Source organism: Emys orbicularis, chromosome 3 (assembly GCF_028017835.1).
Source record: "Emys orbicularis isolate rEmyOrb1 chromosome 3, rEmyOrb1.hap1, whole genome shotgun sequence".
Lineage (NCBI taxonomy): Eukaryota > Metazoa > Chordata > Testudines > Emydidae > Emys > Emys orbicularis.
The window spans coordinates 62,573,573-62,861,930 of NC_088685.1; the positions used below are offsets into that span (position 1 = coordinate 62,573,573).

General features: G+C 39.9%; 2 protein-coding genes across 7 annotated transcripts; one reads left to right on the forward strand and one right to left on the reverse strand.

Moving 5' to 3' along the window:
- The first annotated feature begins 4,419 nt into the window (after positions 1–4,419).
- MYO6 (myosin VI) lies at positions 4,420–134,918 on the forward strand. Of its 6 annotated transcripts, XM_065400855.1 has the most exons (35): positions 4,420–4,539; positions 16,920–16,989; positions 23,392–23,465; positions 25,707–25,836; positions 28,130–28,235; positions 31,166–31,221; positions 34,324–34,421; positions 35,490–35,654; positions 43,155–43,235; positions 45,897–46,077; positions 49,328–49,472; positions 61,622–61,779; positions 63,728–63,819; positions 71,149–71,221; positions 83,920–84,047; positions 85,601–85,696; positions 86,629–86,802; positions 90,042–90,080; positions 93,218–93,311; positions 97,685–97,815; positions 97,952–98,029; positions 98,815–98,944; positions 99,573–99,663; positions 102,191–102,341; positions 104,088–104,296; positions 104,894–104,972; positions 110,754–110,914; positions 116,179–116,220; positions 116,655–116,684; positions 117,121–117,159; positions 126,274–126,377; positions 128,150–128,281; positions 130,395–130,421; positions 132,561–132,779; positions 134,719–134,918. In XM_065400855.1, the coding sequence occupies exons 1-35, from the start codon at positions 4,420–4,422 to the stop codon at positions 134,916–134,918; spliced, it is 3,903 nt and encodes a 1,300-aa protein (XP_065256927.1). The 6 variants fall into 6 exon arrangements, with proteins under 6 accessions (XP_065256927.1, XP_065256928.1, XP_065256929.1 ...); XM_065400856.1 differs by lacking the exon at positions 116,179–116,220 and having other exon boundaries at positions 4,423–4,539; XM_065400857.1 differs by lacking the exons at positions 116,179–116,220; positions 130,395–130,421 and having other exon boundaries at positions 4,423–4,539.
- Positions 134,919–148,822: 13,904 nt separating this feature from the next.
- IMPG1 (interphotoreceptor matrix proteoglycan 1) lies at positions 148,823–248,547 on the reverse strand. Its single transcript, XM_065402223.1, has 16 exons — positions 248,481–248,547; positions 229,879–230,097; positions 225,899–226,065; positions 225,634–225,662; positions 220,884–220,951; positions 218,330–218,421; positions 213,653–213,799; positions 206,995–207,053; positions 203,191–203,211; positions 201,423–201,676; positions 200,313–200,389; positions 199,292–199,814; positions 161,399–161,952; positions 160,207–160,426; positions 152,694–152,904; positions 148,823–148,862 (listed from the first exon to the last, which is right to left on the reverse strand). The coding sequence occupies exons 1-16, from the start codon at positions 248,545–248,547 to the stop codon at positions 148,823–148,825; spliced, it is 2,748 nt and encodes a 915-aa protein (XP_065258295.1).
- Between the last annotated feature and the right edge of the window lie 39,811 nt (positions 248,548–288,358).

Below are 288,358 nucleotides of genomic sequence, written 5' to 3' on the forward strand. Positions count from 1 at the left end.
TCGGCTGCTGCTGTCACAATCACAATGTGCTTGTAGTGCTTGGGAAGGGTATGCAAAATTGTGAAACTGATTATATGTAATTAGTATCCCTACACAAAATAAATTGAAAAACGGGGGTGGGGGGAGGGAGGGATGTGTTTAACATTTGTTGTAGTAATGTTATGGGTGACTTGTAACAACAACAGGTACCGTTTTACAATGAAAAATATGATTTTCAGTGTCCCTTTTTAAATATAACTTTTTTCTGTTTTTGTATATATTAAATAGAGATTGTATTTCAAAGTTTTATATTTTAAAACCACAAAAGCATAGTTTAAATTTTTTTTGTTCAACTTGCTTTTTTCAATGACATGTGCCAAGTGATGGAGAAGTACAAATTCAGAGTTGAGATACTAATAGAGATGGGTGTATTACTGGTGCCCAAGATGGATACATTAGCACAGGCATTGGTATTATGCTGTTTCTTAGTCTTTAAAGGCTTTTAGATAGTTGTGAGTGTAGTTATTAAAAATGTTCATCATCTGAGTGGTCAGATAATAGGTCTCAAATATGTGTCCACTATGTTTTTAGTCATCATTAGTGTAATTGTGTTAGTGAAGTGGTTTTGTAAGTTCACAGAACATTTGAACAGTAATTTACCAATAAGATGTGAAACACACTGCAGAGAGTATGAAAAGGCAAAAGCCTGAATAAACAAAGAAAGTCAAAGCCTGAAGATGCTAATTTGAGGGATTGGGTTTCAAATTTAAGTAGAGACAATTCATCGGAAGCCTGACTGTATTGTACTGAAACTGTAGCGGTAAGAGAGACTATATGTTAATTTCAGGATGTATTTTGTTGTGCAACGTGGTTACATCTGGAGTATTGGCAATGTTCCTCATAAAACAAGGCTTTCCCCTGTTTTTAATGGTTGTGTGACATATCACTAAGTACCAACCTGAGCAAGCATTTTAAAGGAAAATGATAGGCTTATGAAAATGAATGTCTGCTTATGCCTATAAATAAACTTAAATGTTTAGCAGCTACGCCCATAACAATTGGACTTGAGTCATAACAATTGACACAAGACTGGCTCACAGTATTTAAAGACCTATAGAACTGTGGTATGTATTTGATCAAATTTGCATAAGTTTAAAAAAAAAAAAAAAAAAGGGTGGCCAGCAGCCAAGTCTGAGTGAATACAGATGTTGTTCTAAGGGATTTACTGTATGTTGCTGACAACACATGACCAGGATAATCGGGTGTTGTGGACTTTATGGAATGTGGCTGAAGGTTTCAAGTAAACATAAACCAAACTTGACTGTAGCACATAAACTTTTCTGTAGCTGGATAGATGTTGAAGATTTATACTCTGGACATGAGAGAATATAGAATTAGAGGTTTCTGTTATATTCAATACAGTTTTTACAATAGTATATATCCCAATAACTTATTTTTTAATCTTAATTCTAGATTCATACACCCTAAGCCCACATGCACACTGTCATAGTTTCGAGGTAACTGCACGTGTATTTCCACCCCCGTGGTCCACTCCAGGAGTTCCCAAGCAGGTCTGAGGTCTCCAGCTGTCACCTGTGTGACTCTTGTCCCACTCCCTTAGGACAGGTGGTTGTAAGGCTGCACAGCCTGCCTGATACTGATACCCCAGCAAGCCAGTCTGTATAAAGGTCAGCCCCGTGCACTGTTTTCTCTCTCCGAGGGCTATGAACGGTGTATCGCCAGCAGTTACAAGTTACCACGTGGCTCTTTCTAAGCAAGCACACTTCGTCTTAAGGTCAAAGCATTACAGAGAAAACACACACAAATCCTAATAAACAGATTTAAACACACGCTAAGCGTACCAGGAGTCAGTCCTCAGTCTTGTGGGGTGCTAGTAGGCCAAAGTTTTTCCAATCCTTCTGCAAGGGTCCTGATGGTTTGCTGGACCACAAAGAAGGCCTTGAGTCAGTTCAAGCTCATCCTATTATGCCAAAAACCCTTTCTTTGTCTCCTAGTCTCTGGAAAATCCAGGTTGGATCAGTATATATAAGCCTCTGAAGGGAGCCTCTCTGGAATTGTTTAGTCTCAGTGACTCACCTTAATTCACTGTCTTTAGTTCCTGGAGGAGCTGTGGTAACCCTCCCGCATACATGAACAATCATGCATAGACTATTTGTAGATTTAATACAGTGGGCCACCACAAATATTGATGGGGTTGCAATATCTGTCACACACACATTCTAAGATCCAGATGTTGGATATCACGAAATCTTGATAAGACTCCTCAGAGTTCAGTCTTTTTTTTTTATAGAAACACTCTTTTAATATTTAATAATTTTCCCCTTGAGAAACAATGCATATTTTAAAGTGAATTCTACTTTGAGAAAAGGCTATGTATAAACAGCATCACCTTACTCCACAAATCTGTTTCCTGTGTATATTCTGTCATATCTGCTTGCATTAGTGTGTGTTTTTTTTTAAAGCCACTACTTTCACTACTGCCAGCCATGCAGAACCAGCACAGTACTGGGAGAATGAATTGACATTGTTTTTTCTGGCTTTGATGTCAATTAAGTTGCAGTTGTATGTGCGACGATGTTGTCTTCAAGTTGTGCTTGGTTATTCCTCTGCAACCACAATAAACATGAGTTGCACCAGATATACCTGAAAGAAAAACTTTGTCTTGCAGTCTTTATTAGAATTCAGAAAGGTCGTAGCTTGACTTCCAGATCCTGGGTTGAGTTTGCAGGTCTGGCAATTAGAAATATCACATATTTAGGGGGAAATCATTTGTTTTTTAGCCTGGTAACTAAGCAAAATAGATGTGGAATAAATGAGAAACGTTAACAATGGCTGGGAGAGGGGCAGATGGGGATAGGTTTAGTATTTTGGAGAAAAACAAAACATGGAAGTGACTAAATGTGTCAGTCACCAACTATCCTGATTATTTTGTATGTTGTACTTCCTCCGTCCTATTTCATCTTCTCTGTGTCTTCAGATGTAAGTTGAGGGATGTCTTCCTGTGTGTCTATTATGCCCAGTACATTTTGGGAACTAGTGTAATATTACAAATTTAACTACCCTAGATGCATCATATTTCAATACATCCTCTAACGGTAGTGGAATCTGAGAAATGAGACTATTGTGCTATAATTAGGTGAAACTTTCTATATCATGAGGACACTTAGAAATACGTTTGAATATAATTTCAAGTACTGAGTGTAATTAAAACCAAAAGTATATATTTTTTTACAGTTAGCTGTTTGGTGATTGAATGTTTGTAAGCTGTAAAAATGTTTTTTCAAAGTTATTAAAATAATTGACTTTTAGAGCTGAATAATGTTTGCATAAATATGTTCTTTTGGGCTGTTTCACTAGCCAGTGGGTGAGGACCTCTTACATATAAGTTTCTTCCTTTTTGCACATAACACAATTATCCAGAGCTGTCTCTGAATGTTACAGGTATAGAAGTTCCTCTAGCCCAGTGGTTTTCAATCTTTTTCATTTGTGGACCCTTTAAAAATTTCAGATGGAGGTGCAGACCCCTTTGGAAATCTTAGACGTAGTCTGTGGACCCCCAGTTGAAAACCACTGCTCTAGCTTAAGGGGGTGGGAAGGGAAAAAATTGTGAGTTATTCTTCCATTTAAACAGTACTTTCATAGCTTTCAGGGTGTTTTGTATGTTTATTTGAAGTCTGTTTCCAGTTTAATGATTACTGGTTAGCAGGTTATTTTGGGATAATGGCCGAAGAGTAGATCATATACCAGAAGTATACTTTTACAAACCCTGAAGCTCTAGAGATGACTGAAGCAGATCTCTTTTAATGTGTGAATGTGTGTTGAGGGGAAAGGAAGGAACTGCCAACTGGAATGAACCTGTCTGTCAGACTCGGTGGAATCCACAAATCTGATTTATAATCTATATAATAGAGATTATCTAGCATTAAAGTAGTTATCCAGAATGAAGACTAATTCAGTATATAAAAATATTGTGTTGGGCCTATTCAGAAAGTCCAAATCCAGGCAAAATTCCTATTTAATTCAGTTGCTGTTGTATGTGTTGAGTAACTCTGTAAATTGAGCACTTATTTAGGTACCTAACTTTAGGAATCCAAGTTTGAAAGTGTTGGCCTTAGATCTTTAGCCTTTTCAGATGCCTGTGTTTTTGCATAACAAATGGTGCATTTTGAATTCAAGACATAATCTAAAACTGTTTCCAAAGAGCATTTGGACAGAGGTTACAGTCAAAGTTCTTTAATCAATAAGGCGTACATATGGGTGTAACTACTTAATACTAGAAATCAGTGTTTCATGTTCTCATTTTATATACCCTGTGTTTGGATGAAAAATAACAAATTAAAGTTTGTAGACAGTTGGTCAGATTTTTATAGTTTTTTTTTTTTTTTTTCCTCCCCCTTACAGGAATAGTGAATAGTTCCAATGATGGAGGACGGGAAGCCTGTTTGGGCTCCACACCCAACTGATGGGTTTCAGATGGGGAATATCGTGGATATTGGCCCTGACAGCTTAACTATTGAACCGTTAAACCAGAAAGGCAAGGTAAGAAAGGGATTAAGGAATCCTTAAAGAACTATACCATCACATAGTTCTATGCATAGAGCACAACAGTGGGATTCAATTTCTAATCTCCGCTTTGTCTCTGACTTGAGCAATTCACTTAACATTTCCTTTGCCTCAGCTTCCTCAGTACAAAGAAAAATGATCATAATATTTAATTCGGCAATACTGGCTCCCACTGGCAAGAAACACATAGTTTCTGGTTGCCAGATTTCCATGTGTCTGCAGTATCTATAGTAAGTAACTGAATATGTGTGTGTCTTTCTGTGCAGTGTTACTTTTCCCATATTGAAACTGAGACTGGCTCAAGATCTGTCTTTGAGATGACACCTCCATTTTCTCCCTCTCCCCATGCTTGCTTTTATAATGGTTCAAAATCTAGGATGAATTATAAATACAAATTTTGGTTGTATTGATTAATGTCAGATTTCCCCCCCTCTTTCCTATAGCTTCACAGTTTCAATAGAATTAATTTTATAAGGGAAAAGTGTTTTCTGAGGACACTTCATAAATGTCTGAAAGCATTACGTATTGCCTGATAGGTAATTCTGAGGGATACTGAATAATGAATTTGAAACCATAGTGTCTTAACTCTTAGATGTGTTCAGACTAGTGAGACATGAGTATCATTAATTTGGGTCTTTGTACCCAAGGAAGCCCAGAATATTAAAGATAAAATCGAAAACTTGTAAATAAAAACCCCCACTGCATTTATGGTGAGGGAAATATTGGTAATTGAAGAATACCCATGATGCTGGGGAAAAACATTTTTTAAGGAGTAATTTAAGGAATTTAGTAGCAACAGTTACATTCCATCAGTCTCCTCCAGATGACATCTTCAAAAGTAATATGGTCTCAAACCACAAAGAGCTCTTTGGATTATATTTTTGTGATGGTTCTCACTTAATTTGATGCAATGGCTTAATTCAATCATAGGATATCAGGGTTGGAAGGGACCTCAAGAGATCATCTAGTCCCCTGGTCAAAGCAGGACAATTCCCCAGACTTCTTTTTTTTTTTTTTTAACCCCAGTTCCCTAAATGGCCCCCTCAAGGATTGAACTCACAACCCTGGGTTTAGCAGGCCAATGCTCAAACCACTGAGCTATCCCTCCCCCCTCCTCAATGTTGAAGAGGAGATGGATTCCTTGTCCTGACATATGAACTTTCAAATTGGTGGAGTTTTCACGATGTTATTCACATCCAGTGGTCTTAAGTTGAACATCAATTTATGACAGAGAATATCTTCATATTATAAGAAATTTCGTGCTACCCAGTTATTTTAGTCAGATAGCCAAGAAGTTATGTTTTTACATTTTACTGGCAAGAATGGTAGCAGCTGTGTTTGAAAGTCTTCATGTTTTGGTGTTTCTGAAGATTACTTAAATTGTGTGTGATTTCCAACAAGTTCCCCCTCATTATAACTTAATTTGTAAGAAAGGAGAATACCCTCATTTTCTCATCAGCTTTCTCATATTGACAATTGCAGGGAATTTAGTGACAGGTCAAGAGGTGACAGAGCAGACCTTCCTTTTCTGGGGGACATGGGTATATATCTTAGGAAGAAACCTGAATAGGAAGCTGGTCATCTTTGCTCGATAAAAATATAAACCAAGTGTAATGCCATCTGATGTCATTCTTCTTCATGGTAAGAGCCACAGATAGATACAATGGGCACTTCAGCCTGTTTACACCTTGGTGTCAGAACCAGAACTTTCAGGTTGGAGTGTACTGCATATTGTGAAATTACTCTTAAGAAGTCTGCAAATGACCTAGACAAATTATATATCCTTTCTCATCTACCCTGGAAAGTTTTAATAGGGGTTTCTTGCCACTCCTACGAGCCTGGGAAAGCTGTTTGCCCCAGCTGGCACTGCAGGTCACCATTCCCTAAATTATTGACCATCATTCTCAGTGGCTGCTGTGGGACACAATGCCCTAATATCCAGGTTATTGCTCCAAGCTTCTGTTGCAGAATTTTATGCCTTGCCAGCACCACCACCTCTTCCCCTCAGCAGATGAGAGACAGCACCCCGGATGTGGAGGAACCAGAAGGCCTTGAGGGGCCTCTTGGTCCACGGTTTTTCTTTCTACCACACCCTCTCCCGGCCTTCATTCTTTAAGACCAGAAGTTTCCTCCGTGTACACTGGTCAATATTTAACTTGGTATCATTACCAAAGATAAATGGGAATATTTTCCACAGTGGGCAGGGACTCGGAATTTCTAATTGTGGGAGATTTTTTACCTGAAAGAGTGGCGTCCTCAATATGTGGGCACTTCACTGGCAGCCCAGTCCAGGCAGGCATTATCTCAGCCCCTGCTTTGCCATGAAAACTCTCAGGTGGCATCAGGCCAGCAAGAATGAATAAACAAACAAATGTGAATTGTTATCTGATTCCTAAGTAACTCTGTATGCTTTCATAAGCAATACTAGCATGGGTGGACAGTATTATGAGTGTGCTGCCTCTCAGCCTAAAAATTGCATGTCCTACAGACTTCTCCCTGGAAAGAGAAGAATAAAAAAGTGTCATTCAAATATGTTTCATGCAGCTATATGGGGCTTTGGTCCTTGGAATCAAATACTCAGGGAAATCTGTTCTAAGCTATCTTAGTGGTACAATAAACTTTATGGAAAGCAGCGGCTATTTAGAGCCAGCAGAAAAGTCAACTTATGATCCTGACTCCTGCCACACACTATGGAAAGGAATACAGGTCATGCGACAAGTTGAAACAGTCTGTGAAGTACATAGGAGAAAATATCTCTTCACAAGTGGTAGTAGGTCATTAGCTGCTCATTTTTGCCTCAGAGCTATCTCCCAAATGGCTCTGTCTGGAGTTAGACCCTAAATTGGTACCAGGCTCTCTCAATTTGGGAGCAAAAGGGCTACCTATAGCTTTGATCAAATGAGCTCACTGGACATTGTGAGGAGGGACCCTGTAGAGTTGTGCAAAAATTTCAAGAGCAACTTTGTCCCATTCCCAGTCCCAGCAACCTGGAAAGACCATGACATGAATGAAGTAATCCAAAATCTACTTCAGACTGGAATATTGCTACCTGCTCCCAATGCTATTTCTAGCCTCAGAGAATCGGGGACAAGCAGAGCAGAGCCCTGTCTAAAACATCTAAATAAGTTCTGAGTGGAGGCTAGTCTTCAAAGCATTCCCATTTTATTATCCTCAGATAATTCCTATGTTTTGCAGATGGATGGCAGCTGTTTTCTTTTCCCAACTTCAAATATTACCATACTATTTTACATGCGCTCTCAAGGTCTCTCTCCAGGATCTTGGTAGTAATTATACTGGCTTTAGAAAAGAAGAAAATTCACTTATTTCTTCCTGGACAATTTTTCTGATCTGGGTTCTGGACGACAGAGAAAACTGAAGCAAACACATGGAGTGATGTGGTTCCTGGAGTATCTTGGATTCAGGGCAAGCACAAATACATGGTGCCAGGGAAGCCAGTCATAGGCCTGAACTGAGAATGAATCTATCAGGTAAAAGATCTCATCTCAGGAGAATGTTAACAGAAGATGAAGATGGCCATAATAGAAAGTGGTGTCAAAGAGATGCAAACCCAATTCCTATTGGTTCCTGTTGGGATTTCTGGTCTGATACACAGGCATGCTTCAGTGATCCAGAGTTCATATGATACCTATCCAGTAATTCTCTGTATCCCTTCTGCATTGCTACTTCATCCATTGGCAGATGTATATTCTCTGCTCCTACAACTGGTGAATGCAGAGAATCATGGTTTTTGTTTTTGTTTTGTTTTAAACATCTTCCCAGTTCAGTTCAGGGTATGTGTAACAGATGGAGACAGCACAGCATCCATCAGCTAGAACACAATGATTCATTGAGGTCTCAGTGCACAGCTCCTTCCATGGATAACAGAACAGTTCTGGTCATGACACCCACCCCTTGGAAAATGGGCTTTCTTTCTTTAGTCATGGGGGGAAAAAACCCTGTTCTCACAGCCATGTGCTTTGAACAGGGGATTTCCAGTTCTCTTCCCCAAGACAGACTCCTCTGCAGATTCCATTCAGAGTCAATGGCCCTGGTGGTAGCAGTCCCACTGTATCCCAACGGGAGAGCCATTCAATGCTGATGGCCTTTGATGGTTCTGTTATGGCTTTCCAGACAGCTTTCTCACTACATGTCAAGTTCCTACTACAAAATGGATGATATAAAAATCCACGTGACTGTTACAATTACAAATAGCATTTATAAAACCAAATGGAATTCGTAATTGGACACAGTCTTCCCCACACCATCACACTGCCTATCAATGGGGAGATTAACACCAAGGTTTATCTGGCAAAATCAGATTTGTAGAGTGACTGATGCTCTCCAAAATACATCGCTCATTGCAGGTCAGTTTGGTGGGCTGCTGATTGACCTTTTTGCATATGGAAATAGTAAATAAAGTGCTCTACAGCCTCTCTGTCAGGACCTTGGATGTGGAGTGGTGAATGGCATCTTACAAACCTGGTCAAGGTCCCTACTACATAGGTCTTCCCACTTTTCCCACAGCTCCTCAGGAGATTCCAAAAAAGGGGTGAGGGAGCAGCAGTGATACCTATTTAGGCCTTTCTGGCTAAAGAGGTTAATCAAGCCTGAGAGCTATAATATAGTATTGGCTCCTTGGATGCCTCTGTCATACAGAGGAGGTGAGCTAACACAAGACCAGTAATCCATCGGAGACCAAACTTGTTTACAATAAATACTTGAATTAAGTGATTATTGCTTTCAGGGACCCCAAAAGAGAAGTCAACAAATACAGTTTGATTCTACTGCCTGGTGCAAAGTCCATATTTAATTACAGTGATATACCAGTGACATAGAATCATAGAATATCAGGGTTGGAAGGGACCTCAGGAGGTCATCTAGTCCAACCCCCTGCTCAAAGCAGGACCAATTCCCAACTAAATCATCCCAGCCAGGGCTTTGTCAAGCCGGGCTTTAAAAACCTCCAAGGAAGGAGATTCCACCACCTCCCTAGGTAACGCATTCCAGTGCTTCACCACCCTCCTAGTGAAATAGTGTTTCCTAATATCCAACCTAGACCTCCCCCACTGCAATTTGAGACCATTGTTCCTTGTTCTGTCATCTGCCACCACTGAGCTCCATCCTCTTTGGAACCCCCCTTCAGGTAGTTGAAAGCAGCTATCAAATCCCCCCTCATTCTTCTCTTCTGGAGACTAAACAATCCCAGTTCCCTCAGCCTCTCCTCATAAGTCATGTGCTCCAGACCCCTAATCATTTTTATTGCCCTCCGCTGGACTCTTTCCAATTTTTCCACATCCTTCTTGTAGTGTGGGGCCCAAAACTGGACACAGTACTCCAGATGTGGCCTCACCAATGTCGAATAAAGGGGAACGATCACGTTCCTCGATCTGCTGGCAATGCCCCTACTTATACAGCCCAAAATGCCGTTGGCCTTCTTGGCAACAAGAGCACACTGTTGACTCATATCCAGCTTCTCGTCCACTGTGACCCCTAGGTCCTCTTCTGCAGAACTGCTACCTAGCCATTCGGTCCCTAGTCTGTAGCAGTGCATAGGATTTTTCCGTCCTAAGTGCAGGACTCTGCACTTGTCCTTGTTGAACCTCATCAGGTTTTTTTTGGCCCAATCCTCTAATTTGTCTAGGTCCCTCTGTATCTGATCCCTACCCTCCAGTGTATCTACCACGCCTCCCAGTTTAGTGTCATCTGCAAACTTGCTGAGAGTGCAGTCCACATCATTCTCCAGATCATTAATAAAGTTATTAAACAAAACCGGCCCCAGGACCGACCCTTGGGGCACTCCGCTTGAAACCGGCTGCCAACTAGACATGGAGCCATTGATCACTACCCGTTGAGCCCGACGATCGAGCCAGCTTTCTATCCACCTTACAGTCCATTCATCCAGCCCATACTTCTTTAACTTGGCGGCAAGAATACTGTGGGAGACCGTATCAAAAGCTTTGCTAAAGTCAAGGAATAACTCATCCACAGAGCCAGTTATCTCATCATAGAAGGCAATTAGGTTAGTCAGACACGACTTCCCCTTGGTGAATCCATGCTGACTGTTCCTGATCATTTTCCTCTCCTCTAAGTGTTTCATAATTGATTCCTTGAGGACCTGCTCCATGATTTTTCCAGGGACTGAGGTGAGGCTGACTGGCCTGTAGTTCCCCGGATCCTCCTCCTTCCCTTTTTTAAAGATGGGCACTACATTAGCCTTTTTCCAGTCATCCGGGACCTCCCCCGATCGCCATGAGTTTTCAAAGATGATGGCCAATGGTTCCGCAATCACATCCGCCAACTCCTTTAGCACCATTGTACCCAATGACTGGAAGTTAGCTAATGTAACGCCAATATTTAAAAAGGGCTCTAGAGGTGATCCCGGCAATTACAGACCGGTAAGTCTAACGTCTGTACCGGGCAAATTAGTCGAAACAATAGTTAAGAATAAAATTGTCCGACACATAGAAAAACATAAACTGTTGAGCAATAGTCAACATGGTTTCTGTAAAGGGAAATCGTGTCTTACTAATCTATTAGAATTCTTTGAAGGGGTCAACAAACATGTGGACAAGGGGGATCCAGTGGACATAGTGTACTTAGATTTCCAGAAAGCCTTTGACAAGGTCCCTCACCAAAGGCTCTTATGTAAATTAAGCTGCCATGGGATAAAAGGGAAGGTCCTTTCATGGATTGAGAACTGGTTAAAAGACAGGGAACAAAGGGTAGGAATTAATGGTAAATTCTCAGAATGGAGCGGGGTAACTAGTGGTGTTCCCCAAGGGTCAGTCCTCGGACCGATCCTATTCAACTTATTCATAAATGATCTGGAGAAAGGGGTAAACAGTGAGGTGGCAAAGTTTGCAGATGATACTAAACTGCTAAAGATAGTTAAGTCCAAAGCAGACTGTGAAGAACTTCAAAAAGATCTCACAAAACTAAGTGATTGGGCAACAAAATGGCAAATGAAATTTAATGTGGATAAATGTAAAGTAATGCACATTGGAAAAAATAACCCCAACTATACATACAATATGATGGGGGCTAATTTAGCTACAACAAGTCAGGAAAAAGATCTTGGAGTCATCGTGGATAGTTCTCTGAAAATGTCCACGCAGTGTGCAGAGGTGGTCAAAAAAGCAAACAGGATGTTAGGAATCATTAAAAAGGGGATAGAGAATAAGACTGAGAATATATTATTGCCCTTATATAAATCGATGGTACGCCCTCATCTCGAATACTGCGTACAGATGTGGTCTCCTCATCTCAAAAAAGATATACTGGCACTAGAAAAGGTTCAGAAAAGGGCAACTAAAATGATTAAGGGTTTGGAACGGGTCCCATATGAGGAGATATTAAAGAGGCTAGGACTCTTCAGCTTGGAAAAGAGGAGACGAAGGGGGGATATGTTAGAGGTATATAAAATCATGAGTGATGTGGAGAAAGTGGATAAGGAAAAGTTATTTACTTATTCCCATAATACAAGAACTAGGGGTCATCAAATGAAATTAATAGGCAGCAGGTTTAAAACAAAGAAAAGGAAGTTCTTCTTCACGCAGCGCACAGTCAACTTGTGGAACTCCTTACCTGAGGAGGTTGTGAAGTCTAGGACTATAACAGAGTTTAAAAGAGAACTGGTTAAATTCATGGTGGTTAAGTCCATTAATGGCTATTAGCCAGGACGGGTAAGGAATGGTGTCCCTAGCCTCTGTCTGTCAGAGGGTGGAGATGGATGGCAGGAGAGAGATCACTTGATCATTGCCTGTTAGGTTCACTCCCTCTGGGGCACCTGGCAATAGCCACTGTCAGTAGACAGGATACTGGGCTAGATGGACCTTTGGTCTGACCCGGTACGGCCTTTCTTATGTTCTTATGTTACCCTCGGATGCAGCGCATCCGGCCCCATGGATTTGTGCTCATCCATTTTTTCTAAATAGTCCCGAACCACTTCTTTCTCCACGGAGGGCTGGTCACCTCCTCCCCATACTGTGCTGCCCAGTCCAGCAGTCTGGGAGCTGACCTTGTTTGTGAAGACAGAGGCAAAAAAAGCATTGAGAACATTAGCTTTTTCCACATCCTCTGTCACTAGGTTGCCTCCCTCATTCAGTAAGGGGCTCACACTTTCCTTGACTTTCTTCTTGTTGCTAACATACCCGAAGAAACCCTTCTTGTTACTCTTAACATCTCTTGCTAGCTGCAACTCCAAGTGCGATTTGGCCTTCCTGATTTCACTCTTGCATGCCTGAGCGATATTTTTATACTCCTCCCTGGTCATTTGTCCAATCTTCCACTTCTTGTAAGCTTCTTTTTTGCATTTAAGGTCAGCAAGGATTTCACTGTTAAGCCAAGCTGGTCGCCTGCCATATTTACTATTCTTTCTACACATCGGGATGGTTTGTTCCTGCAACCGCAATAAGGATTCTTTGAAATACAGCCAGCTCTCCTGGACCCCTTTGCCCTTCATGTTGTTCTCCCAGGGGATCCTGCCCATCTGTTCCCTGAGGGAGTCAAAGTCTGCTTTTCTGAAGTCCAGGGTCCGTATTCTGCTGCTCTCCTTTCTTCCTTGTGTCAGGATCCTGAACTCGACCATCTCATGGTCACTGCCTCCCAGGTTCCCATCCACTTTTGCTTCCCCTATTAATTCTTCCCTGTTTGTGAGCAGCAGGTCAAGAAAAGCTCTGCCCCTAGTTGGTTCCTCCAGCACTTGCACCAGGAAATTGTCCCCTACACTTTCCAAAAACTTCCTGGATTGTCTGTGCACCGCTGTATTGCTCTCCCAGCAGATATCAGGGTAATTAAAGTCTCCCATGAGAACCAGGGCCTGCGATCTAGCAACTTCTGTTAGTTGCCGGAAGAAAGCCTCGTCCACCTCATCCCCTTGGTCTGGTGGTCTATAGCAGACTCCGACCACGACATCACCCTTGTTGCTCACACTTCTAAACTTTATCCAGAGACTCTCAGGTTTTTCTGCAGTTTCATACCGGAGCTCTGAGCAGTCATACTCCTCTCTTACATACAACGCAACTCCCCCACCTTTTCTGCCCTGCCTGTCCTTCCTGAACAGTTTATATCCATCCATGACAGTACTCCAGTCATGTGAGTTATCCCACCAAGTCTCTGTTATTCCAATCGCATCATAGTTCCTTGACTGTGCCAGGACTTCCAGTTCTCCCTGCTTGTTTCCCAGGCTTCTGGCATTTGTGTATGCAACCTTGAGTTCCTACTGGAAGGCTATGTTGTGGGTGTATGAATGTTGAAGCAAAAAGGTCAAGTCTCTGTAGCATAATGTTCTTAAAATGTTAATGAAAAGGAAGTTTTATACAAATCTCAACATTAAATGCTTCCTTAGGGCATTGCTTTTATTCCAGCCCCGCAAGGCCATAGAGCATGACCTTGGAACCTCATTCTGCTCTTCAGAGCACTACCCAGAATGAACCTCTGCAGGAGGTGGTGTTACATTCCTATCCATTAGAGTAGGATTTCAAATGGCTACTATCTCCAATCAGACAATTTTTTTTTTTATTTGAAGTTGGAAGCTTCCTCTAACAGGACCCAATATTATACTTTTAATTCAGTCCTCACAATTGTCACAGCATTCATTTCCTACGTACATTCAAGACTATTCCTCCTTTGGTTAAGTATCATAGTCCAGCACTTAGGAGCAGTGAAAATCTCAGGGCAGTGTTGTCATATCTCCAATATAGAAACCTGCTAGATGGCCAATAAAGCAGAAGTTCACCAAATTCTGCATATTGGTCATTCAATCCTAGCCAATGCCATTTCCTTTTTTTGACAGAAGTCTTATCCATGCCTTAGTGCACATGGTTTGGTGGAGGAGGTATTTGTACAGGATATTTACCTTGTTTTGGTTTTCCACATGTAAAGGATGATCCTGCTTCCCATCCTGGAGGCACACTGCTATGAAAGCTCCATTGTAATAGACCTGTGGACCTTAGCATGAAGAGAAACAGGAAACTGTATTCATGCTTACCTGAAAACTTCCTTTCTTTGGGTAATAAGGTCCTCAGATCTGTCCTACCCTGGAAATAAATAGATCATCCAGGATACAGATGGAAATTGACACTTAAGGATTTGTGGGTTTTGTTATTTTCGGGGTTTTTTGTTTTGTTTTGTTACGTGGGATTTACCATACTCTCAGTAGGAGAAATTGTTGTGCTTTTCCTTCAAAGTATATTTAACATAATCTGTAATTTAGGAAAGTAGATTTGAATTTTTTCTGACTGGGGAGAATTTCAGGAGGCTGAGTAGTTCTCTGCTACCAGTGACTGACAGGACTGGTTTTACCCCCAGGCTTCAAGCAGGCTGAAAGGAAACATGCCGGGAGAGAGAGTGGACTCCGGCTCACTCGGCCCCTGTCCCCAGCAGATGGGTCTGGGAAGGGGTTGGCCTGCTGTTGCTGCCTCAGCCAGGCTCTCTCAGGCAGCTGCTGTGCCACACAGAGCAGCGACCCAGAGTAGCCAGCATGAGAAGTGGCTGGTCCTGCCCCTTCTGCTCCTGGCCTGGCTGCCAGGGAAAGGGGCTGAGCATGCTAGGCAGGGGGGGAGAGCCCCTATTCCCCCCCTAGCAGGCCAAGCAGAAATCGGGGGGGGGAGGGAGGGAGCACTTGATCCTGTATGTCTCTCCCCCCCCCCCCATGTGTCACCTATGAAAGGGCTCTCCATGGCTGCAACATGCTTCACTGAACAACATTTGTATCTAGCAGCTATATAGATTTCCCGAGGAAGTCTGGCTAATCTAGATTCTGATCATCTCCAAGGCAATGTGTAGCCCCTCCTTTAGAATGTTTTAGCACATAACACTAATGAGAGGTAGGAGGAAAAAAACGGGAGTGTCAGGACAAGAAGTGTATGACCCATGAAGAGTCTCCTATACCAGGGAAGGAAATCATGGAAGCTTTTTTACTGTTTTCCAACTGGCGACATTTAGTTTATAGATACTTTAATACTTCAATTTAAGAAACCTGCCACTTCAAAATGAAGTGGAATTGTGGCTGCTTAATGCTGTGTGAAATTTTAGATTGGGTGACCTACATTGTATTGTTTCTATTGTATCTAAGTAAGAGGGTGTCTTAGACTGCGACAGAAAACAGGATGTTTATCATGAGGGTGTCTCACTGAACAAAGTTTTAAATAGACAAACTTGCTTAAAATGTTAAGATCATTACTTATGCTAGACAAAGATCTTGTTGCTTGTCTTTTGCCATTTTAGATAAAGTAGACTAATCTCACTGCCTTAATCCCCTTATCCTCATGGAAATTATCTTTGTAGCAGCATAGGAGCTGTAATGTTAATTGATACAACAAGGTTCATTCATAGATAGCTACAATTCTCTAATGCAAATAACCTGTGCATGCTGTATAGACTCAGATAAAATGTCTGAACAAAAGTGTGTAATTTGTTAAAAAATGCAATAGCATGTTTGTACACTGTGGACACTCTGATAGATCTGTTCTTGCATGTTTCTCTTTCCTTTTTTAAAACAATATAAATTACAATTTCTGGAGTATTAAAGAGACAAGTTTGCTCTTGTTACAAATTTGTTCCAGTGAGTGATGAACGCTGGGTAAGTGGTTTTCTTGTGTAACTGAAATAAAGGATTAAAGGAAGTGCTTGTAAAATCAAAATTCAGTGTTTGGGAATATACTGTGTGTTACTATTTATATAGCTAATGTAGTGTATTTTAAAATGGGAATGTATTTAAATGGGATAGGAGTACTGAAGCATGATTGAGGGTATTATGCTAGGAATCGGGAAACTTGGATCTTATTCCCTAGAGCTGCTATTGGCTTGCTGTATAACTCTGAACAAGTCCCATCTTTTTTGAATGTGTTTCCTTTTGAATAAAATACATATAACTGTGTTACTGTTTTCTATAATACCCATCACTGAAGTATCTAAATATGTGGGGATAGTGCTTATCTTTAAAGCACTTAGCATTTTTCATCCATAGATCCCCAAGTATTAGTAGCAGTAGTACAGTTGAGACTACAATGGTTGCTGTAGTGCAGCTATCTTTACCATTAGCATCTCTCCATTTGTCTAAATATGAGAATGATAAATGCTCTTGATCAGGGGGTATATCTTTGTTTATACAATACCTATTATGATGAGGCCCAAATCCTTGATCAGTGACCTTAGGAGCAACTGCAGTAGAAGTAAATTGTTGCGGTGGTTGGGTGAACACACTAAAACCTGCCACAGTAAAATATAGAAATGGCAAATTTTCACTTTTCTTAACACAAATAATACATTTATTGAAAACATAGCTCAGAACATCTTAGAGCCACTTTCCCATCTGCAGTTGAAATTCTGAGAATATCAATGTTTTTATCTGACAGACTTTTCTGGCTGTTATCAACCAAGTGTTTCCTGCAGAAGAGGACAGTAAAAAGGATATGGAGGATAATTGTAAGTATGTATTTTAAAGTGTGTGTGTGTGTGTGTGTGTGTGTGTGTGTATATATAATAGCAAGGATCCATTTGTTTTGTAACCAAATCTTTACTTCTCTCTGTTTGTTTGCTTGAAGTTGCACATAACATTAATGGATCTTTATTGCTATAAATGTGTCCTATGTTTAAACCAATTTTAAGAGGCAGTTGTACCTTACATTTATTGCTGTTCTCAATTCTCAAATGAGCATGCAAAAGGAGAATGTTTCATTCCAGCGTGTGAGCTGCAGTATTCTTATAAAACTGTAACAAAACTAGTGTCAGTTTGATTTGCATATGTTAAATCAACTGCGTCATAGTACAGTAGTGACACGATTCATCAGTTTAATGGAGAGTAGAGTGAGCTACATGCAGCAATACAGGGCTTGATTTGATCTTTTGTTATGTGTTGAAAAACTACCTGTTTTGTCAGACAGCACTCAAGTTTGGGGGTAGTAATGGAAGAGGGATGCTGTATACCCAAAATGTTAAGGCTATTGTACGCTTCTGTACTTTTCCTCCTTTTTTTAATCTGGCAGCAGTGGCTATAATTTTGTTGTTGCCTTATGCAATATAATCTGTTTGAAGAGTGGTTTATTTTCTGTGGGGAAAAAACTGAAGAAGTTGTCTTTTTAAATTTTGCTTCCCAGGGACTGTTGGCCTGGATGTTTGAGATTGCCTTTTACATGGTCACCAAGACTAGCTTCTGCTGTTCTTAATATAAAATACATAGAGGGTGAGATTTTCAAAAGCACTACATGACTTAGGACCATAAGTCCCGTTGAAAGCAATAGCATCTACTTCCTGTGACTGAACCTAGATATGTAGCCACTCTGCAACAATGAGGAAAACAAGACCTGAAGCTTGTGATATGTACAGTGTAGGGTCATTATGGGTCATTTTCTGTTAGAAGGTTGTCTTTTCACTGCTTATAATTTTGCCAAAGTCTTAACTATTTGGGCTGTAATTTTCCATGCTGGGTGTCTGTCTCAGGCTTATTTTTATTTATTGATCGATTTAAAGTGTCAAATAATCGAGCAGTTTCTGAGAACAAGGTTAGGAAAAAATACTTTGCTTGTGTTTTTAAAAAAAATTGTTCACTGCCATTTCATTGAGATGCTCTAGAACCTCAGTTTTTTGGAGCAGGAACTTGATGTTTTGTAAGGAAGTTACCCTGTGGTAACAGGGATGTGCATTTTACCATCTCTGTGAAAATCCGCCCCAGTTTGACTGGGTTATAAGCATCTGAATATTAAGTTCTCATATTTATTTAGTTATTTATTTTATTTGGCATAAGCAATCTGGTCAAGCCAAGCCATAGCGTTCTTATCAGCAATGTTCAAGGCACGAATACCTCTAGGAAGTTCAGTCATTTTGCAGTCTTCAACAATGTGTGTCATGGTTTGTGGCTGCCCACATTGACATAGTGACCTCTTGTATACTCAGTAGAGACTTGTTGGAGTTTGGCAACTAAATTCTCCAAAGATTCCATCTGCAGTGAGCATGCTCCATCCCTACACATCTCCTAGCTGTTGCCTGGACTGCACAATGAGCTATCTCCACAGAGCAAGTGAGCATGCTTCATCCCTGGACTGCAAGGGATGAGCAGTACTTTCCCTACAATTTCTCCTCATGAATCTTGGGAGCTGATTCTCTCTCCTGTGCCTTCAGTGCCTCCCTGGTTGTGCCTAGGCAGTGTGGAGGAGAAAGAGGAAGCATCCTTGTTGAGATAGCCGTGGGAGGCAGACTTGTTGAAAGTCTCTGGTAAGGGTAGAAGCGGTAAAAAACGAGGATATCATTGTAGGGTTCTACAATAGACCACCTAACCAGGAAGAAAAGATGGATGAGACCTTTTTTAAACAACTTAATGAAATCTTCCAAAACAGAGGATTTGATGGTGATGGGGGACTTACCCAGACATCTGTTAGGAAAATAATACAGCAGGACACAGATTATCCAACAAGTTCTTGGAATGCATTGGTGACAACTTTTTATTAGAGAAGACAGAGAAAGTGACTAGCGAAGAGGCTATTCTGGATTTGATGCTGACAAACAGGGAGGAACTTGAGTGAAAGTGACCATGAAATGATAGAGTTCATGATTCAGAAAAGAGCAACTAAAATGATTAAGGGTTTGGAACGGGTCCCATATGAGGAGATATTAAAGAGGCTAGGACTCTTCAGCTTGGAAAAGAGGAGACGAAGGGGGGATATGTTAGAGGTATATAAAATCATGAGTGATGTGGAGAAAGTGGATAAGGAAAAGTTATTTACTTATTCCCATAATACAAGAACTAGGGGTCACCAAATGAAATTAATAGGCAGCAGGTTTAAAACAAAGAAAAGGAAGTTCTTCTTCACGCAGCGCACAGTCAACTTGTGGAACTCCTTACCTGAGGAGGTTGTGAAGGCTAGGACTATAACAATGTTTAAAAGGGGACTGGATAAATTCATGGTGGCTAAGTCCATAAATGGCTATTAGCCAGGATGGGTAAGAATGGTGTCCCTAGCCTCTGTTCGTCAGAGGATGGAGATGGATGGCAGGAGAGAGATCACTTGATCATTGCCTGTTAGGTTCACTCCCTCTGGGGCACCTGGCATTGGCCACTGTCGGTAGACAGATACTGGGCTAGATGGACCTTTGGTCTGACCCAGTACGGCCTTTCTTATGTTCTTATATTCTCAGGAATGGTAGGAGGAAAACAGCAGAATAGAGACAATGAACTCCACAAAGGCAGACTTTAGCAAAGCCAGATATTTGGTAGGTAAGATCCAATGGGAAGCAAGTCTAAGGGGAAAAAAGAGCTCAGGAGAGTTTAAAAAACTGCAAAGAGACATTAAGTGCACAAAAGCAGACTATTCAAATGCATAAGAAAGATCGGAAATATGGTAAGAGGCTAATCTGGCTTAACCAAGTAATTTTCGATGACTTGAAACTCGAAAAAGAGTCCTACAAGAAGTGGAAACTAGGTCAAATTACAAAGGATGAACATAAAAAAACCCAACAACAAGCATGTAGGGACAAAATTAAAAAGGGCAAGGCACAAAATGAGATTAAAGTAGGTAGGAATATAAAGGGTAATATGAAAACATTTTACAAATTCATGGGAAGCAAGAGGAAGGCCAGGGACCAGGTAGGCCCATTACTTAATGAGGAGGGAAAGACTATAATAGAAAACACAGCAATGGCCAAAATGTTAAATGCCTTTTGTATTTCAGTTTTCAGCAAAAAAGTTAGCAATGACTGGGTGACTAACATAGAGAACATCAGTGAAATGTGGTAGGATCTGACTCTAAAATAGGAAAAGAACAAGTTAAGAATTACTTAGACAAGTTAGATGTCTTCAGGTTGGCAGGGCCTGATGCAAGAAACTGTCTCAACAGATCTGAGTCATTAGTGATTATCTTTGAGTACTTGTGGAGGACGTGAATGATACCTGAGAACTGGAAAAGGGGAAATATAGTACCTATCTATAAAAAGTGGAATGAGGACAACCCAGGGAATTATGTACCATTCAGAGTAATTTAGGTACCCAGAAATATAATGGAACAAATAATCAAACAGTCAAAGAAAATAAGATGATAAATAACAGTCAGCATGGATTTATCAAGAACAAGTCATGTCAAACCAGCCTTATAGCTTTCTTTGACAGGGTAACAAGCCTTGTGGATAGGGGGAAGCAGTAGCTATCGTAGATTTCTACTTTAGTAAGGCTTTTGTTACTGTACATGACCTTCTCATAAACAAACTTTAAAAAATAATAACCCCTTCAACTGAAGCAACAACCTTTTGATGGGAGAAGAGATTTTAATTTATTTTAGGGACAGAACAAAATGTGGACCCTTTATCCTTAGGATCTTCATAAGCTTGCTCTCTTCTTCCCTTCAAAGAACTTTTTCTGACTTGGTAGTATTTTCTAAAGATGCAGAAATAGGAGAGGATTGTTCCCCACTATATTTTCTTTCATTTTGAGAGGTCTCTCTTTTAATAGTCATGGGATTATAAATCTCCACATATTCAAGAAATTAACTTGTCCCACAAGGTTAGAATCTGAATTATACTCCTGGGAGAAATCAGAAGAGGAAGAGACTTCACCATGAGTGTGGAAAGAAGTTGCCTATTTGGCTGATTTTCTCTCCCCATCCAAGTATAATCCTCCTGGAAGGGAAAAGGATAAAGAGTTTGGTAGGATGGAACATATGGATGAGAAATAAATCTCATTAAAGTACCCGATTATCTGGTTCAGTAAGAACACCTCAGGCTGTCCTCTCAGGAGGAGAGAAATTAGTTTGAGAAATAGGATGAGGAACAATTTGAGGGATTTGCAGACCAGAGCGAGCATCTGCTCAGGATAAAGCCTAAGTATTTCCTTCATTGACCTTACCATAGAAGACTTAGATGTGTAGGAAAGGAGTTTTCCTTCTGCTAGTATCTATTCGTATCCTCCCATAGCTAAAAATGCCTTCCCTAACAGTCCACATGTGAAGTCAAGTTACTCTTAGATTGGTTCCAGAAAGGGAAGCGCTGCTGCTTGCTGGAGCTGTACACACCAAAGGGCGGCCATGGGAATCTGCTTTTGTTGCAAGCTGGTCTGGCACATTTGGGTAGGAGGCAGATTCATTGCTCACTGCTGAAGGGAGTGAATGGCATTGGCAAACAGGGCTCTGCTGCTGTTGCCAAGCTCCCATTGTCCACTGCTAAGGTGTGTTGGACTGTAGTTGCTGATTGTGGCAGAAGGAGGATGATGAAGAGGTTACCAGCTGCCTGTCTGGCCTCAGGGGTCCCAAGGGATTGATGTCCCTGTGTATTGAAGTAGCTGGGAAGGTTGACCTTCAGCAATAAGAACTGGATGGTTTTGTTGCAGAGGGGTGTTGAATAACTGTATAAAGTTAAGGCTTGAGAGGGTCCTGATTGGTAGTGGGTCTTGTACCATTTTATACTAAGCTTTTGGTTTCTGGTGTTTGGAAATAGAATGAGTTATTTGAGCCTCAGGAAGTTGAGGAAGAAAAAACATGTTTTTCTGTGCAGGAATCCTGGGAAAAGAGTCCTTCCTGGCCCAAATTCAGAAACAGTGGTCACTTTCTTCCATTTTGTGGGTCAATGTCTTCTTGCAGGGTGTGGTGAGCACTTGCACATGAGCAATGCATCAGTAGAGGAGTTAGAGAGCTCATGAGAGAGGAAGTACAACTGGCCATCAAGAAAACCGTGCAACTTGACTCTAAACAAAGTACTGTCAAACGCTCAAAGGAAACCAACTGAAATAATAGAGATTATTTTGTGTTGCTGATTGTTTAAAGTTTAGCAGTCTGAGGTGTTGTTTGAAACCGAAAAGTAAGGATGTGTGTGTTCTGTGTTTGAAATTCTAACCAGAAACTAAAGAGACCAGGAGTAGAGGAAGTTCCTAGGTTGAGGAAGCTCTACATAAGAGATGTTCACAGAGTAGCTTTAGGGATAATGCTGTTGTTGACCTAGATGGAGCGGGTATTGATGCCCTAGAATTAAGACTTCCTAACACTTTCCATTGTTAACCCTGTTTTCAGTTCTTTATAGCTTTGCCAAACGTTAACCATTCAGGCTGAAACTTTCTACGCTTGCTTTCTGTCTCAAGATGGGTTTTTTAAAGTTTTTCAGTAAAATTGGTTTGCCCATTTTCAGCAAGGAGGTTAAGGAAAAATAGGTAGTTTTGTTAATGTAAATTTTTTTTTCTAATAGTTTCTTTGCGCACCTACAGAGTTTGGAGCAGGGATTTTATATATATGGCCAAGACAATTGTCCAGGGATCAGAGGGATGCTTTTTGTTGTTGTCCCCTTGAAAATACACCCTGATTTGACTAAGTTGTGAACATTTGAAAATCACCACTTGGATATGCTAAGAATTAGCAATTTCAACTACTTAGCTGTTAGATGGCATTTTTCTGTATGCACAATGGCAGAGAAAGATTTGAAGGAGGAGAAGTTGGTGCCTTTATGGATTTTTACAAGAAGTTTGTTGCCATGTATAAGGGGCAGTATGGAGGAAAGCATGAATGTGCGTGCTTGTGGGAAAAGCTGTTGAGGGAGTTTGGGGCTGCTATCATTGATGGAGTGAAGTCAGAGATTGACACTTCCATGTTCTAATGTTCTTTGTTAAATGTTATAAGAAAATAATATTATTTGATATTGTCACAGTAAATTTAGGTAGACATTTTCCAGACAAACTATATTTCTTTAAGTTGATAGTGTCCCTTTAAAAGGTTTTGAAGGAATCAGCAGGATTAAACTACTCATGGGCCAAAAAAGAGGAGGGGAAGCAGAATTCTTCTTAATGCTGAATTTCAGTTGAGTGATCGTACACTAAGATGGTTATTTGTCAAAATATCTGTGTGGGTTTTTAAATTGCAGGTTCACTAATGTACTTAAATGAAGCTACACTCCTTCACAATATCAAAGTGCGGTACTGTAAAGACAGAATTTATGTAAGTATTACATATTGTATTAGCTTGTATAATATGCCAAATAAATGTAATTATACTGTTTATTATGTAATATTTTTGTGCCATTTTGTTTTATAGCAGAAAATAGCCCAAGCATAATTGGTAGCATTTACGAATGTTAGGGTTTTTGATAAGGAAAGTCTGGTGTGCCACCTCATTCAGTTGGATTAAAGTAGTCAGTTAATTAGGTAAATTGGGTAATTTGGACTTTCTGTATGTTGTTTAGTTCATTATTTTTGTACATGGTAGCAAATTGCATTCCTTTAGGTATGCTACTTTGCCAGTAGGTCTGCTGTTACCAAAGATGGCTCTTTTTCTTCATTATTTTTGAACGAAGCAAACAGGTGCCTCCTTTGACACTTTCTAGCTCAGATGACCATCTTAATCTTTTATATTGCTATCAAATTGCCTAATTATACTTAATGAATTCTGACTAAATTACATTTAGTCCTTGCCATCTGCCCTGGCAATGACAGCTGTGAAATAGAAGAGAGGCAACAAGCGTAGAGGGGGGAAAAATCCATGTAGTTATATAAAATTATTTTTCTTCACCTTTTATAAAAAAAAAAGAAAGAAAAAAGAAATCAGCATTGAGATGGTAGAGCTAGAAAACATTTGCATTAAAAATCAGTTGTACTCAAATGTATTTAGACCTAAGCTTTCCTATCAAAAATTGTGTTCACTCATTTTCAGTTGTTGCTGAACTGAACAGTATACAGCTATGAATTATTTCCAGAATACCAGTCATCAGCTTTAGAAACCATGCTGGTGTAGTGTCAATAATTTGACGGCAGTTAAAAACAAAACACCAAAACCCAAAATACACAAAACAGATATCTAAAGCAGAAAAGATGAGGGTGAAACAGTGTTTTAAATAAACTGTTTTAAATAAATGCTACCTATGTGTTTCCCTGAATCTATGTTGTATACAATTTGGTTCAATTTTTGTTCTAACTAGTTTTCCCTGGTAACTTCAAATATAATTGGAGTAAACAAGATTATTTTGTATGCTGTTTTCAGAATCAGTGGTATGTAATTTATCTAGCTACCTACAGGAGTGTTAATATTAGTACTGGTGACTCTTGAACATCTTTACACATACAATTTTCTTCAGGGAAATAGTGAGAACAGAAGTAGCTGAAATAACCGTTCTGTGAACAGGTGTAGTCCTCTCCCCACTTCAACACAGAACATGCATGCTGGGTTAGTGGCCCGTATCCAACCCCCTTCTTGGGGCTTTCCACTATTCTCAACTCAAGAACAGCAAATGAAAAGAGCTAGCCTGAGTCACTTCATCATCTGGCTTTTTTAGGGTCTTTTTTGTGCAAGAGTATCTCTTGTCTCATCCTCAGGCATCTAACTATTCATTTATGTAATCTGGTCATCATCACTAGTATCTGAGCACCTCACACACATTCAAGAATTTATCCACATAACTCCTCTGTGAGGTAGGGAATCTTCATTCCTCCCCATTCCACCCCTGGAATTGTGACTATCTGGTCTGGCTGTAACTGTGAATCAGAAGAATAGCCTTATATTGCTATGCGGGATAGTATGATCTGCTATCTTTGCTGTTTAACTATTTAAACGTTTTAAAAAAGTAAATATAAAGTTGTATCACCCCAAATTGTTTTCTAGCTTGATAGAAAATCTACATTATGTATTTAGTTGTTGCATAATGTTTTTCTGTGTATCTATGGAATTTTATTCCAGTAGAATATGGATTTATGTTGATGTTCAATACATCCAAGACCAATGAGATACACATTGGTAATACAGTGGCTGTGTAGATTCACAGCAGCCTTCATGTGCTCATTGACAAGTTACACACATCTTTGTGAGTTAGAACTTGTTTTATGGGGTGGGTAGAATGTTGTCTAGGGCACAGTTATACTGGGTATGAGGTGTTTTTTTTTTTAGAAAGTGCTTTGGAAGTTTTTGCTTTCTTCTGAAATGTCTTTTAAAGACTGTTAAGAAATACAGCCACTCCAAGAGCGCGTTACCCATCTGTATTTGCAGTATGGTGTCAGAATTAGTTGTGTATAATCCTAAACGATGAGACTTTTCTGGCAATATTTGATTGTGTCCCCAATCTAATTTCATTGTTCCAAACTCTGAGATAGGATTCTGTTGTCTTTAATAGCAATGCAGAGTTGCTTTTAACCAGTTAGTTGAATTCTTGCTAGTGGTTTACTATGATTTTTTTTTTTTTTTTCTTCACAGACCTACGTAGCCAACATTCTTATTGCAGTGAACCCATACTTTGATATTCCTAAACTTTATTCTTTGGAGACTATTAAAAAGTACCAGGGTAAATCACTTGGGACATTAGCACCACATGTCTACGCAATAGGTATGTCCACCATTTATGCCTTTCTTCTGTAAAATATGCTTTGATCCCTACTTCATCTTGCAATCACATGTTAAATAACATATATAATAGCATCTATTTTTAAACCATGTTTAAATAAGATAAATCAGTACTAAAATGGCTAATCATTTCACCTTTGATATACTGCTTCGGTGTTTAATAATAATATATTATTGATCTCCCAACAAAAATGCTTAGACTGTAGATTATGTATAGTTTAATAAACAATGCAATCAAAGCATCATAAAAATGAGACTACAATATTTTAAAAAATGAGAAATGCCATCATTAAAACTGAACGATGGCCTCTGTTGTGATGTTATCCACATTCTGAAAATTTCAGTCCTTGCCAGTAAGTAGTAAGTTCATTCCCTTTCTACTTCAGCATGTTGTCAATGTGGATTGTTCCTTCTTTTACATTTTGCCTCTTATGCATTAAAATGCCTTTAAATGATTGATTTAAACAAAGAAAACAGTTAATATGAATATTAAGTTCTTTATATGTTTAGTCTGAAGGTAATATGTGTATAGAAGATTGTTCAAAAAGACAACAAATATGAGTCATAATTGAATCAATTTGATGTGCTGCTAACTTTCTCTCACAGAGTATGAAAACTATACACTTTTTTGTTTTGATCAAACAACATTTAAACAATTTTCATTAAAGTTCCTTTTCAGGGTCTCTTACACAGCAACAAAATGTGGGACGTTTGAAACAATATGAAAATGAGTCAGTGTGTCTGGATATAATTTGTCACAATGGCATGTGAAGCTGAAAATTTCGTAATAAAACACCTTCATAGCTATAAAATCAACCCTCCGCTATTTTGTAAATAAACTCCAGAGTTCAGTTCTATTAGCCCTGCATTTGTTCCCCTGTGTAACAATAGCCGTGTGGGTCTATGCCTCTGTGACTCTGCTGCCTGGATGGGCCAGACTGAGAATGCCATGCTCAGGGCAGACTAACAAGGAGCCTGTAGGCATTCCAGCTCTTGGCTCCCATCAATACAACCATGTCTAATATAATGAAAAGTTATTGAAAACCTTCTTCACCATATGTAAGGTTCACCAGTTCCAAAGGAACAGACAGTTATCTCCAGGTCAATATGAATCTCAGATCTTACCCAAATATCACACTGTCAGCCAATCCTTAATAACTAAATCTAACATTTATGAATAAAAGAAAGAAGAGTTATAAATGGTTAAAATATCAATATACATACAAGTGACTTCCAGTGTTCATAGTTGAAAATCACAGCAGTGATGGAATAAACTGCTGGCTTGTAAAAGTCTCTCTGGAATCATCCCAACAGGTCAGAATCCAAAGGCAGCTTAAATGTAAAGTCTGTTAAAGTCTCTCCAAGCATTTTCCAAGGTATTCCAAATACTTATTTGGAAGATCTCCATCTTATGACTTATACTTTCCCTGTTCAAAGTTTAGAGATGGCAGGATCAGGCCCGAGGTTTCTCTTTTATAGCTCTTCTAGCAGGTTGACAAGCCTCCTCACAGAAATTGTCACAGCAGGGCCTTCCCACAAGGAAGAATAGCAGTGCAGATCGCCTGTGGACCACTGCTTTGAAGTTATTCTATTTCCTATGCATACACAGGTAAACTAGTTACACTCATTCACATAAGGCAATTAGCCGATTCTCCGGCTAATCTGATATCATAGATAGTTATGATCATATCATACTATATCATAGATAGTTAAGCTGAAGACAATGTAGATAATATGATTAGTTTCCTGCAGTATCTTACATCTGGACACAGTCACATACATAATTAAGGCAATTAACACATGTATCATCTACAAGCTAATTTGGTTACATTGTTAAACATCTAACAGGATATAGGTAAACACAGACAAATACACTTAGTATCTACCCTTGATTTCTATTACTAAAAATGAATGAGTTGATTGCTAGTCTAGTACATCTCTTTGAAATTCACATACAAGTGAATTGTCTGCATACAAATGCCTCTTGTTAAGTTGTTATGGGTCATACATAGGTTGTCTGGTCTGCTGCCACAGCCTCTTTGAAGATACAAGGCTTCGTTCTTTGAGGGTGGGCCACTGTAATGTAAGGTACGGAGGTAGCAGAAATGGACTTTCATAGGATGTAATGCAGAAATTTAAATTTGTAGTGTTTTGATTTTTGTTCTCAAAGGGATTAAATTGGGTGTCATGTACAGCATAACTTAATTCTGATTATCAGTTGATGGTAGAAGGGTAACATAACAACTTTGTGTCCTTTAATGTAATTTTTGTTGTAGCTGATAAAGCATTCCGTGACATGAAAGTACTCAAGATGAGTCAGTCCATCATAGTTTCTGGAGAATCAGGAGCTGGCAAGACAGAAAATACAAAATTTGTTCTGAGGTTTGTACGTGTGTAACCAGAAAATTATTCAATGGGAATCTCTTGTATTGATATATTAGTATATCATGTTCAGAGATAAATTCTAAAGTCATTTGTAATGTTGTTAATATATATTTAAGGCATGATCCAGCAAGACAGCTGAATGCTCCCAACCCTCTGTTGATTTCAGAAATTCACCATTAAGGTTAAACTTAAAAGAAATGCAAACAGGATAAATAAGACTGATTTTGGAATGGTGGTCACTGTGTTCATAGTAATCATGAGTTTCAGTAAAGTCAGTAATGAGCTCACCCTGCAGCGATGGCTCCTGTCCTGCGGGACACGGCCTGGTCAGCTCTTCATACTGGGCATTGCAACCTGGCACATGTGCTTGCAGTGCCACTTGGGTTTGGTTTGTCCAAACTCCCTAGATAGAGATGGGAGAGTGGATGGGCCAAACCTCAGTGGTGCTGTGACCAGATTGCAGTAGGAACCATTGCTTTCCAACCTTCCTCCTGTGTTCTGGGCCTCACCTTTCAACATCCCCACTATATAATCCACTATTTTATTCCCCTTCCTCCCTCCCCCCCCCGCAATGGTACACTTTTTTGGTGTCAATCATAGAATCATAGACTATCAGGGTTGGAAGGGACCTCAGGAGGTCATCTAGTCCAACCCCCTGCTCAAAGCAGGACCAATTCCCAACTAAATCATCCCAGCCAGGGCTTTGTCAAGCCGGGCCTTAAAAACCTCCAAGGAAGGAGACTCCACCACCTCCCTAGGTAATGCATTCCAGTGCTTAATCTTCCTTTAAAAAAAAAATTATAGCCAAATAGCCTACCAACAACTGCAGTTATGGATTAAATGATATTTTGGGGTGAAACGTTAATTTTACTACGTAAAAGTGAAAACTACATTTGGTGACCCTTCTGTGGGACTTTTTTCCCTGCACATCTGCCATGAACTTTACTCAAAATTTTCATGCCAAAACTGTAGCTTTAGTGATAAAATAGGGAAATGACAGAGCTCCCAAACAACCTTTACTCTACACCATAGTGACATAATGCAATAACCATATGATTATGTTTTGGGAGTTTTGGTATTTGTTGTCCCAGATTAGATAAAGATGAGTTTTACAGATACTAGATATATATATATTTTTTAACTGTTTTCCTTAATGGTGTCATGCTAGGGCAGAATTATGGTTTGTACCCTAACTGTGCATTTCTATACCTTACCATGCTTGTATTTCTTTTAAGTTTAACCTTAACTGTGAATTTCCTGGGTTTCTAACTCTTAGTCTAGAGTAAAAGTAATTATCTTAAAAATACTGATATGTATGCTCAACTTCAACCACAGCATAACATAGGGTTTTATTGGGAATTTCTTTTTTGTTCTTATGTGAACACTAAACAAGAAATACTGAGAACACTAATGTGATATTGATTTGAAGATGCATAGTATCAACCTTAAATCATTTTTTGTTTTATCTTAACATTTATGACTATATTGACTGCTATGCCCTGGCTGCTTGATGCCCCGCTGGAACAGCACAACTAGAGAATACTGCTTAGTAAAGCCTACTTTATCAGCTCATTTGCTTTGCCAGAGTACTGTAATTCAGAGAGTGTACATATCACTTTCCATCTTCCTCCTGTCCTCCAAATTCCCTTATAGGCACCCCTAATTTCCCCCTCCCTTCTGCATCCCACATTTCATTGCATGCAGATGCCCTAGTTTTCCTTCCCTTCTGAACTCCAGAAAAGATGGCCACTGCCCAAAATCACTTGCTCCTCAGTGGTGTTCTCTGCCTTTTGACAGCTTAGGAGGCCACCGTCTAGCCTGAGGACCATTTGGCTTCATTCTTATAGGAAGCAATGGGATATGGATGGCGTTTTGAAAGAGGGCATCTTAACTGAGGACTCCCTGTGGCCTTGCTTCCCCTGAGAACATTAGAAGATGGCAGCTGTATTGAAAGAGTTCTTTGTGGAATTTTCTAAAACTGAATATTCTTTTAGTGAAAGAGCAACCTTGTTATGAAGCATAACAAGAGGACATTACCACTACTCCTTTTAAAATATTCTTCAAATGTAGCCAATGATTACAAAATTTCAGTGGGTTTTAACTATGTGGAATGTTTGAAGGGTCTGCATTGTATCTTGTTACTGATAAGTAACTGGTACAAATAAGTGTAACGGTGGAGGCAAAATTTCTCAAAGGATCCATTTTTAAATTTAATTTTAACCTCTAAACTAACTAATGGATTTACTTGTACACTTTCACCAAGTGTAAGCTATGTTTAGTGTAAGCAGTTTTAGAGTGCAGACTATTTTTTTGTAAAATTAGTCATTTTTAATTCCTTCTTTAAGGGCAAAATTGAACTCTGTCCTAATTACGGAGCTGCAATTTGCTCCTCCAGAATCCAAACAGGATTTTGTTTATAGGCTACTAGACAGTATGTGTGTGAATAATCATTAATTCTTGATGTATGGATAAAAAGTGCTGTATAAAAGCTTAACAAATACCTACAGATGGCACAATAATATACTAGTCAAATTGACAAAAAAAAACCACTTCTACAAATATTGATATACATATACAGATATGAAAAGACTGTAAAAATGAAGTCAGAAATACCAAAAACCACATTTAAAGCCAACAAAAATACATATGTTCCTTTTACAAAAGAAGAGTGTTTTAACTTATTTAAATGCGTATGCACAGAGAACTTGTGTGTGTGTGTGTGTGTATATATATATGTGTATATGTGTGTGTGTGTATATGTGTATATAAAAATAATCTTCCATTTAAAATATATGTTAAGATATGTTCTCCTCTGCGTAAATGGCCAACATATAATACAGACATTTAACAATTTCCTCAGTTAGACTGAGGCAGCGTTACTTGGGAGTAAAAGAGAGATGGACATTGTTTTTTATTCTTCTTTACAGGTATTTGACTGAATCCTATGGTACCGGTCAAGATATTGATGAAAGAATAGTAGAAGGTATTGTATTTTATTAAAGTGAACAAACCTTACTTGTTTTGATATGTGTAGGGGCAGTTAGACCATCATCGACAACAGTGTTTTTTAGTGGAATGGGGTGTGTTGTTTTGTTTTGTTCAAAATTGGGAGGAAACACAGAAGCAATTTTCAAGAATAAGGTTTCTCCAATCAATCTTTCTGCCATGTTAATTCATATATGTCATAAAGCAACTCATCCTGAATGTCATCTTTATTGGATTTAAATTTGTCGTATTAATACATTATAAGGCCAGAAGGGAACCATTGTGATTATCTAGTCTGTATAATAAGGCCACAGGACTTCCCTGAACTAGAATGTCTTTTAAAAATATATCCAATCTTGATTTAAAAATTTCTAGTGAAGGAGAATCTACCACAATCCTTATGAAGTTGTTCCAATGGTTAATAATCCTCACTGTTAAAAATTTGCACTTTATTTCTAGTCTAAATTTGTCTAGCCTCAACTTCTAGCCATTAGATCTTGTTCAGAGAAATAGAGCAGGCTTTCATTTTTTGTTTTTATCGATATGGTATAATAAGCATGATGTTGCTTAATTACAGCTGGGTATATAAACATCCAAATCCACGTTATGTGCCGTGGGATCTCAGAAAGTGACTGACAGTTGGACATAATGCCTGAAGCTGCATTCCATAATGTTGATTGGTACCTGTAGGTATTCTTGGAAAAAGCTGTGAAATAATTGTGCTATCTACAATAGCATCTACTGCACGTTTGAAGCAATTTTTAATCAATTGTAAACACCTTCTTAACAAGCATGCTCACAACCGCTGTATTGTTAGGAGAACCTGTAACTGATCTGAAAGACCTCTTGTCACCTTTTTATTCAATAATCCACATTTCTGTAAATATTAAGCTATTTTTAACAGTTCTTCAATAAGTATTTATTATTAACGTAGCAACTTTGAAGCCCAGATTTTCATATCTCATAAGCTTGAAAGACTTTTTTTTTTGTTTATAACAACTGTTAAGAAAGCCATATTAAGAAGTTTAACCATCAGGTTGTAATTTTGAATAACAAAAAACAAAATTCCAAGGAAGGGCTGACACTTTATCATCCTTAATTTATCTCACTATCATGGGTTTCCTATTGATAACCTTTTAATGTTAGTAGCATCAGATTTGTAGATAATTTCAAGAGGCTTTAAATCTGGGAAACAGTTCCTACTGAATTTCTTTAGTTTTAAGTTTTAATGGAGTTCAATTTTAAGGGGAAGGCATGTGTCACAGTGCAGGGCAACTGCACCTGTATTTCCTCTCAGTGGTCCAACCAGGACACCCAGGCTTCCAGCTCCCCAGCCATTGCCTTTTTGAGTGGAGAACCATATGTCACCCCTTCCGACTGGGGTATTTCCAGGCTCCACTGTTCCCTGCCTTCACTGTGTTATTCCCAGCAGATACTAGCTGCCTGAGCACACCTGCTTGATTTCTCTTCAGAGACTGATAAGAGTGATTGTCAACAATTATAAGTTACCACACGGTTCTTTCTATGCAAGCCTATTTTATTCTTAAGATAAAAGCGTTACAGAGAAAACATTAAAAACAATAAAAGAACCTGCAGGCATGCTAATAAGCTTACCAGGTTTCATCGCAACCCTAACATAGATTCTGGCAGGCGTAGTTCAAATTCCCACCCAAGGGGTTCCTTATAGTTATAAATTCATCACAGTTTCAGCTTAGAACAAGCACATAATCTTCAGAGGCTTCAATAGGACCAGTCCTTCCAAACCTACCCTAAGGATTGGGCCCTCCATGGATCAAGAAGAAGGCTCTGAGCCAGTTTAAAACCAGGCTACTTATCCAAACATCCTTTCTTTGTTGGTCCCTGGAGAATCCAGTTTGAACTTGTATATGCACGCCTCTCCGAGGGGTTGGCTTCCGCTGATAATGGAGGAAGTATGTTAGCATCCCACTCCTGCTAGAGAAGGTACATACAAAGCCACAATAATACATACACAGTTGCATTTTAAAACAATGTACCCCAAAGGTATCAACCCTAATTCAATAAACCTTAATTCAGTAAACTTTATCTCAACTCCATAAGGGTTCCTCAGGATATTACGGGATATTGTCAGTCTGTCACTGTAGGTTGTCAGCAGTTCGTTAAAAATAGTTTTCTATGGTTTGATAGACAAAATGTGGAAACAGTTTTGCCAAGCCTGCTACTGCTGCTTTTGCTAGCTAGCAAAATTGTTTTTCAGAAGCACTGTGCTGCACAGCTTAAACGGTGCATGTTCAATATGTATGCACTGAATTATTGCAATGCATTCTGGATGGAGCTATTCTTGAAGACTGGGAGCTACAGCTACTGCAGAATGTGGCTACCTGCTTGGTGGACTTTAGTGATAGGAGGCACCTTCCAAGTCTTCTCCAAAGTCAGCACCGTCTTCCATTGTGTATCTGGGGGCATTCAAGGTGTCAGTTTTGAACTGTAAAGCCTTATGTGATTTGGGGTCCTTGCTACTGAAGAGCTTACCTCTTTCAGTATGCACCATTCTAACAACAGTTTTAAGTCCTTACAACTAAATGTTGTTGGGATAGATGCTGGGTTTTCTTAGAGCACAGCTCTTGGTTCCCCCCCTTATTAATGTTCCTGTGCATAGTGTTCACCTCATATATACTTATTCATGCTTTTGCCTGAGTAATAGGTGGGAAAATGAGTTGTATTTTGGGGCAATCCACTTGGAGCTCAAATTGTCCATCGTATTTTGTTTGTTATTATTTACCCACTTTTCTTTAGGAAAGTACTAGCTGAATCATTTTCATTGATAGCTGCCAAATATTTTATAGTTCAGATTCAGGAACTGCACCTGGTGTAGAATATTTAAAGTTTGTATTACAAATTGCTTCCGCAATAGATTCAGTACAATTTGAAAAAAATGCTGTTTTTCATGTTAATTTTATTTCTAAGGGGAAGACTTATTCAACTTTCAAATGTCATCCTCAGTAGTTACTTTACAGTTACGATAACTAATTATTCAAAGTGACGTGAAGTCTTTTTTTTTTTTTTTTTTTTGTGCTAGTCATCTTTGAATCAAATTTTGAAATCTTTTATTTTTAAACAGCCAATCCACTCTTAGAAGCCTTTGGAAATGCAAAGACTGTTCGCAACAACAATAGCAGCCGTTTTGGAAAATTTGTAGAAATCCACTTCAACGAAAAGGTTTGAGTACTTTGTTTGTAGTTAGGTATTCAGTGGTGAGTTTTGTTTGGTGGCATAGGTTTTTGGTGGGTGGCACCCTCCCATCATGTGAATATGTAATCTCTGTTCATCCTGAGTCATTGTTGATTCATATACAGCAGTGTTTCTCGATGACTGGTCCGTGGATTGGCACTGGTCCCTGAGATCTCCCTGACACAGTTTTGGAAGGCAGCAAGCCGGTCCCTGATATCAAAGAGGTTGAGAAACTCTGATATAGAGGATTGAAGATCTTCTCTCTCACCCCATTCTTTGTAGGAGCGCTATATTTTTTCCCTATTAAAATGTTAATCTCTTCACATTTTCAAGTGGCTGCAAATACAGAATTCAACCATTGCCTGGGAACAGATACTCCAGACCAGAATTAGGCTGAGTGGAAGCAACGGTTACCTTGCTTACCAGACTCAAGGGAAAGTTGTATTCTGCAGTCCTTGAAAAAGAGAATTGAAGCCACTCCTTACCATGTAATTACTGGCAAACTGTGGGGCCAAACTGATGGAATATTATTTTAATTTACAAAAATGATACTTCCCTCCATTTAAAAATGTACTGTTAACAGATTTTAACCAGGTTTTGGCACACAATTCTCCTGATATGTGTACAAAAGTAAATATTGCACATTATGCATAGGGTGTGCATGCATTACTTGCATACATTTGGGGATTTGCACACCTAAATGAGGAATAAACATTTTTATGCGTCTGTATGAAAATTTGGACCCTCATGTCTATAGCTGGTATTTTGGGGATGAATGAAATCATACTGTTGGACTGAGTTTTTTTTTCTGCCAAAAATGCCTATAACTATACAGCTTAACAAAAGTTATATTTTAATTTGTGTTTTAAAAATAGTTTTAAATATATAATAGTATCTAAGGAAATGTTTTCATCTTTTGCCTGGTAGTGGCCATCCTTGGGTACCTACAAAGAACATGCCATGTTGGAACACTCTTGATCAGACCAAGCAGATATATTTTTAAATGTCTGTATTTTTTTGGATGATTAAAAATGTAATTGTTTTTCTTTCTCCTAGAATTTGGTGGTTGGTGGATTTGTATCACATTATCTTCTGGAGAAATCCAGGATCTGTGTGCAAGGCAAAGAGGAGAGGAATTACCACATCTTTTACAGGCTTTGTGCAGGTGCTCCTGAAGATATTAGGCAAAAACTGTATTTAAGTTCTCCAGATAACTTTAGGGTGAGTTTGCTGCTGCTGTTTTTTTGTTTTTTTTTAATCTTTTTATCTAGTTATTAACATACCTGAAATTTTCAAACAAATGTCAACAAATCTTATTCATAACCTCTATTTGTTACCTTTAAAAGACCAATTTGTGGTGTTAATCTCTTATTATTGTGTATTTATTTATTCATTTATCATAACCATTCATTATAAAATCTACTTGATCCTAATATAAGGCTGTCTACCATTTTTCTGTTTAAAGGGTTTCCCGTAGTTTATTTCTCCATGCCACTAATCTTGGGGAATTTTTGTGCTTTTACAAAAATGAGCTATTACACATCTGGATCGTAGTAGTGATTTTATCAGTGATCCTTCCTTTGGACTTTAACCTAATGGAATCAACTATGGGTTCTGTGGGTAACCTAACTTCAGTTGCCCTGACAATTTATACTTATTTTCCTCCAAAATACTGTTATCTTAAGGAATTGCATTATATATGCAGGCAGGTCCAGGAAATAGCATCCTTTCCCTCCCCCTGAACCCCCTCCTCTTTGGTTTTGTCTCCTATTCCTGTGTATTCTCATCCCCCTCTAGTTCCCACCAGCTCCACCCACTCATCTTCCCTTCTCCACCCTGATCTCCTTCCACCAACATAAATCTAGGTCCCACATCCGTGGCATCCTCCTAAGTTCTGTTGACATTTACCCCAACTCTGCCCTTCCCTTTACCCCCACAATCTCCACCTCCCATATCCATTCCTGCCACCATCTTTGTCCCTCTCATGCCACCTAACCTCCTGCCAATAATCCCCTTCTTTCTCCCATCCCTCTTCCCCTTCTCTTTCTGTCTCTGGATTTCCCACGCCATTTCTAAAAAGATTTCAGCTATCCATGACCTCTTTGTATCTCACACCTTCCAGTTCCTGGCTCTCTCAGAGATCAGGATCCATTCATATGACAGTCCTTTAGTGCTGCCGCATCTGCCAGAGACTTCTTTGATACTTCTGCTCTGGATCAGACTGCGGTGGGCTTCTCTCCCATTCCTGCTGCTTCCAACCCTCCACTCTCCACACTTTCTCCTTATTTGAACCACACTGCATCTGACTCTCCTTCCACTCCATGGCGCTGTCATCTACTGTCAGCATTCCTCTCCGATTTTGACTCCTGGCTCTCTTTTTTCCTCTCCTTATCTCCCACACTCATCGTCTGTGACCTCAGTTTCCATGTTGTTGACCCATCCAACTCTTCAACTTAACACTTCTTCACCCTCACCCCTTCAATTGATCCACAGCCCTGGTTGAACTCTCCCACTCAGCCAAAGGGCTGTTCACTTGACTTAGTCTTCACCAAGCACTGCTCTCTTTCTAATCTCTCTGTTGCTGAGTTCCCCTCTCTGACCATCCCTCATGATCCCCCCCCCATAACCTGTCAGTTGACCTTTCCATGATCTCCAGTAAATCAGTGTTGATGACTTCTCTTCTGCTCTCAGCCCTGTCCTCTCTTCTCTTTCTTCCCTTACTATGGTGGTTGATTCTTTGTACGCTTCACTCCCTTCCATCCTGGACTCTTTAGGCCATCTCTCCCTCATTGTAAGGTTTTCCCTGCTCTCCCCCCACATCTGCTTCCTCTGCTGCTCCTTGCATGCAACAGTGTCTCTCTGGCAGGAATCCTGTAATCAGGTTGATTTCCTCCTTCAATTCTGCCATCTTCCTAGCTAAACATCTCTACTACAACAACTTGAATCCCACTCCTGCAGTCCCAGCTGCCTTTTCATCGTCTTTGACTCATTGCTCAAACCCTCCCTTCCTGTTGCCTCCACTCTCCTCTCTGCACAGGATCTTGCCAATTTCTTCCCTGAGTCCAATTGACAAAATATAACACACAAAATCCCATCCCCTTGGCTTGCCTTCATTTCCCCTCTTACAATGCTTTTATTAGTCTCCTTGTGACAGTCAGAGGCTTCTCATCTGCCCTCCTCCTAACCCCTCCACTTGACCCAGTGACCCCATCCCATCCCCTGATCTCTCTCTGACCCACTCTCATCCACTCCCTTACTCTTCTCCTTAACCTCTCACTCTCTTCCAGCTGTTCCCCTCAGAATAGAAACATGCTCTAGTCTCCCCCATCTTAAAAAAATTCCCCCAAAGCCACCATCTTGACCCTACTTACCTCTCGGACTACTGCCTCATTGCCCTTATTGAATGTGCTGTCTGCAATTGTCAAAAAGGAGTTCATTTCTTTTGATCCCATTCTAGACCATCTCCAATCTGGTTCCCTCCCCTTGCACTCAATTGAAACTGCTCTCACCAAAGGCTCAAGCTCAGAACCAGTATTCCATCCTTATCCTTGATCTGTCAGCTGCCTTAGACACCATTGACCATCTTCTTTTTGAAACCTTGTGCTCCCTTGGTTTCTGTGACTTTATCCTCTCCTGATTCTCCTCGTACTCTTGAAATGCTCCTTCAGCATGTCCTTTGGAGGATCCTCCTCATCCCCTCTCCAACTTTCAATGGGGGTTCCACAGGTCTCTGTCCTTGGTCCCCTTCTCTTCTCCTGCTATATCTTACCTCTGGATAATCTCATCTGCAAACATAAATTCAGATATCACCTCTGTGTTGAGGTCTCACAGATCTACCTTTCTACCCCAGGCCTCTCTCCTTCTATCCAAACTAAAATCTTGGCCTGTTTGTTTGACATCTCCTCATGAATGTGTAGCCCTCAATTTAAGCTAAACATAACTAAAATATATTTGTTCCCCACGACCTCCTTTCTCACTTGTTATGGAAAACACCCTCATCCTACTTGTTTGTCAGGCTCATAACTTGGGCATCCTCTTCAGCTTGGACCTTTCTCTCTCCTCGCATCCAGGCTAAGTCTAAATCTTGCCAATTCTTTCTGCATAACATCTCTAAGATATGGCCTTTCTCATGCACCCACACAGCTAAAACGCTCCTCCAGTCTTTCATTGTCTTGTCTCCTGGGACGTCGTCATCTTTTATTTTGACAAATGCAATCTGCTGAGATCCCTTCAGAATGCTGCTGCAAAGATCATTGTCCTAGCCCATCAGTTTGACCATGTCCCCCTTCTCTTCTTGACTCCCCCTTCTCTATCGCATCAAACATAAGCTGCTTTTTTTCCATTTTCAAGGCCTTTCATAGATTATCCCTACCTACCTACCTATGGCCTCCTATACACTTATCCAGATGTCTATTCTCATCTCCAGTCATCCCATGATGCTAGCATCCCATACTCATTTGTTTCATTTTCAAATTTCATGCTTTGCTATGCTGCCCTTCATGCTTGGGAGGAAGTCCCCCTAAACGTCTGCAAAGCTGCCTTATTATTCTCCTTCAGAGTCTCCTTAGAACTCTGCCATGATGCCTCATCCTGACCATTATTGTCTCATTGTTTCCTTGTATTCCCCTGTTGTCCTGCCTGTATTTATCTGTTTTCTCTTGTCTTATACTTAGATTGTAAGATCTCTGGTGCAGGAACTGTCTTTTTGTTCTGTGTTTGTACAGCACCATGACTAGGGCTTCTAAGTGCTATGGTAATACAGATAATAATACAGACCCTGTTCCCCCATATCTAAAGTTGACTCCTTTCTATATAATTTTCTTAGCTTAAATGGAGTGAGGTACTGTTCATAAAGTATTTTATAATAATTTTCCATAGTGATTACACAGGTAGATGATGTTTTGGATCTCTTCCAGACATTTCCCCATTGATCCAAAATAATGTGTTCTTAGCTACTTCTCCATTTTTTCCCATCACTATCTGCTGGATCTATCAGTAACAACATATGCCGTGTGGAGATTGGGGCCTGTTGAGTTGGACTTTCCAGTAGTGGGTGTAGTTTTTCCCCCCCAAAAAATGTTGGTTTATTCCAATCCAACACATCATTTTTTTGGAATAATGGGAGGAAAATAAATTCATGTCGCTGATGGAGGTTAGGAGAAATATTTTCTTTTAAGTACTTTGTTTAGTCTATACAAACTCATATGTATCTTGTAGCTGTTTAACTGTAGATTACTCAAGCCCTATATTTGATGCTTCAGATTTAGTATTATTTTTGGTAGCCTGATTTATCATTGAACTCATGAATTTCTTTCAGAAAGCAATAGATTATGCTGGATTGGTAAGCATTAATAGCACATCAACTACATACAGTGCAGTTTTATATTCTGTTTTATTAACTGTAACTCCTTGCTATGCTGCTGTTCTTACGGGTTCGTTGAAGAGGGTTAGCAACAAAGGGAATAGAGGACAACCTTGTCTGATTCTTCTTTGTAGATGAAATTCTTTAGAGTTGAACACCTTAATTTTTATCCTGGCATAGGAAGTGGTGTCCCATAATATATTTATCCAGGTCTTCATATTGCCTCAAAACCCCATCTCTAATATTAGTGTTTTTAAGAACTTTACTTTATCAAATACTTCCTTGGGCTCCAGGGATAGCAGTAGATCTATAATGCTTTTTATTCTGAATTTTACAAATTCTTCCTATGATTCTTCTAATGTTGTTGCTCAATTTATCTATTGTGTATGAAGCCCATACAGTGTGTGTTAACTGTGGAAAGACAGCTTCAGTCCTTTAGGATGAGATTTTTTCCCCTCCAGAAATACTTGTGACTAAAGTTTTTTTGTTTGTTTTTTGTTTTCGGGTGTTTTTTATTTAACAAATCCATTTGTTTTCACATCATGTGGAAACAATTTTCCACAGTTACCTTCTTTATTGTGTTCCTACCTACCTGTTCATGTTTGCTGCCGGAGCTGAATCTCAAACCTGTGCAAAGTTATAAAAGTGGAGGCCAGATTTATGCTCTGCTTAAAATTGAGCTTTCTGAGTCCAGTGCTGGTAACAACTGGTACCACTGCCTATGCAGAAGTGCTGTTACTTTACTGTTTTATGATGATGCATTTATTTAAGGAGCCTAGAATCACACTGGCTATTTTTTTGCAATTGTACCAGGTTATAAACTGATTTGATTTGCTGTTCGCTACTAAAGTTAGGCTGTTTAAACATTATTTCCTCCCAGGTGTTTCAGTTTCATTGAATATGTTTTAAGATTATTTTCACCAGTCTGCATAATTGCAGAATAGTTTACGTTTTATTTAGATGTTTATTCGAGTGCTTTCAAATAATGACTTACATGGTGAGAAAGATTCACTTTGTGCAAACAGCAAATGTAACATTTTAATTCTTCCTCCCTTTTTTGTTGAGATTAAGGTGTACATCATCTTTTCTTCAGTTATCACAGAAATTTAAGATTATTTTAGAAAAGCTGAAGTAAAAAACTCTTTCCATAAAATTCATTTTTATATTAAGGTTATTTTTATATAAGTAGTCTCACAGATTTCAGGATTACAAACTGAGGTCCCAAACTAGTGTCAATCCTCTTAGGACTCAAATCTATTATGCAATCCCTTATTTATTTATAATTGAGGATGATAGTGGACAACAAATACCGTGACGGTTGAAGAAAATGACACACTGGTGTTTAATCTTGCTAAACTCTGAAAACCCTAATTGTCATCTTTTATTATATGCTTTGAAAATACCTTTTTGCCCTAAACCTAATACGTATATTGACTGGAGTTTTTTGTTTTATAATAAAACCCACTATGTTTGGATTAAGCTTCTTCTTTATAGGAAACTATTAAATTCCACAGTCGTTCACTTTGTCAACCTGTAAGATTTCCACTGGAAACCTAAAGTCCTGTTCATGTAAACATATAACTTTTTTTTTTCTCAATTACAAAACTATTTCTGAGTTCAACTCTTTAAGTGTTTCACTGCATAGAAAAACATTTCTATTTTTAAAACGTATTGTACAGGTGGGCTCTGTGCGCTGTCTCCACCTGTAGGCGCCACCCCCGCAGCTCCTATTGGCTGCGGTTCCCAGCCAATGGGAGCTGCGGAGCCAGCGCTCGAGGCAGAGGCAGCATGCGAAACCCCCTGGCCACACCTCCGCCTAGGAGCTTGAGAGACATGTCAGGGGAGCCACGCCAAGCCAGGTAGGGAGCCTGCCAGCCCTGCCAAACCTCTTCATCCCCAGCAGCAACGGGAGTCCTGGGCCATTCTCCACTGCCCACCCACCTCCCCAGCAGGTGTGGCATCTCCAGGCTGCCCTCCTTCCCAGAGCACCCAAGATTTAGTCGGGGTATATAGTACAAGTCATGGACAGGTCACGGGCCATGAATTTTTGTTTACTGCCCGTGACCTATCCATGAAACAGCATGCAGTGTAGCTGTAGCCATTTCGGTCCCAGGATATTAGAGAGACAAGATGGGTGAGGTAATATCTTTTATTGGACCAACTTCTGTTAGTGAGAGAGACAATCTTTTGTGTGTGGCTTGAAAGCTTGTCTCTCTCACCAGTGTAAAACTTGGCAGCTTTGGTTAGTATTATCCTCAATGTTAACAATCTCCATAACCATGCTCTGAGGATTAATTATGGTAAAGTTTGTGCATCGCTTTGAAAATGTAAAATGCTAGTAAGTACTGTTTTTATTATTTGATGCCCCCCTGCAGCTTCCTACTACAAATGGGAAGGCAAATGCAGTTCCCAAAAACCAAGCTTGACTGCAGTTATGTATGGGTGTAGGAATACACATTTTGTCCAGTTATAAACCATTTTTCCCTTATCTGGAGCTTCATTTCCCTTATCTTTCGAAAGCAGTTCATTATGAGGGTACCAGTTGCATCTTCATATGTGTTGCTTTTTAAAATGGGGCATAAACTCATGGTTTTCCTCTAACAGCAGGTGTCCTTTTGGTGTGAAATTTCACACAGTGGTATGATGTACGTCATCATTATTAGCTTTTGTTTTGCTGAGGTATCACTTAATTTCTTTGGTGTGGAGATAAATTTTAAGAGATTTCAGATATGTATTATAAAATTTTGAAGAGATGTGTGTGTTACCCAAACTGAAATTACTTGATAATAGACTAGACTTGACTTGATGTGCTTTACAAGAGTACTTAATATCACAGAATGTACTTTGGTGCTGAAAAATTGAAATGCTGAAACAGACAGCTGGCTTTCTACGAAGTAGCGCCTTTTCTTTTGTTACTTACTTGCAAGGTTTTATAGAGGTTGATTTAATTCAGTACTAAATGCTGAGGTATGTATATGAATTATATGTCTCTTTCAAGTCACAAAGATGTTCCTTTAATAGCGGTGTGTCTGATTTAATAGTTCATTTATTAGTTCTGACTGTGTCTTCTCAATTTGCTTACAAGAAGTACTTTTGTTAGAATTAAATTACTTTCAAATTTGTTCCCATCTTCCAATTCTGTGATATGATTGTTATAAATAAAATATTGCTTTCAAGGAAGTAATCCTGAATGCCCGATAGCATGCAATTGGTGTCATACGTTGAAGTTAGAAGATGTAATGCACCTCTGGATTAATATGATATACTGTAATTGTCTGAAGCACTAGATCATTAGCTAATTATCTCCTTGCTGTTTTATTCTATTTATATATGACATGCATTTTTCTCTTCTGTTGTAGTATTTAAATCGTGGCTGCACTAGATACTTTGCTACCAAAGAGACAGACAAGCAAATTTTGCAAAATCGCAAAAGTCCTGAGGTATGGTATATTTTCCACATTTTCAGTTACTTCAAGTTACTGTCTTTTGCTGATAATGTTAAAAATGTCAATCACACTTGTTTAGAATAAAATGAAATGTTCATTTTACACATCTTATTTGACAGGTTTAAATGGGAACTGGCTGCCATGTTTAAAGTTCGAGTTTTGGAGTGTTACTAATATTTTATTATCAGGTTCAATACTGGAAGGACTTTTTAAAAACAAAAATGTAAAGTTATAGCCTAAAATGTAACCCGTAAAATATTTAAAAAATCTTTTTAATTTTCATCATACTTTAATACCTACATTTGTCTTAATGGCTCAGCAGATCTTCAACAGGAGACAAAACAAATATCTTGTACAGAATGTTATCTTAATTCTTGTTTCTCTTAGCAGTGATACTTTGCAGAGCATTGTTTATTTACCACTTATGATTTGTTGACAACCTTTTTGCTTTGCTTTTGTTAATAGCTGGTTATGGTATATTTATCCAGAGAATTATTTGGAATTACTGTATAATTAATTATATTCCTATGAGTTAGATGCAGAAACAGATAAGCAGAAAATACAAGTAAAGCTTTTTTTTCTGTTACAAAGTTTAACCAATTGAGATTGAATTCTCTTTTTCATAGTTTAAAAAAAATAAAAATCTCTCTGTTGGTGCTGTTGTGGTGTTTTGAACAATTCTGTATTTCATAGTAGTTACTAAGTTAGGCGTGTAACTGGGGGCACTGAGTGTCAAAAGCCATGATATCACTGGCTGGCTAGACCTTTTGAGTAGTGTCATAGCCACACACCAACTCTTTAAGCACAATTATGACTTCATCCCCAGGAAGAGCACGTTCTCTTCACCACACTTTTTTTTTTCTCAACTGTTTTCTCTTATCCTACTAGTAGGAACTATTTTTCCTAGTGGAACAATGCATTTCTGAGTAGAACATGTGAAATTTCACACCTCCCCCACAAAAATAAACTAATTACTTTGTAAACTGTAATTTAAATGACTGGAACTGATGTTCTAATAACAGTAAGCCACTTCGGGTAGTTGAACAAGGCTATTGTGGAACTTCTCAGGTGGCTCAAGGCGCTTGATCTTTGGTTGAATGCCTGATAATGCATCCCACTCGTGTAGCAATAGCCTATTAATGTGCACCCTGGAGTGGCTTATTACTGTTTTGTGGGTGAGAGGGAGCGTTAAATTTTGACTTTCCACTACCAAGCTGTAAGGCATCGTCATGAATGTCTTACTTGGCAGATAATTAAGCCAATCAAAGAAAATGTTTAATCTAATAGTTCATTGCGAGTGCTGCTGAGCTATAGAAATACTGTTCTTTGGTGGACACATTTTATACCAAAGTTCAGTTTGAAACCATTGTTAATGTCTGAATTAAAATGTACTAAAAGAAAGAGATGATATTGAAAATGAATGTTGACCACTAAGTAGTGAAACACATGATACCACTAAGTATTAAGCCCTTGTCTTTGAAGAACTACATTTCTTTGGGATTGGATGGCAAACTATTTACCATCCATTCTAGGAGTAATAGAAAAAAGCAAGTTTTTCATAGTCCACTAGAACCTCAAGTCTAGCTATCTAACTGGAAACTATTGTATTGTCCAGTTCTTTTTAGATAGGCAGTGGTCTTCTTTGCTCTGTCACTTATTAAACTTGTTCCTGTTGCATATTTTAATAGAAATAGCTCAATGGTAAATTAATGTTGAAATTATTTTTCTTTTCCTTATCAGGAAGATGAGGTGATCATTTTACATAATTAGAAAATTTAGTTTAATTTTTGTGTGTGTCTGTCTACTGTTTGACGTGAATCTTTCAGATGCATGCGCTATTTTATTCTGACATGACAATAGTAGTGTTTTCACTATAGGCTATTCTATGGACTCTTATTTCAATTAAATTAGGAATCTTTTTCAATTTAAAGCATTTTAAAATTTAATTGTAAAATTAAAAATTGTGTATATGTTTGATCTAGCCTTTTGGCTGCAAGCAGTTGTTTACTATCGCCACCCTGAAATAATACAGTTATGTGGTATTCTGGCATCAAGACAACCAGTAAAAGATGAATATAATATTTAACGGGTGCATGTCTTTGAACCTTTAAAGCACTGCAGACAAATATACTTTTCTGAACAGGAAATGCAAACAAGTATACTTTTGTAAACCACCCGATGAAAGACTCCCATTCCTTTCCATTTTTGAATCATCCTGTAGCCCCTTCTCCTTCCTTCTGTCAATGTCATACACATAATAATGTTGTCACTAGCTCCCCAACTTCTTTCCCCATCAAAGACTAGAAACGCGCCCCAGTTCATATACTGAACGTTTCACAACTGCTTTTTGCCATCACCCATGCTATCTGCTGCTGAACCGTTTCTGTTTTCCTGTTTCCCCTCCCCTAGCTGTCAAACTCTCCTACTTCGTTAGGTCTCTTCTGAAGATTGGTTAATGTTCTAAGAGTTAAGGACACTTGAAAGCAAGTTATAGTATTTTTAAGCATGTATAAATAGTAACATCTTTAGTCCCTTTATATATTTTATGGTTTTGTTTTTGCATGTTTTGTGCAGCTTGTTCATAAACTAAATTATTAATTACAATTTACTTCTAATCATTTGATTAAATTGTCTGCTTTTCTTGCTCTTTTATAGTACCTAAAAGCAGGTTCCCTGAAGGATCCTCTACTAGATGACCATGGAGACTTCAACAGAATGTGCACAGCAATGAAAAAGATTGGCTTGGATGATGCAGAGAAGCTTGATCTTTTCAGAGTAGTAGCTGGTGTCCTTCACCTTGGAAATACTGATTTTGAGGAAGCTGGGAGTACTTCAGGTTAGATGAAATTTTTAATTATTATAGTCTTCTTCTAAAAAGGTGTGAATGTTTCTTGACTAGATCATAGAATCATAGAAGATTAGGGTTGGAAGAAACCGCAGGAGGTGATCTAGTCCAAACCCCTACTCAAAATAGGACCAATCCCCAACTAAATCATCCCAGCCAGGGCTTTGTCAAGCCGGGCCTTAAAAACCTCTAAGATTCCACCACCTCCCTAGGTAACCGATTCCAGTGTTTCACCACCCTCCTAGTGAAATAGTGTTTCCTAATATCCAATCTAGACCTCCCCCACTGCAACTTGAGACCATTGCTTTTTGTTCTGCCAAGAAGATGGCTAACTGAGGTAAACTGCACACTACATTCTGAAACAAAATCCTGTTCAATACCTGCTCCATAGCAAAAGTTAATTTAGCTGCCCATTATCAACCTCATCTTCTTTTGAAGTCCTGTTTTCTAACTTTATCAACAAATATACAAACGCACTAACACAGTCCCTCGAAATTGTTCAGGAAACAAGTTTCCTGGAAAGTTTTTGGTAGAAATCAGAAAAGAAGTTTTGCACTGCTGTGTTTTGAAAATTTACCTGTCATTCAATTTTTAAAAAATTTCTAGCTTGATTTTGGCTCTTATCACTAGCATGTCTTGGATTAGAAACTCAGCTGTCTGTTGTTTTGTTTACTTTGGTATGGAGAAATACCTTCCTTTTAGTAATTTCGGGCTGAAGGAAGATCTGTAATATAATCAGCTTTATAATCTTACAATTGGTAGGGAAGAGGGTAGTTGGGGGCTAACTGGAGCAGAGATATAAATTGAAGGTACAGGAAGGCTGGGGGGGAGGGGAAGTACGGAGCAGCTGGGAAACTGATAATCTTACTATGCAACTTACGAGACTTTGTTAGGTCTGTTTACCATTTTGCTATCCTTCTTGTTTCTTTAAATTTATTTATTTATTGCTGCTCTGTTTTGTGGGCGAGACTTAAGAGAACCCCAATCCTGACACTTTGAATTTCTCCAGGATAGAAATATTCTCTGTGTGGAAATTGTGTATGTCTAAGATGGCAAGATAGTGGCTTTTTAACTTGTTGTTCTCTTCCCAACCTCCTGCTACCTGCATAACCAGGTCCATATTTGTACAAATCTGTTAGAATGAGCATGTAGAGGAATGTTTAAAATTATTTTTAGAGGTTTATAAGGTAGGTTTATTTTTAGAGGTTTTAGAGGTTTATAAGTGTAAATTGACTACCTCTTTGTTCCAGGCATGAATTGGGTGTGGAAAATGTGAAAGAAGAGAAGGCTGGGAAAGATGAGCAGTGGGCTGGGGTAGTAAGGAACTGCTTGGTCCTGCAAATGGGTGATTAGGGCAGGAGCATGGGATGCATGGTGGAGTGGGGTGAAGAAAGGAGACAGGTCGGGAGGAAGAGGGAGTTGCAGAGGCCAGAAGACATGGAAGTAGGACTGTCAGGGATTGGGAACGGCATGGAATGGATGGAGGGGAACATAGAAGGGCAGAGTCTTTTTTATTTAAACTTACAATTCAAACCATTTTCTAGAATAAAATCTTTAAGAGCTCAAAGTTTTTTAAATGTGAGTAAAAGCCCCACTCATTCTCCTCCCTCCCATGTACACACATAGAGGTGTCAAAAAGACTTGCTGAAACTTGCAGAAAGGTATCCTAGCTTTGATGGGCCGTATATATTCTGCTGGAGCAGGACTCCACTCTTGAAGTGTGTTTATACCAACCTGATTTAAACTTTTGCTGCTGCTTCAGAAAGCTGGGGAATTTCCAGACAAAATCTTGTGGTTTATAAAAGTTATGTTTGAAAGTGGCGTGTCAGTGGAGCTCAGTTTACTCCCAGGCATAACATTTCCTCACAAAACCACTAGTCTTTTAAAGAACTCAAATGTTTTATTGTCTGTCAATGAACAGTTAGTGGAGGACTGCCTGAATCCCTTAATTCTTCATCATTTGTGATTACCCTCACAATATTTCCACCTTAGTTTTAGGATTATGAGGGATAAAAGGTTTGTGCTTCTGGCAAAAGTAATAACATTTTATTTTATTTTTTGAAGATACAGAAACCTTAACTATGGGAAAATGCTGATTTTAATGTCAAGGCCTTGCTAAACTGTTGTGGGTCTATGAGCAGATTCTAATTCAGAGTAGAAATAAAGCATAAATATTTAACACTGAAGGTAATTAACAGTTGGAACAATTTACCTAAGGATGTGGTGGATTCTCTTGCTTTGGAAATCTTTAAATCAAGGCTGGTTGTCTTTATAAGAGAATTGCTATAGTACAGACAGGTTTGGCCTTAAAAATCTATTACTCTAATTACACTTTACAGCATCATGAAACATGGTAATGCTGGAAAATCCTTCACTGTGCATTTGTCAAAGAAAGCATTTAATGGAAACTAGTGTCGTTTCTGCCAAGTCAACCCTTATTTTTCTTGTGTACCATATATAAGTTTATGGTTAACTAATGTCAGGGTTATCATGTTTAGTGCCATGTTTCTGAGATAGTAAAGTTTGATTTATTATATGGCATGTGGGGAAAAACTGCTTCAGAAATTAAATGCAACAACCATCAAGTGAAATAAGAACTAAGATATGTAATAATTTTGTTAGACTTGTAAATATATGGGTGAAATATTTACAAACATAGGAAACTTTTAAAAAGTCTTTCTAAAATAGCTATCAAAATATATACAATAAAGCAGTATAACAATAACTAATTAGGAAGAGTATAAACAACTACAGTACATTATCAAACATTAACCTTTATTTCTCCAACTCTTTCTATGTTCTGAGATAATCCTTTCTTTAAGAGCTGGTAGTTTTATATATCTTTAGTTTTTGGAACCAAGAAATACATCCTTTGATGTCGAGAATTCTATGGGTTAGGAAAATCGATCTTCAGGTTGCAGTGTTTCTTTTTCTTTCTGGTCCTGTTCTGCTCCTAGACTGCAGACTGGAGCTGTTTCTCTTATAGTAAAAAGGGGATTTGTGAATACAAAAATGTCATATTAATATAACATTATATGACTTGTTTATGTTTCTCAAACTTCTGTCGCACATCTCAGTAAATAGCGTGTAATCACTAAATTATCAATAATATAAAGGTGGCTATTGATCGGTCGACAGTTCTGAGTTCATCCTTTTTTTTTTTTTTTTTTTTAAATAAGTAGTCACTAATTGTCATCTCAGCTGGCTTTTGTTGTAACATCTTTCTTAATTTGTTCACTAGGTGGATGCATTCTGAAGAACAAATCTAGTCAGTCTCTAGAATACTGTGCAGAATTGCTAGGTTTGGATCAGGATGATCTGCGTGTCAGCTTAACCACCAGAGTCATGCTTACAACAGCAGGGGGCACCAAAGGAACAGTTATAAAGTAAGTTCAGAACACTCCACTGTTCAGCTGTAAATGCAAAAGTAGCCCATTTAAAAATAAATGGTAAAAGTGATTATAGATTTTTTTAAATTAATAACTCTGCATTGTTCAACATACATCTGTTTGTCTGTAAACAGTCTCTAAAACATAGACTGAGAAATCTGCATCAAAGTCCTTCTCATTGCTTTAATAAGATAGTCAACTTCCTGATACCAAAGTGCTTGAAACAGTAAATAAAATGCCTACCACCATACCAGTTTTTATTCTCTTACCCCCACCTTCAACTGTAGGAATTGGATACTATCTGTGTAAGAAAAGTAGCAATTATGAGAGCTCTCTCTCTCTCTCTCTCTCTCTCTCTCTCTCTCTCTCTCTCTCTCTCTCTCTCTCTCTCTCTTAATACAATATAAGCAGCATCACTGAAATAAATTGTTTAGAGAGTTCAGCCCTTTGCTTATACATTTGAGAAAGGTCAAATGATCTAAGGCACATGCTTAACCACCTTTAAGTACAAACTGAATCAATTTTAGCATAACAATGATTACTTAAAAGTTAAGGGAAAACGTAGTGTTGTAATTAAAAGTGTGCAGCACCTTTCAAGATGCAAATGGAGATGGAAGTGAAAAATATTAGCTTGTAAGTAATGGTGGTTGTGCTGGTTGCTTGTGGTGGTTATTATAGTACTTTGATTTTACTAAATGATCTAAAATGTACCTGTTACCTTTCTGTGTTCTTATATCTGCTTTCATTTTGAAGGATAATGTGATTGCTCTACAGTATTATGATTAAGTAATAATTTTAAATAAATTAAAATTGACTAAGTTTTTTGAATTTTTTTTAAACTTCTGTATCAATGAAGTTGGCATTAAATCTAAATGTATAACAGTAACTTCTTAAATCCATACTTAAACATCTCAAAATATCTAATTTTCTGTGTTAACAAATATTCATTTAAGGGGACCCTGGCACTGTTAATTAATATTAGGCCTAAAACTTTAATATATGATTGCTATAATCTTGTTGGGAATGTCCTCCAGAATTTAAACTGTTTTTATTTTTAAATATAAAATTTTTATGATTGTCTGCAGAAAAATGGGTGATTTTTCCAGTTTCTTGGCAACGAAGTTTGAGCTTCTACTGTTTAAACAGTTAACTACTGCAGCAAATGGTGTTTGCAGAACTGTGTATACAGTTGCGGTTTATATGCATCAACAAAGACTTAAAGAAAACTGCACAGTTAGCTTTTGTTTCATTAGGAATGTTAGAAAAATAGAACAAGAGGACAAACTAAAATGGAAAGAAATGTGCTTTAGCCATTAAAAGGGTTATTGAATTTACTTGTGTAAATAGTAATAACACATTAAAAAAACAGTAGTTCCTTTTAAAAGTGTTTATTATATAGATTTTTATTAAATATTTATATCACTTGAGATTTAAAATGCTACTCATTACTATTGATATCTTTTTTGTATTTTGTAGCACTAAATATTGTCATAATTTCAAAAATGGAGTAAGTGTTGTACATCTATACAAAATAGCAAATGGTTTTGTAACATGAGCAATAATTTGGTTTAACCTTGGTGTATCACGCTATGGTCTTGAGTTTAAGTTGAGCACTGCAGCAAGTTAGTTAATGTACATTTATATTCTATCATACTTATGAGGTGAAAAATTGATCTTAAAACACTTTGGAACACTGGCATTTCTCTGGTCATACTCTGAACTTTAAGGATGTAATGGAGTTGCTTACATGAATGTAGGTAAGTCTGCTGTTTGAACTGCTGCAGAGATTTTTTTTAAAGTAGGTAACACTGAGGCCTGCTTCCCAACTGAAGACTATTTAGAATGGTCTCCAGGCTTGAACCATACTAATGCTGATACAGTATTTTAGGTTTCTGTTAAGATTGATTCTGCACCCCACAATATGTGTGCTCTCTAGCCTGCATCTTTTTCTCCCACTACTACATTATACTAAGGGTATGTCTACACTACGAAATTAGGTCGAATTAATAGAAGCCGGTTTTATAGAAATTGGTTGTATACAGCCGATTGTGTGTGTCCCCACATAAAATGCTCTAAGTGCTCTAGTCGGCGGACCGTGTCCACAGTACCGAGGCTAGCGTCGACTTCCGGAGCATTGCACTATGGGTAGCTATCCCACAGTTCCCGCAGTCTCCGCCGCCCATTGGAATTCTGGGTTGCGATCCCAATGCCCGAATGATGCAAAACAGTGTCGCGGGGGGTTCTGGGTACATGTCGTGAGGACCCTCCCCCTCCGTCACAGCAACGGCAGACAATAGATTCGCGCCTTTTTACCTGGGTTATCTGTGCTGACAACATACCACGGCAAGCATGGAGCCCGCTCAGCTCAGCTCACCGTCACCATATGTCATCTGGGTGCCGGCAGACGTGGGACTGCATTGCTACACAGCAGCAGCAGCTAACTGCCTTTTGGCGGTAGACGGTGCAGCATGACTGGTAGCCTTCATCGGCGATCTGGGTGCTGGCAGCCATGGGGCTGGCAGCCGTAGGGCTGCATTGCACCAGCCCTTGCCTTTTGCCTTTTGGCAGTAGATGGTTTATTACGACTGGTAACCGTCCTCGTCGTACAGCAGTGGCTGTCAATCATGGGCACCTGGGCAGACATGGTCAGTCCAGCAGTGGCTGGAACTCCGTATGTCCCCCAGTCCCCCATCCTGCTGCCTTCACAATGACGATGATGGCTATCAGTCGTAGTATGCCATTTTCTGCCAAGCGCCCTGTTGGCTCATCGCACATTAGCAGAGTCTTCCCTGAGCAGCAGATCGTGCAATAGGCCTGAAGGCTACTGCCAAGCGCCCAGTATTTGCTGCCAAGCACCCAGAAGATGCCGAGGGCTATCAGTCATGCTGCACCGTCGTCTTAAGATGTAAAAAATAGATTTGTTCTGTATTCATTTGCTTCCCCCCTCCCTCTGTCAAATCAACGTCCTGCTAAACCCAGGCTTTTGAGTTCAATCTTTGGGGGGGCCATTCTGTGTGACAGTTGTTTGTGTTTCTCCCTGATGCACAGCCACCTTTCTTGATTTTAATTCCCTGTACCTGTACGCCATGTCATCACTCGCGCCTTTTTTCAGACCAGACGCCATAGCTAGCACTGGGATCATGGAGCCCGCTCAGATCACCGCGGCAATTATGAGCACTATGAACACCACGCGCATTGTCCTGGAGTATATGCAGAGCCAGGACATGCCAAAGCAAAACCAGGACCAGCCGAGGAGGCGATTGCAGCGTGGCCACGAGAGTGATGAGGAAATTGACATGGACATAGACCTCTCACAAGGCACAGGCCCCAGCAATGTGGAAATCATGGTGTTCCTGGGGCAGGTTGATGCCGTGGAACGCCGATTCTGGGCCCGGGAAACAAGCACAGACTGGTGGGACCGCATCGTGCTGCAGGTATGGGACGATTCCCAGTGGCTGCAAAACTTTCGCATGCGTAAGGGCACTTTCATGGAACTTTGTGACTTGCTTTCCCCTGCCCTGAAGTGCCAGAATACCAAGATGAGAGCAGCCCTCACAGTTGAGAAGCGAGTGGCGATAGCCCTGTGGAAGCTTGCAACGCCAGACAGCTACCGGTCAGTCGGGAATCAATTTGGAGTGGGCAAATCTACTGTGGGGGCTGCTGTGATCCAAGTTGCCAGGGCAATGAGAGACCTGGTGATATCAAGGGTAGTGACTCTGGGAAACGTGCAGACCATAGTGGATGGCTTTGCTGCAATGGGATTCCCAAACTCTGGTGGGGCCATAGACGGAACCCATATCCCTATCTTGGCACCGGAGCACCAAGCCACCGAGTACATAAACCGCAAGGGGTACTTTTCAATGCTGCTGCAAGCCCTGGTGGATCACAAGGGACGTTTCACCAACATCAACGTGGGCTGGCCAGGAAGGGTACATGATGCTCGTGTCTTCAGGCAGTCTGCTCTGTTTCGAAAGCTGGAGGAAGGGACTTTCTTCCCGGACCAGAAAATAACCGTTGGGGATGTTGAAATGCCTATCGTGATCCTTGGGGACCCAGCCTACCCCTTAATGCCATGGCTCATGAAGCCCTACACAGGCAGCCTGGACAGGAGTCAGGACCTGTTCAACTACAGGATGAGCAAGTGCAGAATGGTGGTGGAATGTGCATTTGGGCGTTTAAAAGCGTGCTGGCACAGCTTACTGACTCGCTCAGATCTTAGCGAAAAGAATATCCCCATTGTTATTGCTGCTTGCTGTGCGCTCCACAATATCTGTGAGAGTAAGGGGGAGACATTTATGGCAGGGTGGGAGGTTGAGGCAAATCACCCGGCCGCTGATTACGCGCAGCCGGACACCAGGGCGGTTAGAGGAGCACAGCATGGCGCGGTGCGCATCAGAGAAGCTTTGAAAACGAGTTTTGTGACTGCCCAGGCTACGGTGTGAAACTTCTGTTTGTTTCTCCTTGATGAACCCTCCGCCCCTCCCCCCCCACCCGGTTAACTCTACTTCCGTGTAAACCAACCACCCCACCCTCCCCTACCCTCCCCCCTGCGAGCACCACTTGCAGAGGCAATAAAGTCATTGTTACTTCACGTTCATGCATACTTTATTAATTCAGCACACAACTAGGGGGATAATTGCAAAGGTAGCCCGGGATGGGTGGGGGAGGAGGGAAGGAAAAGGACACACTGCAGTTTAAAACTTTAACTCTTATTGAAGGCCAGCCTTCTGATGCTAGGGCAATCATCTGGGGTGGAGTGACCGGGTGGCCGGAGGCCCCCCCACCGTGTTCTTGGGCGTCTGGGTGAGGAGGCTATGGAACTTGGGGAGGAGGGCTGTTGGTTACAACAGGGGCTGTAGCGGCGGTCTCTGCTCCTGCTGCCTTTCCTGCAGCTCAACCATACGCTGGAGCATATCAGTTTGATGCTCCAGCAGCCGGAGCATCGACTCTTGCCTTCTGTCTGCAAGCTGACACCACCTATTATCTTCAGCCCGCAACTTGCTCTGTTCATCCCGCGATTCAGCACGCCACCTCTCCTCTCGTTCATATTGGGCTTTTCTATAATCAGTCATTGACTGCCTCCACGCATTCTGCTGTGCTCTGTCAGCGTTGGAGGCAGTCTGTAGTTCTGTAAACATGTCATCACGTGTCCTTCGCTTCCTCTTCCTAATCTTCACTAGCCTCTGTGAAGGAGAAAGATTTGCAGCTGGTGGAGGAGAAGGGAGAGGTGGTTAAAAAAGACACATTTTAGAGAACAATGGGTACACTCTTTCACGTTAAATTTTGCTGTTCACATTACACAGCACATGTGCTTTCATTACAAGGTCGCATTTTTCCTCTTATATTGAGGGCCTGCCGGTTTGGTGTGAGAGATCACTCACGCAGTGCCAGGCCACAGATTTCAGCTTGCAGGCAGCCATGGTAAGACACAGTCTTTTGGCTTTTTTAACCTTCTTAACACGTGGGAATGGTTTGAAACATTAGTGCTCTCATTTCCGATACCAAGCACCCGTTGGGTTGGCCATTTAAAATGGGTTTGCAATGTAAAAGGAGGGGCTGCGGTTTCAGGGTTAACATGCAGCACAAACCCAACTAATTCCCCTCCCCCACACCCAATTCTCTGGGATGATCATTTCACCCCTCCCCCCACCGCGTGGCTAACAGCGGGGAATATTTCTGTTCAGCAAAGCAGGAATGGGCACCTCTGAATGTCCCCTTAATAAAATCACCCCATTTCAACCAGGTGGCCGTGAATGATATCACTCTCCTGAGGATAACAAAGAGAGATAAGGAATGGATGTTGTCTGCATGCCAGCAAACACCGGGACCATACGCTGCCATGCTTTGTTATGCAATGATTCCAGACTACGTGCTACTGGCCTGGCGTGGTAAAGTGTCCTACCATGGCGGACGGGATAAGGCAGCCCTCCCCAGAAACCTTTTGCAAAGGCTTTGGGAGTACATGAAGGAGAGCTTTCTGGAGATGTCCCTGGAGGATTTCCGCTCCATCCCCATACACGTTAACAGACTTTTCCAGTAGCTGTACTGGCCGCGATTGCCAGGGCAAATTAATCATTAATCATTAAACACGCTTGCTTTTAAACCATGTGTAATATTTACAAAGGTACACTCACCAGAGGTCCCCTGTGTGCCCTCAGGGTCTTCGTTGAGTTCGGGGGTTACTGGTTCCAGGTCCAGGGTGACAAACATATCCTGGCTGTTGGGGAAACGGGTTTCTCCGCTTCCTTGCGGCTGTGAGCTATCTACATTTCCTCCATCCTCCTCTTCCGAACCCTCTTCCCTGTGTGTTTCTCCAGTGAGGGAGTCATAGCACACGGTTGGGGTAGTGGTGGCTGCACCCCCTAGAATGGCATGCAGCTCCGCGTAGAAGCGGCATGTTTGCGGCTCAGCCCCAGACCTTCCGTTTGCTTCTCTGGCTTTGTGGTAGGCTTGCCTTAGCTCCTTAATTTTCACGCGGCACTGCTGTGCGTCCCTGTTATGGCCTCTTTCCTTCATGGCCTTGGAGACCTTTTCTAATATTTTGCCATTCCGTTTACTGCTTCGGAGTTCGGCCAGCACTGATTCATCTCCCCATATGGCGAGCAGATCTCGTACCTCCCGTTCTGTCCATGCTGGAGCTCTTTTGCGATCCTGGGACTCCATCACGGTTACCTGTGCTGATGAGCTCTGCGTGGTCACCTGTGCTCTCCACGCTGAACAAACAGGAAATGAAATTCAAACGTTCGCGGGGCTTTTCCTGTCTACCTGGCCAGTGCATCTGAGTTGAGAGTGCTGTCCAGAGCGGTCACAATGAAGCACTGTGGGATAGCTCCCGGAGGCCAATAACGTCGAATTCCGTCCACACTACCCCAATTCCGACCCCCTAAGGCCGATTTTATCACTAATCCCCTCGTCGGAGGTGGAGTAAAGAAACCGGTTTAAAGGGCCCTTTAAGTCGAAAGAAAGGGCTTCGTCGTGTGAACGTGTCCAAATTGGCACTAGAATCCAGATTTATCGCGGCTAAAGTCGACCTAAACTCGTAGTGTAGACCAGGCCTAAGTGGCTGTTCACTTGTGACTTTTCCTCTCATTTCTAGTTAAAATAAACCAGGGGTGAGCCACATGCAGCTCTGTTACCATTAAAGTACGGCTTGCAGAACCTCTCCACGCTTCCCCACCAGACTGGGGGGGATCTCGGGATCTCTGCGCCTTGCAGCAGGGTGGTGGGGTAGGGGCTTCTCCCCAGCGGGGCAGGAGGTCATCTCGGGGCTTCAATAGGAGCAGGGCTGAAGCCCTGAACCCTGTCAGGTGCCTCCTCCGTGGCTAAAACCCTGAGCCCCAGCAGATGCATCCTGGCTCTCGAACTTCTGAAGATTGTTGTATGTGGCTCAAAGGGTCAGTAAGTTTGGCCACACCCGGAATAAATGATTGGAATCTTTAGGCAGTGATGTGAACACTTCATCCTGCTTGTCATTGTGTATGGGAAGGGGATTCAATAGTGAGAACTTCAGGATGGCCACTGCTGGTAAAAATTAAAATGGGGTTGGAAATAGGAAGGGGGGCATCTGTGAAGGAGTGTTCTAAATCCTCTGGAGCAGACAGGACCAGCTTTCCCCAAATGTTTAAGAACATAAGAGCTGCCATACATACCAAAGGCCCATCTATCCCAGTATCCTGTCCCCAACAGTGGCCAGTACCAGAGCTTCAGGGGAAGTGTATAGAATAGGGCAATTATGGAATGATCCGTCCCTGTCTTCCTCTCCCAGCTTTTGGTAGTCAGATGTTAAGGGTCACCCCGAGCATGGGGATGAATCCCCAACCCTCTTGGCTAATAGCCATTGATGATCCTCCATGAACTTACCTAGTTCGTTTTTTGTTTTTGTTTTTTGTTTTTTGTTTTGGAACCCTGCTATACTTTTGCCCGTCACAACATCTCCTGGCAATGAGTTGCACCAGTTAATTGTACTCAGTGTGACAAAATACTTTCTCTTGTTTGTATTAAACTTGCTTCCTATTAATTTCATCAGGTGACCCCCTGAAATATAGTTAGGGTAAATAACACTTTTCTATTCACTTTTTCAACACCATTCATGATTTTATAGACCTCTGTCGTATCCCCTCTTAGTTATCTCTTTTCTAAGATCAACAACCCTAATCTTTTTAGCCTCTCCACATATGGAAGCTGTTCCAAATGTCTCTATGGTGGTACTTCTCTGAAAAATAACTGTAATAATGGTTTTCCAGATCAAATTTGCTCAATTTACAACTAAAATGACCGGTATTTTTTTTTTTTTTAACTGCCAGACCTGCATACTCCCCTTGGGGTAGGAGTCCAGCTATGTTCTTTCTGACTAGCATGTTTTCATTGGTAACTCTGACACAATGTTAACAGATGCTGTTTGAAAGGTGGCTGTACTATTATGCCAGTAGATCTTTTACTGCTTAGTTTTCACAATATTTTACTCTGTGGATTAGTAAGAAGAGCTCTGCAGACCTGAAATCATTGCATTAAGCCCCCTGCTCCAGCCTTATTCTAAACTTATTCAGCTAAGAAAACCACACATTAACAAACTTATCTCTTTCCCTTGTGCCTTATTGAATCTATAATGAACGCAGATTAGTGTGCACTAGATTTTCATGAAATATCTAGGTTTTACCAGTGAAATAGTTTCAAAAATAATTGGTTAAACCTGTGTTTAATACTTATAATAATTAAACAAAAATGCTTTCTTCTAGATTTAAAGAAATGTATATCCTAAAAAATGTTCATGGTTTCTCCGTTTCTGTTTTCTGAGAGAATTAGTAGGTCACACGAAGAAATAGCTCAGCTGAAATAGCTCTGCTCAGAGCATAGAAAAGGTTATGTTCTGCAGTGCACAATAGAGCCATCAAGAAGGGTGATGTTAAATGCTCTCTTCATAGATTTATTAAATATTATTTTGAAGTGGCCATGCCAAGGGAACTTGTCAGTGACACTAAATGTATCTGTCCTTGTTAGCTTCCCTGAAAGAGCAATGGCTGATGTCTTGCAATGCATAGCCAGAAAATCTACAGATAGAAATAATGTGTTCAGATACAAAATCTGATATTCCTCTCAAAATTAATGCACCTTGGTATCTTTGGTTACTCAGCTTTTCTCCCTCCATGCATCCTTCGAGACAAGAACTGTGCAAGGTGAAATAGGTGATATACTTGGAGAAGATGATACAGTGTAAAATGTTTTCAAATGGTATCATTCTAGCTTCTTATGCTTAGTCTTGGAGTAGTACTGCTTGGAGTAAAGCAGTCTTTTACAACCTAGAGTTCACAAACTACTAACAGTTGGGACTACTACCTCAATCTAGATCTGATTTTGGATCACAAAAAAGTCTCCCTACACAGCATGATATAGGGAGCACTGATCAAATAACCCGTATTGTAGGAAATGCTCTTGCTTCATCCCAGAAGCCAGAAAATGTGGGAGAGGGAATTCTTCCCTTTTCTCCTAGAAGTATGGAAAGTGAGGAGAGAAGGACAAAGTGGAAAGAAAAAGAAAAATTCCTTTACTTCCTTGCAACCAAGAAAAGGGAAGAAAGAGACCACTCTTATACTTTCTGCTCAACAGGATGTGAGAGAGGGAGGGATTGGGAGGGAAGAAAGATAGCAAGTAGTTTGATGATATTGCATTATTACTCTGTGTCAGTACCTAATAACTCTCCAACCACATTCCGTCATCTCAATGCAATGTCAGGACACTATATTGTAATTCTTTTGTGCATTTTAAGTTGTGAAAAATGCATTTGTAGAACCAGATTTCTCTCTTTCCATGGGTTTCTTCTGTTTGCAGTAGGTGCTCACAATAGTTGTTTTGTGCAGTCCTGGAATTAATATTGCTGCAGTAGTTCAATCTTGAGTAGTTCTAATATTTTTAATAGAATAAATACCCTAGCAGTTTCTTAGCTACACATGTTAATGATTTAACATCTCAGTTTTTTATAACCATTTACATACTTTATAGCTAAAATAATTACATCCTTAAATAAATATGGTATACTTGATTATATAAGAGAACTGCAGTTGACATGAATTGCTGTGAAGATTACCAGGCTGATCTCTTAAATATATCAAAAGGGAATATAAAGGTACCTTGCCTCTATTTATAAGATAAGATTACTGTCAGTACTTGTTACCATAAGATAAATCAGGAGATACTTAGTGGAAGAAGAGATTGTGTGTTAAGGCTAATTACTATCTAATGTAATGTAGCTGCAGTTGTCCATAGTGAATGGAGTCTTTGCTTTCCTAATTTATCATTTACGATAGAAAGTGATCTCAGACATTAGAAGTATTGTCTTTGAAAACACATTTTTTTCAAGAGAATGAGTGCTTGTAAAAGGAGACTAACTCTGCTATGGGTATACAGAACGAGTATAACATGGACAGCTGCACTGTGTAAGCTTTCTCACTCTGACCTGCCAGTTCTTCTCAACCCTAACTGAAAAAGAGCCCTGTAGGGGTGGTAGGGTAGTTAATGCTTCATAATTATGAAAACTACGACCTCTTACATGGATGTCAGCAGCACATATTTTAGTTGTGGGGGCTGGGGATAAGTAGATTCTTGTCCGTTTGAAAAGCTCCATATTTGAATACCAAAGCTAGAACAGTTTTAGTAGTGGGGGTCCTGATGATGGAGACCGTGGAAACCATGCATTTGTTATTACTACTTCAAGCCAGGGGGTGTGGCAGCAACCCCAGCACCCTTAGTTCCAGCACCACTGCCAATGCCCTTACCCTTCAGTCCATCCCACTTCATCACTGATCTTTTTTAACACTAAGACATATAGTTGTTCTCCTAAGAAAAATTAAATTCCATGCCTTTCTTACCCTGCACAAAATTGTAATAGCCATTATCAGCAAAGCACTGTCAATATTGTATTCTAATTTTCTTTTAAAAGAGGTTTACAGCAGGTTTTGCTGGGGGCTTAACAGTTCCATGCAAAATTTTGCTCTTTTAAGGGCCTGATCCTGCACCATTGAAGGTAGTGGTAGTTTTGCAGTTTGATTCAGTGGCAGCAGGACTGGGGCCTGAGCGTGTGTTTTGGGTTTTTTACCATATTAAAATATATTAAAAAAAAATCTTTTTCCATATTTTGACTTCTAGTGAAGCTAAACGTTTCCTTGTTTTAGATGTCTTTCCCCACACATCTAGTTGTACATTGGTTTCTAGTAATAAATGTATAACTTATTGCACATATGAATATCTGACTATTTGATGGATTTCTGTAGATATATCTATATTTTTGTGATGTCCAGATGATATAATACTTCATTCTTATGTAATTTTTCATATGTAAATCTTTCAACTAGCTTTGAAAAGACTTGCATTCTCAGGAGATTAGATAGCTACTTCATAAAGCCAATATGGTAAATAGACATTTTAAAATACATTTAAACTTAGATTTACTTAACTGGTTTTGGATTTACCCAATGTGCTTTTTCATCATGTATTTCGTAACATTTGAAGTCATAATCAACTTTTTAAACAGTAAAACCAAGAAAACAATGTGAAGCTGGGAAAAGCACATTGCATGTAAAATTAAAAGAAGAAAAACCAAAGGACGTGTTCTCCTTTTCCAGACTATTAAAAAAAACAACAGCCCTTCCTTTTTAGCATATAAACAAATTGTCATTTATATTTAGATTTATGTCCAGTTTCGCACCCCCCCAATTACTGTTAAACTGATGTCCTGGTCTTTGTAAAAGCATAGTAAACTATAATAAATAAATAAACACAAAGCAAAAATAAAATCATGACACCATCATGGTGGCAGCTGATGAATATTTTGTTACATTGAAGTGTATTTATTTATTTTATTGGCTTTTCTATGGCACTTATCCCTATGGGTGTCTGAGTTTATCTTCACAACACTCCTATGACATTGGGAAGATTTATCTATGTTTTACAGATAGTGTAGTTAGGCACAGAGTGATTGAATTACCCAAAATCACACAAGAAGGCTGTGTCTGAATTGGCACTAGAATCCAGGTTTTCAGTGTTCTAGTCCAGTGCCTTAACCAAAAGACGTCTTCCTCCATTCTTGTAGTCTCAAATGCTTAACAGTGAAAAGATTCTGAAACTTAATGATGTCTCTGTGTTTTGTTTTGTAGGGTACCCTTGAAAGTAGAACAAGCAAACAATGCACGTGATGCCTTGGCTAAAACTGTATATAGTCATCTTTTTGATCATGTGGTAAACCGAGTAAACCAGTGTTTTCCATTTGAGACCTCCTCTTTCTTCATTGGCGTGCTAGATATAGCTGGTTTTGGTAAGTGCTCTTTTGTCTGTCTGTCTGTCTGTGTGCCAGTTTCATGTTTCCCAGATTATTTAATCAGCTCTACCTATTCTACTGCTATCAGAGATGCAGTGATTCATACATGATTTTGTGGTAGAAAGTTCTTGGGTTTTCTTGTCCTTTATCATTCGTGTATGTGTGCACACACTGTGGGTAGGTACAATGGTATATTAATGATAATTCTGAGATACGAAGCTATAGGGGAGTTTCTCAAGATATTAACAGAATCTCTAAATCACAAATGTGAAGCTGGACAGGTTTATTTGTTTGAAACTGGACTTCAGAACACTGGAGTGTCTACACAGACACCACTTTTTCCTGTGTGTAGCTCTGTCCAGCCTGTGCAGTTTGAGTCCAAGAAAGTTCCCAGACTAGGCATGGCAGAATTTGATTTTTACAGTTTTGGTGGATAATATAGACATTTATTTTTAAGGATTATTTTCAATTTTAATTGATTTAAAGGTTCACAGATGTGGGAAGCTACTGGGGATGAGGGGTCATACAATAATTATTTAATGACAGTAGAGGTTGAGAGTCAAAAAGTTAGTTTTATAACCATTAAAACAAATTGGCTACATCACATGTCAAAATATACAGAGTAAATGTCCTTAAATCATGTTCTTAAGTAGCATTTTTCTTAATTTGTCTACGTGTAAATTTTGATTATCATCTATGGAAGTATTTTTTCATTAATTTAATTGACATTTACCAACCTTTACTGATAAAAATCTGATCCTTTCCATGACCCTCTCTAGTTTTAACAGCAGCACTGACTACTCACTATTCTGAGGGGAGCCTTCCTCTTTAGAGGTGTCAGTATAAAGCTGTACTGAGCTGCCCAAGCCTTCCTCAAGATAAAGCCTTGAGTGGGGTCTGGTTCTGGACTACCAATGAGATCAGGAGCAGCACTGAATGTGCTTATAGTTTCTTATCTGCATATCAGTCAGTATACTCCACTCCCCCTAAGATTGTATGAGAAAGAGACTAAGGCCTGGTCTATAGTACACACTTAGATCGACATAAGGCAGCTTACATCAAACTAATTATGTCCGTGTACACACTACAGCCTTGTCCCGCCGATGTAAGTGCGCTAGTACACCAACATAATAACTCCACCTCCACGAGAGGTGTAGCTCTTATGTTGGTGTAGTTAGGGCTGTGCAGTGTCTATGTAGACATTGCGTTACTTACATCGGCTGCCAGGCTTTCTTGTCAATTTCACGGCTCCATCGGCCCCACCTCCCGGCTCCCCACTCCCAGATGAGCTGCTGCCTAGAGGCTCCCCACTCAGGGAGGTGAGAAGCCTGGGCGGCTGTCTCTCCCCCCCCCCCCCCCTTCCCAGCAGGGAGCTGAGAGCCTAGGGGGCAGCAGATCTCTCCATGGGGAGCTGCGAGCCTTGGCTCTCAGCCCCCCGCACTGCCCCTCTTCAGTCGGTGGAAGCACTCCTGGTGAGGATGCACACCACCAACAGAAGGAGGGTAATGTGGATATCAGCCACCATAGTGATGGCCAGGGGAGCCACAGGTGGTATGGCTCTTGTAAGGGCTGTGCTGTGAAGTAGCTTCAGGGTGGCAGGTGGTAGTGTGGAGATAAGGGCCTTGTTCCACTGCATTCTTGCTGTGTATAATAATAGTAATAACTTGTAATGGAGAGTGTGAGATCAGATATAACTGCAAGTTATTGGTTCCAGAAACATGAACTTTCACGTCCTTTTTATTTCTGGTTTATACCCAACTTATTACAGGTACTATGAGACTCAGTAAAACCACTTCATTCGATATGCTTGTCATGGATCTGAACAAAAGATTTCATGTTAAAATGTTAACTCTACTAACCTTTCCCCCCCCCCAACATTATATAACTAAATTTTCAGAATACTAATTTATCATAATTCAAAGCAGTTTAACGTTTTGTTTTTCAGAATATTTTGAACACAACAGTTTTGAACAGTTTTGTATTAACTACTGTAATGAAAAGCTGCAGCAATTCTTCAATGAAAGGATTCTGAAAGAGGTAATTTATATCCCACTTCATGTCTGAGTAACCCACTGACTTTTCTGAAAAGAAAATTAAGATAAGGGTATGTGAAATAGCAATGCTTTCCATAAATTTTGTTCATTTTCCTTTTAATTACAATTAAAGAACTTTTGTGTGTCTGTTATAGTGTAGAGTCAGGTGTATACTTGAGAAGTGTAGTTTGCTCTTGGTTGAAGCATTTTTGTTGAATATGTCAAATTATTTCCCAGTTTGAGTTGGTTGGTGTTTTGTTCATCTTTGGGAACATGCATTAATGCACCTCACATCTTCCTGTACTAAGCAATTATTATTATTAATTGTAGTGTGTTAGCATCTAGAGGCCAGAGTAGACATACAATGGAGACAGTCCTGGATCTGAAGAGTTTACAATCTGAGTATGAGATTATAGGCAACAGATGGGGGTGGGAAACACCAGGAAACAATGACATATTAGTCAGTTTGATAAACTGGTCACAGCACACGAAATGCCTAACCGTTGTTTAGTGTAGGCATTGTGGCAGAGAAGATTTCTAAGGAGGGATCTGAAAGAGGACTACAAGGTGAAATCTAAAATGCACCATTTTTGTGGCTTTCCTTGTCTTCCCCGTGCAGAAGGGGGGGGAGAGAGTTCAGAGGCCCTTATTAAACTGCATGTGCCCCATGACTGCACAAGTTTTTTGGCACTACTCCAACTGTCTTGCTTAGCTTTCAGAATTCAATTAGCTCTCAATTAAGAAATACTTTCTCCTCAAATAGTACTATCAAATGTGACCCATTCTCAACAGGTAGTGCTCATGAAATCAGTATGTTTGAACCTGATCTAGGACTTCAAAGTATTGTGTGTGTGTGGGGGGGAACTAAAATAACACTTGTGTTCAGGTTGCACTTCTGCTGCATATTGAAAAGACTTTGTTGAAAACCAGTATGATTGGATAAACTGCTGGTTAAACTCTGAAAAGGACCATTGGTACTTTGGCTGGGGCAGTCTGAGAAGGGCAAGACTCAGAAACAGCTCCTTATCTTGTGTCTGCCTGTAATATTGAAGAGTTAGGTAGGAAAGGGATAAGAGCATAAGAGGTCAAAACAGTTTATCATATTCCTAAAGAACAAGAGTAATGGATTGGGCAGATTGAAGAGGCTCCCCTGAACACTGGATTAAGTGACCCAGGCTTTTTAGAAGCTCAGGGCAAGAAAGAAGCTGGCTGCTTTGGCACAGTTTCATCCCCAGGAACTAATTAACTTTAATTTTAGGACTGTGTATCTAGGACTTGTGACCTGAGAACATTTGCTATGTAAGTCACTGAAAGAGAATATCAAACTCCACCATGCAATCAGAAAAGTGACTTTGTAATCATGGTTTAAGAACTTCTGGATGAACTCCCAGATAGAGCTGTTTTAAGTAAAACTGCATCGGTGACTAAATTGTTGGAAAATCAGGTTTTCATCAGACTTGTGAGAGAGATGATTTTTCTTGTCTTAGTACCTTTTTTCCTCAGCATGGCAGGAACATTAAGAAAATGCTTCAAATTCCAAGGCCAAAAACCTTTTTAAAGTCTTGTGGTCACTATGATGATATTTAATCACCTACAAACATCCTGAGCTTTTGGAGTTCTTGGATTTTCTGTTGGATAGATGTTGTCCTGATAGTCTGAGATTGTATGGAGGTAGCAGGGCTTGGAGCTAATATTCTCATCAGTCTTACTAGCTGTATTTAAATGTAATGTACTTCCTTTATAAGACTCACTAAATTATTGATAGCAGTAAGCACTTAAAAAAAAAAAAAAAGGAAGCTAACAATAACTAAAACTCTTTTGGGTTCGATCTAGTGGTAGCCCTTTTTTTCTAGGGGATTGAAGTTAGAAGGGACATACAAGCTTTACTTTTGAAGGCGAGATAAGACTTTGTCATCTCTGTGAGATAGTACTTTCAGAGAACAATTACAAATAGCAAATGTTTATTACTTTATAAAGCATACTAGAAAACTAGGTAAAAGGTCAGATTATACTGAGTAGCATTTTTCTGAGCAAATAGTTATTGTACTGCAATTACCTTGAAGATATACTAAAGCCAAGCAGACCCTTTTATCTTTTTAAATATTAAACATTGTTTATAGTGCTAAAGTTTGGATACTATTTGAGCTGCTTCACATGTCACATGTGCTGGGTTAAAGCCTATCATGGCCAGGGCCAGTGCAACCCATTAGGCGACCTAGGCGGTCGCCTAGGGCGCTGCGATTTCGGGGGCGGCGACCGCGGCGGTATTTCCGCGGCGGGACCTTCCGCCGCCTCTGTGGGGGGGGGCGGCATTTCAGAAAAGCTGGCGGCGCTCCTGATCGTGGCCAAAAGAAAGATTATATATTTAGCAATATGCCTAGCAGTCTATTGCAGACACAAATTTGCTAAGACAGGCCAATAATAAGGAAATAAAAAAAGCTGTTCTCTGCCTATTCGTGTGAGTGCTTGGAAGAATATTTAATTAAAATTACAGTACATCGAAAAACAGTAATTGATGCATACTCAGAGCTTGCAAGCTTTGTACAGATGAAAGTGGCATTTGAGTATATAATCAAATAATTTTAATCATTTGAACGCTTTAGATTGGGTTTCATTTAGTGACTTATAATGTGAGATGGCTTTAGAGTTTGTTACTACATTTAAATGAAATATAACATTGTGGAGAGAGGATGATTTCTCCAAAATGTATCTAAAGTTTAATTAAGTTTCTCTTACAAGCTCTATCTGAATGCCTCCCTCCAATTTTGTCAGAAGTAAATCAATCTGGCTGAATGTCCTTGTGGACTGGTGACATATAGGAATAGTGTTTTGCCACAAGTTTGCGGAGTTATAGGACAAGATATTTGCAAGATCAGAAGTTTGAAAACATGAGTTCATATCCCCTGAAAAGTACCTTAACTCTTTTTTCTATTTCATATTTTTAGAACAGCTTGGCATAGAAATTCTAAACTTAATTTATTCTATTTATTCTTCTTGATGCCTTCAACAAGGTGAATTTTGTAGTTACCTGAAAGGTTTACTATGGACCTGTGGGGATTCCTGAGTACCTCAAACTCTACAGCCTATGTGTGGAGTTTTAGATGTCTGGAGCCACTGCCTTTGAATTTTAATTTGCTTGCATACATACTGGCTGAAAATTTTGAATGAAAGATATAAACATCCATAGGTAAGCCAGTAGGCATTCTATGGAGCTAATTGTATCTTGGCACTAGCTACTTTCTTGATGGATAGTTTATTCTCAGAGTGTCTTGCATCTTTTAAGGGGTATGCTCCTTCTAATTCTATGAAAGAGATCCTAGTATTTCCTTCTCCACATCTGCATTTACAGAGCTAGTTCAGTGGCTATAGGAAGGCTCATTTCTTATATCAGGAGCACACATTGGCTTTAGAGTCAGAGCAAATGTATTCATTACCATCTCCTAAGCTTCTAGGTCATTCACAAGTCTGTCTTTTCCAGCTTGTCCACTCCCTTTTCTTATCACATGCCCCCCACCTTCTGTTCTGCTAAAGATGTGGGCTGGGTGGTATGTGGGCTTAGATTCCCTTTGCTTAGGGCAACTGTTCCTCAGGTGTTCAGTGGAGTTTCATATGTAACACCTTCTAAGACCATCCTCTAGGGTCTGTAAATGTGATTACCATGATGCGTCGGCTCTCGGGAGTTTCTGGGCTCCAACCACCCTACATTTTCCTAGGGTGAAATGGAGTCTCCCCTTTACACCAGGCTTTTTGCCCTTCTCTTTGTGGCATGCACCCACTGGATGCTCTGTCTTGTTCATAGGAAACAGCTAGATCCTGTACAGCTGCTTCCTGTACAGAACCTAAAGTTTTATCCCAAATGGCTTCTCTGATCTCAGAGCAAATGCTCAGTAAATGCCCTTATGCACAGGGGTCAAATAACTTGTCATAATCAGCCCCTTCCCCCTTTGCTCATCAAATCACACATTTTACACACAAATTCTCTGTGATTCATCACCTTTTTGGAGGTTTCTAAATCTCACCCTGTACACGTCAGGGGTAATTTGAAACCTTTGCAACACAGCCTTTTAAAATTCATCATTCTTCAAACTCTGTTCAGTTTCCACTTCATTAAGCACATTTAATGCTTCACCCGAGAGCTTTGCAATCACTGTGGGCACTTTCTGGGCTTCTGGAATTTTATGTAATTTGCACAGTCTTTCAAAAGTACAGAAGTATTCTTCAATACAATCTGATCCTTTGTATTCGGGGGATAATTTATCTCAGCTGTGTGTTCCTTCTGAAGAGGGAACACTTGGGATCTGTCTATGCTTTTCCTACCAGCTCAGGTTACACTGTCTTTCCTACCCTTTTTTTGGGCTGCCCATTTTTTCAGTTCCATGTTTCTCTAATGGGCAGCTGTCTCCTCTTCCAGGGTTTTCTGGTATGCTTCTCCTTGCTGTTGTCTTTCTGCCTCCCACTGGCTCTCATTTCAGCTTCCCACTTCTGGTATTCATACACTGCTGTCACACCTGCTCATTCTTTATCATTCTGTTCAGCCTTCAATCTGGCTATTTCTAGTTTCATAGATGTTTCACTGTTGCTCAGTTTTATTCTTTCTTTCGTTGCCTGAAATAAACAGAAAACAACAAACTGTAACTGTTTTTGACTTGTTCTCAGCCTTCTCACATAAAATCTACTTTATCAGTGCTTGAAATGTGAACATCAGTCAACCAGTCGGCAGTGTGTAAATCCTGTCCAGACCACACCACTGTGATGTTCTGATCAGGACTCCCAGAACTGTAAGCCACTGTCTTACCCCTCTGCCTCAGCAAGTGAGAGCTTTTCTGCTGCTGCTAAGCTGTGTGTCAGCTCCCTGCCAGTCCAGCCTGTCTGCCTTGCCAGCAAACTCCTCGAGAACCTGCCAGTTTAAACTGTCTTGTAGGTAACAAGCAATTCACCTCAATTCCTGAGTTCCCCAGAGATGTCTCCTGGTGTATTCACTGGACACCCACAGAAATTATGAAATTCAATGCTTCCAAAGAGACAGAGCACACATCAGCCTATTAGCTTAGCTGAAGATTCACATTTTACTTCAATATAACAGCACTGAGATGGTTTATAGTAAAACTAAGAATATGTTTATTTACAAAGAACAGAGATTTAAATGATAAGCAAGGGAAAAAGAGACAGCTATGGTTGCAAACAAAACACGCTTTTTGGTGTCTAAAATGTGATTTTAGCATTACAAACTGTTACAAGTTAGTTTCCTCACGTACATCAAGTTACCAGCATCTCTGGTCCTCCTGGCCAAGGAATCAAATTTTCACAGGCTCAGAGAGTGCTGTTCCCTGTGTTCCCTAAATGATGGTTATCTAAAATGTCTTTCCGCACCTTCTATTACCAAAAATCCATAGTCTCTGTCTCAAGAGCCAGGAAAGCTTCCCCCCCGCCGCCCCGGTGTGCTTACTAAATTGTCTCCTTTGCCACTCATTAGCTTGATGGCTTTGTTTACCTTATATGTAAATATACTTTCCTTGTACTCTGTAATCAAGCCAGCCAGACATGCCAATCTACATTCCTTTATTAGGCTTGGTGTATGCACTGCCTTCCTTCTATCGGGGGGAGGGATAGCTCAGTGGTTTGAGCATTGGCCTGCTAAACCCAGGGTTGTGAGTTCAATCCTTGAGGGGGCCACTTAGGGATCTGGGGCAAAAATCAGTACTTGGTCCTGCTAGTGAAGGCAGGGGGCTGGACTCGATGACCTTTCAGGGTCCCTTCCAGTTCTAGGAGATCAGATATCTCCATATAAAAAAAAAAAAAAAAAAAATTCCAAACACACTTGAAGAACATATATTTCCAGCACACACACATATAACTCTTTTTATACAGCCTGTACACAATGCTTTTTGGGAACAGTGTGTCACTAGTCTGTTTCCATATGATACCTTACATGACACCTTTTTATATGCCTCTTAAGACAACTGTGTGTTGTGTGTACTGAGTGTTTCAAGCCTGATATGAGTTGCATTATGGTGGGCCCTCTGCCATTTGGCATTGAGGGGCACCCAGGGCCACAACTTATTGGTTAACTTTTCATGTAATAATCTCTGTCTTCTATCTTGATGTCCATTTTTCATGGAAAAAGAATAGATCCACAGTCCTGTTTGGGCCCTGTGTAATATAAATGGTGGTAAAAGCACAGCTGGGAAATGTTTAATGCTCCCAATTGAATTTCAAATAGAAAAATTAAAGCTAAGCAGTTTATCGTCCAAGGTGTCCTGCAGTTATGTCTGGGTAGCATTAAAAATCAATTTGAGTTTGGAAAAAAGTATATTTTTTTTAAAAGGGGAGGGGGAACAGGTAGGGAGGAAGTTGGAAAGGAGGAAGAATGATTGAGTCTTAATGTATTTTATATAATTTTAGAACTTAGAAATTGGGGAGGGAACTCCAAAAGTTTATAAGGTTGATTTAAAAATGTTTTAAATGTTCCCTTTTTTAAAAACAAACAAAACCTCTTCATTTTATAATCTCCATGCGCCATCTACTACCACACTTTGGGTGGCTGAAGGCACAAAGGAGCTATGTATCTGAGATGTAGCTTAATGGACAAAAATATCTTAATGTTTTCTGAAATATATTTCTGAAACTTTAAGAATTTAAAAATGTTTTGTGTGGTGCTAGTTGCACTTGGTTCTTAGAACCATTTCACATGTCATTAAGAATCACAGCACAGGAGAAACTTTTATGATCATCAGAATGCTCAAATTGGCACTTAAAATATACTGTAATATAAAATACCCTATGTTGAAGGTGTGAAAGAGAAAAGATCATAATTTTCTCATCAGGTTTATTGTGACATTCTAAACTGGGATTCAGAGCTTTTTAGAATATTTTTGTATTCATTTTAGGAAGTCATTATTTTTAATCAAGAATATATTGTTTAGACTTTTTAAAATTCTTGCATATATGTTGGAAAGTAATCGAGTAACCCTGCTAAGAAACTAGAAATAAATTAAATTTAAAGATCAGTTTTTCCTGTTGTTAATTTTTCATATTAATTATTTTTCACAAAGTGTTGAACTCCAAATGATTCTAACACTGGAAAGTAATATTCTCAAGCCAAATATTGACATCTCACTGAAGTGCTTTATCCTAATTTATCTAAAATACATATTGTATTGTTAGTGTTAAGGAAATGGAATTGGAACTATATTAAGCTGTATCCAAGCACTTTAAAATCTCCTGTTTGTTTATTCATTGTCATTAGAGAAGTTAAAATTGTCTCTTTTGATGCATGGGAAAAACTGTGGCAAACGGTATTTTCCCCTAAATATTTTTATTTTTTCTATTTTAGGAACAAGAACTTTACCAGAAAGAAGATCTAGGAGTCAATGAAGTGCACTATGTAGATAATCAGGACTGTATAGGTATGTGCTTGAAAAACATGTATACTGTGTCATTAAAGTGTTATGGTCCTGGAGCACAGTGACTTTCAATAGAATAGACAAAATATGTTAAGTAGTGTAGTAATTTTGTCATATCAGTGACCATCCCAGCATTGTGGATCCTGCTCTGGAGTTTTAGTCCCTGATGCTGCAACTGTGTCTGTGTGGATTCAGAGGTCTCTTCACTGATGCAGTTGCAAGATCAGGGCATATTTATTTTATTTTATTTTCTTGTGGCCATTGTTGCAGATGACCCTTCACCTCTCTAAGTACTGCCTACTTCTGCTCACTGAGGCTAGGTCTACACTACCCGCCTGAATCGGCGGGTAGAAATCGACCTCTCGGGGATCGAATTATCGCGTCTCGTCGGGACGCGACAATCGATCCCCGAATCGACGCTCTTACTCCACCAGCGGAGGTGGGAGTAAGCGCCGTCGACGGGAAGCCACGGAGGTCGATTTTGCCACAGTCCTTACAGCGGGGTACGTCGGCTGTGATACGTCGAATTCAGCTACGCTATTCGCGTAGCTGAATTTGCGTATCTTAAATCGACCCCCCCCCCCCCTGTAGTGAAGACGTAGCCTGAGTTGTTCCTGCTGAGGGTCAAAGGTGGAGATTTCATCAGAATCTCTGCAAGTTTGTTTTTGCAGAGAGTAGGCCAATAGTTCTGGCAGAAATTAATTCGGGGAAGATTCTTCTGCCCTATTTATATAATAGTAACACACAGAACCCCAATCAGTAATGGAGTCTCACTGTGATGGGTGCATATAAATAAATGCTCAGATATCGGACTTGCCCTGAAGATCTTATTATCTGAGAGTGGTGAACATGTGGAATTTTCCAGGTAAACTAATCAAAGCAGATAATGTGAGGTATACAGAGCAATATTTTTGTTGTGTAAGGAGATTAAAAGATCTGTGAACCAAAGCAGAGATGTTTGTATTTAATTTTTTTGTCAGATTTTTTCCCCTTACACTTGTTGCTTGAACAGGGTGAATTAAAAACAAAATAAAAACGTAGGTATTGCTTAGTATCAGAGAGGTAGCCGTGTTAGTCTGAATCTGTAAAAAGCAACAGAGGGTCCTGTGGCACCTGTAAGACTAACAGAAGTATTGGAGCATAAGCTTTCGTGGGTGAATGCCCACTTCATCAGACGCAAGCCTGATGAAGTGGGCATTCACCCACGAAAGCTTATGCTCCAATACTTCTGTTAGTCGTAAAGGTGCCACAGGACCCTCTGTTGCTTTTTAGGTATTGCTATTGCTTTCAGTATGTGGTGAGAGGGTTAAAATGGTTTATCTGCTCCCAACTTCTGTTACCCTAATTGGGGTTATCCAGTATGATGAAGAGAGAAACTGACTTTGACATGCAATTCAGTGCAGCATTGACTGTGGTAGCTTCAGGATACCCATCTAGGGAAGCAGTGATGATGGCAGGGTACTCCCATCTGGCATCAGTTGCAAAGTCACCACTGGTGGTTCCTTGTGAGCATCTATAGCTGTGTTCAGATATCTTTCCTCCAAGGCAGACATGGACATGCATCACTGGCTCTTCATTGGCCACTGGTAGCCATGTCAGGCAAAGATGACTGCTGGCTGCTGACAGAACAGTAGGAGATGATCCAGGGAAGAAAACCTAAAGGGTAGCAGCAAGAAAAGTGCTGTCTTGTTATATGAACACAAACCAGCCCCATCTGGTAGTCTGATATGGGTAAATTTCCATGAATGTTGTCATGGCTCAAGGAGGTTCCAATTCCTACAAAAAAAAATCATTTTTAATTATTTCAGATGCATATTTTTTTTCAAATGTGCCCCGGAAGCAGAAAAGGACTTTCTGTTATCTTAGTTAAATGGATGAGAAAAGACAACAACACTGGTTTCTATATAAAAATACATTTTCATTTGAGGCTTTGCTTTTTGTGTTGCTCACTGTTCAAAAAAGGAGCCATATGAGACTGAGATGTGTGAGTATTGCTTTATATTGCACCTTCCAAAATGTTCCAACTTCCAGTGACATCTGATAATTTATAATCAGTAGACTCCTTAAATATAGTGTTGATTTGATATGTCTGTAAATCTCACTGTTCTCTGCCTCAGTGGAGATGCTACTCCTGCCTGACACCGGATCTTGGGAATAAAGGATTCTTCTGCCTAAATCTCTGAATTTAATATAGTTTCCTATAATAGAATTAAGGCAGGGCAGGAATTGCAGTGAACATCTGTAAGTAATATTTGAATAGGGTACAGAATAAAGGTAGATTATGTTGGTTTAGACAGTTACTTTTCAAATCATCATCTTTTCCTTTTTCCAAAGCCAAGGTTGGGTAGGGCCAAGGTTGTGAGCAGATTTCACGCAAACCTGTTTTGAGCTGCCATTTGAGCCTGTTGTTAAGGTGTTGCCTGGATGGTTTTATATACTGTGTTATACAGCTGTCTTCTCTCTCTCCATGCACTCTTCCACAGAGAACAATTGCTGGCAGTCGGTATGGGGTCATTTTAGTGACATGGTCAAACCATTGTAGTTAGCATCTTTTGACGATTGTAGTCACTCACTGCACTTTTTCACTTTTCTGTGGATGCTGCCATTTCTTAGTTTATCTAGTGTTGTTACACTTTCGACCAGTGGTGCTGGAACAATTTGTATAATGGGGGTGCTGAGAGCTGTTGAACCAAACTGTAAATGATGAAAACCACTTTGAGCTAGGGGGTGCTGCCGCATCCCCAGCACCTTAGTTCCAGCACCTATGCCTACAGCACAGGAACCTCTTTTCAAATGTTTGTGGCTTTTGCTCCAGGTTCTTTGTCAGTACCCATGCTTCACAACCATAAAGTAATGTGGGTACAATGAGTGTTTTATATAAATCTAGTTTTAGCTGTCACAGACATTGATTTAACTATCCGAACATTTTTATTCAGGCATGCGAACATTCGTTGTCAATAGCTGTCTGCCTTTCTGTGTCATCTTCACATCATTTGCTATATGTTATGATGGAACCCAAGTAGCATAAACCATCTACTTGTTTGGTTACTACACCACTGATGACTAGTTTAGCCTGTTGCTTGATTTTTGATGTTGCCATTAGTTTGGTCTTTCGTTCATTTGTTTTTTTATCCCCATTCTTTGGATGTTGTGTACAAGTTAGTTGCTGCTTCTTGGTTGCATTCCTCCGCAGGGAGTATCATTACAATATTATCTGCAAAGTCAAGGTGATGGATAATTTCTCCCCAATATTTTGGAGCCTCCACCGATGTTACTAAGAGAGTATTGGACTGAGTACGCATCCCTGTTTGACTCCCCTTTTCACTTCAAACCACTCTGTCGACCCCCCACTGACTCTTACTGCATGCCAACCTAGGCTGTACAGACACTGCGATATTTGAATCAATTTCCTGCTAAAACTATACCACTTGAGTACTTTTAACAGAGCCTCTCTGTTAACGGACTTGAATACTTTCTGAAAGTCAACGAATGTGCAAAATAGATTCGTTGATCTCTCTCTCCTGCCCCCCTCCCCCAAAGATTTGACGCAATACAAATCACTGATCTATGGTGGACCATCCAGGTCTAAAGCCAGCTAGTTACTCAGAAAGGATTTCCTCTGCTTTTCTTTTCATTTGGCCGAGAATCACTCTACGAATACCTTGCTAGGAATGCTTATAAGACTTATTTCTCTGTAGTTGTCATAATCTGTCAGCTCCCCTTTCTAAAAGAGCGATACAATAATTTAGTATTGCCAGTTTTCAGGGACTTCGCCCTTTGTTCCTGAATAGTTTGTAAAGGAGCTGTATCAGGTGTCTTGTTGATTTTTCAGGGGCATGATTGCAGTTTCTGATTCCAATATGTGTCTTCCTTCGTTGTTGCCTTCACAGTTGATAGCCTCAAAGACTATTCGTGTTCAATAGCTGATGAAAATATTCTTTCCATCTTTTAAGCTTTTGATCTTTATCTACTATATAGTTCCCCTGAGCATGATGTAGCTGACTTGTTATAGGTGTTAACTTCTTTGATAGTAATCTGACTTTCTGAAAAAGCCCTCTAGCATTACTTTATGTAAGTATTGTTCAAGCTCTTTGCCTTCTCTCCCAAACCAGTCTTTCATAGCTTTTTCTTTTTTTTTTTTTTTTTTTTAAATAACCATTCTTTTTAATTCCTTGTGGAGCTGTCTGCATTTCTTTTTTCCACTCCGGGTAATCTTTAGCTTTCAGATGTTATACTTTCTATTTCTTCTAGATAGGTTTTCAGTCTCTGGCGTCACCTAGTCTTTCCTTTTTTGGATACGGCCTCACCCCTAAAAGCTCCTTGCTCATGGCAGGAATTTATGTATTTTGCCTCTTCCCAGAATTGTTCTACTGTTGTGTTCTCTAGGTCTAAGAGAGGGGCAAAGTGGCCACTAATGGTGTTCTGAAAGGTCACCATAGTGTCTGTATTTTTCAAAGCTTTGATGCCATAGACCCCTTTGTCATCTTTTGCAAATTAACATTTCAAAAGCCTACATACAAACTCAGACCAATCACTGCCCCATGGTCTGAGTTTGTATTTAGCCTTCTGTAGATCTTGAAGTCTAGGACACTTGTTTTCCAGTGTTGTTTTACTAAGATGATGTTGATCATGTTTTTTGTAATATCATCATTAGAAATATTTTGTTTCTTTATTGACTCATCTGTGCTGATATGCTGTGTGTTATTTAAACAGATTGCTTCAGTTCTGTGCTGCCAACAATCTGTCCCCTTACTCATTTCTATGCCTTCTTTTCCCAGGTCTCCCAGTCCATGTTATCATTCCCCAACTTGGCAGCAAAGTACCCCCTATGTTTTTATGATTCTATGATTGTGACTAAAAAACCTCTAGAGAGGGTTCTGGAAATCTCTTCTTGATGTTCATTGTAAAATTGGCTTATGATGCTGTCTTCTGCATCTGTTGTGGGTGTATAGTTTTGTATTATAGTCACATACCTTGTAGTTTAATGCTCATTATGTGAGATGACACATGTATAGCTTTTCAAAGAACTGTAAGCTTTTTCTGGTAATATTAAGGCAACTTCTTTTGTTTGGACATGTCTGTCCTTCCAAAGTAAATGATTTTACAGTGCTTTATGGAAAGCTTGCCACTTCCAATCCAGTGTGTTTCACATATTCTGAGACTGTCTATAGAAAAGGATGTAGTTATAGTTTTGTTAACTAACATTCTGGCTTTGCCGCATTGATACAGCGTTCTCATGTTCCATGTTTCAATGTGTACTCTTATTTTGTTGCCAAACAATCTGTTTTTATCTAGCCAAATTTTTGTGGCAGCCGAAATTCCCAAACTGCTGGCACAGACATTTTTGGGCTGGGCGTAGTCCGATCTAATTTGAGCCTTGCCTGTTTTGTCAGTTTCTTGGCTTAGGTAAATACCTACACTGAAGTCGAGGCAGCCCTCTCCTGGTCGCTACTCATGAAGGGTGCCTGAGTTGCATCATGAGGAGGTTAGAGCGAGGCATTTAGTTTGTAGTCCCCACTCCCACTTAAGTTACCACCACCCTCTCCAGTGCATGCGCAGAGATAGGTGCCTAAGAATAGAAAGCCAGCACACCACGCGCAGAGCCACCTGAACTAGACAAAGCGAGATGCAGATGAGTAGGGTGTCCTAAACCCCACCCCTCCCAATTTTTAGGAGACTTTATCAAGAGTTGGGTACCTAAGTCTGGGCTGCAGGGAGGCCAGCTTTAACTCCCCCTATGCCTGCTGGAGAGAGAGGAGTTGAACAGGGGAGTTTTGCCTCTGAGGAGAGTGTCATAACTACTGGTCTGTGGGATACTCTGATGTGGCTCTCCCATCACTCTGGTTGAAGCTGTTCCATTTTGGATAAATAGAATCACTGGAGCAGGGGGACTGGACCCTGGGTCTTCCACCATCTAGATGGGTGTCCTAACCACCAGGCTATAGAGTCATTTTCTCTCTTTCTGGCCCAATGACTAAGTATTTATCTAAATTGGAGCAATTTCATCAGGAGAGATTGAGGAGACCACATCAGAATATCCTATAGCCAGCATTTTAGAGCACTCTGAAGAGGTTGGAGACCCCTGTTCAAATCCTGTCTCCCTATCAAGCAGAGGAAGGAGTTGAACCTGAGTCTCCCATATCCTGGGTGAGTGCTCTACTCGCTAGGCTAAAAGCGACCACTGTGACAGATTTATGTTACCAATCTGCCCGGGGCGTCAGGTGATTAGGCTGAGGCTGCAGGATTTTTAGGAGAGGAGATGGAGGAGCACACCAAGTGACTGAATTTTAAAGCTTTATTAATAAAATAATAAAATAACAGCGGTGAGTGTTGGGACTGCTTTTATGTTACTTAAAGGAAGCAAGAAAGCGTTAGTACCCTAGCCCTAACCCACTTACAAATGCAGTACCCGAGGCTGACCAAGCCTGGGTGTAATGTAAGAAGAAAAGCGGGGAAGGGTGGATGGGAGTTTTTGTCCCGTGCACGGGTTGTTTATGGTCCGCTGTGGTTTTTGACTTGCTTTGGCTTTTGGGAGGGTTTTTAAGTCATGGGTTCTTTTGGGGGTGTTTTTGTTTAGGGCCCTCTGTTCCTGGTGCTTTTTGTACCAGTCCAAACTGGTTTTTTGTGGCCTTTTCAGCTTTCCCCAAAACACACCGGTGGCTGTGAGTGAGTGAGTTAGTTTTTTCCTTGTTGTTTTATTCCTTTTCGCGGCCCCTGCCATTTATTCAGCCACTCTCCTTTCTCTCGGCTGGTTGGGGGAGGGGTGGACTCCCCCAATTCTTTCTTGGCAGGTAGCAGAGTGTGTGCAATGGCCTTGGGCTGGAGTCAGCTCCTTATCTTCGGGTGTAGCTGGAACATCAAATTAACCTGTTTTTTTTGTTTGTTTTTGTTTTTTTCTCCCCCTCCGGCCTTTCGTCACCTGTAAAGAAACCTTTCATTCCACACTTACACCTTTAACCCTTACCAAAATGCCTTGCGATGTTTGCAACAGTGTTAGCAACATGCAATGCTGATCTGCCTCCCCAGGGGACCCCCTGAGGGAGGGGGGCCCCTGGGTTGTGACATTCCCCCCTTGACCCCGAGTCAACATTTTGTTGTGAGGGGTCACCATTTAGGTTTTTATCCTCCCTCGAACATGGTGGCTAGGGTTACTGTTGGTTTTTTACATAAACAGCAATATAGCACAAACAAAAAGGTTAGGGCAGCAACAATTGCATACACTAGCCAGTAGTGGCTTCTGGCTTTATTAGTAACATAGCATAACATGTTTTTTTGTTGGCATAGATGCCCCATTTGGATGGCTTGTGACAAAGGCAGCTTTTTTTTAGATTAAACGTGTGCTGCCACACTGTAAAGGAGGAGGCATTTGTTTGGAATATGTTAGTTGTTTTTGTGTGTGTTAAGGGCAGGAACACATTGGGTGTAATTTATGAAAAATTAAACACAACATAATTAGAGATATTAACCATACTTTGCATAACTGCGGGCCAATGCATTGCAGAAATGTTGTGCCTGAGAGTGTAACAGCAAATTAAGGGACACCCTGGGGTAGGTGGTTTTTTAAACACACGCAGAGGTATTGGTAAACACATGGGCCTTAGTGGGGGCATATTTTGATGCTTTTTTTTTTTTTTTTTTTTTAGCAGATGTGTTGATTTATTTTATAAAAGTGACCTGGCGGTGCCTTTTTTTTATATTTTATTTGAGGGGGCTTTATAAGCCACAGCTGCTAAGTGTTGCCCTTTGCAATTTATATGTGCTGATAGTTAGAAGATGTAGTCAGCACATACTGCTTAGCCATGTTAGTGGGGGGGCACCACCTTTTATATGTTGCGATGGGCCACCCAGTTTTAGAGGCAGCCTTTTTAAAGGCCTGGTTGGATTTTTATAGCAGGGGCCCTTTTGGGTTAATTCCATTTGGGATTTAATTGGGGAGGGATACGCAGGGCCAGGGGACCTGAGGCTTTTGGCAGGGGGCCGCCCCTGGAAAAATACTCAGGTAACGCTGCTCTACAGCCAAAATGCTTCTGAAATAAGTGTAGTCAAACTTTACTAATTCTGGGTCACTGAGAACGAAAATGATGCTTAAAATTGTTGATTGGCTCTAGTTTTCAAGAGATGCTATTGGGTCAGTATATACGACCCTTGACTTGGGAATGGCGGAGGATAAGTGAGTTATAAAGGGAAGGGATCTCAATTTAAACCAGAAATGACTAAAAGACATCTTTGACTGGATCTATGAATAAATCTATGACTGGGTTTGGACAGTACTTGCTTTTTAGGCAAAACAATGAATGATGCAATCTGAAGCTGGTATTGCGTCATACATGATATGAATTGCATCATGTTATTCCTAGAAGTCATGGATGATGCAATCATAACGAAGCTTACATCACTCTGCTGAACAAATTGCCCTACATCAGCTCTAGAAATCATACAGTGTCGTGCTCTCTTATTTGTCAGTGTTTGATTTTGCAAAGGGACACATTTCTGTTTAGCCAAAGTGAGCAGAGATGCCTCGTACTTGTGTGAACAGTACAGATAACTTCTGCTATGTTTGTGGTAAAGTGACTTTTGCATCACAAAAGCGCAGTATAACCACTATGGTTAAGAAAGCCTATCATCTTTATTTTGGCTGCAAAATTGGAGATCAGGACAAGAGGTGGGCCCCACACATATGCTGCAACACTTGTGCAACAAATCTTCGCCAGTGGTTGAACAGGAAAAGGAAATCTATGCCTTTTGCAGTGCCAATGATTTGGAGAGAGCCAACAGATCATACCAGGAATTGTTACTTCTGCATGGTGCCTCCAGTTGGGAAAGGTGTGTCAAAGAAGAAAAAGTGGACTGTGCATTATCCAAACATTCCATCAGCCATACGCCCAGTACCCCACGGAGAAGGACTGCCGGTTCCTGATGCACCAGAATCATTCTCACTTGGGTCAGACGAGGAAGAGGAAGAGGATGAGACTTCTGGTCCTGAACCATCAATGTCACAGGACCCACATTTTCTCCCATCCTCCTCCTCTGAACCACACCTCATAACACAAGGTGAACTGAATGACCTTGTCAGGGATTTGGAATTACCCAAGAGTAAGGCAGAGCTGTTGGGCTCCAGACTACAGCAGTGGAATCTCCTGGCAGGTGATCTTAGGGTTTCCATGTTCCGTGACCGTCAAAAGGATCTTGTCCCATTCTTCTTCATGGAAGGTGATCTTGTAGCCTGCAACAACATCGATGGTGTGATGGCAGCCCTCAACATCGTTCATGATCCAGATGAGTGGAGACTGTTCATTGATTCATCGAAGACGAGTCTTAAAGCTGTTTTACTGCATAATGGCAATGTTTTGCCATCAATTCCAGTTGGTCATGCAGTCCATATGAAGGAAACCTATGACAACATGAAACAACTTTTGAGGTGCATAAACTATGACCAACATCAGTGGCAGCTTTGTGGCGATTTGAAGGTTGTTGCTCTCTTGCTTGGTCTGCAGACTGGATACACAAAGTACTGCTGTTTTCTCTGTGAATGGGATAGTCGTGCAAGAGATTCCCACTACATCAAGAAAGATTGGCCACTCCGACAGTCATTGGAGCGTGGGAGGAAAAGTGTTCAGCATCCACCACTTGTTGAATCAAGGAAGATTTTGTTACCACCCTTACACATCAAGCTGGGTCTGATGAAGAACTTTGTCAAGGCCATTGACAAAACACAAGCCGCTTTCAAGTACCTCCATGGAAAATTTCCAAGGTTAAGTGAAGCTAAGATAAAGGAAGGTGTCTTTGTTGGTCCTCAGATTTGTGAACTTCTTCGAGATGATGCATTTGACCATGCACTGTGTGGCAAGGAAAAGACGGCATGGAAAGCCTTCCAGTTAGTGGCAATAAATTTTCTCAGAAAGAACAAGGCAGACAACTACAGGTTGTTGGTGGAAAACCTCCTCAAGGCATACAAAAGCCTTGGTTGCAACATGTCACTAAAGATACATTTTTTGCACTCTCATCTAGATTTTTTTCCACCAAACTGCGGAGCAGTGAGCGACGAGCACGGCGAGCGATTTCACCAGGACATTGCAACAATGGAGAAACGCTATCAGGGCAAATGGAGCCCATCAATGCTTGCAGACTATTGCTGGACAGTGACAAGAGATGCTCCATTTAATGAATACAAGAGACAAGCCAAGAGGCGCCGAGTAGACACTGAATAGGACTAAACTATGTACATAATAGTTTTTTGCCTTTTGTTTCATAATACATTTTATTTATATAACCCTTTTGCTGATTTTTAAAGTGTTACATAAACAGGACAGGTGAAATATTATCATGTAAAGCAACCATAAACACATGAAAAGACCTAGGTTTACAATTTATGGTTAAAACTCTATCTACACAATATACATAGACATAAAATGTAAAAACTTAAATATCTTAGAAACAGTAGCCAATCAGTTGTTTTAATTGTCATATTTGAATTCAGCACATCAAAATACATAATAAATAGCACATTTTATCTCTGAAGCAAATGACTTCTCAAAAATTGTAGACCAGTGTAATATGTGATGCCACATTTTTAGGATGCTAAGCCACAGTTGCCCCACTGCCAGTGGATAATTGACCTTTTTTTTACCATGGCTAATTTTGAACAGTGGTAAAATTAACAAAGGAGAACAAAAGCGTTGGACACCCGAGGATTTTTATAGATATGCGTTACTATGTATACATTATGTTATATTAATAAATTTTGCAGGCCTGATGCAGCAAGAGGGGTTCCACCACTTTTGTTTGGGATTTTCCTGGGCTTTTGCTATTACTGCTTGGTTGTGTTAACAAAGCAAAAGAGGAAAGAGAAAGAACAACATGAATGCACCTATTGGGGAAACTGAGGCACAGACCAAAAACTCCCTAAATTATTAGTTGTTTTTTTACAGCCCTTTTTGGCTTTTATTATGGATGTTGTTTACTTGGTTTAGGAGGTTACAACAATGATATTGCATTTAGGGCTTAATAATTGCTATTGCCTGCCAAAGGGCCTTTTATTTTGCTTTAGGCCATTACATGAGGAACAGGGTTTGCCCCTTGGGGGTTCATGGAAGGTTTGGGGGCCACCCACCAGGTATTTTGCTGTGGCCCTGCTGTGTCTATCCGGACTATGCACTGTTTTTAAGGCACCTCCCCTTTAGCCTTGCACCACTCTGTGGCTCGGGCCCCATTAGCGGCTTGAGCCAGGGATAGCCTTTGGAGACATTTTTTAAAATTATAATTATTTAGATAATTTTATGGATATCTGGAAACCTGGATGGTCCAGGCAGGTGGATGGTTTACAACCGAGGCCCATGACACCATGACCAGAAACCTAGGGAAAAACATATGTTTTGAGCTGATTGGCATGTGCCCATATTAGTTTTTTTGGTAGTTGAAGCTGGTACACTACGGGCGAGATGCAGTTTACAATGGAGTATGGACCCACCCACTTAATGTTTAGGGTGTGGGCTATTTTTTTTAGCTTTTGTAACATTATTTTGTTTTTAATTTGCCATTTTTGCATGTTTTTAATGATGATTTTTTTACATTTGGCCTTTTTAAAATTTAAAATGGCTTTTATGGCTTTGCGGGTTTTACATAGCTTCTTCCTCAACTGGGCAAAGCTGAGACCTTTTTGGTTGGGGCAAATAGTAAATGTGATTATTGGTAAATATAGTATTTACATTATATTTATATTAGTTTATTAGTAGGTTGCTAATATTCTTTTTTTTTAATATTTTTTTTTAAATATTTTCCTCTAGTCAGATTTTGAATGAGTCCCAATCTAGTAGGCATGCTGATAGCACACTTGCTGGATCAAGCTCTGCGGGCAAGATAGACTGGGAAACACCTATCTGCACCTAGTTTAAGGGGCTTAAGCATGAGAGAGGCATCCAGATAACTCGAGAGAGGCACTGGGTCTATGCACAGAGTGGGAACTTAGGCACTTCAATACTTTTAATACATAAAAAATTTAGGCGCTGAGTGAGTTTTGGTGCCTACAGGGCTAGAAATCAGCCAAGAGGGGTTTTGTGGATTTCAGTGGTGCTTAAAAGTGGATCTTAAGCACTTTAAACTCGAGTTTAGGCACCTAAGTCCCTTTGAGCATCTGGTCCTAGATTTCTTAGTCATTTAGCATTAACCTAAGAGCATGGGTATTACTATTATCTTCAGAAAACAGAATTCACACGTATTAAATCTGAGGGTTTATATAAACAGTCAAAGCACCATGGGTTTAAAAAGCAATCATGCCCAGTACTGCTGTGAGTATGCTGAAGTCTTTTCAGCTTTTTTAAGCTTTTGGTCATCCTCTCTTGTTGCTATCATGGATTTGTGATCCTTCCTCATACTGTTGATTAAGCACAGTGAGAAACCTGTGTGAGAGACTTTTAAAATCAAAACGGTGTATAGGCTTAAAAGACCTAGTACACCAATGTATTTCCATCATATCCCAGGTTCATAGCTGGAACTTGACAGCGAGCTACAGAATACTGCTTAAATCAATAGCTATATATGCCAAACTTGTTTGTAGTGATTAGATTTCTCCTTAACCTAAATTAAGATGGTTGTAATAATTATACAGTACCATGTTGGTAATATTTTTGATGTAACATTCTTGTTCTGATATGTAATTATATATAGCACTTTCACAAACATATTGATTTCTGTTTTACGAATAGATCTGATTGAAGCAAAATTAGTAGGTGTGCTGGATATTTTGGATGAAGAAAATCGTCTTCCACAACCAAGTGACCAGCATTTTACTTCTGTGGTGCATCAAAAACACAAGGAGCATTTCAGACTATCTGTAGGTTTACTTATGACCTCTTCATTATTTTATAAAAATAAGTTCCCAGAGTGGATGCTAATATGACGTAAGTTAGAAATCACTGTAAATAAAAAAACAAGTGGAATCCTCCAGTGATGTTCATGCAGTCTGGTGGCAGCATGTTGCACTCCCATTCAGAAAATCAGTTTGGGTCTGAAGGATGGCAACAGTAGGCAGCCCTAGTCTCTCTCTCTCAATGGACCCATGGAGCTTTCTTGGCCAGAATGATGGCCAAGGCCAAGATCATTCCAGTGCAAACCAGACTTTATCGAATGATTTATTGAAAAGTAGAAAAACTTTCATTTTAGAAAGTGTTAAGTATTCATCTCTCCCTTTTTAAAAAACAAAGTGGAACTGGTGTCTTAACTAATTCTGTGAAAACCTTTCTTTATGCAATGCCAATCATATGACATTCAGACATTTTTACAAACTGTAAACTCAGTTTAGGTTTTATTGAAAGGTTCACTAAAGGTTTAACTTCTGTAAAACTTGTGCATAATTTTAATTTTAGTGGATATCACAATCTCCCATGCATGTCTAATAATTTCCAGCTATGAAAATAAAATAAAAAGGATTTTCACTTAGATGCTTTTATAAAGGCAGAGTTGATACCATCAAATAGCCCTTTTCTCCTTATCTCTCCAAATTCCTCCAAGATTTTTAGCTTTGAGTTTTGACAAATATCTGTTTAATCCAATTTTCTCAGTTTCCCAGTTAGTACTTTAAAGATGAAATGGTAGAACCACCTGGGAAAGTGTTTTTTGTGTGTGTCTCCCCTCCGGTGTATACTGTTAGAAGACTAACACAATCCCAGACTATGTATTTACAGGCATATTTTAAAATACAAAATCACAAGAAATGCCACTTCCATAAATACAGGCAAATTTAACAAAAGTATGTTTTCCTCTAAATTACTTATTTCCTTAACTGGATTCCTGTGCTATGAGACATTCTTGTCAGACGCTTTAGGTTTTAGTAGTCCGCTATTACTTGCAGCCTTTGGTTCCTAGTTCTGGCTCTGACAGTTGGATACAAGGTGAAAGACCCAGCTATTCAGCTCTTAATTCAGAAGTCTACGCAGCTAATTTGCAGCTGTTGTAGCTTCCATCCCGTGACACCCCATGCTTGGACAACTCACCAAGGCAAATTTCAGCATTACTGTCTTACTTGTAAATAATTTCATCCAAAAGATAAATTTGAGCCTCTATCCCCTATTATTATGACAATACTGTGCACCAACCAAACATTCTATGCCACCTGTGGGAATTAATGTTGGACTAGGAAGCAGTTGTGATGATAAAAATTATTAATCTTGGCAGTTGCAGTGGCATTTTACTGTGAGTTGCAGGCTCATTCAAACTTGAAAAAGCTCAGGATGAAGAAAAAGTTTGAATCCCAGTGAACTGAAATAGTGGAGTTTCTCACAGCTTTAATCTTAACCTGTAGGAAAGGCAGAAAAATATTATTTGAAAATTTACTGTTTGAATTTTGTCCCTAATGATTTTTCTGTGTAACTTGGGTTTTTATTGCAGATTCCCAGGAAGTCTAAATTGGCTGTTCACAGAAATATCAGAGACGATGAGGGCTTTATTATCCGACATTTTGCTGGAGCAGTGTGCTATGAGACGGTAACTTGATTTAACAAACTCATGTTAATTATTTAATTTATACTGCTCTGTTCTCCTTTATATTATTAGTGTTTTCTTACAAAAGCTAGGAAATTGAGACCGCTTGGCATAATCAGGCAAGTTAAAAATTCTTCAGGTTTAACTTTAAATGACCTTCCTCTCCCCCCTGCCTAAAAGACATGGCCACTTCAAATACTTCTTTATGATGATTAACCCAATACGTCTAACAATTATTTAATCAATAGAAGTATAAATATAATAGCTTATTGTTACTGTTAGCAAAATTCTCCTTGATTCCAATACCATAACACTGGGTGCAAACTTCTCAGTCTTTGGTTTTAGTTAATTTAGTTGGTAAGACTGACCTTTTAAATGCACCTTCAAGTTAGCGACTAAAATATCTCAATTATTTCTCACTTCATTTGCCAACCCTAATATGTACTAGTTAAGGTCTGAATAATAATTCTGCATTTCTACAGCACCTTCTAAGGATCACAAAGAGCATCACAAGCATTAATATATCAAGCTTCACAACACAGCTGAGGGGTGAGGTAATGAGAGCTGAAAATACAAGCCAAGGGTGAAATTCTGATGCTATTGTAGTCAGTGGCAGAACTAGCACTGACTTCAGTATGGAGTAGGCTTAGCCAGGATTTCAAATCACATCTCATGACTTCCAGTCCCGTGCTTTAAACATAAAACCATCTTTTCTCCTTTTACTGTTGTTAGTGTCAGACATAGACAATAAATATTCTACAATTACATTTTAAATATTTTTCTCAATATATTTCCCCCCTCAAATTCCTGGTATTTTAGCATTAGGTATTTTTGTTGGGATATTTTGACAAAGGACGTCTTTATGTAGGACAAAGAAAACCTATTAGTACTGTGAAGTTTATATGCAACGCTTTACTGGTTTGTTTTCTTTTCAGACCCAGTTTGTGGAGAAAAACAATGATGCTTTGCACATGTCCCTTGAATCTCTTATATGCGAATCCAAGGATAAGTTTGTCCGGGAACTATTTGAATCTACCACTAATAACAACAAGGATCCCAAACAAAAAGCAGGAAAGCTTAGCTTCATCAGTGTGGGAAACAAATTCAAGGTATTGGAATATTAAAAATGAGTTATTTCCTTTATTATGTTGCTTTTAAATTGCTTGAAATTAATGGAACTTTAAGTATGGAAGAATCAGATGATAATTTGAGTTTCATGAAAAAAATCCTCTTAAACAGCTGTTCTTCAAATAAAATGTAATAAAACCACATATTCAAGTTAAATGATGGCCTGTGCTATGCAAATAATGAAGATTGTTTGAAAGTAATCCTTGCTTTTATTTTAAAATGCAGCAGCTTATAATTCTTTTTTTTCCCAAATCCAAATAATGCTTTTGAAGCACAAGTTCCAAGTTCTTGTTCTAAATCTGGAACCTATAGTTCTAAATTTGACAAAAAGTGTTCTTCCATTTTATTTGAAGGTGTAGAGGTAACAGTTTGTCAGTAAGTTGCCACCTCAAAATTTAAAAGCTAACCTTAAAACTGGTTTTCCTCATTTAAAATGGTGTATGACAGCAATAGTGATTGCTTTGACAAATATTTTCAGTGTGCTGAGTACTTCCTTTTTCACTACCTGACCATAGTATCTGATGCTTCTCCTAATTTTTTCCTTTCTTCCACTTACTGCAAAGCTGACCTTCAAGCCTTGTCTTCTCCACATGTTTTCTGCTTCCTTTCCTCTTTCAGCAGTTTTATTTTTAGCTGGATTATTTCAGCTCAGGATGGCTAGAGAGAACTATAGGGAAGTTGAGAGAGGAAAAGCAGGCACAGCCAGGGGCTGCAGGTAAATTTATTACCTTAATGGACTCATTATTTTATAGCTGCTGCAATTTCAGCATGAGTTCTTCTTTTCAATACATCAGTGTTCATAATGTTTTGTACCTCTGTGGCATTTTGAGTGTATACGTTCTACTTACAGTAATTCATTAGTGTTAATTTCCCCAGACATAACACATACCCTTAATGAACACTTAGCGCATTGGAAATTTCAGTTTCACTTCAGATAGCACTGGGGAATGTATCACTACCATAGAAGGCTTTATTTTCTCTGTGGTTTAAGACTGGAAATTCTTCACTTGTATATTGAGAAATGTGAATAAATCAATCTTGAATTTCTCTAATTGTAACAGTTACCTAGATAATGTTCTAGAGAGAGAGAAGTCCTTGTAAAAGACAAAGTGACTACATTTTAGAAAAAGATAATCTTGTAATGCTCATCAGGGAAATAGACTATATAAAATGTAAGCATCTATAACATAGAGTGAAGTAAGTTTTAAAATTAATACCGGAGAGCTGCTGAATACAGACAATGTTGACACTCATATCAATAATAAAATAAGATTGTTATTTGATGGTTAGTAAAGGAATTGTTCCTGCGCTTCAAATGACTTCCCACCTCTGTCTCACTTCCCCCACCTTCCTGCCCCAATACCCAATAACTAATTCAGACAGATTGGTTGAGTGAATGATGGGCAAGTTAATCTGGAGAGGAACCGATACTTTGTGAGCAATTGACGCTACTATTGATAACGATGGATCAAATTCTTAAAAGTCCTGAGACTCTGCAGTTTCTATTGAAATCAATGCAAGATGCAGGTGCTGAGCAGTTCTCAGGATTTGACCAGTGTTTCCAATAATAGCACCAGTTTTGAAAGTGTGCCTGATTCATCTGAGCAACTTGAGAGAAGATGAACCCATTTACAGAATTTGTTCATGGGTCACACTGGATCATTCCTTGTTACTGAATCATGAGCATATATAAATTTTGCATAAAGCAGTTGTTTGTTATAAAACTGCATATTGATACTCACAGTTAAATTATTTCCTCCAAAACAATGCTTATATAAAATACATTCCTTAATAAATGTAGGTAAACATAAATAATTTGTTTAAAATTAGATAAGGAAAGTATGTAGCATCAGTGAAATCTGAGTAGCAGGTTCGCTGGGCTGGTCCTGCCCAGCTTCTCATGACACTCCTTTACTCATCCCAACTGTATGTGCTAGAGTCCACCAACTTCGTCTGCAAGAATAACCAATAGGCCCCTTCTTTCTCTGCAGGAGAGACACTGGTAGCTTTAGCTGGAGCAGTAGCAATGTTTTTGGTAGGCCCCAACACAGATCCCTGCACACTAGGTGCCCTGAGAATAATAGACCAGCTAGTCTAAAATAAGAATCTTGAAAACAAGCCTCTGTTTTATGGTACACAGTACAGTAGTAATGGCAGAACTGTGCTTGACCACTTGGTATCAGAATTTTGTGTAAAGTCACATTCGACAATCAGTATTGTAAGCATCAGCAAGTCAAGCATTACATTAGTCTGTGAAAGATCAGGCTACTCCCTTGCCAAAAATTTAACCATGTCTTTTGAGCTGGTTCCTCCCATATGTAAGTCCTAACCAAACTCTAATATGTAGAAGTTGTAATGTACTACTCAGATGCCTGTACCTGTTGTTGAGGCCTAAGGCTCTCATCCTTTGCTGCACACAGTCAGTTTCAGCATCAGGGCGTTAATTAAATTCTCAGTGTTTAAATTCCATCTAGGATAAATATAGGATTCCCTCTCTCCCCCAAATAAAATGAAGACTTATCTGCTGATTGTCATATTCAAAGAACAGTTCAGTGTAAAGTAATTCTGAGGATTTTAGCTGGCCAAATATATGACACATTAATATTTAAATCAGAATCTTAGGTAGCCTTGAGTCAAAGGTGAGCACAGCATCTCTTGTAAAGAGAATTAAAAAAAAAAAAAGTGGTATTAAATGTCTTGATGTGCAAACTGTGTTGAGAATGTCCTTATCCATGTAGTGTTTGACATACTGATATACATTATTCCTTACTGTCTGTTGCTTTTCACAGATTTTAAGTTTGATTTAAATTATTCATATCACTGCTGTCCAATCACTTTCCTCATTAACTCTACTATGTATACAACATTTTCCTTATTTATTTTCCTACTGGTGTATGTACTTTGAATATCTAATAGCTAATTTTCAGACAATAAAGAGATATACGCATGCTATTATTATGCCATTCAACACAAGAGTATTCAACATAAGCAGTTTCCTTGGTGTCACTCAAGTATTCTTGCATGATGTTGTCTAAGATTTGTACATGTGTGGTTTATCAAATCTGAATGAGCTACTATTCACACACACACCTAACAATAACTCATGCATGCAATAGTGTTGTCACACTACTGTGTACCTAATTTATAACGATCGTAGTAAGACAGACACTTTATGGTTCTCTAATATGAAGTATTGAATTGTTTCATTTTTTTTTTACAGACTCAATTAAATTTGCTCCTTGAAAAGCTTCGCAGTACTGTAAGTATAAATATAGATGCAAATTCTGTATTTTCCTTTATCACTCCTCTCACGTTAACCAAGAGTTTTGGCTTAAATTTAATGTTTTATAATAATAAATGGTCAATTACAATTATCCTGTTTTGCAACCGGATGACATTTTTGAAGTGTATTGCTACATGGGTGCTTAATATTATTAAATTCCTAGACTAAATATTAAAGTTACTGAAAGGAAAGTTTATTTTGTATTGTAGCATGGAAATTCTACCAATTCAGATAAAGTGCATTAATATTACTTAGTTTTATCAAGTCTCCAATTCCTTTCCTGATCATTTCCCTTTCCTCTAGTTTATTTGCTTCTCACTCATGGGTAATCCGCCATTCTGTGTTTGATTTATTTTTGTGACCAGATTTTAAATCACTGTAGTTAACTCATGAACAGCCAGGGTTTTGAACAAGTTCTAGGAAAACTCTTAACTCTGATAATTTTATTTTTTATTTCTTGTAGAGTGGCACTTTATTTTTCCATCCTCTTTTCACTACACATTCACATTTTCAAGTGTGAGAAGGGAGTTTAGAAAATCTAGGGATGAAGTTTTATCTGTTTTTTGGCAATTTAATCTAATACATTCATGTAGTTGAATTGGTAGCAGGAAAAAAATCTCATACCACCACCTCCATCCATACTCCCAATATTAAAATTAGTTCACATTCACTTCATTCACTGTCTCCCTCTGCTGTGATTTGTTTCTGCTTCTCTCACCTACACCCCTTAAAACTCTACCTGGCGGTAACCCTCCCTCCATAGCCGGTCAGCACTGCTGATAGATGGAGGAGTTTGCTTTACTTCTTTACATTTCAGGTCCAGGATTTAGATGAGCATATTTCTCATTTATTGTAAATTCTGTTTTGTTTTATTTTTATGCAGACCCTCAGAGGATAGTAGGCATGAGTTTCAGTAAAAGATGCTGATTGTAACTACCAAATGGCTGATATGCTTCAGTGTTAGAAAGGTTTGCTGCATTAAAAGTCTTCGAAGAAGCTCTTGAGCCAAATTAATTGATTTTTAAAGCGCTTTAGTTCATTAGTGAAAGACAAACATGACTAACCATGTTTCACAGCTCTTTGCTACTTCCTCATGGCTTCTGGAGTTGCACAGCCATTTGTCTGATTTTTAACTTCCTGATTGCGTCGGCTCCACAACTCATTGCTTGATCCCTCAGTATCTAGAATTTGGCTTAAAAAGCCACTATACCTTTTCTGTCTTTGATATGGATTTACAGAGAAGCAAACAGTCTACCCTTGCAAGCCCTCCATTAATGTATACTCTATTTCTTAGAAACCTCTTCTGTGCAGGATACATCTTCCTAGTATTTTTGTAGGTCAAGAAGTATTCCCTATCAGAACAACCGCCTCCTTGTCATTAAACAGCTCACTTCATGAGAGGATATTACAGCTGATTGTATCCCTATGCTCTGTGATAAATATGAACTAGCAGCTTCCTGTTCCATACTTAAAACTCTCTCCTATGTTTGTCTTATCCTGTGAGGTTTTTTAAATTTCTCTCTTCCTTTTTCATTCTTTGTGTCTTTCTTCAGTGCTTAGGGCATAGAAATTAAGGTTTCTATACATGACGAGGGGAAACCAACCTATATTTCACACATCTTTAATCTGGATAACAAATTCTGCTTTACCTGCTGGAAGATTACCCATTAGTATAGAGAGAGTTTAGCTCAGGAAATAGATTTCAGAATTAGTGGTGTGTTACCTCACTTTTCACTGAGTCAGAGTTACCATACTTGTGAAGTTATATATTTACAATTTCTCTAACAATATGGTCAGAGGAAGTAATCAAACTGAGTTATATTTGAGCTTTGGGGAAATCAACAACTCTATAAATAGAGGTGGAAAAACATTATTTTAGCCAATGAAACTTCTTTAAAAAACATTTAGATGTAGTAAATTATCCTGCTTATTTAAATAGGATAGTAATCGCTAAACTTTATGCTTTGATCTAATTTCTTAAAAACAAAGTTAGATCATAGAGAACCATTACATTTTTGTCCATTTATATCATCTCTGCTTTTTAAGCTTCAGAATGGTGCGGGGCCTCTCCCTATTTTCAGTATTACTTTAGCAAATGTCTTCAGGCACTTTGGTAGGAATACTAAAATTCTTCTTGTTTATATTAGGGTAGTATCCAAAAATATGCTTAGCACTTCTCAGACATAACAAAAGACAGTCCAGAGAGCTGGATCCTAGTCATCAAGTATGTTTTGCCCTGCCCCAGACTTAAAGCTGGCCTGAATGACCAGTGAAAATTCCTCTTTCCTAGGGAAATCTTAGAACCAATGTAGCTAAGTGTTCGTCAGCCCTCTTTCAGCCGTTGGAGTATTCAAGAGCTTGTCCAGGGGAAGGGGGCATGGCCAGGGTGCTACTTCACTCCAGTGGTCTTAGAGTTGGGGGCATAAAGGTGACATACAGCTACCTTTGCCCAACCCTTTCCTTTCCTTCCCTGTCCCCCAGGACCTGTGCTGAGCACAGTTTTACAGCTTGGCTAGACCTGAGATTTGGTCCCAAGAGGAGAGGGAGAGAGATGCAAGGTACAGTCAAAGTGGTCACAGTGAGGGTAGTCACAGGTCATATTAATCCCAATTTTATTCTAACACATAACATGAATGGGGATAAATGTCGGGGAAGACACTGATATGTTTGGGCTGGTGAGCCAGGGATGAGTGGTTAGAGAAGGAACGATTTTGAGGGATGAAAAGAATGGAGAGAAAGATGGTTGGAAGCATAAAGAAAGATGCAAAGAGATGGTATTAGTTGCTAGTCTTTTTCAAGGAAGATGATTGCAGTAGTGGAGTTAAAGTGCAACTAGACTGATGCAGTAATAATTGGATTCAGTTATTGGTGGTAAGAAAAAAATTGTTGAATGAAAAGAAGGTGAGGTTCTAATTGACAGTTTGAACTTTGAGATCAATTGCGTCAAGATATGTTGAGTGCAAAATGGATATGAAAAGACTGAAAAGCATAAAAAGTCAGTTTCCCTTTTTAGAAATCTATTACTATTCCTTTGTTCTGTAATTTTTAAATGATCACTTATTCAGAAGGTTTAAATTGATGTAGATTCTTCTAACTTGTTGTCCTGACAATAGGGGTCAAGCTTTATTCGCTGCATCAAACCTAATTTAAAGATGACAAGTCACCATTTCGAAGGGGGACAGATTCTCTCTCAGCTTCAGTGTTCAGGTAATATATGCCTCTTACTGATTTCTGGTTATTTTTTTTATTTTGTGTATTACAGATTCACACAAAGTTGGAATGTCTGTCATTGAAACAATGTTTCCTTGTTTGGACAAATATTTCTGTTCTTAATTTAATGGTCTCTAGATACAATTAAATGATTTGTATCTAATGAGTATTTATTAATTAATTTTGATTCTCAGTAATCAGATAATTATGTTAATTAAATAATTTATTTTTAATTAGACTTTTTCAGTGTTAAAAAAAAAAAAACTGGCAAGCACTATGCACTCAACAACATTAAAATATACAATACAAATTCAGATTCACATTGCATATTATAAGATCGCCCATGTAATACTTGCTCAGATAAGAAAAAGTCTAGCAACCCCCACATTTGATCACTCTTTAATCCTCTACCCTCTTCCTCCCCAAACACCTGAAGATAAAGATGAACCTTGTAGTGTGTCCCAAAAGATGGACTGAGCAGGGGGCATGAGTTTCAGAGTTGAAGACTCTTTACAAGAAACACCTGGTCAGCACTCTTTTCATGTTTAAACTGATGGTGTTCCAATTTGAGCACATCTGCTGAACTTCAGGAGTGTTGCATAGAACAAGAGGCAGTACCTCAGAAAGCCAGGTCCCAAACTGCTGAAGGATTCATATGTTAATACCAACACCCTGTTCTCTGCCTGGAAACAAATAGACAGCCAGTATAGATCATGGTATTATGTGTTCTTAGCATGAAATGCTCCTTAATAAGCAAGCAGCCGCATGCTGCACCATCTTCAGTTTTCTGATTGATTGGTAGATGTATCCCCCATTTTGTACTCATTGTAATGCTTGAAGTGTCAAATGTATGAATGGCATCCATGGAATGATATGCATCTGAAGGGAAAGGTGTGCTTTTCTTGCTAAACATTTATGTAGAAAAAAACACTCTTGCTAACAGCTTATATCTCAACATCCAGAAGCAGAGAAGGATCTAACAAGACCGTTCCATTGTGCACTTGTCATAGATTCATAGAGTTTAAGGCAGATGGGACTGTCAGATCATCTAGTCTGACTTTTTGAATATCAGAATTTTTGAATATTAAATTTCACCCAGCTACCGCGGTATAGACCCCAGTCATTTGTGTTTGACTAAAGCGTATCTTCCAAAAGCCATCTAGTCTTAATTTGAAGACTGCAAGAGATGTGATTTGGCATGAGATTTCTGCCATTTGCACTTTAACAGTCTTTCATATCACTTCAGCTATTGCAGGTAATCTGTAAACAAGAGTGACCTGTAATAGTGAAGTTGCAGAGCAACTTGTTTAGGGGCCACGGTATCTATGGACAAGTACTGAAGTTCATTTGAAGTTCCACTCAATTATCAACTGAATTTTCTGTTGACTAAATAGTATTCTCCCTGAGAGCTCTCTGGTTCCATGACCATCTGAGGGTACACCATCAAAATAGGCAAGGCGCCACTCTGCCCTCAAACAGAAGACGGTAAATGGTTGGTCTGTAACGTGGGAGTAATCTCTACCTCCTTGAGGTCCAATCTCAACCCAAATATCAGATTTTGAATATGTCCCACACTGTGAGTTATGCCAGAAACCCCCTGGTTGTCATCTATGAGCAGAAGAATTGCCATCTGAATGGACTCCAAAATCACCCTGTACCATCCGTTTCAGTGACTTCAGCCATGTAGCTTATCAGTTCAGCTGAGACCTCTGCAGTGCGCCTGGGCTGATCCATTGAAAGTAGGCCCACCTGAATCCTGCCCCACAACTCAAATGCAGAATGAGTACAAGCAATCCGATCTAGTTTTTTTGAATGATGCTGCATGGTATTGTTTACAGATTTATTCAGCCTTGTCCTTGCACTATTATGCTTGATATGAACGGTTTACTGGGTTACTAGAATGAACTTACTCCCAGAAAATCATGGTGGCACAATATAAATAAGTCAATAATATTAAATTGAATCATTCTTCATAAGTCCTTTATACACTTTTCTGTCCAGGTGTTTGTTTCCATTATCCTTTTGTGGGTTCAGTAGTTTGAGCTTAGTTTTTCTACAGAAGTTCCTGGTTCAGCATCTGGTGTTTTGGCAAGCATACTTATATTTGTCATGCCAAGTTATGTTTAAGTAAAAATTAGCTAATCATAGACACACAAATGCTTAACAATGTTGCTTGAATTACGATTCCATTAACGCCATTATCAGCAGCTAATAGCACTTGGCAATGTTTGTGAGACTAAACAAATTAATAGACTAAACTTTTTATTTTTCACCATAAGCTTCTATAAGCACATTTTTGTACACGTATTAATCTGTTTCGGTAAAATAACAAGTATACATAACCATTAAACTTGGGGGGAGAGAAGTAAAGTTTAAGCTAGAAAAGAGTGACTTATAATATGAATTTTTTTAAAAAAGGTATTAATGGAAGTAAATCAAAAAGCGAATGACAATAGCACAAACTTCACCAAGAACAAATATGCAATAAGGAAAGGTGGCAAAAAGAGTCAGTAAAAACAATCACAAATAAAATTAAAAATGAGATGCACAAGATCTATTGCTAGGAATTTTTCAAAATTAGCAGAGACACATGGCTGGTTGTATGTTACTTAGCTGCAGGATATAATGAGATATGAAATTGGGGGGAGTGGGTCGAGGATGGCTCTTGCTTCCAAAATATAACCCAATTTTCCTAGTTTATTCATTCTGCAAACTGGTATAATATGTTAATATTTAACTGCCATGGAGATTGTGTTGTTTAAGTATTTTGAGATCATTGCATGAAAGAGATTAGAGAAGGCGTGGCATGAAATTCCTGTATCTGTGCTGTGACACTCTTACCATGCAACTTTGGAGGCATTTTGATGCATCAAGACATTGATATTTTTGGGCAATTTTGGGGCATCCCAGAGGTTCTCTCACTAATTCTGAGATCTGGGGTGATTTTGAAACTCTCTTGAACTCCGGCTCATGGCATGAATTTAGCCTTGACTCATGTACTCTCTGGCATTGCAATGTCTGTTTTAATTACTGTTTGAAGCATCTCCAGCCTTTTACTGATTTGGGTAGCAATAAGTTGCACCTCTGGAGATGATGGCAGTATTTATGGTTATCTATAATAGACTCATACCACTCTGCCACTTTTGTTGTATCAAAGATATACAAAATGCATCTCACCAGCTAAGGCACATCCCAGCATTAGATGTAAACAGGGTGTGCCGGCACAGGTGCTAATGCCAGCCATCTGCACCTTTGCACTCTGCAGTGCCTCTCACGCTGACATCATTGGTGTGCCATCGTACACATTAATAGTCTTTGTCTGTTCAGAAATTATTGGGACACTGCTTTAGGGAAGGAACAGCAAAGTAGTGGATCTGCCAAAAAAGATTTAACAGAGTAACCCACTGAAGTCTGTTAGTTGCCACGTATCTGGCAAGGACTCAGAATATTATTGTAGACTGTCTCAGCCATTCAAGAATAACTTCATATAAATGGCCATGTAGCAGGGTGGTTACCCGCACCAGCCCTGACAGGGTAGAAGCCAGCCCTGGGAGAGGACTAGGGGCTAGGAGAAAAAGCCCAAGCTGATTGGGGAAGGAGCTACACCTGGGCCATGCCCCAATCAGGGCAGCTGGGCCTTATAAGAAGGCCAAGGCAGCCAGAAGCTGAGCAGAGTCTCTCCTCTAGCTGTGGAGGGAGACCGGCCTGGCTGCAGGGGAATAAGAGGGTACCTGGGAGTGAAGCAGGGCTGGGGAGAGCCAGAGGAGCAGGGGAGATCCAGCCTGGTGACTCCCCAGGCTGCAGAGCCTGGTCCCAGGCCCATAGAGGTACTGGGCGGTAGAAGAAGGCAGCAGGTCAAACCCCCTTGCCTGTGATGAGTGGCTTTTATACTGCAGTCTGCCCCAGTGAGTGGGCTAGATGAGGACTGGCAGTAGCGCAGACTGAGGCGAGGTGGGGGGTAGTGGGTGGGGGTTTCCCGGGGAGGGGAGACCCACAGAAACTGTTGGGGTATTCCCAGTCGGCAGCACCCCAGAGAAAACAGGCACCGGGATCTGGGGGGAACATGGGGCCCAGTTGTGATGGATCACTGGCCTGCAGAGGGCGCTCCGGGCTGGAAATCGAGCTAATTCCCTGAGAGACCAGCAGGAGGCGTCGCAGGGGTGAGTCCGCACGCTTACAGGTCATTTGACTAGGAAATGGTGGATGCTGGGGCCAGTCCATGCAGAACCACATACTACATTGGGGACTTAGGCCAAGCATTTGAGCATGTCCAAATGGCCTAAGCCATTAATTGCTCATTAATATGAAACGACTGCTTTACTTAAATTTTAATGACATACATATTTTTGTGTGTATTTCTGTGAATATAGGTATGGTGTCTGTTTTGGACTTGATGCAAGGTGGCTTCCCATCACGAGCATCATTTCATGAGCTATACAATATGTACAAAAAGTATATGCCTGCAAAACTAGCTCGACTGGACCCTAGACTTTTCTGCAAGGTAACAACCACCTGAGTGCCAAATGAATTGTCCATATTTTTTTCTCTTCATCTCGGATAGAAAATATTTATTTTGGTTTATTTTGTGCCTTTTTTTGTGAAATATGAATGAAACTGTTTTTTTTCTTATGTTATAGGCACTATTTAAAGCCTTGGGCTTAAATGAAAATGATTACAAATTTGGATTAACAAAGGTGTTTTTTAGACCTGGCAAGGTAAATAGTATCTTTCAATTGCAGCTTTTGAACATAGAGTATTGAAGATTATGTAAACTTCCAGAAAAGTATTGCCTTAGAGTGAAAATATATTGCATGCTTAAAATAAAAAAGGTTATAGCAGAGAAACAAAGGTTTCCCATTAAAACATATCCATATTCAAATCATCTTTCTCTGAATATGAGCATTGCTGTTGCTGGAGCAAAGGGACGAGAAGCAATTCAAGCTTTTATATCTAGGAGTGAGACTTCAGTACAGAGATGTAACTGTCTTACTCAGTAACGTAATTATCCAAAAGCTGAAGATTTTAAAAAGTGGATGCCATTAAGTTAGGCTGGTATGTCAAGGTTTTCAAAAATGTCATGGGGGCTTCTCTCTTTGGGTACCCAACCTAAGATACCTTAAAGGGGCATGATTTACAGAGTGGGTGCTAAGTAAATGGGGTACCCAAAATGACTAGTCTCTTCAGAAAATCGTAGCCATAAATCTTTATTTTGGCACCTAAATATGTGTCTGGATTTTCAAAACCACTGAGCACTCAGCAACTGTCAGAAAATGCCTGGCTTGGAAGTAGTCATTTCTGTTATCAACAGAACCTATTAAAATGTGAAAGCAAAGTTACCTTTTCACGTGTTTGAATTAATTGGAAGTTGAACTGAAGTTCCCATGGTTACAAGGTTCTGTTTACCGTACTGATATTTTACCTTTGTCCTCAGTGCTCTGTTAGGTTATAATGTTTATTTTCTATCTATTCTTTTGTTATGTAAAACTGGTTATATATTTAGTTTGCAGAGTTTGATCAGATAATGAAGTCTGATCCAGATCATCTAGCGGAGCTGGTTAAACGAGTCAATCACTGGCTTATCTGCAGTCGCTGGAAAAAAGTTCAGTGGTGTTCTCTCTCAGTGATTAAATGTATGTAATTTAATGTTGTTTTTTAGTAAATCAAAATATACTAACAGGGTATAGCACAGCAACTGGATCGTTGCTTCGTAATTTGAACAATATTAATTAAGGCCCCCAGCCTGCAAATACCTACTTGCTTAACTTCAGGCATGTGAATAATCCCTTTGGAGTCATTGGGACTTCTCAGTGCTTCATGTTATTTACACATACTCACTTAGGTCCCAATTTATTCACGTTTGTATCACCCATGAATCTATTCCAGGATATTTAGAATCTAGAAATTTATACAACTTAATGACCCTACTTTTTTGGAATAATAGGGCAGAAGGCCTGCCACCTTAAAACAATTACATCTAAGGAAATAGTGGTTTGTTTGGTGGGCTTTGTGTGTTAGAGACTTTTATGAGAAAATAAGTCTTTACCTAATTCACAGATCAGCTAAATCTGAAATAGCATCTAATCATAGATGAGAGTTGGAGACTTGTCATATATTTATCATTCTGGGACATCACTTTTTAAAAATAAATACCTTGTGGACTTATCAAACGTGTATTTGTAGGGAATGTAGGCATTCCCTTGAACTCTTTAAAATTATAAAACCATTCAGACTCATTGAATTTATTTTGTGTGTTTGCAGTGAAAAACAAAATAAAATACCGAGCTAGTGCCTGCATTAAAATACAAAAGACTATTCGTATGTGGCTTTGCAAGAGAAAGCACAAACCACGGTAAGAAGGGAGGGATTTCATAAGGTTTAAAAACTGGTTTTTTTTAAATGTTGATATTTCTTATGCCTAACTGAATAGTCTTAAGGTGGGGGTGTCAAACAATAACTTATGCTAGCAATATTTTTAAAGTGTGGATTTAGCTTTTGCATTCATGCTTATTCAAATTGAATGGACGAGTAACACTTATTAGAAAATTAATACAAATATTGTGCAGTATTCTGATTAATCTATGTATAGACATTCTCTCTCAAATAAAGACCAGTAATATAGAATCATAGGACTGGAAGGGACTTCGAGAAGTCAGCTAGTCCAGTCCCCTGCACTCATTGCCAGACTAAGTATTTTGTAGACCATCCCTGTTTGTCTAACCTGCTCTTAAAAAATCTCCAACAATGGAGATGCCACAACCTCCCTAGGCAATTTATTCCAGTGCTTAACCACCCTGACAGTTAGGAAGTTTTTCATAATGTCCAACCTAAACCTCCCTTGCTGCAATTTAAGCCCATTGCTTCTTGTCCTATCCTCAGAGGTTAAGAAGAACAATTTTTCTTCCTCCTCCTTGTAACAACCTTTTATGTACTTGAAAACTGTTATCATGTCCCCCCGTCTTCTCTTTCCCAGACTAAACAAACCCAGTTTTTTCAATCTTCCTTCATAGGTCATGTTTTCTAGATCTTTAATTATTTTTGTTGCTCTTTTCTGGACTTCCTCCAATTTGTCCAAATTTTTTCTGAAATGTGGCACCCAGACCTGGACACAATACTCCAGTTGAGGCCAAATAAGCGCGGAGTAGAGCAGAAGAATTAGTTCTTATGTCTTGCTTACAACACTCCTTTTACTACATCCCAGCATGATGTTTGCTGCCTTTGCTTGGTTTTTTTTTTTGGGTTTTTTTTTTTTTTTTTTTTTTTTGCAACAGTGTTACACTGTTGACTCATATTTAGATTGTGGTCCACTATGACCCCCAGATCCCTTTCCGCAGTACTCCTTCCTAGGCAGTCATTTCCCATTTTGTATGTGTGTAACTGATTGTTCCTTCCTAAGTGGAGTACTTCGCATTTGTCCATATTGAATTTCATCCTATTTACTTCAGACCATTTCTCCAGTTTGTCCAGATCACTTTGAATTTTAATTCTATCCTCCAAAGCACTTGCAATCCCTCCCAGCTTGGTATTGTCCACAAACTTTATAAGTGTACTCTTTATGCCATTATCTAAATCATTGATGAAGATATTGAACAGAACCGGACTGATTCCTGTGGGACCCCATTCATTATGCCCTTCCAGCATGACTGAACCATTGATAACTTCTCTCAACCAGCTACCATGTTAGCAGGGAGCACTTGGCTATTCTTATTGAACAAATGAAGGGCTAGTATGGAGGACTTTTTATTACCTAAGGGATGCAACTAAAAAAACCCGACCTCTCCTTTTTGAATATTTCTATCTATTGTTACAGGTATCACTTAAGACTACTATAGCTGAAACAGACATGGTGAAATATTGTTATCTTTGTTTTCAGTTTGTGTATGTTCTGCATTTGATGTCTTCTATTTTACTGTTTTCTCTGGATAGCAATTTTCCTCTTTTATTTGAGTCTTTCACACAATAACAGGGAGGAGAGAAAAGCCGTTTTTAAAAAAATAAGAAAATGTGATTGTAAAACCACAAAAAAAGCATGGTTGTACCCAAAATTACTTCAGTTTTATTGGTTGTGTTCCTTTTCCTCAATTCAGTCCTTTTAAAGGTGTCATGCTGAAGCCCTGTGCTGCACAGGTGCTGAATTCCTCCTCCAGTTCTTATTTATATGCCTTGACTATCTTGCAGGGATCACCTTCTGGGTAGTTGAGTTTCTGTGATGATTCAGGTTCCAGTACTGCTTCAGGTTAAGTAAATGGCAAAACTCAATCTTTAACCACTCAGATTTCTCCAATAATGGTGCCTCTAATAATTTGTTTTTGAGATGTGGACACTAGAGATCACAAATGCATTTCACATTCTGTAGGTCACTTTCTGACCATAGACTTTGGTCACTGCTAATTGGGTTCACTTTATTAATAGTCAAAGGCTCGATGTGCCAGTATTCTTCCTCTGTGCCATGCAATCCCTATGTGTTTGTTTGATTTGCAGAGTTACAGGGCTTGTCTACATGGTGTGGCAGTGTACACAATGGGTGTGAGATTACTAAAGCATACTAGCATGTTGCACGTTAGTTGTCTGTGTGGACCCTGCCGGTGTCCACTAGTAGGATTTAACATAGTGCTATTTCAAAAAGTACTAAGTTAAAGCACATCAGCAGGGCCTACATGCATCACATTAGTGTGTTTTAGAAATCACATTCCTATAGTGCACATTACCCCCATTCCAACCTGTGAAGACATGCTCATAGTTTAAACAGCAGATTTAAAAAGGGAAAACAGGATTAGAAATCAATGTGAATATTTACTGATACTTTAAAAAAATATTTATCGCCTACTTTACAAAAACATCTTAAAATATAGTGATCTGGGTTTTTTTTATATTCACAGCATTAATGGCCTAATAAAAGTGCGTACACTGAAAAAGAGACTTGATAAATTTAATGAAGTAGTAAGTGCTCTGAAAGAGGGAAAACCAGAGATGAGCAAGCAGATCCGGGATCTGGAGTTATCTATTGATGCTTTGATGGTCAAGATTAAGGTATTACATAACAATAGAACTTTTGAGATGGTTTTTAACTTCATCTGAAATAGTAGGCAAAGTCTTTATTTATAGTTAGCATTTAATCCAGAGTTTTTAATACAAGTGCCATAAGTTAGGCTCCTAAATTCATGTTTAGCCATCTAAATAAAGAGGCTTGATTTTAAGGTGTTGAGCACTGCCAAATCCCCTTAAATTTAGTTGTGCTCAGCATGACTAAAAATAAGGCTGCTTATTTGGCACCTAAATCGATATTTAGGCACCCTAACTCTAAGCATATAAGTTTGAAAATTTGGTCTTAATGCATATTGTGATGGATGTAGCAACCCTTTTGATATTGTGAGATAAACATATTACATAAGCTTCGTCTAGTGCTGCAAAATATGGTGCTTAGAATAATGTACAGTAGCAATGTTTTAAATTAATTGGGGTTTTGGTATTACCTTAATTGCTTAGTAGAACATGGTGCTTACGAGGTTTTGCATAACTATCAAGCCAAAGAAGATTACCACAAGGCCAACAATGTTATCTAAAAAGACTAAATGTTTTCTTTTTGCTTCTCAGTGAGCTCATGTGTTGGTTTTGAAAATGCCTCCTGAAGAGGTTTATGTATGATATCTGACTGAAGAACTTCTGGGAATAGCAGGTTTAGCTCAGAAGAATGAAAACACTGAGCACTAGGAATAATTTAAGGAGACTATGTCTTTATTGTTTGGTTCTACTGAAGCAGTGCCAAAACTCTGATTTTAGTCTTATATGGTGACAACTTTGACTATAATAAAGGACTCTACCAAGGCTGGTAGCTTTGACGTTTGTCTCAAGGGTTGTTAATAGAAAGTCCAAACAAAATTGATGCACATTGAAAGAAACCTAACATATTAGACTTCATTGTGAATGGTTCTACTGTCTAGGAAGATGATGTTTTAGCAATGGTCCCATTGCAGTGGGATAGTATCTTTTTTTGACATTTGAAATCCCAGTTAAGAAGATACTGAAGTTTTTAACACAGAGCAGGTAGAATTTTGACCTTAGTCAACCTTTATAGTGCCTATTTAAAAAAAAAAAAATCGTCATGTGAAAAAGATGAATCATCTACTATGCACAGAACACAAGACATCTGAGGGAAAAAGTGAACTGAATTATAGATGAAATTTCATGATTGTTTGCATGAATCAATGTGAAAAGGGGAAAACAGTGAAGCGGGAATGAAATAAAACTGTAGCTATCAAACATTTTTCAAAAAAAGTAGTGGGGACCATTACCTTGTCCAATTAAATAATTTGCATCATATTAAGGTCATTTTAAATACTGGTATGTTTGTTTCTTTAAATGTTGGTGACTAGTAAAAATACCATACAACGATATGAGTGACAGGGTAACGAGAGGTGTAAAACCATCCGCTGTGTTGCCATATGATTAGTATTGTATATAACTGATCAACATGAATATCTTTCTTAAGGGAGTAAGGGTTGAAAAGGGATGACATGCTTCAAAGAAGGGAGGTCCTAGCCAGTCCTCAGCTGTAAGGATGAAGGTTATTTGTAGTTTAAAGTGGCAAGTGAGACAAAATAGTGGATCTTCAGTATTTTGGAAAGGAGGTGAACTCTCTATTGTGCTCCCCCAAAACAAAACAAAAATGCAAATGAAATGTACCTGTAATGCACTTTTATAGGGCTTTATATTTTTCAAAATGCAGTACAAGCATTACTGAATATTATCCCCTATATTTCATATTTTATTTTCCAGGCCACTGTGATGACGAGGGAACAGATACAGAAAGAGTATGATGCTCTAGTTAAGAGCTCAGAGCAGCTTCTGAGTGAGCTACAGAAAAAGAAGCAGCAAGAGGAGGAAGCGGAGAGGCTGCGACGCATCCAGGAGGAAATGGAAAGAGAAAGGAAAAGACGTGAAGAGGAGGAGCAACGTCGCAGAAAGGAAGAGGAGGAAAGGCGACTGTGAGTCTTGAATTACATAATCAGTTCTGGATTCAAAAGCAAACAGAAATGACAGTCTAATCCATTTGTTATTAATATTAAAGTAGCACCTAGAGGCCTTGATTCAGTTTGGGACCCCCTTGTGCTAAGTGCTGTACAGACATGGTCCCTGCCCTGAAGAGCTTACAGTTTAAATATAGACAAGATAGACAAATGGAGGAGAGAAAACTAGAGTCAGAGAGAGGTGAAGTGACGCCTCAGGCACAGGTGGGAATAAAAGGTCTCCTGACTCCCAATCCAAAGCCCTGTCCATTGGACTACTCTGCCTCTCAAGTTGCTATTTAGATTTATGTAAGATGCTTAGAATCATAGAATCGTAGGTCTGGAAGGGACTTTGAGAGGTCATCTAGTCCAGTCCCCTGCTCTCATGGCAGAACTCAGTATTATCTAGACCATCCCTGACAGATGTTTGTCTAACCTGCTCTTAAAAATCTCCAATGATGGAGATTCCTCCCTGGGCAGTTTATTTCAGTGCTTGTATGTTTCTTATTCATTTATGTTCTGTTATAATTTATGTAATTATCAAATGCTTTCTCTTGTTTTTATTTCTTGTATTAGAAAATCTGAGATTGAGGCAAAGAGAAAACAGGAAGAAGAAGAGAGGAAGAAGAGGGAAGAGGAAGAAAAACGTATTCAGGTAACATTTTAATTAAATTTTCCTGAACTTTCATTTAATTCATCCTGTTATCCTCTTTGAGCTAGTAAATCTAGAGGCTCTATTCCCAAGATAATAAAACAGTGTTGTGGTTACCATAGTTAATATAAGCATTGACAAAAACAAATAGTGGAATTATAGTTAGGTAATTCAGTAACTGTAGAAGTGGGGAAGAGGGAGAATTTAATAGTGATTGGTAAGGAAAAAAAAAAAACATTTTCCAGGTAGGATTACAAGTGTGTGTGAACGAGAAGCAGAGAGAGAGGTTATTCTAGATGGCAGGAGCTGCAGCATAGGGTTTTGTGCAAACAGTGTCCAGCTTGTGTGGAACAGCATTGAGGAAAGCTGTGACAGATGAAATGATAAAGAGAAGCTGAGGCTATTTATGCGAGCTGAGCATGAACAAGTCCATGGAAGTTCTTAAAAACAGAAGGCAATATTGAATAGAGTCCTCAAATTCATGGGGACTCGTTAGCATTGTTTGTAGATATGATTGAATGCAGATGGTGAGCAGAGTCAGAAGGTGCCATTTTAACAATCGCTCCTTAGTACACCCCATCTCTAAAGGCAGACGTCAAATGACTGTGTGGGAAGAAAACTAGAAAAAACAAGGGCTGAATCTTTTAATTAAAGGACAGGTAGAGGCAGTGCTGCCACCAGTATAGGAGAACAAGGGATATGATGGGCAGGAGTAGAACTGAGACAGAAAGGAACTGGAAATGTTCTTGTAGCTATAGAGGCTGTCCAAGACAATGCATAGTGGCTTGTGCTTCCCCCAAGGTAAAGGAAAATGAGGGAGAAGGAGTCATTGTCAGCAGAACTGTTGTTAGTTACACTGAGGAGAGCATTTTGCATATGACTAAACCAGAATCAAGATTGAAATGAATCAATATTGTTACAAAAGGAGATTGAATTGATAACAGGAGGCTACACACACACACACACACACACACACACACACACACACACACACACACACACACACACACACACACACTTTCTCTGTCTCTGCGTCACTGATGCACATTCCCCCACCCCCACTCCGCCCAGCAGCTCGAAAAGTGTAAATTGGCTTAAGTTCTATGAATTATCAGATTTGGCTGTACTAATGGTGTATTTTCGACAAATAATGTAATGTTAGTAGTATGATACCTAATCACACCACAGTGCTACTAAATCTTATCTGTGAAGTGAGGTTAGACATAGCCCTCCACCCCCTTTTTTTCCCCTTTCTTAATGTGTTCTCTATGTGGTGGGTTCCAACATGAGAATTAGTGAGGTTCTGATATACTTACCACATAAGTGTCACAGTTCAATGAAATATAATCATGTAATAAAAAAAACACTGTTGCAATCCATGATATGTAACTGGTTAAATTAAAGTTATTTTGTAAATTTTAACTCTGAATATCATGGCTTTAATTTTAAAATACTGATCTAATGTGGCATTAAGATAATTTTGTGCATTGAAGTAGCTATATACAGTAGTTGAAGGAAAAATAAATCCCAGCTGGGAAATAACACTTTGCTACAGGGAAGTAATGAGAAGTCTATTCTTTACAGCTGTGACATTTGACGTCAAATTGTTTTAAAAAATAAAAATATCTTAATTTAAAAGTCTTATGCCATAGCTTTGTTAAATTGCCCTACAGTTAAATAAGAATTGTAAAATATAATATTTCTTGCTAGTTGGAGATAGGATTTTTTTGCTTTGACATTATACACCTCTACCCACGATATAACACGAATTCGGATATAATGCGGTAAAGCAGCGCTCCGGGGGGGCGGGGCTGCGCGCCCCGGCGGATCAAAGCAAGTTCAATATAACGCGGTTTCACCTATAACGCGGTAAGATTTTTTGGCCCCCGAGGACAGCATTATATCGGGGTAGAGGTGTACTTATTTCTGTATATAAGCATAGTGCTGTTGATATAAATGAATATTTAGAGTTTTTGTAATTTAGAAGTAAATCCCAGAACAATTTTTACAGTAAAACAAGCTTGTAAAAGAGCAAGCCTGGTGTAGAATGATTGACAGAATTGCCATTGATATCACAATCCCATCTACCTTCCCACCCACCTTTGCTTTCCCGCTGTTCATAACAGACTGTTAATCAAACGAAGAACATGTAATGCATGCAAATTCCTTTGTTAATTTTGGAGTTCTTCAGGAAGCTGTCTCAGTCACTTCTTATACTTTCCTGAGTCCTAGAACCATTTCAATGTGTTAAATATTGAAGTCTCACATACACACCAACCATGGATCACTGTTCTATTTGTTCCATGTAGAAAGCATGTTTTTTTTCTCACTATTGACGGCAGGTTACAGAACAATTCTTTCTAATGTTTCTTGGCATCTTATCAGTCTCTACTTATGAACATTCTCTTAAATAGTTATAAACAATAGTTATAAATTTCAAATCCATTGCTTCAGCGGTCAGTGTTAAGAACAAGTAACGGCTAGGACTAAAAATATCTGGTCTCTCCAAGGACGTCCAAGTGAAGGTGCTGGCCTTTGCCTTTCAATAGTCTAGACTTTTTAAATTATTTTTTTTTAAAGCTCATTCCCAAAATCATGTTACAGTCTTTGAGGCTTTTGCAGTTTTGTACAGAGAGGGCATCAGATTTGCACTACTAAAAGCCATATCACAGCTACAATCAGGCTATATCAATGCAGATAGCAATCCTAACACAAACCTAGAGAGTTCCAGGATGCTTACAGCTATCAAGGGGAACAAAACTCTCTTGGAAGACATCTTTTAGTTGCAAATATATCATCCAGATGGATAGATGCAATCCAGATCCAACTCCATCCTCCTAGATTCATGAAGACAGTGATGTTTTTCTCATCCCAAATTAAGAACATAAGAATGGCCATACTGGGTCAGACCAAAGGTCTATCCAGCCCAATATCTGTCTTCCAACAGTGGCCAATGGCACCAGGTGCTTCAGAGGGAATGAACAGAACAGGTAATCATCAAGTGATCCAGCTTCTGGCAAAGAGAGGCTTATAGCCATTGATGGATCTATCCTCCATGGATTTATCTAGTTCTTTTTTGAATCCTGTTATATTCTTGGCCTTCACAACATCCTTTGACAAAGAGTTCCACAGATTGACTGTACATTGTGTGAAGAAATACATCCTTTTGTTTGTTTTAAAACTGCTGCATGTAAATTTCATTTGGTGACCCCTAGTTCTTATGTTATGAGAAGGGGTAAATAACACTTCTTTACTTTCTCCACACCAGTCATTATTTTATAGACCTCTATCATATCCCCCCCTAGTCGTCTCTTTTCCAAGCTGAGGAGTCCCAGTTTTATTAATCTCTCCTCAGATGGAAGCTTTTCCATACCCTAATCATTTTTCTTGCCCTTTTTCCAATTCCAATATATGTTTTGAGATGGGGCAACCACATCTCCACGCAGTATTCAAGATGTGGGCATACCATGGATTTATATAGAGGCAATATGATATTTTCTGTCTTCTTATGTATTCCTTTCCTAATGATTCCCAACGTTGTTAGCTTTTTTGACTACATTGAGGGGATGTTTTCAGAGAACTATCCACGATAACTCCAAGATTTTTCTTAAGTGGTTACAGCTAATTTAGACCCCATCATTTTCTATGTATAGTTGGGATTATGTTTTCCAGTCTGCATTACTTTACATTTATCAACACTGATAATCTAGGCTTTTTTACTATTTAAAATTCTTTCCCAGGGTGATGTTAGAATTCTCTGAATCAGAACATTACCTTTTTGTTCTTTTTTTCTGAAACCTTGGGAGCTGCCGGCTGGGAAGGTAGCCACCAAGAGCATATTGTCTCTGTCCTGGCAGGAGCTGGGTGCATTTGCAGCAGTACTGAGGCTGCAGGAAGAGGCCCAGTAATGTCAGCAGAGTGCATTAAACTCTGTCCACTATGATTTCTTCCAAACTCTTCCCTCACTTCTAACTTGCTATCCCTGTGCTGCCATCCTTGCTCTACCTGCCTTTCATGCTCCTCTCCACCCCCCCCCCCCACACACACACACAGTACCACGACCCTCCTTTGCTCCGGTTTACTCCTCCCCTTCACTCACCCTGGCCCACATAGTAGTCGTAAACAAAACTAGCATGACACACATAACAAAGAGGCTGAATCTCTGCTTGAATTGTAAAAAGGAGCTCAACGTTAACTGATTGTGCTGGGACCAGTGTCTCTATCAAAATAATAAATACTGCCAGACTGCGTAAATTTGATGTAAAAAGACCTATTAGTTGCTATTTGGTTGAATCGAAGCCCTTTTTTCAAGATTATACCAGTTGCTCAAAGTCAAGGGATAAATAATTTCTGTTCAGAGATAGTTTAAATGGATTAAATTGTATCCATTGAGGAAGCAAGTGTCCCACTGCTAGAAGGATTTAAGAATTGATCAGCTAGCACTATGATTGTCTTTGTGGCTTGCATATGTTGTATTTCTGGGTCTGAAATTTGTAGGTCTGCAATGTGAAGTACGTCTTACACTTCTACTCAGCTCCAATCTCTCTGTTCTGGGTCTAGCACAGATGCCCAATTCAGGAGGGCATTTCTTTGGTCTATGTAAAGTTAATTACTCATTTCTCCTTCTGTTTATTGCTACTACTAGCTAATCTAATGTAGGACTCTACAGAGGGTAGTCTCTGCAGGAGAAAGGATGACTACTTAGCAGTTAAAGATGTTATTTGACTGCATCGCTGGACTTGCCCTCCATCACCATCTCTTTGAAGTCTTAGTCTAGATTTTTGACTGGAGGAGAGGAACTGAGGAAAGTTGGGTCATGGAACTTTGCTCACTAGGGTAACATGCTCAGATTGCATTTGATATGCACGCATGACCCCAGTGGTTAAAAATAGACTTGTGAGAAAGAACAAACTGTTCCCGTACCTTTACATTTAAATTGGTAGAGTTTTGCCATTGACTTCAGGCAGAATCAGGCCCTTAGAGATTTACAGTAATTTTCCTGATCCCTTCCCTGATGGGCCATAAACAAACATGCAGGAACATATTTACAAACATATTTGTAAATGAATTAGTAAAAACAGTATTCATTGCCAAAGTCTTATGGAATACTCTAAATAGATAAATTCAGGAATGTTACCTATAGTACTACACAGCATCTGAGCTTTGACTCCATAAACTCTTCTTGCCTGACTCTCATGCCTAACAGAATTGTGAGGAGACCTTGATGTGTTTTATAGATGGAATAATTGTCTCATCTTTTGAATTATGAGGCTGTAATTAAGTTAATGGGCTCAAATGGTTTGATAAACCACATAGGGAATGAAGCTGATATTGAAACTATTTCTCCCTAATGTATCTCTTGATTTACATGTGTCAGAAAACTATCCCTGTGTCTTTTCTGTTTCTACTGCTGCCACTGTCTCCCCTCATTAATACTTCCTGCTATTACCTTCTTCCTTCCCAATCATCTGTAACTACCACTTGAGCAGTCTTCCGAGCTGTTTCAGTGGGTCCTCTTTGAACATTGAAGGTATCCTTTCTATAGCTGAACGTATAACTTGCTCTTCAGTCAGACTGGTGATGTGACAGCTTTGAACTATCAGCGAATTTTGCATGCAGAATAATGCGCTTAATTCTGCAAATCATGTATTTATAGTTTGTTGGTTTTTTTCAAAATTCACCTTTGTAATATCACTTACCTAGTTGTTTACCTTTGTAGTAGTTTCTCATGGTGGGTGGGTGAGTATAAAGCATTTATTAAAAACATATGTTTATACTACGCAGGCTGAAATTGAGGCACAACTAGCTAGAGAGCGTGAAGAAGAGACCCAACAACAGGCAGTCCTTGAACAGGAACGTCGTGACCGTGAACTTGCGATGAGAATTGCACAGAGTGAAGCAGAGCTAATCAGTGATGAGGCTCAGCTTGATTTAGGATTGCGAAGGTATGGTCATTTAGTACTCTTACTTTACTTCCAAAACTTTTCATTTACAGATCCTATTGTTATAAAATACGGAGATCTTGTGTTTTTAATTAAGAAATAAAAGTAAAATGGGGTTTTCAAACCAATATATTGGAGTATTATATTTTCCAAATAATGCTGTCAAATTTGTTGAAAAATAGCTTGCTTGGCTTAAAAACTCTTCATTAGTTTGCAATGTGCATATAATCATATGTAATCCCCCTTTTGGCACTGGCTGAGTATCTGTATGATGTGTGAACAAGAGAGGGGTACCTCAGTCTTTGGACAGTCCCAAAGTTTCTATCACCTGAGTTCTTCTGTATCTTAACTGGCAAATACAGAATTGGAAATGTATGCATAATCCTGTCAAGATTTAAAAAAGCCTATATGAACTGACTTTTTAGGCACTCTATTAAAAGATATAGACCCTCCAAATGTTTTTTTTTAGATAATGTCACAGCATTTGCTTTGTCGTTGATATTATGTTGTCTTTCATGTAATTTTATAGGGTAAGTACTACACAGCCGCATTGGGTATTTACTAATAAACTTCTTAGATAGCTAACATACATATAACTGACTTATTTTCTGTGAGACTTGGCCCTATTCATCTGTTCTTCATTGTGTGTGTTGAATGCGTTTTTCCCTGTGTGACTTGTGGTTACAAAATTCAGTTTAGAGAATCTCCATGATCTTAATTTTACACATAGAAGAACAATACAAGTACTCTTTTTCATAACACTTCACTAAACTGATAATGGTAATTTTATACAAAACAAGGAGCTATCTTTTAATGTAATGAACCTTGTTTAGTTTGGTGTAGCTGAGATGACACCTTGGCTGTTACAGAAGGGATTATATTTGCAAGAAGGTCCCTTTACGTTTCCAGTAACAAATCCATTCCAATATTTTAGATAGAATTAAAGAAAAAGAGCTTAGGCAGTTTTGTATGTTCAATGTTGTATCTTTGTCAGTCAGAATTCTATTTTAGAAACCATGACATAATGAAAAAAATAAACTTTTTACAAACCAGAAAAGTATTGTACATAATGTACAGTGTACCAGAAAACTAAATGTTGCCATGATTGCTCAGTCTGTGTGTTTTCTGAGTAATATAAAACTATTGGAATATTCTATCACTGTTCACTGTATACGTACAGGAATACAATGGTAAACTTGTACCCTCCTGCGGTCAGCCAATCAACATACAAATATTACTTCTGGGGGAATTCTGCACCAAAATTTTAAAAAATTCTGCACACAATATTTTAAAATTCTGCATATTTTAGTTGTCAAAAATAGCACTATATGATCTTGCAGTTTCAATTATTTTGGTAATTTATTTCAAAATACCTGTCAGCAAGGATATCTCTAACAATACAGACACACACAAAAAATCCCCCCTCCCCCCAGGAGTAGAGAGTTAAAGAAATCCCTATGACAACTCAGTTCCTGTTTCTCTGCAGAGCCCAACTGCAGACCCCCCAGCCCAGACACTGGCATCCCCTCTCCACCCAAGGATCCAGAGGGTGAAACAGCCTTATGCTGGGTCCTGTGCTTGCATGGAGTTTCCTGTGTGCCGCTGCTTCCTTCCTTCAGGGTGCGCAGAGAACTGCAGCTGCAGGGAACCCTCCAGCTCCCTCCCTCTCCCGGGTTCAGTGTTTTCTGTTTGAGAGCTGGGCTCTGCCTGGTCCAGCGGCCCCTAGTGGGAACCAGAAGCTTTGCAGCCCATTTTGAAGGCGGTGGGGGGGGGGAGGAAATTCTGCATGCACAACATTAATTTCTGCAAAATTCTGCGTTGCGCAGTGGCACAGAATTCCCCCAGGAGTAAAATATAAAATGTTAAAAAAATGAGAGTGCCATTTACTTGTCAAATGAAGAACAATGAACCCTCCATAATCCACTCTAAGACGGATTGAATAGAGTGATTATTTTGTACAAGGGAAGCAGCTTGAAAAGTTGGCAGACGACAAGGAATTTCTAAGAACTCAAGAAAAAACCCAGAAAATCCTTTTCTGTTCTTTTACATTCTTTATTACAGCATTTTACTTCAGTGTGTATATAGATGATATGGTTATAAAATACATGGTATGATATGTATTTTTGTTGAGTACCTGTATTGACTTGCAGAGGTTGCCACTAAAAAGTCAACAGTTACTAACAGTCACCATACAATAGTTATCTCAGACACTGTTGTTTGGTATCAGTTGATAAATGTTGATGTTTTAACAGCAACCACTGTAACTTGCAGTTGGAAATTCAAGTGTGATACTTACTTACACAGACAGAGTTCTGGAAGCTTTCACTTCCTCCCTTGTCTTTAGTTTCCTATACAATCTATGCTTTTTTTTAATCTGTCTCTCAAATCAAAGAGCAACTTTTCAAAACCATGTGTAGGAATGCAAAATGAGTAAATTAAGTATGCAGCTCTACATGATAATAATGAGGGCAAGTTTGTGGCAGACAGATCAGCTCCTGTAGGTTTGAATCACTAAAGAATAAGATCTATTAAAGTGCTTCCATTTCCCTGACTTTCTCTTAACCTGTGAGGGTGAAGAATGAGGTTTAGATTATATTATGGTCCCAATTGGATATTCTATATACATATATTTGTTTTGAGGAGGTTTAGGGACTTCCGGAGCTCTGCTTGAGAATTTGCTTTTAGATGACAGAGCAAGAGACATGTTTCCCAGGAAAGGAAGGCCAGTGAAGCTTTTCAACAGCTGAGGGGAAGGAGTAGAGCTGCACCAGAGGCACCTAGAAATGCCGGGTTGGAGGGAACATAGGAATGGCCATACTGGGTCAGACCAAAGGTCCATCAAGCCCAGTATCCTGTCCTCTGACAGTGGCCGATGGCAGGTGCCCCAAAGAGAACGAACAGACAGGTTGTATCATCAAGTAATCCATGCCCTGTCACCTAATCCCAGCTTCTGGCAAACTGTGTGTGTGTGTGTGTGTGTGTAAGGATCTGAGCAACCGCTCTATTTTTAAAGTCCCTACATTAAATAGGGACGTGGCGTGGGATATACGAGAGGCATTAGTTCCATAACCTTCCCTCCCTCAAGTTTGAAAAGGGAGTAGATAGACATGTCCCTTGGTGCCAAGAAATAGGCAGAAATTGGAGCCCAGGAAGGGGGACTGGTTGGCAAGTAACCTTCCTTGCAAGACATGTAAGAGGGAGAGGAGGAGGAGGAGCAGGGAGAGGTGTAGCAGTATAAATGCATTGCAAGAGATTCACTCAAGCTCTGATCTTCCCCACTTTTTCTGCTGCCAGAGGATATGCCTGGCCCTTCTGTCTTCCCTGCCTGGGATGCCCTTTGAAGCACATAGGATGAGTAGAGAAAAAGGATGCTTAACCTTCCCTTTCCTCATAACTTCTCCAGTTTCTCTATCTATTCAGATGGTAGGGGAAGGAATCCTTTGCTTTGAACCACTGGAAAGAGAACAAGGATCTGGACAGCTTTATGTGGCAACATAGTGTCACTAGAGATCTCAGGATATCCTAGACACACCTGAAAAACAATCTACCCATTTTGAGCTATAACTGAGTCTCTTCCTCCCTTTTTTTGTTTTTGTGCATGGGCATGGACATGTGCACATGCGCGCACACACATGGTGAGGGTTGGGAACACAGCAAAACTATCTAGGCTCAGGGAATAAGTGAGTGCAACCACACTTAAAAACCAAAATACTTTTGACTGGGAAACTTTGACAACACTTTAAAATAACGTCCATCTTGTTTTCCATCAGTGTAAATCCTTTCTTAGATTATTTCAACTGTAAATGCAGTGAAGAAACCAGTTTGCCTTCATTATAACTTTCTTTGAGGCATAAGCAAACTAATTTAATTTCTAACTGCTTGTGTGTAGGCACCTAGAAAACTTGCTTAGAAAAGTTGTGGAAATTTTGTTCAGTCTGAATCAGCGGTTCTCAAACTTCATTGCACTGTGACCCCCTTCTGAAAATAAAAATGACTACACTACCCCAGGAGTGGGGAACGAAGACTGAGTCCACCCGACCCCTGCCACCCAAGCTCCACCACCCCAGGCAGGGGGCATATAACCTTAGCCCTGGATGGTGGGGCTCGGGCTTTGGTTTCAGCCCTGGGCGGTGGGGTTTAGGCTTGGGCTTCAGCCCTGGGCCCCAGCAAGTCTAACACCAGCCTTGGCGACCCCATTAAAGTGGGGTCGTGACCCACAGTTTGAGAACCCCTGGATAAAACTATTGAGTTCAGCAATTTTTTTTTTTAAATCCCTTTTACACAAATCCTCACAAGACATTTTAGTCACGTTGGCTGCAGGGAGAGGTTTGAAATTTGAAGCATTGCATGGAAATAGTGCTCAAAGAGAAGAAATTCCTTTGTGAGATTTGGAGAGGCGGGAGCTAAACATAAGTATTGAAAAATCACTGCTGAACATTCTTGCTCAGTGGGTGTTTGTTAAAATTTTAGCAGACTCTAATACCTTTGTGTCTTCCTTGGGGGCAGATGAATCGCACATTCCAACATGCACAGGCTTACATTGCTGTAACTTGCATTTCCTTTTCTCCCCTCCCTCACCCCATGTTCAACCTTATTGTTGCATAACATACTAAGTATACTGAACTCATTCAGCCTCACTGCCTCTCCTGTGCTTCGCATAGCATTTCCACAAAAAATTTTGGTTTTACTTTTGCATCATGACATGAGCAAAAGTATTTTTTTTCATCAAACTATACTCGTTTTGGAGTACTTAATAATCAACACCAGGAGCTTCTTTTAGCCAAAAGCCATGTGACGATACAATAGTACGTTGTGTTTCTAAGGAGCCTAAGTAGTGACTAATATGTTCTGCCCTATCGTGCTGTTAAAAAAAAAAAAAAAAAAAAAAAAAAAAATCAATTTGTGGCATGTCCTTCTGTAAACGGCCTCAATTTTTATTCAGTGTACACACACTCTGTGTTTGATCTGTTTGACGTTTCAGGTTAAGTAAATGAATACATTGCCATTTTGTTTTCTTATTCTATTGACATTTACTGGCTTGGTTACAGTATCTGGTACCAAAATACACACTAACCCTTTTAAATTTTGGTTAGTCTGTCACTTTTGAATATGTTATGTCATTACATATTTCTGGAGAGAAATCTAATTATGTATGTATTTAATAACTGTGTACTGTACATAAGGATGTATGCAATATGGATTACTGTTGATACTGTATTTGTGTACGTTCAGGACAAACCATTTCAATTCGAAGTATCTTTTCACAGATTGGATACTGAAATTATTCAGCCTGTTCCAGTATTTGCTAAGTAAGAATTGTTCCATTTTTTTGTAGTATGCTCAACCACACATAAGTACGTCTGTTGCATGTCTGAGTCTTTGATTCAGAAAGATTAAATCAATTGATTATGTACAAATAAGTAAATTCCAGGTTATAATATGAGAGTAATAAACATAGCCATGGTGAAGTGGGAAGGCCATCTATAAATGGAGTAAGGCTTTTCTGAATTATTTTAATTTCACTTTTTCTAATTGTGTTACTCTGATCAATAAATTCAGAAGATTAAAGAAGGAAAAAAAGGCTTCATAATGCTGAGCCTAGATCAAATAAAATCATTAGATGATAAATAGGAGGAGGATGGGAGAGACGGAAAAGTTGAACTGATTGTCCTCTTGACATTTCAGATTATTAGAAAGCTAATTAGGAAATTGCCAGACTAACCTAAATATCTTCTGTTTGCAGAGTCAATGGAACAAGGCCTCAAATGACTGCGTATGACACTTTATTTTCACTGAGTTTTGCACTACTTTCTTATTATAGTAATAATTCTCTTATTAGAAGAAATTCTTGTATTGTCCTTTTATTAATCTGTTCCCCAATAATAGTAAGCATCGTTATACATTGACCTTTGATAATCAATTTTAATACTTCATACCTTATACTTTGCTTATGTCTAAGAAATATTTAAAGTTAATTATAAATAGTGTACGTAAATTCAGTATCTAGCAAATACCATGAATTGTAACTAGCCCGTATGAAAGAGGCAAACATTCATGAGGAGTTACCACAATATAAATCAGCATTTGGTTGAAGTTTATTGCTTCTGCATTAGTTTTATCTTAGACATAATATACCATCAGTCATAATAGACCTTATTAATATTTGAATATAACACTTTTCTTATGTACACTTATCACTTTTCTTATAGGGAACAAATGGCCAAAGAAATGTCAGACGTTTTGTCTAGGTGGGTGAATAGACCTTCCAAAATTAATTTAATCACTCAATTAAATGAAATCATAAACTGAAATGGGCTGATGCATATAAAATAATGGAATTCCATATTTAATTGCTCAATGAAATAAATCAACCTTTTCTTTTGGATGAAATTGCTGTATCAGTATGCTTCCTATTCAAAATCATTATCTGATTTCTTTCTTTAATTATTTTGCCATGACATTTATTTGATTGCATAAACATGCTCAGAAGGAAATTATCAGTAAATTGCACCTTAAGGTTTCTTTTTGAATAATTTCAATACACAAGGAAAAGCTTCGAAGAGCATTCTTTTCCCACTGTATCTGAGATGACACTGACAAGTTTCCAAAATTTTCAGGCAGCATGCTTACAAGTTCAGGATGGTGTTAATAAGGACATAAAAAGTGTTACGTTTATGTAACCGTAAGGAGCTTTTTAATAAGAAATTAAATCCAGACATAATTCCATTTCAAACAAAATGAAAATTTGAGGTTTACTTTGTTGTTATAACCCTAGAAGTAGTACTCTCTGAAGCATTGAAACACAAAATGCCAGATGGTGTCTGTTCAGCAATCTTGGTATAATAATGTAGCAGTTTTATATTCTAAATAAAATTCTGTTTTATTGAGTTACTAACTAAAAGGTGTCTTTGGTAACCTCAAAGATAAAAAGCAGCCTTATGACATGCTGTCTGAAGTTCACATGAAATCTTACTTTCTTTTACATTTTTAAAAATAAACCCTTCAGAAAACAAGATATTATGCTGTGTGTGTGTGTGTGTGTGTGTGTGTGTGTGTGTGTATATGATCTTAAGATATTAGTATGTTTGTTGTGGCATTTCTTAATTGTAGTGCTGATAGTATTGAACACAGCAGATGCTTACGTTTGCACAAAAACATTACTTGCAGTATTTTTGAACAGGAGAAAAGGAAGATTAGCACATCCAATTGAAATTGCTGGGGGAACATAGGTAGGGGGGTTGTAGAGTAACTACGTAAGAACTGAGCTGAGTCACTGGAGTTAACATGCCCTTAGCTTCCAGAAAGTATCACAAGAATTTTGGCCAAAAGTGGTAGGAGCATAGGTTATGGACAGAACTTTAAAACTAGCATTTTTAGTGTATACTAGTGTGACTGGTAACTTGTTAAATTCAATTGTTTAGAAACTTTTTTGATTCTTCTTTGAGTGGTGGTACCTATATTTATTCCACACATGAGATATGCGCTTGAGTTTGAAATTTCTTATAAGCAGTGTCCATTGGCTTGCACATGCTTCGTAGATCTTTGTGCTCACAACTGATAGCAGAAAGGACGGTGCAGACCGATGCCTCTCCAGATCCTTCTTACCGCCATGTGGTGTGTGTCGTAATATTTGGTGTCCTCAGCTCCTTTTTACTGTCATTCCTTTATGAATTATGTATAGTTAATTTTTGTAGTTTTTATAGTATAGCATAGATAATTAGAGAGCATTATTTCCTCCTGCCCGGGAACTTTTCCCCCAAGAACTCTGGGATTCTGCCCAGGCTCTGGGGGTTTAAAAACTGTTTCCTGCCCTCACTCCTTTACTGTGAGCAAAGAACATCAACGCTGCTTCTACTGCCTGGGTGAGGCTCACATTTCTGCTAAGTGCAGCATCTGCCACACTTTCCCCCATAGAACTCGTGAGGGTCGGGAACTGAGAGTCAGAAAACACCTCATGGAGAAGGCAATGAAGCCCCAATCAGAGCTGGGCTGTGGACCCCCCCACACACACTCTACATCAGCCTCAACAAGCAGGCAGTGTACCTCTGAGCATGGGTTGAGGAACAGATGCTAAGTCTGCTAAGCCTAAAGAGAAGGCTTCATTGGAGAGTAAGGGGCATTCTCATAGACATAAGGACAGTCATTTATGTCTGAAAAGAAGGGATCCCTCCCTGACCCCCTCAGGAGAGCCAACACGCATGGGTGCTCAGCTCTTCAGCCCCCTAAATCTTCTTGACCAGTCAAGAGGGCACACAAGGGTACGGATCCATGCTTCCAACACTGGCTCTAGTGGTGAAGACACATGGTAGCGCCTGGTGCTTCGATCCACTTTGGGAAACGAGGCATTACCAATAGCAATGCTGCCCTGGAGGAAGCCAACCACCACGTGACCAGAGAGGCTCCGGCTCCCCCAATGGACTCTCCTCATACTCCAGGATGGTCAGAGATGTGTGTCTCCCTGGAGGACCTCTTTTGGTCTCCCCCCATCCACATTCACCATTTCCATTGGGTCCATCCATATTCCAAGATGTTGTTACACGGGAGGAGGAATCTATCACAAGGAGATGGAATGGGGTGATGATTCTATCTGCCAGCCTACAAGCACAGCCATCAGGAGTCTCTGCGGCATGGAGGAGAGGTGGCCTTGGACATGGGTTCTAGAAGGTCAGGATTCAGGCCTCCAAACCGACATGGTCTAGCCTGTGCCATGGGGTCCCCCTCCTCCAATGGATCCATCTTATTGGCATTACTGCGGATCGTGGGAGTCCTACCCCCAGACACCTAGGATCTATGCATGAGTCCTACTTGCCATTGCCTGGCCCTACACAACTGGCCCCACTGGCATATTCAAAGGTGGATGGCAAGCCAGATCCGATGGTTCTAGTGTCACTGGATGAGGTGACCACTCCATCTTCTTTGTCTCCACTGGGTGACTTTAAACAGTACCAAGAGCTCATGCATAGGGTAGCAGCAGTGCTACAGATCCAGCTGGAGGAAATTCAGGAGCCTCAGCACAGCTTACTAAACATTCTGCAGCCCTCCAGTCCTTGTAGAATGGCCCTCCCTGTCAATGAAATTATCATGAACCCAGCAAAGGCCGTTTGGCACACCTCTGCTTCTTGTGCTCCCACTCCTAAGAGGGCCAAGAAGCATTGCAATGTCCCATCCAAGTGGGGAGAGTTCTTGTTCTTTCACCTTCTGCCAAACTAGCTGGTGGTGAATATGGCTACAGAGCGGTCCAAGCAACAGCACCCAAAGGATACTCCCTCTGATAAGGAACACGAGATGCGACCTGCTGGGAAGAAAGGTCTTCTCTTCCACCTCCCTCCAGGTCAGGATCTCGATAATTATTAGGCCCTCATGTCCAAATATAATTTTATCAATTATACTAGATTTCTAGAGTTTAAGGACAAGATCCCTGTGGAGGATGGATCCCACTTCCAGGCCTTAGTAGATGAGGGCAAATTGGTGGCAAAACTTGTCTCCAACTCACGGTGAATGTAGCAGATACCACATTGAGGGGAATGCTATGGCCATTGTCACGAGGAGAGACTTGTGGTTGCAATCCTCAGGTTTCCCTAGAGAGCTGAGGAGTACTGTCCAAGATCTTTCCTTTGATACTATCAGCCTATTCCACAAGAAAATGGACAAGTGTCTCCACTCCCTCAAAGACTCAAACAGCGCTTCACTTGCTGGGCATTTATACCACAAGAGGAAGCCTCATAGACAGTGGTATAGGGCAAGACCAATTCCTGAGGCCTTTTATCATCAACTTCCTCAGGAGCCACCACGCAAGAGACAGAGGGTGTATAGACCTAGGAACCTAGCCTCTGCAACATCCACTGCCAATTTGTAGTCTAATCCCTAGGTGAAGCGTTTCTTTTGATGAGACTCTCAAGACCCATGTCCCTTTATTGATACCTCTTCATTCCCCTGTTCAGATTGTTTGGAGGCCACTTTACCCAGTTTGTCAAAGACTGGAGCAACCTCACTACAGATAAATAGGTATTAGACATTATCTGTGGAGGCTATCTAGTTGAGTTTCTGATAACTCCTTTCCACAAATGTTCTATCATCAGTCTCCCTAAGACTCTCTCTGAGTCGCTGGCCACATGCTCTATGACCCATCTGTCCATGAAGGTGGCCTTTTTGATAGCTATAGCGTCAGCCAGAAGAGACAGTGAACTGAGAGTGTCGCAGGCCCACCATAAACTACATTCCATAAAGAAAAGATCTTGCTATGCCCCCACCTGAGATTCATACCTACGGTAGTTTCCGAGTTTCAAATGAGTCAGGTCATCCACTCACCTGTATTTTTTCCTAAGCCATGTGCCTTGGAAGAGGAGAGAAGACTGCATTTTCTGGACATCTGGAGCACTTTGGCTTTTTATCTACATAGAACAAAGGATGTTAGAAAGACACCGAAACTATTGGTTTCCATTGCAGAGCAATCAAGAAATCAACGTATATTGGCTTAGAGACTTTTGAAATGGATCTTGGGTTGTATTACCCTTTTGTTACCAACTAGCTGGCATTCTCCTTCTATTCCCCCCATACACACAGTCCCCCAAGAGGTAAAAACTCATTCTTCTGGGGGCAAGCTACTTCAGCTGCATCTCTGAGAGATGTACCTGTACTAGAGATATATGTAGGACAGCTTCTTGCAACTCTTTGCATACCTTCACAAGATATTATCCCCTGGTGCAGTTATGAACTGCGCATACAGCTGTGGGGACAGCAGTACTACAGACAGCTATCACTTCTGCGTCCTCGCACCCACTATCTCTTTGCTTACTGCTTGTTAATCTTCCACGTGTGGAATACAAATAGGGACCATCACCCAGAGAAGAAATAGAGGTTTTTATCTGGAACTGGAGGTTCTTCGAGATGTGTGGTCCCTATCTGATTTCCACTACCCACCCTCTGTCCCCACAGCTGTGGATTGGTTACACTGTGGTAAGAGTGGAAAACTGGACAGACATCAGCCCATTATGTCCTCCATTAGGGAGCACAAGGAGAGCTACAGCACACATGTGGGCCAACGGATGCTGCTTGAAAGAAATTCTGGACTCAGGCACACGGTGCACGTGTGTATATCCCATGTGGAATAGAGATAGGGACCAGCCACCTCGAAGAACCTCTGGTTACAGGTAAGCAACCTCCTTTTTGAGACAGAATATTAATAATCAACTGCCATTCTGGTTTTGATCCATACCCATTATTTGGATTGTTGTATAGAGTAATGAAGACTAACAGTATGAAGTGGAAAGAATGAGGAGTACTTGTGGCACCTTAGAGACTAACAAATGTATTTGGGCATAAGCTTTCGTGGGCTAAAACCCACTTCATTGGATGCATGCACTGGAAAATACAGTAGGAATATATATTCATACACAGAGAACATGAAAAAATGGGTGTTGCCATACCAACTCTAACGAGACTAATCAATTAAGGTGGGCTATTAGCAGGAGAAAAAAAACTTTTGTAGTGATAATCAGGATGGCCCGTTTCAAACAGTTGACAAGAAGGTGTGAGTAACAGTAGGCGGGAAATTAGCATGGGGAACTAGTTTTTACTTTGTGTATTGACCCATCCACTCCCAGTCTTTATTCAAGCCTAATTTAATGGTGTCCGGTTTGCAAATTAATTCCAATTCAGCAGTTTCTCGTTGGAGTCTCTTTTTGAAGATTTTTTGTTGGAGAATTGCGACTTTTAGGTCTGTAATTGAGTGACCAGGGAGGTTGAAGTGTTCTTTGACTGGTTTTTGAATGTTATAATTCTTGACGTCTGATTTGTGTCCATTTATTCTTTTGCATAAACACTGTCCGGTTTGGCCAATGGCAGAGGGGCATTGCTGGCACATGATGGCATATATCACCCTGGTAGAAGTGCAGGTGAACGAGCCTCTGATGATGTGGCTGATGCGATTAGGTCCTATGATGTTGTCCCTTGAATAGATATGAGGACAGAGTTGGCAACAGGCTTTGTTGCAAGGATAGGTTCCTGGGTTAGCGTTTTTGTTGTGCGGTGTGTGTGGTTGCTTGTGAGTATTTGCTTCAGGTTGAGGAGCTGTCTGTAAGCGAGGACTGGCCTGTCTCCCAAGATCTGTGAGAGTGAGGGATCGTCCTTCAGGATAGGTTGTAGATCCTTGATGCGCTGGAGAGGTTTTAGTTGGGGCTGAAGGTGACGGCTAGTGGCATTCTGTTACTTTCTTTGTTGGGCCTGTTCTGGAGTAGATGACTTCTGGGTATTCTTCTGTTTCTTCACTTCAGCAGGTGGGTGTTGAAGTTTTAAGAACGCTTGATAGAGATCTTGTAGGAGTTTGTCTCTGTCTGAGGGATTGGAGCAAATGTGGTTGTATTTGCAGCTTGGCTGTAGACAAGTTGGATCGTGTGATGTGGTCTGGATGAAAGCTGGAGGCATGTAGATAAGTAGGTTTCCGGTATAGGGTGGTGTTTATGTGACCATTCCTTATTAGCACTGTAGTGTCCAAGAAGTGGATCGCTTGTGTGGACTGGTCCAGGCTGAGGTTGATGGTGGGATGGAAATTGTTGAAATCATGGTGGAATTCCTCAAGGGCTTCTTTTCCATGGGTCCAGATGATGATGTCATCAGTGTAGCACAAGTAGAGTAGGGGCGTTAGGGGACGAGAGCTGAGGAAGCGTTGTTCTGAGTCAGCCATAAAAATGTTGGTATACTGTGGGGCCACGCGGGTACCCGTAGCAGTGCCGCTGACTTGAAGGTATACATTGTCCCCAAATGTGAAATAGTTGTGGGTGAGGACAAAGTCACAAAGTTCAGAGACCAGGTTTGCCATGACATTTTTGGGGATACTGTTCCTGACGGCTTGTAGCCCATCTTTGTATGGGATGTTGTTGTAGAGGGCTTCTACAGACTAAACGGCTACCACTCTGAAACCAGTATGAAGTGAGGTGTTCTTGTTCTTGTTACTTCCCGGCTATTTAAATCCACGTAGAAAAAAACAAAGTGGTGATCTCAGCACAGAGTAGTACTGTAATAGAAAGGCTAAGCCATTCAATTGGATTAACATTCATAAAGATTACTTGTTTGACCAGAGACCTTTTGGCCTACTTCTGTTGATCTAAACTCTGTAGGGGATTCTTAGGAGTGATGGATGATGTTGCTAAATAAGGAAAATCCTCAGGATTTGTCAAATTAATGGTTCAGGAAGGTTAGACATGTAGCGGAAATTACATTTCACAACAATCCTTTAATGGCATAGTACTGATATTTTAACAGTGTATTAAAATATATTTTAAAAAGTAGTATTCCATTTGGTAACTTGTTTCACAGGTGAGATTTTATATACATGTCTTGTAATTATAGAGGGGGCAGGAAATGTCTTCAACATGTATTTCAACTTTATTGTTTAGTGGATGAAGAATATAACTTCTGTATGAAACTTGTCACATGTATAGTAATATATTTCTAATCAAGGGCTGTTATTACAAGTCACTAGGTGCACATGAGAATGGTCATAGCAGGTTTGAGATTGTTTTAAAGAGTAAGGAATTGCAGAGTTAATCATTTACATGTGAGTTGTTGTTTGAGTTGCTGTTAACAAGGATGTTAGAATAAAACCAGCTAATTTATGCAATCCCCTTGATGATTATTTGTGTAGTATTCTGTCTGCTCCAAGGACAATCACAACTAGATGCCCCATGTCACTGGAGAAATCCTGAATAGAATGTGTGTGAGTGTGAGTGTGTGAAGTTACACAAGTTCTCCAAACACCTATATCTGAATAAGATTCCATGATTAATATATTTTTGTATAAATTACATAATATATTATGTTATTATATATTGATACTTTTAGAAGTGTAATAAACTCTAGGAGTTTGGAGAACTTGTGTAACTTCATTAAAAACAAAATGAGACTATATCTAAATATCACTCTAAACTTTACAGAAAAGTAAAATTTCTCAGTCATATAGATATACCTAGTTGCATTCTAATGATATTGTACTCATGCAAAGACATGACTACAATACGCAGTTGCACAAGAAGGACATGGTATATTGTTTCTTCTGTTCATTTTTTTAGTGATATGCCTATTTCTAGTGATGTGCTACCCTGGTAACCTCAACCCCTGGCCTGGAGAATGGATCCTCCCAGAGTTTGAAAAATAATTTAGTCTGCTTCCTAGCTTATTCCTGGGCTTTAATAGAGGCTACCAAAATCATGCATCTGTTATCTCAAATCACTCAACAATTCAGCATGCTCTGTCATTCATTAGGGATGGTGATGCTACAATCCCAATTTGTGTACTGTTAATGCACCGGATAATCACAGATATGAAGAGAGTGCTTTCATCCCTCAGTCATAACTGCTAAGAACGAAAAATAAAGATAATATTATCTGAATCATTGCTGCTCAAAATCAAATGACAGTAGTATATTATAGGATGTTAAATTTGTCTGCCTTGAATGTATTACAGTGAAGACTGGTATATTTGAAAAATCATCAAAGTATCAACTTTGGTCATTTTATCACTTGTCTGGGCCTGATGTAGTTAATCCTAACTTTCATGGATTACCATGGGGTCCTATGTCTTTCGGCCTTTGTTCTGTGAATGGTGGTGTCTCGTGACCTTTCCACCCATGTTACTTAATGCTGATTTTTTGTGAATAAGTGAGACACTTTAAAGTTACTTTAATGTAGAATTAATTTTATTTCTTCTATTACATTGGGAGATTTGGATGAAACGTTGATTATTTCATTTATTCTCCGTGCTTTTAGACAGTGTAAGGTGTTTCCTTTTCAGTTTTGTTCTTTTCTACTTAGTCATTTCCCCCCCACCCTTGTTTTGCTAGTGGAACTTAAATTTTACTTTGCTGCTGTTGTTTACTGCCTTTATTCTGCATCACTATTATTGATGTCCTCAGGACTATACGTAGTTCTGGGAACAGTTTATATTTAAAGGGTGCTGCAAAAAGGAATACACACAGCCTTGTTTTCAGCAAGCCTCACTCGTATATTAACTTCTAGTTTGTTTTAATCTCTTTGCAATGAGCAAATTGAACATTTAGAATACAAAGTACATACAAAATATATTTGAGGTAAGTCAGATTTTGGATCTATATTATACTCCTTCTGGAGTTTCTTTTTAATAATGCCAATATGTTACAATAAAGATATATTATGTTGCTGAAAGTTATGAGGTGAATTTTATCTTACCTTTTTTGCATTCAGCTCTTAGAACATATAATGTTTTTCAATGCAATGCGTATTGCACAGAGATGATTGTGCAATCTGCTTGTCCTGTTGTCACTAATATTTCTTCTCACTCTCCTTTCCTTTCTGTACCTTGAACATTATTATTGTTTGTTATAACCGTAGGGGCCCTGCAGTTCAAGCCACAAAAGCTGCGGCTGGCACTAAGAAACATGATCTTAGTAAGTGGAAATATGCAGAACTTCGTGACACAATCAATACTTCCTGTGGTAAGTTTGTGTTTGCTTGGGACTGACGGGGATTGTGTTCCAATAGTACAATAAATCTATTGCCTCTTTCACCAGGACAGAATTTTGAACTCACTAATTTAGTCTCAGATGAAAAACTAAGTTGAATGACTTTTCTCCAAAGGAGAGAGCAAATATACCATTTCCCATTGAGGAAACCGATGCTATTATGTTACCTGTTATACTCATAGTTGTATCTGTGAAATTAATACACTTCAGTCAGGAGTAACTTGCTATAAATTCTTAATGACCTTGTTTAAAAATAATTTATATTTCAGTGAAATGGAACTAAATGCATGTGGGTTTTCCCTGAATTTGTAAGATCTTCTAAATTTATAACTGTAATTTCTTGCATTCACCAAAATTAAAAAGAACATGAGTTAATTTAAAACACAATCTAGATGTACTGACGTTGTAGCTTTGCTTAATTTTCTCAGAAGCTACAGCTTATCTATATAATACTTAGATATTTTCAGTATCATGAAGAGATGAACTAATCTGTAATATTCCTTTATATTATAATTGTTACCCTGTGTCAATTATGAACAATTGGTTTATTTCTTGGAAAAGGTATCTATCTTGAGGCTAATGGATGCATCTGTCAAATGCCTCATTCCTCCTCGGATATCTTGGATAGAAATCTATCCATTCTCAAGATTTGTTTTTAAACCACTTAATTAGCCTTAAATTTGAGACTTTTCTTTTATAATTTTTGAGTTTTTGGATTAAGACACTGTTGGCTGCAGACTAGGTCGTGCAGTGGGTTAATGCATTTAGCTGTCCACCTCTGGTGAACCCAGTTCAAACCCTCTTAGGTGACCAGTGACATGCATTTGGTATCGTTCTACTATCTATTGTCTGTATGGGCCAGATAATTTGGCAAAAGTAACCATCTCTGTTTAAAGGGAAAAGTCCAGGCCTTGATTTTGTAGCCAGGCTGCCGAGTGTTTTCTCAGTAAGCTAGTTCCTTGTTTGTTTGGTTGGCAGGAATGAAGCAGGTTCTGCTTGCAGTAATGAATAGGCAAAGAGAGCAAATCGCAAATCATAACTCTAGATGACTGTTCCAAACCTGGTAGCCATCCCTACCTTCAGAAAGAGAAAAAAGAACCTTCCAGGCTGTCCACTACATTTGGCTTCCAATGTGAGGAGTGGGAGAAGGATGCTTGGACCCTGTGGGTACTGGGGAAAAACACTAGAAAATCCAACTGTGAATCTTCACATTTCTCTTCTCGCCACTCCCCCATCCCAGTATACCTTCTCTGCCAGTACTTGCAAGGGAGTCCTTGGGAGTCAATCTTACAGCTGTCTTCCACAGATCCTGCACCAGGGGAATCCTCTAGGGCTGAATATGGGTTTTTGAGGTTCCCTTTATGCCCCTGGGTCTTTTTACACATCACAAAGGGGCCAGAGCATAGGTGATGATCTTGCCCCGGGGCTGTAGTAAGGAGAAGAATATGTGAGCGAGGGACAGTGAAGAGGGTCTCACCAGCATTTGGATCCACCTTCAAGTATGATGTGAAGCCTGTCGCCTGCCATTCCTATAATAAGCCTTCATAGCACCTATCTGCCTGCTTTGCTCAGTTTAGAATTGTCTCTCACTTGTTACAAGCTTTCAATTTACTTGCATTGTAAGAAATACAGTTATGTTATAACTTGTTCTAAAATTATGTAACAAATATATATAAACATGTTTTATAAATAGGTTTCTCTTCTGATTTTTCGCACTCTTTCCTTCCCTGCTGTTTTTGAGACAGATCTTGAACTACTGGCAGCTTGCAGAGAAGAGTTTCACAGACGACTAAAAGTATATCATGCGTGGAAATCCAAGAATAAGAAACGTAATACAGAAACAGAACAGCGTGCTCCAAAATCAGTCACTGACTATGGTGAGAAAAATTAATTTTTTTTAATAAATAGGGGAAAATTTTCAAGTGAAATGTTTCTAGAATAAACAAGCAGATTGTTTTACAAATATTTTTCTCTGTTATGTTGAAGAAAAGGGTTATTTTGTTTAAATATGTTTGTATGAAAGTAGGTAAAATACTCTGTTAAACAGATTTTAAGACAAATAGTTTGCAGTTAAAATACAGTGTTACTCATAAGATCCAGTATAATTTATGTTAACTAAAATAATTATTTTCTAAACAATCATATTTACTAATTCACATTTGCTATAAATTAGAAATAGTTTTAGATTTGGTATTTTGTGTGCTGGCAGTTTGTTAGAAGTTAACCACTGGGCAGAAAGATACTTAAGGCTTAGCTGATGAAGAGCACTCTTCATAAAACCTTACTAGAGGCTACTTCAGCTACATCCTATAACACACACAAAAAAAGTTTAGATTATTTAGGAATCAGATTATTGTTAGAAGAGAACCCTCTCTCTGAATTCTGCTGTTTGATGTAATTCTATGTGGTAGATATTATCAAAGATAGACCAAATCAGAGATTCTAATTATCCTCAGAGTCAACCTGCTGTACCTGAACCAACAGTGTCTGTAAATAAATAAATAAATAAATAATAATTGGCTTGCTGCAATACTAATAAAAAAACAGACAATTTTAGCTGGTGGCTGCTCCATGGTATGATTGTTTTCAGAATGAGCATGACATAAAAATATATTGAAGACAAGATTTTTTTAACCTTTATTTATCCATCAACAGCTTGTGTTCCCTGCTGGTTCATTTTAACTAACATCTTAACTTTTTTACAGTTTAACTTCTGTTTAATAAACTTTAATATTAAAAATGTGTGAAAATGGGATGATAGTTGATTTACAGTCTGTGTTTCAGTATGTGACTCTCATCCTGCTGGTCTCAGAAATGGTGTTCACTATGTGAAATTTCAAATACTGCACTAATGAGAATGAATGTGTTTGCTTTTTAAGAGATTAGATGGAAGATAAAGGTGTATTTTAATAAATTGCATATAACACTATTTGGTGTTAATGGGAATAATGTGCCATAAAGAGCACAAATCTACCTTTGGATGTGTGTGTGCAACTCTTTTATGGGTCTCCCACATTTGTATTGTATTTGAATGAATAAACCACATAGCAATCAAATTTATAGCAACTCTAGTTTTTCATTATAGTTTTTTCCTTCATTTTCTTAAAATATGGCATTATATTTTGTTAATAAAAGTTGGGATCATTGCTGTTGATAGAGAAATATGGTAATATCATAATACTGACCTTTAGAAATTCATATTAGAGTCACAATAAATTCTTATTATTGTGAGTAATTACACTAAATGAACATTTCAATTCCATTTATTATAACTAACCTTCAATATAGTGAATAATCACTTACCTGATTTCTTGGGTGCTTGTGCTATAACTCTTTTAGATGTCACTGAATACATGATTCAAATGACATATTTCTGTTTTTATCCACTCACCCAGTATATTGTAGTTTTATGCAAACTGTCCAGTAATTAGATGTCAGTGTTCATGAGAAATGGAACATGTTAACTTAGCACTGGTTCAGAGAAGGGATTAGAATTAGTGGGTTTTATAGTGCCAAAAAAAATTGAGTTGCATCTCTCTTTCTTTAATTTGCCACAGTTCTGTTAATATCTAGGAATCATTTTTCTTTCCATGTAAAAATGTCAAAAGTTTATTAAAGGTATCACATGAAATAACTAACAAAGATTTATCCTTGCAATCTGTGCTGAGTACACCTGTACCACTGTTTTGTTTTTTGTTCGTTTTTTTTTTGTGACTGGAACTATGTCACTGAAATATCAATTTCAAATTTATATCCCAGTTAAACTATAAGCAACCATAGATTTGTGAAACTTAATAAAAGAAAACATTTTCTTCTTGTCAATAAATAGCACAGAAATGCAGATAATTGCCTCAATGCCCACTTTTCCATTACAAGTGGTATCTCCATTTGTCATCTGGTTTGGTGATGCATTTTCAGTATTTCGTAAAGTTTAACTTTAACAGCATCAACATTGTTGTGTTTCCTTCAATATGGAATATTTGTTTACAGATTTTGCACCATTTTTCAACAACTCAAGTAAGTGGGAGATGGTTATTTAAGATAACTTTAACAAATAGGAACCATTTATAAGCTCTATACTAACTTCAGTTGAACAGCGTTTTGCTATCTTTTATGTAGAATCAAAGTATACCGATCAAAAATAATAATTCACTATTTTCTACTTAACACAAAAACAACCACAAAAAACATTAACTCAACATGTGGACACCTAATGGCTATATGTATTAAATTACCAGAGCACTGTGTTGCTTGAAAGTTTCTCTCTCTCATCAACAGACGTTGGTCCAATTAAAGATTTTACCTCACCCACTTGGTTTCTCTAATGGTTGTATATTTTTGGAATTTCTTTTCATAATTAGATCCTACATGTTGGGAAAAACACCTTATTGATGTAGGTTAATCTCATTTTTTATTTCAAGAAATGCTATGCTATTATTTTAATTCTACCCTTTTTATTATACAGTATTTCTACACGTTTTTCTATTGTAGCAAAACTCTGCAATCAACTTAATATAGCAGCTGTTCTCTTAGAACAAAAACTAACGTTAGGATGCTGGCTTCTTTTTTAAAATGAAGTATTTCTGTATGTGTCAAAATATCTAGCATTGAAAAGTGAAGGCTAAGCTGACTGCTCAGAATTTCTATCCTTTAGATTTACTGTTGGTTGTAAATGTGCACAAGGATGGAAACAAGACCTACTGATTGCTGTTGTAATGCAGAGATGTGTTTTATAGTAGTATGTCTTCAGTGTGACGTGATGCACATTTAGGCAATTCAAAAAGATTCATGAAGTTCTATGCAGTTTAATATAAATAAATTCAGAATTTTATTCTTTCATATAGAACATGTTTTATCAATGCTAGTGTATAAAAGTGGCGTCCACAGATAACTCATATGTAATAAACATTACTAAAAACCTCTTCTGTAGAAAAGCTTTTCTTGCTTTCCTTATGTGGACATGAAAAATTCTTGTTTTCTGTATAATTTTCAGGCACTAACATTTACATTTCAGGCCTTTTTTCAGATGTTGCTTTCTACACTTTAATGAACCATTCTAGTTCTGTACGAATGGAAGAGATAGCAAGTGGGGCTTGCTATTCTGTTTACTAATGTCTTGTTTATGAAACTGCAAAAATATATACATTAAATGTGACGGCCATGTTTTAATTTTATTAAAGGTCCAGTATAGATTTGCTACTTTATATGTGACTAATATAGATTAATATTAAAGTTGCTGTTTAGAAGATCACATTGGCCTTGCTTTCAGAACTTCTTAAAAAAGAAACAAGTTGGCTAAAAATATGCTTGTCTCGTGTAAAATTTTGTTCAACTGAGCTGATTTTAATGACATACAGTAAATACTTTCTGAGGGCGGGTCTACACTACGGTACTAAGTCGACCTAAGTTACGCAACTCCAGCTACATGAATAACCTAGCTGGAGTCAACTTACTGCGTGTCGATCCCCCGGTAAGTGGAGACAAGCCCTGAGAGTCTCAGAAAGTAATCCTAATTTGTAAGTTCAATGCACATTTCAGAAAAGCAATTTTTGGTGAGTGTTTTGTAATAAAAGGACAGTAATAGCATTTCTGTTAACACATTAGATGTCTTTAATGATATTACAAGATTTTTCTGTTGGTTATCAAAATAACATCGTTCTTTAGATATTACAATGTTACATTAGCCTTTTATATCTAAAATTGCTTCTCTGTGGTATGACTTGATTTTGTGAAGGGATAGACTGTAATATAGACAGTCTATCCCTAGTTGCTGCTTAATACTTTGTTTTTGTGTTTGTAAAGGGTTGGATAAAAAACAGTATATCTTCAATATTACTCTAAACCATAGTGGCTTTTTAGCCACCCCATTGTCTAGACGTGCTCAAGGCCAGACAGCATAGTGCTGAAAATTACCAAGTAGGCCAACACTAGCTCTTCCCAAGTCACTACCCTTGCAAGAGTGCTAACTGTGAAAATGCAGGAGGGTAAATTTTGAGTTGTGTGGTTTTAGCTAATCTGCTTTCTAGCATTGATTTTATTTATTTATTTATTTGATGAAATATTTCAGATTTTTGCACATGAAAAAGAAGGTGTTTAGGGGTTAAGGGCTGCGTTTGCTGTTTGATCTGCAGTTGTAACTTTGTTTTTTGTAAATAGCTCAACAGAACCCAACAGCTCAGTTGCCTGCCAGGCAACAGGAGATTGAAATAAACAGACAACAGCGTTACTTCCGTATTCCCTTCATTCGCCCAGCAGACCAGTATAAAGATCCTCAGAACAAGAAGAAAGGTTGGTGGTATGCACATTTTGATGGGCCTTGGATTGCTCGACAAATGGAACTTCATCCTGACAAGCCACCTATTCTGCTTGTAGCGGGTTGGTATATTCTCTCAACTTTTGGAAAGAAAAACTCAAGTATAGAAAATATTCAGTGCTGATATTTATACTGTAGCTGTAAGAGGCTTGTTACAGATTCCAATAACCTCTGGACCAAAACAACATCAAAACTAAAGATTGACATAAAGTGATCTGAAATAATGCATGGTCACTGCTTTATTTATTTGATTTTAGGTAGCAGTGAAAGCAGTTGGGGGTGGGGAGAGATTTAAGCAATATATCATTCCATTATGAAAAATAGTTTATAATAGTAGGATAATTTTAAAAAGTCAGAAATTAGGGCATAAACCCATTTATCTACAATTTTGAATACTTCTGTATTTAACAATGTGTTTATAAATGTTTCCTGGACTTGTGGGAGACCCCTTCTGTCACCTCTCACCGCCTGCCTCAGTCTGCTGCCCTGTTCATGGCCCAGAGGCTCATAGATTTTAAGGTCAGAAGGGACCATCATGATCATCTAGTCTGACTTTCTGTACATTGCAGGCTACAGAACCTCACCCCCTAATCCGGTAATAGATCCCTAACCTTAGGCTGAGTTATTGTAGTCCTGAGATCATGATTTAAAGACTTCAAGTTACAGACAATTCACCATTTACACTAGTGTAAACCTGCAAGCGACCCATGCTGCAGGGGAAGGTGAAAACCCCCTGGGGTCTCTGCAAATCTCACCAAGGAGAAAATTATTTCCTGACCCCAAATAAAGCGATCAGTTAGACCCTTCCTCTCTTTGTGTTGAAATATTCCTTACCGGGGATCGAGCTGCTGCAATTGATTCCGCGGGGGTCAATTTAGTGGGTCTTAATTGACCGCAGAATGCTCTCTGGTCAACTCCAGTACTCCACCAGAAGGAGAAGAGTAAGGTAAGTCGACGCGAGAGCATCTCCCATCAACGCAGTGCGGTGTAGACACTGCAGTAAGTCGACCTAAACTAAGCGTATCTTAGGTCCACTTGCCCCAGTAGTGTCGACAAGGCCCTAGTGAAGAGCATTCCCAGGTTACTTGTGCATTGTCTTATGGTCAGGGTGCATTTCCAAGCAGCTAAGTTTGTTCTCTCTATGCTAATTAGAAATAATAGTATTTTTAATAATTATAGAATTATCTATCTGGTGCCTCTTTCATGTATAAGGTGTGTGTGTGTGTGTGTGTGTGTGTGTAGATATATATATCTATATATCTATCTACACACACACACACACACACACACACACACATATATATATATATATATATATATATATCTACACACACACACAAAATTATGTTGTTTCCTATGGTTACACTGTTTAATGTACCTCCTGGCACAGTTAAAAAAAAATCAATTGGTTAGCTGCATTCTCCATGTATTTGGATTTAATGTACATATAGGTAATACCAATTGACAAATGTCATTTTAAATGTGTAGTGTGGGAGACTGGCTGATTCAGCTTTTGGCAGTGTTACACAACACCTTTAACTTCTGGGTCACTTATTCAGATATGAACAAGTTTAATAATGATAATTCAGTGGCTTATGTGAAACAAACTGATTACAAATTTCCTAGTGGACAGGGTGCCCACATCTCAAAAACCATCCTTGTCAGTGATCTCAGCAGAAAAGACCCTTGCAGGTATTCTAGCCTATTCACTTTTGAAGCACATTAGCAAGTCAGTTGAAACATGTAGTATTAGCCTATACTGCAGCTGTCCATGCTATATTTATTTAATGGGTAGGAGAACTTCAGTCTCTTGGACTATCAAACTGGTCTCATAGCACTAATGTTTGTTTGTAAACTACAGTAAAACATTGTATCTCTTAAAAGAATTGTACGCATTTTAGTGGGGGGGAAAAGAAACAAAGCAGATGTGTAATTTTTGTTAATGGGATCTTGAACCATGTAAATGTTCTTATAAAACCAATTTTGCTTTAACCATTTCAGGGAAGGATGATATGGAGATGTGTGAACTAAATCTTGAAGAGACTGGCTTAACTCGAAAGCGTGGTGCTGAAATTTTGCCGAGACAGTTTGAAGAGATTTGGGAGCGCTGTGGAGGCATCCAGTATCTTCAAAATGCAATTAAGAGTAGACAAGCTCGCCCTACATATGCAACAGCTATGTTGCAAAGCCTATTAAAATAGTCACTTTGCACATTGATATTAGTTGAGAACTCTTACCATGATATAAAGGGAAGAGTTCCTCTATGCAACAGAGGATTTAAACAGTCTGTAATTGTGTTAGAGATGTTTAATTTAAAGTGAACAGATTTTATTAATCATGGGAGTTTAATTTGTATTTTTGATGTTTAATTTGTGTAGTGAACTCACTAATTCTATGGACCCTGCAGAAGTTTCAGTCAAGTATGTTTGTTGCATTTTCTTTATATGCTGCATCCTTCTCAAAAGCTTCTGTTATAATACTAACACTGTAAAATAACACTATTGTACTTAGGGTACATACTAGGATAAACTCCATTACAACTTCCTTTTTATAAAATCCTCTTCAGAACATGCACAATAGTAACCTTTCAAGGATGGTCTAGTGAAGAGGGTACAATGTATCTTATAACTGGAATTGTGAGGCCTTAGCTTTAACTTCTTCTCCAGAGAAGTTGGAGTGTACAGTACTTCTATATGATCAAAGACATTTTATGTCCTGATCTGAAAGCTGCTCAACATCTGTATGTACTGACTTTTTCAGAAACTTATGGGAAATCTTTAATTTCTTACCTTGTTTCATAGTTTAACTGACATTGTTCTTTTATATGTTTTGAGATGAGCACACATGTATTTGAAGTATTGTGTAATAATGGAGGGACTCAAAGGTTGTACTGCACATTTAGGCTTGCGTTTTTTTTTCTTTTTTTTTTAGGATTTTTTTTTTTTTTTTTAAATACAGATTTCTTGCAAACACCAATTATATTTTTCTGACAAAACTTTGTTAGGAGTCCTTCGATAGTTAAATTACCCAGGTAGTGTAATTTAAATATATGATGCAAAAATTGTCTAAGATATTTCTTTAGATACATTTAAGAGTAAAGGAAAGCATAAGGGAAATGTTTTTTTTTTCCTTTTTTTAAATAGTAGCATAGCTTATTAGAATACAGAGGACTGAATTTCAGAGATCCTTTTTACTTTAATCCATGCACACACATTGTTACTTCTGTTAGATGTCATCAGAGTCTTGCCCAGCAACACATCACTGGAGTGTCTAATTACAGTATGCTACTTCAAATGGCTACATTTTTTGGTCTCCAGTAAAAACAAACTTTTTCCTTCAATCACTCTGATTTCTTTGTACTTAATCTCCCTTCAGGGTTTCTAGCTTTATGTAATAGTGCCCTTGCTTCGCAATGAAAATGCTTGTGTATAGGAATTATCATTTCACACCATGAAAACTGCCTTTTATTTATTTATCCGGGTGTTCCTAATGCTGGCCATATATCAGCAGATTAAAACTTGATATTTATATCTCAGTGCTAGACATTTGAAAAATAGAGATGTAGTTTGATGCCTTCTAATTAAAATGAAATAGGCATCATTTGAAAGCAAAATATTCTCTTTTCCGGCAGTGAAGAACAAAGCTTACATACTTCAGTTTATATATCTATATATGTCTATATAGATAAACTGATTTCCTCTCTGGATCCTAAGGTTGAAATCTTTTTTGAAAACTTTAGTTTCTAAATTCCCTTCATTGTGAATTTAAGAAAAGGTACAGTTCAATAGTGCAGTAAGAAAAAGTGATGAGAACACTTCCTAACTGTCAGAGTAGAGATTGTTTGTGTGCTACAGTCAGTCCGTTATCAGAAATACACTCCATGTTGTAATAAGCGTGAAAATCTTTTAGTAAAGAACTAGTTATTTATTTATGAATCCACTACACAAGTGATTGACAGTGTCTCTGAACTGAATATTAAATATGTCTCGGTGTGTTTTCTTTCAAGGTAAGTATCGCATCGCTCTTAGGTCATGTGGTGGCATTGGTCAGGCTCTCAAAATGCCCTTTCTCTTCCCACACCCAACACTTTATTTAAGCTGTAATTATTGACTGCAGTATGAAAGATGCATGCATAAGGCCCCAATTCAGCAAGTTATTCAGTCACATGCATATATTCAACTACATGAGTTCAGTGGTACTACTTGTGTGGTTGAAGTTAGGCACTTGTTTCAGTACATCGCTGAATTAGGACCAGAATCCCATAGCCTCCAGTCACCAGATTCTTGGAAATCCTAAACATTATAAGAGACTTTGGCATTTAATAGACACATTTAAGGAAGTGTTGAACTGTCTTGGAGCTCAGATGCTCGCCCTCTTCTTTGTCTATCTGAATTTTAGTTATTGCCTAGTTATGTGTAGTCTCATGATCTTATTGGTACATTATAAAGAGTTTTAAAAAATGCAGTGTATTGATTTATTCCTGATATTAACACATTTAAAAGTGTTCTCTTGATGCATACCCATAACTTCCCTCAATAGTAACTATGGTTATACATCGGGAGGAAACTAGCCTTTATTATACAGTATGGCATATTCAGCGTTCTTATGTCAGAGTATATTTGTAAGTCACTCAGATATCATGGCAATGGGTCTGAGATAACCAAGAAATCTTTCTTACTTTAGTCAAAATGGAACTGGTGGCTGGATGTTGTCATATGACACATTTCCCATATCTTTCTATTGCTCTCGGTACTTGCTCTTGTCTTAATTTGAGCCAGAGAAAAATTTCTAAAGTTTAGAATTTCCCAGGTTTGACAGGATAGTATGCATTCCGGTAAAGGTCTCTGCTGGAAGTGGTTGCTGGAAGTGGCTTACTAGTCCTCTGCATTAGCTGATTGCTAGATTAGACACTTGGTTATCTCATTGGTGATAAGGAGTTGCCATATGGAGAATACAGTGTTGGCTAATGCTGCTCCTGATATCTAGCAGTAAGGAGCAATTTGAACTGCTCCGACCTGACACGTCAACAGGAAAATGAATAGAAAACATTGGCTCTTGTTCTGTGTGTTTGAATGATTTAAAAACCAAACCAAACCTGATATCCAGAGTAGCTGGGACTTTTCACATGTAGCATGTTAGTAAATAAAAAGAAATAAACACACATACCAGGCTGTATTCCTGATCACATGACCCAAGAATATGGATCTACCTTTTCTTTCCATTGATGAGATTCTATGTTTCTTTTTGCACTTGCATCCTCTTTTTGTTTTTGTTGTTTAAAAATATTTTTCAAGTAGTTTCCCTAAACTGATCTCTTAATGATGTACTGAAAATTACACAAAATAAATACATCCCATGTTGAAATCTATCTGGTATCTCTTTCTTTTAACCCAATACTTGCAGTTTAAGTGGGAAAAGTTGACCATGTTTAGAAAAATATAAAAAAGGCAGAAAGGCCTTTCTGAAGGAAAAGAAATATTGTAGATGAGTTATTAAGGTCACTTGAGTGTCAGGAAATCAATTAAGGGATGGCCAGGTGAGTTATAGTACTAGCAGAGTTGCCCAGTCCAAGCAATACAGACAGGCTTAGTGTTAAGACCACTCTTTCTTCATGGGAAAGGAAGTTACCTCAGAAGAGGAAATTTCCTTTTATGGTGATGTCAACGAGCGCATAATGTTGAGATTTTGCTGGTGAATTGAGATCCCATTCATTCAGCATTGGGCTGATTACATCCAGAGTGTAGTTTGGAATAAGAGCCCAACATGTTATGCCTGTCAATGGCAGCATCCAAATGCATAGAAGGGTTTGGAGGCCCCTGTAGAGGAAAATAGTTCAGTGGTTTATATGTGCTAAACTCTCCCTGTTTGTCCCTTCCTTCAGAATCATGTGAATGCGTCACAGGAGTTGGTGACTGGATGTGCGGACACAATATTAGGCATTTGGCTCAAAGGTGGATGGTTGTTTCCCCCTGGAAGTTCATTGCTGGGCTGAAGCTCTGAGTTGGCAGGGATGGAGGGGCAGGTGACATGGAGCAGGGCAGGTCATGAGACTTAATGTTTGTATCTGTGGGCACAATATTATGTGTTGGCAGGGCCGGCTTCAGGCACCAGCTTAACAAGCAGGTGCTTGGGGCGGCCAAGGGAGAGGGGCGGCACCTGCGGCAATTCGGGGGCGGCAGGTCCCTCACTCCCTCTAGGAGCGAAGGACCTGCCGCTGAACTGCCGCCGCCGATCGTGGCTTTTTTTTTTTTTTCCCCCAATTGCCGCCGCCGATCGTGGTCGCGGCTTTTTTTTTTTTTTTTGCTTGGGGCGGCAGAAATGCTGGAGCCGGCCCTGTGTGTTGGGACTATAGGGAGGCAGTCCGTTCCCCTGGAGGTCCATAGCTTGGCCTCAGTGGCGAGGCAAGGTGAATCTGAGTTGGCGTTGCAGAAGGGATGTGCTGTGGGACCAGCTGATGCCTGTTTTACATTCTTTGGCAGTCCGGAAACAGTCACCTGAAATGATTATAGTTCATTAGTTGAGTAGGGATTTTGTAAGCAGGTGATGTGATCATCAGGGCACAGAGATATTTAGGGAAAATCCAGATTCAGGGGGTGATGCTGACTGGTCTGAAATGCTGGGTTGACAAGGCCAGAAGGTGTCTCTCTCATCAGGAATGGAGAAGATCCATAATTACCCACCCAAAACTATTGTATTTGGTACCTTATTATTCAGGGACAATGAGGTACACCTTCCTGAGCAGGGAGCAGATATATTGTTGGCTGTTACAGAGGAAATTGTTAACTATCTGGGAACCCAGCTGGGGCTGGTGCCTCCTTGTGGCATGTGTCCAATGCAAGGATTTGTTCCACAGGGGATAAGCTGGAAGTGGATTTAGAGAAAGGCATTTCCTAAAGCAGCTGGGGAATGGGCTTCGGGCTCCTGATATCTGGCACAGCAAAAACACCCTTTGTCCAGCCCCTTCACTCTGGTACAAAGGATTGGAGAAGGGGTCCCAACAATGGGCTGGGACCAGCTGTGGAAGAGTGGGGGGCTGATGGCAGCCCTCCATCAGGTGAGAGCGATTAAGGAAGGACTCATGATCTGCACTGTACAAATTACCTAGGAACTAGCCAGCAATGAGACAAGTTATTAAAGTTGCGGCCTAATTAAACCACATTCCTTGCAAACTGTCTGTCTTCCCGCATGTCTGGGACAAGGGTGAAGTGATGTTAAGCATCCCTTTGGATTTAAATGGCTACCCTATTTCAACTCTAGATTCTACTTGCCTGACACACAGTTTTTATCATTTTTATTTCCAAATTAATTTAAGACCCAAACATCAAATTAGGATGTAATTATGATAATGAGATTAAATACTGATTGAATCTCCTACACAATTGTCAAGTAAACAGTTTTATTATATTTTATTGAAATACACTTGCTGGATGTAAACCTTTTGTATTTGGTAATTAATATTTTATAGTGATAAATACAGTCATGAGCAATCATTTCATTATTCAAATACACATTTAAGAATGTCTTCTTTATTGCCTGACTAATGAAGAGTTGATATGAATTGAAATATACTAAATACATTGAAAAAAACAGACTATTTTGTGCATTCTTAAGTGATATGATCAGCAGTTACAGCTAACATTTGTTGGAAGATATCTTTCAATGCCCACTGAAAAATATTTTAAATGAGGTTCTACTCTGAGATGTGACTTGGTAAAATAGCATCATGGGTTCCCTGTTTATTGTCTCAATGATTTCCTACACAAAATACTCAGTTTATAAGTCATAAAGATGTTATGTCAGCCCTGCAAATTCAACCTGGGATTTAAAATGGGTTCTTTTACCTTGCACATGAGCACCAGTAACACAGATTCTGCATGGCAAATTATGGTTTGCACAGATGTAACTAAGTGGAACTTTGTCATCTACTCTGTTGACACTGCACAAGATAACACAGAATAAAGCTCCTCACTCTTTGCTCTGCTGGCTCTCCAGCACTAACAGTTTAAAAAGTAAACACTTAATTTTTGTCACTAAAATAGCAGATAATACTCTGAATACACACAAGCTTCAGATCTCAATAAAGAGGTACCATGTTGCTATAGTACACTGTACTGAGTAGAACCGCACTTGTAAGTTTTTAATTACAGTTTTTGTTGTACAATAAATGGTAAACAATGATGCAGCATAGACAGACTCATGAATAGGACAAGTAACATCAATATTTGAATCTGGATTATGAAACAATTAAGCACAGATGGGTAATAAGTGTATGGCTGCCCATTGCTTGTAGAGATGCCTTCTGCAGAAACTTAATGGTAACCATTAGGAGAGATTTGTGTGTATACGGAATATATATTATTTGTGTGGGTATTTATGTGCATATATATACACTCTATTTGCTACCATACAGTAATCATAAACACAAATATCTTATGTACATTGTAAAATTTACAGAATGTTTCTTTATGCCTGGAAAGCCTACTTTCAGGAAAACTGCAATCATTTTGCTCCATCCAAAAGTGTGAAATCTCAGAGTGAGAGACCGTTTCACCATGAATTAAACAATTAAATATGTAAAGTTTTATTGGGGGTTGGGGTCAGACAATAATTATTTAATGACAGTAGATGTTGAGATTAACAAGTTAAAGCTTTATAACTGTTAAAATGCAAATTGTCAACATCGCATGTCAAAATATAAAAAGCAGGGCTGTTGATTAATCGCAGTTAACTCACGCAATTAAATAAAAAAAATTAATCATGATTAAAAAAATTAATCATGATTAATCGCAGTTTTAATCGCACTGTTAAACAACAGAATACCAATTGAATTTTATTAAATATTTTTGGATGTTTTTCTACATTTTCAAATATATTTATTTCAGTGACAACACAGAATACAAAGTGTACAGTGCTCACTTTATATTATTTTTATTACAAATATTTGCACTGTAAAAATGATAAACGAAATTGCATTGTTCAGTTCACCTCATAGTGAGTACTGTACTGCAAGTACTGTAGTGCAATCTCTTTATCGTGAAAATGCAACTTACAAATGTAGAATTTTTTTGTTGCATAATTGCACTCAAAAACAAAACAGTGCAAAACTTTAGCGCCTACAAGTCCACTCAGTCCTACTTCTTGTTCAGCCAATCGCTAAGACAAACATATTTGTTTACATTTACAGGAGATACTGCTGTCCATTTCTTATTTACAGTGTCACCAGAAAGTGAGAATAGGCATTCACATGGGACTTTTGTAGCTGGCATTGCAAGGTATTTACGTGCTAGATATGCTAAAAAACATTCCTATGCCCATTCATGCTTTGGCCACCATTCCAGAGGACATGCTTCCATGCTGATGACGCTCGTTAAAAAAATAATGCATTAATTAAATTTGTGACTGAACTCCTTGGGGGAGAATTGTATGTCTCTGGCTCTGTTTTACCCACATTCTGCCATATATTTCATGTTATAGTAGTCTCGAATGATGACTCAGCACATGTTCGTTTTAGAACACTTTCACTGCAGATCTGACAAAACACAAAGAAGGTACCAATGTGAGATTTCTAAAGATAGCTACAGCACTCGACCCAAGGTTTAAGAATCTGAAGTGCTGTCCAAAATCTGAGAGGGATGAGGTGTGGAGCATGCTTTCAGAAATCTTAAAAGTGCAACACTCCAATGCAGAACCTACAGAACCCGAACCCCCAAAAAAGAAAATCAACCTTCTGCTGGTGGCATCTGACTCAGACAATGAAAATGAACATGCGTCGGTCCACATTGCTTTGGATTGTTATCAAGCAGAACCTGTCATCAGCATGGATGCATGTCCTCTGGAATGGTGGATGAAGCATGAAGAGACATATGAATCTTTAGCGCATCTGGCATGTAAATAATTCGCGACACTGGCTACAACAGTACCATGAGAACGCCTGTTCTCACTTTCAGGTGACATTGTGAACATGAAGCGGGCAGCATTATCACTTGCAAATGTAAACAAACTTGTTTGAACGATTGGCTGAACAAGAAATAGGACTGAATGGACTTGTAGGCTCTAAAGTTTTACATTGTTTTATTTTTGAATGCAGTTATTTTTTGTACATAATTCTACATTTTTAAGTTCAACTTTCATGATAAAGAGATTGCACTACAGTACTTGTATTAGGTGAATTGAAAAATACTATTCTGTTTTTACAGTGCAAATATTTGTAATCAAAAATAAATAAAGTGAGCACTGTACACTTTGTATTCTGTGTTGTAATTGAAATCAATATATTTGAAAATGTAGAAAACATCCAAAAATATTTAAGTAAATGGTATTCTATTATTGTTTAACAGTGCGATTAATTGCGATTAATTTTTTTTAATCGCTTGACAGCTCTAATAAAAAGTAAATATACTTAAATGCTAAGTTCTCAAGCAGCATTTTTGTATATTACCTGTCTGTAAATGTTGATTATTATTGATGGAAATATTTTCTCTCGGTGTGTGTACAGTGAAATTGACGTTTACTGATGTTTACTGATAAAAATCTAATGTTTCCACATCTATTTATAAAAGCAGGTTGGAACTGCACGAATACAAGTGTTCTTTCTACTGGGTTCTCATACTGCTCGTGGAATGTAACACCAGCAAGATATCTGCTTGCATCACTTATCTTTGAAATAACTAATTAAAATCTTTAAGCACTATATTTTAACACTGAACACTTAATAAATGCATTTTAACACTGTATTCATGATGAATTTTTAGACTGTTACACTGAGCAAAGTGGCTGCAGCTTTCCATTAACAAAACAGTGACTTTCACTTGATGTGTGCTTCAGTTTCAACACAAAATTGTAAGACTTTCTGTCATCCCCAAATTTGCCCATATACATAGTTTAGCCTGAACTCCAGTCTTGAATAATGCAGAACTTGTTTCTGAATACCTGTAAGAAAAAAATCTTGTAAGAAACATTTTAAAAAGTTTTTACAGAAGTCCTTTAATAAAGTGTTCTCAAATTGAAATAAATTGAATATGTTTTACTAAACCACTGTAATCAGGCAGGCAAAGTTTCTCTAAAATCATATTGGGTATTTTCCAAGTTGTTTCAAATAGAATTTTGTAGTCCCCTACTTGCAGCTATTTAGTTGTGCATAGATGTAATGCTATAGCAGTCATGATGTTGTTGTGCTTAGCTTTATGGGGTTTTTATATAAAATCTCAGTGAAAGGGTGCATGAATAGTATGTTCATTTGAATAGTATATTCCTGATTATTAAACAATGAATGAAATACAGTATTCTGAAGAAGTAGTCACATATGAAATATTTATGGATCCATAAATACAATAGCTCTGGCAGCTGAAATAAAGCATTCTCCTTCATGACTTTGCCTGTCTATAGTCTCAGTGTAAAGGCAGCTTATCTTACAAACTCACAGAACAATTTCCAAACCTCAGAACTATCATTCTGGAATTAAGGGTATAGCCCTTCTCATTCCACCTCCCTCTCCAAAATGTCTCTTCATGGTCCCTCAGTTCTCCTTCCACCAACCTTAGTAGTAATGGAATCCTACCTGTGTGGTGATCTGGCTTTCTTAGATAGACTTATTTCTATTGCTGTACTTTTGTACTTTTTAAAAAAAAAATCCTATGAATATTTCAATAATTCTGTTACTCTTGAGACCACTTGTCTAATATAGCAGATGTGGAGCAGAAAAGAAATTGTGGCATTCCTCCTTCTCCTCAAAATTGTGTAATTCCAACCAACATCCCTGGTGATTGGGTGAAGGGTGTTATGCTGTTTTTTCCCCAGGGTCAGATGAGAAAGGAACTATACATTGAGACGTGTATGATGGGGGAGCCCTTCGGGACCTTCAGTCCCAAACAGCTGTTTCGTGGGAAGAGCCTGTGTCCACATAAGGCAGATCCAGCGCCAAATGACTTGAAATCCAAGAAATCATCCTCAGATCCACCTAAGGAGGATCCCATATGCTTCAGTTCTAGTACTTCTAAATTATTTTATTTGAGGTCTTTGGGTCCATCTCCTTTGAATGGGACATTTATAGTGATGCCTCGGGACTCCAGGAGAGCATTATCCTGTTCTTAACAGAATCTTGCAAACCTATAATAAATGCGCTCAAAGGCGGGGTCTGAAATAGGGTTTTGTCTAAAACTGTTACAATTGATTACTTCCTGCACTTTTTGCAAGGCTGCAAATGTGCCTTCTGCAAGGTTGCGTAAGTTTTGTTTGCAAACCGAACTTTGTACTCAATCCAGATAAGACCCTTTCTTCTTAAGGAGATCAAATATTTAGATTTATTGGTGGACGGTGTCAGTCAATGCCTGGAAAGGGATGCCCTTCTCACCTCTGATGCTATTCACAGCGGTAGACATTGATATTCAAATCTGGGTTGTGGCGGTCCATTTCAGTCAACTGAAAATGTATGGGCTTTGAAAGTCAAGCAAACTTAGACTCCAGACAAACCTCTTGTAGCTGTGAGTAATGTGCTGCTGCTTCAAACACTCCTTCTGCTGATCAGAAGGCAGGCATCACTGATTCTGACAAGCAATGCTGTGATAATATATTATTTAAAGATTCAGGAAGGAGCTTTATCTCCCCTATTACATACTTCCATAGAAATGGTGCATTTTGAAAGAGATGTTTTCTTCAGCTCTACACCTGGCAGGAGTGAAAAGCAACTTAGTAGATGGCTTAGGTTGCAAAAAATCAGATCAACTTTGGATAGTTTCCTAAGGACTGTTGTATGTTTGACTTTTGACATATGGGGGTCATCTAGGTTTGGTCTTGCTTGCCTGAAGTCACAACATGAAATGGTCTGCTTGAGCGCAGGCATGAACCCAAATTCAGTGTCAGATATGCTTCTTTTGCAGAGAGGAGCAAGACTCACATATAGCTTTCCCTTTTTCCTTCCATTACGGAATATTTTGAGGGAGAAAGGACAGAGTCCGTGTGATCCTGATCACCCTAGCACAGGCTGTGGTTTACAGATTGGTTAGCCCTGTCCAAGGTTAACTTGTTTTTGATCTTGAGCACGGATCTTTTATTTCAGAATAAGGGCCTGGTTCGTCATAGTCATAAATCCTTTCGTTTGACCACTTGATTTCTGGGTTACGAGCAGGGTTTTTCTGAGCAGTCATATCCTTGCTTTTGGAATCACAGATACCTTTCACTTGGTAATCATATGACTACATGTGAAAGCAATTTTCAAGCTTATGTAGAGACTAAAGGAGTTGTTGCAACTTCTTCACTATATACTGGATTTTCACGTACCCTTTTATGAACTCTGAATTATCTTTGACTATGGCTAAGGTGTACTGAACAGCCTTTACTTCTACCATCTCTATCTACCACACACCTGTTTGAAGGAGTTGGGTCTTTTTTCAAGCCTTGGTAAAATGATTTCTTAAGGATCTGGGCTGGGATTGTCAGAGACCAAAGAGCGTTTAGGCATGCAAATCCTACTGAAAGTCAAGAAGATTTGGATGTCTAACTTCCGTAGTATCCTTTGAAAACCCCAGCCCATATGAATATGTATTCTCCAGATGGTAAAAATGAGCTTTTGCACTGCCCATTCATTTAGCTTTGTTAGGTCCCACTAAAGTTCCACAGCTGCTACTTCGATACTAACACAAATAATTTTGTGTCCTCTGCACATTTTGCCTCCTCCCTCTGCAGCACCTTTTCCAACTCACTAACAAATACAATAAGCATCAGTCCTAGCATGGAATCTTGGGGCACTACACTGTGAACTTTAGCCATAGTGAAAATTGGCCAAGTATTCCTATTGTTGTTTTAGCCAGTTCGTAAACTGAGACAGTACTTCAGCTCTCACCCCATGACTATCTAGCTGTCTTAATCTTGAGAGGAATTTTGTCAATGTATTTTTGATGGTTCAAATAAAATGGTAACCATGTCTCCTTTACCCACTGTCATACTCAAAGGATTCTAATAGATTAGAGGGGCATGGTTTTCTTTTGGAGAAGTTGTTAGTTTATTTCTATAATACCATGTGTTTTAAGATTTCAACCTGTTCACCTGGTATGGAAGTAAAGCTTACTGGTCTATCATTCCTATAAACGCCCCCCCCCCCCCAAGCACCTCTTTTAAAGACAGGTACAATATACACAACTTTTTAGTTCTCAACTATAGTAGCTGATTTAAGAGTAGACTTATTTTTGTTAGCAGCTGAGCTCAGCCACTTCATTGTCCAGTTCCTCAGAATATTTGAGTGTATACAGTCCAGCCCTGGTGACCTTTATTTTATCAGTGTGTTCTAGCACCTCCTCTATAACAGTGCCTCATCTTTATTACTTGAAGAGAATAAGCCTGAGGTAGGTATCTCCCCAACATCCTCTGCGTGGCGAAGACCAGTGAAAAGAAATCATTTAGTTTCTCTGCTCCTCTTACCCTGGTAATCCAGTAAATTAATCTATTCTTTTGCAGGCTATGATTCAGAGAAATTACAATAGTGGAATATTTTGAAGGAACAAACCAACATAACTTCAGTGACAATTAGTTTGGCTTGGTGCCAGGCAAATCAACAATGGGTGCTATCTTTTCATGAAGAATGCTTGTGGAAAAATATAGGAAAAAAGAGGAAATCCCTGCATGTAGTATTCATCAATATTGAGAAGACTTCTCTCAGAACATGGTCATATAAGCTATCTGTTGCTGTATGAGAATGAAACAGATACCTGAAGGCACATACGAGGGTGCTGCTACCATACTTAGACCATGTGGAGAAACTGAACAGCTTCTAGTAAGAGCTGGAGTACATCAAGGTTTGGCACTAAACCTCTTTTTGTTCATATCGGTGCTCGATGCATTAGAGGGGTATCTTGATACCTTGAAGACAACAAGACTGTAAATCTAGAGGGACCAGCCACCAACAAAGATACAGAAGTTCAAGTACCTAGGTTTGATAACGCAAGATAATGTTGAACTCAACGATGAACTTAACAAGCAGAACAGGAAAGGCCTGGACTAAATGGAGAGAAGTGAGCGGAGTGATCTATGCTAGGAAAATGCCTATCAAACTGAAAAGTAAGACCTACAAGATAGTAATTAGGCCTGCATTTTTGAATGGCTCAAAATGCTAGACACTGAGGAAGAGACAGGAGCAGATCTTGAATACAGTGGAAATGAAAATGGTAAGATGGATGCTTGGAATTACAACGATAGGCCACGTTTGAACAAATGAATTAGGGAAGTGTGAAGCTGGTACTATTTACAGGGAAACTGAAGGAATCCAGGCTTAGCTGGCTTGGGCATGTGAAAAGAAGATTGGTAGAATATACAGGAAACAGGGCATTAAACTTAGAAGTGAAGGGTAAGAGAGGGGTTGGAAGACCCAAAACTGGATGGATGGATGGATATCATACAAAAGGATCTGATTAGCTGTAGAGTTTCTGAGGAACTGCTTCAAGACAGACTGGGATGGAAAAGAAGGACTCAGAGCCAACCCCATGTAGATGGGACTAAGGCTAGAGAAAGAAGGAAGACATAGCTTGACAGTACAGAGAGAACTTCTCAGCTCAATCGAGTTTCTACCCTTCCTAGTTAGATCTTGTTGTTACATATAAGCAAGAGATTCTGTACTCCAAGTCACACATTTTAAAGTCTAGATACACACAAAGTAAAATACAGTGTAGTGTTCAAACTCAAATTTAGCAGCCTTTTGTATGAAGGTCTTGTGCCTAATTTAAGTAATCTCAGCTCCTTACATTGCACTAATAAGTGAAAGTATATGACTACTATTCCTATTAACATTCGTTCTTTTGTTTGTTACAATTTTAGTGTCTTTTAGAGACTACTGCATTTGAAAGCTGGCATACAAAATGGCACAGTATTGCATAAAAGCACTTCAAAATAGAATGTAGCTAACTTATCAAGCTCCCAAAGGAAAAGTCATTTTCAACAAAAAAGTACATGTTCTTTTCAGCTTCAAAAGGAATATGAAACTAGTACATAGAGAGGTTTCTTGGTCACATCTACAAATGGTAAACTTGAGAATAAACATTAAATGGTACACTTTTCTTGAAAATGGAGTCACAAACCTTTATCTTATCTGGCTGATGCTGGAACTCCATAATTTCAGACACTAACTTGTCAGTCTTGGTTTTGTAATATCATCTGGTGACCTGCAATATTAAAATAAGGATATTCAGGCTTAATTCTTGCACTAATGATTAGGAAAGTCATCAGAATAGAATGGACCACCAAAGCCATGCAGAAGAGCTGTAAAAAGGTAATTTCTAAAGTTCTATTATGAAACCTTTGCAGCAGTAAATATTATAGATTATTAGTAAATTTAGGGATTAGTATTTTTAGCTCTGAAATGGCTAAGGCAAGAGGCAAAACAAACAAACAAACCAAAACCTGATTTAGTTGTAAAGTTTATGCATGAAAGTGGACATGCTGTTATTTTGGGGAAACTTACATTGAAGAGGATGAGAATGTATGTGCATGCATTTTACCTTCACACTGAGTTGTTTTTTCATATTTGTGTAATGTTCGTTGGTTAATGATCTCTGAAGAACTGACACAAGCACTTACACTACAAGGCATATGGCTAAAGCTAGAGATGGGCTCATCATGTTCAAAAATGGGATTAATTCTTACAGCATTTTCTGTGCCACAGTTGTTGGGAGCAGGACCTCTATAATGCAGAACATTTTGGTTTTATGTAAGAATCTGTAACTTAAGGAACATTATTGAAAATTAATTTTCAAATGTGAAGGGAAAAATCATGAGCTGCTTACTCCAAATTAGTCTGGTTTTTGCATTTTCTTCTTATCTTAACAATTAAAATGATGACAAGAAAAACAAGGCTTAATAAGCTAAGAACCACAGCTTTTAAAATGAAGGGTTGTATAGGTTCTGGAGCAAACTTTGCACAGCGCTCTCCTTGGTAAAACCGGTGCCTACGTACAGGGCATCTAAACAGGAAGAGGGGAAAAGCAAAAAAAATATACATAAACATAAGACTGAGGGCAGGAAATACAAAGTACTTGTGTCCAAAATACAGGGAAAACTGCCAACAAGTATAAGAACAGTTTTCTCATTGTAATTAATCAAAAAGAGTCTTTCCATATGAAGCAGCATGATTAATAATACATGGAAGAATATATCTTCAAGTTCATGATGATTAATATAAAACAATTGGAGACTGAAGTATTCTCTCCCCACCCCTGAATCTTGAGGAAGTTTGCATATAGAACAGAGCTTTGTGGCTGATTCCTAGCTCTATACTGAGGCCAAACCAAACCCTGCACTTGAATGCCCTGGGAATTTGTTCCATATGTTCTAATCGTATCTCTTTTTAAAAATCTTCCCTATACATTGCTCATCGGTGACCTCTAACTTGAGAAGTGCTGTCTAAAGCTTTATACTACACGACTCTAATATAAAATAAACCTCTTCCAAGATGTTGGGTGAGACCTCTGGCTTTTCTATGAGAAGGTAGGTTCATAGATTATCAGAAGTGACAATCAGTCAGGTTTGAAGTAATTTTGGAAATGAAGCAAACATTGGACCGAATTTTACTTGCCTTACCAAGTTCTTACTTGGAAGTACTTCCATTGGTATCAATGATCTGCTATTTTCATACCTTTCTTGGTTTTGCTTGCACAAGCTTTTTAAGTTTATATTGGAATTATGTAAGTATGTAACCAGACACAATTCACAGGCATTGTATTCATTATTTTTAATAAACTTGCATTCTCATTATGTTCATTATCTGCATTTAAGCTAAGCCATTTGACTCTATGGACAAAATTCTGACCTTGCAAAATCATGATCTTGGGTAGATATATTATGGGCATTAGATCCCAGTTAAGTTTATTGTTGCAAAATACAGCAAGTCTGCTATCATGAGTTTGCATATAGGGAATTCAGCAGTGTCCCTTCAGAACTCAATCTGAGCTTCAAGCGTCAACATCCTGTTCTTCTCTAAGAATCGCCACCCTGCACTTCAGCAGGGAGGAGTTTGGCTGGCTGGCCGGAAGAAGGCGGCAATGCTTTCTGGTTCAGGGGAGGAGGGAAGACGTAAAGCTGCTGGAAGAGCAGTCAGCGTGGTGGAAGACTCACCACCTAGGAATGAGGGGTTTAAAAAGGTCAGCTGGGCCTGGCCCCTCTCCTCTTCACTCAGAACAGGCTGGGCAGCACCCAACCTCCCCCTCCCTAATTAGGTCACAAATATGCCAGTGTTTAGCTATATCTGCTGTGGGCATTACTCTAGCCGCCCCATTAAGGGGGGCTGGGAAGGAATTTTCCCCTTACTACCATATTGGCCAGGTGCAGTGGGGGGGTTTTCGCCTTCCTCGCAGCAGGTTCAGGTAGGCTGTGTTCATGCAAAGCATGATGGGTGGTAGGTCATATGTCACAACTTTTTATTTAAGTGCATAGCAGATGTTCAGTGCAGGTACTCCATAAATTAAGGCACAGAAGAATGAAAAAATGGCTTGGAAAAGAAATTAAGGAGAGGTGCTTGGTAATTTAGCAAGCTGGGGGCAGTTGGGGACTCCTATGATTGGTACAGCAGGGAGCCAACCCCCTCATCATTATAGTCCACCTTAACCCCTCCTACGAGGGGGCATGGTCGATGGGGGAGCTGTGGAAGAGCCCCCCCCCCCCCAAAAAAAAATTGGCTGGATTTGGTAAGGTCCTGGCAGTGAATCTGCTGAAGGGACATAAATTTTGCATCTGCACTGCACACATTTTATCCACCAGGTTAGTCCCAGACATCTGTCTAATAATAAAGTTGAGGCCTAATTAAACGCTGTCTAATGTCTCCTGTCATTCTTTCAGCATAACCAGACAAGCCAACAGAGGCAAAAAGAGTTAAGGTAAGTCAACTATTGTACATTTTAAACACTAACAGTATACAATGTAGTGGATAATTCCTCTACAGTCATGATATGCAGAAGTCGTTCAATGTTCTTATTGTTTGTAGCTGATATTGAATGCTCTAATTAGCATATACTGACCTCTTGAGGTCAGTACTAAGAATGATTGATTGGGCTAATCAGATCTGTACTCGGCTTGTTACAATGGCAGTCAATCAACTGCTGGGTAACACTCAAGGTTCTGGACATCCTGTGTAAGAGCCTCATCGTCTTTGACCTACTGTACAATCTACACTCCTTTTGAACACTAAGGGGAAGTTTGTGTGTCTGGATTGCATGACATTCTCAGTAATTGACCCACACTCCTGAATTTGCTCCCTGTGAAAATATGGTGTCTGGTCACATTTACAAAGAGTTGCAAGAAACATCACGCCTTCCCAACCAATGGAATCCCGGCTCGCTTGATTACTTTGAAAGCTGTGGGCAGCAGGGTGTCTGATCATAAAAAGTTCTTGACTGTCTCAACATATGCCTTGTAAGGTGGCCAGCTATTACAGTGGTGGATGCCATATATATATATTAATATTATATATATATATATATATATATATATATATATATATATATATATATATATATATGCTTACAATAGTATTTTAAAATGTATTTTATACAACCCAGCCAAAAGTTAATTCCTCACAGATATACCTATTTTACCAATGGCCAAAAATGTGAACAAATGTTATTTGATTTTCCAAAATGTCAGAATAGTTGCATTTTGAAAATCAAGAAGAACCAAGAAGAATATCATTTCAAGTTACTTGTAACCTAGGTCAATGATGTTTCCTTTCTAATAAAGAACTAGATTGTGATGCCCTTACTGATATTGTGCAGTACTTGACTGCTTAAATAGTCCCATTGACTTCAGTGGAAATATTCATTGTGTAAGGTACTTTGTCAATGGAACAATACCTCAATCTAGATCAAAATGTCTATATAATTTTACACGCGTTGGCTTGCACTTGATACTCCTGAAAAAGGGTAATCCCAATTGCAACTCTTCATACAACTGATTTTTCAGGAACTATTGTTCAGCAGAATTAATGAGAAATATAATTTGCCTACCTGCAGACAGCTCCTTTTCCTGGAACTAATTCACATTTTCCGCCGTTAACACAAAGATGTGGCTGCATCTCACATAGACTCCGACATGGCAGTCCATCTCGGCTTGCGTAACCAGGTTTACAAAGGCAGTCTGCCTCTTTTGTCCATTCATTTGTTATGCACTCTGAAAATTCATCACATGCCATGAATTTGCATGGGTCCGCTCGATCAGCTGTAATAAGATAGAGACATTATTAGTGGATGCGTTGAGGCATTATCCCAGTGTACTTGGCAGAACTTGAGGCTGCTACAGAGAACAAAAGAGATTCACTACAGCCAGGCTCCTTCTATATCAATTGGTGGGACTATATCTCAGCATAAAAGGAAGCTGTACATTTTTCTTTCCTCAGATAGCACAGAAAATTGCTGTTATATTTTCTTGCACAATCTGTTTCCTTCCCACGTATTCAGAGTCATGTTTTTATGTTTGAACTGTAGAGACTTTTTTGCATGTGGGTGTTCTGATTCCATCATCTTTTACTTTTGGGGAGTGCTGGTACTATATTTGCACATATATACAAAAAATGTGATTCTTGTCACAAGTAGCTTGCAATCTGATTAAGGACATGTTAAAAACAGCACCATCCCTGTGTATAGTACAGAGTGACACTGCTAGCTAGAAATGGTGGCATTCTTTAGGGGAGAGCCATGTGTGAATGTCTTTGTGGAAGTAAGGTGGTTTACCTTTTAGGACAATCTCCTTTCATGAGGTGTATGAAACCATCATCACTTGCTGGTTTTCTGGGTTTGGGAAGGAGGCTGCTATGAGACACTGTATTGGGGAAGATGAAGGTCTACTGATGCTAGAAGAAAGGACCAAGCCAGGACTGCAGCCTGAAGCCATATTTCCTCCTCCCAAGCACCTCTAATTCTCCTGTGGACTGCCTTACCCTGCTTCCTCCTCTTGCCAGGTTTCAGTCCCTGCCTCACACCAAAAATCAGCAGGGGACTCGGCATGAGTCTTCCTAGCATGATGAGGCTGTTAGATGGAAGCAGTGGTGAGGAAGGCTATACCCAATGTACATGTTTTTTGGTAGGAGTATCATTTGGTACCTGGACGGAAGTATGGGAGAGGATGAGGGAGATGAGAGCCATGCTAAATCCTTAGCCCTGAGGATACAATTAATGAGTAGCAAATTATTTCAACCATGCACATTAGTGTGGGAAAGGCGTGGGGATAAGCGTGCAGAGAATGTTGGGAGGGGCAAAAGGAGTAAAAGGAGGAAATGAGAGCAGAGATATAGGCATGGGTGGAGTGACAGGGCCTCAAAGGTGCATATGAGAAGCCTGAACTGTTAAACGGAACTGAGAAAATGCAGCCTTTACCATAGCTGTAGAGATAAGCATGGGTCTATTATATAAAGATTAACTATCAACAGCTCTTAAAATGTCAAAATGATGTTATCTCTGCAATAATGGGCCTTAAGATTTGCCTTTCTAGGGAAAATAAACATTAGTTTCAAAAGAGGATTCATGTTGGACATCCTACCTATTAACTATAAACCTGTTGGCTGAGATTTTCAAAGCCTTTAGAGGATATGGATGACCAGTGCCATCAATTTCAATGAGAACTGAACACTGAGTCCTCCCTGGTGGCACTGAAAATCTCAGCCATGCTTGAGGATGCTCATATCTGCCTATATAAAGAGTGAAATGGATTGAATGATCAATAGGTCTCTTTCAGCTCTAACCTTCTATACAATTCCATGATTAGCTTCTCCTTCAAATTTAAAGACTAGGGAGACTGTTTTAAATCTATCTTTGGTACTCATAAGATGATGTCACTTTGGCATCCACTGTGTTATTGGAATGAAGAACTTTGTATTTTACTAAGTTTGAAGCCAAAAAAAAAATTGTGTCAGCAATAATAATAAAGTAAATATCTGTAATGGGTGACTGACAAATCCCTGTCTAAATATAATAGAAAAAATTCTTTACTGTATTAATAATAATTTTTGAATGAAAATTTAAAAAAAAAAACCTTCTGTAGCAAAGCAATAAGTTTGTAAATCAAAAATTGTTAGCTCTTATTTTACAGAAAGGAAGTGAAATAACGTAAACAGGTTTTAGCCCGGAGTGGAATTCTATATCAATGTTCACAGAGAAACAGTTTTTCTCTTTAAAAAAAACAACAACAACAACAACAACAACAACAACAATAAAAAGCCTATTAGCTACAGAATCATAGATAGAAACAAAAAATATTAGCTGGATCCACTGAAATGTGTCATCCTGCCTCCCCCCAGCATTTTACAAGGCTAGTTATTGCCTAGATGACTCTCACTAGTGTCTATCTTCGCTTGCTTATAAGTAAAAATAAAGTAAATCAATACATACAATTGTCAAGATAAATTGAAACTTTGATTACATATTTTTGGGGAAAAAGTGTGTGTGTAATAGAAATATGCTTAGATTCATAGATTTTAAGGCCAGAAAGACCATTAGATTATCTTGTTTGACCTCTTGTGCATTGCAGGCCTTTGAACTTCATCCAGTTACTCCTGTAGTGTGCCCAATAACTTGCATTTGATTAAAGCATATCTTCCACAACGGCATCCAGTCTTAATCTGAAGACTGCAAGAAATGGAGAATCCACCACTGCCATTAAAATCATTCCCGATGACACTGTACCGCTGCTGTGAAATTTATTCACTCTTCTGCACAAAAGGTGGGGCATGTATTCAGTATGCTTTTTTTAAACCATTAAAATTGACTTTTACAATGTGCAAGAAGATTGCTTTTTGTGCTCATGTAATGAATACCAGTCCTGAAATCTGTTCACTAGCCATGAAATAAGGATTTACCATTCTTTCTGTTGGCTAAGGACAAAGTAGAGTTAATAATTTTAAAAGTAGTAAGTGAACCTATCTTTCAAGGTGGTGATCAGACTCTCGACTGATTCAGGTTGGAGTCATGTTGATGCTACTTGGGCCTTAGAAGAACATTCTTTCCAGATAGTGGGTGGTCCATTTCCATGGGTAATGAGTTGGGGAATCTGTTTATGTACAACTTATGAATTCTGGTTGTTATGGAAGTGTTGTATCTTGGGATGCCTCTATCTGGATGCGGGATCCCTTATTTTCTGACAGACCTACCATATGAGGGACAATGGTTGGTTACTAAAATAGTTGCCTATTCAGGTGGAAACCTTGAGACAAAAGATTGGCTTTTACCGAGGAGAACTGGTTTATCAGTTTTCAGAGTGGTATCCGTGTTAGTCTGTATCAGCAAAAAGAATGAGGAGTACTTGTGGCACCTTAGAGACTAACCAATTTATTTGAGCATAAGCTTTCGTGGGCTAAAACCCACTTCATCGGATGCATGCAGTGGAAAATACAGTAGGAAGATATATATACACAGAGAACATGAAAAAATGGGTGTTGCCATAACAATTCTAACGAGACTAATTAAGGTGGGCTATTATCAGCAGGAGAAAAAAAAACTTTTGTAGTGATAATCAGGATGGCCCATTTTCCAACAGTTGACAAGGTGGTGTGAGTAGCAGTAGGGGAAAAATAAACATGGGGAAATAGTTTTTACTTTGTGTAATGACCCATCCACTCCCAGTCTTTATTCAAGCCTAATTTAATGGTGTCCAGTTTGCAAATTAATTCCAATTCTGCAGTTTCTCATTGGAGTCAATTTTTGAAGTTTTTTTGTTGAAGAATTGCGACTTTTAGGTCTGTAATTGAGTGACCAGGGAGGTTGAAGTGTTCTCTGACTGGTTTTTGAATGTTATAATTTTTGACATCTGATTTGTGTCCATTTATTCTTTTGTGTAGAGATTGTCCCGTTTGGCCAATGTACATGGCAGAGGGGCATTGCTTGCACATAATGGCATATATCACATTGGTAGAAGTACAGGTGAATGAGCCTCTCATGGTGTGGCTGATGTGATTAGGTCCTATGATGGTGTCCCTTGAATAGATATGAGGACAGAGTTGGCAATGGGCTTTGTTGCAAGGATAGGTTCTTGGGTTAACGTTTTTGTTGTGTGGTGTGTGGTTGCTGGTGAGTATTTGCTCCAGGTTGGGGAGCTGTCTGTAAGCGAGGACTGGCCTGTCTCCCAAGACCTGCGAGAGTGAGGGATCGTCCTTCAGGATAGGTTGTAGATCCTTGATGATGCGCTGGAGAGGTTTTAGTTGGGGGCTGAAGAGGATGACTAGTCGGGTTCTGTTACTTACTCCAGGACAGGCCCAACTAAGAATGTGATTTCTGGGTATTCTTCTGGCTCTGTCAATCTGTTTCTTCACTTCAGCAGGTGGGTATTGAAGTTTTAAGAATGCTTGATAGAGATCTTGTAGGTGTTTGCCTCTGTCTGAGGGATTGTAGCAAACGCGGTTGTATCTTAGAGCTTGGCTGTAGACAATGGATCGTGTGATGTGGTCTGGATGAAAGCTGGAGGCATGTATAGGTGAGTATAGCGGTCAGTAGGTTACCGGAAACAAATACTCACCAGCAACCACACAACAAAAACACTACAGACGTCAAGAATTATAACATTCAAAAACCAGTCAGAGAACACTTCAGCCTCCCTGGTCACTCAATTACAGACCTAAAAGTTGCAATTCTCCAACAAAAAAACTTCAAAAACTGACTTCAACAAGAAACTGCAGAATTGGAATTAATTTGCAAACCGGACACCATTAAATTAGGCTTGAATAAAGACTGGGAGTGGATGGGTCATTACACAAAGTAAAAACTATTTCCCCATGTTTATTTTTCCCCTACTACTACTCACACCACCTTGTCAACTGTTGGAAAATGGGCCATCCTGATTATCACTACAAAAGTTTTTTTTCCCTCCTGCTGATAATAGCCCACCTTAATTGATTAGTCTCATTATAGTTGGTATGGCAACACCCATTTTTTCATGTTCTCCGTGTGTGTGTGTGTGTGTGTGTGTGTGTGTGTGTGTGTGTGTGTATATATATCTTCCGACTGTATTTTCCACTGCATGCATCCGATGAAGTGGGTTTTAGCCCACGAAAGCTTATGCTCAAATAAATTGGTTAGTCTCTAAGGTGCCACAAGTACTCCTCATTCTTTTTGGTTTATCAGAGGAGAGGCTGCTTGGCAGCATTGTCTCTTGGTAAGGATGTGTTATCACCTGTTGAGGCGAATCAGGAAGTCACCTGAAAAAGAGTGCTGGAGTTTATAAAAGAAAGGGCCATTTTAGAGAGAGAGAGAGAGAGAGAGAGAGAGATGGAACACAGGAAGTTTGGGGCAGAAAAGAAGGAAACGGGAAGCAGTGGGATCTAATTTAACTGTGGATTAACCAAGATAAGGGAAAGTTAGCTGACCTAGAGAGGGAAAGAGGCTCCATGTTTCTGAACTGAGACACTGAGCTTCAGGAGAAGGATTCCAGGCATCCCAGAGGCCTCTGTCCAAGCCCAAAGAACTCTCCAGAATGGTGAGGTAACTGAGGGAGGGAAAATGCATGCCTTTTGTCTAGAGCTGTGTATTTCTCATGCTGTTAAGTAAAGGGTAAATTGTGTTTAGAGTCCTGTGCAAAGTCTGTGTGCTTTCAGTCATGTACCCCTGAAGAGGTAGACCAGAAGATGAACCAGAAAGCAAACAACTTCAGTGGGATTCTGGGGAATGTGCAAGAGCTGCTGGAGATGTGTGGGGATATGGCACCAGTTTCAGGGCCTAGGCAATTGGGCTGCGGGGTCCACACTGTCAAGAGGGGTGTCAGATTTGAAGGCCACACGTGGAGTGAGTGCCTAGAGGCCCAAAGCCAGGGACAATACCTGAACTCTGTCAAGCCCCAGCAAGCTAAGGGTTCGTGGAGTTGTTTGGATCCCCTCACAGCAGTCTGGTGAATGTTAAGCAGAGGGAACCTGACATCATGCATTTAAATATTTGTGCAATCCTGTTTTTGCTTTCTTGCTGGAATCAGTACCACTTTGTGATTTATACATGGAAATGGTGAGTACTGCAGGTAATTCATTTCCCTCAGCTGCATCTCTTTGCAGTCTTTAAAGTCAATATTTACTCTTACTTTGCCTTTTCCATATCTCCATGGAGAGCTTTCCCTTTCTCATTTTATTTCCCTACATGTTCATCTCTTGGGCTCAGATGCATTTGCTTGAAAAGATCCAATTTGTATTAGCATCCCTTTTGTAATTGTTGTAGTGAGAACGGGCTGAATGCATTGTGTTGTGCATTCATGTCAGATTACATTTGACTGTCTCCCTAGTTATCAGTTCACATTGCTGTTTCCGCATTATTAAAGGAATGCATTCTTTAAAGTGTAAATGATGCCGTATGGAGAATCATGGGAGAACATTCGGTTAGAGACAATTCTGCTTTCTGAGTCAGATGCTGTCTTTTCTTCTCTTGTTCTTTACCATTAAGGCTAGTGTCATGAAAGCAGGCTATATCTGAGCTCTTCTGCTCCTCCTACTTATTCCCCTGTTTATTTTAGCTTTTTAAATGAACCTATTTTTCCTGAGGCATCAGTGGGTATTTTTAACTAAAATCTTTTCAGTGGGGGGTCTGAGAGATTGTGATAGAGCTGTTCATCTAATTAGTTCATTGATTAAAATATTAATTTCGACATCAGTTTCATATCCTCTTGTAAGTTCCCCATTTTAGCTATAACATTTTAGTTTAATGGAAGTGATTTTTTTATTGTGATGTCAAAGGCCAGCATCATAGCTAAGTTTTACTCAGTGTGTACATCAGCGCTGTAATTTTCAGGAATTTGAAGCTATCACTTTTTAGCTGTTAGAGTTAGTCATAAAACATTCTTCTGAGTTATACTGGGTCATTATTTTCCTGTAATGCTGTGTCATTTTCCTTAATATAATTCTGACTGGACAATGTGACCATTGCAATTTGTTGCCATATTTTCACTTTGGTTTGATGATTTAAAAATACTTGCAGGTATTTGACAGGTCTTTTGGCTGCCTTTTGCAGAAGGCTGAGATTTGTTTTAATATTTAGTTGTGGTACACCATTGTTTCCACTAGATGGGTCTCATTTTCACAAATGAAAGGGGATTTACTTCAAAAAGATTTAAACATGTTTCAAACCTGTAGATTTTTTTGAGGTGATTTCAATTTCTATGGGAAAGTAGTAGAGAAAATGGTGGCATAGCACTCTAAAATTATGATACTAAATGAGGAATGAATATGTCAGGAAACAGCATCAGGGAGAGATCTGGTTTATGAGATGGAATGTGTTCCAATCACTGCTGATGACTTTAAAAGTGTGTTGATAGCCTGATAAACATTATCATAATTGGGAAAGTTTCTAAGTATCCCCAAGTTATTTCTGGTTGCCATAATTTCCTACTAAAATGAAAGATCAAGGGCAGTCTGACTACTGGAAGCCCAATATTAATAATCTTTAAAATAGAAATTTCTTTTTTTCAGTTGTGTTGGGTAAAACCATCAATTGTATCAATGCTCTGAAAGGTCAGCTGTATATATTTTTTGTTTTTACATTTTTAGTAACATAATCTTACCTGGCTCAATATCAAGAGAGTAGCTGTCAATTTCCAAATTCAGGCGCTGGGCTGCAGCATCGCAAAAGTCTTCTAAAACACAGTGCACAGCTTCTGTGATATTGTATGGAACTGTCTTAGCAAACTTCATTTTGCTATTGACAATCACACTTCCATTTCTGAAGTTAAGTATTTCCAATTGCTTAAATCCTGTAAGGTTGGATTGAAGATATGGAAGCAGCTGCAAAACAGGAAGTTGTTTTACTTTAAATCCCCTATCAATGCCTACCTGCTGTTAATTTCACTTATATTCACTTTTCATTATCAAGTACCTGAATCACCCACTTATTTCTCTGGCTTTAATACTAGTGCTTAACTACCAAGTCCAGTTTTTGGTTTGCCTTGATTAGTCTCTGTATTTGCATCTTTCTCAATAGTGTACTGAGATGGATGGACGCTAGTTTTCCTTGTAATGAAACACAGTGTTTGGGGAATGTATGGGTCTGAATAAAGAAAAATCACCTCACTAAAAAGCCAACTTCAATTATTTTCAAAGGGTTCCATCCAGGCAAGTGAGAGCACGATATAATAAGCACGTTACTGTTGTCCAATGGTCCAACAGTATCTCTGGGGAAAATCTATATCTAATCACCTTCTCTTTGATAACTCATGATGTATTTTAAAAGGATTGATAATAAATCCAGCATAAGGATTCAATTCTTAGATATAATCAGTGTTACCATACCACTGAAGTGGAGCTAAGAAAAATCCAATTAAAATTACTTGCCAAGAATATGTGTGTGGTTTCTTGCATAGGTAAATATTTCTCTCTCTCTCTTTTTTTTTTTTTTTTTTTTTTTTTTTTTTTACATGTATTCTCCTTCATAAACCACTGCTACCTGTTACACAGCCAGCATCTCAGACTAAAAAAAAAAAAAAAGCTACTTGTTATAGTAGTTCAAGGTGTTTTATTAAACTGGAGGACGGGGCCCTATACTGTGCTCTACTTCACACAGTTGTGTTTTCCAGCTTCTCCTTAGCTTACTGATCTGGTCAGAATAAATCAGTTTTCTAGATGAATGCCCCTGGTAGCTTGTCTCTTTTTATTGCTTCTGCTAATCTGGGGAGCAATAATATAAGCTAACAAGGAAAATATTTTTTCTTTAATCTGTGCTCAAATACTGTACGTCACAGACAATCTGTTTTTACTCACCAGCTGCATGAATTGTTGCTCTAGTGCCCTGTATTCCAGAGAACTCCTGTTGAAGAGGTCATCAGAAAAATGCATGTTGGTTACTCTCAGGCTGAAGAAAACCACTAGCTCTTTGCCTTTGGCTGCAGTTGTCATGGAGCTAGTGGTTACATACTTCAATGTAGGAGCTGGGGTGGCTTCTGCTGGCTGGCTCTCCGACCCAGAAATATATCCACTGCCATACTCCACTTCATCCATCGTTACTGTGCTCATCGTGTTGACTCTGTCCAGTTCTGCAGCAATACCCTGCACTCCTGTTCCGAAGCCAGTAGGGATGCTGCTCTCAGCTGCTGGTGAACCTGTTACATCAAAGGGCTGGTCTATAATAATGGAGTGGCTGTGAGGTGGACTAATCACTGCTGGCAGTAGTGTGATTTGGTCAGTGGGTAATGTGGCTATGATGACTTCTTCAGGCAGGGAGGTGGAGTGGTCGCTTGAATCAATAAAGAAAGGCAAAGTTCTGTCTGTCGATAAAATATCACCTGACGATTCTGGCGGATCTATGATCTTTACAGCTGCAAAGGGTGGGGGGAGGCAAGTATTTAATTTTGAAAAATATACATAATGAAATATTTATATAGCATTTCAAGTGAGACATTTTTAAGGAGAATATACTCATCATCAGAACATGACAGTCTTATTATGACCGCTTTCTGATGACTCAGGCCTGGTCTACACTGTGGGGGAGGATCGATCTAAGTTATGCAACTTCAGCTACGTGAATAACGTAGCTGAAGTCGACGTACTTAGATCTACTTACCGTGGTGTCTTCACTGTGGTAAGTCGACGGCTGACGCTCCCCCATCGACTCCGCCTGTGCCTCTCGCCCTTGTGGAGTACCGGAGTTGATGGGAGAGCGCTCGGCGGTTGATTTATCGCGTCTAGATTAGATGCGATAAATCAACCCCCGCTGGATCGATAGCTGCCCCTCGATCCAGCCGGTAATGTAGACAAGCCCTTAGTAAGAAAATGGAGGAAAATGCTCAGTCCACATGGTTACGTGCTGAGCTTTGTGTGTGCTTTGTTTAAGTTATAATTACACTTTATAAGTCTTTCCCTAACTTTTGCTAAAGTGCCGTGTGGTTTTGATGTACATAATCACACTGTCAGTTTATATTGACTGAAAGTGTAGGTTGCAGCTTTGACTTGTCTGCTTGGATCAGTGCAGGGCTTGAGTCATTCCTGGCCACTCCCCCTTTGTGAAAGATTAAAGATGGTATTTGCCACTGACCTCAAAATGTGGTTGTACAAACCTGTGCAGCCTCCTCAGATACAATCAGATACAAAAGATTGTCAACTTTGGTAAATATACTATTTAAAAAACAAACAAAACCCTCCTAAAGAATCATTTGCTACATTTAAAACAACCATTTGCCCCAGATTATAGGATTCCTTCAGATGCCTGCTGGAGCTCAGAGGCAGTCTAGGAATGTACACCTCTACCCCGATATAACGCTGTCCTCGGGAGCCAAAAAATCTTACCGCGTTATAGGTGAAACTGTGTTATATCCAACTTGCTTTGATCCGCCGGAGTGCGCAGCCCCGCCCCCCCCCAGAGCACTGCTTTACTGCGTTATATTCGAATTCGTGTTATATCGGGTCACGTTATATCAGAGTAGAGGTGTAGTTGAAATTCAAATCTTAAGCATGGAGAAATGAGACTGTTTGTATTCAGACAATCAGCTAACTTACTGTAGTAAGATAACAGAAAATGACAGATTTCAACTTCAGGCTAAAGAGGGCAACTTCTCTCTTTTCCAGTGATGTCCTCGTTAGGGGGCTGTAAGGGGCTCCTAGTCAAAACTCCTGACTTAACTTGGCAGGAAAGTCTATCTTTGGACACTACTTTATTATCCTTGCCAGACATCACTTATCCTGGCAGTTTATAAAAATACTTCTGAAGAGCAAATATTTCCCCTTAGAATGGACTGGATTGGGGGGAGAGAGGAAAAGAAGAGGTATTTTCAAAATATTACCTAGTATAGTTATCCATAAACCCTCCATACTATCTCTCCTCTCTTCAAATAACACAAGTCGTAAGCCTGTGCTTATCCAATCTGTATGGTTAGGAGCAAATATGCATTTCCAGCAGTGAGAACCTTAGTATAAATTAGTTGCCTCATCTCTTGATAATGGTTACAGGAGACCTTTTCTGTTAAATGGGAAAGTAAAGAAATATGCTAATCCCTCACCCGTCCTATCTGCAGATAAATCCTGTCAATCAGAGTCTCTCCAAGTCTAAAGGGAATGTTTTTTCCTTTAGTGAGCCCATTGTTAAAATATTGCTGCCACTCACAGTTCTTTTAATTACCAATGAGAATTCTTTCAGACATTAGCTTAAAGCTAGTTTGCCTTGGTGGGGAGATACAAAAATGTCCAAGTCCTCTTTCCTTTAGGATGATCAGACATTCAAAATAGATGCCCTGTACCAAAATCTGCCCTCAACTTTTTGTGCAGTTCTAAAGACTTCAGAATTAGGCCCTTGAAAAAAAGATTCATCTTCCTGTCATAGTTGCCACCTTGTACAAGGTTGGGAAAATAACTGGTACAGATTTTCTTTCATTCATCATTTTGAGGGTGCAATGGTGTACAGTTCCTTCTTGGGTAAAGCAGAGTCTGTTAACAGCCTTATGGCAGCTGCTTCTGCCTACACAGTCACTACATCAGCTTACTCCACTGCAAACTGCTTGAATACCAGTATGAAAGGCACTATGCAAAAATCGTATTCCAATACTGCTTTAGGCAGGCATTGAGTAACAGGACTGTATATTATATTTCTGTAATTTGCTGATAATTACCTTGGAAAATACAAATACTAGACAAATGTTTGTTAAATATTTGAGTTTACTATGACAGTAACATTGTATCCCAAAGCATATCACAGTGCCCTGGTAGCTTTGCAAGAAACAGTCACTCAGAAACAAACACTTGGCTTGCTACAGCAAAGGCAATTGGAGAGAGGCCACACACATACTATAATTTACTCCCCTTCTAGAAGTAGCAGAATCAGAAGTTTGTGGAGGAAGCAACAACAGATAGCAAGGGCATTGGAAGGTGGCTGAATGTATCTCTTGCCCTTCTGAGGATGGGGTTATTAGTTTTATACTACAGTGGTGAGCATTCTATAAATAGGACACATACATAGAGGGTGATAGGAGGCTGCTTGTGCCTCATTCGTCTCTCTCTTCCCTGTTACAAGCCCGGCAAACCTTCCCCATCAATTCTGCTGCCTTCTCCCGCATAAGTGCAGAGCCCTTTTCTTTGAGCACCTTATTATTTTGGACAGAAGTACCCTTAGTCACAACAGCATTTTAGATAAGGTGATTTTCCTAATTAATAGGTAAACATTGATTCTGTTTGCTGGTTGAATGATTAGGGACAGGTTCTGATCTCATTTACTTCAGGAGTGAACTCATAGAAACCAAAGAGAAACTGCTGAGCTCCAGTTCATTTGCAAATTTGACACCATCAGATCAGGATTAAACAAAGACTGTGAATGGCTATCCAACTACAGAAGCAGTTTCTCCTCCCTTGGTGTTCACACCTTTACTGCTAGCAGAGCACCTCACCCTCCCTGATTGAACTAACCTCGTTATCCCCACACTGATTTATACCTGCCTCTGGAGATTTCCATTACTTGCATCTGAAGAAGTGAGGTTCTTACCCACGAAAGCTTATGCTCCCAATACTTCTGTTAGTCTTAAAGGTGCCACAGGACCCTCTGTTGCTTTTTACAGATTCAGACTAACACGGCTACCCCTCTGATACTTGACACCATGCAAGGCACTGCATTTAGCCGTATGGAATGGAAATCTATCAACCTCATGAAGAAACTTGCACAAATACAGACAGATATCATCTTCCTTTCCAAATGCAAACGGATGGACATCATACCAAATGGACTGAAGGTGAAAAATCCATTGCTATCTACATACTGCACAGACCACAGTGAGAGATTATGCCATACACTATCAAAGAAACTGAGGAACCACCTGATCAGCATCCTATACAGCAAACAGATAAACATCAAGAAAGAGCTCTCCAACCTGGAGACTTTCATAAATAACCAACCCTCCACACAAATGGACTTTACTAAAATAAGACAGGAGATCTACATTACACACTTCACCTCTCTACAAAGGAAAAAGGACCGTAAGCTGTCTAAAATCCTACCTGGCACATGGGGCCACAACAGGGGTACCCCTAACTCACCCAGCAATATCGTCAATTTATCCAGCTACACACTCAACCCAGCAGAGGAGTCTGTCCTATCTCGGGGACTCTCTTTTTGCCCCAGCACCCCCACGAACATGATACAGTTCTGCGGTGATCTGGAAGCCTACTTTCGCCGCCTCCGACTCAGAGAATACTTTCAAGATAACACTGAACAGCGCACTGATACACAGATACCCTCCCACCAACAACACAGGAAGAAGAACTCCACATGGACTCCTCCTGAGGGTCGAAATGACAGTCTGGACCTATACATAGAATGCTTCCGCCGACGTGCACAGGCAGAAATTGTGGAAAAACAACATCGCTTGCCTCATAACCTAAGTCGTGCAGAACGCAATGCCATCCACAGCCTCAGAAACCACCCTGACATTATCATCAAAGAGGCTGATAAAGGAGGTGCTGTTGTCATCATGAACAGGTCTGACTACCAGAAGGAGGCCGCCAGACAACTCTCCAATACCAAATTCTACAGGCCACTTTCCTCAGATCCCACTGAGGAATACACTAAGAAACTGCACCATCTACTCAGGACACTCCCTACACTAACACAGGAACAAATCAACATACCCTTAGAGCCCCGACCGGGGTTATTCTATCTACTACCCAAGATCCACAAACCTGGAAATCCTGGACGCCCCATCATCTCGGGCATTGGCACTCTCACTGAAGGACTGTCTGGATATGTGGACTCCCTACTCAGACCCTACGCCACCAGCACTCCCAGCTATCTCCGTGACACCACAGATTTCCTGAGAAAACTACAATGCATTGGTGACCTCCCAGAAAACACCATCCTAGCCACCATGGATGTAGAGGCTCTCTACACAAACATCCCACACACAGATGGAATACAAGCTGTCAGGAACAGTATCCCTGATGATGACACAGCACAACTTATTGCCGAGCTCTGTGACTTTATCCTCACGCACAATTATTTCAAATTTGGTGACAATATATACCTCCAGACCAGTGGCACCGCTATGGGCACCCGCATGGCCCCACAATATGCCAACATCTTTATGGCTGACCTGGAACAACGCTTCCTCAGCTCTCGTCCACTCACGCCCCTTCTCTACCTACGCTACATTGATGACATCTTCATCATCTGGACCCATGGGAAGGAGACCCTGGAAGAATTCCACCATGATTTCAACAGCTTCCACCCCACCATCAACCTCAGCCTGGACCAATCTACACGGGAGGTCCACTTCCTGGACACCACAGTACAAATAAGCAATGGCCACGTTAACACCACCCTATACCGAAAACCCACCGACCGCTATGCCTACCTTCATGCCTCCAGCTTCCACCCCGGACACACCACACGATCCATCGTTTACAGCCAAGCACTGAGGTACAACCGCATCTGCTCCAACCCCTCAGACAGAGACCAACACCTACAAGATCTTCACCAAGCATTCTCAAAACTACGATACCCACACAAGGAAATAAAGGAACAAATCAACAGAGCCAGACGTGTACCCAGAAGCCTCCTGCTACAAGACAGGCCCAAAAAAGAAACCAACAGAACTCCACTGGCCATCACCTACAGCCCTCAGCTTAAACCTCTCCAACGCATCATCAGTGATCTACAACCCATCCTGGACAATGACCCCTCACTTTCACAGACCTTGGGAGGCAGGCCTGTCCTCGCCCACAGACAACCTGCCAACCTTAAGCATATTCTCACCAGCAACCACGCACCGCACCATAACAACTCTAACTCAGGAACCAACCCATGCAACAAACCTCGATGCCAACTCTGCCCACATATCTACACCAGCAGCACTATCACAGGACCTAACCAGATCAGCTACAACATCACCGGCTCATTCACCTGCACGTCCACCAATGTTATATATGCCATCATGTGCCAGCAATGCCCCTCTGCTATGTACATTGGCCAAACTGGACAGTCACTACGCAAGAGGATAAATGGACACAAGTCAGATATCAGGAATGGCAATATACAAAAACCTGTAGGAGAACACTTTAACCTCCCTGGCCACACAATAGCAGATGTTAAGGTAGCCATCTTACAGCAAAAAAACTTCAGGACCAGACTCCAAAGAGAAACTGCTGAGCTCCAGTTCATTTGCAAATTTGACACCATCAGATCAGGATTAAACAAAGACTGTGAATGGCTATCCAACTACAGAAGCAGTTTCTCCTCCCTTGGTGTTCACACCTTTACTGCTAGCAGAGCACCTCACCCTCCCTGATTGAACTAACCTCGTTATCCCCACACTGATTTATACCTGCCTCTGGAGATTTCCATTACTTGCATCTGAAGAAGTGAGGTTCTTACCCACGAAAGCTTATGCTCCCAATACTTCTGTTAGTCTTAAAGGTGCCACAGGACCCTCTGTTGCTTTTTTCATAGAAAACAGTGGAGCTACCTGGGTATAAAACCTGGCCAAGTGAGATGAGGTTAACTGGATCTGAATTGAGCATTAAAAGCTCAGCGCAATGATTCTAGGAAGCTGAACAGGTTGTATGGAAAGCAGCATTATATCCTGGTGACATTGTATAGCTAGATATTAAAATCAGTCAGAACACCAGTTTGCTTACATTACACAACTGCATTTTGACATATCACCCACCCAATGGCTCCTTCGGAGTGACTTTTTTTATATAAAATACACACCATGCAATGTTCAACACTAAAAGGAAGTCAGAGCATTGGCACTTGGGGAAAAGAAAACAGTGCTGTTAAATCCATGAGTGACACTACTGGATTGCTGGATGCTATGAAACTATAAAAACACCACTGAATGAAATGTAGAGGCTGAGGGTCTATTTACTCTAAGGCCACTTTACAGATCCCTGAAAGTGCAAAGGGGCTGTAAAATGAGTCAATTTATATTTTCTTCCACACAGGAGTGCGGTCACAACATACAATTTGCACTGCTGAAAATGAAGGATCTATCGTCCTATTAGGGCCAAAAGAGAAATATCACGACACTGGATGAAACTGAAGCCATTCAGTTACATTAATGGTGTATGTGATGTCCACAGTAAATGCTGTACCACAGTATGGGGCCTTAACACTTGATTAAAATCCTCAAGTGCTGCCACAATAGAAACAATAAACAACACTACAATTGAATACAAAATTAGTTTGTCAGTGCAAAGACTTCCTCCTGTGTCATTCAGCATTAAAACTGGGGTCCATACTGCAAATACCATCAAATCAGAAACTGAAGTATGAGAGAGTATGTATTTCTCATAAACTGAAGTTGCAGAAATGTTTGTAAATACAAACATAATGAACTCCCTCTGCCCTTATCCAAGTAAATTGGTTTTTGATTAGCACAAACAAGTAGAGCTGTGTATCTGACAGTCAATAGGCATATATGGTGAAAGACTCTCCTTTAGTTGTAATATATATATAGTGTGTGTGTGTGTATAAATGTAATAAAATTGAATTACAGGAGCTTTAAACTCTATATCCCCATTTTATTGACAGCTGTAGCAATAAATCATTCCTATCTCCTCACTTTTAAGCTTTGTTGTGACACTGATCAATCAGGGAATGGGCAGAGTTTTATATAAAATAAACCTAACCATGTCCTGTGGTAAATAAGTCCTCTCTTTTATTGATGGCACAATCAGTTGTTAGATTGACAGTGAATAAGACAAGATTGCAGTGAGGTACAAGTGTGCTCAGAAATGGGTTTTAGTTTGGTGGAGATTAGTGTTTGATGAACAATTTTTTTAGGAAAATCACCAACCCTCTGGAGCATCCCTGTCCCAAAATGATAAATTAAAATGGAATATTTATGAGCTTGAGTTTGGCAGATTGTGAAATTGTGATGGTATTTGTGAGACGGGTAGTTTTAAGTGACTCATCTGAATTCACACAGTGAATTTTAGGGAGCGCCTTGAACACAATACAATTCTGATGCCCAGCCCTGTGTGTTAGCAACAATGCATCTATATTACTATAGTAATAACTCAAACACTACAACTTGTGAAGATGAGTACTGTTTCTTTATAGCAGGAATCTAGGCAGAAGAGGGGTTGGGAGAAGTGCTAAGCAGAAACTCTGCAGTGAAGCAGAGGGAGAGAGACTAGATTTAGGGATAATATTGCTTACCTTATTCTAATAAAGTACCTTATTCAGCGTGAGAAGAAAGTGACTCTGTTATTCTCAAACATTGTCCCATGACAGCATATTGTTGTTGTTAGACTGTTATTGTGGAAGACTATAGTATTTTTAAAAGCACTTCCTGTGATGTCGGTGATTCCATCTGCCCTCTAACTGTAACAATAACACCCCCTAACAATTGGTGCTGTACTGATAAAATAGTTTGATATTATGACTCCAGAGTTCTATCCTTTGCAACTACTCTCCTTATAACCCTCATTAACCAAAATGTGCTAGGTGCTATACATACATATAGAAAGACCCTGCTTTGAAGAACCTATGTTCTGAAAGATATAAAGCAGATGAAAGGTGAGGAGGAAATGGGACACAACACCCAAGCAAAGCAATCAGGGTGATGGTTGGCAGATGTATTGCTAGCTCTCCATCTCTCTTGGTTTTAACTGGGCTTTCCGGATTTGTAGGATACTTTCATACCTTAAATGCATGTTGAGCCGAAGGACATAGGCCAAAGGTGTTGGGTCTAGTTTTCAAAGATGCTGAGCTCCCACATTTCCAACTGAAATCAGTGGGAGCTGCAGATCACCAGTACACACATCTGAAAAGTCAGAGCCAAGATTCAATCTTAAGAGGGTCTGGGTTACTATTATGTCCTTATTATTGGAAATAGTTTTCTTTAGCTTATATGAACATTTATTCCAATATTACAAACATCTTTAAAAGTCACTCTCCAGGTGAATTTACCAGTTACCTACAAAGAGAAGTTGTAACCGTTGTCAGCATCAGAATAATCAATTTACATGATAAACTAGGGCCTAGGGAACAGAGGCCTCAGTTCTCAGCTAGTCCATCCCTGCTGCCCTCAATAGAGGGCAGCAGGGAGGCAAAGTTGGGTTTGAGACGACATTGTGCTTCCTGTGGTCTGGGGACATTTGGGGCTGGTGCACAACCACCAGTGTAGGTTAGAAGAGCCTCAGGTCTACTCTAACCCCCATAGGCATCGACACATAGACCATTTTTGTGCCCTTTACGCTAGCAGAGTGATATAAAGGGTCCTTACTGCAACAGAGAAGCAGTCCCAGAATCTTTGAATTGTGCTGAGCCTTGTGATTTAAGTCCTCATTTTCTTTTGTGTTTTGAATAAGCATGAGTCATATAACACAAGATAGCGTTCCAAAAGACCCTCCATTAAAATCAGTAGAAAAATGAGCTTCAACCGTTTTATGGCAAGCTGTATGGCTCAGCTTCTGTTTGCTCACTGTTCATAACTGATTTTTGATCAAATGATCCTTCCGAGTTAATAATGCATGAATGAAATATGTAGAAGTTTTGGATCCAAAAACCTTTGCCTTTGGAAATTTCCCATTGTTTTTCTGTGTTTTTACTAGACTGGTAAACTATTTACTAGATAAATGATCAAGGATACCAAACCATGCTGATAACATTTTTTCAAAAACACTGTTTCTAAAGCTTTGGCACTGTATGAAAAAGTGAAACTTTTGCATTTTATTTTGGATTTTCCCAGATGAAGAATGGAAACCACCATCATGCAATCATTTTGAGACCTTTAAAAGCATAAAAGAATATGGAGACATAGGGCTTGTCTATATGAGGGGTTAGTGCACGGCAAGCTAGGGTTTGAATCTACATTGCACTAGCTTGCTGCATAGTCCTGCCTGGGAGGATGTCGAAGTACACTATGAAACTTTTCGTGCTGTAGCAATGTCCATCTGGGATGTCACCGTGTGGCAAGCTAGTGCGGCTGCAGATTCAGACCCTGGCTTGCTGCTCACTAATATCCTGTGTAGACAAGCCCACAGATGTTCTTAGTTCCAGCATGCTACTGCATTTCAGCAATTAACAACACAGGCTGTAATGTTGGCAGCTGGGTACTGCAGCACTGCCAACTTCAAGAGATCAAAAATCATGTCCAGTCCTAACAAATCCTGAGATTTAAAAAATATCAAACCATGTCTTTCCATCTGTCTTTTGACCCTTTTAACACCCGTCTACTCTCCTGGTAAGGGCAGCGTGACAATTTTAGGCTGGATGTCCCCTCAAAAGTATTACTTCAAAAATGGAGAGGTGGGGTGGAGGGAAGACATCCCTGCTAGTGGGGAAAAGGAAGAGTAGTTGTGTTACATTCTTGTACATAAGTACAAGTACTTAGCTGCAGGGCCGGCTCTGGCTTTTTGGCCGTCCCAAGCAAAAAAAAAACGGGGCGGCCAGAACGGCAAAGCAAACAAAAAACAAAACAAAACAAAAACCTGCGGCGTGGCCGGAGCGCGGGTGCAGGGGGACCTGCTGGAGGGGGAGGGAGCGGGCGGGAGAGAGAGAGAGAGAAGGGGGCGGCCAGGGCTACAGCAGGGGCGCTGCCACGCGGCCCCTCCCGCTGCGCTGCTGCCTGCCGCGAGGGCTCTGCTCCAGTTGGCGGGGCGGGAAGGAAGAGGACTGCCCTACAGGGCGGCCGGAACGGAACAAGAACAATAAATAAATAAATAAATAAAAAACGCGGCCATGCCGCCCTAGGATTGGGCAGAATGAGGCCTCGAACAATCTGCCGCCCCAAGCACCAGCTTGCTCAGCTGGTGCCTGGAGCTGGCCCTGCTTAGCTGAGAGATCTATAATTTGATAAAATTAAAATATGATGGAAAAACCTAATTCACACACACATTAAGTAGATTTGGAACATGAACAATGAATGTTAAAGAAACACAAAGCACGCTATGTACCAAGCTTTCCAATTATTTTTCAATAAAGATTTATGTGAGCTGCAAAGATCTTTACATGCAAGAATATCTTTACAATATCAACCACCTTTCAGTGCAGTAATTATATTTATAATCCCTAAATATTTTTAAATAATCAATGCAGTCACATTCAAAGTGTTTCAAACATAATTTTAAATCATTCATCTTTATATATTTTGAGAACTACATAATTATATATATTCTCTAGTAATTACAAGACATTTAGGTTTTTTTTTTTTTTAAAAAAAACACCCTCAATTGTTGAAATAGCTAAAAATAATTCATTTGTTTTAAATTTTAATTATTTTTCCCTCTTGCAGCCCTCTGACTTCTCTCCTTCCCAGAACCTGGCAGCACCCACCAACAGATCAGTGTCCCACACCCCATCAGTCTCTGGCCACCCCTGCTTCATCTTGGTATCTCCTAGGTTTCTTCAGCTCCCCTCTCCCAGGCCTGGGGGGCTGCATTGGGGTTCCCTCTCATCTCCTTTTCCAAGGTTGAGGGGACACTGTGGGAGAGGCAAAGGCACTGTCCTGTTTGTGATTCTCACAGGAAAGGAGGGTGAGGAAGGAGCGGAGCTCCGTTGGGTTGGTGGGTGCTTTGCACCTCCTGTGAGAACACCGCAAAGGGAAGGGAGGGATTCTTCCGGCAGGGCTGAACTCTGCAAGGGGGCTGCAGCGTCTCACATCATGGGGAGAGGGGCTCCAAAACCCTCCAAAATTCCATGAGAGCTGGCAATACTGCTATTGGAAATGGAAAACTAAATAGCAGGAAACAAGATTCGATTTTTAAAAAATGCTCCCAAACTAACCCTCAGGCTAAAGGGTTGAACAATAGCATAGAATCAAAAGTGCTACCAGTCCAAAAAAACAGCTCCAGGTCTCAATCACTATTTAATCTCCCAAGATATTCATGGAGGTCTGCAAATGTTTGTTGTACTGTTACATGGACAAAATCAGACTGTCTGACACTTAATGTGTGTGAGGATAATATTATGTCTAAAGCTAAACTGCTGTTGGCATACATGTCTAAACATTAAATTAAAAGAGGCCATTTCCTGAACACTCTGCAATATTAAATCGCTGTAAGAGTGATTTTCTAGACAGAGGGTTTATTCCTCAACAGGGAAAACAAATCATGTGGGTTTGAGTCACCAAAAAGAATCCTGGCTGTGATCGTAAGGTGTTTATTTTAGTTATAAAATGAGATGTCCCTTTTGTAATTATTAAAAAAACAAATCAACCCCCCCAACCTCATTCTCTAAGAACAAGGAATTATTTTCCCTACAGGATATAATAGTCTTGGAAAGCTCTTCCAGTGTTACCTCATCTGCATTTTTTTGCTAGAAAAAAAGTTTCAGCCGAAAAATTTTACACAGCTCTAATCTCGAGTCTTAAACAACCTCAGGTCTCCTGGCCTTTCCTACTAGGGTTACCACTTGTCCTGAAATTTTCAGGGCAGTCCCAATTTTCACAGATCTGTTTTGCATTCTACAATCCTAGCCCAGGACTATTCAATGGTATGTAGCTGCTAACTGTTATTTAACAAGGCCTGAATTTATTTTGGGAGTCCTCATGCATTGCAGTTGTGCACTGTCATTACGTTACCTTTGAAGATGCAAGTGACAGTGTCACACTGCCTTGGCCAAATGTGTGGGTGAATTTTAGATACACAGGCCTCCTCTGCCAAATTTCAAGTCAATGTTTCAAAGCATGGAGGTGGGAGAGCTTTTCAAAGAAAAGGCTGTTAGAATTTTTTAATGTGGGCAAAACAATGTTTTCTTCTAGCCCTGTTCTCAGGAATGGCTGAACAATTTGGGCTGATTTTCCCCCCCCCAACCCCTCTCCCCCCAAAAAATGTAGCCTGAGGCAACACTCAATACAGAAAATGTCAGCCCAAATTGTTAAAATCTGGCAAAGTTATAAGCCCTTGAAAACTGGGTCTTTTAATGGGAAGTGCCAGCAACCTTAATAATTGGTGATGCTACTAGTACAGTCTATAATACATACTATAGACTAGAGAAAATTTACTCTCTAAGGGTATGTCTTCACTGGAGCGGGAGAATTAATTTCCAGTTCAAGGAGACATACAGTAGGTCTGATTGACCTAGCGTGCTAAAAGTATAAGTGTAGCTGCAGCAGTAGGGCTGGCTAGCTACCTTGTGTACATACCTAGTGTTCTGAATGCATATGTACTTGGGGAAGCTAGCCCCTTCTGTAGCAATACGACATCTAAATTCAAACCACAAGATCTTTAGTTGTATTTATTAAAGCCCCATATTCAGTGTGCTGACCAGTGAGCACCCCAGTACTGGGATGCAGCTCCTTAGGTAACCATAAGCTCAAATGCACACTGCAGTACTTGGGTATGCCATAATTTTCATGGAAATAACACAAGTTAATTTCATGTGACCCTCCTTCCACTGTGTGCTCCTGCCCCATAGCATTTCTAACTGTTCCTTCAGTAACCCCTGTTGTGTCTGTCTTGGCAATCTTGTCCACTTAGAAATTCTTCTCACTACAGTTTTCTGAAGGACCTGGTTCCTGTGATCTTTATTCTGAATTCATTTTTCTCCAATTTGCATTCCCACATGCCTTGTCTCATAATTTCTTATGGTCTAAAAATACTAATTCAACTTGGCATTTTCTGTTTCATTAAGGACTTTATATACCTCAAATAGATATTTGCCTGTGGCTTTTTCCTTCAAGGCATTTGACGCTTCTGTTTATATATAAAAGCCCTGCTCTTTTTGCTTATAGTTCCTTACCTGTGGGCTCCACTGCCTCCTTTTATGCTGAATTCTTTCAAGTGCTACTGCTAAGAACATGTTTTTTTAAATGAGGGTTTGGTGAAGAAATAGTGTCTTTAAGATAAAAACACAGACAAGGGACTGTGTAGGACATTTTATATATCTGATTGTCATACTATATATATATATATATATATATATATATATATATATATATATATATATATATATATATAAAATATCTTTATGCACCTTTACTAACTTCATACATTTGTGGGACTTGCAGGTTGAATTTTAGGTCTTGCAGGTCTTTGGCACTATCAAGTTTCTTCAATGTAAGCACAGTTCTATGGAGTAACCTGTTCGAAAATATGTACATATCCCTGAATGAAGTGGAAAAGAGGTTTGTGGGGGCCACTATTTATGAGGAGGTGTTCAATGGTCTCCCCAATGTCTCTGTGCAGCGCTGCTTGACTCCATTTCACAACTAATCTCTTCAATGGGGGAAGACACTGCAGGGTAAAAAATGCTAAGGGGTTGACACTGGGCCTGATCCAGCATCCATTAAAATCAACAGGAATCTTTCCATTAACTTCAAAGGGTTTTAAATCAGGCCGGCTGTGATGATATTTCCAGAAATGCTGCATTTTGAAGGCAGGGCTCTCAAAATGAATTCACTAACCCAGCTGTTTGGTGCTACCCATTTGCCAGAGTATATTCTGAGCATAGTGATGAGAAAAAGACATCCCTTCCCTCCCACCTGTCTTATTAACTAATACTATAAACTGCCTAAAATAGTTACCTCTAATTAGAGGATCATCAAGCAAGCACAGTGTGGGGCTATTGTCCCTGCGTTTTATGAGAATACCAAAATGGGATGAGCCTAATTAGAAACCGGACATAACAGGAAGTCAGTGGTGGGTCATGAAACCTACAGTATAGTCATGTGAAAAAAGGTCAGGGTTATTGTTCAGTGAACCTATAACTCACTTATTATTCAACTCTCAAAATAAAATAACACCTTAGTTTTCAAGTGTTGTAAAACTCAGTCCTACTGGTAACATGTCAGCAGGTTGCTAGAAGGGATGAACTGCTTGAGTCCAGAATAATCCTGAGGGTACGGAGTCAGTAAGGATATGTCCAATGAAAACAGATTGTAAAATTACTTTGATAGCTGCATTAGGTGCTACTTTCAGTGGTTTATTAAAACTGTAATTTCAAATTCTGCATTAAAGAGAACAATGTGCTATTTGTATTTATCAGTATTAAATTCCATCTCAAACAAGCCACAAACCATGTCAAACAAGAAGGTCTGGATGAGATCAGTGTTTAAATGAATGAAGGCAGTGGAGAGACAGAAAAATGGAGACGCATTTTCAATATGAAGGTACTTTAAAAAAGAAACTGAATCAATGATGAGCAATGAGAAGCTTACTCATAACCATAATGTCGGGTGTAGGACTCACCACTCCAATTCCCATTGAAGACTGATATGCAACCAAAGCTGGAAAGTTCAAATATGTTGACATATCGAAGTGTTTAAAATGAAGGATGTTATCAATATAACCAAAAACTTTTCTTTAAATTTTCAGGTGTTCTGTAATGTGTAGCTAAGTACACTAAATGCTGCTGAATTGTGACTGTGGATACTATATTTTATTCTGGAGCTTTCTAAAGCATGGCATAAGTAAGGGATTGGAGTATCATTTTTGTGTGGATTAGGTGGGAACAATTTTAAATTAAATTTTGAAAAGCCTCATAAACAATGCATATACTCTAGAACTGAGGAAGTGATTTGAAATGAAACTCTAAGTAGGAGGCTTAAAACCCTAGAGTCCTTTTCTTCTTTTCTCTACTAATAGAGCAACATGACAAATCCTCTTGCAGATAATGGTAAAGACCAACATAATACTCGGACACGCAGCTCTGTGGTATCAGAGTTTATTAGTCTGTGCAATGACAAAAACAATGCAAAAGTCCCATGAGATAAAATATTCTTGTAAGAATATGGCGCCTCATTTCCTAAAACCAAAACCAAACATAAAATTGAAGGTTTTAAAAAGGAAAACTGAATATGATCAACTCTGAGGCACCCCGACCTCTCCAGCATTTCTGTACTTACAAGGGAAAATAATGGAAATAGACTACACATAGGTTCTCAGCTCAAGCAGATGCCTATATTTGGAAAGCACTGAAAGAACATATATTTTATATTCCTAACCTAATATGCCTCTGAAATGATGGATGCAATCATCTTATTTTTCATATTCCTGACACTACTAGAAAGTGTGTAAGAGAGAAATTGAAGGGTCTGTCCAAATGTGGGGGCCCTATTGTTTTGGGGAAATATCTGTTGTGTGTGGATACCAAATACTTCAATTTGGCCAGTTTGATAAACACTATAGCCCAGATCCTCAAAGGTATTTAGGAGTCTATTAATTCCTCAAAGGTATTTAGGACTGGGGCACCTAAATACCTTTGAGGATTTGGGCCAAGGTGGGCAAATTACTGGTAAACTCCAAATGCTTTTTGCCACTCTAGCAAAGCAAAGCAACACAGATATCTTTGGCCTTATCTGGCCAGTTAAATTAGGTTTATGGATGCTTTGCATCACCAGAGCAGTTTAAAGTAGTCAAGGCATAACAGGTGAATCTGGCCCTAAATGCCAGGACTCAGGCAGGTCAGATGCTGGTAAAAATGGCTACAATCAAACACGGTACAAATAGGCACAGTATGAGTTCCTCACATTTCTGCCAATTAATCCATATCCTTCTTGACCTACATAGCTCCACTTTTGAGCATGTCCTTCAAAGGGACGGCTAGTCATATTGAATTATGTCTGATTCTGAGATGCGGATCAATTTGTCTAATGGGGAGAATAGAATGAGACCATCAAACTCACTTTTCTAGTGATCCAAGCCAGGTTAGGCCAAGGTCTACACAGATGAAAGGCTCATAAATAGGGCGGTCAAATGATTAAAAAAATTAATCACAATTAAAAAAATCATGATTAATTGCACAATTAAAAAAATGAACTGTGATTAACTGTACTGTTAAACAGTAACAGAATACCATTTATTTAAATATTTTTGGATGTTTTCTACATTTTCAAATATATTGATTTCAATTACAACACAGAACACAAAGTGTACACTGCTCACTTCATATTTATTTTTTATTACAAATATTTGCACTGAAAAAAACGAGATTATTTTTCAATTCACATAATAAAGCTACTGTAGTGCAATATCTTTATCATGCAAGTTGAACTTATAAATGTAGAATTATGTACAAAAAAACTGCATTCAAAAATAAAACCATGTAAAACTATAGAACCTACAAGTCCACTCAGTCCTGCTTCTTGTTTAGCCAATTGCACAAACAAGTTTATTTACATTTGCAGGAGATAATGCTGCCTGCTTCTTGTTTACAATGTCATCCAAAAGTGATAACGTGTTCAAATGGCACTTCTGTAGTAGGCATTGCAAGATATTGACGTGCCAGATGCACTAAAGATTCATAGTCCCTTCATGCTTCAACCACCATTCCAGAGAACATGCATCCATGCTGATGACGGGTTCTGCTTGATAACTATCCAAAGCAGTATGGACCGACGCATGTTCATTTTCATCATCTGTGTTAGATGCCACTAGCAGAAGGTTGATTTTCTTTTTTGGTGGTCCGGGTTCTGTAGTTTCCGCATCGGAGTATTGCTCTTTTAAGACTTCTGAAAGCGTGCTCCAAACCTCGTCCCTCTCAGATTTTGGAAGGCACTTTGACCTTGGGTTGAGTACTGTTGCTATCTTTAGAAATCTCAGATTGGTACCCTCTTTGTGTTTGTCAAATCTGCGTGAAAGTGTTCTTAAAACGAATAACATGTGCTGGGTCATCATTGGAGACTACCATAACATGAAATGTATGGCAGAATGTGGGTAAAACAGAGGAGGAGACGTACAATTCTCCCCCAAGGAGTTCAATCAGAAATTTAATTAACACTTTTTTTTTTTTTTTTTTTTTTTAAGGAGCATCATCAGGATGGAAGCATGTCCTCTGGAACGGTGGCCAAAGCATGAAGGTGCATATGGTAAACATTCGTATCTGGCACGTAAATACTTTGCAATGCCGGCTACAAAAATGCCATGTGAACACCTGTTCTCACTTTCAGGTGACATTGTAAATAAGAAGCAGGCAGCATTATGTCCTGTAAACAAACTTGTTTGTCTTAGTGATTGGCTGAACAAGACCTAGGACTGAGTAGACTTGTAGGCTCTAAAGTTTTACATTGTTTTGTTTTTGAGCGCAGTTATGTAACAAAACTAAATTTTATAAGTTGCATTTTCATGATAAAAAGATTGCATTACAGTACTTTTATGAGGTGAATTGAAAAGTACTATTTTTATCATTTTACAGTGCAAATATTTGTAATAAAAATAATATAAAGTGAACACTGTACACTTTGTATTCTCTGTTGTAATTGAAATCAATATATTTGAAAATGTAGAGAAACATCCAAAAATATTTAATAAATGTCAATTAGTATTCTATTGTTTAACAGTGCAATTAAAGCTGCGATTAACCATGATTAATTTTTTAATCGTGATTAATTTTTTGAGTTAATTGCATGAGTTAACTGCGATTAATCGACAGTCCTACTCACAAACCAAGTCCTGTACAGCTACATTCTTTGCTCCCCCAAGCTACATAAACAGCTAGTATAAAGTATTGGATTCCAAGATGAAATTTCTGGTGGAAACATTTTCAGTCCCTAAAAATCTTTTCATTGGGAGGGCAAAACTGAGGAACTGAATTCCTCTAGTCTTCTCACAAATATGAGGTAGCTTGACTTGGTTACAGCTAGAAAACGAATAGCCAACTGCATAATAATATTCCCCATTTACTTAAATACCCATTCAGTTTCCAGTTATAGCCATGCCAACAGTCAGAAGCATCCTCTGTTTGAAACTCCTGTTGGTGCAATTTGCATGGCAGCTTCCAATTACTTACAGAGTACGTGGTAATGAAGAAAATATATTCTTTTCTGTCACCAACTCAGTTACTGGTCAATGGCTCCAATGTTCCAGTCTGCAAAGGAATAGCATAGCTTTAATCAGACAAAAAATCCTTTGAATGAAGGGGGGAAATTGAAATGAAAGTTAAATCTGTTAGTTTCTTGCTCACTTAGTTGCATTAATTTTTATAATGATTTCTGCAGAAAGGCTTCCATTAATCAAATGTCATACTGACACACAAAATGATGTCATTGCTTTAGGGGGCTAAAAAATTAGACTTCTACCTGCTAGGAGAAAAGCCCTGAAGAATAATAGACCAAAGCATTAGAAAGGGAATTATCTCTTTCTTGTAGACCATTGGCATCATTACTTGTAATAGTGCTTAATCCTTTCATGAATTTACTTTTCCACGAACTACTGGAAATTGAACAGTGTCACACTGAGAAGTAGTGTTAAGAATTTAATAGAATAACCTGCAGTATGTTCAAACAATGGTCAGGGCCAATTTTTTTAATGTGCATGAACAGACTCAGATGTGCAAGAACAAATGTCTATATGTATACGCATCAAGAGTTGCACGTGTATTTTGGATTTTTCATAAGTGCAAATGAGTCCACACAATTTAGTATAAACGCTATTGAAAATTTGGCCCTGTGTGTCTGTTTAAATTGACTGATGCCATAATATTTAAAACAACAGTGTCAATACTATCCTTAAAGGATACAGCTATGCCAATCCACTCTTAAAAATGTCTGGCTTTATCTTATAAATCTAACCCCTACTATTGAAAGGACAATGAACCCTCTAAAAAGTGAAGTGCAGTAATTTTTAAAATCAAATTTTCAGTTCCTTACACATTCCTGGAAGCCAGAATTTCTAACAAAGATAGCACATAGGACAGGATATTTTTACTGGAAGAGGGAAGAGTAATCTTCGAGGACCCTTAACAGTGTCCCTTTAACCAGTAAGTAACTGTAAGTGTTGTAGGGATCTCTGAGCAGTTTGTTACTATATACTTAGTGAGCTTCAATAACCAGACAAATACAGGCTGGTGAGGGACACAATTTCATCCGCAACTCTTTAATTTTCAGACTTAAAATAAATCTTAACCATTTCTTTCAAGGTATCATTTTAATGTTACTACTTTGTTTCCTAACTCTTTAATTAAAAGAAAGCTTGCAGTATGGGCTATTGTGAAAATGGATTTTTGGGGGCAATTTTTAAAATATGTAGTGTTTAGCTCACAGATTTGTTAGTCTATTCTATAAAGATGAGTGGGCAAACCTTTTGGCCCAAGGGCCACATTGGGGTATGGAAATTGTATGGCAGGCCTTGAATGCTCACGAAATTGGGAGTTGGGGTGCGGGCTCTGGGTTGGGGCCAGATATTAGGAGTTCAGGGTGCGGGAGGGGGCTCTGGGCTGGGGCAGGGGGTTGGGGTGTGTGTGTGTGGGGGGGGTGAGGGCTCCAGCTGGGGGTTCGGGCTCTGGGGTGGGACTGGGGATGAGGAGTTGGGAGTGCAGGATGGTGCTCTGGACTGGGCCGAGGGGTTTGGAGGGGGATCAGGGCTGGGGCAGGGGGTTGGGGCACGTGTGGGGGTCAGGGGTGCAGGCTCTGGGTGGCGCTTACCTCAAGCAGCTCCCAGAAGCAGCGGCATGTCTCCCCTCCAGCTCCTACGTGGAGACCCACAGCCAGGCAGCTCTGCACGCTGCCCTGTCCGCAGGCGCTTGGGGCAGGGGCAGGTGCGAAGCCCTCTGGCTGCCCCTACGCGTAGGAGCTGGAGAGGGGACATGCTGCTGCTTCCGGGAGCCGCGTGGAGTGGGGCAAGCCCCAGACCCCACTCCCCAGCAGGAACTTGAGGGCCGGATTAAAACATCTGGAGGGCCGGATGCGGCCCCTGGGCCATAGTTTGCCCACGCCTGTATAAAGACATTCTGAAAGAATTTCTCTTTTATTTTTAACTTTCTTATGTCCCTAAGGACAGCTTGTTAATAGTTAGTTTATAAATACATTTTTGGGTGTGTCACATATTAAACATTTGCTTTTGAAATAGGTTTTTAAACTATCAAACAGGTTTTTGCATTTTCAGATTCCATTTGGCACATTTTGGGCTCAAACATGTGGAACTGCATGTGATGTTTATGGTAAGGGTGGACTAGCAGATTTTTTGTCTGGGCAGGTAACTTTTCTTGACATGTGTTGAACAGTTTTTTATGCTGCATAGAGTAATATCAACAAGTCCATAGAATTGTGAGTTACATCTAAAGTATAATATTTTACCTGCTTTGATAACATATGTGTTGCATATTTTTGACACACATGCACAAAAAAGGTGATGAATCATATTTGAAAGAAGTAAAGCTTAATCTTACATTAATGTAACCCTTAATTGGAGAGACTGGGTAATTTAAATCTTAAATCTTGAAATGTGTCTATGCAGTGCTCTCTGTCCCCCTCATACTACTTGTGAAGAATGCCCAAATGCAACTGACTTTCTTAATGTTGATTTTTAGTTTAACACTTTAAGCATGATTTGAAGATGTGATATTGATTATTTTATTATATCTTTGTTTTTTCTATTTAGGTTCTTCTTATGTGCCCATCATAGTCATAGCTGAGCACCAGATTAAATTACATTTGTCCATATGCTATTCACGTAGATACTGTAATATCTACAGTGCTTTCTGATTTTGAGTCCTCCTTTTTGACTTCTGCCAAAACAATCATCTTAGTCTGTATTTTCCACGCAGCCCCCTTTAAAACATTTCTGGTCAAGAAGTATAGAGCATCCTGTCCTCAGCCTTTTTTGTGGAATTTCTGTGGTCATATTACAGGCCTGCTGGTCACTTTACATCCACTCTCACTATCAGTTTAAAGATAATTGTCAGACTAATCAAAGTCATAGATAATGCTTGAAAAAGTTACATAGCTAGACTTACCTTTTTACTCCTTGGAGTACTGGATGATGTAATGCCCACATAACGAGTGTTCTTAGAACTTCTGAAGCAGCCAGTGATAATGAGAAACAGTAAAATGGTGCGCAGAGAATTTGATGGAAAAAACACTAAGAGAAGCTTGTCAGTTTCTGATCAAAGAGAATTCATGAAAACCAAAAGAGAGAGTAATGAAAATAGAAGAATTCTTACCCTTTAAAACTGGTGCTCTGGGGAAAGGAAAAAATGCCCTCGGTGTCAAGTACATAATATGGACTGAATTCCAATCCCTGTGAAACATCTGGAGCAGTTCTTGTAAGAAATAAAAAATGGGGTTTTCTTTGCAATTTGAGTTTAAGATCCGGCCAAGTGGAATGTCATGTTAAAGGTGACATTTTACAATAATGGACCTTCGGGCCGCCGGGAATGAACATGAGGCAGAAAGAATATCGGAAATACAGTAATGCCCAGCTCTTCCAGAGATCCGGCATCTGATCACTGTCAAATATTAGCTCAAAAGGATGAGCAGGAGATAGTTTTAAATGCAGCAGGAATGTGGTGTGTAAAGGAGCCATGCTGCCTTACTTGAGTGCAGGGTTGGGAGAGCACCAGAGCAGGCTTGGAGGCACAGAACCTATACAAAGAACCTATAACAGAAGGGTGTTTTGAGTTGGATCCAACAAGGTACTAAAGCATACCTAACTTTAGATCAAAATAGGATTACTCCGGTGCCCGAGTCCCTTGCTGAACCAGGACTATATCGGTAAGAGACTGGATGGAAGTAGAGAAGTTGTGGTGTGTCTAAGTAAAAGTGAATAAGTCAGATTCATAACTATAATAAAAGTTGAACCAAAAAGGGGGAAAACCAGAGTGTTAAATTGTAGGAGAGCCAGTTATGAGAAAATGTTGTTGTGTCAATGGATTTAAAGGGAGGAATACAGAAATTCAAAGGGAAAGGAAGTTTAATAGCACTAGTTAACAGATGACACAGCAGCCTTACCTCCAAAAACTCCTACAGGGCTTATCAAACTTTACCAAGTATTTCCATTACTTGCAGGGTGGAAAGCCAGCAGCTTATATATATCCGACTCAGCAATTTTATATGTCTTTCAAACTTTCTATCATCAACAACATACTCTTTAATAATATCCATGGGATAAAATTAAATAGACATTTTAATCTTTGAAATGTAAGTACACTCCTATAAGAACTGTGTAATTCACAGAAGAGAAGAATCCCGAGAACACTGGGAATTTTGCTGTAACTGGTAGCAGCTGTCAAAAAGGAGAAAGCTTTTTAAATGTAGCCCACTAGGAAATCTCTCAACAACCTCAGTGGAAATACTTTCAAAATCTGTGTTCTCTGAAGCATCCAGCACACTTTGGGGTATTATAATAAATAAGTGATAATATATACAACCATGTATTGCCACTAACATAGGCCTAGTCTACTCTGAAAAATTAGACTGACCTAACCAAGTTGCACAGGGCTAACCCCACTGTAGATGCAGCTATGTTGATGGGAGAATTATTCTGTTGCCCTAGATACTGCCTCTCGGAGAGGTGGATTAACTACATTGATGGAAAAAACCCATCGCTGCTGTAGCCGCTGTAGTGTAGGCATACCGATAGTGTATCTACTTCCTTAGTCATCACCATTCCATAAATACTGTATTTCTCGAATATTACTCCGTTACACAATTGATTATGGAGTCTTTTTGTACAGTCTTGCAATGGGCATGACTATGTGCCCCTGTATACACCTGGATACAAGCAAGTGCTAAAGTAATGGATCTTGTGTTTGGGGGAAATGACTTTGTCAGTTTAATAAGGTTATTTGATTTTTGAGAACTGTTAGGATCTAACACATCTGCCCAATAAATAACTTCCTTTAGCATACTATGGATAAAGAGCTCGCTTCCACAGGGTGTTGAGCACCTCCAAATACCACTGAACACTGTACCTCACAGGATCAGACCCACAGAGAATATTGCTGTAGAGATTGCAAAAACCACATCTGTCCTCAATTAATAATCAGTGCTATGTTTGCCTGGAGAAAATAACATAAGTAGTTAAAAATCAACTGAATGAAAAATTTAGCAGAGTTCCAAGTAATCTGGGAAGAATTTGTGAGAGAAAATTACACTGGAAATTAAACAGTTTCCTTTTCTGTTGTTCTTCCTTAACCTCATAGTCATTATGATGTTGAAAGACACTATAGGACATAGTGGATTATAATGGAATAGGTATGTAATGTTCCTTAGCAACATTTAAAAGTATGGAATCAAAATTCCCATTGAGTTCACAAGGACAAGCCTAATGAGAATAAAAACAAATGACTAACGTATTTTTTAAAGATATAATGGAAAAGAATTCAGTGAAGTAGACTGAAGGCCCTCAAAGGGATAGCAAGAATAATTACAGATAGAAGAAAATTAAACATTCTTTGCATATTTTCACAGTGGAGTAGTAGAAATGATCATACGTTTCCATGGGAGGAAGAAAGGGATAAATGAAGGCCAGTGGAATCCCACTTCAATTTATAAAGGAAGTGGAGGGGAGGAGAGGGAAGGGGAAGAGAAAAGTATGTTTTAACTTCCTTAAAGGAAGGTAAATTCCATATAGCATACATGGAAGAATCTATCCATCCAGGGATGTTACATAATATGTACTTACCCTGCCTCAATTTTGGGCCTAAAACAATTTTATGCCGTGTCTCATTTAAGAAGAAGTCTAAGGAAGGACTAGAAAACAGCAAATTTCTAAGCATGAATGGTAACACTAATTGGGAACAAGATATGGAAACACTAACTGTAGCATATTACAGATAGTTAGCCTGAATTTTTATGAAAAGAAACATGCCAAACTGCTGGAGAGGAAGGAATTTTCCCCCAGGTCAGACTAGCAATGACCTTCAGGGTTTTTTGCCTTCCTCTGCAGCATGTGAGTGCCAGTCACTTGCCAGGATTACCTGGGTATATTTCATTTAATAAATTCTCTGCCATTTCAGGGCCCCGAGTACTGGTCCCTCCTATTCTCTGTGTGTGGTACACAGTAGTTTAGTCTTCTATGGGCTGTAATACTTTGGTCTAATTTTGGTTGTTAGGTTTAGTGTGCGGGTGCTGGAGGCCTGTGATATACAGGAGGTCAGATTAGATGATTAGGTGATCCCTTCTGGCTGTAAACTCTGACTTTATAATGCTACAGAATGATTTTTTTTTTTTTTTTTTTTTTAGGAATTCTGAGAGTTAAGGGTAGAAAGAAGTGTATACTTAGACTTTAGCAATGCTTTTGATAGACCGCTACAGAAACCAAATCAACTTCAATTTTTCCCCATTATCCTCTGATATCAGTGAGTGATTTTCAGTAGTTGGAGAGTGATCTGTCATTTTTAGTCCTTTTCCAGTAAGCTACTGCATTCTAGTTTCAAAAACTGCACACCGCTAATAAAGACTGTTGTATATTGCAGCTCTAGCAGACTGAGTTTGCACATGTGCAAAAAAAGTACACATCTGCACATCTCCAAGTGGAGCAAAAAGTAAACTAGCTCCTCCCAGCAAACTCCTTATGGCAAGCTACAGCCCCTCCTCTTTTTGGAGCCATCATGAAGAAAAGGAATATTCTCCCTACTCTTTTCCTCCTCTCTGATTGAGTTGTGGGGTTTGAGGGACTCCTTTCTCCCTATATTTCCCTTAGGTTGTAATGAGGTGATTCTTAAGTCCCTCTCCTTCACCTGGCAGCTAGAAGGGATAGCTCATCTTTCTTGCTCCTTTTTCTCTTCTGACAGCAGGGAAGAAGGAGTTGTCTTTCTCCCTTTCCAAACAGCTGGTAGCCCTTGTCTCTTAACTTGGTGACTCGCACATCTCTGGGTGGATTCATTAGATACTTTGTTCCTCAGTCTGCCTCATGCATGAGTATCAGGCAGGTATGGCACTGCCTAGTTTCAGACAGAACACCAAATATCAGAGTGCTGAGGTAGAAGAGCCTATACTGAGAGAGCCATTTCATCCTACACTGTAATTGGGGGGGCTGGGGGTTCAGCCAAACAAATGGTACCCTGGGGCGAGAAACAGGTCCCCTGGTGAAACTCAGTTAGGTGCTAACTGTGATTAAGCGTAACACTGCTCTACAGCCAAAATGCTTCTGAAATAAATGTAGTCAAACTTTACTAATTCTGGGTCACTGAGAACGAAAATGATGCTTAAAATTGTTGATTGGCTCTAGTTTTCAAGATATGCTATTGGGTCAGTATATACGACCCTTGACTTGGGAATGGCGGAGGATAAGTGAGTTATAAAGGGAAGGGATCTCAGTTTAAACCAGAAATGACTAAAATACATCTTTGACTGGATCTAGGAATAAATCTATGACTGGGTTTGGACAGTACTTGCTTTTTAGGCAAAACAATGAATGATGCAATCTGAAGCTGGTATTGCATCATACATGATATGAATTGCATCATGTTATTCCTAGAAGTCATGGATGATGCAATCATAACGAAGCTTACATCACTCTGCTGAACAAATTGCCCTATATCAGCTCTAGAAATCATACAGTGTCGTGCTCTCTTATTTGTCAGTGTTTGATTTTGCAAAGGGACACATTTCTGTTTAGCCAAAGTGAGCAGAGATGCCTCGTACTTGTGTGAACAGTGCAGATAACTTCTGCTATGTTTGTGGTGAAGTGACTTTTGCATCACAAAAGCGCAGTATAACCACTATGGTTAAGAAAGCCTATCACCTTTATTTTGGCTGCAAAATTGGAGATCAGGACAAGAGGTGGGCCCCACACATATGCTGCAACACTTGTGCAACAAATCTTCGCCAGTGGTTGAACAGGAAAAGGAAATCTATGCCTTTTGCAGTGCCAATGATTTGGAGAGAGCCAACAGATCATACCAGCAATTGTTACTTCTGCATGGTGCCTCCAGTTGGGAAAGGTGTGTCAAAGAAGAAAAAGTGGACTGTGCATTATCCAAACATTCCATCAGCTATACGCCCAGTACCCCAGGGAGAAGGACTGCCGGTTCCTGATGCACCAGAATCATTCTCACTTGAGTCAGACGAGGAAGAGGAAGAGGATGAAACTTCTGGTCCTGAACCATCAATGTCACAGGACCCACATTTTCTCCCATCCTCCTCCTCTGAACCACACCTCATAACACAAGGTGAACTGAATGACCTTGTCAGGGATTTGGAACTACCCAAGAGTAAGGCAGAGCTGTTGGGCTCCAGACTACAGCAGTGGAATCTCCTGGCAGGTGATGTTAGGGCAGGCCTGCACAACTCGCAAAGCGGCGAGGGCCATATTACTCCAAAGAAAACAGCTGAGGGCCGAAACCCCCCGAGTGCTGCCAACCCCCTCCCCGAAACACAACACATACCCCCGTCCCACCCGCCCCATGGAAACAACTCCCCCAGCGCTGCCGAAACACACACACACACACACACACACACACACACACACACACACACACACACACACACACACACACCCCCAGCGCCACCCCACCGAAACAGCAGTATTGAACCTCGGTAATTTGTTATAGCGGGCCCCTAAGGTAGTATAATTAAGGTAAAAGAACAATGTCTTTTTGCTAGAAGTAGAATAAGATCCCCCCTTTGTAATCAATTGCCCTGTTGAATGAATGAGGTGTGAATGAGGAAGGCATGGAAGGCAGGCACCTCCAGACAGCTGCAACTCTTGGAGAGGGCAGGGCCAGCTCTAGGATTTTTGCCACCCCCTTTTTTTTCGTGCTCCTCTGCCCCCAGCCCCGCCCCAACTCCACCCCTTCCGAACCCCTTCCCCAAACCCCCAGCCCCGCCTCATCCCCCTGTGTGCTGCATTTCCCCCCACCATTGCTTCCTGCAGGGCCCCCCGCGACCTCCCGCCCTAGCTCACCTCCGCTCCGCCTGCTCCCCCAGGTGTGCTGCCGCTCTGCTTCTCCCCCCTCCCTCTCAGGCGAGGGAGGGCGGAGAAGCGGCGTGTTCAGGGGAGCAGGCGAGCAGAGGTGAGCTAGGGTGGGGGGGCGCAGGAAGTAACGGGGGTTAGAGGAACCACTCCCCGCTCCAGCTCACCTCCGCTCCACCACCTCCCCTGAGCGCCCCGCCACTCGGCTTGTCCTCCCTCCCAGCCTTGCTGCGCGAAACAGCTGTTTCGCGCGTGGCAAGCCTGGGAGGGAGTGGGGAGAAGCGGAGTGGCAGCGGAACGCTCAGGGGAGCAGGCGGAGGCGAGCTGGGGTGGCGGGGGCACTTTTTCTCCATGCCTCGGAGTTGGCGCCTATGATGGCCGGCGCCAGAATGCCACCCCTAGAAATGTGCCGCCCCAAGCACCTGCTTGTTTTGCTGGTGCCTGGAGCTGGCCCTGGGAGAGGGGATGGGAGCCAGACCAGATCAGTAGAACAGGTCAGTTACCGATTCGCCGCTTGCCTCCTCAGCCCCCCTCCGCCGGCTTGCCTACTCACTCCCTGCTACTGCCCGCCCTCTCGCCTACTCAGCCCCCCTCCTTTACCCGCCGCTTGCCTACTCACCCCCCCGCGGGCCGCAAAGTGCGCCCACCTACTCAACCCCCGCGGGCCGCACGCGGCCCCTGGGCCGCATGTTGTGCAGGCCTGTGTTAGGGTTTCCATGTTCCGTGAACGTCAAAAGGATCTTGTCCCATTCTTCTTCATGGAAGGTGATCTTGTAGCTTGCAACAGCATCCATGGTGTGATGGCAGCCCTCAACATCGTTCACGATCCAGATGAGTGGAGACTGTTCATTGATTCATCGAAGACGAGTCTTAAAGCTGTTTGCCATTATGCAGTAAATGTTTTGCCATCAATTCCAGTTGGTCATGCAGTCCATATGAAGGAAACCTATGACAACATGAAACAACTTTTGAGGTGCATAAATTATGACCAACATCAGTGACAGCTTTGTGGCGATTTGAAGGTTGTTGCTCTCTTGCTTGGTCTGCAGACTGGATACACAAAGTACTGCTGTTTTCTCTGTGAATGGGATAGTCGTGCAAGTGATTCCCACTACATCAAGAAAGATTGGCCACTCCGACAGTCATTGGAGCCTGGGAGGAAAAGTGTTCAGCATCCACCACTTGTTGAATCAAGGAAGATTTACCACCCTTACACATCAAGCTGGGTCTGATGAAGAACTTTGTCAAGGCCATTGATAAAACACAAGCAGCTTTCAAGTACCTCCGTGGAAAATGTCCAAGGTTAAGTGAAGCTAAGATAAAGGAAGGTGTCTTTGTTGGTCCTCAGATTTGTGAACTTCTTCGAGATGATGCATTTGACCATGCACTGCGTGGCAAGGAAAAGACGGCATGGAAAGCCTTCCAGTTAGTGGCAATACATTTTCTCGGAAACAACAAGGCAGACAACTACAGGTTGTTGGTGGAAAACCTCCTCAAGGCATACAAAAGCCTTGGTTGCAACATGTCACTAAAGATACATTTTTTGCACCCTCATCTAGATTTTTTTTTTCCCACTGAACTGCGGAGCAGTGAGCGACGAGCACGGCGAGCGATTTCACCAGGACATTGCAACAATGGAGAAACGCTATCAGGGCAAATGGAGCCCATCAATGCTTGCAGACTGTTGCTGGACAGTGACAAGAGATGCTCCATTTAATAAATACAAGAGACAAGCCAAGAAGCGCCGAGTAGACACTGAATAGTTTTGTACTACTCTATGTACAGAATAGTTTTTTGCCTTTTGTTTCATAATAAATTTTATTTATATAACCCTTTTGCTGATTTTTAAAGTGTTACATAAACAGGACAGGTGAAATATTATCATGTAAAGCAACCATAAACACATGAAAAGACCTAGGTTTACAATTTATGATTAAAACTCTACTATCTACACAATATACATGGACATAAAATGTAAAATCTTAAATATCTTAGAAACAGTAGCCAATCAGTTGTTTTAATTGTCATATTTGAATTCAGCACATCAAAATACATAATAAATAGCACATTTTATCTCTGAAGCAGACGACTTCTCAAAAATTGTAGACCAGTGTAATTAACACATTCTTCATGGTCTGTGATCTGGAAATGACTGAAGTGAAACAAATAAATAATGCCCCTCTGCTGAGGTAGCCAATAGAGAGGTAACCAAGAGGGAGCTGTGTGGCTACAGTATTTTTCATTTATTTAGAAAAATGCAATGTTCAGCAATCATGTGGATTGGTGACACCAAGTCTACAACCAGTGAGTGAATGACAATGAGATAAATGGAGCATTTTCATCTATGAAAGGTATAATTTCATGCCAATGCTTGTTTATTAAAGGGAAACTGTACTGTTTTTGATCAGCCCTGCGATCTGAAAGATGTGATGTGCTACTCTGCATTAATAAGATGTGCAAATGTATTTGAAAATAAAGTTATTAATGACAATTGCAATCAAAAACATTATTTTCAAGTACAATGCACAGATCATTCAGGCAGAGAAGTGTTTCTTATTCCTTAGAATTTTCAGACTGCTGTGCTGATCAAAAAGTGTGTGGTTTTCTTTTGTTTCAGAACTCCATGTGTGAGAGAGAAGACTGCAGAATGAGAATAAAGTGTACAATATGTGAGAGAGACTTGCAGCAGTTCACAGCATGTAGCATGCCTGCCAATGAAATTAAAAGCATAATACAATTTTTGACTGTGGCAAGAAATTACCATTTCAGTCAACAATTATTTTCATTTGCAGCTACATTATCTACAAATAAATAAACCCTCATGCTTCAGAACATAAGCCAACAATTAACCACCTGCAACTGGAGGGACTGATCATGTTATTGCATTCTACAACTATCTAGTATGATACTTTCCTTTGCAACATCTGGTTCTGATTGCAGTACTTGCAGGTACTGGAGTACTTGATCTGTTAGTCTAATCTTGAATGGCAGTCACTCTGGTCCTATTCCTCTCATAATGCTAGTCTCATTTTCTGTGTGGTTCTTTACTGTGTCCAGAAAGGAAATGGCAGGGAATGCCATTTTGGATTAGGCGATTAGGATGAGCGAAATGTAGACACCACATACTATACGTGGATATCTCCTCACACAAATCTCTACTGTGGATTCTTTTCTTCTGAGAGGCCCATAGACATGAAATTTATTTTTTTTAAAGTAAAAATAACATATTAACCATTCTTCTAAGTCCCCTGGTGTGACTTATTATTTTTGTTTTATAATGACCAAACATGCGCTAGGTGGTTTAGGTAAAAAGACAAGGTCCCTGCTCTGAAAACTTAACAATCACATCTTATCATACTTGTCTTTTAGTTTCTCAGGACAGGGAATGTATCTGTAGCTCATCCTGTAGAGCAGGTGTCAGGGTCTCCCCCACTCTGAACTCTGGGGTACAGATGTGGGGACCCACATAAAAGACCCCCTAAGCTTACATTTTACCAGCGTAGGTTAAAACTTCTCTAAGGCACTAATTTCTTAGCCCTGGTCTACACTATGAGTTTAGGTCAAATTTAGCAGTGTTAGATCGATTTAACCCTGCACCCATCCACACAACGAAGCCATTTTTGTCGACTTAAAGTGCTCTTATTTATTATAAAGAATCGATTTCTGTACTCCTCCCCCGACGAGGGGATTAGCGCTGAAATTGACCTTGCTGGGTCCAGTTTGGGGTAGTGGCTCTGGATAGCACTCTCAACTCAGATGCACTGGCCAGGTAGACAGGAAAAGCCCCGCAAACTTTTGAATTTCATTTCCTGTTTGGCCAGCGTAGCGAGCTGATCAGCAGGTGACCATGCAGAGCTCATCAGCACAGGTGACCATGGAGTCTCAGAATCGCAAAAGAGCTCCAGCATGGACCGAATGGGAGGTTCCTGTATGGGGAGACGAATCCGTGCTATCCGAACTCCGTGCCAAAAGACGAAATGCCGGAATATTTGAAAAAAACTCCAAGGGCATGAAGGACAGAGGTTATAACAGGGACCTGCAGCAGTGCTGCGTGAAGCCTACCAAAGAACCAGAGAGGCAAACGGCCGCTCTGGGTCAGAGCCCCAGACATGCCGCTTCTATGATGGAGCTGCATGCCATTCTAGGGGGTGCCCCTACAACTACCCACCCCTGTGTTTCCCTCCTCGCCCACCCCTCCTGGGCTACCTTGGCAGTTATCCCCCCATTTGTGTGATGAATTAATAAAGAATGCATGAATTTGAAACAACAATGACTTTATTGCCTCTGCAAGTGGAGATCAAAGGGGGGAGGGGAGGGTGGTTGGCTTACAGGGAAGTAGAGTGAACCAAGGGGGTGGGTTTTCATGAAGAAGAAACAAACAGAACTTTCACACCGTAGCCTGGCCAGTCATGAAACTGGTTTTCAAAGCTTCTCTGATGCACAGTGCGCCCTGCTGTGCTCTTCTAACCGCCCTGGTGTCTGGCTGTGCGTAATCAGTGGCCAGGCGATTTGCCTCAACCTCCCACCCCGCCATAAAGGTCTCCCCCTTACTCTCTGATATTGTGGAGCACACAGCAAGCAGTAATAACGATGGGAATATTGGTTTCGCTGAGGTCTAACCGAGTCAGTAAACTGCGCCAGCGAGCTTTTAAACGTCCAAAGGCACATTCTACCACCATTATGCACTTGCTCAGCCTATAGTTGAACTGCTCCTTACTACTGTCCAGGCTTCATGAGCCATGGGAGCAAGGGGTAGGCTGGGGTAAGTGCGATAGCACGGTGCTGCTGATTGGGAGAGCAGCCTGAGGCAGAAGCCTCCAGCTGGCATGATATTCCAGGCAGGACTGAATCTCCATTAGATGAAACTTAAAGAAGAGAATGACGTGGAGTCATTCCCATTTTTGTCCAGGTGCCCCCGACGGACCTCACCGAGGCCGGCCAGGAGCACCCATGTCTGCCCAGGTGCCTCCGACCAACCTAACTGAGGTCGGCCAGGCGCACCCACGGGACGACAACGACGGCTAGTAGTCGTATTGTATTGTCTGTCTGCCGTCGGCAAGGCAAGGCAAGGGGATGCTGCTGTGTAGCACTGCAGTACCGCGTCTGCCAGCAGCACCCAGGAGACATATGGTGACAGTGAGCTGAGCGGGCTCCATGCTTGCCATGGTATGTCTTCTGCATGGCTAACCCAGGAAAAAAGGCGAGAAATGATTTTTTGCCATTGCTTTCACGGAGGGAGGGGGGCCTGACGACATGTACCCAGAACCACCCGCAACAATGTTTTTGCCCCATCAGGCATTGAGAGCTCAACCCAGAATTCCAATGGCCAGCGGAGACTGCAGGAACTGTGGGATAGCTACCACAGTGCAACGCTCCGAAAGTCGACGCTAGCCTCGGTACTGTGGACGCACTCCACCGACTTAATGCGCTTAGTGGGGACACACACAATCGACTGTATCAAATCGATTTCTAAAAAATCAACTTCTATTAAATCGACCTAATTTCGTAGTGTAGACATACCCTTAGAATGATATTGCTGTCACCACAAAGTGATTTACACAAAATATTCAGGGAAGGGTCACTTGGAATCCCTATCCCCCCTAAATATCCCAAGCCCCTTCACCCCCTTTCCTGGGGAGGCTTGAGAATAAACTACCAACCAGTTGCCTTAGCAATGTGAGCACAGACCAGACCCTTTGTCTTCAGGACACTGAAATCAATCAGGTTCTTAAAAGAAGAACTTTAGTTATAAAGAAAAAAGTAATAGAATCACACCTGCAAAACCAGGATGGAAGGTAACTCTCAGTTTCTGTGGTTTTAAATGGATTATTCTTGGTATATTTTTCAGATGATATTGTACCTGCTTGGCTTCTCCATCCGTACGGAGAGGGAACAACACACGTAACAAACAAAGCCTCCCCCCTGCCCCAGATTTAAAAGTATCTTCTTTTCTCATTGGTCCTTCTGGTCAGGTGCCAGCTAGGTTATTTGAACTGCTTAACCCTTTACAGGTAAAGCAATTCAGTACAGCTGCCAAGGATGCATAAAGGTTGCTACCCTTCCCCTTATATTCATGACAGCAGGGATTCTCAACTTTTTTCTTTCGGAGGCCCACCCAACATGCTATAAAAACTCCACAGCCTACTTGTGCCACAACAACTGGTTTTCTGCATATAAAAGCCAAAGCCGGCATTAGGGGCTAGCAAGCAGGGCAGTTGCCTGGGACCCCATGCCATAGGGGCCCCCTCAAAGCTAAATTTGGCTTCAGCCTTGAGTGGTGGGGCTCAGGGCCCCAGACTTCAGCCCCATGTGGTGGGGCTTCGGCTTTCTGCCCCGGGCCCCAGCAAGTCTAACACTGGCCCTGCTTGGTGGACCCCCTGAAACCTGCTCATGGCCTCCCAGGGGGCCTCGAACCCCTGGTTGAGAACCACTACTGTAGAGCACTGAGGACTCTGAAGCTTAGATATAAATTTAAATTGACCATACTTACCAGAGGTACAAATATAGAAACGCTGTCCACAACTACATTTACACACACATGGTAGATCCATTTGTCCCAGAAACTTTCCTCCGACAAACATCACACCATATATGTGGTGCAAATCCTAACATTACCTACCTACCAACCAGAATGCAACAAAATACAAAGAAGGAGTCTTAGAAGATCATTGGGAGATCAGACTGCCTATTCAAGCACTGTATCAGAGGGGTAGCCGTGTTAGTCTGAATCTGTAAAAAGCAACAGAGGGTCCTGTGGCACCTTTAAGACTAACAGAAGTATTGGGAGCATAAGCTTTCGTGGGTAAGAACCTCACTTCTTCAGATGCAAGTCTTGCATCTGAAGAAGTGAGGTTCTTACCCACGAAAGCTTATGCTCCCAATACTTCTGTTAGTCTTAAAGGTGCCACAGGACCCTCTGTTGCTTTATTCAAGCACTATGTATGATGGAGTCAGTTTAAAAATGCCTTTTCTGTTGTGCTTACAGAATTTGCAAGCGCTGGGGAAAGGCATTGAATTCAGCTCCAGGGTCCCCCTAGCAGCCCCTGGGTCCCTCTAGCTCCAGAGAGAGCTATTTGAAATGGTACTGGACAAAACACTTGAGAATATTGCTGAAAGACCAATCCCATGTTGGGTGCTGGTTCCAGATCATAAATTTGGGTGACCCACTTTAATTTGCCATAGCTGCATATCTTCATTCACTTAATTACCTCTCCATGCTCAACAGTGGCTGCTGGAAGGTTTCACCCTCAGGAACTGTCTAACTTGGAGAGATTTTTGACCTTTCAGGGCTCCCTGCTTTCCAAGGCTTTTTTTGAGGCTTGTAAATGGTGCTATGGGGGGGCCAGGATGGTTCTCCTGAATGGAGACAGTATTGATCTATTTCACTGATCCCTGGCTTGCTCCTTCCCCTGCCTCCTACTGCTGCTAGTGCTTGCCCCAGGGTCATCCTGGAAGCAGTAGGGGATGGTTGGCTAAAAAAAGCCAAGAAAGCTATATTCTGGGCTCAGACGCTGACTGGTTGGCTAGCAGTGAGGGCAGGAGCCTTTTTGCTCACTGGCAAACTGGGTAGGCTGTTTGGTTTTATTTGGAGACAAAGAGGGGAAGAGACAGGGAAGAAATTATAGTGCCACGCTTATCTCTTATTTGTAGTCATCTGTTTTAGAAATGCATGCAGCAGAACCTTGATTTTAACAGCACTGATCTTACAAATGACCAATTATACAAACCATTTTTCCCAACAGAAAGAAAAAAAATCACTTAACAAAAGTGAGGTCAATGAAGAACAACTTGACGTCTCTTCATATTCTGGTGCCTTCAATGCACTGGAAATTACTTTGCAGTGATTTGAAGGACGAGAAGAAAGCGATACAGTGCCTCGTACTGTGACTTATGCACTGTACCTACTGTAACTGTGAGTTGTTCAGTTTTATAAACGTTTTGATTTTATGAATTCTTCAATCCTCAATTAGTATGTAAAATAGGGGTTGCACTGTATATGGTGCTCTAGAATACTGACTGTATGCTACTGTGCTCCTCAGAATTTTGTTCATGCATTATTTCAGACTCCACAGATGAAATACTGGGTTGGTTCAAGTTAATGGGAGTTTTGGTATTAATATGGAGCCAGAATTTCACACCATATGTATTTTTTTTTCTCTGTAGATTTGTATTGCTTATTCATAGAGAATGTCATATAAGAACATAAGAACAGTCATACTGGGTCATCCAGCCCAGTATCCTGTCTACCGACAGTGGCCAATGTCAGGCGTGCCAGAGGGAGTGAACCTAACAGGTAATGATCAAGTGATCTCTCTCCTGCCCTCCATCTCCACCCTCTGACAAACAGAGGCTAGGGACACCATTCCTTACCCATCCTGGCTAATAGCCATTAATGGACTTAACCTCCAGGAATTTATCCAGTTCTCTTTTAAACGCTGTTATAGTCCTAGCCTTCACAACCTCTTCAGGCAAGGAGTTCTACAGGTTGACTGTGCGCTGTGTGAAGAACTTCCTTTTATTTGTTTTAAACCTGCTGCCCATTAATTTCATTTGGCCCATAGTTCTTATATTATGGGAACAAGTAAATAACTTTTCCTTATTCACTTTCTCCACACCACTCATGATTTTATATACCTCTATCATATCCCCCCCAAGTCTTCTCTTTTCCAAGCTGAAAAGTCCTAGCCTCTTTAATCTCTCCTCACATGGGACCCGTTCCAAACCCCTAATCATTTTAGTTGCCCTTTTCTGAACTTAAAGAGCTTACAGAAGATCCTGTGGACTTCTGCATACTCTCATGCATCAGAGTTCTGTAAATCAAATTACCAAACAGAGAGAATGGAATAGATGACTAAAGAAAAGGAACAGGAGTACTTGTGGCACCTTAGAGACTAACAAATTTATTTGAGCATAAGCTTTCGTGGGCTAAAACCCACTTCATTGGATGCATGCAGTGGAAAATACAGTAGAAAGATATATATATATATATATATATACAGAGAACATGAAACAATGGGTGTTACCATACACACTGTAAGGAGAGTGATCAGTTAAGGTGCGCTATTTACAAAAAAAAAACAACTTCAAAAACCGATTCCAACGAGAGACTGCTGAATTGGAATTAATTTGCAAACTTGACACCATTAAATTCGGCTTGAATAAAGACTGGGAGTGGATAGGTCATTACACAAAGTAAAACTATTTCCCCATGTTTATTCCCCCCTGCCCCTACAGTTCCTCACACCTTCTTGTCAACTGCTGGAAATGGGGCATTTTGATTACCACTACAAAAAGTTTTTTTTTCTCTCCTGCTGGTAATAGCTCACCTTAACTGATCACTCTCCTTACAGTGTGTATGGTAACACCCATTGTTTCATGTCCTCTGTGTGTATATATACATCTTCTTACTGTATTTTCCACTGCATGCATCCGATGAAGTGGGTTTTAGCCCACGAAAGGTTATGCTCAAATAAATTTGTTAGTCTCTAAGGTGCCACAAGTACTCCTGTTCTTTTTGCGGATACAGACTAACACGGCTGCTACTCTGAAACCTGTAAAGAAAATGAGTTGTTTTTTAAAACCTTGGAATCCTCAATCAGATTATTAGAAAATCCATACTCTTTCAAATTATTATTTATTTGTATTGTTGTAGTGCCCAGGAGCCCTAGTCCGGGCCCAGGACCCCATTGTACTAGGTGCTTGTGGTGTTCCTATTTTGGGATAAATTCTGTTGTTGTACTTATTACAGACTTCAGCCTGAGGTGCCTGTAGTTTGTGGGTAATTTAATCTCCATTTTTGAATACTGGAATTGTTCTTATTTATGGTTGGTCTGGGATTTTATTTGGCATTTCTTTGATTTCCTTGGGTTTGTGAAATCCTACCCTAATCCCCTATATAAATCCCACCTCACCCTTAAGTACTTGTGGTTTTTACTTGCTTTACTAACCCTGAAGTCAACCTAAAAGACATGTTTGCTCAGAGTGGATGTCAAAAAATTCTAACTCATATTTTCACTCTTGATGATGTAAGAATATTCATTCAGCTGCAACTCAAAATGTAAATTTAAGCAAATATTTAGTCTACTTACTAAATTGTAGATATGTGGCACAGTAGCTGGGTGTCTCTTATTTCTCTTCATGTATAGATGTTTTATAACCTACCTTGTCCAGATAGACTTTCCTGGCTGACTCCCAGATCTGTGCTAACGGTCTGCTCTTTCTTCCTTTCAGCTTCACTCTTCTGATCACTGGGTTGCAGAAAGTTAGGTGGTGTAGTATAAGCTGCCTGTGTGACAACCTGCTCAGCTGGGACTTCAGATTCCCTTGTGCTTAAATCATTGCTGGCTGACTCATCTGCTGGAGGAGGTAAATCAGAATCCTCTGATTTTAAAGGGCCATCAGTGCTATCCAGAGTACTGAAAGGCACTGTAGAGCTTTGGTGGTCAATAATAATGTTCATGTCTTCAGTTTCCTTTAAAGATTCTGATTCTTGTTCTTTAGCCCATTCGCTTGAGGGTTTGGCAGGAAATGCAGGTTTAGATGAAATAAAATTTTCAGGGGCACTGATATCTCCACTTAGCATAGTGCTTCCAGTGGTATATTCACTAATCAAATCGTCTCCTGTCTGCTCCACCGTTGCTGGACTAGGGTAACCTAGTGGGAGTTCAGCACTCAAACCATCATCCTGAAAATCAAATTCAGAGAACATTTACAGGGTGTAGCTTTCATTAGTAGAGAGTCTGATACAATGTAGCCACAAAGTCTTGCAACCATTGGCTCAATTATATAGTTATGAAATATGGACCGATGCTTGTCCTATGTGAACGTGATCCTAAATAAAATATATAACAGTCCATTGCTTTAAAATCAATTGAGCAAAGGTCACATTGTATTACACCATGAGCGTTGTTCTATCTCACTCACTGAGATGTATAGTTTAGACGATGGTTCCCCAAATAACTTGTAATTCCTATAAATGTCAGAGGAAACCAGGCAATGTCTTCCACATGTAAATACTGCAATCAATTACTTTTTGCTTTTGCAAATTACCACATGCTACTCATACTGGCTGCATTTATTATAAGGTTTCTATTTATTTTTAGCATCAGTTTGTGTGTGGGGGGGGAATTTTAGATTATTTCAGTTTCCCTTTGAGAGAGAGAGAGAAGCAGAATTAGCTTACCGACTCAGTGCCTGCTGGAGCAATGGTGACCACTGATTTGATATCATTGTCTGAGTCACTAGATGGTTTAATAGCTTCTGCAAAACAAAACAAAAGGCAAGGTATGTTTTTCAATAAAGCTGCATATTGAAGATAATGGCACACTGAATGCTGATCAAAGTGCATAACCTCTATAATAGAGATAAAAACTGATGGAAACAAAATGATTCATCTGAAATACTTTTAAAAATCAGAGTTAATGAGAATGAGAGGTAAATTTTATTTTTAAGTTACTATAGGAAGTAAAGCAGAAATTTATTTGCAGTACTCAGTATTATGCATTACATAGTCAGTGGAAATGAGATACGTCTGTAGAAAATTCCTATTGGTTAAAACCAGTTTAAGCACAAACTATTCAATGTATCCACATGAGCCATGCTGACTTGTGTAATGAATAACTGCAGGGTTGCCCTACGTCCACAGCATTGTAATTCTAAATCTAGTGCTTTCTTGGGTTTGTACCCCACAGTTCTCGTGGAGCTACTGGTTGAAATATTTCACAAAAAGGGGGTGTTTTTGGTTGTCGAAGAAGGCCATATTTTTTAAAAAAATAAAATGTAATATTTTAAAAATTGGTTGACATTATTAAAATTTTCAATTTTCAAGAAATTTTCCATGACACTTTTTATCGATAGTTTAGACTATTTTTAAATCAATACAGGAATTTCGTTTTGGCACACTTCATTTAGACCCATGAACCCTTTAGAAGCCTTGCAGTTCACATCCTAACAGGTTAATTATACCAAATGGAAATAAGCTGGAAGGGAAGGGGAAAAAATCTTATTTAAACCTCATATTGGATATTAGGAAAAACTTTTTCACTAGGAGGGTGGTGAAGCAGTGGAATGGGTTACCTAGGGAGGTGGTGGAATCTCCTTCCTTGGAGGTTTTTAAGGTCAGGCTTGACAAAGCCCTGGTGGTATGATTTAGTTGGGAATTGGTCCTGCTTTGAGCGGGGGGTTGGACTAGATGACCTACTGAGGTCCCTTCCAACCCTGATATTCTATGATTCTCATAAATTAACAAGAGAGAGATTTAGATGTATGCACTTATCAGCCTATATGTACTGACCATTGGTAAACTGAAGTGTTCCAAGGTCCATTATCAAGGACTGGTCTTCCTGTAGTGCCATGGCAACCAGCTGCTGAAGGTCTGTTACTGTGAATTTAATTCCTGGTATCTCCTCCTCTTCCTTTGTACTAAGAGGGCTTTTTTCATTTTCAACTTTATTGGAGCCAATAGTTGAGATATCATCCCCAGTGCCTTTTACTTCTGAGCTGTCTCTCTCAAAATTCACAACGTACCGTGCTACAGTTCTGCTTGACCTGCAGTGCAAGAATGCAATGATCAGCTACAACAAAATCAGTTATATGCCAAGCAAACATTTTAAAAAGGATTCTTATAGCCCCCAATATGCCAAAATTGTTCTATAAAAGTAATGTAATTATACTTCTAACCTAATTATCTATCTAACTGAGTTGTTACCTCCAAATTACTTTTTCCACCACTGAGATTTTAAAAATTAAAAAAAAATTAAATTTAAAAATTCCATGCACAGAAACACTGGATTTATTAACCAAAAAAATCCATTGTTCAAAGAAAATGTAAGAATTGGCAAATATAATCCAATTAAAGCTTAACTGGTGAACTACATGGCTCGTGGGATTGGTAATAGAACATTGTCTTTCACTCCTAGGTCATTAGCTCAAATACAGTCATAAACCCATGCTGGCAGTGACAAAAAGTCATAACCATCTGTTGACTACAATAGCCTATGTGAAATGAGTTGATGAACTCATTTCAGTTTATAGTGGCAAGATTCCCAAACTCCTATCCCAATAGGTAATATTGTTAGCTGTCTTAGAAGAGCAGCTAAGGACTTAATATGCATGGAAAACAAAAGTAGCTTTTCACAATTTAAGTTAGTTCTTCCAGGTCATGGGTGAGTCATGTAGATTGGGCTATCTTGGAGAAACTTGCAGTATTGCTGCAGTATTGTTCCTGTTCAATAGCTAAACAGAAGATGTGATCTGCAGGACTATTAATCTGTCACTTTTCATAAGCAGTAAATACACAGGTTTTTTTACACAAGTAACAAACATTAATTCTAAAAACAGAAATTGTGAAATAGCTTTCCACAATGATGAATAACTGAAGGGAGAGGAATTGGCCTCTTATCTGGGATGTGCTATGAATTTACATTTATACTACATGGCAAAAATCCAGTAAAAGGAGTAGGCCATTTTTGTTGTAAATCAGATGTAAATAATAAATCTTATTCTCCAGCAGCATTCTTAGGCTGTAAGAAAATATTCTACATTCTATATTATATTACCAGTTAAGTATGAGAGCCAGTTTGCCTCTTATCAAATCATTCTCAGATATAGCTGGCCTTTTTTGTTCAACTTCTGTTTCAACTGGGAACTGAAGTAGCAAATTAATCCTACGTACTTACTGAAGGGACTGTGTATGTGGAAACAGAACTAGCAAGCAGCTGTCATGCCAAAAATACTCCTTTAAACATAATTTAAAGTATGACATTTTTCCATTTTCTACTTAAACCTTATGTTGGATAGAGGTATCTTTAACTGTTCAAATCAATGTTATGTTGCTTATCTAGTAGAGTTATTTAGTCTAAAGAATTTTTGTCCCTCTTCACAGATAGGATGTTACACTTTGATTAAATGAGCCTTTAAAATGCAAGTGGAAGCCATGCTTCTTGTTTACCACAGATTCTGTATCTGAACAAAAGACAAATTAATTCACTTTGCCACATTAATAAATAAAGTGTTTTATCAAATTATTCACATTTATTTTTAAAAAAATGCAGCTGAATTACCCATCTTTTTCCATATTCCGGCTTCATTTCATCACACAAGATAGGACATGATAATGGATTGCAAAAGAGAAAGAAAAGATCCATGTAAACTGTTAAGCCAGGCAGTCATATATCACATTTATCTCAGGACAATTTATCTTTTACCTATCCTTTGTCATCTTTATTTCAATGTGAAAAATGTCAGCCTGCTGTCCATCTTTACACATTTTCCCCTCCAAATGATGGGCATCTTTCTGCTCTGTCTGAGTGTGTGAGCAGGAATTTTACTGTACTCTATTGCACAAAGATTTGAACTCCCAGTCCCTTACAAATGACACAATTTGTGGTGCTGTCGTTCCTAATCTGCACCTCCCCAGTGGAGTTCAATACTACAGAGAAGCTGGGACCGAGCCTGTGACTGGCTGCTATCCAAATCTAAGCCTCAGAAGTAACCTGACCTATTAATTACCTACCATGTACAGTTCTGAAGGACATGTCTTATGTTGACATTCTATAATTTAATGACACACATAACACTCCGTTGTTCTTGTTTCCCCGATGAATCCTCTAGTCCAGCCATAATGGAGCCCTTAAGCTGACACACACACACACACACACACACACACACACACACACACACACACACACAGCCCTGTACCCAACAGAGCAGCAACCCCTGCTGCAGACCCCACAAAACAATTTTCTTGTCAGTCAAGGATGAATGAGCGGGGAAACCCTAGTGGAGCAAATCAGAGCTGATCTCTAATTCTCACGAGGTGACATCACTACTAAGTGGTCCAATGTACTCCCTAACTCTTCCAAACTGGTGAATATGCTGGCTTCTCAAGCCTACCAGCCCCTACTGACTGAGAATAAGATACCAGGACAGGTACTGATCTCAGGTTACTTGAGGCCACGGGCTAAATCGGCGCTGCTGTGATCGATGCAGCAGGCATCGATTTAGGGCCTGGTGTAGACACTGCTGTAAATCGATCTAAGCTACGTGACTTAAGTTATGTATCTTAAGTAACTTAACTAGCGTAACTTAGATCGATTTACCTCATTAGTGTGGACCAGGCCTCAGTGTAAAATGTTGGTGCTTAGTGCCTGTCAGATTTGGTCTTTAAATGGCAGGGTGGAGCATTGGGGGCATTTAGCTGGCTCAGTGGAATGTTCTTCAGCAGGAAATAATAAACAATAAATTTTTAAAAATGAAAGCACATTTTAACACAATATTGACATGTGCTCACTATTTGGAAAGACTGTATGTGATTTGCTGAATAACAATTTGGGGAAGGTCTAACTTTCTCTATAGGGAAAGGTGCTTGAATGAGCGTAACCCCTCCCCTTCCCTAAAGTACTCTGGCTTCCTCTGTCTGGGGTTCTATATACTCTGGAGGGCCAATTAGCTAAGTCGAACAAGACTTGGCCTGTCAAAAATGGCAAAACACCCTACACATAAGAAATAGTGTACATTCTCTGTGTACAATGTACAGTGACTTTTTTTTGCACAGAAAAATTAATTAGTACATAAATAGTGAGCAGTTTTCCAAAATTGCATGATAGAAATTAAAATTGTCAGGAAATTGCATGATAGAATCAGGCCTCATTGGAGTGTACTCGGTGTAAAGCTTATATAACTTTTTTAACCCTTTTGCTGTGGATCCTTTCTGCAGCTTCTGTGCTGCAGAAGAACAGGTGTGGGACCTCGAGAAATGCCAGAATTCCGTGGGAATGCCAGCATGGAATGTTGGCACTGTGTAGGTAGTATACCTGGTAGAATGAAAGGACTAACACTTATTACAGTGATTTCTTATTCTAGTTACAGGAAAATTTAGTCGTGTCTTACATGGCAGTCATTTTTATTAAATGCTGACTTTTTAATGGTGACCACTGTCCCTGAGGCAGCAGAGAAGTGTGAAGCAGTTAAATCTCTTAAAGCATCTCAACTTTAATGCAGGCAGAATCTTCAACCTGTACTCTATTTCCATGAAGATTGAAGAGAGCAAAGGCCAAGTCTAAAGCAGCATCTCCATTAACATAACTTGCTGCCTAGGATTCTTCACCATAACTTGAGCTTTGGTCTCTACCCACAGGAGATGTGCCCCTTTGGCATTCATTAGAAGTAGCGTGAGGCCTCAGGAGAAGTTTTAAATAGCAGGAGATTCTCTGTAACTGAGTTTGCTATGATAAAGTTCCCCTGTAATAGAACACATCTGCTTAAAATTAGTCTCTTTTGCAGTTTAATTGATGCAGCAGCATGCTTTTTAGCAAAAGCTTGTGCATACTTAGGATAGTGTCCCCTCAATTTTTATTCCTGCTTCATTCAACTGACTTCACATAAAATGCTGCAAAGTGGCACACTGAAAATGAACAGAAATGTCTTCGCTTCTGTAAAGATTAAAAATAAAATCACCTTGATGAAATTCAATTTACATGATGAAGCTAGAAAAATCATTAGTGCATGGAAGCCAAAATCACATATGATCCAAAAAAGCAAACAAACTTCCTAATTCTGAACAGATTCTCAAGTCCTGTTGCTGCAGACCATGAGTCTCACTGTAGCAACAGAACAGATTGCGAATGTGTCAGAAGAGTGCCTATTGGACCCCAGGCATCTTTATATTGGTTGCCCTTCCTTGTAAGATAAAATAATTCCTTGGCCAAACTAAGGTAATTTTGATAAGGTGCTGAATATTTTTTCCTGACTGTTCTGCCATAACCACTGTTTCTTTTCATTTTTTTTTGTCTATCAAAAAGTTTAACAATTTACTTCAATTCTGTTTTGCCTTTTCTTTTCCAGTAATTCTGTAGAGAGGAAAACTAGAAACGAGTGAGTAACTCTGTAAGAATAGGGTATGATGGGAACATTCTTCAAAGTATTAAAAGGTGTTAGTCGAAGGAAATTAGTCTGGGGGAGGTGCTGATAGAGGAAGGACCTGTATGAACTTCAGGATTCCAGACCTAGGTTGGGAGACCAAGTTCTGGCCTTTGCATTTGATCCCCACCTCGCAAATAATTTTGTAGTTTTTATTAACATTTGTAAATTGGGGGGAGGGGGGGAGGTAAGTGTGCATGTTTATATTTTTATGCTATGAGCTACAGATTGTTGATGATCGTGAGACAATTGAACTTTAAAACTGCAGATTCTTTATTAATAAGCTACAAGACAGCTTGGAGTAATAGTAAATGTACGTGGAAGTTTAGAAATTCAAGATTGTATTAAAAAAACAAGTGAGACTCTTTGGATAGGGTGGAACAAACCTATTGCAAAAAAAATCACAGATTGTATGAAAATATCATAAAAGTACTCAGTACAATAGAGTGGCTTACAGCAACTGCCCTGCCTGGTACAGAACCCTCTCGAGTAACAGCCTAATTACCTTTCCTGCTGTAACCTTCTGTTGCTGAGACATTTTTCTGTGAGCTATAAGGGGCACATGATTAATGCACAAAACAATAGTCTGAAGAGACAGGCACACTCCCAGAACCCTTTTCCTTCCTTAAGTAGTTTGAGATATGTTAACACAAGACTGCTGGCAAATAAACAGATGGCAGGTGATGTGCATATTAATGGGTCCCTGAAATAGCATTTCTGTTTTCCAGAAGGAATCAGAAATTCTTTTTCCTTCTCTTTTTTTAATAATCTGAAGGTCTCAATCTCATTTGGAAGTATTCGTCTATGCTGGTCTCCATTCTTATTACAAAAGCTAATTTATGTTTATAACCACATACTTTCTACAACAAAATTGCTTCTAATAGTCCTTTTGGTGATGGGGAGGGAATCCTAGCAGTAAATAGAATGAGTCTTGTTTTCTTACTTACCTAAATCCTAACACATGAATTTCTTTGAATCCTGGAAGTTTCTCAAATATCTTTTGCATCTATAGAAAAGCATAAACTCATTAAATCCATGTAAATTCCGCTGTTAGAGACCTTACCTAAATGTGAACAACTGCTGTCAATGGGCACAGTTTGAATGCGTGAAATATAATATTTAGGATTTCAGAAAATGCTTAGGACATTGTACCATTTGTATTTGTATTGATATGTTTTGTTGTTCAACTTATACATGACTTGGCTTTGTAAATGTTGTCTGTACTACCTGATGAGCAGAAAGCAATATAAAATACTGCTTTTTCAGTGAGAGTAGTTGTGTAAATTAGTGGTAGCCAAGTTCATAATAGAGCAAGTCAAATAGTATTCATTGAACCAAATATTTGATTTATTTTGGCTGCTTTTTGTTTATGAATTATTTGCAAACCAGTCCCGTTAGTTGTAAATTATTAATTATTCAAAAGCATTCACTGAATTTAGCAGATTGTGGGCTGTTTGCAAACTGCTTTGATCCCTTTGACTGTTTTCTATTCATTGTGTTTGGGTGGTCACACAGTATACTTTCTGCTTCCTAAACGGATAACTGAAACTCTTTAATGTGAGAACAGGCAATAATGAAGAGCAAATAATGGATAAAAAACATGTATATGATATGAATTTGTCAAGCTGTAGAGGTTTATCTACATGAATATCTGGTGGTCACAAATAACGATCACCACAAATCACAGTGAATTGAATTCATGAATGCCTTAACAAATCTGTGTTTTCTCATTTATGGTAACATTTACACAATACATTAAATGATATATTGTATGTACCTATATTATGTAAATTGGATAAACTCCTGGTTTAAACACACATTTCAAAGAACTATCTGAATAACAGCCTGGTTCTGAAAAAGGCTGAGGACATCAGCCAGGGTGATGAATGCTCCCATTCTGCTAATGAAGCCCTTGGGAGTTCAAGGAACTCAGCACTACAAAGACACTGAACAGCACATTAAGGAATCAGGCCCTAATACATCAGCACATCATTTACAAGGTACATGAATTAGTGTAACCAATAGGTCTTTTCCATCTCTTCTTAGTATGATTCTGCATAAATCCTGCTGAAATTGCAGCCCTCTTCCCATTCATGGGTGGGTGGGAATTGGGCTTTGACAAGCAGGGAATAGGCCCTCTTGTGGGTCCTGGTCTGTGTGTGTGTGTGTGTGTGTGTGTGCGCACGCGCGGATTGAGGCACCCCTTTCTTTATCCATGATATTCCTCTTGGTGGATGGGTCTTGAGCAAATTTTCTTCACCACACCAATGGCCTTCAAAATGGTACCCTCCATTGAGGTGAAGGGGGAGGTGACCTTAAAAGACTTGACCTGAGTATTTAGGTTCTCATTTGTTGCCCACCCTTCCCCTCTTGAGTTTCTCTTGGCTAATTGCTGTGATTTGTCAGTTGCTGCCAGATTTCTTGTTTGCCCCTTGGTTCCCCCAGCGTCCTGGTGATGTTATGAAGGATTTTTCGTTCATTGAAGAAATGGTACAGTCGGTGTAGGTTTCTCATCTTCCTCAGAGCAGGAGATCTGACATAGGATTCTTTGAGAGACTTGATTAATTGTCACAACTTTTTGCAGGTATCCAGTGCAGGTTAAGGAAGGTAGTAGGTGGCCAGTGTGCCGTCCCAGTCCCAGAGTTGGCTACGTGGCATCTACCTAGAAGTCTTTCTCTGCATTACTGGGGGAGTGGAGGATTTCATATCTAGTGCAGAGAATGGTACGTCTTATCTAGAACTCATCCCTCACCTGAGGAAAGAGCAAGAGAGATCTAGAAACCACCTCAATCTTGATCTTGGATTGTCTTGATGTGGGGGGTGGAAGAGTAGGTGTAGCCTCATACTAATGATTATCAAATTGCCATGCAGACATGGAGCCCAATGTAAGGCACTGGACTTGCCCTGCTGGTTACTTGTTAGCAAGGGACTCTTTGAGGTCCTTCCTTGGTTATGCTTGTGTTATAATGAATGAAACTGCAGCATTGCTTTCATCGTATGTGTGGTGTCTTATTTCCTGCCTTCTCCAAGCTAAAGTTAGTTTGTCTACAAAAACAAACATATATGAACTTTATTTTCATCCAATTTTATGCAAATCTGTTAGTGTTCACATTTGTGCCACAAACATCTACAATGACTTAAATCTCCTTTGCTATGTTTTGGGCTATGTTATGAGCTCATGGATGTTTGGGTTCCAACAGTGCCCCCCACCCACCTAAAAAGAGCTGAATTAGAATTTGTGGATGAGGTTTCAGAGCTGGCTGAGTTCACACTGCTGGTTCTAACCCACTTACCATTACTCCACTAATGCACTTCTAAATCTATCTGGTGATAAGATCACCCTTTGCCTCCCCAGTGGACTATCTTTGGAGAAAGGCATGCCAGCTGTCCCATATGGTGCCAGCATGTGAACTGTTTTACTGTTCAGTACTGCATGTCAGAAACATAGCTTCATACCCTTTAAAATGGTAAGATGAAGTTTCACAAAAAGGAAGATACTTTAATAACACTGGTCTACAATTTTTGAGAAGTCGTCTGCTTTAGAGAGAAAATGTGCTATTTATTATGTATTTTGATGTGCTGAATTCAAATATGACAATTAAAACAACTGATTGGCTACTGTTTCTAAGATATTTAAGTTTTTACATTTTATGTCTATGTATATTGTTTAGATAGTAGAGTTTTAATCATAAATTGTAAACCTAGGTCTTTTCATGTGTTTATGGTTGCTTTACATGATAATATTTCACCTGTCCTGTTTATGTAACACTTTAAAAATCAGCAAAAGGGTTATATAAATAAAATTTATTATGAAACAAAAGGCAAAAAACTATTATGTACATAGTTCAGTCCTATTCAGTGTCTACTCGGCGCTTCTTGGCTTGTCTCTTGTATTCATTAAATGGAGCACCTCTTGTCACTGTCCAGCAATAGTCTGCAAGCATTGATGGGCTCCATTTGCCCTGATAGCGTTTCTCCATTGTTGCAATGTCCTGGTGAAATCGCTCGCCGTGCTCGTCGCTCACTGCTCTGCAGTTCGGTGGAAAAAAATCTAGATGAGAGTGCAAAAAATGTATCTTTAGTGACATGTTGCAACCAAGGCTTTTGTATGCCTTGAGGAGGTTTTCCACCAACAACCTGTAGTTGTCTGCCTTGTTGTTTCCGAGAAAATTTATTGCCACTAACTGGAAGGCTTTCCATGCCGTATTTTCCTTGCCACGCAATGCATGGTCAAATGCATCATCTCGAAGAAGTTCACAAATCTGAGGACCAACAAAGACACCTTCCTTTATCTTAGCTTCACTTAACCTTGGAAATTTTCCACGGAGGTACTTGAAAGCTGCTTGTGTTTTATCAATGGCCTTGACAAAGTTCTTCATCAGACCCAGCTTGATGTGTAAGGGTGGTAACAAAATCTTCCTTGATTCAACAAGTGGTGGATACTGAACACTTTTCCTCCCAGGCTCCAATGACTGTCGGAGTGGCCAATTTTTCTTGATGTAGTGGGAATCTCTTGCACGACTATCCCATTCACAGAGAAAACAGCAGTACTTTGTGTATCCAGTCTGCAGACCAAGCAAGAGAGCAACAACCTTCAAATCGCCACAAAGCTGCCACTGATGTTGGTCATAGTTTATGCACCTCAAAAGTTGTTTCATGTTGTCATAGGTTTCCTTCATATGGACTGCATGACCAACTTGAATTGATGGCAAAACATTGCCATTATGCAGTAAAACAGCTTTAAGACTCGTCTTCGATGAATCAATGAACAGTCTCCACTCATCTGGATCGTGACCGATGTTGAGGGCTGCCATCACACCATCGATGTTGTTGCAGGCTACAAGATCACCTTCCATGAAGAAGAATGGGACAAGATCCTTTTGACGGTCATGGAACATGGAAACCCTAACATCACCTGCCAGGAGATTCCACTGCTGTAGTCTGGAGCCCAACAGCTCTGCCTTACTCTTGGATAGTTCCAAATCCCTGACAAGGTCATTCAGTTCACCTTGTGTTATGAGGTGTGGTTCAGAGGAGGAGGATGGGAGAAAATGTGGGTCCTGTGACATTGATGGTTCAGGACCAGAAGTCTCATCCTCTTCCTCTTCCTCGTCTGACTCAAGTGAGAATGATTCTGGTGCATCAGGAACCGGCAGTCCTTCTCCGTGGGGTACTGGGCGTATAGCTGATGGAATGTTTGGATAATGCACAGTCCACGTTTTCTTCTTTGACACACCTTTCCCAACTGGAGGCACCATGCAGAAGTAACAATTGCTGGTATGATCTGTTGGCTCTCTCCAAATCATTGGCACTGCAAAAGGCATAGATTTCCTTTTCCTGTTCAACCACTGGTGAAGATTTGTTGCACAAGTGTTGCAGCATATGTGTGGGGCCCACCTCTTGTCCTGATCTCCAATTTTGCAGCCAAAATAAAGGTGATAGGCTTTCTTAACCATAATGGTTATACTGCGCTTTTGTGATGCAAAAGTCACTTCACCACAAACACAGCAGAAGTTATCTGCACTGTTCACACAAGTACGAGGCATCTCTGCTCACTTTGGCTAAACAGAAATGTGTCCCTTTGCAAAATCAAACACTGACAAATAAGAGAGCACGACACTGTATGATTTCTAGAGCTGGTATAGGGCAATTTGTTCAGCAGAGTGATTTAAGCTTCGTTATGATTGCATCATCCATGACTTCTAGGAATAACATGATGCAATTCATATAATGTATGACGCAATACCAGCTTCAGATTGCATCATTCATGGTTTTGCCTAAAAAGCAAATACTGTTCAAACCCAGTCATAGATTTATTCATAGATCCAGTCAAAGATGTATTTTAGTCATTTCTGGTTTAAATTGAGATCCCTTCCCTTTATAACTCACTTATCCTCCGCCATTCCCAAGTCAAGGGTCGTATATACTGACCCAATAGCATATCTTGAAAACTAGAGCCAATCAACAATTTTAAGCATCATTTTCGTTCTCAGTGACCCAGAATTAGTAAAGTTTGACTACATTTATTTCAGAAGCATTTTGGCTGTAGAGCAGTGTAATCAACCCCCCTTTTTTCTTTTTCTTTCATATGAAAATACTGTAGAAACTCCTAAACAAAGCAACCAAAAGAGACAGATATTAGGTAGCCCCAGTATATGTGCTGCAAAGAAAAGTCTGCAAGCAACCTTTACTAATGAGATACACTTAGATATCTTGGGAGAAGCAGCTGTTCATTAGCTCTGTCAATACTCCCTTTGCAGTTCCATTGTATCTGCGATTGATTAAGAATGAGTATAGCTGAGGAGAATGCACAAAGGAACACTGGAGAAACTGGCACTAACTTTTGGTTAATTTTACTAAGGAAGCCTCCTGGAGACCACCTCATCATTACGTGCTAACTATGAAATTGCTAATTAAAGATGCAGTTAGCATTATTAATGATATAAATATGCCACTGCTGCTCCAGTTCACAGTAAAATAACTAGAAGAGGCTGTGTGCTTTCAGTCCCTTGGCTGCTTGCTCTGAAAACTAGTTCAGACAACAGTAGCTAATTTCTTTCAACATTTGTATTAAATTGCTCATTAGGTTTATTGTGAAAATTAAATTACTACAAAGCACTGTCCATTAATTCCTGATTAGGCCCAAATGACTTTCCTAATGTTGAAGTGGGGCTAATACTCTGCTGATTGGTTATCTGCAGCTATGCTACTGAACAGATGCTGGAATTCTTGTTAGACTGATAGATGAACAGATATTCCAAGCAAGCGATGTCTATGCTTGGGGGAAAGTGCAACAGGCAGGGACAATAGGAGTTGTCTGTTTCAAATGAGGGCAGTTCCTATTTATTATTTATATTGCAGTAGCACCTACAGCCATCAACCAGAGCAGGCCCTTATTGTGCTTGGGGCTGTACAAACATAGATGACAGTCCATGCCCTGAAGACCTTATTATCTAAAAGCTTGGGAAAGACTTTATGCTTTGAAACAAAGTATTCAAGGCTCATGGGCAGATTTTCAGCGGGTATAAGTTTGTCATAGCTCCATTGATTCCATGGAACTATAACAATCTACATATAGCTAAGGACCTGCCTGTTTACTATATGCTTGTACGTGCTTAGTTTTGGCCAGGGCTCATATGAACTACTGAATGTAAAGAATAATGCCAATATGTCATCCTACTAATACTACTATAATACTAATAATTTTGTAATTCAAGGGCATCCATGTTTGTGGCAGGAAAGTAAAACCTTCTGTGGCAGTCTTTTCTTCAACAATTCTTGTTGCACTAATTTGATATTGGCCTGAAGTTTAGGAAGCATTTTGTGTTGATTAAGAGACCATGAAGTACAGCAGAAGCTATTGAATTCTTGTGTTAATGCCCCATGGTAATCTGCAGCAATTCCATGGAAACCTACATTATAGTAAGATATTACTGTTCTTTAATAAGACAGTGCTCTGTAATATGGTACTTGGTAAGAGTAAACCTTTGAGAGGTCTCCAATGTATGTGATGCTTTATTTTTAACATTGTGAATATGATGCAGTTTGTTTCTTATTATAAACAAATGTCAGTTACATTCTTTAGCATTGGGTCAACCCTCTTACCTGATGTTGAAATTTCCCTGCTAGTTCCTGGTACTGTGGGGAGTTGGGATCATTCAGCTCTGTTGTGTACTCCTGATTGATGAGAGTGACACTGAATTCGACCATCTGCTCCACCGGGAGTTCTGGGACTGTATTAGTGACCTCTGGCTCCAGCCCCTGGGACAAAGGGAGAGGAAATGAGCTTCATGGAGGGAAAATAAGAAGACAAAGTAATTTCTTTAAATACTTTAGTACCTTTAATGGGTACAAAGACGTTTTACTCTTGCTACAGAAGAGGTTTCTCAAATATATCTTATAAAAAGGATTTTTAATTATTTTTTTTTATGTTTACTCCACAAAGTACTTTCAGGGACAACAACAGAACAAGAAAGAACAAAAGCGATGTCTGCATCAGAAAGCATGCTATGTTTTGCCTATGAAGCAGGCTCAAAATGGCAGCTGCCTCTAGACTAGGGGAGGGGGCATTACTCCATTTAAAGCAAAAAAAAAAAAAAAAAAAAAAGTCTTAGTACTGGGCCTGATTCTTCCCCACTTACAAAAGTTTTTCTTCACTGTGTCTTAAGGGAGTTATTTCTGGTTTACACCATTGTATGTGATAAGAGAATCAGGCATTCTGTTACAAAATGAATGGTGTTATACATTTTTTTTGAGATCCCACCATCATTAGAGTGCAATATAGATCTCTATCTTCCCTTTTTCCTCTCTCCACTTTTTTGGCAATTTATCTGACATCTGTGTAAGGGTCAAATAAAGCTTTTTGTGGAAACAAGATAGGTTTGAACCTTGCTGTGTCTCAGCTTGCCCATGTAGTTGCCTTTAGCACTTCATACAAACATTCTGCTTTTGTTTACCACGGTATAACCTTATTCACAATTAGGTTCAAAGGCAGCATTGCCAACTCTTTTGATTTTATTGCAACTCTAGCAATTTTGGGATTTTTTTTTACCTGTCTTAAGAAAACATGGTGAAAGGCACCTACTTATGAATTTACCCTCATTCAGAATGTCCACCATCTCCTATAACTGTCAATGGGGCTGAAGCCAGCCATTTCCCTGCAGGCTATCTGCAAGAAGTGAGGCTGCCCTTCCACTGTTTTCAATAAGATTGAAAACATGTCCCCAGGCAAAATGTGTCTTAAGGGAGTTATTTCTGGTTTACACCATTGTATGTGATAAGAGAATCAGGCATTCTGTTACAAAATGAATGGTGTTATACATTTTTTTTGAGATCCCACCATCATTAGAGTGCAATATAGATCTCTATCTTCCCTTTTTCCTCTCCCCACTTTTTTGGCAATTTATCTGACATCTGTGTAAGGGTCAAATAAAGCTTTTTGTGGAAACAAGATAGGTTTGAACCTTGCAAACCTTGAAGAAGTGAGGCTGCCCTTCCACTGTTTTCAATAAGATTGAAAACATGTCCCCAGGCAAAATGGCTGCCACTCTGGTTCATGGGGCTAGATAGGATACAGGGACAGTGAGGAGCAGCGGACACACTGTGAAGGGTGACCGGGGAGAGTGAGGGGGAGCAGGGCACTGGGAGGAGCAGAAGTTTAGTGGTTGCAGGGGAGAGGGGATGGGGGGGTAGGAGGCAGGTTGCAGTGGACAGTGATGCAGTGGGAGATGGAGGGGATAGACTGTCAGCATCCTCAGTCTAGGGGTAGTGGTGGGTAAGGGGAGTCCCCTCTGAGCAGCCAGGGGAGGTGGTGTTGCTAACTCTCGTGAATTGATCACAAGTCATGGGATTTTGGTGCCTGCAGGAAGAGCTGTCGAGATAACATGAAATGCTCCTCCAGTCCTGTGATTTTTTTTTCAGTGCTGGGCATGTGGGCAGTGCTCTGTGTGAGATCCTTTAGGCTAAGGACATAGACCTGCCCTGCACCTGACCCCTGCCTTCAGGTATGGCCCTAGAGCAGAGAGAGGGGCAATGGGAGGCAGTGAAGAGGGGAGTCAGGGAAAAGCTGCTGCTAGGTTCTGGGCCCTAGACCGAGCAGCAGCATTTCCATTCTTCTACTGCCTTAGGACTTCTCCTTTACTTGGGATCCAGATAGAGGAAAAGCCCTGGGAGACAGCAAGGCAGGTGAGGGCGGGAGTCAAGAAAGAAATAGGAAGTGAAGGCAGTTCCCTTTTCTTATTGGTGAGGAGAAGGCCAGTGGAGTTTCCATCTGAGCAGCCAGGAAGAGGCATGCATTTTGTGTGCATTAAAAATGGATTTTTCAATCTGAAATTATTATACACCCACAACCACAACAGTAAAGGAGAGTTAAAAAGTCAAAGACAGACTAAAAAACATGGTTTATAAGGCAAATCTCATGATTTTTTGGGGATCTCATCACTTTTGCTCTCTTTAGAGAATCCAACATGTTTTTTTATCTCTTGAGGTTGGCAAAACTGCAGAGGTGCAAATGAGAACAGAATTTGGGCTACTGTTTTTAATTTGTTTTTAGACACCTTAATACTATTATTTTAAACACAACACTTCATTAACCAGCTAAAGTGCACTGCCTGTTGGGGAGGCAGGAGGAGGGAAACCACTTTTGGCCCTTTCAGAAAGAATTTTGAACTTAGCCCATATTTAGTGTTATTTATTCATATATTTTTAAGGCTAGAAGAGTCCATTATGATCACCTAGTCTGACCTGCATAACACAGGCCATAGAATTTCACCCTATAATTCCTATATCAAGCCTACTAACTTGTGCCTAAATTGGAGCATGCAGGTCAATGGACTTATGTGCTTTTAAAAACTGCATCCTCAAACTTTAAAGATTTCAAGTAATGGAGAATCCACCATCTCCCTTGGTAAATTGTTCACATTGTTAATTTACAACTTGGTATTATAGATGTTGCTCCTGGATACCTTTGGAATACAGTCATCTCCAAGGTCAGGGAAAAGATTCCAACCTTCTTCTGTTTCAAATCCTTCTTCAAGACTCCTGTGGTAATCAGTAACACTGACCCATATCAGTACAATATTCCATTGCCAAACCAATTGTATTTGAAAATAAATGCTGTAAAATAGTACTGTCTTCTCTGTTTCCCAGTGGATTTTCTATTATCTGCCTGTTAAAAATGTAAGAAACGTGGAGCAAGGACCATCTTGCCATCGTCTTTGTCTTGTACAGTATTGAACATATTGTTAATGCTTAAAAAATGCTACCTTTTTTATACTGCTCAAGGACATTCCAGCCCTTGTGCAAGGCCAAAAAGGCTTTTGCCTTGTGTACAAGAGGATATTACAGGAAGTATATAAATCAAAAGAGATATGACCCAAAAGAACTGCAGGCTGATCTGCCTTAGTCCCACAGACAGGTGGGTTTTCTTTTTCCACTGTCAACTAGGTTGGCATTGGGCTGCTGGAGAGATTTGTCCCAGAACTGAGCACCTGGGTTTTGGTAGCTGCCAGGAACAAGCAGAATAAGAGATTTGCTCTATTATGATAACGACAGAGGAGAAAGAGACAAAAGGAGCACTTTACATACAATCAAGGATAAGTAAAACCAAGTGTATGTCTGTGCCAGCATATTCTGCAGTGGCACAGCACGTGCGGTGGTGTTGTGCAATTATTCGTCAAGATGCCTCAGTTTTAGATTAACATATGCTGTATCCAGTGCATACAAAAGTCTGTAGTTTTAATGGCTTGTCAGAAAGGGAGGTGGATGATTCGGTGTCCTTCTATAAGTGCAGAACCAAAGAATACATAATGTTTTATCACTACTACCATTGCTCTTGGAGGCAGTTCCAGGAGGGGGCTACTACCAAGGACTTGGGAGAATGGAGAGAGAGCCTACAACATGGAAAAGTTAATTTATTTTGAAGTGTACTTGAGGCTCTGGATTACTAGAAACAAATGACTTTTGTCCAGCTCTTTCCCCTCCCCAGATAATAAAGAGTTAAGGGCCAGATTTTTAAAGGTACTTAGGAGCCTCACGTTAACAAGGCACCTAACTATCTTTAAAAAACTGGCCCTAAAAGAATTAAAACTTTTTTGTCGGCTTTGCCCTGGTGAATTAAATGTTATTGATAGTGGGAATAGAAAAGAAACAATCAGTTGCAGTTTCCCTGATTTCACTGCATAAGTAGAATGAAAAGCCTATGCAGATGAGTTTTGAAAAGCCAGTCACAGTTTTTTTCCAGTGGTGTATAGAGGTATTTTTCTCAGTAACGGGACTTTTTGCATCCCCAAACCTCTGAAGCCCTTGGTGCCTGTTTGCTCTGGAGAGATGTTGGGGAAGATTTCTGTGTCACACTTGGTTGCTAAGAAGGTAGAAAGGCCAGATGGAGTGGCGATACTTTTGCCTGTTCCACTGTGCAGTACAGAGTTCAGTGTGTGAATTTTCACTGCTTTTACATAAAACAGTCGGATTACAACATTGTGTAATTAGGCCTAAAATTCTTGATTCAAAGAAAAAGAGGGAGAACTATGCTTCAAAGACTATTATAATGTCTGTATATTTTCCACACTCATGAGCAGGAACCATTATTCATGATTAGCGTATAGAAGAGAGGCTAATAAAACCCTTGAATCTTAATTGAAGTGAATAGAAAAAAGCACTAGTGGCTTTGAACTGCAGAGTTCTATAAACAACATTTATTTATTTATTTATTTATTTATTTGCCATGTTAGTTTAAAGAAGAGAGGTCAATCAATAGTAAATAGGATATTAGACCGTCCTCACCTTCACAGGAGTCTTTGTGTCATTGACAATTTCGTTGCGTAGTGTGCCATTAGGAGCTGATGCATATGGAGGCGGAGATACGTTAGGGGCACCTGCTGGGATTTAAAATAAAAAGGAAGTGAGAAAGGGACATTCATTAGCAAAATGGCAAAAATAAGTCCCCTTTCTCTGTTGCTTAGCTATCAAATGACAGAAAATGCACTTCCTAATTTCCTCTGTGTGTGTGTGTGTGTGTGTGGAGAAGTTGAAATGTGGAAACGAATTAAGGCAGGACTGAAAGTCCTTTTCCTGTGTATAAAATATGGCCTTTCATTAATATCATAAAAGTCAATGGGGTTGAATATGAGTAACTGTAAGCAGAGTTTAACTCTGAGTTTAACTCTGCAAACTACTAAGCCAGAGAGCTGAAGCTGAGGGCCAAAGAGGGCTTAAGGCAAGGGACAGCGGAGGACTTGGATATACATATATAATGACATACAATACACATATTCTGCTAAATGTCCTTACTACATGGTAAATTAATGTATATTTTTGATTTTGCAGTTGCAATCTTTGTTTCTATGACTGTATCACAGGGTGACACTGGCTTTTTAAGAGGGAAGAATCCAGTGCACCTGTGTCTGGTAAGCTGCCCCCAACTGACATAAAAGGGGGCACGTGGGCCCTAGAGGGGAGAGAGATCGGCAGGTGAGAACTTTCCAGGAACAAGGAGAGTGTAGAAGGTCCCTGAAGGAAGTAGTAGATTGTTCCTGGGGGAGGGCCAAAGGCAGTAGAGCAATTTGCTTTTTAACCTTCATAAGACAGGGCCAGAGGGCTGGAGAGGGCTGAAGGCAGGACCGGCTCCAGGGTTTTTGCCGCCCCAAGCAGTCAAAAAAAAAAAAAAAGGCACGATCTGCGGCACTTCCGCTGCGACTCTACCGCCGCCGTTTCTTCGGTGGCAATTCGGCGGCAGGTCCTTCCCGCCGAGAGGTAGTGAGGGACCCGCTGCCAAATTGCCGCAGAAGAGCCGGACATGCCGCCCCCTTCCATGTGCAGCTCCAAGCACCAGTTTGCTAGGCTGGTGCCTGGAGCCAGTTCTGGCAGAAGGCCAGGAAGCAGCAGAGTTGCATGCTCACTTGTATGCCAGAGAGCTGAAGCTGGGGGCCAAAGATAGCTTAAGGCAAGGGAGCAGTGGAGGACTTGCCTGCTGATGTCTCCTCGCTGGAGAGCTGGAGTTAGGGGAACAGTGGAAGGGGCCTGCCTCTTGGTCTGTCTGAGATCTGAGGGGTTAATGGAACAGGGGAAGTGGTGGATAGTGAGGATGAACTGCCAGAAGAGAGGCAGTTCTGCTGGGAAGAGCAGGCTTGCACTCCAGCTGGAAGGGTTGGGGGTGGTTGTCCTGGGAGAAGGACAAGCGAAGACCCACAAAGGACCCAGGTGTGGCAGAAGATGCTGGAGTGTGATGTGTGTGTGTGTGTGTGTGTGTGTGTGTCTGCGGGAAAATAGGGGGTGTCAAAGGACAATGTGGTGGAATTTTATGGACTACATGCACTGGGGGTGATAAATGGACTGTTTTGGGTCTTTTGTTATGGACTATATTACACAGTTTTTAGAGCAGGGGTGTTATTGAGGCAGAGAGCACCTGGTGTGGAGTTACTGGGGCTTCTGAAGGAGGGAAACTGAGGCAGCACACTTGTTCTGCTGCAGCATGTTGCTGGAGGGTGCTCCATATGACAGACTAATATCTTTTTTTAGGAGTCAATTTAAAGTAACAAGAGGCTTTGGGGGGAAAACTTGAATTTTCCCATTAGAAGCAAATTCATTTGTAATATTAGAAACACTTTGGTTAAAGTCACTTTTAAGAAGTTTCTAGAATACACAAATCAATAAAGAAAATATATTGATTGACCACTTACTGCACTAAGCTGCTAATATTTACAGTTTTTAATTTCAATATTTTACCAACATTTAAAAAAAACTACTTTTCAAGGCTTACACATTGCACCTGCTAACACTCTTTCTTGCCACACTTTTTAAATAAAAGCTTGAATTAATATGCTGAGATCAGTATGACTTTCTGGCTAACCACTTGAAAATAAAGAATTATAAATAATAAATTAAAGAAAGAATTAATTATTATTATCATTATAATTATTATTATAATTATTAATTAATTATTAAATTAAGAATTAATCTGCTGATTTTGGCTAACAAAATGCAACAGCTCAAACTCCAAACATTATTTTATAAGTGAAACAAAATTAGCACTGTGACATCTTATCGGCTGCAAATCAAACTAGAAAAGGTTAAGTTTGTTAAAGTGCACCCTCAGAATCGAAAATAATGGGAAAAACCAAGTTAGAGTAATAGTTTTTTTTGTCTGAATGTCAAGGTACACTACACAGAAATCCTAATGTACTCGGTATAGATCATTTTGCTAAAACACTTTTTTGGGGGGTTGTACCTAACTGAACATTTTTACTTTTGTTGCTGTAACCAAATTACAGCCTTCTAAATTCCAACAGTAATTGTTTCTAACAATTTTGTGCTAATGGGTAAGCAGTTTCAATTTTACCTGTAGAAAGGGAAGAAATGTCCTCAAGCTTTTTGCCACCTGTCTTCTCTGTAGATATTTCATCTTTCCTATTAATCAAACAGAAAGGAATGATTTAATGGGCAGCATGAATGTGGTGTCATTATCAGCAGGAATATAATGAAATTTTGGCTTCTACATTAAAAACAGTTTTAAATGAAGGAAGTTATTTATAATGTAATATTTTGATTCCAGCTTTCTAAAAAAGGCAGTGGAGCCATCAGTTGCTTTATTTGGGAACTTCTAGAACTTATATTTATGTCCTTTTTTCAGCATAAGATACCTTCTTTCACTAAGAAACTATTATGTGATATATGCATATACCATGTTGTTGTCTGAATACCACACCTGACATGAGCTTGCTTGTGTAATTTCATTAATTCTATGAATAATCATAGAGAGAGTGGGCCTTGTAAAATGTGATAATAGCGCATAGTTAGATTATACATACAATAGCTGTTTAGGGCCTGTTTCTTTGCTGACTGAAGTCAATGAAAGTTTTGCCTTTGACTTAAGTCAGAATTCGATTGGGCACCATGTCAATAACTCTCTGTGTGTGAATATTTTCTAAACCAAATATTTTCTCCCTTGCTGGTCGTGACATGAAGCATGGTCCGAGCATCTCTTTAGAAGTCTCATCTTTTAATCTTGGAGCCACTGGACTCTACTATACTATGCCTCTTATTTTTTTCATGGCTAATTAAGAAGGGGAGGGGGGTTAGTGAGAATCAGTTGTCAGATCACTGGCAGCCAGATGGCTGTCATTGATCCCCTTTAAACTAGTAATGGTCTTAAACTTTGAGAAAGTTTAGATTCAAATCCAGATTTGAATTTTGCAGCTCTGGCCCCATCTTTTCTTCAAACACAGGAATGGCACCTCGATGGCGCACCAGATCTGTGCATGACCAGAGCTTATGAGCACAAGGTCCTGACTGAATCTAGCTCTGCCAGCTGGCTGCCTGAATTATATTGATTGCTTTTTACCAATGGTCTATCTTACATTATTGGTATTTAAAATAATTTCTGGTGACATGGAGGCAGTTTTTTGCACTACCAAACTGGACGTCTGAATTCAATAGTAGTCTCTTTCCCCAAGCTAGCTACAATTAGACTGGAAAGAGGAGTAAATGCCTCACATATGCTTTGAATTTCTGGTACTCTTTTAACTAAAAAAGAAGTATGACATCCTATGCTAGCAATATGTCCAATCCCCCTTGGCTAGAAGGATGGTGGCTGTGATGTCATGTCACAACACTATTGAATACACCAAATTGAGGGAAAATAGCTTTTACTGAGGAAATGCCTATGGGTGGAGTGTTCAGGTGAAAATTGATCTGAGTGAGTGAAAATACATTGCATATGCAAAGTATTTTTTAATGATGACAACACTAAGCTCTTAGTATATGCAGCCAAGGCAGGTGATGCTGCACATGCACAAATAGCTAACTTAGTAACTTAGCTATACCGTGAAAAATTTAGAGCAGGTAGACAGTGGATCCTTTGCCTCATTCTCTGAATATCGTGTATGGTGGGAACTGAATATAATACCATATTTTTTTAGATATGAATGTGTATCATATCTGTGCTTGGCAGAGTCCATATAAGGTATATGAAATCATTCCTCCAAACGATTCAGTAGTAAAGAATAAGTTTAATAGCATAGAGCCATGGCCACCTACATTTTCAGCTAAAATTGTTCAGCTAAAATACAAATAACTTGTTGTTATCTGCCTCATTCTCTGAACTGCATATCAGGAAAGTTAATGAGTGGGAGCATTGGAAATTAGCTTCATAATTAGCCACTTCAGCCCTTGTATACTGAATGGCTGCTGACTGAAGACTCCACTTTGGAGTGACGTTAATGGGAACTTAATCAGGCCTTAAATTATTAAAATACATACCTAAGAAAGCAGAAAACTCAGAATAGTCAAATCAAAGTCACTAAGGACATTGTGACAATGATAACAATGTAGTTCATAACAATGAAAAATATTACAAGTTGCTACACATGATTATCTAGAGTTGTACAAACAATTGTGTGAAATTATATTATAGTAATTTGACAAACAGATAATTACATAATTAAGACGGTACCATAATATTTACGTAAAGGGGGCAGAATTAAGCATGCAATTTTAATTTTGTCATTTTCAGCCTTTTGAGGGTTTTACCCTGTAGTCCTGATGTTCTCTTAACACAGGACCTGAACTTCTATTTTATTACACTGGTGTTATGTGACTGTAAGTCCATTCACTTTAATGGAATTTCAGTGGATTAAAACTGTTATAGTGAAGCAGAGAATTGGGTACCTAGAGTTTTTCAATATGAATAAATATTATAAATAAATAAATTATACACAATAGTAGTGATATGCCTGAAATTGACGTATAAATTTCTAAGTTTGTACTGAGGAGTTTTAAGCAAGGTTCGACCCTTTCTTCATTTTTCTACATGTTTTTTAGTATTCATGCACCATACATAATTTTCTAGGAGTTTATCCCATCGAATTTTGGGGATGGTTTGTTGTCTGCCAAGCATCTATCATTACAACTCTTAGGACTGTAATAATCTACCAACTTATTTTTCAGCTGCATAGAAAGAAGCTGGGGTGGGGGTTATCTTTTCAGAATATAGCGTAATACATCTTCTTTCTGTGGCTTCTAGTGAACTATGAACAATTTTGTATCCTGGCAGAGAAAGCTTCAACTCACTGAAGTATGCAAAACAATAATTTAAATTGCTTCTTAATCAAACTAAAAAAAGTCACTATTGGAATAAATCTTATCTTATTGAAACATGCCATTTCTTTTACATACATACACACACACAATAAACGTATCTCTACTAAAATATATACCCTTCATAAAGAATATGCATACACAAGGAGTAAAATCTTGGCCCCACTTGAAGTCAATAAGAATTTTGCCATTGACTTCAATGTGACCAGGATTTCACCCGAGGCATGTTCATATGTATACAGCACATACATGGTCTGGAAATCTACACAGAGACCGCAAATAACATTAGTGAAAAATTAAACAGTTGAACAGTTAAAATCACAAAAAAATAAAAATCGCAAAGTTTAAGATTCCAACAGCAATGTGAACTCACCAGCTATGTACATCTTTTATATTTTATGCAATATATTTTTATGAGAACAAGTAATATATTAAGCTACACATGAACTCAGAAAAATAGAAATGGAAAATGCTACATATATTCAACATGACTGAGTTACTGTTGCTGTGTTAGAATCTTAAGTTTTACATATCCTGGTTTGTATTTAAAAGGCAATGACTGCATAACTTCAATGTCATGTTAAAGGGAGAACCGTAATTTAAAAATATTACTTCTATTTTTACAAGTGACATCATAAGGATACAATAATTTTAAAGTGATTCAAGAAGAAACATTTTCCAGTTTGCTTTCCATTGCATTTGACTGCACTTTTCATATAGTAAGTTAATTAATCATTGCCATCATGTTGCTTATCTGCATCTTTCACATAGCAATAGGAAGAGAAAAACTTTTTAAAAATAGGAAAATTTGATTATTGAAAATCTCTAAGATTGGCAGGGGGATTTGAATAGGTTTAGTATGGAAAATCGTTTGTCAGTTTCAAAAAGTAAATTTACTTTAAGTCGATGGTGTTCTTTTAATATAGTTTTTACATTTTAATTTCTGTGTGTGGGGGTGGTTAATTAAAAAGAAAATCAAAGCAAACACTTGTGCTTAATAAAGTTGGTCTGCAGATGGTCCGAAGTGATGACCCATTTAACTGAGATCATTGGGATGGGGATGGACTAAATTTCTCCAACTGCTATATTTAGGGCTTGTCTACCATTGGGAATTTACCAAAATAGCTATTCTAGAAGTGGATTAAGCTAAATCTGAAAAAGGCACTATTATTCTGAAATAGCTATTTCTGTAAATTTCCCAGTGTAGACAAGTCCTTAATGCCTATGTAGAGACAATTTTCTGCATGGTAGGATTTACAGGATAGCAGAACATGAGTTAACCCTGAGATAAGCATATCTTCATTATGGGAAAAAGAACAGGAGTACGTGTGGCACTTTAGAGACTAACAAATTTATTAGAGCATAAGCTTTCGTGGGCTACAGCCCACTTCTTCGGATGCATCTTAGTCTCTAAGGTGCCACAAGTACTCCTGTTCTTTTTGCAGATACAGACTAACACGGCTGCTACTCTGAAACCCTTCATTATGGGGAAGCTTAATTTTTTAAATTAGAGCACAGGATTTGCACTTTCTTGTAGAATGCATCAAAAATGATTAGAACCCCTACAATCATGGAATACCTGACTTTTCCCCACACCAATGATTTCTCCTTTTCTTTGTCTTCTTTTTATTTACCATTAAGGTATTGCAGAGAATTTTGTGGTATGTATGTGTGTTAGTCATACTCTCTCATGACACCTATTCAAGCAGAGGCTTTGGTCTCGACTGAACCTCGTGGTCACACTAAACTAGGAGAATTTTTCATGATGTTGCAAAGTGAACAGGTATTAGCTAAGCCTTTTGCACAGCCTTAATTATATGGGGCTCTATTATTGTACAGTACACATAGCTGTCTCACATATACTACACACAGTGCACACCAGGGTTCTGTCCATGCATGCATGCACTCTCTCACACCCACATAAAGCTGCACATACCTTTTTCAAAAAAGGCAGTAGCATCAACTGGTGTGTACTCTACTTTTGCTTTACTTACCTTTCCTGGAAGGGTCTATGTTTTACTCGCTGCAAAAAGATTAAAAAAAAAGTTTTTACTAGTGGGCGTATTCAGTCAAACACGAGAAGCCTGTTAGTCCTTCTGTTTACTTTATTGTTAACACCACTTTTTTTCACCCAGTGAATGTTGATTTTTTGCAGTGCACCCTCCCTTGTCTATGTTATCCCTTACCCTTATGCATGACATTTAACGGGTGGAATCTGGGAAATCTTAACATTTCTAAAGAAAGTTCAATCGTTCTTACCCGTTGGATTATCTCCAGATGTTCCTGGGAGTTGCTGAAGTTTTTGCCAATGTCAAATATGCAGAAGGTTTCTCGCTGGCAGGCATTGACCCAGTTCTGATATTCATTTGTATCAGGAATCCGATCCAGAAAGATCCGAAAGGCTTCCCATACAGCTTCCTGGCAGACTGAAGAAGCAGAGCAGGGTCAGGGATGGATGTACTAAACCATACAGAAAACTTCCAGGCCAACTTCCACATACTCTTAAAGCAAGAGCTAATTTTCTGTTGCATTTTGGATTTTTTGTTTTCATTCAGTGCTTTTAAACAGAAGAATTTTTTTTTGCAGTTTTCATGTTTATTTGAATTGACATTTATTTGTCTTCACACTGAAGGACTGAGCCTTTGAGTGCTAGCAAGCACTTTCTTGCTACAACATGTACGCCTTGCATGAACAATGAAAGAAAACAGACATAAGGAAACATATTAACAATGGAGAAAGCATAAATTCACAAGTGGCCTTGTAAATAACATGTAGTTAGTAGATAAAGAAATAGTAAGAAGAGTAGTGTGTGATAAGCTTGCAGCTGAAGCTTTGCTTATTAATATATTTTGCAGCTTGTGGACGGTTCAGGATCTGTACAGGGATTGGTTACAAAAATGAGTAAGGCAATTATAAACTGTGATACAAGGTAAAATGTAATGCACATGCATTAGTGTGTTTTAGAATAGGTATATAATCTGATTTATTATTATGTGCTTTGGAGATGTGGTAAACCCCTAAACCCAGCCTGCTGCATTTGAGTTTAAGCACCTCAGTGTAGTGTTGCTGTATGCCAATAAAAAAAATACAGACTCAGTGACGGATGGATCCTCTTAGCTGTCTCCAGCAATTAATGCTATGGTGTGAGGTCTCTCTCCCCCCCACCAACCTGATATTCGGCAGAAGACGTGCATCTATCTATCTAGACTATTTACTCTCTCCTTATACAAGAAATCCATGACATTTAATTGTAATATTTTATAAACTAGTTTATATTTGGGGCTGGCTCCACACATTTTTATTTATTTTATAGTATCCACAAGTCTGCTATGCACTTCACAAGCAACACATAGAAGTAAGGTCCCTGCCCCAAGGAGCTTGCATATTAAATGGTGGACAAGTGAGGATCATAACATGCACCAGGGAAAGAGGAGGAAGCAGATGGGTTATACTAATACGACAGCAAGGTTACTCAGACATACATTTTATTGGTTTAATTTCTGGGCATGACTTTTTTAGGCAATGCTACAGAAGTGAGTTTTTAGGGGTGATTTGAATGAACTGAGGGTGAAGGTCTGGTGAAAAGATTTTGAAAGTGCCCCAAACACCGAAGAAGATATGGAACATATAAGTGTGTGATGGAACAGGGTCCCATTCTGTTAGCATTTTTACCCAGCAAACACCTACAACTTTTGATTGTATTCTTCTATCTTGTAAGATGAAGTTGGGGGCCCAACTGTTCATGGATCCACAAAGATAATCACCTGATCCACACCCTTATTAGCTACTGGCACCTCAACTCCATTGACAAGTGCCCCAATCCCTGCACAGATGCCAACCCGTCCTCTTGCCCAAAATGTTCTGCATGGGTTACAGAGATCAGGCATCTCTCACTTTGCAAAGTGTCCCATTAAACTTACAACTGATTCCGGTAATACATACTCTGGTCTGAGAGCATCTATCTTTGTTACGTGACTGATGTGGCAATTAATATTTAAAGGATCACATATCTTAAACATTATATATCATTTCTAATGTTGCTTGAAATACAAAATAGTTCTGAGATTTATGAACACAGTGGCTATTGCACTGTTATTTTTCTTTCTCTGAACTTCCTCCCTCCCTGTTTCGGGATGATTGCTTCATTCATTATTTGTTGGATGAATCCATTGTTCATTACTTTCAGTGTCACCAAATCCAGCTAAATTTTTGGCTTTGTGAAAAGATGGTGCTCACACAGAATGAAAGCTCACACTACTTAAAATCTATATTTCAAGTCTGCCCTTCAGAGGAAAATGAACTCAAACATTTTCAAAATGTAGCATACTTTTAGCACAGAACTTCTTAGCAATTTAAAAGCTGTATCCTTCAGCAATTCCAGAGCTATTTTTGAATATTTTATAACTGTAAGATGGAGCTTTCACTTTTAATATTTGATCATTTCAGTAACTGCAGGTGAGAATTGCCTACAGTATCTAAAACCTCAGGGTCTCTAAAATTAATAGTCAGTGATAAAAATGGCTATTCTCAAAGCTAGTATAGGCATGCACTGTGCAAACATGCTCGCACTGCTGTGCCAATACACCTCAATAATAAGTTGTGAAACATCTGCCCTCCCAGCGCTGAGCCTCTCCTCTGACTAGAGATGGTCACATTAACAGTGAATAATTTACCTAATTAAGTTAGTCTTTTTTTCTGTCCATGAATTGCCATTGTGCAGGTTGTCCTTTTGACTGATTTGTTCCTTATTTGCAATCATTTAGAGCTATGTTCTGCCACATTTTACTCACATTGAATAGTACCTTTTTTTCTGAGCAGCACCTGTGGAGTAATGTATTACTTAGTGAGAGTTAGGGGTGGCAAAATCTGGCCCTGAATGAGTAGTTTACTAATGAGCATTCATTATTTACCATTCACACTATGTGGTTGGTCCCTTAAATCACACCTGGTAGTTCCCGTGCTCCTTCATTGGAGGACCTACATTTTCTGAAGAGGAACCTTTTTTTTCCTATTTGCAGATCATTTGTAAACCCTGCCCCACCCCTCTCTTTATTTTTACTGTGTGATTCAAAGCCCATGGAACTGGATGGGAATCTCTCCATTTACTTCAATGAACTTTGGATCAGGCTCTTAGTGTGTTCATTCTGTTACGTGGATAAATGTTCAATATGAACAACTAAGCTAAAACCACTCAACCCGGTTTAATTTGTAGTCTACAACAAAGTACATTTGGGATTAAGCTTTGAACCAAGGTCTTCAGAGGTGGCTGTGTTATTTGCATACACACAGTTCTGCTCCAGCAGGAAAATAGTGCTTACAAATCACTTGCATTTATTTTAGCTAGAAAATACATAAAAGGCAGAATGGCTATTTATAGTGACAAAATCGTTTTTAAAACTGTAAATTCTCCAGGGCAGAAACTGTGTCTAGCTCTGTGTTTGGAGAGTACCTAGAACATTTTGGACACTATCACAAGCCAATCAACAATACCACACAGTGGAACCCAGTTTATCTGATCTATTTGGGACTGGGACCAGATCGGATATTCAAACATTCGGATAATCAGGAGAACTGGGAAAGAGCTTTCCATCCCTTATTTTAAGTTGGGGGGAGCGGGCTATCAGTCCCAGGCGGGGCTGACTGCCGCAGCCCCATCTGCCCTGGGCTGACCGCCCGAGCCCCACCACTGTCAGCCTTGGGTGGCTGGTGGTTCGGGTAATGTGAAGAGCTAGATAATGGACTGGAGGCTCAGATAAACGAGGTTCTACTGCAGTTTAAGTGTTTGTTTATGACCAGACTAGTGTTTCTAGCATTTGTGCTGTGCTGGAGGGAGTGAGGAGAGGAGCACTTGTGAGCAGTGGTGGAAGGAGGGATTAAAACCTGTGGCATCTGCTGTGTCTTTTTAAAAGGAGGCCTTTCTCCACAGGTTAGTGCACCCATTATTTTGGTTTTTATCATCGGCTAAACAAGAACACATTGTAAGTTCTTTGGAGGTTATGATAGCAACTTAGTATCTCTTGTTTACATCACTGCATTATAATTTTGATAATTGCTCATACCTTGTGCCACCACTGTACTGTGATGTACCGGTAACTTTTCACCAGTCTAACAAAAGAGTAAGTGCCAAGTTTTCTGCCCAGTACTAGAGAACAACGAAGTGCCAAAGGGCTATTGTTGGGTTTCTTAAATTAAAGGAAAGATTCACAAGAAGAGACTATGTGGTGCAATCATCATCTCACCTCTTAACCGATAATAAGCTTGATGGCTGGCTAAAATCTGCTTCACTGATTCTTGTGGACAGACTTTCACACCAGTTGGGAAAATAGATGACCTCTTTGTTCGATGCTTTGCCATATCAAATATCCTCCTGATGGTTGACACTCTGGACCTCTTTGTTGTTCTTTCTGTTTTGTCTGCAAGCTGTTTGGCTTCATTACGATTTATTTTATTAGGGATTTCTGTAAGGGGTAAAATAATAAAGAGAGACATAAATAAATAAACACACAGTATGTGGACTTTCTGTATGTACTATAGGTTTTGGTCTATTTTCAATACGTTATCTTAAACACCAAACACTAGGGTTCTCAAATACCTACATTACTGTGAACATGTCAATAAACAGGCTGATATACTGTGCTGATATGGGTACGGTCTTGTGATCAGATCATAAAACTGGGAGACAGGATATCTGATTTCTATTCTCCACTCTGACTAGCTCACTGTGTGACCTTGAGAACACTTAAGGTAAAATTTTCTGAAGCACCTAAGGCCCAGATCCACAAAGGTAGTTAGGGGCTTAACTCAACGGGAGTTAGGTGCCTGAATAGCTTTGAGGATCTGGGCCCAAGTGACTTAGTAGCCTAAGTCCCATTTCCAAAAGTGATGTAGGCACGTGGAGCCATATTTTTAAAAGTATTTAGGTGCCTAATTCACCTTGATTTAAGTGCCTAGTTATTTTGAAAATCCCAGTAGGCACCTTTAGGCACCTAAATACTTTTACAAATCTAGACTTTAGGAACCTAAGTTTCACTGAAAGTCACTTAAGGTGCTTTTGCAAATTTGACCCTTAATTTCTGTGTGCCTCAATTTCCTCATGAAAAAAACGAGGATGGACATTGCTTGCTGTACTTACTTAAGGTTTCATAATCATTTAGATCCTTGGATGGAAGGCACTACAGAGGTGATAAGAGCCTTTGTAGTGAATTGTAGCTGTTAACATAAAGTCATGTCATTATTAACGCAGTGTTGTATTATGGAGAATAACCTCTATAAGGAATGGCAATGCTTCCAGGGTGACAAAATACCCTCAATTTATCTGCAGGTTAGCAAATACCTCTATATTCTGAATGAGAGTTTTTCAGGATATATTTGTCCCATTTCTACATTACACCCAACATGTTATCACACAACACAGCAGTTCAAGTTTGATTTTAAAAAGTTTAACAGAGTAAAAATAAGGTGTAAGCTATACATTTCAGTGAGCTGACAAAGTAGCCTTTTGATGAAGATAATGAAGAAGCCCTTGGGTGAAGCAAGCAGTGTAGTTTAGATTCTGTTCTTTAATGCTGCATAAATTATAATGTTGATGTTAAAATGCACTTTTAAGGATACTTTGATGCATTTTCTTAGGTCTGATATATTCTTTAGTCATAAATGTGAATAAAATAAATTGTTAGTTGAAAGAACTGCCGTGAAAAGGAAGGGGTGAATTCTGTAGATAATTGGAAAACTTTTTGAGGCACAAAATAAGAGGGTGACATAATGTGCATGTAGCCTGGATGCTGATGAATTGGCTGTAAACAACAATTGCATTTAGAAAATGTTCAAACTTTCTAAGTGGAGGAGAAAGGTGATGAACCAAGAGAACACATTTACAAGAAAATAAGACAATTGGAAAATTAAGAGTAAAACAAATCAAGTCTATTTTCCTGTGAATTTGAAGAAATTGCCTAAAACAAATAATACAAATTAGGCAGGGTGCTCATGATGGAAACCATGTATTTGGTGTTTGTTAATACTATTTCAAACCAGGAGGTGCGGTAGCACCTTCCAGTACTTTGGTTCCAGCACCACTGAAATTATGTCAGTTGTTTTTAGAGGGATAAAGAGAAAATAAGGACGATAACATCACTTTGACAATTTGGAACGCAGTGAATTACAGTCTTGCAGAAAAATGGGGAGGAAATGGATAGGAAATGAGTAGCAGAAATACTGAATATGACAAATGGGATGGAAAATCTGGAGATGGAAGAGGCTTTCCTCATATACATGGCTATTTTTGAGTTCTTAATTAACATCTGAATCAGCATCAAATTCTCCATGTGTAGAAATTGTGGAACTTGTTTTTTACAGTTTATAGTAATAATTATAGTTAACATGTGTGATAAGTAGTAGTCGTGTGTGTGTGTGTGTGTGTGTGTGTGTGTGTGTGTGTGTGTGAAGCATTGACCATTTGGTGACAATGAGTACCATACAGTGGCTGGATATTTACAAAGTGAAGCCAATACACAATTGTTTTTGCCTTTTAAATCACACTGCAGGTTGCATGGCAGCAACTTTTAGACTTGCCTAAGTAGAACTGTCTAATCATCTGCAAGGTATGTGAAAATGAGGATACAGTTATATAACATTTGTCATATCAAATCACTGCAGTTCACTTATCATGTAAATATTTGTATCAATGTGTTATTGACATATGCCACCGCAAATGAGCAAAAAGATGGAAAATATTCTGAAGAAATGACAGGGGTAAGACAGAGGGAGAGATTAGTGCTTCTGATATATTTTATGTGTCCTTGGATTCACCACAGCTTATGAATGAAGTAATGTTTCCATATTCAGGGTGCAAACCAATAATAAACAGTCATATTTTAATGGTGCCCAGTTATGATCCATAAAGGTGAGACAACATGAAAGGATTTTGCTCCATGCAAATACTGTCAAGGGCTACCAGAAACCATAATGGGCCAAATACTGATGCATCCTATGCACCACCTGTGGCAGTAGCAGCAGTGGAAATCTCATGCAGGAAGATTCCATCCCAGTAAGATCTCCAAGGCAGGTCTGTGCAAGCTCCTCTGCAAGGATGAGATATGCTGAATGAAGCCAAAAGCCCACACAGAGGGGAGAGCAGGAGGCTATGGTTTCTGCTTCACCCCACATACTGTATTTGTGGTTATGGCCCAGCTGCACAGGCCATCTGACTAGTTGGGACTGAGGATTTTGTCGCTAAGCCCATGATAGCTTTTGTATGAAGCAAAGAGCTTTCACGAAGGATTTGCATCTTCTCCAGGATTTGACCCTGTGGCATTAGCTTGAATTAAGAACCATTCTATTTACAAGACTATTATGATGGAATAGTGACTGCAGCTCGTGGCACCTATGCTAAGAGTGGGATTTAGGCTGCTGGATCAGGGACATTGTACTTACATTGTACTTACATGTACTCACCCTCCTGACCCACCTTCAATAGCCCATGCTCTGCTTGCCTGTTCAGGGCAGGAGTAATCTTCCTCTGCTATAGCTACTCCAGCCACAATCTCCCTTTTCCACATACAGGGGCACAGTGGGACCTGAATGGGGCAGAGAGCTTTGCATGGGCTGTGCATACCTGGATGAATGTCACCCTATTTGCATCTCATAGGTGACCTATTCCTTTTTGTACACATGACTCCTACTATATGAACTTGTGAGAGCTCACTCTCTTGTCAAACCTCTATAAACCTTGACTTAGAAAACCCACTGTCTCTTCATAATGTTTCCCAGAGTTTACTGAATGCTAATTGAAGAGCACACTCTCTGTGGATAGAAATGTTCATTTAGACCCCTGTCCTCCCTCTGCTTCAGTGGAAACTGTCAATTATACACCTGAGAAATTTTCACCAAAGGGCACAAGCATCTTAAATGGCTTAAACATTTTCCATGTTTGAATATGTGTCATTGGATTATGCAGCTTGTTTTTGTGTGCATCTTTGTCTCCTCCTGTTGAATAAAAATATACACATACATAAGTCCTTTGCCAGGTGGTGATGTGCCTATAGGCTGTAGTCTACCCTATCTCTTTCTCCCCCCACCCCCTTTATATCTGAGTAGACACGGATCATCCAATTTTATATAGTGTATTTATTAAGCCCAATACCCAGAACACTTTTTGAAGAAACCACATCCCAAAGAATCCCAGGAATATGGGAATTTATTTTAATTTAAAGCAAAGAATTTTTTTGGGAGGGGTATTTTTCACTGTTGTGTGTATACATAAGACATTTGCCCTGCACAATTCTTTTGCCCTTTGGTTTAGACCTGTTAATTGTCAAAGGCATTTGTACCAGTTTTACCTTCAGGAGATGTATGGAAGATGGTTTTTATTTCGTCATGATAATTCTAGTTCAGGAAAGCAGACATCGGCCACAGTATGATGACTTTTTAATAATAAACTTTAGGTGTTTATGTAGTGTTTTACAAATGTTTAACTAACTAATCCTCACTAACTACCCTATGAAGGAGATGGGTATAATTCACCCCATTTTTCAGATGGCATAATTGAGTAAGACAGGCAAAGTGGCTTTACCAGGGCCAAGGCAGGAGTTCGTTTCAGTGCAGATATTAAAATCAGGAATCCCTGTTCCCCCAGTCCTGATCTCAGACATTTACAACCAGGGCCGGCTCCAGGCACCAGCGAAGGAAACAGGTGCCTGGGGCGGCCAATAGAAACGGGCAGCAGTCCGTCCGTTGTTGGGGCGGCACATCCGGGTCTGCGGCATCAATTCGGTGGCGGGTCCTTCAGTGCCTCGCTTCCTCTTCGGCGGCACTTTGGCGGCAGCTCGATCGCTCCACTCAATCGGGCTTTTCTTTTTTTTTCTTTTTTTTCTTCTTCGCCGCTTGGGGTGGCAAAAAAGCTGGAGCTGGCCCTGTTTACAACACAGGTTCTCAAACTATGCTAGTCCTGAACAGGAAAATCAGAATCTTTTGTTTCAAAAATGTTGAAACAAAACCTTTTGGTAATTTTGATTTTTTTTCCAAAAATTTTTGAGGTTGGGAAATTTGTCAAACTGACCTTTTTCTGTGAAAAAGTTTGTTTCAACAAATCGGCATTTTCTGACAAAATATTTTTATCAAAAATTTCCCGACCAGCTCTATTAATTAACAGGTTGGTAAAAGGAAAGTACTGTATGTGGCTATTTAACAGGACTCCTAGAAAAAAAGAAATTTAAAAACTTCATGGAGTAGGTCAGTGGGATTTTTTTCTTTTCTAAACAGAGGAGCAGGGAGGTTGCATCCCTGGTTCCTTTCCCATTATTACAGTGGATGTCCTTTTATATATATATCCTTATTTCTGACTGCCAATACTACCTGTTTCTCCTAGTTCTCATTTTTTCTTTTTCAGGTCTGCAAAATATACCCACATGACTGCATTATGCTTCTGGGTTAATTCAGAATATGACATTTAGTTTGACTAGATGCCAGAAAGTTCATTATATGCAAAGAGAAGAGTTTCAAAATCGTGAATGCTTGAATAGAAAAGTAAAGGGTGTCATCAGGACAAAAATGTTAAAGTTTGAATAATTCAGGAGGAAAAGAAAAGAACTGCCTGAAATCAACCCAAAGTTTGAAATCAATTAAAAAAAAAGCAAGTTAGTCTCTGTAATATAAGAGCATGTTCTCCAAGTGTAGAGAGGAGGGCTTGATTGATAAATGAGGCATACTGCTTTCATAGTAAATTAATTACTAAATAAAACCCAAGACTCATTCAAGGAAGAAAACAGTAACTGGTAACAAAGAAACTGACCAGAAATTACCAACTGGGTTATTTCAAGGCTTTCCTATCGATGTGTTTAGGTCACCCAAAAGCAAGAATTAAGTGAACAGCAAGTAACACAGTATACTATTTGATATTTAAATCTGTAAATGTAGGCAAGGATAACGACATATAATTAAAAATAGATCAGCAGCTCTCTAGAAGTGATTGATTAGTATAAAGTGAAGAAAGAATCTAACATATGAGCAGTAGAGCATATAAGTGCAATTGGTACAAATAAAAGGACAAATGTTGGACTTCTTATTCAGAACCATATTCCCATTCATTAGTTGGAGCAATCACGAACCAAAACTGGTGGTACCTGCCAGTAGTGGGCAGAGCCTCTGCAGCACACCCTTCAGTGTGTCCTGATACCATGGCAGTCCCTCCACCCCAGTTCCATGGGGATGGGGTTGATGGGGGGACAAGCAACAGGACTGAACAGGGCCAGAATTAAGGCAATGCAGGTCCCTACCCATGCAACTCAGCCGCCCACTCGGAGCAGCAGTGTCAGCAGGGCTGGCCTTACCATGAGGTGAACTGAGGCTGCCGCCTCAGGTGCCAAACTGGGGGTGGGGGGCGCCACTAGGACCCAGAGTGTAGAAAATTGTGTCTGCTGCTGGTGCATATGTATTCTCTCTGCTCTAGATGCACAGAGATGGTGGAGTGCTGTGCTGGAGGAAGGAGTGCACAAGAGACGTAACAGGCAGGCAGGAGAAAAGGTGAGAGGGAATAACAGAAAGCAGCAGGAGCTGCAAGGAGAGAGAGGAGGAGGAGCCTCTTATGTACTTCTCTAGCACCCCCAGGAGCCTGGACTGATTAACACCAGCTTCTCAGGGAGCTTCCTGTTTCCTGCTGCTTCCCTGAACCCACTTGAGGAGAACAGGCAGTCAACTGAACTAGCAGGAGCCAGTTAGGCCCTTAAGATGCTGATATCTTCCCTCACTCAGGCCCTGCTACCAGCCTGCTTATTTGTCCCCTTCAATTGAGTCTTGAGAGCCACTATAGCTGGCACAGAACAGCAGTAATGAGTGAAAGAAGAAAATGCAGCATTCAGAAAAAGAAAGAAAGCAAAGGAAGCTTTTCTATCTAAGCAGGAAGGAGTTTTCCTGAGATACATAGACACAAATGTTCACGGTGCTTTCCGGCCCCAGTGAGGATGTGCGTGGTGAGGAGATGCCTGATCTTCCAGTTAGTCAAAGTGCAGGTGACCTGGCAGCTACTTCAGCATCGATATCTCCATCTCAAATGAATGTAACCATGCACATTCCTGAAGAAAAGTGCAGATCAGAGAAGAGTGTGGTGGAGGCGCAGAAACAGCTGCTCCTGAGTTTAGTTCCTTAAGTCTAGATGATCCAGGACTGTGGACCCACTTGAGCAGTAGCCTGAGGGACTTCCTTGTACTGCATGGGCCACAGCAAGTGAAAAACTTCATGTTCCCCAAAGACAATGAAAATAGAAGTTTCCATCCAACACATTACTGGCGTGAAATCCCCAATGGTGACAAAGTGGAGAGGCCATGGCTTATGTACTCAAAACCCCAGAATGCTGCATACTGTTTTTGTTGCAAACTCTTCCAGTCTAATGTTCCAGCCACATTGGGTTCTACAGGAACAAAGGACTAGAAAAATCTGGCTAGAAATCTGGCGTGCCATGAGAAGGCAGCAAATCACCAGAGAGCATTCCATAGGTGGAAAGAGCTTGAGATGAGACTAAGGTTAAAGGCCACCCTAGATGATCAGCATCAAGAGAAGATTGCATCAGAGTCTCTTTACTGGCAAAATGTTCTGAAAAGGCTCATTGCCATTGTGAGAATGCTTGCTACCCAAAACCTAGCACTGCATGGCACTTCAGATCAGCTGTATGTGCCAAACAATGGAAACTTCCTTAAAATTATGGAGCTGATGGCTGAGTTTGATGCTGTACTCCAGGAGCATCTAAGAAGAGTCACCATCCAAGAAATGTACACACACCACTACCTTGGAAAAACAATTCAAAATAAGATCATACAGTTACTGGCAACAAAAGTCAAACAGAAGATTGTGGCAGATCTGAAGTCAGCAAGATATTACTCTGTTATTCTGGAATGCACACCTGATATCAGCCATATGGAACAAATTACTTTAATGGTACGTTTTGTAACAACAGAACCTAGTGAAAATGTCCCTGCAATGCTGACTGTCAGAGCATTTTCTAGAATTTATTGCCATTGAAGATACTACAGGAGCTGGTATGACAAATGTGCTTCTTAAAAAGCTGGAAGATATGGGAATTGCGATAGCTGACATGAGAGGTCAGGGCTACGATAATGGTGCCAACATGAGAGGAAAAAACAGGAGTGCAGACATGGATCTGAGAGTTAAACCCTCAAGCTTTTTTTGTCCCATGCAGTTCTCATTCATTGAACTTGGTCAGTGATGCATCAGCAGCTTCTAGTGATGCTGCTGAATTTTTTAATGTAATTCAAAGTATTTAAGTATTTTTTTCTCTGCATCAACTCATTGATGGCAAATTTTGAAGCAACATCTGAGAACGTCCTCTCCGACACTGAAACCTCTGAGTGCCACATGATGGGACAGTTGAGTGGAGGCCATAAAGCCTATCAAACACCAACTTGGGAAGACAGATGATGCCATAGTTGCCATTATGGAGGATAATGCTATGACAGGAACTGTTTGTGGGAGAACAGTGGCAGAGAGAAATGGAATCACCAGGAACATACATAACTTCAAATTTCTTTGTGGCTTAGTGTTGTGGCATGACATACTGTTTGAAATAAATGTTGTAAATGGAACAACTGGACAAAGCAAAGTCATACCTACAGTCTTACCAATCAGATGAGGGATTTCAAAACGTTCTGAAGAGTGCACAGAAGTTGGCAGAGGAACTTCACACTGAAGCTATTTTCCCACCCATTCAAGAATACAAGAGTCACTGAAGAAGAAGACATTTTGATTATGAGGCATGGGATAATCCCATAAGAGACCCCAAACAACAATTCAAAGTTGAATTCTTTAACCAGGTGCTAGACTGTGCAATACAGTCAGTTGAAGAATGTTTCATGCAGCTCAAGGAACACAGCAGTTTATTTGGGATGTTGTATGATATTCCCAAACTCCTCACTATACCTGAAGAAGGCCTGCACCAGCAATGCTGGGCACTAGAGACAGTGTTGACACATGATGACATGCGTGATATTGATGTGAGTGATTTAGGTGATGAACTGAAAGCCCTTTCTAGATACATTTCAGCAGGATCAACTCCAAAGGCTGTTCTGGAATATATGTGCACAAATAAGATGACCACCCTCTTTCCAAATGCTTTTCTTGCTCTGCGCATACTTCTAATACTTCCTGTAACAGTTGCCAGTGGAGAACGCAGTTTCTTCAAATTGAAATGAATAAAAACACATCTATGCTCCACAATGACACAGGAGAGGCTGGTCGGCCTTGCAGCCATCTCAATAGAGCATGAGCTGACCCAGACTGTGGACCGTCAGGAAGCAGTTCAAATCTTTGCAACCAAGAAGGCATGGAAAGCACCACTTTGATTATTCAAACAGATAAAAATGCCAGTGTTTACTATGCAAACAAGGAAAGTTAAATTTGCTGTTCAGGCATTTGAAAGTTAAGTATTACTTAACATTTTTCAACAAGGCATTTTAAGTTGTTAGTTCTCCTTTTTTGGGGTAGGTAGCAGAGCAGTACCATGAGAGTAGCAGAACAGGAAGAAGGCAGAATTGAGACCTTTCAAAGTTTTGGCCCAAGCGAGGGGCGGGGGCGTCATTTGAGCTCTCCACCTCAGGTGCCAAAATGTTGTGGGCCGGCCCTGAGTGTCAGGGCCCCCCTCATCTGCCCAGGTGGCAGGGACAGTAAGCATGGATCATCTTCTTTCCCTTAGGAGTGACAGCACGGGTCTCCTCCTTTTGGGAAACTGGGAACAAAAGGTGTGTCAGAAGGGGTCTCCCAGTCCTTATCACAGCATTTGGGGGGTGTTTATTTGCTCTGGCTGATGGACTGAGCCCACAAAAACATAGTATTTTGCTCGGGTCTATTGGCAGGGCCCCCAGAGTGAAATGTATGGTGCTGTTTATGCTTCTTGGTGCTATTGTTTTGGACTGTCTGCCAGCTCACTCAGATAACATATATTGGCTACCCTCGGGTCACATTTCCAAACTTTTGCTGAGAAACATGAGGGATAAAAACTGACCTTTAAAAAAAATTTAAAGTGAGAGTCTGTAGTAATCACATGATTCCAGGATCTGGGACCATGGGCACAGGCCTATAGTACATATGCTTTAATCTAACCCTGCGCTGGAGAATGGCCACTGTTGGCTACAGTGTATTTCCACAAACCTGCAGTGATTGCCTCATGGTAGATAATTTTGATCCTGTCTCAACTTCCCTCGCCAATTTTCTCCTCCCCCCCAAAATACGAAACACTCTAAGCAGGTTGGGGGGCAGTAGCCAACACAGAGATCATGGCCCAATAAATCTTATCATAGAATCATAGAACCATAGGTTTAGAAGAGACCCAACACCTTGCCCAAGATGTAGGATTTGTTGTGTCTAAACCAGGGGTTCTCAAACTTCATTGCACCGCAGTCCCCTTCTGACAACAAAAATTACTACACAATCCAGGAGGAGGGACCGAAGCCTGAGCCCCGCCACCCTGGGTGGGGGGACCAAAGCCCAAGCCTCACTGCCCTAGGCCGGGAGGCCAAAACCAAATCCCAAGGCTTCAGCCACAGGCAGGGGGCCTGTAACTTGAGCCCCACCACCCAGGGTTGAAGCCCTCGGGTTTCAGCCCTGGGCGGTGGGGCTCAGGCTTCAGCCCCAGACTGCATCAAGTCTAAGACAGCCCTGGTGACCCCATTAAAATGCGGTTGTGACCCATTTTGAGAACCACTGGTCTAAACCATCCAAGACAGATGGCTATCCAGCCTCTTTTTGGTTAAGGGAGTACAGTATGGAGCCACAATCTTTAGAATGTTCCAGAATCCATGGGATTTCTGTCCTTGAGAACCCAGGAAAGCTGTGGTTTTGGTCTGTCATCTCTAGCTGCTCCATAGGATGATTGGGTGGCTTTCATTATTTACTTAGGCAAAATTCCCATCAAAGTCTGGAGGAATTGTCTTACTGTAATACAATTTTCAAATGAGACAATGTATTGCTGAGGCCATTTTCCTTGTATGAATGAATGACTGATCCAATTTCATAATTAGTAAAGAAAAATCCTGAGAGTCAAGAACATGTATTAAAATAAAACAATAGAAGAGTTTTTGATGATTTATTTCCAAATATGAAGTTTACAAAATGACAGTCTTAAAGCTCTTGATTAGAAAAAAAAATTATTTGCAAAACACGTTTTTTTTTTAAAGCAATGGCTTTAAAATGGATAAGCAAAGGGATAGTGAACTAAGTAAGGGCAACTTGATTCTTCTCCCCCAGGAACCTCTTTGGATTAGCATTGCAGTACCAGACATCACTGTTTTCACTCAACAGTGCACAAGTTGCTTTGGAATTTCAGTGAATGGGAAGGAGTTCATTTCCTTAACTGAGTATCCCTAAGGAACTTGACCACTGACATACTGCTCCCCTTCCCCAAATTTTTGTTCTCCCTGCTTGCCTACACAGATGTCCTTGGTTTTCTGACATCCGAAACCAGATGAAGAGAGGGAGAGATGGAAACTCAAACACCAATCACCGAAAACAAACGCTGAAGCAGACAGACTGGAACAGAATTTCTCCAAGCCTATTCTGAGGGTGTATAACAGGCCAAGAGAACCTTCTTCTCAGAATCCATAGCATCTGCCAAATCCCAACCTAAGGAGCTAGTCAGGGTGGAAAACTGCTTCATTAACACTGACTGCCTACAGTCGACAGCCAAGTCTACGCAGCATCATGCTCAGTGAAGAACAATCCTCCTACTTTGCTGTAAAAGATCACACATGTTTGGGAAGGTTCCTCTTGTTGCACAGATCCAAGCCTATACACTGACCAACAAACATCTCATCTTCAGTCCGAGTTCACACATTCACTCTACAGGAAGTATTGGTCACGTTGAAGAAATCTTGACTTAAGACCAGTGAATCTGGACCCTGCCCTTCCTGCCTGGTAAAAGAGAATCATGAGTGAGTGGGTCTTTCCTGACACAAATAACCAATGCCTCATTCAGGAAAGGAATCTTCCCTTCCTCCTTCAACCAAGTGCAACCAGCACTGAAGAAATGCATCCTGGGTGCAGCAAATCTATTCAAGCCCTGCCCAGTATAAAACCTTCCATTCCTGAGTGAGTTCTTAGAGAAACTAGCCAAAGGCTTCCTATGAGCTCATCTAGCTGAAGCCAGTACCCAGGATCCAGCACAATCTGGTTTCAGGCCAGGACATGGGCCAGAAACAGCATTAATGTCATTGGTGGATGATTTCCTAATGTTAGTGGATAGAGGACAGACATCCATTCTCATTCTCCTGGACCTCTCTGCAGGATTTGATACTGTTGATCCTGAGGATACTGCTGCCCCACCTGAGAGAGGTGGCAAGGGTCCTAGCGAATGCTCTATAATGATTCGAGTCCTTCCTTGAGGGCTGCACCCAAAGGACAGTGAAGAGACACTCCACCTCTGCCACTAGGCTCCTCATTTAAAGAGTGCCTTTAGTATCAATTCTCCATACCAGTGGCTCTTGACCTTTACAGACAACTGTACCCCTTTCAAGAGTCTGATTTGTCTTGTGTACCCTCAAGTTACACCTCACTTAAAAACTTACAAAATCAGACATAAAAACACACAACTGTCACAGCACACTATTACTGAAAATTGCTTACTTTCTCATTTTTACCATATAATTATAAAATGAACCAATTGGAATATAAATATTGTTCTTACATTTCAGTGTGTAGTATACAGAGAAGTATAAACAAATCACTGTCTATGAAGTTTTAGTTTGTACTGACTTTGCTATTGCTTTTTATGTAGCTTGTTATAAAACTAGGCAAATATTTAGATCAGTTGAGTACCTCCTGGAAGACCCCCGAGAACCCCAAAGGGTACATGTACTCCTGGTTGAGAACCACTGCTCTATTCAATGCTATTCAGCATCTACATGCAGCCACTAGGAGAACTGAGAGACAACATGGGGTCAAATGCCACCAATTTGCAGATGACATCCAACTTTTTCTATCCTTTGATATGTACAAGCACCGCCAAGATAGTTCATTGCTTGGGGAAGATCAACTAATGGGTGAAGAGAGCAGCTGGTTGAAGCTGAAGTAAGATGATGGTTATGCTGGTTGGCAGAAGAAAGCACTTTTAGGAGTCCGAAGCCATGGTGTCTAAAAGATAACCTAAAGCTCTGGGATAAGGATACCAGTCCTTAGGCAAATGGAACTGTCCACTGCAAAGGTAAAGCTTACCTGTGCAGGAAATAGAGCTTTCTCAGTCCATGAATCTGCAGTGAACTTCTACAGGAGCTAAGAACCACAACAAACCTCACTACATTTTGTTCCACTTTAAGGTCCTTGACATAGCCTTTCTAAGAGAAAGGAAGGATGGTGCAGAGTTTAGGGTGATAGATTGGGACATGGAGTCTTACATTCAGTTCTTTGCTCTGCCACAGCCTTTCAGTGTGACCTTGGGTAAATCACTTAGTCTTTCTGTGCCTCAGTTCCCTTTTGGTAAAGTGGGGATAACAGTACTTCCCTAATACATTAAAGTCTGTGAGGCACAAATGGGGACCTCAACTGCATTAGGTATAAGCACTTAGCAATTTTGTGAAAATGTAGGAGTGCTCTTTGGTGATTCTCAATATGGTGTTTAGATCTGGCACTGTCTGTCCCATAATTGTGGTGGAACCCTTCACTGTAGGGGTCACTCTGAGTAGCTGACCTAGCCTCCCCACCTAGGGAAAGAGAAAAGAAGCCCCCTTTTTAAGTGTCACCTAACTTATACTTAAGGGTCATTAAGAGGCAATGCCGAAGTGAACAGCCTTAATGGCTCTAGCCTGCTCTCCTGGGGAGTACTGAAACATGTCTGAACAGAATGGGTTGGACTGAGGGACCCATGGACCCTGAGGAGGATCTGGGCTTGCTAGGAGAATGTAAGTTGATTCTGTTCTGTTCCTTTAATGTAAGAGGAAAATCTGTCTAACTTAGCCTGTAGTGAAACGTAAGAGTAGGTGAAACTAAAGACGTGTCAGATCTTTGTTGTTGTGGAATCCCTTCTTCTCTAATGCTTTGTTCCCACTATTTAATTTAAAAAATTGCTTTAATAAGGGTATTTATTGGTCAATATCATAGGTTCCTGAAGGTGCCTGAAACCCAGTCTGGCCTGCAAGGTGGTAAGTGATATTGGGCCCTAGTCTAAGATGCCAAGATTCCACCCCAAGACAGATAAGGCCTGAAGCTGGGAATGGGCAACAGGGGATGTCGCCAGAAGCAGAACAGAGAACTGCCAGAAGCTGGGAACGGGCGACAGGGACGGATCATTTGATGATTACCTGTTCTGTTCATTCCCTCTGAAGCACCTGGCATTGGCCACTGTCAGAAGACTGGATACTGGGCTAGATGGACCTTTAATCTGACCCAGTATGGCCATACTTATGTTCTTATGTAAGGGGAAGAGGCCTTCAGAGAGGGTGCCCTTAGAGAGACCAGAAAAGGGGTAGAGACACAGCTAGTCCTGTGTCCATGACAAACGTGTACATATAATTTAGGGTGGGAAAAAAATTAAACCCCATAACAAATACACCAGAATGCATATACAGTTTTTCTCCTGAGAAAAGGATGAGAGCACACGAACCACACATGACAGAAGTTAGTCTGGTTACTTAATGTCTGACTAGAAGGTGCTAAGATACCATAGTTACGAGGGCACTGTAAGAACTTGTGCAGAACATACTAAACCCAAATATGGCTTTCTAGGATGTGGAGAGTAATTTGGGTAAAAGTCCCTTCACTGTGGCCTTTAACTTAGATCCTTCAAGGGGAGACAGCCTTTTATTGGTAATAAATATCTTGTTCTCTAGAGTCATCTCTATTGTTTTTCTCTTAAAAGCTATCTTGTCTAAGTATTTATAATGCACCAATCACCATAGTATCTGTGTGCAAACCTATAATACATGTGCTACTCCTGTTTAATATTCATTGACAATACTAATATTTTATTACATATATTTAACTTTGGAGTTAAGTCAAGGAATAATAAATATTAAAAACCATTCCTAATTAATTCACTATTTTTGCATTCAAAGTAACCTGAATTTTATTTTTTCAGTTGTTTATAAACATAAACAGGGAAGCTACGGTCCTTAATTCAGCAAGATGAATTTTTATTTCATAGATGAACTGTGGAATAATTCTGATGAGTAAATCTGGCATTCCCATGTTTTGTTTCTTTGAATTTTTTAATGATTTCCCCCCCTTCCTTTGGCATAGATTTGTTTAACCCTTTTCTCAAGGGCAATTACAGTAACAAAAATCTGCAACAGTTACTGTTGAATTGGCACAGCTCAACGGGAAGGGATAAGTCAGAATGAATTAAAATGATTTCACAGAGCACACAGAAAGCCATTGTCTCCTAAAGAATGACTGTGAGTGAATGGCGAATACTTGTCTACTTAAAACCCCCCTCAAACTTAGCAGCCTTGAGCACTGTTATGTAGCTTGCATATATTCTTTCTGACTGAAAGCAGGGTACAAAAGTACATATACATAATTTTAGGAGATCCTGCTTTAACTCAAAGCCTGTCAACATTTTCATTGGTGAATTTGTATTTTCAGTGCTTTGTAACTCATATTCATTCTAGGTTGAAATGAAGCACACACTTTGTGTTGGGTTTTGCTTCTGTGTTAAAAAAGGTTTGTGCCAGCTTAGTGGTAGGGTAAGACATAAAATGTGAGTTCAAGTTCAGTCTTTGGATCCTCCTAAGACTAACAAGTTCTGGAGCATTGTTGAAGTTCTGTCTACTCAACCCATGAAGTCCCCTTGTATTCCTCTCTAGAAACCCCCTTTGACATGTGTAGCCTTCTTGGTTGTTGAAGATCTCACAGCAAAATTAGATGGGTAGGGAGAAAATAGAATAGCTCAGAAAACTAACTCCATTTTTTTGGCCACCTTGAAAATAACAATTTAAGTTTGACAATTCTGTGATAGGGGGAAAAAATCAGCAACTAGTTTAGAGACTATTAGTGTTCTGAAGATTTTTTTTTTTAAAGGAAAAAAAGTTAATTTGCATTTGAGCCTTCAATGTCCTAAGAATGCTTAGTATCTCCAACTATACATGTATAGCAGTTGCACTGTACAGTATACTGGAAGGGCCATGAAAGTTCTGAACACATCTAGATTATTTCCGCTATCCACTAACACCCACTACTTGAATTTAAGTAGTTAGGGTGAGATTTTAAAAGATATTTAGGTGCCTAAAGATGCAAATAGTCAAGTAGTGGGATTTTCCAAACCACCTAAGCACCTGAATCCCCTTGATTAGGCACCTAAATACGTTTGAGGTTCTGGGCCCTCGGCACTTCTGAGAATCCCATGAGCCACCTGTCTGCATCATTGAACACCTAAATACCTTTGAAGTCAATGCATGTATATTTGAGAGCAGAATTTAATTTTAAAAAGGTTTTACTATACAATATTAATAATGAATATGTACGAGAACAAAAATAATCCCAATATGTGTGTAGACATACATTATAAACATTGGGGGGGGGGAATTTTTCCAATTATTATTAAAAATGAATGTATATAACAAACTACTGCCCGATAAACCAACAAAAGCCAGGAAATTCCTATAATCTTTGTCCCTAAGTATTGCAATAATATTTGATCAAACTGTTGTTTGCTGCTATTTATTTTAAAGAATTAAAATTAGTAGAGATGAAAAAAATCTATTTAATCATTTAGTCCTTTCCCTCTTTAGGTGCAAGATGATCCCTAGATATTATCTAGCGTGTCTTCCACAGGTATTATTAAATGTTCCAGTAATGGGATTTCTATTAAATCTCTTGTAGAAAACGCTCACAAACCAGTCTGGCACTTTGTTAGGAAGTTTCCCCTAATATTTAGCCTAAACTTCTCTTTGTAAAATGCCATCCAATTATACCGTTATCAGATGTATTGCAATATCTAGGTACAAGAAATGATAAGCCAGAATATTCAGCTTTACTTTTCATTTAATTTCTTTCTAGTTTTATAATCACAATTGTACGCATTATTGATACCATCATTAGTGCATTAATAATAACACAGAATAAGTTTCATCTTATAATTTTGTAAATGCATGCCTTAAATACAAAGGCAATGCAGCTTGGTAAATCTTTTTTTCATTGGATTTATATATTCACTCTCACTCATCCCCTTTCTGCCGTACTTCCAATTGTTAAGTGATTCATTGCAATTATTTATGTGAAGTGAAAAGGTAAAGCGGCACCATATGAATTAACTGCAACTGGTGCTAGCACTTAGCTGACCCATTATGTTTTGCCAAGGTAAAACATCCTCAGTACTTGGATGCACTAAATGTTCTCCATAGCTGTATGTCTATATTTCAGTGAGATAAACCAATTATTTAAAAAAACAACAAAATCTGCAAACAGAAAAATGGTAATAGTCTTTGCTGCACAAATAAAGTTTTCTAAATGTTAACAGCAGACTAAAGAATGCTGGGGCTCTCTCTTCCTCTACAAACATTTAAATACAGATGGAAATGCTCTTTTTCTGATACTGCCTGATCTCTGCATTTAACTAACATGACTAGGACTGAAAGAAAGTAAAATGAGTTAGGCCATTTATGAATCCCTTAGGCAAAGTGTAAAGCAATAGCGACCTGGGATTTTAATTAGATGACATAAATGTCAAAGACAGACAGAAAAGTTAGTAAGCAATCTAAAAAATAACATAAAACAAAGACACAAAAACCCCAAACCAAAAATGAAATCAAACAAACAAACAAACAAAACCTGGATAATTATGGAATAAACATGGGGTTACCTGCACTGTACACTTTTATCTGCCGGGTAGTCCCAGACATCTAATAATAAAGTTGTGGCCTGATTAAACCCATGTCAAATGTCCCCATCCTTCTTTCAGTATAGCCAGACAAACAAAAAACCCAACAACCTTTTGTGATAAGAATAAAATCTGATGTTTTTTTCCCTGTATGTAAATGAACAAGGGGAAAAACACATCTTCATGTTTGTTTTTGTTCTTATTCATGCTGAAAAATTGAAGAAAGACTTGTGAACTTTTCAATATGTCTAAAGGAACAATTGTTAGTTGCTTCACTGAATACAGAATAGTTGTCTCTGTTCTGTCTCGCTTTTATTTTTCCTAAAGGCTTACAAATCAATGCTTCCTTTTATTTTTTGTAGGAATCTATTCACTGAAACAGATTTTAAATTTGTTACATGCCAGAAAAAAGTACTATTATGATTTTTTTTTACATTTTTCACTAAATACTTAGGTCAGCAGATGTATTCTTTTTCATTTTTCTTTTATAATGTTTATATTTTTCTGCTTGTTCTGCTGTACACATTTATCAGTAACGTAGTCCTTATTTGTATTGCTATTTTCTGTTTTTTTGGCAGTATTGTTTCCACCTACAATATTTGTGTATATACTAGGAGTCTTTTAAGTTGGCCATGACAATGTCCAGTAAAGCCAAAAATACACTGTTGCTTTCTTTTCAGTTCAGTAACAACGAATTCTCATTAAGAGTACAATCATTTTCTTATGCATTCACTTCAGCTATTTTGCCCCTTCTACGTAATTCGTAATTGTTCTTTCATCTAGAAACATAAATAAGTAAATAAACTAAAGTGCATCTTTTACAGAGAGTTTAATGCTGAGTAAACCTACATGATACAAGTTAAGTCAATATTTTCTTAGGGTAGCCTGTCAAGTTAACAGTATCACTAACCTAGATTTTTATAGCACCCACTTCTAGGCAGTGACTTTTATAGCTAGGGAAAACAACTTGACCTTTCCAAAGATTTTTCAACTACGACACTAAATAAATAAATAAAATCATTTTACATGTGAACTTACCTTTGCTTCCTTGAACTTGGAGAGCAAGACAAATGACCAGAAATATTAATCCAGTTTTCAAATGCATGCTGGCAATTCAGAACGTTCAAGGATTGTCATGCAGGAAATATGACTAGTTTAGACTGGCTAACAGATTTCTTTTTAAGAACTAAAATCCCCAAACTGCCTCGTATTCCTACTTTAAGAAAATGCCCAACAGTTTGAATTGTTTTGAATCTCAGGCAAAGAGTGAAACAGGTGCCAGAACACAGTTACTGAACAAACCCCTCAAACACACACACTAGTAGTCCAGGAGACTGAAAGGGGGACTGGAGTGGTAAACTCCTAAATGTGACAAGAGTGACGAAGTTTAAAAAAAAAGCCCAACAGTGTCTGTTTCTGGAATAATCTGTTTATCTACTGCTCAGACATAATCCCTCTTATGGTCCAGCTGGAAGAGCTGTCTTCATCTTATTAGCCTTCTGGAGTGGCATCTGTCAGCCCCAGAAGACTTCAGTAGCACCATAATAAACAACAGAAGCCTCTTCTAGTGGCCATTACCTGTAAATTTTGGTCATTTGGACATTCCAGTAATATGGCATGTCAGCAGAGGTATTGCAAAATGATGGCGATTGTATTATTTCTTAAATGTCTGACCATAACAAATGGTGAACTTCCTTTGAAGAAGATGACTAATTGCTTGTCTGAAAGAACTGTGACTGTATGGAGCTTTTCAGCAGTGTTTGACTTGGGAGCTCTTCTCCTTTCTCACACCACAAAGTTTGCTTTTGCAATATTTCTATCAGAGCTCTGATGATGGACAATCCATTCTGTTACACTGGTAAAATGCCATGACTCAACAGTAAATTGCTGTAGCAATCAGGACTGGAACAATCTGATTCCAAATGAGGAACGGGGGAGGAGGGAGGTGGTTATAGGGAGAGGAATAAAAAAGGGGAGGAGGGAAATAGCATTTCAAGCTCTAGCTCTATCAGGCCAATGAGTGAACAAACTGTTACAAGCAGTTCTTTTACAGTTATATAAATAAATATCCCCATTACATAACATTTGGTAGGCCCTTTCTTATATTTATGTCCTATATTTGCTACATTACTTTCAAAAGCATCTTGTAAAGTTTTGTTAATCAGGGAGGGCTGCCAGGTGAGCATTTGCAGCTGTCTGCCCTATTTAGAGATTTAAGTGGTGACTGTACTGTACAAACAGAGGCTATTTGCTGGCAGCAAGAATCCTTCTAGCTCTGCATGTACAAGTTGCTTTAAGAACAACCTTCATCTGAACCTGGTCAGTGTTCTATTTTTACCTGGGATTTAAACAATGGCAAAAGAAAACAAAGATCACCCTCTTCTAAATACTTGGAGCAATTAGTACAGGGACATTGCTGGGACCAAAATTTGACCTACCTTTCTTTTTTCCCCTTATCTGTTTTCAAAACCCCATAGTAACTTTTTATGTTGTTTTCAGAACAAAAGTTTTAACTGCCTTCTTAAAACAAAGAAATCCATGCCATCAGCACAGCCAAAATGAAGGATGATCTGGATTTATACTGAAGGACTTTTGCATGGAAGAACATAATTAACCTTTACACGAATATTACACCTCTCATATCTGGATTGAGATGCTTTTCAAACTATAATCAAACCTATCAAGAACTCTGAAGAGCCAGCTAAGTTTTAGCAAACCTTACTTAAAAGATGGATAAAATGAGATATAGGGGAAGAGAGTCAAATATTCAAAAATATCATCTGATTTTGGTTGCCTCAATTATTTCCTAACTTTTGTAAGTGAGGGGGATTTTTCTGAGGTGCTGGGTACTAAGAACTCCCATTGACTTTCAATGAGATTAGGCCCTTATGTGCTTAATTCACTTTTGAAAATGGGACTTAGCTGCCTAAATCACTTAGACCCAGATTTTTAAAGCTATTTAGGTGTTGCTGCACTCACCGTTGCAATACCTAACTAGTTTAGGATTCCGAATCTTTTTCTCAAAGGGGATTTAGGCACCGAGGAATAAATTTCATTAATAGTCAATAGGATTTAGACTCCTAAATTCCCTTTGAAAAAGAGATTTAGGTTCCTAAATCACTTAGGCTGTGCAGCACTGAATGTAGCAATACCCAAACCGCTTTAAAAATCTGGACCCAGTAACAATAACCAATATTAGAGGACACTTTTGAAAGTGTGGGCCAAAGAGATTGGCCAAAGATCACACTATGAGTCATTAGCAGAGCTAGGGACCTAGAATCAGGAGTCTTTCCTCCTTCCCCCATTAGATAACAATCCCTTCGTGAATAATGGAAGAATACATGTTTAGTAATGAAATATATTTTACTTTCAAGGTTTTACAGCCATGGATAGAGAATGGATTTTAAAAGAAAGAAAACACTTAAACTAGCACATTTAATTTAAAAGAATGTTGTTAAAGGAAAATATTAGGCTATGCAGCAAGTTTGTGACTAAAAATTATGCTGCTGGGATCTGAGTATAGTGAGATGATCTGTAAATCATGAATATTTCAAGTTGTTTTCCGTCAAGGCTAGTACCTTTTACATATTTCCTTTTAATTAGAAAACTTTGTAACTAACCTTGATAACTGCTACAGTCCAAGCAAACAATAATGATAAACACTCATTATAGCTAAAGCAATACTATCAAGGGACCATTCCATCTCTAAGTACTGCTGTGTTTAATTATGGGTCACTGTTAATTAATCTGGAAGTGATTCTTCTAGCTGGTTTGCTGTCAACAACAATTATACATTCTTAAAGAGGCAAAATCTTTTTTTGATTCTGGCTGAAATTCAATAATGCATTAAAAATATGCCAGGGAGGCATGGAAAGGGCAGTACTGCAAGCTGAAGTATCCATTCAGACAAGATAAGTGCACATAAATGGGTAAAGTAGAGTTATTAATGGTTAGTGCAATGAATCAGTGCATATATCTGAAAGAATACACTAGTTGTGCTGTTTAAAGTAAAACTTCCAACTGACAAAAGACTGTTTCCTTCCTTTTCTTTCACAAAAACTGTGTTTTAGGAAAACCTTACATCAGGCACAGGAGAAGTTTTCATATGAGACCAGTCCTTTAGAGCGAACCATAGCTTGTCTCTGTACAGTGAACATACATTTTTAAGTGGAACTCTTGGAGACATTTTTCACCTTTAAATTCTATGATCCTACAAATCAATAAAGCACATACACAGTCTTTCTATGGGCGGGTTGTTTTCATAAACAAGCCTTATCCTAACTGGAGTTAGAATTTTGTAAGTAGTAAATAAAGAGTTTGCAGTATATCGGAAACTACCTGAGCCAGGAAGTGGTAAGTTTAAATTTGAGAAACTACATGCTCCATCCCATGAGCATGATAACAGCGGGAAAGCAGCAGTACTGCTCTGCTGGAAGTAAGCAAGGGGAAAACAAACTCCTTTCTAAGTTATCTAATAATTGTTCTGATGACTCTGCTCTTTAATGTTTTGACACTGATTTGTATAGGAGCAGAACCTAAATATACTGAGACATTTCTGCTGGTGATTTGGCCAATTACATTCTTTTCCTTTTTAATGCTATACCACTTCAGAGAGCTGTACCCCAGTTCTGGAAGCATATATTAGTATTACATTATTTACACTGAATGGGAGGAGACCATATCCTCAGTAATATTATGTGCAGTGAGATTCGGGATGGCTCTAAGAAAGCAGGGTCACCTTTTATGCGGTACCACAACGTGTGCAAAAATGACACAAAGTCCATCAGCATCAAGGTAAAAAGCTGGGAGGAGTGCGAAGAATCCCGTCCAATTTGGAGGGAATATCTGGCACTGGGTGCAGCTCAACAGGAAGCGGCTTTGATCCAGCGGATGGAAGCAAAGCGAGAAAGAAGAAAGCAGCGTGTTGTAATCTTGGACTCTAACTCAGACAACATATGGATCTGTGAAATTTGTAACAAGCTGTGTCGTGCTCGAATTGGACTTGTCAGCCATAAGCGGATTCTTCAAGCACCTGATTATACCTCTTACGCGTATACCATGATCCAGTTTGGATGGACGGTTGTCGATGATGCTAATGATTTACGTTGAGCAGGGAGAGAAGAGGAATTAAGAATGGAACTGCAGGAGTAGCACCAGACTTGTCACAGCTGCTCACAGGACTAAAAATTCATGAAAAGCTTCTGCAGGAGCAAAGAGACCAATGAGAAGTGGAAATGGACTAGTTGGTTATTTTCTTCCTGGCCCTCTATTAATATTATCACTATTAAGTAACATTTACATTTCATTATTTACGTTTTGCTTTCTGCTTGCCAAAGCCTAGTTCCTGGCACTAAGTGCTTGCTGGTTTAACTCCTTCACCATGATGATCATCCATTGTTTTTGCACTTCCTCTAGCCTTTTCCACTGGATAGTATTTCCTTGTACTTTTGTCTCTACTCTCATTCAGCCATCACAGTTTTCTTCTCCTTTCCACTGAAATAAAGAAAGAAAATCATGTTCTCATATAACATATTCTCATAGACAAAACAAAATATTTGTGAAGTGAAAAAGATTAAGCCTCATTTAAAAATACCTCAATTTTATTTTTTATACTTAGATGGCCCTCTCCCTTTTTTCCTTTCTGGTATCTCTCTAAAGTGGCAATGAGCAAAGGTGATCGCATGAGTGATTGACATCTTGAAACTGAGGAGATCTAGTCTCTCTTCCAGAAAGAGCTAACTAACAGTTACACTAAGTACTAAATAATTAACAGCCATTTCTTGTTTGCCCTCTCTTTCTTCCTTTTAATCCCTCCTTAAAATCTATTTCTTCCAGAAACTTTCCATACTTTGTTCTCGCCAAAAATCTCCCCATTACAATACTTGCCTGCTCTGTGTCTGATTCTTATTGGATGCTTTAGATAATCTTTGGGATGCAGAACTTGTTAAACTTTTTATAAAGATCCAACTAAATAAATGGTGATATATAAATAAATTTAATAATAATGGAGACATCACATTGTCCTTTAACTCAGACTAATCTCCCACTGAAGTCAATTTGGGCTGATGATAATAATTACTCCCCTAATATTGAGTTATGAAACAAGCTGAATTTTTTCTTTGATGCCTCTCTCCACTAAGACAAGGACTTCTGGTGAAGTTCAGTTCTGCAGCTACAGAAAATGCTGTGAAATTCTGGACTGGCCAGATAGTTTGAGGACAGCAGCAAAAGTTAGTTCAATGCAGCTCTGCATCTCCTTATATGTATAAAAGCAGCAGAGCTTTTAATACTCATTTTAAATCAGAATGAAATAATAATAATGCCCCTGAAAGTCTTCTGAGTCAAACTTCTTTGCTGTAGTGCCATCACTAGCCATCTTGAGGATAATGTGATATTATTACTAACATGATATCGGCACCGTTCACTCTTATTTATAACAGAAAAAGGTTGTCACATGGATACATTTACACTATGAGCGAGTTACAGGTGCCTCATTGGCATTGACTTCTTGACCAATCTTCTTCATTTTCTATTTACAGTGGAATTGTTAAAAAGGTTGATGAATTTAGATGCATCTAAATGTGACAGGCAGATAAGAGTATGAGAGAGGCATGGTTCTGAGTGTATCTCTGCAAATATACCTCAGCCCTGATGGGCTACATCCTTTTCTATTTCAATCTGGCCTCTTGTGAACAAAGATTGCTGCTGATGTCATATTACATGGTGTTTTTGTGATGTACCAAATGTCTACATAGGATATAAAATGGTTATTTATGATGGGCAGGAAAATGCCAAACTAGCCACTAGGTTGTAGTCAGTGGAGATATACAGTAGTCTATCTGCTAATCCAGATTATTTTGTACTTGCCTATATACTCATGCACAATTTTCTGTTATTCCAAAAGCTGTTTAAGCATCTAACACATAGAGCTTTAATGAACTGGAACATGCTTCTTCAACTGCTGATTTGACAAGTTGTTTTCTTCTTGCAGCTCAGAAAGGATTTTTCTAGTTTTAGTAGATGGATATAGTGTCCACAGAATGTTTATGACATGTGTAGCACGTGTGACGGGATCCCCGGGGTGCAGCCTGGGACTGTGGGACTGCTGTGCCCCCTTAACTCTTCAGCCTTGGCTGTCTCTCACAATGTTTTGCTAGTGACAAGCAGCAAACCCATCCAGGTGCTGTTATCACTCAGCACAACCACAACCCTCGGGTGCAGTGTCACAGCACGTTACTTTGATTGCTGTAGTTATCAATTCTGCAGAATTCAGCAGTAATTAAGGTGTTGCTGTGTGCAAAGCCAGGCATATATAGACTCCATCTTTCATGATACATGTTGTCTAATCAGAAATATGAAACATGGGACTAACTGATAGCTCAGCTTCTTTCTATAGCAATGGGGGGAAAAGGGATGGTAGTTGTAAGACAAAGGGAAAGAAGTGAAGTATTCAGTCATGTTGAGTGGTGGGTATGCTTGATGGAAGCAAACTTTTCTCCCCAAGTCACTACCATCCCCGTCAGGTACCTGGCATTACATTGTGTCAGCCCTGTATTTCCAAACACAACACCTGCTTAGTCTTGTCTCCATGTGCCTCCATGTTATATCTATCCATAGTCCTGGTTCATTAAACTGTGTTTTCCTTCATAGGCAGGTTTTATCAGATGATGGTGATGGTGACCTCCTGTGCACAGAACTGATACCATAGGCAGGGTAATTTGGTCCAAGAAATGGTCTTGTACAAACACAGGAAACGCTCCTGTATCATGAGGCATGGTGGCCTTATTACTGAAGTTGTTCTCTGTTGTGGAAGGAGAAGAATTTACTGCACAAAGCCCATTCAGCAAAAAACTGTCATGTTAGCTGTGTGTCTGCCCTTGGGAATTTATAAGTAGAGGACCAAGAACACATGGCTGATGTATCACTGCAAAATAAGTCAGTTGAATTTTCACACTTTGTTTTCTGTTATGAGTTGCAAACTGAAAGTAACAATGAAAATGGGAATGTAATATCTGTACACCTGCAGACTTGGCTTCTTTATTCTGCGTACTGCTGTATTAACAGTTCCTTATGCTCAGGCTTTTATTTTCAGAAGTCAGGTTCCGCTTGTGGGTCCAGCTAAAGGGCAGCAGATCTCTTTTGGGTCAGGCCATAGCCCCAGTGCCCTCCAACTCCTCCCTTACTATACACCTTGTGGTATTACTGAACGTATACCAAGAAGATGTTGTCCGTGCTTTACTTTTTCAGAGTTTCTTGACAAACCATAGGGAAGTTTGAGGAGGTCAGCTTGAGATTGCATTTAATTACTTCTTCATTTAATGCTTGAGAATGCTTGGGGAAGTGTTTAGGCAATTTAAGTACTGTTGCTGTCTATATTATCAGTCTCTCTGCTTCAGTTACTTTCAGTTGTGAATCAATCATTTTTGGACTCTTAGAGAAATTCTGCTACATACCTTTTCTGGCAAAGATTTTTGAGAAGAAGGTTCCAAGTCACAATTACTGTCTGCCCATTTAAATGAGTTTGTTTTGTTTTGTTAATAGGTTGCAGTCTGTTTTCTATTCATCTCACAGCATCCGTATGCCCTTGTGTAGTTAATACCCTGTGTTTATCTGAAGACCAAAGTTTTTTTCCCCCCTCTACTGCTGCTGTTGGACGCCTCTGTGGAATCTGACACTGTTAACCTTGAAACTTTGTTACCACTATTAAAATGCATTATTTGTCTATTCAGCATGACATTACCATAATTCAAATAATTGCTCTGTCCCCTGTATATTTAGTCCTGCTTACTACTACTTTTTCTTCTTTTTCTTTTCTTCCCCAGTTCCTCCAAGGATCTGTCCTGGTGTGTCCTCCATACTTCCTTTTGGGAAATATTATTCATGCTTATGCAACCTGATGCCTCTCAGATATTGTCAGCTGTGGCAGAACCTATTATAAGTGCTCTTATTTGTGTTGCTCACTTGGCACTTCCAATATCAAGGATCAGATATTGATAAAGCTTAAGTGAAATGTCTATTGAATGAATTCTTATTGAGTGCCCATTCCCAGCAGAATATTGTTTTACCTTTTTGGCAGTTTTCTTTGATGAGAGATGTATTTTGCCTGTTTTCATATTTTAAACTTTGTTCACTGCTCAGATGAACCAGACTGGAAAGATGCAATATTATTTTAGCAGGGTTATGACCTATGCTCTTCCAAAGAGATATTGAGATTCTTATACTTTAATTTATTATTGTTCATATGTGTAGATTCCCTAGCTGCTTCCTGAAGTATTGGAGCTTTTCTGGACTGTTCACCAGGGAATGATATACATTACTTTCATAGTGTGTGAGCTGCATTGGCCTCCTGCTACAGAGACAGACAGACACATTTTTCACATCCAGCTGTGTGCAGCCTCAATCCACTCTATTTAAGAGTTCTTAGCTCATTCTCCTCAGAGGGTCCATTCAGCTCTGAGCAGCTGCTCAGTTTTTAGAGTCGGAGCTACACTGATTTTTGTCTTGAGTCAATAGCCAAAATTTAAGACATTCTTGGAAAATACTTCATAATGCATTTCATATTTTTTTTCCTCATGCATTTCATAGTTTATTCCATTACATCCACTTGTATAGATCTCTGAAATGCTAACAGCTATCTCAGTTTGATTAATTGATGAATCCAACAAATTCAGACGCAAATACAGAGCTGAAAGGTGTAAATATCAAGGAGGGAGAATAATTGTTTAGCATGCTGTAAGGAGCATAAGTCGACATAATAAGATGAAATTAAATGAAGAAGGGGAAGCTTAGATTGAGTAAAAGGAAACATTTCACCGTAGAACAATCTCTCCAACAGTGTGGTGGAATCCCTACTCCTTGAGTCTTTTAAAATTATGATGTTGTTATAATATGTAATTGTTTATATTTTAAGTATTATAGCAGTGCCTAGAGGCCTCAACAGAAATCAGGGATACACCATGTTAGGCACTCTACAGATACACAGTAAGAGGCAGTTCCTGCCCAAAAAAGAATATACAAAACTGGTCCAAGCCCGAGGACAGGGCTTCCCAAATGTTTTCATAGTGTGAACCACCAATTAAAGGACAGATCATGTTCCGGTGAAATTCTCTCCAATTAAAAGTTGCAGTATGCAACTGCACAACACCTTTCAGCAAACATAGCAATTCCTCAGGCAGGGTGGGTGGGGCAAGGAATTTTTCATGTCTGAAAGGGTTATAGTGAGGGAATGGGGGTGAGCAAAACTCACAAACTGCCTCTATCTCACACAAAATCTGTTGTTCCACATCCCCACAAAACTCATTTCATTCCCCCACTCCATCCCCCACATCAACAAACTAATTTCACTCTCCCACAATCCATTTCCACTTTATCACAAAATCAATGTATTTTATCCACCTTTTCACCAAGATTTTATTTACACAAATACCATTCAATGATCCTTTAACCTCCATGTATCCTGCTATCTGGTGGTCCCACTTGCCCTAGACTCTGCCTCCTTCCCCTCACCCTACTTCTTCCCAGACTCTACGCTCCAGCTCTCCAGCCTTCTCCTCACCCCCAGCTCCATCCGCTCAAGCCTGCTCCCAAACTTCACTCTGCTTCCGCCCACAGTGTTCTCAGTGACTTCCTACTCCCATCCTAAGGTGCACTCTGAATCCCATTACTGCTGTCATGAAGCCCACTGGTTCTGCTGCTGATGGGGGGGTTAGATGCGGGGGAAGGGAAAGGTTGGTCACTTTCTTTGGGTGGCAGCTCCAGGGTAAGGAAGAAAGGAAGTGGCAACTCCTTTTATACAGCAGCACCCTGCTGGCAGCTGCTTCTTCTTTTAAGAGTGGAAGCCGTGTTAGTCTGTAACAGCAAAAAGAACAGGAGTACTTGTGGCACCTTAGAGACTCACAAATTTATTTGAGCATGCCCCGAGCTATTGCCTCTGACAAGATGCCCCGAGCATGCTCAAATAAATTTGTTAGTCTCTAAGGCTTGGTCTACACTAAACCCCCAAATCGAAGTAAGGTACGCAACTTCAGCTACGTGAATAACGTAGCTGAAGTTCGAAGTACCTTAGTTCGAACTTACCTCGGTCCACACGCGGCAGGCAGGCTCCCCCGTCAACTCCGCGGTACTCCTCTCGTCTAGCTGGAGTACCGCAGTCGACAGCGATCACTTCCTGGTTCGACTTATCGCGTCCAGACAAGACGCGATAAGTCGAACCAAGAACTTCGATTCCCAGCCGCTGAACTAGCGGCTGGGTGTAGACATACCCTAAGATGCCACAAGTACTCCTCGTTCTTCTTCCTTTAATAGGCATCTTGTCAGAGGCAATAGCAGTATCACCAGCCCCATGATTCCAAAATTCACTAGAGAAAAAAACAAAAAGTCCAACTAAACATCCAAACAACTGTGTGTGTGTGTGTGTGTGTGTGTGTGTGTGTGTGAGAGAAATAAAATAAAAATGTGTTTTGGTGTCTGATGTTTGCTGTCTGATCTCATAGAAAACAACCAGGTCCCATTGGTGTGTGATTTTTTTTAACCTTGAGGATGGCAAACTTTCCCTTCTGACCCCTCAATCCCTCTCCTATAGCTGTCCACAATTTTGCTCAACTTCTTCAGGTACAGTGCACCTCGCCTAACAGACTTTAATGCCCTAGAAGGCTCCAGAAGCAACCCCTGTCTCCAGCCTACAGGTGAAGATGCTCTGCTGGATGCAGGAAGCCACTAGAGATGTCACAGAATCAGAAGCCTGCCTTAGGTATGTTCCTCTGGTGGAGATCTACAAAGCAGCAACTTGGAGTTCCATGCATACTTTCACTCCTTGGATTTAGCATTGCGCTCCGATGCCCAGTTTGGGAGAGAGGTGTTACTGTCCATATTTAGTTAAGATCTCCTCTCCATGCATCCGCCTGATGGAACACATTTTGCTAATCTCCCACAAGTGGGAATACACAGATGAAAGAGAGGTTACAAATCAGAAACTCTGCAAATTGGAAGAAGGCTGCTGAGGAGATTGGCGTGTGCACTCCTTTATACAGAGTAAAGCTATGACATCACCCTTATGCAAGAATGCTACAGTACCCCCCAGCAGATATGGATTTTCAAGGCAGTTCCTTTGAGTGTGAATACACAGAGGCAACCCTCAAAGAACAGTAGCTACTGGTAAGTAAACTCTCTTTGCACACAGAGCCATCACAAGGCCTCTGCACCCTCTATGTAGGATAGAGTTTATAACACAGAAAAGATATATGTGGTGTATAGGCTCTCTGCATGGGGTGAATTTCACTGTTGGCAATAGAGAATCTGATGCAGAAATGGAGAAAATACACTAGAGAAAAAGATTGGAGGGGGTAATAGTGAAAATTAAGTGAATAAGAGCATGATATATTCTGCTGTTGCAAAAAGTCAAATGCTATATTGGGACATATAAAGAGAGAAGTAGTGAGTGGAAGACCAAAGAAACCATTTTTTTCTCTGTGCAGCCATATTGCCACATAGTACCACATAGACTCATAGATTTTGAGGCCAGAACAGACAATTAAGACCTCCTGCACATCACAGGCCCCATCCACCTGCCCCACCCACCCCCGTAGTAGATATATAATCCCTGGTTAAATTACTGAAGTCCTCAAATCTTGATTTAAAGACTTCAAGTTACAGCGAATCCACATGCACCTTTCCATACTTTACTTTAAAACAAACTGATTAATTTGAGACAATATTAAAAAAATCAAAAAGCATGAAAGGTTTAGGTAAGGTGACCTATGGAAGGTGGGAAAAAGGCCTGCATTAGTATCTGAAATAACATAAGTAATTGTAAAGCTCTAACTGAAAGAAAAATGGGGCAGTGAAATGCAGGTATATTGAGGCATAAAGGCATAACAATAGAGAAGTTAAAAACAAGACTAAACTATCACCCACATGATAACAGGGAAGGCCAATTGGACAATGGACTAATGTGCCACATGAGTTTGTTAAGGCAGTCAGGGAAATAATGGATTTCTGCAGAAATCTATCAGTACTCTACTATCTCCATGGAAGAGCATGGGCTAGATGACCTCAAATTTCCAATCTTAATACCTTAAACATCTGTGGAAGGAACCATTGTCAATATGAATACCAGCTTTGAAAGTGAGTTGAAATGGACTCTGTGTTCCTTTTTTAATTTAATTATTTTGAATGTAGAAAGAGACTTCTTTTCTGTGACAATATGACAGTCTGATCAAATTTTCATCATTTGTAATAGCTCCGCCGTATCAGTATTCATTTTTGCTAATGAAGTAACAAAAAGTCTTATCACATCTGTTACACAAAGATTCCCACTAACAAATGTAACAGAGAGTCAATAATATGGGGAAATGTTTAAAATACATTAGAATTCCCCGAACAGCATTTTTGACATTGATTTCCTGTCATGCCTAAGAACCTCTGCCTACTAAAGCAAATTCTACAGAAATTTTTTTGAATAACATCTCACTATTTAATTTATAAAAGCTATAATGAATATATGTGTATTTCATGTCTTGTGAGGATGGACTAGACAAAAGGAGAATTTAATATGAGATGAAAGCTGATAGCACATAACTGGTCTAGTTGAAAACTGATTACCTGGCAGGGCTGATGCTTGTCTGCAGTGCAAACTATCAGCTACCACCATTAGGATGGCACAGAGTCATTTGTTATAAAACAAAGCTGTCTAGCTCCTTATTGAATGTTACAAAGCATACCAGGAAGGATTTTCTATAACACATCTTCATTACTCCAAAATTAGGTCTTTACTCACAATGGAGAAGAAATATGTTTTCAAGCAATATTTGATTTTATTGCAGGAAATCAATTTATATCACATAAATGTAAATGTTGGTAAATTACTCTACATGCTTATTTTTTTTTGTTTTTGGTTCAATTATATTGTTTTCTATATACAGTTATATGCTTCAGAATAGCTGTTGGTTAATGCATTTTGTAAGGGTAACTCTGAAAAATCCCATATGCAATTTAATCATTTTCTTATATAGTGACCAAATGTGAGATCAGATACGTCTTTTGAAAACTTGTGGGGGGAGGAGAGGGGGACAGTGAAGGGGTGGCAATACGACTTCTGGTGTAGCGGAAAACAGATTCTTTTTCCAGAAAATTACCCAGGATAAGTATCTTATATTTGCATTAGCAGTGTCTCTGCTCATAACCCTCTTAGCAGACTGGATTTGTGCTTTTTCAGTGAAAGTGATTTAAATTTCAGCACATATATTAGCTTTATTCTGATTCCCGTAAACACACAAGAGATGGAGAGCTAAAACCAGAAATGGTTTGTAAATAGGTATTACAAGGGTACTCTTAATAAATGGCCTGTATCCTACAAACATGCACTAGATTAATTTTACTCACCTGAGTAGTCCCATTGAAGCCCATGGGTCTACTCATGTGAGTAAAATTTAGCATGTGCATAAATGTTTGCAGGATTAGGGACTTAGTATGGATTTGTCACAAACCTTAAATGCAAGTCATTTTGCGGGGTTCTCTTATTCAGTTTACCAAACTCATGATTTTTCATTAGAGAATATCAAATACAACTTGGACAGAGAAATATCTCAGAAAGATAAATGTATGGATAGGGTGTTTAAGTACATAAAACACTGGGACAAATGATCAAATCTTTATGCATCAACTTGCATACCTAAAAAGGGTTTTAGAATCTCAAAGATATTCTCAAAAACGGCTGGGCAAGGAATTAAATGCATACAGCTTTTTGAAAGGAGGGTACACATTTAGGATACCTGATGATATTTTACATTGTGCCAAAACTGTTTTTAAAAAAAGGGTAGCTGGTTTGTAGCATTTCACTCAGACAGTGAAGGTAATGAAAAAAGCAGAAAGTAAATTTTGTTTAAAATCTTATTACTGAAATATTTGTTCAGAGGGGGAAAAACCTACAGTCTCATTTAATACATGAAGCAGTGTCAGAGAAATAATAGGAATACACATCTTTGGTAAATTGCAGAGATTAAATTTTCATTAAAATGCCATTATTTCTTTCAGTGTAACAGGAAAGTAATTAGAATAGTTGCTACAGTAGTTTCTTTTGTTACATTTACTGAGACTTCACTGGACAGAGAAAACCTTTGATATCAGGGGCTTCTGTGCCTCTGAATATGCATGTTTTACCTCATCATATAAAGAGATCAGGTAAAATTCATGTGGCAGCTGGTAAAGCTTTAGGGTGTGTGCAGATATTGTGGATCATTAGTTCAGTTTCCCCAAGCAAAAGGATACGAACAAGCACATTTATTCCCTTCTGTTTTTGCAGGAGTATTTTTCATTTTCACAAATGCAGAATGGAAAGTATTGTATGACAGCGGACATTGCACATTACCTCATTTATTGGTGCAATATGAAAATACTGCACTCCTGCTGATATCTGTTAGTAGCCATTTTTAAAATAAAATCTTGCCATTATATTCTATGCTAGTTGTGCATGGACCACTCCCCCTGATTCTATGGTCTCAGAGAATGAGTGTAGAATATTGTATGCATTATAGTTTATGAATGTCCACAGTTTTCTTATGCTTCCTATGTAATCTGTTGCAGATATATGTGGGAAACATTTTCTATTTATAATATTGCTGAGACCAAACAAATGAGAAATAGCAAACTTGTCATGTATTAGTAGGAAACCTGGGCATGACAACATATTACCCAACAGAATTTACCTTGTCATTCAGGAGAATGCTGACTGAATAACCTGGTGACAAAGGCAGTAAAGTTCAGTGGTAGCACTCAATCAGGACAGACGAAGAGGATATCAAGAAATTAATGATAAGTGGGCACAAAAATCCAGCATGGCAATTATTTCCAGTTGATTGAATTAGTCTTCTAACATCAGAAAAGCTGAGTCAGTCTATTAAGGGACAGTTTGATGTTAGTAAACAGGGTTGATCCTGTCCTACCTTATGTGGTATATGTTGATATTTATCTTGAATAATGAGTTGGTGTTGTATGGCTATGTAATCATTTGGCTGTCATGAAATATGGAGCAAGAGATCTTCTTAAACAAGAGGCATTTGTTAAACAGAAGAGTAACCAATTATAAACACTTCAAAAAGACTTTCCAGCAACAATCCCAGTTCAGCTCTCTGTTGTTTATCAGAGACCACATCTTGTATGGAACCCTGTACAGCACACACAGACATCTAGTGATTGAATTATATACTGCAAGTAAACCCATCATATCAGCTACTTCAGGCTGGAAAACAAGAATTCCATTTCATAAAAAATGTCAAGATTTCACAATTTGTTTTTGTTTGCATCAGAACAAAAACTAAACCTTTTGAATTTTTTTCATGAAGAGGGAGAGCAACATATCCCAGAGCAGTCAATAGCTAAGTAGTTAGACCACTCATGAGGAATGTGGGAGACCCAGCCTCAAGTCTCAAATTCCCAACCAGCTCTACTCAGAGCACAAAGTATAAGTAATGCCCACAGGAGTGTTCATATTTACCATGCTGGGATGGAGTAAGGGAGATGTGACTTATCATAAAATTATCTCACACCGGTGTAAATAATAATACTGCTGTACACACTCCAAATAAAATTTAACATAAAGACCCTGGAATAAGGCAGTCATATGGAAAAGTAGATGAAGTAATCTCATTTTATGTAACATTTATTAAAAACTAACAAAAACAAATCAGTGTAGTGTAGATTTGCCCAAAGAAACAGAAACACCAGCTTCAGTCACAGGCAACAGGTTTGTTGATCTGAGTAGCAGCAGCAAAGCCACTTGTAGCTGCTCAATTTTGCCCTCACCAGGAGGTGACCCTACAATCAATAGGACTTGTTAGAAAGAATTTTAGATAATACTGATACTTTTAAAACAAAAATGACAGAATGCCTATCATGGTTGGCTTAACTTTAATATATTTCCTGGGATTTATATGACTCCTTTGGCTACAAAAAATATTCCCTGACAGATCATCATCTCTCTGTTGGAAATGTCAGTTGACTCTGGGGACATCATACTTTCTAGGCCTGCCAGTTACTTTTAAATCATTGCTGTAATGTTTTCCTATACAATTTCTCTCGAGGAGTGAAACCAAAATCCTGTCTTTGAACATTTTCTCTCTCTTGCTCGCTTTCTCTCTCTAATAAGCTGGATGTTCAGGTATCTTCTTCTGCTCAGCAATTCTCAGAGCATAAATTGTATCTTATTTTTCCAGAAAAGATGGAGGGTATAGTAAGCATCTTTACATAACACTATAAAATCACTTTTCTCTTGGGTGCAGACAGATTGCATGCATTCACTAGCGATGATCCGATCCAGATGCCTTTGTCATACATCCTCTCTGTCAGTCTTATCCACTTGTGGAATGATGTGAAATTTTGGGAGTTATGCACATTTCATAGCTGTAGACACAGAAAGCAGGTGTGTTGTGAAAATATTTTTCTGTTCTGTCTTAAACCTACTTATCAGTGTGTCTAAAAGTTTAATGGTTAAAAGTCAAGAATTATAGTAAACAAATAATAGCAACCCAACATGTTGTTAATAATGTATATGCCCTGGATACTTTCACCTAAAATGGCAATTTCCTTCTTATATATAATAAACCAGTATGTGTTTGCTACAGACATAGATGGGAACCACTGTGGTGTACTAGTCTCCTATTTAAAAAGTTTTAAAAGGCCAAATTATTGTAAATTGGTGCGGCTCCTTTAACTTCAGTGGAGCTAAACCATTGTACATCACCACAGATTCTGGCCCAATACAATTATACAAAAACAAGAATGGCTATAGTGGCCCCTGGGAGGCAATATGATTATTCAGATGCATTACATTTTATTGGCCAGACCTTGAGGAACTCCTTGAGGAACCTTGACAACTGAGCAGCATGATAGACTCATAAACACATACATATTAAGGCATGAAGGGACCGTTGTCATCATCTAGTCTGACCTTCTGCATATTGCAGGCCACAGAATCTCACCCATCCACTCCTGTAATAGGCCCATAACCTCTGGCTTAATTACTGAAGTCCTCAAATCATGGTTTAAAGACTTCAAGTTACACAGAATCCACCATTTACTCTGGTTTAAACCAGCAAGTGACCCATGCCCCATGCTGCAGAGGAAGGTGAAAAAAACTCCAGGGGCTCTGCCAATCTGACCTGGAGGAAATTCCTTTCTGACCCCAAATATGGTGATCAGTTGAATTCTGAGCATGTGGGCAAGACCCGCCTGGCAGGCACCTGGGAAAAAATTCTCTCTAGTAACTTGGAGCCCTCCCCATCTACTGTGCCATCTCTGGCCATTGTGGATTTTTGCTGCTAGCAGTCACAGATGGGCCACATGCCACTGTAGGCAATCTCATCATACCATCCCCCCGATACAATTATCAAGCTCAGCCATGAAACACGTTTTTTGTCCCCACTGCTCCCCTTGGAAGTAGGGTTGCCAACTGTCTAATCTCACAAACCCAAACACCCTTGCCCCACCCCCTACCCCACCCCTTCCCTGAGGCAACACCCCTTCTCCAAGGCCCCAGCCCCTCCCTCCATCGCTCGCTCTCCCCCACCATAACTCACTTTCACCGGGCTGAGGGGTGGGGTGCAGGAGGGAGTGCAGGCTCTGGGAGGGTGTTTGGGTGCAGGAGGAGGATCCGGGCTGGGGCAGTTCCCAGCCAATGGGAGCTGCAGAGTTGGCACTCAGGGATGGGGCAGCATGCTGAGACCCCAGCCTCCCCGCCAGGGGCTGCAGGGACATGCCGGTTGCTTTCAGGAGCGGAGCCAGGGCAGGCAGGGAGCCTGCCTTAGCCCCACTGCGCCCCTGGACTTTTAGTGCCTAAAATCTCCCAGTTTGGCTTCAGTAGCCTCAGGAGATAGATCCTGATTCTGGGAGACTCCCAGAGAAACAGGGAAGGTTGGTAACCCTAGCTGGAAGGCTATTTCAGAATTTCACTCATAAGAACGTAAGAATGGCCATATTGGGTCAGACCAAAGGTCCGTCTAGACCAGTATCCTGTCTTCCAACAGTGGCCAATGCCAGGTGCCCCAGAGGGAATGAACAGAGCAGGTAATCATCAAGTGATCCATTCCCAGCTTCTGGCAAACAGAGGCTAGGGACACCATCCTGCCATTGATGGACCAATCCTCCATGAATTTATCTAGTTCTTTTTTGAACGTTGTTAGTCTTGGCCTTCACAACATCCTCTGGCAAGGAGTCCTACAGCTTGACTGTGCGTTGTGTGAAAAAATACTTACTTTTTTTTTTTGTTTTAAACTTGCTGCCTATTAATTTCATTTGGTGGCCCCTAGTTATTGTGCTATAAGAAGGAGTAAACAACACTTCCTTATTTACTTTCTCCACACCAGTCATGATTTTATAGACCTCTATAATATCTCCCCTTAGTCGCCTCTTTTCCAAGATGAAAAGTCCCAGTTTTATTAATCTCTCCTCATACTGCAGCCGTTCCATGCCCCTATTAATTTTTGTTGCTCTTTTCTGAACCTTTTCCAAGTCCAATATCTTTTTTGAAATGGGGCAATAACATCTGGGGGGAGGGATAGCTCAGTGGTTTGAGCATTGTTAGTTCAATCCTTGAGGGGGACATTCAGGGAACCGGGGTAAAAATCTGTCTGGGGATTGGTCCTGCTTTGAGCAGGGGGTTGGACTGGATGACCTCCAGAGGTCCCTTCCAACCCTGATATTCTATGATCTGCACACAGTATTCAAGATGTGGGAATACCATGGATTTATATAAAGGCAATATGATATTTTCTGTCTTATTATCTATCCCTTTCTTAATGATTCCCAACATTCTGTTCGCTTTTTTGACTGCCACTGCACATTGAGTGGATGTTTTCAGAGAACTATCCACAATGACTCTGAGATCTCTTTCTTGAGTGGTCACAGCTAATTTAGACCCCACTCATTTTATATGTATAGTTGGGATTATGTTTTCCAATGTGCATTACTTTGCATTTATCAACATTAAATGTCCTCTGCCATTTGGTTGCCCAGTCACCCAGTTTTCGAGAGATCCTTTAGTAGCTCTTTGCAGTCTGCCTGGGACTTAACTATCTTGAGCAGTTTTGTATCATCTGCCAATTTTGCCACCTCACTGTTTACCCCCTTTTCCAGATCATTTATGAATATGTTGAATAGGACTGGTCCCAGTACAGACCCCTGGGGGGGACATCACTATTTGCTTCTCTCCATTCTGAAAACTGACCATTTATTCCTACCCTTTGTATCCTATCTTTTAAACAGTTACCAATCCATGAGAGAACCTTCCCTCTTATCCCATGGCAGCTTACTTTGCTTAAGAGCCTTTGGTGAGGGACCTTGTCAAAGGCTTTTGGAAAATCTAAATACACTATATCCACTGGATCCCCCTTGTCTACATGCTTGTTGACTCCCTCAAAGAATTCTACTAGATTGGTGAGGCATGATTTCCCTTTACAAAAACCATGTTGATTATTCCCCAACAAATTATGTTCATCTATGTGTATGACAATATATGTGTGTCTTTACTATAGTTTCAACCAGTTTGCCTGGTACTGAAGTCAGGCTTACTGGCCAGTAATTGCCGGGGTCACCTCTGGAGCCCTTTTAAAAAATTGGTGTCACATTAGCTATCCTCCAGTCATTTGGTACAGAATCTAATTTAAATGATAGGTTACACATGACAGTTAGTATTTCTGCAATTTCACATTTGAGTTCCTCCAGAACTCTTGGGTGAATACCATCTGGTCCTGGAGACTTATTACTATTTAATTTATCAATTTGTTCCAAAATGTCCTCTAATGATACCTCAATCTGGGACAGTTCCTCAGACCTGTCACCTAAAAAGAATGGCTCAGGTTTGTGAATCTCCCTCACATCCTCAGCTGTGAAGACCAATGCAAAGAATTCATTTAGTTTCTCCACAATGGCCTTATCATCCTTGAATGCTCCTTTAGCATGTCAATTGTCCAGTGGTCCCACTGGTTGTTTAGCAGGCTTCCTGCTTCTGATGTACTTAAAATTTTTTTTGCTATTACTTTTTGAGTTTTTGGCTAGCTGTTCTTCAAATTCTTTTATGGCCTTCCTAATTATATTTTTACACTTCATTTGCCAGAGTTTATGCTCCTTTCTATTTTCCTCATTAGGATTTAACTTTCACTTATTAAAGGATGCCTTTGTGCCTCTCACTGCTTCTTTTACTTTGTTGTTTAGCTATGGTAGCTCTTTTTTGGTTCTCTTACTATATTTTTAATTTGGGGTATACATTTAAGTTGACCCTGTATTATGGTATCTTTAAAAAGTTTCCATGCAGCTTGCAGGGATTTTACTTTTGGTGCTGTACCTTTTAATTTCTGTTTAACTAACCTCCTCATTTTTGTGAAATTTCCCTTTCTGAAATTAAAGGATCAGTGTTGGGCCACTGTGGTGTTTTCCCTGCCACAGGGATGTTAAATTTAATTATATTATGGTCACTATTACCAAGCGGTCCAGCTATGTTCACCTCTTGGACCTGATCCTGTGCTCCTCTTAGGACTAAATCAAGAATTGCCTCTTCTTTTGTGGGTTCCAGGATTAGCTGCTCCAAGAAGCAGTCATTTAAGGTGTCAAGAAACTTTATCTCTGCATCCCTTCCTGAGGTGATATGTACCCAGTCAATATGGGGATTGTTGAAATCCCCCATTATTATTGAGTTTTTTATTTTAATAACCTCTCTAATCTCCCTGAACATTTCACAGTCACTATCACCATCCTGGTCAGGTGGTCTGTAATATATCCCTACTGCTATAATTATTCAAGCATGGAATTACTATCCATAGAGATTCTATGTCACAGTTTGGTTCATTTAAGATTTTTACTTCATTTGATACTCCCCCACCAGCACTCCTCTGATGGTTAGAAACCTTCATCAAATTTCAAGCCTAAAATTGTTAATTGCCAGTTTATATCCATTTGTTCTTGTGTCAGCGTTGGTGCTTAACTTAAATCACTCCTCTCTCTCCCTGGTATTTATCCCTCTGATGTATTTAGAGAGAGCAATCTCCTCTCCGCCTTCTCTTGGTTAGGCTAAACAAGCCAAGCTCTTTGAGTCTCCTCCCTAAGAATATGACCTTGCACTTTGCGCTATTAAATTTCACCCCATTTCTATTACTCCCGTTTTCAAGGTCCTCCAGATGTTCTTGTGTGATACCCTGGTCCTCCTCCATATTGGCAATACCTCCCAAATTTGTGTCATCCACAAATTTTATTAGCACACTCCACTTTTTGTGCAAGAACATGAATGAAAATATTCAATAAGATTGGTCCCAGGATTGATTCCTGAGGAACTCCACTAGAAACTTCCCTCCTGCCTACTGGTGAATGAAATTCATTGTTGATATATGCAAGGCAACGAACAATAGATTCAATAATTTGAACTAATTTGGCCCGTGGTCCTGGGCCCCTGGAAAAATGGGTGCCTCTGTGACCCAACCTGCTCCACCTGCCTGCCCATCTGGCGCTCCTGCCAGGGAGTGGGGTCTGGGTGCGGGGGCTTGCCCTTCTCTGCCCACCCAGTGGTCTTGTTGGGATGTGGGGGCTTGCCCCACTCCACCGGCCCGGTGCTCTTGATGGGGAGTGGGGTCGGGTGCTGGGGCTTCCCCCCACTCCCTGGCAGGACTGCTGGGTGGGCGAAGTGTGGCAAGCTCCCGCGCCCTGACCCCACTCCCCGGCAGGAGCACTAGGGGAGGATGGGGGGGGACTGCAGGTGGAAGTGGTGGGGATAGGCCCCCACTTGCTCCAGCCCAGGGTCCCACAAAAATGTAATCTGCCTCTGCATGCTGCTTACCTTCTGCAGACCTGAAGAAGAGCTCCGTGAAGCTCGAAAGCTTGTCCCTTCCACTAGCAAAAACTGTTCTGATAAAAGATATCACTTCACCTACTTTGTCTTTCTAAATATGCATATGTTAATTATATGTCATTGACTGTAGTTCCACTCTAAAAAGTGACTATGGAAAAACAGAAGTTTCTTATTTCTGACTGTTCTCTCTGTGTATTCTGACTCTCAGCTACTTGTCTTAGTTACTGAAATAAGTTTCTACTATTTTTTATTCCTTCAGAGCCAACATGACCAACAGGGAGCTGTTTTTTTTTACTAAGTTCCAATCATCTTTGCCTGTACAAACCTACTGAAGATAGTGCTACTGCACGGGTGTCACTGGGGGCTTAATTTACCTTGCAGAACCTTTATTATTGATGATGATGAATAAGAAGTGAAAAACTTGTATGGCTGGCAGATCCCAAGGTGAGTTTCCAAGGCTGACAATTGAGGGGGGGGGGGGGGGGATATTTGTATTTGTAAATAGATCTTGAAAACTATTGACACATCATAGATGTGGAGCTCAACTATGGCATTTTTACTCAAGCTTTTGGAGTAGAAATGAATTTTTAATAGACACAAGACTTTGGAAGTATTATTTTTGCCACTAGAGGGCTCCAATTTTTCTTCATTAGTTCAAAAGAGATAGTGGAGGAATGAAAGATTTTTTTTTTAAATTGAAGGGCCTTGTAAACCTATCTGAGTATAAATTAATTCCCAGTTGAATATAACAACGTTAAAATTAAAAGAGTGACCATTACCTTAGATCAAGCTCTTGGATTTACAGCTTCATGAAAATGAGACTTAGTTATATAGCACTTCTTAAATAAAAATGCTAAAGAAAAACTGAAAAATAAGAGTTTTCCTGCATTTGAGCTATACAGTGTCTCCTCTATGTAATGCACCATAAATGATGGTACTAGAGTGATTATGTCTATACAAAGCCACACAAAGAATAGCTTCTAGCATTTGTTTTCAGCTGGTGCCCCATCAGAGATACTAGGATTTTATCAATGTTATTGCTTTCATTTGGGAAATCTGACCGGTTTAGAATCAGAAGGAATGTTTTTTAAAAAGTGATATTTTTACTGTAGGTCACATTTTGGGCCAGTCAACAATCATAGTACCTCTTTAAGTATTAACATCAATTGTAGAACAAATAGTTGTCTTCTACCCATCTTAAATCCTTTATGCAGTAATGCCCTGCATGACTACAACGCCTTCCATCCTCAAAGTACTTTACAGATATTAACAAATTAAGTCCCCCAACATCCCTGTGAAGTAACCAGTTATTATAGCTATTCTGCTGGGAGGGAAATTGTTATATTCTTGGAGCCAGCAGAGAAGGAGATGGACACAAGAGACACAGAGGGAGCTGATGAAAACAAAGCTGCCTGCTCTGGTGGCTTCATTGTTCTGGCTGCAACTGAAACTAACACAAGAGTGAGGCTTTGCAGTGGGAAGGGAAGAAAGCACAGAGCCCCCCTGAACATTTAAAGGGACAGGACATCACAGAAATAAGCACAGCGAGTTTCAATGACCTGCTCAAGGTCACACAGGAATATTGCAGAGGTAGAGTGATCAGATATAAGGTGATCCAAACTAAACACAGTATTCCAAGTGAGTGCATCACCAGTGAGTTACATCAAAGCATTATAATGTTTTCAGAATTATTTTCTAGTCAATTCTGCATACTTCCTAACAGTTAAAGTTTTTGACTGCCACTGCACACAGAGCAAAGGTTTCCATTGAGATATGTAACTGGTTGGACTCACCGCCACAGCGCCTCCTGCTGATTTTTCCGGGAATTAGCTCTGTCCAGCTCTGAAGTGCCCTTTGCAAGTGGGGTTTCACCCATTGTTTGCTCTGCTGTTTCCTCTGTCTGTGGGGGCCTGCGTCGCACCTGAATCGTGACATCCTCTTCAGGGCACGGTCCTCCGGCTGTGCCCCACCTCCGTTGTCTTCCCCTCTTCCAGGGGAGCGGGCAGTCCTTCGCCCGGCTTCTTGCCGCAGTGGCGAACTAGAGCCCATAGTCTAGCCCCTCGCTCAGGGCAAGCTACAGTCCTTTGGCTCAAACCTGCACTCAGGTGGAGCTGCAAATAGTCAATCAGGCTAGCCTCTGATTCAGAGCGGGGCAATAAACAAAGTCTCTTGGTTCCACCTGTACTCAGGTGGGGCTGCAGGCAGTTAACAAGCCCAGGCTCTGGTTCAGAGTGGGGTGGGAAACAGAGTCTCTCAGCTTGGGCCTGTACCCAAAGTCAGTTACCTCAGGCTTTCCTTCAGCTAGCCTGAGGGAGGGGGAGACTGGCACCGACCTCTTGGGTGGCAGAGGGAACGCAGGCCCTCCCACTCCACTGCATCCCAGCTCAGGGCCCTAAGAGTGGCATAGGGGTCTGCCACCACGTCAGCAGGGATCCAAGCCGCAACACGCTGACTCACCCTCTGCCAGCGTTGCAGCCAGACGGGGTCTACTACCCCTGGGCCACTTCCACACTCCCCCTCCATAGGTACCTGCTGGTCCGGTGAGGTAAGGTGATCTGCGGGGGCCTTAGTTGCCAGCAGAAGCTCTCTCGGGGTTGTGCCAGACGGCGGTCCGGGCTAGCTGTCTGTCTTCTGCGGGGTCCGGTCGTCCAGGGGTCTGGGTGGCCCGGGCCAGTCGTCTGCTTCCCCTGGGGTCAAGTCAGTCCAGGTCCAGGCGGTCCGGGACAGTCGTCTGCACTCTGCAGGCCTACTGCCGTCTCCCAGCGCGAGAGCTCAGGGGAAGCGTCTGTCCCCTCCAGTGGCTGGGCCCCCACTGAGCTTCCAGGCCCCACCTTTATACTTCCGGCCCCGCCCCTTGGTTTATGGGGGGCAGAACTATGGGGTAGGACTCCACCCATGAGGGGGTGGAGCCACCCTCTTCCTCTGTGTCTGGGGAGGGCCAGTCCACCTCACTACAAGATGCCAACAATAAGCCTCTGATCTTTTTCTTGAGTGACTACCATTATTCTTTCAGAACCCAGAAATGTGTATAAGGAATTCACGCAGGCTATAGGAGACTGTTACGCAAAATGCATCAGTAGAGTCCTAAGTGCATGTACAGTTACATAAAAATATATGCATATTTCAAAGTGAGCTCTAGACTTATTAAAATCATTCACCCTGCAAAACCATCCAAACAATTATAGGAGTTGAAATGTGCCCTAAAGTTAAACAAACTCAGGCTCTGTCAGACAAAGGCAGGAAACAGAGTTCCAGAGTCAGGGGCCTGTCACAAAAACATGTTTTGGGGGTGTCTGGAGGGAAATATATAACAATCCAGGTCTCTGTTATATGCATGATGATTCTGTTTGATTGCAAAAACAGAAAAGTACAAACAAAATATCAGTGTAGTATGCACATACAAACCAACGCCCTGTTTGTAAGCTCTTCAGTAATGAGTGTCCTTTCAATGCAAAAGAATGGTGATACCGTATTACTTCCTAATGGAATCTGTAACTTCCGTAACACTACATGCTGCATTGGTTTTACACATTACAGATTTCAGATGATACAAGATAGTGCGTTGTCTACATTGCCTCTAGGAACTGTGTCCTCATGGAAGCTAGTGAATTTGTACGCTGCCGCTGGATTACAGGACTTGTTATTAGTTGCCAGCGTGTACGTTAACATTGCCTTTTCCAAAGGCATGCTGCTTTATATGCTAGTGCGAAAAGCAATTTAAATTATTACATCATATAGTATTGATTTTCATTTGAAAATGCATATAAAACAATGGGCCCCCAATGTTTAATATTCAGTTAAATTGATTCAAAACCTGAACCACCCTGGTTTTGCCCATTTCTAATTTAATGTACAAAAACCAGTTCTGCTGTTGAAGATTAATTTTTCAGCCCTGTAACATCATGCTGTTTGTGTCTATACTTGTTTGTTCTCCAGATTAGTGAGTTTATAGCAATGGCTTCTTAGCAACGCCAAAGCAGAAACTTTCTCTATCATCACAAACAGTGGTTTAGCTCAGTAGCAAGACAACAGCCCAGATTTGGTTAGATTTGTATAATGAATACAGTAGCTCCATCACAGTTTAAAGTACTTTAATTATAAGGTCTCATTTTCCAAGGATTTATAACACAATTTATAAAATTATTCATATTTTTGTCTACATTTTCCTAGCTTTGGGTTATTTATTTATTTGTTTTAAACAGTCAACAATTAGCTCAAAATGTGGAATAAATCCCTTTGGCTTTTTTTTAAAGGCCCACATAAAGCATTAACATTATCCATGGTGAATATTTTCAAGACTTTGCACATTGTGTTTTTGCAGGAGTTGTTCCAGGCTGTTGTATTCACAATGTTCATTATTAAACAAAAATTCTAGCCAAAACCCTAAATACCTGAAAGTCACCATTCTAGTAACCCATTTTTGAAATACAGATTGTTTTTCTTGATGGGCACTGAGAATTGAAATAAATTATACCTACCCTTGGAAAAACTTGCAGGAGGTGAAAAAGCTCCAGGCATTATACCACCATTTTGTAGCTTTGCTTAAAGGCCAGCGCTATGATCTTCAGACTGTGAAGACCCCAAGTAGTTTTGGTCCCAGTCCTCAGGACATCTGTGTTAAATGCTAGCCTCTCCATGCTGCTCCATGACCCCTCCACCCAACTTGTAGCATTCAGGATCTGTGCTGCCATTGGCTCTTTCTGTTCCACGCTATGTCACTGCAAGAAGGCCAAAAGGCATGAAGTGGAAGTTTCCTAACCATGCAGGAAAACTCTTATTTTTCAGTTTTTCTTTAGCATTTTTATTTAAGAAGTGCTATATAACTAAGTCTCATTTTCATGAAGCTGTAAATCCAAGGGGGCTGCAGACAGGGGAGTTTGAGAGGGAGAGCAAGAGATCCCGCTGCTGAACAGGCTACCAAGTGAGAGTGAGAGTACTAGCTGTTGGTGTGAGTGAGTTTGCTCGACTGTTTGAATTTTAATTGTGATTCTGATTTCAGGTGACTTCAGTTTCAGTTACAGCTGCTGTGGCAGTTGGGACTGAGTGCCTGACCTTGTTCCCTTGATTGCCTTTGATTGGCTTTCCCCAGTGTGCCTCACGAGGGGGTGGGACTGACCTAGGCAAGCAGGCTTTAAAAGCCAGAGGCAGAGCGACCAGGGGGAGCGAATTGGACAGGGGGCTGCAGACAGGGGAGTTTGAGAGGGAGTCCTACGATGGTTAGGAAGACCCACAACACCTGTGCCAGCACTGCTTCTGTCTCCTCCACCTGCGCCTGTAGCCAGACAGAGCGCCTGAGCATGGATGCTTCTACCCAGATCCTAGTGTGGTTTTGCAGAGACTGTGATTTGCAATTCCCACTTACTGACATCCAGGCTGGGGGGACCATCCAATGTGAAAGGTGCCTGCTGGTGGAATCTCTCAGGCAGCAGGTGGGAGAGCTACAGGAGGAGGTGGCAAGGTTGAGGAGCATCCGAATCCACGAACAATTCCTAGACTGTGTCGATGTGGAGACAGCTGAGGTAGCTGTCCCAGTACACAGGACTGCTGACACACCACTGGTGGAGGAGGAGATGGCTCAGGGTGGACACTGGCAGCTGGTTACTTCTGGCAGCGGGCAGTGCACCACCCCTGCTCCAACCCCCCCCACCGTGGTAATAGGTAACAGTTATGCTCTTCTTGATACAGGAGAGAAGGAATCACCCCCTACAGTAGAGGAGGAGAAGCCTCGTACCCCTAAGGCTGGGAGGTCTGCTGCCACCACTGCGAATAGGAAACGTAGGGTAGTGGTGGTCAGAGACTCTCTTCTGAGGGGGACGGAGGCGCCCATCTGTCGCCCGGACATTTCATCTCAGGAGGCATGCTGCCTGCCGGGGGCCAGTATCAGAGATGTTACGGCGGCATTGTCAAGAATTATCCAGCCCTCTGACTACTACCCCATGCTTCTCATCCATGTGGGTACAAATGATACTGCGAGGTGTGACACTGAGCAGATCAAGAGTGACTACAGGGCTCTGGGAGTATGGGTGAAGGAGTTTGGAGCGCAGGTGATATTCTCTTCAATTCTTCCTGTCAAAGGTAGGGGCCCGGGCAGAGACAGGTGCATCGTGGAGGTGAATGCCTGGCTGCGAAGATGGTGTCGCCAGGAGGGCTTTGGCTTCCTCGACCACGGGATGCTATTCGAGGAAGGACTGCTAGGCAGAGATGGCATTCACCTTTTCAAGGAGACCCTATTTGGACACAGACTGGCTAACCTAGTGAGGAGGGCTTTAAACTAGGTTCGACAGGGACCAGTGTGCAAAGTCCACAGGTAAGTGGGGAACATGGAGACCTGGGAAATGGGTCAGAAATAGGAGGGAGCGAGGGCTATAATGGCAGAGAGAAAGGAGCGTCAGGGCAAAACTGGGAGGCAAGATCAAATCAGTATCTTAGATGCCTATATACAAATGCGAGAAGTATGGGTAATAAGCAGGAAGAACTGGAAGTGCTAATAAATAAATGCAACTATGACATTGTTGGCATCACCGAAATTTGGTGGGATAATACACATGATTGGAATGTTGGTGTGGATGGGTACAGCTTGCTCAGGAAGGAAAAACAAGGGGAAAAGGGAGGAGGTGTTGCCTTATATTTTAAAAAAATACATACTTGGACTGAGGTGGAGAAGGACATAGGAGACGGAAGTGTTGAGTCACTCTGGGTTAGGCTAAAAGGGGTAAAAAACAAGGGTGATGTCATGCTAGGAGTCTACTACAGGCCCCTAACCAGGTGGAAGAGGTGGATGAGGCTTTTTTTAAACAACTAACAAAATCATCCAAAGCCCAAGATTTGGTGGTGATGGGGGACTTCAACTATCCAGATATATGTTGGGAAAATAACACAGTGCGGCACAAACTATCCAATAAGTTCTTGGACTGCATTGCAGACAACTTTTTATTTCAGAAGGTTGAAAAAGCTACGAGGGGGGAAGCTGTTCTAGATTTGATTTTAACAAATAGGGAGGAACTCGTTGAGAATTTGAAAGTAGAAGGCAGCTTGGGTGAAAGTGATCATGAAATCATAGAGTTCGCAATTCTAAGGAAGGGTAGAAGGGAGTACAGCAAAATAGAGACAATGTATTTCAGGAAGGTGGATTTTGGTAAGCTCAGAGAGCTGATAGGTAAGGTCCCATGGGAATCAAGACTGAGGGGAAAAACAACTGAGGCGAGTTGGCAGTTTTTCAAAGGGACACTATTAAGGGCCCAAAAGCAAGCTATTCCGCTGAGTAGGAAAGATAGGAAATGTGGCAAAAGACCTCCTTGGCTTAACCATGAGATCTTGCATGATCTAAAAAATAAAAAGGAGTCATATAAAAATGGAAACTAGGACAGATTACCAAGGATGAATATAGGCAAACAACACAGGAATGCAGGGGCAAGATTTGAAAGGCAAAGGCAAAAAATGAGCTCAAACTAGCTACAGGAATAAAAGGCAACAAGAAGACTTTTTATCAATACATTAGACGCAAGAGGAAGACCAAGGACAGGGTAGGCCCACTGCTCAGTGAGGAGGGAGAAACAGTAACAGGAAACTTGGAAATGGCAGAGATGCTTAATGACTTCTTTGTTTCGGTCTTCACCGAGAAGTCTGAAGGAATACCTAACATAGTGAATGCTAATAGGAAGGGGGTAGGTTTAGAAGATAAAATAAAAAAAGAACAAGTTAAAAATCACTTAGAAAAGTTAGATGCCTGCAAGTCACCAGGGCCTGATGAAATGCATCCTAGAATACTCAAGGAGCTAATAGAGGAGATATTTGAGCCTCTAGCTATTATCTTTGGAAAATCATGGGAGACCGGAGAGATTCCAGAAGACTGGAAAAGGGCAAATATAGTGCCCATCTATAAAAAGGGAAATAAAAACAACCCAGGAAACTACAGACCAGTTAGTTTAACTTCTGTGCCAGGGAAGATAATGGAGCAAGTAATTAAGGAAATCATCTGCAAACACTTGGAAGGTAGTAAGGTGATAGGGAATAGCCAGCATGGATTTGTAAAGAACAAATCATGTCAAACCAATCTGATAGCTTTCTTTGATAGGATAACGAGTCTTGTGGATAAGGGAGAAGCAGTGGATGTGGTATACCGAGACTTTAGTAAGGCATTTGATACAGTCTCGCATGATATTCTTATCGATAAACTAGGCAAATACAACTTAGATGGGGCTACTATAAGGTGGGTGCATAACTGGCTGGATAACCATACTCAGAGAGTAGTTATTAATGGTTCCCAATCCTGCTGGAAAGGTATAACAAGTGGGGTTCCGCAGGGGTTGGTTTTGGGACCGGCTCTGTTCAATATCTTCATCAATGACTTAGATGTTGGCATAGAAAGTACGCTTATTAAGTTTGCAGATGATACCAAACTGGGAGGGATTGCAACTGCTTTGGAGGATAGGGTCATAATTCAAAATGATCTGGACAAATTGGAGAAATGGTCTGAGGTAAACAGGATGAAGTTTAACAAAGACAAATGCAAAGTGCTCCACTTAGGAAGGAAAAATCAGTTTCACACATGCAGAATGGGAAGAGACTGTCTAGGAAGGAGTACGGCAGAAAGGGATCTAGGGGTTATAGTGGACCACAAGCTAAATATGAGTCAAAGTGTGATGCTGTTGCAAAAAAAGCAAACGTGATTCTGGGATGCATTAACAGGTGTGTTGTGAACAAGACATGAGACGTCATTCTTCCGCTCTACTCTGCTCTGGTTAGGCCTCAACTGGAGTATTGTGTCCAGTTCTGGGCACTGCATTTCAAGAAAGATGTGGAGAAATTGGAGAGGGTCCATAGAAGAGCAACAAGAATGATTAAAGGTCTTGAGAACATGACCTATGAAGGAAGGCTGAAAGAATTGGGTTTGTTTAGTTTGGAAAAGAGAAGACTGAGAGGGGACATGATAGCAGTTTTCAGGTGTCTAAAAGGGTGTCATAAGGAGGAGGGAGAAAACTTGTTCACCTTAGCCTCTAAGGATAGAACAAGAAGCAATGGGCTTAAACTGCAGCAAGGGAGGTTTAGGTTGGACATTAGGAAAAAGTTCCTAACTGTCAGGATGGTTAAACACTGGAATAAATTGCCTAGGGAGGTGGTGGAATCTCCATCTCTGGAGATATTTAAGAGTAGGTTAGATAAATGTTTATCAGGGATGGTCTAGACAGTATTTGGTCCTGCCATGAGGGCAGGGGACTGGACTCGATGACCTCTCGAGGTCCCTTCCAGTCCTAGAATCTATGAATCTATGAATAAGTTATACTAATGTCCATCTATATACTACAGTAGATTACCAGTGAGGTATAGCATGTGGGTATCTCTGTTACCCCCAAGTCTCTAGAGCTCAAGTAAGTCGTGTTCCTGTAGAGAGGTGGAGGGGAATCATACAGATTAGCCCTTTGTCTCTCTTGTGCAGCCTTTAAACCCTTTCATCCCCTAGTGGAGGAATATTTAACTAAACATATTTACAGTACTAAAGTGACCAGATCAGCAGTTCAGGACTGGATCACACAGTGACTGAATCCTTCATGCACTTTCCATAGTACCTAGTTGCATTTCTTTATTACATAAATTAGTAATTCAAATGTTTGCTATTTAACTTCAACTTTCCAGATATGATCACCTGGGTCCAGTCAAAAAACAAATAAATGTTTGTATGTGTCAAAATTTGCAGATTATGCAACATGTCCAAAGTCACGTGGCAAGTTAATGTCAGAACTGATCTTAGAATCCAGATCTCTTAGCTTCCAGTCCTGTACTAGTTCAACAGGTTAGTACTTATCACCTTTTTTGACATGAGACTAGAGCTGGTCAAAAAAAGTTTTCCAATAGAAAATGCAATTTAGTCTAAATCAAAATGTTTTGTGGGAGCATATTGATGTTGATGACATGTTCAGTGGGATAAAGTCAAAATGATTTATTTTGTTTTGTTTCAGTAATGTCAGAATGTTTAATTTCTACTTTATCATTTAAATTCATATTGTTTTGACTTATATGAAAATTTTAGTTTTAATATTGATCTTATATTTATTATTTTAGACAGGTATATAAAATTACAATAATACATATAAAAATATTATACTTATCAAAACAAAATGTTTCAATGATTCTGAATTGAAATTTTCAGAATTTCCTTCCCCCATGAAATTCTGAAATCTCAACTTTTTGTTTTGATTTGAACAAAAATAAATTTCAGAATGTTGGAATTTCCTGGGGGAGGGAAATTCTATTTTCTGACTAGCTCTGTTGGGGATCAGAACTACCCACAGTTTCTGACTGGTGCTTGGTGGCCATTTGCTGTGGGAAGAGGTGCTTTTACGTTCCCCCTCTCCCCGCCCCTCTCCATTCACATTACACTGAGCTCATGTGCAGCATTGCTTTAAAAGGGTCTGAAGCTGAGTTGTCTGTCTGCAAGGCCCGGGGAGCACTACTCCCCCTGCTCTGGAGCTTAGTGTTGTTGGATGGGCAGACGGGGAGTGTGACAGCTGCAGTAGAATTGGGTTGTGGGCAGGAGAGGTTGCTGCAGCAGCAGCAGGAACAAGACTCTCATTCCATCAGGTCCTAGCACTATCCTATTTGATTCCCCTTTCCCTTCAACCGGTAGGGTGTGACCCAATGTGTGCTCCTTAAGAACCTCCTGAAGATGTCACGCTCTGCCATGTCTTGAATTATGACATCTTGTGACTTTCAGGGAGCACTACTACTTCCTTTGTTGGAGACATATTCCAAATTCACTAGAGTGAATTTTAGTGTTATAGTGGTAGTACAGGTTATCTCATGCTTCACTCTGGATACTTTTCAGTTTCTTGAAAATGTAAGGAAGGAAAAAACGAACGTGTTGGACACTGCAAAATCTTTTAAAAGGAATTGACAAAATCTTTCTCATTTAATTTTGATGACAGTAACTGAATTAGTTAAACCATCTCTACTACTTTAAGTCCTTCATCATTATCCAAACCTAATTAAATCCCTAATTAGTCAATTAGATATTGCTCTTATCCAAGTGTTATAGACACCTCAGAGATGAGCTCTATTTAAATATTTTCTCACTAAGTCACCTAGCCTTCAACCAACACAATTTTAAATGCTCACTGTGCTATAGTTCTTCTGAGAATAGACGGTGATCTTACCTTCTCAAAATATATTAATGTATATCAGGGATTAGGTGAAGACTTTTTTTGTTCTCACCATAGTTCAAGATAGATGTGCTACAGGTTTAATGCCTGAGCAGCACAAATTGCAAATACAATTGGACTCTTAATATGCAGTATGCTTAGGAACTGGAAGCATGCAATGTGCTTTCTGGTTTACTACATTCAAGATTCCCCCTATGCATGAGTATGGCATTAGAAGCTTTTTGCTAGTGTAAGTCTGAGAACACATGTCTGAATAGGTCAAGTTCATTGTATGAAACCTAGGTGGAGTATATCTTCTGTGGATTTTGTTGGGGCAGCATGGATTAGCATTCATGTCGCACTCCCCATCAGTACCCAGCCCAAGCTGTGGAAGATAATGATCCAACCAGTGGACCAAATTCGGTGATGAATCCTGGTCACGTGCCACCTGAGGCACATTGCGCATATGGTAAGAAGTGGATTTTGTTGCTGCTGCTGCTCTTTTAAATTGAATCTCTTTTAGCTTGATAGACTTGGTGACCTTAATAGTATTAGAAAGTGTCTGACTTTGTGTCTTATCCCTATCTGGGAACACATTACTATTTTCCTGTTGCTGTTATGAGTTAAGATTGTAGGTAAATAACCTTCCTTGATAATATTTGGGAAATAAACACTCAGCACTGTCTGTCTCTGCTGGAGTCTGGGGTTATTTATTCTTAGTTTAATTTAATTTGTGTGCATTTATTTAGAATTCATAGACTGAAGCCTGAGGGGACCTGAGCTTCTGCAGCACCCAGTAGCCTCATATCAAGACCGCACAGGATTTGGCCCAGTAGTGCCACATGTTGTCTGGGCTGTGTCTATCCCTTTAAGACATTATTAGTTTTACAGTCTGGTATAGCTGAGAAGTAATTACAGGAAATACTATGGCTTTGAAGAAGTGTTTAGACATTGGTCTCAGTTGGGATGCTTGTTACCTGCTGGGGAAGGGTTTAGACTGAACTGCTGGTATGCTTAAGCAAAAATTTCTCTTGGAAGTAATTTATCTCAGTATGTTGAGGTAAACCTCTCATCTGTAAGATCTATCAAAGAAAATTACATTTTTTCTTGTAATTAGAGTTTCCCAATAGTATGTAAGCAGATTATTTGTATATTATCCATTATTTTAATACCATGGCTGGAAAATTCATTATGTAAATATTGTCCTAGTAAAAGTAGATGCGATTTTAATAACACCTTGAAATTGTTTCCAGTCCCTTGCAAAAATCTTGCCTGATGGCAGTATACTTTCTTACATTATATATTTTCTAGTGACTAAAGGTAAGTGGAAACATCTTCCTGATAAAGCTGGCAGAATACTGGCAGTTAGGGGGGAGAAGGAGTACTTGAACACATTTTTGTGAATTTTGCATTGACTGTTAATTTAAACGTTGTCTTGTATTTTCCTTGTTTTTTGCAAACAGGGTGTACGTGAAGGTTTCCTCATATGAATATTTGTGGAAAGTGAATTTTAGGCCAGTGGAATCAATTGGTTTCACTGAGAATGTAAATTTGTTTTAAATGAAAGAAATGAGCCTCTGTAAGGAATGTGAGAATACATAGAAAGACTTTGCACAAGGGAACAGCTTGGAATCATATGCTTATCACAAAAGGTGAGGGGGTCATCCATGATAAAGTGTTTGATGTTGCACCCGATGCAGGTAATACTTCTATGAAATTTCATGTGAGTTGCCCCTGTGTCTGGACTGTAGGGTTTGGCCCTAACTCCTAAAGTAAGAACAATCTTTTTATCTTACCGAAAAAAGTATTGTTTGCTGTGAGATCTCTGGTTCCTCTGAACTTACTTCTGGACTAGACATTTCAAATACCTTTCTGATTTTGATTTGAATAGCTATGAGCTAGATGAGCAAAAAATACAAAGTATCAACTATGTAATTAAACACTCAAATATTCCCCCAATTAAACATTCCTTGGGATGTCCTATGTTCATCGTTATAGAGAGGGATTCAGATGACAAGAACCCTCTCTCAGCTGTGCTGGGGACTTTTCTATATAAAGAAATCCCATCTCACTTAAGCTGACATTTTGAAATGTACTCTCATTTCTTTCTCAGACTTGGGTCAAGAATCTTTTGCTTTCAGGTCTTTATGAAACAGACAAAATGTGCTCAGAGTTTGTGCCATCTAGTTCTGACACATTTTCAATAGTACATGCTTTTCACACAATAAGTCATTCAAGTTTACCTTCAAGATATGTATCTATAGCTACCATCCTTTTCTGCAGGGCCTATGTCTCACAAGGGTTCATAGTCTTGGATAGACTACAATCTACTGTTAAATATACAGAGCCACACCTATAACAGGTTAACCTAGTCTTTTTCCAGACATATGAAGAATATTTGCTGATGACAAATGGATGAGTTAGGCTGGGAAAGTAAATCCATGGCTGTGAGACTGGCATATTGTCCAAAGTCCTGTCAGAGATATAGACTTTACTTTCTGAGCACTGGTTCACACAAGCATGACCTCTTTCAGCTTACTTTAAATAACACATTACTCTTCAGTTCATGATTTAATACATTTGTGAAATAACCTTTTCTCACAAGAGTTTGTAAGAATGAACACAATAGCCAGAGGTCAGCTTCAGCCAAAGCGTTGGTGATTGGTTTGCTGAAACTATATTAAATGTCATCAGCAGTCCAGCTCTGCCACATGCTTTTTCTTAGCTACCTGATAAGGCAGAGTTGCTTTTCATGGTTACACTTTCAGGTAGTGTCACTTTTGCTAAGTTCTGCCACTTTCTCTTGTTCAGCAGAGATTCTGGTGTTGAAATCTTATATTTCACAAGGCCTTTTTCTCTCTGAGTAGTACTAATAAGTAAGTGGAGCGGTGTGAACGAAAGACAGGAACGGTCACATGATCCAGCACTCTAAAACATTGCCAGTCGTGCCTGCTCTTCCTTCTTATTAGCCTCAGCCCCTTGATTATTCAAACCCGATGATTTTATGACATTTTCCAACTATTATTGTTATGTATTCACTGAGTGCTGACAGAGTGCTCAGTTTGTACAAACATAAAGTTAGTTATTGACTCAAATAGCTCACTATCTAAATCAATACCAGAGACATGGGCTACAGGTCCTATCTTGAAACATCTCCCTTTAGGAGGGAAGGAAATTCAGTGGGGTTCTTATTTGCATGTTCTTGGCCAAAATAGTTTTGGTTTAGGCCTGAGTTTGAGGTACATTTTTATGGGGCTTATTCACCCATCCCTAGTTGCTGTGTTATACAGCTAGAGCTAAATTAAAAAATCAACATAGGCATGGAGACCCTGATACTAACTTTTAGGCGCCTAGAAAATCATTGTGTAACTTTAGTGCCCTCGTGGCCAAGATGGAGTCTGCTCTGCAGGCAGCTCTGGCCAAGAGATGGCGCGCGCAGGAATGCAACAGGAGAAATCCCTTCCACCCCAGGGGCACCTGTTCCAACCCCCCCCAGAGTGAACACACCCACCCACAGGAAAAGTACAGTGGATATAACAAGGGAAATATTTATTTACAGGGGGATGAGAGGAGAAAAACAACAAGGGGAAATATAGGGGGAGCAGTAAGACAGGGCTGCATCCAAGCCAAGGCCCCACAGGCCCAGTGGTAGCACAGTCTGGAAGGGCAGACACTGAGCAATGTGTCTGCACACAGAGTTCAGGAATCCTGAGCAAAGTTCCAGTCCAGTGGTGAGTCTTGGGTGCTCCTGGTCGTCTTCGGCACCAGTGAACTTTCCCCCAACAAACCCCTCCGGTGCCCTCTTCTGCCTCTCTCTGCAAAGGCACGCAGAGCGACCACCTCCCCACTTAACTAGCTAGCAACCTCCCTCCTTGTCCCCAATGCAGAGTCACAAGCCCCAGTACTCTCAGCCCCATGCAGCTCTGGGCAGCAGTGATACTGGGTCCAGCTCCGACCTGTCCTTCTCGGGCAATTCCTCCCTGGCACAGTGCTCCTCCTGGCTCCTGTCCTGGGGTGTCCCCGATCGGCCCTGTCCTTCCCAGGCTTCAGGCAGGTTCTCTCTGCTTCACTTTTCCAGGGCCTGCAGGCTGCCTCTCCCTCTCCCTGGAGCTCCAGCGCTGCCCCCCTGGAGTTTCCCTCCTTTTTTTCTTACTCTCCCCCTCCCCCTTATTAAAAAGATTTAAAGGGCCATGCTCTCTAAACCCCAAAGGGGTTAAAATTGGGATTCAAAGCCTGAGTTAAGTGCTTAGGCTCCCTATACAAACAATGGGGAGAGACAGACACATCAGAACGGGATTCACATGAGGCAGCGTGCTAGCTGGCTTCCTGTCTGAACTGGCCAGTGGGAGTGCCAAGCCAAGTGTTGTTTATGCTAAGCCCCTACAGGGTCATTCCCGTGCTTAGTCTTTCTCTCTGGGTATGTCTACACTGCAACTAAAACCCCACACGTGGCCTGTGCCAGCTGATTCGGGCTTGCGTGGTTCAGGCTGCTGTGCTGTTTAATTGCAGTGTAAACTTCCACACTCAGGCTGTAGCGGTGGGAGGGTCCCAGAGCTCTGGCTGTGGCCTGAGCCAGGATGTCTATGCCACAATTAATCAGCCCTAAAACCCCAAGTCAGCTGGCACCTGCCAGCCATGGGTGTCTAATTGCAGTTTAGGCACCTACAGGGTTCAGGGGCAGCTGAGCAGAAGCTTTGTGAATCCCAGTGGTGTCTGATTCTTGGATTAAGGCACCTAATGTGACAGTTGGACACCTTTTGCTAGAGTATTAAATTTTGAAGAGTGCCTTCTGAACATGTATAGTAATTCCAGCTCAGTGTTGTAAGGATTTTCATTAAAGCTCATATTTTGCCTCATTACGCTGAATTTGGCAGCATTACTACAGAATTTGGCCCACAGTGTTTGACTACTTGCATTACACCTGATTCTAGGCACGCTGATTTTACACTGGCATAAATTCATTAAATTGAGAAAATTCAGTAACTATAGAGTTACTTTTGATTTACACTGGTTCAAATGAGAGCAGAATCAAGGCCATTCTTTGCACAAGAAACTGTAATGCTATAATTACTGCAAAATAACTCTACCAATTGACTAACGATTAATATGTATTAAAAACCCTGATGGTTGAACCATGTATTTAGGTGATAGACAGTAATGGATGTAAGGAAGAATAACTTTTCGTGATGCCATATGCAGATGTTTTATTATTTAGTTAGGTGCCCAAACCATCAACATGGTTTTCACAAGTCAAGATTATTTCATCATCATGACTGTGAAATACAAATTGAATGAGCTTTTCTCTCAGAGTGCAAGCTACATTGGTGAGACTGGAGAATGTAAAGTGAACTTAACTGCAGTACTTCTGATGGTTGGTCTCCTACTATTGTAGAGTATTAATTCAATATTGCATTAAAGAAAAAAAATCCATTATAGAATTCAAGTATAATAAGGGTCCTTTTACCTTGGATTAAATGCAGATGTATTTTAAATTAAATCCACTAGGAGATTCTTTTATGCATTGTGACAACATTTTCATATTCATTCAGGAGTGCTGGAGCAATTTGTATAGTGGGGGTGCTGAGAGCCATTGAACCAAATAAACCATTTATATGATGGAAATGACTTCAAGCCAGGGGTTGCAGCAGCACCCCCAGAACCCTACTTCCAGCACCAATGTGATGTACCTATGAAATAAGAGAACTGACTTGTCATCAAGGAAACTTGGCTGATCTTGGCTTCCCTCTTTGTGGAAAGTAATCCATTGAATATAAAAGGACAAAACTAAATGGTTGTTAAGATACTGTATTTGCAGTTAGCTAAGTTTTCAAAGCATGTACTCTTGTTCCTTTCTCTACTGATTATGAGGAAAACTCCCAGTATGTTTTAAAAACATTTGCTGAATCACATCACTGGCAGTGTATGATCATTGGGGAACATTAAGGAGGCTATGCTTTCTTACTCCACCTACCCAGAGGAGCTAAGCCCTACATAGCTCTGCTAATGTTGTACAACAATGAAATTGCTGCATGTTGTATTGTTACTAATGAGCAAGCAATAAGTCTGAGACAAAGGGAATTAGTTGATGTGTATACAGACTAACTACAAGGGAAGTAAATACCCCAAAAGAAAAATCCAAGCTTGTAGACCAAACTATAAGAGAAGCTGTGTGTATGGAATCATTCTCTGAAAAGCATTTTTAGTCCAGTGAGACAAATGGAAGGAAACTGGAGGCTGCAGATTTCCTGCTGCAGTGGCTTCTGTTACAAATTGAATTAGCAGAAGGGGATAGAAGTCCACTGAAATGTATGACTGCAAAATGACAGCAGCAAACGGGGATGATTCTTGTAAGGCAAGCCTACCACCCACACTTTTAAAGTGATGCCATCCACATTGCAAAACCAGCAAAAGCTCATTTAAATATTCGGAACGATGTGTATACATGTTTAAGAATGCGGATACTCTAGACTGGTGTATGCAGGGTGTGACGAAGTGGGTTTTTTCTCCTTATGGTGTTGTACGCAAGCCTATGTGAGTCTTACTATTTTGCATAAATACTGTGTGTGCCTCAGTTTCCCTGTGATTGCACCAATGCTTAGGTGGTGGGAATAAGGATGTGTGACTTTTGCTGAGATCCTCGGGGCTAGGTGAGGTGGCTCCAGCTGCTTGCACATAGGCAATGGCCAGTGCCCTTCATAACCTGAAACCCAGGAGGGTGATGCGACCAGGTGACACTTTGCCTGAGAAGTGAGACAAAGACCAGGAGGAGGAGCAACAAGTGTGTTGGAGATTGGGTCTCTGGAAGCTGGGCAGTCTGCTTTTGGGACTCGGAGAGGAGGGAGTCCAGGGCATCCGGCTCAGGGTACCTCCAAGATGGACTTTGCCGAAAGTCACTGATTTCTGTGCTAACAAGCTCTGTTCTATGCTGTGTTCCTGTTGACTAACAAACCTTCTGT

Bases quoted from the DNA above. Each gene is read 5' to 3' on its own strand.
- IMPG1 (XM_065402223.1), bottom strand. From the start codon at position 248,547: ATGCATTTGAAAACTGGATTAATATTTCTGGTCATTTGTCTTGCTCTC. The intron at 203,212-206,994 runs GTAAGTAAGAAA...GATGAAATGAAG, and splicing joins ATTCATGTGTTAGGATTTAG to CCGGAATATGGAAAAAGATG. The intron at 201,677-203,190 runs GTAATTCAGCTG...CTTGCACTGCAG, and splicing joins CGGAATATGGAAAAAGATGG to GTCAAGCAGAACTGTAGCAC.
- MYO6 (XM_065400855.1), top strand. From the start codon at position 4,420: ATGATGGAGGACGGGAAGCCTGTTTGGGCTCCACACCCAACTGATGGG. The intron at 34,422-35,489 runs GTTTGAGTACTT...TCTTTCTCCTAG, and splicing joins AAATCCACTTCAACGAAAAG to AATTTGGTGGTTGGTGGATT. The intron at 63,820-71,148 runs GTAATTTATATC...TTTCTATTTTAG, and splicing joins ATGAAAGGATTCTGAAAGAG to GAACAAGAACTTTACCAGAA.